We start from the raw sequence: 288,358 nt of genomic DNA on the forward strand, positions 1-288,358 counted from the left end.
GTTTGCAGCTATTTTGAAGTCTCATAGGGACTAATAAATGTTTTGTTTACATTTAAGTTCACTTTCTTTCAGCCTGAGGTGTTTGAGCACAAATAGCCAACTGACCTATTTTTCTTTGTTTTGACATGTTTGCAATGCAAGTGGGACTGACTGACATACAGAACAGATGACTCACAGCACAGGAAAATAGAAATACCCCACAGAGAAGTCATACATAAGATAAACAGCAAAGCCCTACAACATGATATTCTATCCCTTAATAAAAGCCCTTCATGAAAAAAAGTGTGTGTTTGATTACATGTTGTGTTACTTAGTTGAATGGAGTGCAACACAGTCACTCACAGTATTGAGTTATACTACTTTTCTTTGATTAAATAAACTTTCCCCTCCCTCACTTAAAGGTGGGGTAGGTACGTTTGAGAAACCGGCTCGAGATACACTTTTTGTTATATTCCATGGAATGCTCTTAACATCCCGATAGCAATGAATATCTTAAGTTGACAAAAAATCCATACAAAAATGTCATCTGTGGAAGCCGTAGTACTGTAAAAAGTATTTTTTTTAGCCGGCCCGGCTAAAATAACTGGATGGCCTACCTGCCTGTCAGCCTTCCATCTGTGCACAAACTTATCTCGTGCCCTCATTGGTCGTGTGTGTTGGAGGAGGGGCTCTGTAAGGAAGTAGCAGATTTCTTCCGGCTGTGTATTTTCAAATTCTAGCGCACTCGAGCTGGTTTCTCCAAAATTACCTACCCCACCTTTTAAGGTAGATTTGTGCACAGATGGAAGGCTGAGAGGCAGGTAGGCCATCCAGTTATTTTAGCCGGGCCGGCTAAAATGATTGGTCGTGCTTTTTACAGTACTAAATTGGTCGTGCTTTTCAATTAACAGCACAGGCAATAAGACCCAAACAGTACCTTTATTCAGGTTTTTATCTTAAAGGGCCCATGTCATGCTTTTCCGGTTATTACCCGTCCCCTTGTGTGTTAATGTATGAAGGTTTTTATGCATGTAAACGGTCTGCAACGAGTCAAAAACCCTCAAAGTACACCCTGTAGCGAGTAAATCTCTAACACAGAAAAGACCTGTCTATGCTGCCCCAAAACGCCTCCTTGGAGATTTCTCATTTTCCATTGATTTCTTCCTGGGTTCTGTGACGTGTGAATACCCAAATCAACAACAAATGCCCGGTTGGCCCAAATGAACCAATCCGCAGAGCACCTCACACACCAGGATCCCTTGGCTAACTAACGGGGAGTCCCCATTGACTTGCATAGAGCTCCCTGAACGCTGGTAATAGACGAGTTGGGATCGCAGACCCATTCTCACAGCATTATAAACCTTTTTCTTACTCAATATCAAGCCACACTTATTGTTTTTACTTCGGCTGTGAGTGTTTGTGTGTGCTCAGGATGAGTTTAGCTGTGTCTCTCTGTATCGCTGACCCGGAAACCTGTCCGCTCCTCGCAGCAGCGGCAAGCAGCAGCGAGCCTCGCAACGTCTCGACCAATCAGAGCACACTGGGCTCACAGGGAGGGGGGGAGCAGGAGCTCCAACAAGTTTAGGACAGAGAGTGAATACCTGGTGAATACACATATTATACAGAGATGCTGTATGAGAAACCAATGTCATTTTGGAAAATTGCACAATTTAAATATATTCTAGTAGACCTCAACAATGGAAATATGATCAGTAGAAATGGCCATGACATGGGACCTTTAAGTTGCTGAAACCTGTTGGTTGGAAAATATTTTCTTACTAAACTGAGCTGATGCTGACACCTTGTGGGGGAAATGAAAGTATCTGTATGCACTTTCCGTCATCTTTTCTAAAACCATGATATGGAAGTACTAAAATAACCAGAATAAGAATGAAGAACTATTAACAAATTAATATTAATTAGTGGCCTACTAAAAGCACCTTAAACTGACCTGAAAAGGCCATTCTATACACTGGGTTTTGGATTGTTGAGGGAAAAAAACAAGCACTTAGTTGATTTCACCCTTTTAGGATGATTTCTGGATAATTTTGAAAAATAATCGCCATATTTTAAGCCCTGCAACATTATTAATTTGTGCACTTTGGAATTAGGAAGCTGTGTTGTTGTTTTTAACATTTCATGTTGAATTAATTATAACATAAATGTATGCATGGTTTGGTTTAGCCAACAGGATTGTAAGAGCCTTAAATTCACCCCAATCCACTTTATTTCAATACCAAAATATACTGTAAAAGTTAGTCAAAACAACAACTGCTTATTGTGTGAATGTAGTAAAGACTTGCAGCTATAGTATTTTATTTCATACAGGTGGATAGGGCAGGTGAGACTCGCACACGACGTGACCCTTCACATGATGCAGCATATTTCAAACGCACCCCTCACAGAGACGCGGGCTCTTTAAACGGGTTGTGGAGCTGTATGCTCCGCTGGGAAATTAGTATTTCCATAAAGAAGCTAACATGCTGTTCCAGGAGGAATGTATTGAAGTAAAAGCTAGTTATAGCCATAGAGTTCGCTCCAAGTTTGAGTTTAATGTCCTGCTGTCCTCGGCTGCAGACAGACTCTTCGTAAAGGATTTATTCTCCTGCGACATGCCAGACTGTATCACTGCGTCACTTCACCAGGCGAGAGCAGGTATGTACAGCTTATGCTAGTTTAGCAAACTATTAAATGGCTGTCCTGCTGGTTGACGTTTTGCATATCTGAACATATGCTGCTGTCCATGTAGCTACTTCATGTGCATTGTTGCCAATTTTTTATTATTCTTTGTAGGCTACTGGTAGAGGTTTTGGTTTGGTACATGCATTTGAGTTTTCTTGCTCTTTATATTGATGATAAATTACATCCTGGGTTGTTATTGTTGAGTCTTATATTTTGTTAAATGTGCGTCTTTCTTGACTCTTCCATGATTGTAGTTTTGGCAACTTCTGAGTTATCTGTACTTGGTTACATTTGTATTAATTTCCCCATTAAATGTGTGTGATTCTGTATGGATGACAGCCAGGCAGTCCCACACAAACTAACCATACAAACAACAGCTTAAATCCACTGACATTTCATCACAACCGCTGATTGATGTGTGTTTGCAAAACTTTGTGTCTTTTAATATTTAAAGGGGACCTATCATGCAAAATGCACTTTTGTACGTCTTTTATACATGAATATGTGTCCCCGGTGTTCCAGGGAACTCACCAAGTGTCAGAAAACACAACCCTCTCTATTTTCCTCCATACCCAAATCTCTAAAAAAGGGGCTGCACCGGATCTGATAAAAATGGATCCAGATTTGAACACTGTCCTGACGTCAGGACGGTGGCGCTACGGCTATTGGGCCAACTCTCCACCTATCAGGGGAATGTGGAGTTGGGCCACGGCCACGGCCACGGCCATTGCCCAACCTCTCATTCGCATATAGGCTGTCGGCAGGCTCCCCCAGTCACATCTATGTTTTTGCGTACTCTAACAACGATGTCGTCCAAGGGAGTTAAACGTTGTGCTGTTGTTGGCTGCAATAATCTGGACAAGGGCAAGGTACTGCATGCACTGCCATCTCTGGAAAAAGACAGGAATCTCTGGCTAGAGTTTATTTTCCAGGGACATGTGCCAGAAGACTACAGCAGATTTCTGCTTGTGTGTTCACAACATTTTGCCCCGGACATGTTTATGAACGTCACTCAAGTCAAAGAAGGATTTGCCTCCAAACTAAGGCTAAAACCGGGATCAATACCCACCATCCGGGACCAGGCCAGTGAGGCCACATCCAATTTGGAAGCTGTAAGTTTTTATTTAGCGGTGTTTTTCCTGATAAAGCTATTCTAGCTTGTAGCATGTAGCATGTAGCTTCACCGTATCAATGTCGCCTCAAACCCAAACAGTAATCGGTTAGGTGTTTATATGTTTTTGTAACATTTTATTTTATTTTGTACGCTCCGGTGTCTTTGCTTTTATTTTAATTATCAGGCATTTGATAACATGCTCAGACATACTGCCGCAATGGCGATCTGTGTGAAGGCTGTAAAGCCACGCCATAGCAGATAACAGAAGTATTTATTCTCGTATTTATTAGTATTTTGTATCCTCTAAAATCATGTAAAGTAAGTTATAATAACAAACGTAATCTTCTGTAGCTAAGTGCCGTTTTTTGCAGCGTTATATGTACAAGCTTTTGTGATTGTAGTCTGTAAGAATGATCAGATATCATCGATCTGTAAGCTACGCTACGCTAATGAGACACGCCGTTTTTTGCAACGTTATATGTAAAAGCTTTTATGTGTTTACTTGTTAGCACACATGAATTTAAATGGGTGCACGACTGTTAGGATCTATGGGGGAGGGGGGAGACACACCACGAGTAAAACCGAGCTAAAGCACCGTTGGTTTGTTGTTGTTGTTGTTGTTGACGGGGCCTTACCTCCAGCAACAGGCTAATTAGTGGCTAGCACTCATTACAGTCAGTCTACTGAGCTCAGCCCCTCTCCAACACATCATCTGTATCCTGTCAGAAACACAGCATGCACGTCACGGTTCCAAACTAACTCAGATTGGAAAAGGCTAAGCAAAGAGCTTTGCTAAATAGACAGTTTTAGCCCCCATCTTTTGGGATTTCAGACTATAATTATCCAAATAGTATTTTCTCATCCTGAATACTAAGTTGAGATGATTTTGTTCTAACTATGTTTTCTTCTTTACAGGCCAGCACCTCACATGCTACCAGCAGATTATCTGTGATGATAGATTCTGCATGTCAGACTGACCCACCGAAGCACCGTACTGTTCGTACACAGCTATCCTCGAGGACTCTTCAAGGTTCACGTCGAAGTACAGGTTAGAAGCACGTTTTTAAAATGTTCTTTGGATACATCTTGACATTCTGATGTTGTAGCCTTGAATTTGTGTGCTTGTAATTGTTGTAATTGTTGTAAAGTGTATTTGTTTTTGTTCTGAGGACAACGCAGGCCGGAATGACTACTCTGATCTTGCGTCCAAGGAAGCCCCAGTACCAGCTCACAAAGCTTCTGTAGGCTAGATACCTGTGACGCCTGAAATAAATGCAAATAATATTTAGTGAAAAGCCTATTTAATTTATGTAAAATACCGTTGATTTTGAATAAAGTTCCGACAGTTTATATCAAATGTGTCATGATTATTCATGTTTGGATGGGTAAAGTATATGCTGCTTTCAAAAGCATAAGGTTGTGTGTGTGGACTTTTTTTGTCGTACACATGGGTGTGTTATTATGCCATTGCTGTGTAGTATATCATAATAGTAATGCCATGTACAATGACAGAATGAAATGAAAGATTGCATAAAACCATATACATCAGCATTTATTTTCATGAACAATATTAGCAGACGTTTTACAATTTCAGTGAAAACAAACAAACCACTCACTGCTGTATTTGCCTCATCTGTAGTCTCCCATGTTCAGCTCTGTATATATTGAAAGCATTCTGCAGGGAGAACACATTTAGGCACACAGGCTCCAAACCAGGATGGTCCACCATACAAGGCACAGAGTGCTCAAGTTCCTGCATCCGTCTTGACACCTAGTGTGATAAACATATTGAATGACATGTGAAAAATGTATTCTCTAAACAGAGAACTTAGTGAAGCTATCAAAAATGTTACCTGTGGTATCTCCATGCAGCACACATTCTCTGGTTCAGATGGCATTGCAGCGCAATTTGCACATGTACACCTGTAGAAAGAAGTCAATAACTGAGCTTTTAAAAACACATATGAAAATACACACATTGCTGACAACTGAGGTGTTTAAGCATCTGGAGTTATACTTTTTATGACCCTAAGTTATTGAACTTTCCAACGGTAACAGTTGTTGCACGATGTTGGAAGAAAAGGACTGTATATTATTAATAAACGCAATGAGGCCATTGTATATATATGCTGAAAATATGAATGTCTCCCTATGTAAATATATATATGTACCGCTGTTTTTGCATTACAAACTCTATGTTACAAACTGTACACATTGCATTCTTGCTAATTAGCCAAAATATGAACGGAAACGGAATAATTAGCAAGCATCGTAACAAATAGGGACAACAGCTTGTCAACTAACCATTCAGAAACGTCCTGCTGCAACCGAGATGTTTGCACCTCCACCGAAACCTCCGCTTCTTCAGGGTCAGATTCTGGATCAAATTCGTAATATGCTTGAACACATGCATTGCTCTGAGATAACATGTTTATTCTCCACTCATAATCACAGCAAGCATGGTAACATGACACTCGTGCCGGGGCCGGCATGGTAACATGACACTCGTGCCGGGGCCGTGTCACGCCCCCCTCTCTTGCAGGGGGACGTGGTCAGCTGCAGCTCACAGAATCAGACCGTAGACAGCAAACAGCACATAAAGCGAAATGAGGCATGGCTAAAATGCATGATCTGTTTGGTATTTTGAAAACAGAAACGTATAAATATACCTTATATAGGTATGGTCCTACAATATATTATTCAAATATAGCATGGTAGGTCCACTTTAAAGACGAGCAACAGATAGACACGAACAGTGAGACTGCATAGGCTGTATTTATTTCAGTGATAATGCAACAAAACACACAGTAATGAACTGAATATATAATGTACCAAAAGATTCCCTGTAGCCCTGTGAAGTGCTCTGAGAGTTTATGCATTAATGTGTGTTGTATGCACTCTTTGGAGCCAGCTGTTTCTTTCACTATCATTTACTGGTTTTGGCCCATTGCTGCATCAAACATCTTCTTGCGGCCCTCCATGCCCGACATGGCCTCCACATTCTTCCTCCAGTCGTTCACCTCCACCGTCTTCTCCTGCACAGAGACAAACACAGAGACTTTTGTGAAATGTTCCCTTTTGTGATGCTGTTCGGCACATTTTGATGTAGGAGATCTATTAAGTGCACTGACTCTCCATGAAACTAAACCCTATTCAGATATATGAATCCTTATTAAACATTACATTACATTACATTACATTGCATTTAGCTGACGCTTTTATCCAAAGCGACTTACAATAAGTGCATTCGACCAAGAAGATACAAACTTGAAGAAAACAGAATCATATACATGTAAGTACATCAGGTTTCATAGAGCCAAAACATTTCAAGTGCTACTCAACTGGCTTTAGATAATGTTTTGGCAAGCTAAGAAAGCTTAATATTCTGTTTCACACTCTATACCAGTCAAAAAAAGTAATGTGCTCAGTGTTTCAGGGGGGGGGGGGGGGGGTGACGTGCCTTTGTGACGTGCAACAACATTAACATTAACATTAACCTTTCTGTTGGTCGCTTGTTAGCAGACCCTTCACGCGATGGCAGAGCGAACAGGTACAGGCAGGGTCCATAGTGATAGCCCTATAGTTCAAATCTACTACCCACAAATAAACATACTGTATGGGCACATGGGTTACTATTTAATAAAAAAGGGTAAATGTATTTAGGTACCTATCAATGTGATTTTAAGGGGGGGTGGACCTCATCCTCTAGGGGGGTCCGGGGGCATGCTCCCCCTGTAAGATTTAATTTTTAAATGTTGGAGTTAAATGCATCAATCTGGTGCAGTTTGAGGGGAAAATAAAGAGACTAGAGCTAAGGGAACACCTATATGAAACAGAACTGTTTACATTTCAATAATCATCAAATCATGGCCATAACCAATAACATACCATCTCCAATATGAAAAAACACTGAAACATTTATAGTTGTGAGTGTGTCTGTGCTCCTGAATCAGCCTCTCCTGTCTCCCTCCTCTCCTCCTCTCCTCCTCTCCCTCCTCCTCTTTGAGGCAGCTGCAAAGACTCGTTTTAGCTCTCAACAAGTTTTAAAAGTGTATCTTACCTTTTTTCACCTAGTTAACTTTTTATCTTTTTTTTCATGCATATTTTACTAATATGGAAATATGTGTTTACATAAATGGTGACCAAACCGTTTGAGACCCACTGAGAACTTAGACTAAGTTAACTATCTAAACACTCAGAGAGTCCTTTACCTCACCTGAGCTGAGGTTATCCCGAGCTTGAATGACACACAGAGACCAATCAAGGGCTTTGATTTATGATCTGTGTGACAGTGGCCATGTCGGCAGGCCACATCATGTAGACAGCCAGTCACCCTGTGTGAGGCAGGCCACTTAACAGGCCAGGCCATCGGGAAACCCCCCGGTCCTCCCGATGGCCAGTCCGGGACTGGGTACAGGAGGCGTAGAGCGAGGGATCATTGTCCACAAGTTAATCGATCGCAGATGGCGTCGTGGACGAATAAAAAAAAAAAACTAAAAACTAAATGGGTCGCGAAATATACTTGAGCAGCCCGCCCAAGTAAAGTCTATGTGTGGGAAACCCTGGTGCTGCATAAATTATCTCAGCACATTGTGTCCCCTGTCAATAAATCAGGATTCTTTCCCTTTGGCTAAAAATGATCTCCGTATGATTTCTCTGCACTTTTCCAAACCAACCTTTTCTGTGTCATCCTTTTTGACAGATTTAAGATTCGCTCTCAGATCCATAGAGACTTTGTGTTTGGAGCCCAGTAGGGAGCGCAGAATGGCGTCAGCAGAAACCCTCACTCTCCTCAGGCTGGGTCTCTTAAACTTCCCTCGCAGGTCCACTACCTTGATGTTCAGGTCTTTAATCTATGGAGAAAAAGTAGAGAGCAGTGGTCAAGTTTAACAAAGTACATTTACATAATATAATATATATATATTATATATTCTGATTCTGATAAGTAAAGTACTTCAAGTATTTTGACATACTTTGTTTTGATTATTTCCATTTAAAGAGGACATATTGCGCTAATTCTTAGGTTCATATTTTTATTTTGTGTGTCTACTATGACATGTTTACATGCTTTAAAGGTCCCCTATTATACTGTTTTTCATCAATATATTATAGGTCTCAGATATAAAGTGCTGATTCTCTGTCTGTTACTTTAGATGAAAATAAGGAGCCACTCCCCACGCCCCTCTGCGAGATAATTGGTTAAAAATAACACAATGGTGCTCTAGGAGGAGATTCAGGTGATAAGGTGGGGGGGGTTACCTTGGTTGGTTATTGGCTAATGGTTACACAAGCCAAAACATCGTTATGACATCATAAAGTGGCCAAAATCTGATCAGCTCATTTTCAGACAGGTCTTTATATAAATGGATCAGGACAAAAAGTGAGCGAATATTTTTTCCTGAAACTTCAGAATCTCTTTACACAGAGGGGACACATGTTTATGTATAAAAGACATGAAGAAGTGGATTTTGCATAATAGGTGACCTTAAATGTTCAAAAAGGGTTTTATTTTTCTCATACTGCCTGTGCTGCAGCACCTCTTTTCACCCTCTGTCTGAAACCAGAGCCCTGTCTGCTCTGAGTGGTTAGCTGGTCGGCTCTGTTGTGATTGGTCAACTGCTTAGAGTCTAAGCAGTTGACCAATCACAACAGAGCCGACCAGCTAACCACTTAGAGCAGACATTGCACGTGATAGGTGGGATATCTCTAAGGAGATATCCCACCTATCACGTGCAATGTTTTGGAGCGTTAGTCAATGGAAGCTTGGGTGTTACACAGTGATGTCACTATGTTATGGAAGTAAACAAGGGAGTCCGATGGAGGTGTTTGAGGCAGGGGTAACTTTGGGATTTTAGCCATTGCGGACCATTTACATAGACAAACACCTATATAACACACTACAGGAAAGATAAAACCCCCAAATCATAATAGGGCATCTGTTATGCTACTTTATTACATTTCATAGGGAAATTTGTATTTCTTACTTCACTAACACTAATGGTTACTTTTTACATATACAAACACATGACATGCTAATATCATATCGATGCACTACTACTATTTTGCATGTTACAAATTATCTAGAAATTGTCCCATATGGTCCCCAACTACAACATAATATGCTCTTACATAAATTATTTTGTTATAATGTATTACCTTTGAAAAAACGTCCGCATGTTTCTACTTCAAGTACATTTAGCTGATAATAGTATTGTACTTTTCAGGTAACATTCAGGACTTTTACTTGTGGCTAATTTAGGACTATACTATCTCTACTTTTACTTCAGTCAGTGGTCTTAGTACTTCTTCCACTACTCATAAAGAGACATTTAATTTAGGTAATTTGCCACAGACAGTGGGAGCTATTCAACCTGGATGAAATGAAACTAAACTTTCTTGGTGTTTAAGTACTTGTTTGACCACATCAGAATGCTGTTACAGCTTTGTGATGTATGTACTGTATATTTAATTGTTATAGTTAGTTTTGCAACAAAACAAGCTGTTCATTGTTATCTTTCTTAAACAATGTTCAGTTACCTCTCTGGTGTTGTGCAAGACTTTGGCTTCAATATCATATCGCTCCTCGTCCACCACGTCTATTTTGGCATTCAGCTCTTCACATAATGTCTAAAAAAAGACAAACAAATAAGAAAAAAATTATATTTACTTCATCACCAGATCTTTAGCAACATTATTCTGGAGTTTAAGCTTGCAAATCTGATACTTTGTGGCAAGTGTGGAATTCTACCTTTAGCTCGGCCAACGACATGCAGCTGGTATGTATAGGAGGAGTGTTTTCTTCCAGGTACTTTTCCTTCTCTTCCTCCTTTTCTTCTAACTCCTGCTCCAGCGCCTCCTTGGCCGTGGCAACCAACAAGCTCTGAAATATCACGAACCAATCATATTTCATTTAGATTTACTGGGAAGATGCAGTCTGGGCAAAACGGACTGAGGACTTACCTTCAGCATTAGCTTGCGAGAAGCTGAGATCTTTGATTTTCTCTGCAAAAAGATTGACATTTTTTTTATATAGTGTGACATATGTAGCAAGTGATAAAGTGATAATCTTAACATGTGATAATTGGTCTGTCGTCTTAGTGTGCAGTCTTTTGTAAAAACATACCTCTGGTCTGTCGATGGAAAATACAGAAAGGACAAAATAGACAGAAGAAATGTAAAATGTGTGTCAATTGCAGATAGAAAAACTTAATTTCCATATTAAACTTCATTATGTGCTTCTATAGATGCATAGATTTGCTTTATGATACTGATACTCTGATTTGGAAATGGAAACAATAACAGACACACAATACTTACACTTTCTCAGGCATCTTGGTATCTCAATTCCCCCTGGAAGACAAAAATAAAACCTTTTTCCTCTGAAGTGCTCATCAGGGGGACCACTGGCTCGAGGGCCCCAAAGGGTCTTAACTATGGTCCCCCTTTTAGCTCCACTATATACATACATTCAAATTCATTGACTGTATAGTGTTACAAGACTGGAAATATAGAGTTTTTATAAGGATACAATGATCTATTTAAAGCTTTTATTTTGTTTATGTTACTCCAATGCTTTTATTATCCTTTAACACTGATATGTATTATATTTGAAGTTACTAAAGGACATTTCTCGCCACATGGCTAACCTTGTTTGTTTTGTTTATCAGGCATTGTTATATTATCTAATTTGTAGAAGGGCCCTCTGGACCAAATCATCTCTCACCTCTCAGTGTTGACAACACAGACGTCTGGCAGAGAGCGAGGGCAGACGGGGAGAAGCATGCACAGCCCAACAAGAGCAGATCATCCAAATGACATTCTACACCCCCTTTCCCACTTGTTAAAGACAGATAAAGACGATAGACTGGGTCGCAAAGCAGCAAACAACACTGACCCAAACTTATTTTTGAAGAAAGCTGAGCTGACTTAACCAAGGCCAAACAATATATGTACAAATAGGAAGAACTGCATGTTCTACATACTGTAGCTTTGGGTTATATTGACCTTGAAACTGTATTGTCAACCATATGAGATTACATAGAGCTGCAACTGTCAATTATTTTCAATTCTGATTAATTAGCAAATAATTTTTAATGGCTGTAAGATATCAAAATACTTGTTTTGTCCAACAAACTTTTCACAACCAAAAAATATTAGATTTACTACCATTAATTTAAATCCTGGATTTATGAGTTGTATTGCTTAAAAATATTTGTTTTGATTCACCTAATTGATTAAAGAACTAATCATTTCAACTTTAGATTTGACCATACCTTTTTAATATCTCTCGCTGTATTGTGTCAATCAAGCTGACTTATTGTGACAATTTAGCAATGCTGATTTGTCATCTATTTAATTCACTGGATTAGCTAAAAACAGACAGTTATGTGTGTTATTTCACCTATTAACAGTTAATAATTACTCAAAAGTTTCATCCATAACATATAAAAATACTGCTAAAAAAAACGACATATACTTTGAAAGAAGATTATATTATAAAAATAAACTGAATCCTTGCTTTTTGGACTCTGGGTCCGCCAAAATGTCTCCCCAAAGTTTCTGGGAACTTATTGGATGTCTATTAGATTTTTTCTAACCATAACATCTATTCAGGACGAAAATAATCAGTAATTGCTACCCAACATTTAGTTACAATGTTTTTCACATTATTAAATATATTTTGATTCAAAATATTTGTTTCTATGTGTAATTTCATTTGTTAAATCCAAATAAAATCTTATCCTAGATCAAACCAACATAATAACACAGAATGAATCGGGTAAATTGATGGAGCATATGGCCTTTCTTACCTTTCTATGTTGTTGCTGTGGATTCAGACGGACACAAAGTGATGGAGAGAAGAACGTACCAGAATATTTATCTCCTGCTGCCCTCTATCCCTCCTCTATCACAAAGAGACTTAAATAGAAGCACTCACACAAATACACACAAATGAGAGGGGGTGGTCTCAGGATAACAGTAAATGTGATGCTCATGTTGTGTTGACAGATCACCGATCGCTGCTTTCTTATAATAATGTGTGAGAACTTTTCTGTGTGCCAAGGCGCGATAAACAGCGTTCTTGTCGACTTTCACACCAGCAGTTTGCAGTCAGTTGTTAATTCCTCTTGTGATATATTTAAAGGATCTTTCTCTGCTCTTGTACACCAGCTTTGTTAAACCTCAACTGTTTTTTTTTCAATTTTGTACTAAACTAAGCTGCTGTAGCCAAACAGCTTTTCTTGTGGCTATAGATGATTGCTGAGACTTTCTTTGGCTTCTAAACGTGATGTTGGAGACATTCCCTGCCCCCCACCTCCCCCGAGACTTCAGGCCCCCGTTGGTCTGATTAGGATAATGGCTGCAGACAATGCTAAGCTGTGGTTTTATAGCAGGAATGCAGTTTCCACTATACATTTAGCTAAGGCCAACAACTAAACATAGACAAATTGCAGCACCATGTGATGCTGCCACTCTTTGATTCTGGGGCCGAGCTTTCATACTGTATGCACGCTCAAGGTTTGTGTACCAAGTCCCCAGTGAGTGCGTGGGACGCTGAAGCAAATGTTCGTAGTGGCCAAAAGGTGGTACTACTACGCCCATGACAGTCCGTGACCTTATTGGGCCCAGATGTACTTCTTCCGATTGACTTAAATTGTGAAAGAGTCATCTGTTAATCATCAGATAACTTATTTTTCAACTATATCAACTACCCAGTACGATCACTTTTATAGCCCTTAAATCATTAGGGTCTAAACATGGTAAAAGCGCTAAAACCTTAAAGGACACCTATCATGCTATATTTAAATGATAGGGCCATACCTATATAAGGTATATTTATACGTTTCTGTTTTCAAAATACCAAACAGATCATGCATTTTAGCCATGCCTCATTTCGCTCTATTTGCTGTTCTCCAGCACTGTTTTTGCACGGGGCTGATTCTGTGAGCTGCAGCTGACCACGCCCCCCTGCAGGAGAGGATAGCGTGCTCTGATCAAGTCAAGAGGGGGAGAAAAATAGATCTCCGTCCTCCGTGTTTTATTATATTATTATAGGCCTATAGAGTCGTTATTCATTTGTTTTAAAGCTCAATAAATAACAAAGAAGACCTTTGACCGGCACTTTTCTAATTTTGTCCGGAAGATTTAAACTTTAACGGACATCTTGACCGGCGAAAGAAACTGAAACTGAAACTCTGCCGCACGGTCCCCTCGTTCCTTGGAAGAGGCGGAGAGGTGGGTGTTTGTCATCTGCTGGTGGACTAACCGGAGAGAATTACAGTGCTTGCCTCGACGGGGAGGGATTGCATTGAATTAAAGCAGCAGGAGCAAACGCTTGCCTCGGGGAGGGAGAAAAAAAGCCACAGCGGAGAATAAACAGAAGGGTAACCATGGTAACCAGGCGCGGGAAGTCTTCTTTGCTGCTTTTGTGGCAAACTACAGCGCCACTTACAGGCCTGGCATATGTACGACAGCGTCTCCAGCGCTTTCGAGCGGCAATGGCCGGCCGTGGCCCAACCCCACATTCCCCTGATAGGTGGAGAGTTGGCCCAATAGCCGTAGCGCCACTTTCCTGACGTCAGGACAGTGTTCAAATCTGGATCAGTTTTTATCAGATCCGTTGCAGCCCCTTTTTTAGAGATTTGGGTATGGAGGAAAATAGAGAGGGTTGTGTTTTCTGACACTTGGTGAGTTCCCTGAAACACCGGGGACACATATTCATGTATAAAAGACGTACAAAAGTGCATTTTGCATGATAGGTCCCCTTTAAGCAAAATGCACGTTTGTATGCTCTATCCGCCCAGATAGGGGTACTTTTGCTCCTCTTATAAGGGTCAGGCCATTTTGGCTTCCTGTGCTACTGAGCAACTTTCATAGGAATGGACGTTGTCCCGCCTCCAACAATTTATTCAGTTGTCTTTATAGATCCATGGAATATACGACAGTGCTGAGTTCACTAATGCAAAGACAAAAAGTTCTTACATTAATCCACAAAATCACTTGTGTGGTTTGTGTTCATATATATATATAAACAAACCTGCCATGCCTTGCTTTGGGTGTGTGGCAGTACTCTTTTGACAGGTTTTGGAGATCGTTAAAATGTGCCAAACTGTTCTTTAGCTCTCGCTGAGTCAGGACTTTAAAGCCCTGCTGCTGATTTGATTTATGACACTGAGATCCAGCCTGTGGGCTCATGGCAGCTGATTATAATTCCTCAGTAAATATGGCAGCAGGATTAACAAAGTGCTGTGTGTGTGTGTGTGTGTGTGTGTGTTTCTAGGAAACTGAACACTTACTCGTATATTCAAATGTCAGTGGATTATACTACAGTACAGTAGTTTTCACATGTGACTGTGCTGTAATATTTTAAGTCTTTTAGTGTTCATGGCAGCTGTATCATAGATCTTTCGTATTTCCAGTTTACAATCACATAGTACCAGATTTACCACCAAAACTCGTACTCGTAAGCAAATACCAGCTTCTCTGGGCTGCTGCTTCTTAGCTCACCAGTCATTTTTGTTATGCTTTACTCCAGCCAAATTACTTAAAGGTCCCATGTCATGGCCATTTCTACTGATCATATTTCCAATGTTGAGGTCTACTAGAATAGATTTATATTGTGCAATTTTCCAAACTCACATTGGTTTCTCATACAGCATCTCTGTATAGTATGTGTATTCACCAGGTATTCACTCTCTGTCCTAAACGGCTTGTTGGAGCTCCTGCCCCCCCCTCCCTGTGAGCCCAGTGTGCTCTGATTGGTCGGGACGTAGCGACGTACAGCGAGAACAAGCGAAACTCATCCTGAGCACACACAAACACTCACAGCCGAAGTAAAAACAATAAGTGTGGCTTGATATTGAGTAAGAAAAAGGTTTATAACGCTGTGAGAATGGGTCTGCGGAGAGCATTTCTCCGCGATCCCAACTCGTCTATTACCAGCGTTCAGGGAGCTCTATGCAAGTCAATGGGGACTCCCTGTTAGTTAGCCAAGGGATCCTGGTGTGTGAGGTGCTCCGCGGATTGGTCCATTTGGGCCAATCCGGTCATTTGTTGTTGATTTGGGTGTTCACACGTCACAGAAGCAAACAATGGAAAATTAGAAATCTCCAACGAGGCGTTTTGGGGCAGCATAGACAGTTATTTTCTGTGTTAGAGTTTTACTCGCTACAGGGTGTACTTTGAGGGCTTTTGACTCTGCAGACCGATTACATAAAAAAGCTACATAACACACAAGGGGACGGGTAATAACCGGAAAAGCATGACATGGGCCCTTTAATTCCAAAACAATGAGTGTTCGTCAACTAAGGATTCTTTATCCAAAGTCCTTTTGCTTTCTTTGCTGGCTGAAATGTCTTACTAGCAGACTCTTATTAGCTAATAAAACACAGTTTGGTTGTGTCTGCTGCAGTGTCAACCTCTTTTAAATCCAATACAGATTATGACAGAGCTGCTAACCTAATCTGACACATTAAGGGGAAACCGAACACAGTAGATGTGTCAGTCGGTTGTGAGGCTTTTTTCTTACATAATCTTGAACCACAACGCAATGTAGTAAAACATTTTGCCGGGAAGAAAATGTTCGGTGACGTCCTGTTTCATTTGACTTGCATGTTAAACAGTGTTTAAACCTTACATAATTGCTCTTGTCTTCATGGCTTTGGAAGGGCAAACCACCAGTTCAACACATGTAAGGAAGTCAGTGCAATCGATAGTAAAAGACCATCAAATTATACAAATATAATTTAAACCAAAGGATTCCTTTTTGGTTCATTCTTTTAAGCTACAAAGACTTGTTGCAACAATATATGAATACCTTCACCTGATCACTCTGTAAGATTATATTAAATTCCTCTACTGCCCTCTGGTGGGGATAGTCTACAGAGAATTGAACTACACATCAACGGTATTTTCATATTTGCAGCAGGACGTTAAGAGAAAACATGTGTACATTTGAAAACGTCTCTAATGTCAGAAATTAAACATATTATTGATGACTTATCATTCTGAATACTGTCATACTTTTTTCTGTGTTTGAATTTGGACCTAGTTTGGCTGTGATGTGACTCACACACGTTGTAGTCTTAACCCAAACAAACAGCTGCCCCCCTCCCCTCCACAGCTGCCCCCCCCCACACAGCTGCCCCTCTCTGGTCAGCGTGCCAGCTCCTCGGCGCAGGCGGAGATGGGGCTGAGCACTGCGACTCCGTTGTTCCTAACTACAGCTGGCGTTTTCCTCTGTTTGATGATGATTAGAAGGAATTACAAGCACACCCAATACCACACACACACCCTGATTTCATCAGACCAGAATCCCAGAAAGAACAATGACAATTGTGCAGAGCATGCCAGACTTTGACTCATGGAGAAAAAAAATCTTTTTCGCTTGTTTTCTTTAGTGACTGATTTAATTTGTGTCTCAGCAATAAAGCATATCTTAAGACAATATGTACAGCAGTTGACATGTAAGGCAGAAAGGGACGCTTTATCTTGAGTGTAACTGAAGCATTATGTAAGCCTGATATTTCAAAGCTGTCAGTCTTGAAATATGTGGATCTTGTTTTTTTTCTCAGTAAGATGCCAACTTTCTTAGATATAAATCTCAACACTTGCCAAACTTAGTTCTGTTACTACATTAGACATGGCTCTTAGTATTGCAGCACAATAAATGGGTTTTATTTTCCCTTTACTTAACCATTCAGTGAAACACACATAATGTGCACATCCAAACATAGTATTTTGTGCATTTTCAACATCAAGCATTATATTTTTGAGCCGTCACAAATAGGACATTATAATCTAGATCAACATTTCACACAGAGCGAAATCTACTTGGTGAACTCGTATTTAAAGCAGTGTGTGGAGTGCCTCTGTCACTCCTCTTCTCCTTCAGCTGGAGTGAACAGAGTCAAATAGGCTAGATATCGACAGAAGGATCCTTGAAGTGATGCTATCTGAGCGATGTCGGTCTCTGGAGGGCCCAGGCTTCCAGTTTACTGGGAGTGAGCCAGAGCTCCGGCACCCTGACCAAAACCAAACCCTTTGGGGCCGAAGTTCTTGGCGTAGCAACCTGTGAATGAAATGACGGAGACATGGTTTATTAATGCTGTTTGCAGGGTTGCTACTGACCACTGTGCTTTTAGATGTCGGGTGGTCTATTTGTACATACAGTAAAGGCATTATAGAATATGAATACAAATATACTAAATGGCAGAAAGTCACGGGGGCTGCTGACCTGTTTGTACTCTGTCTTAAGTCATTTAGAGTGATCGTCTGCACAAGGTTACTGTTCAAATGTCACTGGCTGAGTTTAACCTCTGTGTACTGTTATTATACATGTTGTACAATTGAATACCGCCTATCCAAAACATTTGCAACACAGTCATCCAGTTGTGATACAGAGATGAGGATTTTCTCATTTGTGATAGATGTGAAAAGTACAATAAATAATTATTTAATCTCCTAACCAATAGATAATTTCCTCAATTAATCAGTATATTGTTTGCTCCATAGGATATCAGAAAATAATAAAGAATTCCATGAATTAAAAATGCCAATTATATCCTAAAGCCCACACTGCTTTATTTTGAGCATCAAAGGTCTAAATGCCAATTTAATGTCACGCCTGAAAACTGAAAATATACTCAATTTTTAAAGTTAGACGAGGAAATATGCATTTTTGTTGGACAAATGAATAAGTGATTATTGATGGATTTGCTGATTGATTTTTCTCAGACATCACTTCATGGGATTAGTTGTCACAAACCTTTACAGAAGATCTCTCCGTCTCTATCGGCGAGGGTTGTGGACTCGAGTCCTTTTCCACACTTGGCGCAGCGAAAGCAGCCTTTGTGCCAGGACTGATAAGAGAGCAGAGAATTAAAGAAATACAGAGAACTGTCAAATCATCGTTTTAATTTAAAGTACAATCGATAACGCGTTTATCTCTTACATTTCCTCCTCCAACAACCTTCTCGGCTGCGTACACCGTTTTCCCACATCGAGGACACACATCTGAGCCTCCTTGCTTCTGAGCGAACTTTGAGGCGTTGGGGTTGGTTGTAGGGCGATGAGGCGCTTGTCTGTCATGAAGAAAGAGAGATTTAAAGATGACAGTTGGGGAGGACTCTAACTACTAACAGGTATCTGGATCTCGTTTATGTTTCATCTCTTAGTTGAAATGATTGAGTCAAACAAAAACTCAAACATTATATAACGTGTTGAAATCACAAAAAATCCAAGGCACTTAATAATATGCCGTTATATTTAAGGCATTTTCATTGTTTAATAAGAGAGTGCCTTGGAGTTTTTGGGGATCTTTGCATTGACTTCTGTCCTGATCCAAAGATGATGTAAAAAAAAAAGTAAAATGTACGAGTCATTCCACAATTTGGATGTACAGTATAATTGTGAAATACATAGTTGAAGTGCTGTTTGCTCACTCTTCAGGCTTGATCCCCAGTCCCTCTCCTGTGTCCATGCTCAGGGTGCCGGCTCCGCCTCCGAACCCGTAGCCTTTTGGCCCGTATTTCTTGCCATAGCATGATTTGCAGTAGATTTCATCCACATGGACGGCCACTGTTGTGCTGTCTAAGTTCTTCTTACAGACCACTTCAATCAACAAAAAAGAGAACACATTTGAAATCAAAATCTATGTACTTATTGTCCTTTACTCTCACAAGCTCCTACAGCACAGTAACTCCCTTTCTCCAAAACGTTTTTTCTCAGATGATTAGCCGTGACATTACCCCAAACTATGCGTGATATTTTAAGGAGGAAACCCACTATGTGCTTGGCTGCCTCAGATAAATACTTGTCTGTGCTTCAGGGAAAGTTTGTGTACCTTCCTCTGCCATATAAGGAAGCTTTTGTCACATGTTTCCACTGGATCCATGTAAGGAGTGAGACGTCTGAGCGAAACCCTGCAGAGGCTCACTTTCCTGCCCTAATGCCAAATACCCCGCATTCCAACCTGGCACAGGTAGTGATTACCGTTTACCCTCTGGAAGTTAGGTCAGTATACAAATAAAGCAGATTACCTGAGAACTTAAAATACTTACTGCACAGAAAACAGGATTTATGCCAGCTCTTCCCCTCGCACTGCACTTCCTCTGCAAAGTAGACGGTTTTCTGGCAGCAGCCACACTTGTTTCCTCCTCCGAAAGGCATTCTGTAAGCAAGCAGGAGAGCCTGTTGTGTACATTTTCCATTCACTGTATGAATAACATCTGTCTTTTGTAAAACAGATCAGTGTTGCTCTGCAGAAGGAGAACATCTGCACTACTTGAGGCTAGATGCAACAATACCTATAAAAGGAGAGGTAGCAGTTTGCTATGATACACTTCTCTTTTTTCTATCTTTTGTTTGAGCATTCTAGCATGAAGGACTGTCCATACCTGATAATAAAATGCAAAATATACCTGCTGACGCTGCCAAGATAAAGATGAAATGACCTCAGAATACACTCTGTATTAAAACCACACCAGTGTCAGCACTGAGTAACATACATGTAATGTCTTTTAATGTGGATGATCTCATGTTATGAGGGTCGTCATCCACACAGAATGTCATTAATCTACTATATCGCTCTGGATAAACAGGAAATTCCCTGCATTTTATTTTGGAATTACACGTTAACAGTCTTGGGCTCAGACAACCCGACAAGCTACCATGATTTAAGTATAGTTACTCAAACAATACTTTAGAACATAATAAATAACAACACAGTTTAAGGATAGCTTTGGGCTAGAAGATTTTAAAAACACAGTAAACAAGAATATTTTTCCTGGTACCTTTTTTTTAAGGTTATCTAATTTCTTTCCTGCTGATGAACAGGAAACACTTTTGAAGCATAAAGTCATCCTATCTAGACAATAAGAGGAAGTGTCCATCTCTAAAAATAGGCCACTTAGCTGAAAGCCAAAGCCAAGTTGTCATTTTTACTGCATTTTATCCTGCATATTTTACGTTATTTTTTTTACAAATGTAAACAATAAGACTGACTTGTAGGCTCAAAGTAATATATTTGTTTAGGATTGTTGTTAACACACTAAAACCATACAATGTCAGTCATTTTATGTTTCCATCTCTTAAAATAAATACGGCCTGTTGTTTGAAGCTCAAACCATCAGGTCAATGTTTTTAAGATAAAAACACATAAAAAAGAGGAAACAATAACTTGTAATTCTACTATCACATCTTAACATGTCGACATCTTAAATGAACCTACCTGAAAGTCAAAGAAGGATCCTCTCCTGTTGTTGAGAGATGTCTGAGTTTAGGAGAGGCAGAGGTCTGATGAGGAGAGACAGAGGGAGGCTGAGAGGACACCAGGCAGAGGGAGGAGTCACAAGAGGGAGACAAGAGAGGGAGAGAGATGTAGCGAGGCAAATCGGGAAGAAGATTTGAGTAGTAGTTTATTATGGGAGAGGTTTGGAGACAGAAAGAGATCCTTCATCTCCATGTTTGAGAAACTGTTACTGGCCTCAGGCCTGGGCCAGCAGCAGACTCTACCTCTGTATATGAAAAACACACGAGGCAGAAATGTTAGCTGTTTGTAGCTCAACTGCAGGATTTAATCTGCTTATTTGGAAACAATCCACAACAAAATAATTTATCTATGCTCATTTCTATGAGGCAACAACATTAGAGAATAATGAGGCAACAGCACTTACATAATAATGATGACATCATGGTCAAAATACAAAAGAAATGTACAATAAAATCGTCACACTCAGAACTCACTGTTATCCTCACACTCAAATTCCAATACAATACACACACACACATTTCAAAGAAACATATATAACCTATATGCATAAACACAATCTACCTCTCATAGTAATTTACATCATACACCAAGCAACACGTGTCTACATAGTACTGTTTCACCTTCACCTTAGCGTTAGCTCCGCTAGCCGCTAGCATCACATTGCACATAACTATACATAACTGCCTAAAACAACGATTAGACATATCACACTCAATCACAACACACTCACAACACTTATACCCCTTATACTGGGAAACTATGGTGTCATTTGAAGGACCTAGAACCCACCTGTATATGAAAAACACACGAGGCAGAAATGTTAGCTGTTTGTAGCTCAACTGCAGGATTTAATCTGAAAAGAAACAGAGCCTCCTGCCAGAAAACAGGCATACATGAAATGTAAAAGCAACAGATGGATGGTGTTGTAAAAAGGAGCCCAAACTGTTGAGTTTCAAAGTAATTCTGCACATTAGCGGCCCCAAATGGAAAGTAGAGCTAACTGTTTTTCATGGTTTAAAGGTCCCCTATTATACTGTTTTTCATCAATACATTTTAGGTCTCAGATATATACAAAACAGGTCTCTGAAGTGTTTGGCCTCGAAATACCAACCAGATCATGCATCGTAGCATCCCATAAACCCCTCTGTTTCAGCCCTGTTTCAAAAGTGCGGATTCTGTGTCTGTAGCTTTAAATGCAAATGAGCTGCTGCTGGCCACCCCCTCTGCGAGATATTTGGTTAAAAAGAACACAATGGCTGCATCTCAGGTCGGTTATTTTCATTTCCTCGGTCCTCGGTATCACCGGAAGTTGATTTGTCTGTGCCATCTTGAGTAGCGTCCCATGGCGCTTATTTCTGCCGGAGCGAGGATCGAGGATCGAGTAGCGATAATGGAGGAGCGATAATCGAGGAACTACCAGACCATCCTCCGGTGAAATCCTCAGATACTCGCCCCGCCCCCTTACTGTGTATCGCTCACTGATTGGACGATGCAGCGCATGCACTGATCTGATGCTTCTTGACATGAGAGCAGAGTTTCCCAGCGGAGTGAAGAAAACATGAACCTCACGGGAGTCACTCCTCAGTTCATACAGTGTTTTGTTTCAATGAATGCATCATTCAGTTACAAATATGTGATATATCTGAACAACAAAGTGGGCAAAAATCATTTTATTCATTTATTGGAAACATTTTCATGATCGCTTTTTTCGTTTTACATTTTCATTTATTGTCATTTCCATTCAGTCAGTCATTAAGTACTATTTAAAATGTTAATTTGCTACATATCCACACAAACAAACAAAGTGTGCAATCCAATGATTGTTAATCTAACTGGGTTTTGATAGATAACATATCTCTTTTTCTTCTCTCAATTATTTTATTTCTATTGTGCACTCTAATCAATATTAATCCAACTATTGTTCGTTTATACATTTTAAGAATGGCGTTTATCTTTTTTGAGAATTACTTCTTATTTTATTTATTTGGGTCTACAACAGATGATACAAATGTTTGTCAGTAAATGTGTGCTAACAGAGGCGGGGGTGTTTGTGATAACAACAGGGACAGAGCTGGCTGCTGTCAGACGAACAGCTGTGCGGCATCATCACAAACGGACGTCGCTTCACGTGACGCTCCGGAGGAAAGGACGCTGCTCTTAAGACTCATTTCCCTGCTTCTCGTGGTTTCCTTGCGTCTCTCCATGCTTCCCTAGTGGGAGGGACTAAACGCAGGGAAACGAAGCAAGTGAGGGACGCAAGGATTCCATTTAACCGACCTGAGATGCAGCCACAGGTGCTCTAGGAGGAGATGCAGGTGATAAGGTGCGGGGGTGTTACACAAGCCAAAAAAACATTATGACATCATAAAGTGGCCAAGATCTGATCAGCTCATTTTCAGACAGGTTTTTATATAAATGGATCAGGACAAAAAGTGAGCGAATCTTTTTTCCTGAAACTTTTAGAATCTCTTTACACTGAGGGGACACATGTTGATGTAGAAAAGACATGAAAAAGTGGATTTTGCACAATGGGTGACCTTTAATATCTACAAGTAATGCAGCAAAACCTCTATAAATATTGACTTGACCAATCCGAAGGTCTCTCTGTTGAACACCTCAAATAAAGGTTTAAACATTTATTTTGTTTCATCCTCTCAAAGCTCCGTTCGTCATACATATTATTTCCTCAGAATTACATTGTGAGGGATTTAGTGTATGTGCTGTCTCTTTGTTTTAGGTGTTTAGGGAAAGTATTGAAGATCAAAACTTTGTAACTTATGGCTTTGTAATCACACATCCTTCATCTCACTGAATTTTCTATTTACCATAAAAATGATGTAAAGGGAGACAGTTTAAGCTTTATTTTGAGGTTGTCTTCATATTTAACCTGTTAAGCCCGAGAGACCCCGGTACCGGGGCACTGCCGCAACATCTTGTAGGAAACAGTGTCTGAGGGCATGTTCATTTAATAAAACTATGAATGTTTTATATCCATGTAGCGGGAATAAACTCATCTAACTGATAATTTTAATTTATTTTTCAAAAGAAAACCCACAATGCTAACACTGAGCCTCTGAATTAGCAACGAGCGAAAAATGCTAACAGATTACTGCACCGAAAATCACTCACAAAACCTTATTATTTATCTCTTCTCCACATCCATGACATCGATTCACATCGTGAGGTGACACAGAATCGATGGGTACCCTCATTATCACTGAATTATACGAATTTGCGACGTTATAAACAAAAACAGACATCAAAACAGGTGACGCTAGGTAGCTAAAAATGCTACATTTTTTACCTTGGCTCTGTAGTCTCTCCAAAGTGGTCTTCAATGGCATTAAAACGATAAAAACGCTGCTGGAGTTAATCCATAGGTTAATCCAATGTGTCTGTGTCCCTTTGAAATGATTTCTGATAATCCATGAGCAAACAGACGGATAATCCATGCTTTTACGTTTCTAGATGTCAGAGCTAGAATGTAGCTTCACTCTAATGCAAAATTACATGCGCAAAGCCCCCACCTTTTTTTTCACAACGAGTGTGTGTGGGGGACTCCCCCTTCGATTCTATTGGCTCTAACGGTCAGAAAGAGGTGTCAACCGTCAACCATCAAAATCGAGCAAGGGGGGCCAGAGATATGGAAAATCCACCCAAATGACCCCAGAAGTGGTTTATTTTTGCTAAATCTCTCTAAAAAGGTCAAATGTCACTTGTTTTGCATCAATCTTGATACAGGGTACTTATTATATGTTGTACTTTGGATTCCTAAAGCTTTTAGTCTACTAACCCATCATCCAAGGGTGGTTTTCACTATAAGTAAAAAAGAATTTTTGGACAGACACTATACACTGTTTTTTACTATGTAAAATCTGAATTTTCTTTAAAATAAAAACATCTATATTGATTCTGACTTTTCTACATCCAACTCACAGGTTTATCATTACTTTGGAGAAAAAAGATTATTAATGTAACCCTTTTAGAAGGGAAGATATGGTCATTTGTTCTGGGAATGTCATTTTCGAGCCTGAGACCTGAAAAACAGGCTCAGGGCTTAACAGGTTAAACAGTGAATACAGAACCAACAATACAGTACAGCCTTTCACACATAGTTGCTAAACCGTAATGTGCATCAATTAATTGTCCAAACTTCGATAATAGGGCTTGCACTTTAATTTAACATTATATATTTGTATAGATAAATCAGAATTGAAAGGAGAGTAAATACTGGACTTGAATTCATCATACATGACCACAAATAACAATTAATGTTATCCCATGTCTTCTTTATTTGTAAATAAGCAACTGTTGCAATCAACTTCCATCAAATCAAATAAATCCACATACAGTAAAGGTGAACAAAGGTCATAGTTGTTGTGTTGCTGCTGCCCCCTGGTGGCCAACATGCTTTATTTGCAGCAAAAGAATGCTCTGCCTTCAGTACTGCAGCCATCTTTTCTCCTGGCTTGTTTCAGGGGTTGCGGTCGAATAGTCCATTTAGCTTAGGAACCTTCCTAACGGAGTGAAATGACCCGGAAGTCCCTCAGTGGCAGCCATGATAAGTGCCGTTAGAATTCTCTAAATTAAAAGGAAAGGAGGTTTCAAACTTCCTTTATAACCTCCTTTAGCTTAGGAACCACTGGACCTCCCTAACCGAAAGGAGAGGAGAAAATGCTGCCCCACAATGCCTTGCGGCATTCCGTTCACGGAAACAACCGATTATGAACGAGAAATTATATCATGAAAGTTACGGTGCTTATTAAGCATTTTAAAACGTATGTGGTAAGTTGCCAAAGTGCTTTGTTTTGAACGTTCATCAGTATTATAATCAAAAAGAGAAATATGAACGTTAGTTTTTACTGAAATGATCAAATAAAGTCAACATTTCACAGTCTTTACTGAGCTGTGTGGGGTTTGTTCAACTTTTAAAATATGTTTGAATGGTGATATACACAGTGATAGATGTTAAGGACTAACGTTTATAATAAATACATTTGTATTGATTTTAAGATCTTTTCATACAATCATACGTATTGGGATCATTTGTATTAATGTGGACCGGAGGGAGAGGGTGACGAGCATAAGTTTCACTTTCCTTTTTTATTTCAATTCCAACTTTGGTCATGAAGAATATGTTTCTCTGTTGTCCCCGTTCATAAAGAATAAAACAACAGCATCAGAGCACGGTGCAGAGTCTCTAGATGAGTTTACAGTAGTCCCTCGTTCTTATTAAACATCCATGTTGTAGTCCGCTGTATAGAAAACTGTAGTTTCCATAGTTTCCCCACAGCAGCAGGCGCACATTTATGACCTCCACTGGCGCATCATAAACACGTCGGATAGTGAAAGTGCAGTCGGATTCTCTAAAGTACCGCAGTCTCTTCTCCTAAATCCTTTTGAATTCTCCTATCCACTATCCCTTAACCCCATGACGTTTCACTCCGAGGTCAAGGAATAGACGATAGGAGCTGTTTTTTTGGAGTATTCGACCGCAACCATGGATTTTGTTCCACTTTTTTTCATCCGTCTGGTATTTAGCACGTGAAACACATGATCCGTTGGATTGAGGTCAGATGTCTGATCTGGCAAGTCAACAGCATTCCGCTGATATGCACCAAAAACCTCCTTGTTTGCCTCTTTAAGTCGGTTTGGTATCATTGCTGCTTATCTTGAATAGACTACTGTATAAAGAAGAAGAAAAAGGGCTGCAGGTCCACTGCTCACCAAATATGTTTGTGAATAACCTCAAATACCCTTAAAGCTGAAAGTAAAGAGCTGCACTGTATTCAAATTGAGAAATTGAGTGTGAGAACATGTCAAGTTTGAATCTAGTGGGCAATCAACCTTTGTGATAACTGATTGTGTTTCAGATCCTTGCTCTAACCACATCTGACCTTTTCTCATGTCAGCTCCTGCGGTGGATTAGTCTTGAGGGTTCTTATGTTGTCATGCAATGACCAGTGACTGGATGTGTGTACTCCCGGCGATGCTTTTGGGTCTGTTAAAGAGAACATCATATGCAAATTATTAGGTTCATATTTGTATTTTGTGCTCCACTGTGACTAATGTTCAAAAAGCTCTTTATTTTTCTCATACTGCCTGTTCTGCAGCCCCTCTTTTCACCCTCTGTCTGAAACCAGAGCCCAGTCTGCTCTGATTGGTTAGCTGGTCGGCTCTGTTGTGATTGGTCAACCGCTTAGTGATGCCCGGCCCCTTAGTCTATCAGGTACAATGAGTTGGTGCGCTAGCCAATAGAAGTGCGAGTGTTACAAAGTGATGTCACTATGTTATAGAAGTACATTGTTGCTGTCTTGTGAGAACAATGTCTCTTCAAAACATACATTTTTCATGATTCATGAGATATATGCCGCGCTTTTAAATTCGATAAGCAGGTCAGCAGTGTAGTCAAAACCTGCTTTTTTAAAATACGACTATTGGCCAAGACCAAGTCGTTTTTATATTTTAAAGACCTGGAAAGGGTTATTAACGCCTTTGTTACCTCGAGGTTGGACTACTGCAACGCTCTGTACGTGGGTATGGACCAGGCGTAAATTAAACGCCTGCAGCTAGTGCAGAACGCAGCTGCACGTCTTCTGACTGGCCACAAAAAGCGTGACCACATCACCCCAATTCTGGCCTCACTGCACTGGCTTCCAATTCGGTTCCGAATTGATTTTAAACTCCTTTTATTTGTTTTTAAAGCACTAAATGGGCTGGCTCCGGCCTATATAGCTGAACTCCTCCAGCGCTACACCCCAGCCAGAGCTTTAAGGTCTGCTGACCAGCTGCTGCTGATAGTGCCCAAGACCAGGCTCAAAACCAGAGGGCACCGAGCCTTCGCAGCAGCTTGCCCTAGGCTCTGGAACACTCTGCCCCTCCATGTGAGGTCGGCCCAGACCCTAGGGGTTTTTAAATCTACTCTTAAAACACACTTCTTCTCCCTGGCCTTTTAGTTTTTTTTATATATATATCTGTTGTAATTTATTGTCTTTTATTGTGATTGTAGTAATGTGTTTTTATGATTGTAGTATTTATTACATGTACAGCACTTTGGCCCGACTAAAAATCGCTTTTAAATGTGCTTTATAAATAAACTTTGATTTGATTTGATTTGATTCAAAACATACATTTTTCATGATTCATGAGATATGTGCCAACAATGCATTTTTCAGATGTTCTAAAAATATAAATATTCGTACTTATCAGTTATATTATTTAAAGAAAAAAAACACTTATTTTGGAGACTTTTCACTATGTCAGTATTGCAACAGTATTGTTGTTTTGATAGTAAGAGCATGTGGACTTGACAATTGTTTGTGCGTGACGACGACTAGCACAATGAGAGCATTGTTGGCATTTCACTGGTGATCTTTTGCACTTGTTCACTCTCTTTCATTCTTCATTAGATCACATCACACGTGTGACCTTTACTGTTCTCTATGATACATGTAGATGAATGGCATGGTCAGATTTACTATAAGGTCATCCTGCTGTACTATGGAGCCTTAATTCCTTATTTAAAAAAAAAAAAAATAACCTGGATGTTAGCGCTTCCGGCTAGGCTCACACATCTCCCAGAAGAGAAGGATCAGGAGAGGTAAAACTGATAGGGAGGATGACATCGATAACAGGAGGGAAAAGCCAGCAGAGAGTGATGCTGCCTTCCTCCTTCTCTCCAAGCCCTACAGGCTCTTCACCATCATAGGAAGAGACAATGATGAACTCAAGAAGACTATTTATAGCCCACTATTGGCCAACACTAGCCCTCTGTTTCTGCTCTGTGGACATCCGCCCTGGCTTGTTGTGTAGTATGTGCACATGTGATTATGTTCATGACGGAGAGGGAGAGGAGAGGAAGAGAGGAGTAGAGTGACAGAGACTCAATGGATTTAATCCAGAGGAAGAGGAGAGGATAAGAGGCAGGGCTGAGGCTGGGCTGGGATCCATCTATCAGCGTACGGAGGAGTGCTGAGAGCTTATTGGACTCTCATAGAGGAATTCAGCACAGTCTCTCTTTTTTTTCTTTTCCGTTTGACCTGACTGGCAGCCAGGACTCCTCCCCTGGTAATGGTCTCTCTTTTTGGCAGAGGGTTTCACAGAGGCTTTGCCAACTTGTCAGGTGAGGAGGTAGAGCCGGAGGAGGTGAGGAGGTAGAGCCGGAGGAGGTGAGTTCATGCTGAGAATGGGTTTGAATAGCCGTCACTGTGTGAAAGTGTTTCGATATTTTACTCGGTGGTGTAACATGTTAAATCCATTGCGGCTGTTTGGAGTTTTATTTCTCCCAGAGTAATCTATCAGAGTTTTGTTTTGCATGTTTAAGATGCATGTTTTTCTATGTGTATTAACTTCAGTGTAGGGCTTGTAAATCATTGGGTTGACAGACAGTTAGACCAATCTGCTTCTGTTTTGATCATTTATCAATTATATAAAGTGTTTTTTAATGCTAAATACCAAACATTTACAGTTCCTGTTCCTCAAATGTTAATATTTTCAGTTTTTTAAAGAATTTTACACCACATGTGTTTTCGGGTTTAGACTTGTGGTTGGACAAGATGTGACATTGTTAACTTGGACTTTGAGGCGTTTTGATGGGTTTGTTTCACTTTTTCTGACTTTTTCAGAACTAATCCATTGATTTATAAAGGAAAATATTCGTAAAAGCTATCCTTTGCTGACATGTTTTTTCTTATGTAGAGAAAAGTAACATAAATCCCACTCATTAAACCAAATGTCCTTTTCCCCCGTATTAAGGGACATCATAAATCAAGTCACTAATCCGCCTAAATGTAACTTTATAGCAATAAAGCTCTTGTTTATTTTGGAGTCCCAGTCTCTGGAAAACAAAAGCAAGCTGTGCAAACACAAGAAGCCACAAATAGTTTGTAATATTTCATTTACATGGATCAGGATATGGAAATACAACCCTTTGTTCGTCCATGCATTTCAGGGGGGAAGTGAGATCATTCCGGGATGGCAGAGGGAGTTTGGCAGGATGTGTGAGCTGCACGACCCTCTCTGTCTGATTCAACAAGCAGCAGTTTGATCATGTTTCACTGAGTGTAACGTGCTGACTTCTGCTCTGCGTCACGCACCGTGGCCATAATGAGAGGGGAGGTGATGCAGTTTCATAAATTAGTCAGTAGAGGTCATGTATGGGCAGAGACTGTGTTTTAAGTGGTGTTGAGGCACACCCTGATTTCTCCATTTCTGGCTTTCTCTCTTCTCTCATGTACTTCTTGCTGTAATCCACGCTGATGCAAAAGGTGACCAGGCTTATTAACTGAAGCAGAACGTGCAGAGCGCATTGCAGCGTGAAGTGCACAATTAATAAGCTGGGAGAGTAGGCTGAGGGATGAAGGACTTTGCTATCTGTTCAATTCTCTCGTCCTGTGTGTACCTGCCTGTGATCCTGCGGATTCTTTATCTCGGCACCTTTAATTAAGCTGTGATTATGTTCAGCACTGTGCGAGAGATATAATAATGTAGATAGCAATGTGAATCTCTCAAGGTCAGACGTATGTGTGTCTGTGTGCAAACTAATAACACATTTCTGAGTATTTCCATGTCCAGCCAGTGCCCGTCTTTGACTGTAATCCTCACTTATCTCATGTCTGTGACTCAACACAGAGGATGGAGGGTTCTTATTTCCAAACTGCCTCAAGTCTATAATCTCTCCGTATGAACTTAAGTCATCCTGCAGAGCAATTAACTTCAAGGAGAGGCAATATGCACTAGGGTAATATATCATAACTTGCATCACACCACCCATTGCCCTGTGTCCTCTCCCCAGTTGTGCTCTCGGCACACGCTACATTTGGTCATGTTTCACCAAATGACCTCGGCCTGCACTAATTCAGCCTTGTAAGATGATTGTGTGAGTCATTCTGAAATATTTGGCATCACAACACACAGGGAGGTGGTGTCTTAGCCAGTGTAATCCTGACGCAAAGATTATGTGAGGAAAATGTGAATGTTATCCCATGTTGTCACCACATCCTCGCTCCTGTCATTCAGTTTTCCTGGGCTGACACCTCTGAGCCGGCTTCCTTTGGCCCAGATTCCCTCTGAGGGAGCCTGTGCCCTTTAGGCAGCCAACTACAAACATGCAGTGACAATTCAAATCAGTCCAGTCCACTGGCGCTGGCTGTGACTCAGGACACTCGGCGCCAGGCGGAAAAGATGCATACGCGAACTGTGACAGAAAGAGAGAGCGAATCAAGTGAGTGCAGAGGGTGAGACATTTTTTGGAGAGTTTAACAATGGATGGTGTCCAGTTTTGGCTCAGCCCTTTTCTTTAAGAGAGACTTGGACTGGAGCAGTGCCAGGTCCATTTGCAAGTCAGAGAGAGCGCCTTCTCGCTAAGTAGTGTGAACCACAGGCTGCATCTGCAGCAGAGGAGCTGTCTAGAGTATTGTTATGCAAGCAGGAAGGGAGCAGTCCCACTTTGATCAAAGCATCGGACAGAGGCGGGGATGCTCCGGTCCTCGTTGGAGCTGGAGGAGGCTGTACGCTGTCCTTTGTGGGGAGTAGACGGACCGTGCAGTGTACTTGACATGCACAGTGCTTGGAGGAGCAGCTCTGCACTGCAGGATCATGAGATTGATGAACTGATGGACACCTGCTCATCACTCCGCCTCCTTTGCACTTGCTTCTGAGCCACTAAGTTTTGTCAACCTCATTTTAGGTAAGTTTGAATTCCTTTTTGAATACAGAAGATGAATCACAACAATAAGAATATATAAAGTAGGATTTGTGATCGGCAAAGCCAGCTGCACAGTTAGTTTTGTAATTGGATTAATCATGTTATTGATCTGAACTTTCCATTCCCTTACATGCTGACCTTGTTGTCTAAATCAGATAAACAAGTGCACCACTACAAAGTGCATTTCACTGTAGTGTTGGTGAGCATGTGAGCTGTTGGCAGACTTTTTACAATACAGTGTCCCGTGATTGGCTGAGATATTTCAGTCATGTGTGGCTGCAGGCAGAGAGACAGAGGCCAGGCCGCTGAACTAAGTCCTCCAAATACTTTGTGGTCCCGTGCTGGACTTTTATCATCCTGCAGGGATCGGGGAGTCATCGGGGAGTCATGTGCCCAGTGATTGTCCGGGATGTACTGCTGACTCATACCAGTGTGTGTGCTACAGGCTACCACTGCATCAGGATCAGTTCACACTCATCACCTGAGTTTACAATGAGATACAGTAGACTGTGATTATTCATGCATGCTGTCTGATTGAGGCCTGAGTCAACATGAGATCTTCAGAAGCAATATCTTTGAAATATGAAGCTTGATTGATTTCTTTAAAATAAAAATGTCAAGACACAGATACGTTTTATATGATATACAAATGTATGTTAACGCTATCGCAAGATATGTTTTGGAAATTGTTTCTGTGTTTACCAGAATATTACTTTTTTACCCTACTTTTAGGGAAACAACCATGTTTCTTATATAAGCTGCCTGCTCTAATCAATGTATTTTAGATATATATATTGATCAAATGAATGAATGTGTGTCCTCCACAGATTATTATCACCCTACCCTCTCAGAGCTACACAGCGCTTTAGCGTCTTTCGGCTCATTGTTTTGGTTTTCTAATATTTGTTTGTTTTACCTTTCATAGTTTTTGAAATATTGTGATTGATTTTCTGCATATCTCCCAACCCTAATCATAGACACATAATCCCAATGCTAACATGCCCATGTTTAACATATGTGATGTTTACAATATTGACTATCTTAGTTTAGCATGCAAACTGTTAAAAACTCTTAACACAAAGTATCTGAGGCTGATGGGATGCCATTCATTTTGCAGGAGTTAGGTCACAAATCAAAGTATGTACATGATAGTTTTCTGTGCGTCACCATGACACATTCTGGATGGTACCTAACAATATTTATGTTCCATACCCAGCCTTTGCACACACTAATGCACAAAAAGCAGACCATAAAGTGATTCAATTCAAGATAGTCCATGCATGGCCCTGGGAATACCACTAATGGCGGGGGAAGTCATTGCCAATAAAGTAGATATGTTGTGTGTGTGTGCAACTTGCTGCACTTTTGAACTTCAATAACTTCACTGTCACTTTGAATTATGGTACAACATCACAGAAATAGTGTCCTGTGGTAAGACAACAACTACTTTGGTGGTGGAAATGCTGCTGAAGGCATACTTTTCTTTCTCGTTCACTGCCTGCATCGTGCCCCACTCTCAGGAACCCTGCATAAAGCAGATGCTTTGTAGCTTCCTTCAGATCAGAGAAGTACTGCTGCAGGCTTTGGGGTTACTGCACAGTAAATCCATAGCTGATTTTAAATTACACATATCATCGAAATAATTATGATTATATAATATTAGAGCACGTGAATGCTCAGTGATGATGGGAAATGCCATGCCGGAGAGAATCATGCTCAGAGGGGTTTTTGCTGCCTCTTAAATGCCACGTCTCTGTGTGTCGGGTGTGTTTGTGTGTGTGTGTGTGGTTTGTCTGGTTTGGAAAGTCTCTTCCACAGACACGCTCCACTGGCAGACATGTTCCACCTTGGCTAACCCAAAAGGACGGCCTCGGAAAACTTGATCCATATTTTATGTGTTCTATATAAAACCGTTTTATATAATATTTGGGTTTTTAGAAACAAGATTTATCAGATCTGCTACAAAGATGTGACATGAAGTGATTTCAGAGACCACAATGTCAACATGAATAGTTTTAGGCAAAACCATGAGGGGGATTTTCCCACTATGGCATGTTTCTGCTCCAGTTGTCCGTTAGAAGAACACATTTAAATAGGAATGTGGCTTAAGGTGTTAATCTTGCTGTCTTACTATTTTGACTTCTTTCATAAGTAATTATTCATTATTGTGTTTGCTCGAAGTGTAGTCGTACACAAATTTGAGACATTTAATTAAGTTTAGTTCTGCAGTCTTAAGTCTTCAGGTTGCATTTAATGTCCCTGCCAACATCTTGACAGCTGTCGAGTGGCATGTTGCCGCCCCGTTTCTCCCTGAAGATATGACATTTCAGTTCAGCTTTGTCCTCTGGGAGCTGAAGCTGAAGCGGACGTTGATGGAAGGACACAGAAGGCTCTTAGTGATAACACTGTTCAGACAAACTGACAGGGCGGTCTGTGAATCCTTTTAGACAATATGGATGTTATTTAGACTTGAACAGATTCCATCTTGCTAGAGATGTAGCCTTTAGTTGAAAATGTGGAGACCTGGATATTATCTGCTGTCGGTTTAAGGCTGTACGAGAGTGTTTTATGTTTCACAGTCTCACCAATTTATTGGCAATGAAACCCAGATGTGGACTGTACCACTTATGATATGCCCAAGCGTAACATCATTAAATTACAATAGAAAAACCATTGTGTTTAATTTAAGTTCATGATGCAGCCCATTCAAAACATTTAACTATTGTTTCAAGTTCCTGCGTGTCTGAGTATCAAATGTTTCTTTATTGAAATAAATCCAACTTTCTTGTGAAAACCTTATGGCACTCACAGGGGACAACATGTTGAATGAGGGTTTATTTGTTGATTAAGATCATAACATCAAGTGATTTTTATTCAAAACTGTATCTCAGATTGGTCCATTATTTAGCCTACTCATGGCTTCACACGGTCCAAAGCTGGTTTGAATCATAAAGAATAATTATTTACGTCATAAAAGCAACATTTTGTTCCTAATTTTTCTTGTACTTTATACAGATCAAAACAAAAATAAACTGTTCCTGAATGCTTGCACTTACTCACAGAATAATAACAAATGTAAACATAATATAAGCATAGCCAAAATATAATACACTATTCTCAACATATTTAAACTGTCAAATTAACAACAAATATGTCCGAGTTAACTACTGTATGATTCCTGTGCTTCTTAAAGGAGGGTCTGATGTGGGTAACACTGCAGATGGAGAGGGTCAGCACTACCGTTGGTCAGTTTGAGTTCTGCAGTGTTAAGCCGGAGCTCAGCGGTGCCACTGAGAGCCATATGTACACGTGTTTTCACTCCAACCGTTTACTCTGTTCACTAATTAGTTCCTCCCCTTCTGGCTTAAGGTGTGTTAATAGTCAAATGAAGTGTTACTGTTATAAATAAAAAACCTCCTTACATTTCTGCTAAGCATATGGTTGTGCTATAGCAACCTGGCATACAGTACCATTTTCCATTTCTGAGTGCTTGATGGAAATAAATGGTGGCTGATGTTTCCTCTGCCGGCTCTTGAGACAATTTGACAACTGTGACGGCTCTCAGGAATGTGAAGAGCAGATGCTCGGTACGTCAGAAAACTGTGACTTTTACTGTTCCAAAGGAAGGAACAACTCCTGTCACTCCAACTAAAATGTGAGTGTTCCAACATAAAGCTGTGGTATTGGGTTAATAATGATCTAGGTATAATGACAAACTGATGCTTCGCAGGTTCTCATCCAACAGCATATATACATTTTAGCTTTCTACTTTTTGTGTACCATCTCAAAAACATGATTCTCATTCTAAATCAGAAGGTTTTCTAAAAAGATGGCATTAGGATCTCATTGTTAACATATAAGCCAAAAGTATGGTCTAAAAAGCAAGATATGTGTATATTATTGGTAGTTTAAATGAACAGATGACAGAAGTTTTACACACCTACAACATAAATACACTTTTGATTATTGGTTATTCAAAAATGGAATAAGAAAGTGAGTTACAAATACTGGTTCTGCACAACATGAGGCTATAACACACTGCGCCTAAAGGAAAACAATAAGTCATACAATTATATATTCCTGGCCTCTAATTTATTATTTTTGAGCTATGGTTTGAAATAAACAAGTGCATGCTTCATCCCTATATGCAGTGCAGAAGAGCAAAGTGATCATGCCTGACTATAGCTCAAAATGTGAGAACATGTTCCACATGTGTAACATCATCTTTTATGACAAAATGCACTACATAGTGAACCAAAAATGTACTTTTGTTTTCAAACACCCTGGCAAAAGATACTTTAGTTCTTCAAATTTTAGTGGCAAATTTAAAAGATAAATGGTTAATGTTGTTTAGCTAAACACATAATGTGCCTGAATCGTAAATGCATTAAGTGAGCAAGATTTTTGGCGCTATCTTTTAAAGTTTTCTGACTGAAGCTGCTATCAAAGCTGAAATATGAAAGAAGTAATCATTAGGTCTTTGCTGGCAAAGCCTCACACACATGGAAATATTTCAATTCACCCCACATGTCACCATTTATATGTTTTCAATTGGATTTAGACACAGGGAAACAAAAGCTCCACACATCACTTACTGCTGTCTTTCTTAGTGGCCTCAAGGATGAAAGTGAAAAGCCTTGTTTTATTTGTTCATGCATGAAGTAAATCCCTTCACGACAATTTGAAGGTCTGCAGCTGCAGAGTTCGGGAAGTGCATGTCCAACGCACCTCTCTTACCTGTTCTAAAGAACCCGTTTCATAGGATTGATGGGCCACCACAGACAACCGCCCACACTTTAACTCATAACAGCGCTTAAGTATGCTGTAAAAAACACTTTACTATTCAAACATGAGCTCCTGTTCACCTTAGAGAACTGTGCCGGTTGCATAAGTGCAGCATGACGGCAGATGCAGGTTGTTTCAGTGTGCATAAGGGATTTGACAATACAACATCCTGTGCTGCTTATGATCCTTTTTCTGATCCTTTTGGGGCAATGTCTGTTTTTGTCCCAGGTTCAAATAAATAATTTATGTCAGTGCAGCAATGTAATCTGGGATATTACGTGGATATGTGGGTAGGCCTCATTGACCCTGCTCAGCTTCAAGGCAGCAGACACCACTAGATTCATGTCTGCAGCTGAATTGAAATTGAAATTCTGCCTCTGATATGAACTTTTTTTAATTAAGAAATCCAGCTCTGCCTGTGTTTCTTTAAAAAGGAAACCAGGTCATGAAAAAAATGTCGTAGCAGCCTGTTGGAATGAAAACCAGCAGGAGTGCAGAGGATTGTAAACTGCTTTTAAACAGTAAAGGTATCGTAAAACACTATCATAAAATATGATATACATGGAGTTAAATAATTGGGTTTATGTTGTGAGAAGTTTAAGAGTGTTTATTATGAACACTGTGCATTTCATTTGCTCTCTTTTATTTTAAATCATATTTATGCTCATAAATTAAATCAATCTAAAAACCAAATCGGTTCAAGAGCCAGACATTTGACCATTGCAAGCTAATGCGGTTTTGGATCACAACTTGAGGGTTTGATTGGTTAATTAATATATATACATTTATCTTGGTTAACTGCTCCTATTTGACAAAGGGTACATATGGGGACAGTAGAGCTAGCAGACAAGGCTTCGTCTGTTATTTGAAATGGTTATACCTCTTTACTGCAGCTTCAATGTTTTTAAATAAATACACACTATGAATGAAACCCTGCCAAAGCCTGCCAGTCAGGAGTGCCACCCACACCATGACACATCTTAGCTTATAATCAATTAAGCTAATCATCACACTTACTAAATATATCCTTCATTTAATCTGAAATGGTGCATTTACTTTTTCTCCTTTGAATGTTAATGTTTAGTTTTACAAAAGCCTATTTACTTTAGGTCAAGTGGTCCACTTCTACTCTAATACACTTTGGGGAAACACTTAGATAATACAATACTAACATTACATATTACAGCAACTAAAGATGCATTTCATTCAAGCTTTTTATGCATTTTTAGGTTCCCCCTTTTCCTGTAGTGTGTTTATAAAGGTTTTTGTTTTACATGTAAATGTTCTGCAAAGGCTAAAATCACAAAGTTCCCTGGGAGTTGGAACTTTTCTATCCAACAAGGTGCTCCGATAGGTTGTACGTGATAGGCTAAAGGGCGGGACATCAAAATACAAATACTGTATGAACCTTAAAATGCAAAATATTTCCTCTTTTAACTTTAAATCAGAGATCATTTACCTGCTGTGACATCACTAATCAGGGTGTGGCCTGTAGTACTTGAATGTATCAAGAGAATATTTCATTACTGTATAACCTGATTCAATATGGAATTTTAAACCCTTAAAGGTTAGAAATCAATTCAACTTATCTTATATGTAAGTGTTTATAACCGCCTGAGGCTGAAGCATTATTCAGGGTGTCGATAATGCCATGCAGCCACTGACCATGGGTATTCACTTAAAGTGAATTATGAAGGATAAATCCCTGTAATGGGCCAGCAGATTATCTAGCCCGCCTAAATGCCCACTCTAATCCTCTGTGTCACAAAAAGTACAGTGGGCTTTAATAGAAAAGGCTGTGTCAGCATTTCATGTTTTAATGCTAATCTTTGACTAATGATGTTTATCCAACATGACGACAAAGTGACTTTTTTAAAGGTGATGACAGGACAGAAAAACATGGCTTTAACTACACGCGGGAGAGTGCTGCTGCAGTGTGTCGTAATGCTGTTACCATGTGGGATGGACGAGATGGGAGACTCTGGCTTTTATTGATGTGGGAGAGACAATTCGATTAGGAAATACAATTATTCTACAGCAGGAAACGCTTCTTTAGAACGTGCTGCTATGTGAAATGTAATTTCTGAGGTTGTGTTACAACTGTGGAATATCTCTGAATATTTTACACGTTTATTGACTAGACTGGCCATAATGTAGTCTGACCTTTAGCTTGCTGCTTTATCGGCAGATGAGGCTGCAATAAAAACACAATATACTGTAACTCCCATTAAAAACAGAAAAGGCTATTTAGTGCCACCTACACAGGTATATTTATGGATTAACAAATACAAATATATTTGTTTATACCATACATCTAGACTAGTTTCCCAAGTTTGGTCTTCATAAATTAAAGATGATAGTATTACATTTATTTTTCTCTTTGCTTATTTTACATTGCCTACATGTTATGTATGCTACACACTGTATTTCATGTAGTTTGGGTATGAAAAAGGAAAAAGGGAAATTTCATAGAATCATATCCAATAGCTTTTGAGATAATTCAGTTTTGGACCAAAATGGTGGACTGACTGGTATTGCTATAAGATGACTTAATTAATGTCAAATGTCTTAATAAGCAAATGGATAACACATTAAATGCTATTCTCGGAAAAGTTCATTCATTTGCATTCAACCACATGAATGTTACGTTTCATATGTTTTTATTTGAACAAATGCACAAAACTAAACTAAAAAAAGAGTGCTTTGAGTTTCACCCATTTAAAAAAAATAAATAAATAAATCCCAAATAGCTCAGAACTGATGTTGCTGGAGGGAAGACTTAAACCAAGGGTGGTTTTCAGCCGTCACACACAAAAGAAACACAAAGTCTGAACTGGTATCAGCTAACAGTGTGCCTTCAGCCAAATGTAAGAAGAGCTCGTCCCTTTCATGTTCATCTGCACGTGTAAAAGTGTCTTTTTGTGCTTTATGTGTGCACACGTGTGTAGCTCTTCATACAATGCGAGTTGACCCAAGTGTTTGCCCTAGACAGAATTCCTCTCAGAAAGAGCTAGGACACAGTAGGAAGCATTGCAAATCTGGGACTTGATGCTATAAATAAAAATTAGATCAGGCCTCTCGTAAAAACTAGATAGTGCGACAATGTTGAGAAAATGGAATTACGCAGATACTGATGTACTCGTTCAACTCTATTATCTGCAGAGAGGGAGAGAAACTGGAGCACAAAGAGACTGAAACAGCAGGGCCAAATCAACTCTGTAGAACAATATTGCAAGTAATAGGAAAATATCCACATTTTATAAGATTACATTTGGCACAGAAAGCATCTTAATTGCTAAAATTGTTCACTTATTGATGATTTCCAGATTTAGTCAACTATCTTTCAAGAGTTCTTTATTTTCTTCCAAATTAGATTAATAGCATTTAGGAAGTCAACTCTTCTTGTGTCTTTGAGAGCATTATCAGACACTTAGCAGTTTGAAAGCTTCTCCAAAGTGAAGCGATGCCACGCTGACATGTTGTCGGTCTGTCTGAGTAGCTTTAGTCTGGCCCTGGGGATGATTATAGGTTTGGAGGATTGAAGCAGTTTTAGCTCCTCGCTCTGCTGGCTGCTGCTTTGATGATGGCATGTTAAAAGGCTGGCATGTTAAAAAGGAGCTTAAAGTCCCATCCAGACATGAGCCCCGGGGGGGGGGGAAACAAAGCACAATGTCACCAGAGAAAGATCGAAATATGAGTCACTAATACATCTGTTGATAAAAGGTGGAATGTGTGAAAGTGACACTAGAGAGGAACGTGTCTGGTGCTGCTGATGTGAAGATATGTAGTTTCCCTTCACCTCTCTCATTGGCGTGTTGTTAGCATCAATTTGCCCCCACTCACTTTAAAGCAGCACGTGGGTCTAAATTGTATTACGGTAAACTGCATCATACCGTTAAGTGAAGCTCGTCTCTGTGGAAAGAGAAAGTGAGTCGGAGCCGCTCTGTTGTCTTCTCAGTGTCTCTGTGTGAGGATTTACTGATGTGGGACATTTGTTTACTCAGGTAAGACGAAACATTTCATACGTGAGACGTGAGAATATGGGGTTTTGATTTTATTTGAGGTTTTCATTCATGTCATTTCGGTATTATAGTTTGTTAAGTATAGTTTGTGAAGGAAACTGCTTTATAACCTGAATAAATGCTGTTTCATTTTACAATATTCTGAATTGGCTTACTGTTGCATTACATGTATGCACCTGTGAGTCTGCATGGGGCAAACATAACTAAATATTACATTATCCTAAAAGTTACAGTTTAACTTTTTGTTAATCTTCTAATTGTTTCATGTTAAGTTTCAGCTTTACCTCACATCCATTTCTTACTTTTGTTTTAATTGGAACGACCAAATTACATTACATTGCATTTAGCTGACGCTTTTATCCAAAGCGACTTACAATAAGTGCATTCGACCAAGAAGATACAAACTTGAAGAAAACAGAATCGTATAAGTACATTAAGGCTGCACGATTTTGGGAAAAAATCGAATTGCGATTTTTCTGACAAATATTGCGATTGCGATTCGATTTGCGATATTTGTTTTTAAGCGACCCAACGGAAGTCTATTGTAAAATGCGGCCATATCTCCGGCTAGGAGGGTCGCATCAACATGCTCCCGTCTCTAGCACCCCCGCAGCCCAAGCTACGAGTGAAAGAACTAAACTTACATGAAACTTCCGTTGGGTTGCTTTAAAGTCAAGCTTCAGTTTAAGATTCACCCTGTAATAGAACATGTGATGGAGCATTACTAACCTGACTCAGATGGTTTGTTTCACCAAACCATCTAGGAAAGCTCCATTGGAAGCCATTTGGAAAGGGCAGGCACTTTCAAAAATACTTGGCAGGTGATTGGATCAATCTGTCTATCACCTTCTATCACCAGCTATCATGGGCCACTTCTGATTGGTTAACAATGGCTGGTACATGTGGAGCACAGCACTTCTGATTGGTGTGGATGACTGACACACAAGAAGAGAAAAAAAAAAAAATGTAAAAAAGAAAATGTAAAAAGAAATCGCAGGCTTTGCGATTTGATAATCGTATCATTTAAAATCGCGATTTCGATTTAAAATCGATTAATCGTTCAGCCCTAAAGTACATCAGGTTTCATAGAGCTAAAACATTTCAAGTGCTACTCAACTAGCTTTAGATAAGCCAGTCCTTTATGAGTATATAAGTGCTTTGTTCGTAATTCTTTGTTAGTAATTCTATCGCTCGAAGCGGAGTCGAAAGAGATGAGTTTTCAGTCTGCGCCGGAAGGTGTGTAGGCTTTCTGCTGTCCTGATGTCATTCAACCATTTTGGAGCCAGGATAGCAAACCGACGTGTTTTTACTGATGGGAACTTGGGTCCCCCTCGCAGTGCGGGTGCAGCGAGCCGTTTGGCTGATGCGGAGCGGAGTGCACGCAAATCAATTGCTCTTGTGACCTTTGGAAAGAAGGGAAGACCAGCGTGTAAAATCTTGATACAAAGGTAGAATTACAGCATAATGCGCAACCAGGAACATTTTTTTAAATAGCAGACATTATAAGAAACAAAAGTAGACTTTTAATCGGAGAACAAAATGCTCATTCAACCTTGTTTTAACCCTGAAATGCATTAAGGCAGAGAACTTATTTACAATATAGCCAAGTCAAAAATGTAAAGGATGTCAAAATGTATGTGGAAGTAAATGTTAATCTGTCACCAGTAATAGTTCATGTTTCTCGGAGAAACTTTGTTGAAAAATTACAAAAATATAATTTTATTTAATTGTTTATTTGGCAGGGACAATGCACAGTAATGAACACTTAAAACGTTAAAATGTGTCAAGCATAACAGTGCCAGATTTAGCTTTGAGCTAGTTTCCATCCGCAGTCCCTCAACCAACACCCATAATGGGAAATGGGTGTTCGTTAACCGGTGACTAGTAGTTCCTATAAAGCAGGGGTGTCAAACTCAAATACACAGTGGGCCAAAATGAAAAAATGGGTACTAGTCGAGGGCCGGACTGGTTCAATGTTTATTGCAAAACTTATTGAAATGAACTTATTGCCCATATTAAACCTGGAACTAACAAAGCTTAAATTATTGCCTATAAAAACAACATGAAACATTAAATAATCAGTTGCATTCATTTCTTATGGCTCTATCTGCAGATTTTCCGGAGTCATTTCTTATGATTACATTTTTCCACAGGCCAACAACAGCTTCAAAAAAACTATTTCCCTCAAAGAAAAACCAAACATGCCCTGATGTCGTGAGAAAAAAAGTGCAGAAGGAAACATTTAAACTCAGTGTGCTGCTCTGTGATGCTAGTTCAAGCCAGATACTTGGCATCTCATCTTGGGTGCAAGTTCATCAATGTTTGGGGTCAGGCTCTGAGCGGAGGAAACCCTCAGGATTGAGTGAAGGTGTGCGGGCAATATACCGGCGGGCCAGATCTAATAGTAATTAGAAATTATCCTGCGGGCCAAAATTAAATCCACCAAGGGCCTGATTTGGCCCCCGGGCCTTGAGTTTGACACATGTGCTATAAAGTGTTAGACTTTGTTAATGAAACTTTGCATTATGGTCATTTTGCACTGTTAGTTCTTATCAGCATTAAATGAGAGGATGGAAGGTTTGAGTTGATGGAGTTAGGGGTCTGATGAATCCCCCACCTTTAAGTCCTATGAGGAGAGGTGGTGTCTGTAGGGCAGTGGGGGGGACAGCCGGTGCTGGCATGGCCTGAAAGGAGCTGCAGCTGCCAAGTGGAGTCAGTCTGCCTGACTCTCCCAGCATGCCTCACACTGAGGTTGTGGCCAGAGGAGCGGGAATACATTAGGAAAAGCTGTTGAAACATATGCTGTCTTTTGAGATGCATCTGATGCTTTGATAGATTTTTATGTAGTGCCGTTTGATTATTTTTAATCTTACTTTAAATGCATTATTGGAATAAATTCTTCACGAACATTTTGGGGTCTTTTGAACCCTTTTTGCTGCTTCGCTTCCTCACTTCAGAAAGCTGCATCAACAGGAGACTTGTATTCACTTACTTGATCTGAGTGTGTCTCCCAGTTGAGGAATCTGAAGTGGTGGCTACTCTGAGCTTTAGGCCACTTTGATGTTGTAACGGATACATAATGCTGTAATGGTCCTTCCCCTCAAACCATCCTCTCCTCTTTCTTCTTTCCAGCTCGCTAACATCCACATTTAGTCAGTACCTCTGTGGTTCAAAGCTTCTCTCTGTGAGGCACACGCCCTGGAATGTACAGCTGCTTCACAGAGTTTTTTACAATATATATAATCTTAAATGAAAGCTTGTTATCCATCATGTGGGACGGATGGATGTGCACAGCCTCCCACTCATCTGCCTACCTCAATCATCTTCATTTAACCACTAGATATGCAGTGTGTGCCTGTATGAGTTGTGTATTACGTTTACAAACCTTGATAACACTTTTTAATCTGCCTTCTTTACGCCCCTAGGTTACATTTGGTATTTTGGAATTGGCATTAGCTCGGAATTCCACTTATATGTAGGGAGACAAATCCAAACATGCAGGCATAAAATTCATCTCTGTTTGGACTAAAGCAAAAGTATGATATTTTTATAAAATATGCTATGTTAGACAAAGAAGATACAGCAGATTAATACCACTATAATCGTCTCTGATCCGCTAAAATCAAGCTAAGTACCACCAGCAGCTGGAAGAGAGACTGTGAAACAACAAAGGATGTATTCATTATTGAGCTTTACATGTTCTGGTTAGATGTTGTTGCCTTTGCACATCCAGGCTAGCTGTTTGCCCATGTTTACAGTTCTTGAATTAAGCGAAAATGGCCATTTTCGGGCAGTCTCATGGTATCAATCTTCACACCTACTGTAACAGAAAAAATGTATTTCCCACAATGTCAAACTTTATTAAGAGAGGTAAGAGGATTTGCCATTTGTACACTGTTAATTTACTCTTCTTAAGTAGCCGGTTCAAAATAACTAAAGCACTAAAGTTTGCATAATGCTGTGAACGTTAATTATTTGTTCATCCGTCTATCTTTTTTGGAAATAATCAGGTTATTGATCCCTTAATTTTTCTGTAAATAAAAATGCATATTGAGTGTTCTGTTAAAAACTTTGGACTCATGTGTTGGGTTTGATAGTTTGATCATGACATCACCATTAAGTCATCACCTCTATGTGCATGTAAGTCCTTTGCCTGATGAAGATGGTTGACATGTTGCCTGTCCAGGAGTTATATTTAGTGGGCTACAGCGGATACTTTCTTCTTTGTCTCTACCTGAGACTACCTGTTCCTGATCATATTCTTTGAGTTGAACCAAAACCTTGAAACAAACATGTCATTTTAAGTTTATTCCATGAAAAAGGAATTTGTATTTGTAAGATGTAGTTCTGTTCAGCCACATTTACTTTATGTTCTTACTTTCAATTATATTTGTAAAACTACAATAGTGCAATTTCTCTGAAGCCACATGCTCCGAGAAATACCATCACATTTTAGAGCTTAACGGCCCGTCTACACGGCGGCGTGCGTTGAAGCTTCAAAAGTTGAGCAATGTTCAACTTTTGAAGCTTCGACGGAAGCGTCAGCCAATCAAATCATATGCCAGTACAAGCTCTAGTCCATCAAACCGCATGCTTGTGTGTCCGGGGCGGTAGATTAATGTGATTGGTTGTTGGTCGAGTTTCAGACACGCCCACCGGCAAACTTCAACGCACGCCGCCGTGTGGACGCTGCGTAAGGAATATGTGTTCAAAGATGTTATTTTTATTGAGATTTTCTTCCTTTCTTCTCCAGGTCTCAGTCCGGTGTCTGTCACCAACCATGAGTGGTGGAGTGAATATCAAAGTCATATCTCAGAGTCAGAGCGACACAGGTGTCAGCTCGAGTCTGCCTTTACCTCGTAGCATGATGCCTCTCTCAAAGATGGATCCCAAACAACAGTTCACCAACCCCTCCAATCCCACAATGCAGTATCAGCATGCAGCCAAAAGACAAGCATCCTATTCTTCATCTTCCGTTTCCTCGGGTCCTGTGGATCTGCTGAGAGGTGCAGCTTTAAAGAACCACCTGCTGCAGCAAACAGCATGCATGTACTCTCACAGAAGCCCCGCAGCCACAGAGCGGACTGACGGGACGTGCTCGGCGTACAGCAGCCCTCAGATACCAAAGAGGCAAACCCGACGCTCTAAAGACACTCTTGACCTCCGGGCTAGCACGCTGAACCAGAAGGCTCTGCGGGAGCTTCAGTTAAGAAGAACCACCAACAAAAACTGGACCTTTGGAAAGTATCGCCTGAGGAGTGTGGACAACGCAGCAGAGGAAGACGCCTTGTGCAGCCTCTCTGCTAATGTCCAGTCGAGCCATGGGAGAGGACGTCTCTTTCATCCAAAAGGTGCAAATGGGAACGATTTATCAGGAGTGTCGTCAGCTGGGATGGGCAACATCCAGAAAGAGGTGAGGAACATCTCCCACCAGCACCTGGGAGCTGCTGACAGACACGTGTCCTACAACAAACCAAAGTCCTCCCCTCACACTTCCAACAGGCCACGCAGAGGGAGTGAGCCAGGAAGAGTCACCATGGCAGCTGTGGCTCCGTTTAGATTCAGGTGAGGGCAGTGTTTCACCTCTTTAGAGATGGGAAGATACAGTAAACAGCATTGCACAGACTGGAGAGTATTTTTACAACACGTTAAATATCATGCAAGCCCTCTTGTACTGCCTCGTGTAAATAATCATTTTAGTATTTTCCACATGTTGTAACACTTGATAAAAAACGTTATCTCTCTTTTGTGTGTTTGTTTTTGTTTCCTGTAGGTTTCAGGTCCATGAGGACACCGATCCCACCCTTGAGGATCTCAGTGACTGTTCCTCTGACTCCATGGAGGTCTGTTGTGAAGAGCTAGGTGAGTCTCTTTGAATCTCCTCCCCCTAATGTTTTTAAACCAGTCGTTGCTAACCTGGTTGTCCGGAATAAAGTTCTTTTTATAGACTTTAAAAGATTTTTTGCCGTCGTGTATCAAAATCTTCCTATGTCTTTTCATGAATTCGTTTTTTATAAAGGTCCTAACAAAGGAGGTAAACTGCAGAATGGTTCTCATCTATATTCCTCTAATGATAAATCCCTTTGTCCTCATAATTAAAACAGAGTACTCCTCTGTTTTAATAGACTTAACTACATTTTTACTATTCAGGCCTCGAGAAATGTTTAAATAAACAACGATGTCCCTGCTTTGCATGCAGCTGTGGATATTTGTTGCTCTTGATGCCCCAATGCTCTCCCCTAGTTTCCTGTCATCTCTTTTCCTGTCAGCTATATAATTAAGACATAAATTCCCCCAAAATATATATTTAAAAAATGAGGCTCAGACATAATCAATTCTGTGACAAGGGATATTTCCAAAGTGTCGTTGAGGGTTGTAATATTTGAAGGGGTCGAAAGACAGAATAGCAGGAACTCTGACGGTAAAAAATGAAGCAGGGTCATTTATTTCAGTATCTATGATCGTAGAAAACAGACTGTCCATAAAGTTTAATCACTTTATCGACGTACAATAGATTTCACTCTCTGTCCTCTTGTCCTCTCTCTGCAGTGGCAGAACAAGTTACTTACATCTTGGAAAAAGCACACTTTTTCACCCAGTTCACAGAGTTCAGCCACTTAGTTGTGCAACAGCCTTTTTCCAATTATATTGTATGCTGTAACACCCAAGCTTTAATATGGCTCTCTGTTGACACTGGACAGATTTGCAGTTGTTCTCACCAGAGCCGCTGCCAACTCACAACGAAAGCTTCATACTATATGTACCACCTGCTATGTGCATCAAGATTTGCTCAAGTACTTCACTTCTTTCTGTATGTGCATGAGGGAAATCACCGATTCTTGGCAGAGAGCATTCCTCTCAAATCACACAGCAGCGTTAATGCAGCGCTGTTTTCCTGAATTGTCTCTGGTGCGCCATCATGATTAGATTTACGTAATTTCTGTCTGTCCTGCGTTGACCATTACATGTTGATTTTTATGTTTGTTATAAAGAAAACTCGCAATGACTCTCACACACTATGTTGCTTAGAGACTACTATACAAACACAAACACATTCACTGTATTTTACTTCTCAATATTTCATTATTTGAAGGAGCATGGCATAATTTACTGAGTGACGCCAATTCCCCGTTAGCTGACACAATGATTCAATCAATTAACTCCAATTTGAGAAAGATTACATAATTAAAGATCTACTGTAAATAAGTGATATTGATTTAAGTAAGTAAGCAGACACCGTCGACTCAGGGGTAACAGCTGTGACCACAAAACAGGATGAATACTTAAACATGTTTGTTTAGTTCACTTTAAGAGATTAGATATTATTACAGAAGCCTCATCATGTTAAGAATTGCTGTTATTTCATTATGGAAACACACCAGTCAAACACCAAACACACCGTATGATTATTTAAAGGTTTTTTTCAGCGAATTAAACAAAAGATTTGGGATAAACAAGGTCTGCAGCATTGCTAATATACTGATGTTTAGCAGGAATAACATTTACTTTGTCAACCATCTTTGTTAAGCTAATAGTTGAGGATTTGCATCAAATCTAACTGAGGCTGTTATTATTGCAATATCCTAATTGGAAAAAGTATTAAATTATATAATAATATACCTATAACACTGCACCCCCTTTCCGTTTAACCACCATGGGGTCCAGAGCCTTCAGCCGCTCTGCACCCCGCCTCTGGAACTCCCTCCCACCTAACATCCGCAACACTGACTCTCTCCCCATTTTCAAATCACGCCTCAAAACATATCTACATGACCCCAACATGTCAGGTTAGATCGTCTCTCTTCCATGACCCTCAGCCTAAATACCGGTGTCCCACAAGGCTGCGTGCTGAGCCCCCTCCTCTACTCCATCTTCACCCACGACTGTACCCCTGTACATGGTTCCAACACCATCATCAAGTATGCAGACGACACAACGGTGATCGGCCTCATCCACAACAACGATGAGACGGCCTACAGGGAGGAGGTTCAGCATCTGACTGAGTGGTGTGCTGACAATAACCTGGCTCTCAACACAACAAAAACAAAAGAACTAATTGTGGACTTCAGGAAAACGAAAGGCAACACACACACTCCCATCCACATAAATGGAACGGCGGTGGAGCGTGTGTCTAGCTTCAAGTTCCTGGGGGTCCACATATCCGATAACCTCTCATGGTCCAACAATACCACCAGCCTAGTAAAGAAGGCTCACCAGCGTCTCTTCTTCCTGTGGAGACTAAAGAAAGGTCACCTCTCTCCTCAGATTCTGGTGAACTTTTACCGCTGCACCATTGAGAGCATCCTGACCAGCTGTATCACAGCCTGGTATGGGAACTGCACAATGCTCAACAGGAAGGCACTGCAGAGGGTGACGAAAATCGCCCAACGCATCATCGGTGTCACACTCCCTGCCATCGAAGACATCCAGGGGATACGGTGTTTGCAGAGGGCGCACAACATCTTCAAAGACACCTCTCATCCTGCAAACTATCTGTTCGTCCTCCTACCCTCGGGGAGGCGCCTCAGGAGCCTCCGGTCCAAGTTGAATCTGAATCTGATCTGATCTGAATCTCTTCACACTCGCATATCCACCCTGATCATTATCCATCACACATCCTCTGTTTTTTATTTATTTGGTTATTTGATTGATTTATATACTGCATTGTCTTGTTTATGTTTCTTATGCTGGTGTTATCTATTGTGTATCTTGTTTTTTATGTATTTGTACGGCGACCTTGAGAGCCTTGAAAGGCGCCTATATAAAATAAATGTATTATTATTATTATTATTATTAATATGAGACTCACCAAAAGATCTTTTTTTTAAGGGAATCTATCATAACCTAAATAAAACCTGTTAGCAATCAGTATCTGTGTGATAACATTAGTAAATTATCTCTTCTATTTTAAGCACAACTAATTAAATAGCATACTTTTTAAACCTAAATGACTAGCCTGCATTGCTTTACAACAAGTCATTGTGGTTATGATGTCTGATATATTTCCGGCTCCTTATCAACCAACATGTAAAATCCTCCTATAACTGCACTTGGCTATTATACAGCCCTCTAACTGCCTTCTTAATCATCTTAATGACTGAGGGGTGAGAGCCTCCTCAGGGGGAAGGCAGAGACTGAGTGGTCCTCAGCGCGGGGTGGACAGATGCCGGACTGAGAGATTGAGTGGTTTGATGGGAGGATCGTCTTTCCCCTCCTGTCTGGGAGATCCTCTGGTCCCTACTGGACGGGCCTGAGGGACGCTTAAATTCAGTTTTTGACCGTAGAGCGGAGAGATGTGTCTCTGTAAGCTGTCATCCGGCCTCAAGTACAAGTTTCCTAGAAGTTGATACATTGCTTCTTTTAATGACTGTTCCATGCAGTAGGAAACATCTGCAGGAACTAAAGCCCGGTTAGCATCTCTGGTGAGAAACTTTAAAATGAATTAAGTTTCGCAGTAGGGAGTATTGATTGCTTCAGTATCTATCGAAAACAGCACATTTATAACTCTCACAAATGTTTCATCAGGATGGTTTTACCTGTTTGTTTCCAGCAGCTTGAGTTCATCATGAATAGACTATTTTCTCAGCACATCAAGTTCAAGTCTTCATCCTCCTGGGTGTCTGCATTCCAGCAGCACAATGATCCTATTAGATCTCTATTAAGGGGCTTTTTAATACAATTAATTACCATATGACCTTAGCACTATGCACAAACACTATCTTTACATTCATCTTTAACACCATATTTTTTAGAAACATGTGACTATTTGATGTTCTCTGAGGTTTTCCCCTTTGAGCTCATGTGGAGGTTTCTGAATCTATTGCATTATAGCAGCTGAGCAAAATGATTACATGTGCTCTCCAGGGAAATGTATAATAGACAGCTGTGGAAGTGTGCTGTCATAGCATGCACACACATAAAACACACACACACAATTACTCAGATGGCCAGGCAGAAAGTGAGAATCAGAACCAGATGTGGAAGACACCAAATGAAAGATGCAGCTCCACCCTCCCTCTCTCCTGAGAAGTGGTGGCTTTTCAAAGTTTCCACAGTTTTTGTTTACAAGTGTGTCTAATAGTTGTCAGGACAGAAAACCACACATCTCAGCCTCATGGTGGCCCTGGAGGAAAACTCGCAGGTTCACCTAAATCGTTGGTATTTCTGAAAGACAATGAAAATGGTAGCCTCAGGGTTGTGCGAGGAGATCTCACATGATCATCAAACTCAATAGGATTCATCCATTCTTGAGTAAAAGTAGGCATGGAACACTAACAACCAAAGTCCAAATGGTTAAACATGGATAGAAGGTGTTGATTGTGTTTGTCTCATGCAAACTTTATGCATGGTGTCCCTAAAACATGTAAGTGAATTGGGCATGTCTGGATTTGTTATCCTCTGCTCCATTAACAATGTCCTCTCCCCAAATGAAAAAAGGCCATTCAATAGATGTCCGAACACATACACCACAAATGTCTGCCTCATGGCGGCCCTAGAACGAAACTCAGATAATTCACTGGCATTTAAACTCTGGGGATAATAAACCAAACTTTGTACTATTTTAATCTTTTATGGCAATAAATCCAATAGTTGTTTGGTAATTTTACAATGTTAGCCTCATGGTTGATCTAAAGGAGATCTTACACGATCATCAAAGTCAATAGGATTCATCCATTCTTGACCAAAAATTAGATTCAGATCACCTCAACAACTGAAGTCCAAATGGTAAAAATCTGATGGAAGGTTTTGATTTGTTTGTCTGATTTTAAATTGTATGCGTAGATGTCCTGAGAAAAAACATTTAAGACTTGCAGTAAATTTGGCATGTCTGGATTTGATCCTATGCTTCATTAACAATTTCCTGTCCCCAAATAAAAAAAGCCCATTCAATACTTGGCAGGACACATAAACCAACAAATGTCACAGTCATGGTAGCCCTAGAGCAAAACTCTTGGGATCACCAGAGTCCTTGGCATTTATGCTAAAGCGACAATAAACCACATTTTTTTGCCAATCCAATCTTTTTTGGCAATCCATCCTATATTTGTCGAGCAATTTCACAAAAAAAGACACTGTTGGCTTCTAGAAAATAACTCACAGGATCATCAAAGTTAATAAGATTCGGTCATCTTGAGTATAATTATAATGGAATCACTAGAACAACTCAAGACGGAAAATATTTGATCTTTTGTCATCATAGAAGTCGTTGAATTAGTTTGTCTGATACAAACTATATGGATAGATATCCCAAGTAAACATTTAAGGCTTGCAGTTCATTTGGCATGTCTGGATTTGTTATCCTATGCTTCATTAACAATTCCCACTCTCCAAAAGAAAAGAAAAAAAAGGCCATTCAATGCATCTTGGGAGTAAGATCAAACTTGAAGGTCTGGAGTCAGCAGGGGAGCCTTGGAACCTCGTGATGAGGAGGAACAAGACATTACATTGTTCCCAGAAACTATTTGCCAGATTGAACAACCTCAGTGGTCCATGAGCCGCCCCAGGTGCCCTGAAACCTAAATAAGAAGAGCAGTGGAGTGTGGTGCAAACTCCTCTGTGAGAGTGAGAGCGGTACCCTGTGGGCATTGTTGCTAACAGGTCAATCGTGTCCAATGGATCAGCACCATCTAGCATGTTGCTATCCAGCCATGCTGTGTTGTGGTAAAGAGAAACTAATTTAACTTATTAAGAAGAAAGAAAAAAAAGATTTGGATGATTTAAACCTGAGGTAAATTTGATGAGAACATAAAAACAAGGGTTTGTATCACAGTAGTTACAGGAAAGGCTGTGTTTTTGTGCAGCGAGTGTACAAAAGGTCTGGTTTAGAGGTCTGGTGCAGATGACATGCAGGCGAGGAGAGAGGGTGGTTTCCATGGAGCCTCCCTGATCCTCCTGAGAGACAGCAGCGTGGATTATCTTAAAAAGACGATAACAATCATGATAGGGGGGGAAAGATATGCCTGAAAGGAAAACATTTGGATTGGAGTTTTCATTTTAAAACAATCGCTTGTGTGGACATGTGTCCTGCACTGACTTGACATATTTCCAAAGTGTGGTTTTGGGTGTGTGTCTTGCTTACACTGGCACATCTCTGCTCAGTGAAGTGAGGTCACCCATTTTGCTGAGACTTTTTCTGGATTGAAAACCAGGTTTTTCCTTTTTGAATTCAAGCTGTGGACAAAACTAACCAATCCTTCTTTTATTAGTAACAACAGTTTTCATTAACAACCTTGTACAGTGCATTAACCTTTACCTTTTATGTCCTCATTGTTGATGTTATTTGACAAGAATACTGTTGTCCATTTAGGGCAGGACACTACACTGCAGATTTTTTGTATATGCTTTATCCAGCTGTTAATCTGGAATTGATATCGTAAGGAGGCTTAGACGGGATCAACAGATAAACTGGATGCTCTAGTTGTTGCAGGGTCTGGGATTTTGACAGTGAGGATAATTTATTATGTGTGTGTAATTGCATATTACACATTAATAACACGTCCACAAATCATGCATCGTGTAGAGAGTATTGAACAGGGAACACTGGAGGTGAGGGAGGGGGAGGGGGAGAACAAAGGAACCAGAGGAGATGCTGAGAAAACATGGTGTGTGAGAGGAGAATGTTGCTGGGTTTTTCAAAGCCACGGATGATCGTTTCTCAACGCTTTCTCGCATTTCATATATTCTGCTGAGACACAGCAAAGCATCTTTTTAAATGAAGAAAAAACGAGTGAAGGAGGAGGGAGGATGGGAGGGAGGATGGGAGGGAAGGAGGAGGAGGAGGAGGAGGAGGAGGCAAGGGAGAGGCAGCAGAAAGCAGGGGGAGGAGGGAGCGCTGTTGCGTCTGCTGCCGCTGTCATTCCGCTGCTGCGCGCTTCAGCGGCAGGAGGGTGTGCTGAAGGGAGGAGTGTGGAAAAAATCGGAGGAAAGAAGGACGGAAGGAAAGGAGAGAGAAAGGGAGTGCCTGGGCAGCACTGCAACAGCTGCAACTGCAGCAGCCTGTCAGGAGGAAAGAGGGAGAGAAGGAGACAGAGGGAAGAGAGGAAGGCTGCAGGATTGCCTGTAGAGGTTTTTTTATGTATGCTTTTGCACAAGGAAGGAGCTGATACGGAAGCCTTTTTTTTCTCCCTTGCTGATGCTTCTCTATATGGTCTCATGCAGGAGGCATGCTTGGAAATAGTGTGAGAGGCAGAGAAGGAGATTTGAAGATGGAAAGGACGGATAGCACAAAGGCATACGGCCAAGCAGATGGCAAAGGAGTTGGTATGGCTGCTAAGAGAGCAAAGTCCGGAGTACCCCAGAGCTCCCAGAGGGGTGAGCTGAAGGTTTACCGCGCGGGGAGCTCTGACGGCAGGATACCACTGCCCTCCAGTCTCCGGAAGCAGAGGTCTATGACAAACCTGGCGGTCCTCACTGATGCTGAGAAGAAGTTGCACCTCTATGAGCCCAAGTGGTGTGATGACATGGCCAAGACCGGAGCAGGGCAGAGCAAGATGGGCAAGCCAAAGACAGCAGGGGGGGGCAGCAGTGCCGGAGGGGGTGCCCCTCTCTCAAGAAACCTTTCCAAATCTGAGCACTCACTGTTCCAGGGCAAACCTAAGCCCTTCAGCCCTCTGGCTGCTCCATCTGCTCTGAACAAGCAGAGCCGCATACCGCGTGCCCCTTACGCTGAGGTGAAGCCCCTGAGCAAGGCACCTGAGGATGGGAAGTCAGATGACGAGATCCTCTCCAGCAAGGCCAAGGCCAAGAAGCAGGGAGCTGGAGCCGGGGGGGAGTCTGGGTCCAAAGGCCATGGGGAGGAAGGTGGAGACAAGAACTTCCTGAAGGTGGACCCAGAACTGGTGGTGACAGTGCTGGGCGACCTGGAGCAGCTGCTCTTCAGTCAGATTTTAGGTGAGTACAGCAAAGCAGTGTTGATAACGCCAACACTCCAGAGTCCCTACAGTACGTGTGGCGGCCATGTGGCTTTCAAGATTTCTCAGTGCTTGTCGGCAGCACGCCCCCTTAGATAGCACACGGCACCTGCTTGCTGCTGCAGACCAACACTGCTCCTAAACGGATTAAATGAAGCTCTCCGAATGAGAACAAATGGAAGACATCCCTCTTGTGCTGGCAAAGCTTGCTCCTCTTATTTCATGCTGCATCAGTTTGGTATTTGATTAACCATTTAGCTTTATGTGAAAATGCCAAAGCCATAGCTCTATTGTTCCTGTTCTTCCAGCATGTCGCTCAGGTGGCTGGGGCTTGCTGCCATTGATATTGTGAAAGAGGCAAGCTTATATTGCTTTGCCGGCTGATTGCATGAAATAAGCCAGAGGGGTTGGCGGTTATTACCAGCACACTGATCCCCTTAATAAAGCTCTTGTTTGCTGCAACATGTGCCGATGCACTCGAGGGTCCATCCCCTGCTCCACGTACACTTCCATCAAAAGAGAGATGGGAAAAGAAGGCATGCCATATTGAATTCATTTTCGGCACACAGACACATTTAGCCTCCTCCCAGCTCCATTCATCTGTAGAGCTCTGACAGATGGTTTACACCCTGTTTACTACAGCGGTGCAAATGGCAGAGAAAATGGCTTTCTCCCTGGTGGTGTAGGTCAGGTTCATCAATAAAAGGGCTCCATGAACAATAGGGGTATTGATCATATTATAGGGGGTTATAATTATGATGACTTCATCTTCTTTGTTGATTTGTTTGATTTTTGCATTTCAAAGCTGGCTCCTTGTTTAATTGCAGGTTTAGTATGTGTCTGATATAGACCTGTATTCCAGAAAAAGTGTCTTTGTCTGTGGAAACGTACATGGAACAATCCATTATAATTAGAATCTAGTGTACGTGGGTTTTTGTTTGTTTTTTTAAATAGTATTTTGTAGTTTTTTTTACAGATCAGACACTCAAATCTAGTTGCCATTTCAAAAGCTATAAAGAAAGAAACATTACCCTCTTTAATGCATAATACTGTGAAAAGGCTTTTAGTGTCAGTGTTATGGTTCCAGATTACACTACTGACACAAGGTCCTCTAATTTAAAGAACAATAATACTACAGCGCATATATCGTACACATAACGTCGTTGCATTCATTCGTATTCCTAAAATCTTGTCATGCACAAATCTGGTTCAAGCATGTCATATACAGACAAGCATTTCATGCACTCTTCAATTATTTGTATTCCCTTGCTTCCAAATCATCAGGAAAGCATGTTCACTTCTGCATCTTAATGAACACATCTGTGGTGATTTAATCTGTTATCCATGCCTCATTAGCCTTACATGGACATCTATCACTCATGTTGGTCACACTTAAGTCAGCTATGAACTGTAAACAATAACAAGAATAGCTGCTTTGCATCATTACTTTAAAATCACACAAATGTCTAAGGCGCCGTTTACACGAGGAGAAAACTGCTTGTATCTGCATAGTTTCGCGTGCGTATAGCCCTATTATTTACACGAGGCCGATAGAAACTGACCCCACAAACAATAACGGGTCCCAAGGTGGATAGATTTGCAAACGAAACGCTCTGGGGGGTCAACCGAGTCCGTGTAATCACCTCTATACGAATATTTCCTGAAAAAATAGCGATAGCCCCGCCTCTCCCCACCTCTCCTGCTCACTGCTGTAGCAACTATCAAAAATAGCTGTGTTAATTAAACGCACCAGGGGTTCTTGAATGAAATAATATTATAAAAGGCAAACCAGAATTGTTAACGCCCAATATACTCCTTAAACAAAATAAACAGAGTCAGATTTCATGCATTGATCCATTATATTGACAAAGGAGGATCTCACCCGGTGTTTGTAGAGAATATCTCTCTTTCTGAGCCGTCCTCTCCACAGAGACGTGCTTCTTGGTCGGGATGCAATATCCACAGATTCGGTTTCTTTCAGTTTCTTTCAGTTTCAGTTTCAGTTTCGGGGCTTAAACAGAAGGGTAGCCATGGCAACATTGCAGCGGGGCTGCTCGGGTTGCTCTTCTTCGCGGCTTTTGGTGTATTTTGGCGGAAGTTACAGCGCCACTTACAGTCCCAGCATATGTACTACAGCGTTTCCAGCGGCCTCGTTTGAACAGACACGTTAAATGAAACAAATGCATGTGAACGGAAGACTTTTTTGAATACGCATACTGTGCATAAACGCAAACGGTCCCGTGTGAGCGGGGCCTAAAAGCTCAGTTGAATTGGGAACCACACCCATGTCTCCTTTAATAGCCTATTTGCATAACATTTGCAGCAGAATGCCTCTGGCTGATACATCTTCTCTCCTCAATGTAACACTTTGACCTCCCTGATTTTTCCCTAATCAATCGAAAGTCATTATTCCTCAAATTAATTATTTATCATCATTTAAGATGATAATCCCATGCGGGCCTTTGACACGAGTCCAGTGCTTTTGTGCTCATAAAGTAAAAACACCACCAAATGGAGACCTGCTGATGGAAAGGCGGGAAACTATCACAACAAGTTTATAATTAGGAGAAAAATATCTTCAATTACAATAATGATGTGTTGCATTAATGGAAACTTTAACTGAAGACTTGTTTTCTGCATTGTTGACTGGAACTTTTTTCCTAACTCTGCATTCACAGCTTGTTACTGTAAATAGATGTTTCTATTAATAGTCTGCTTTACAGTCAAGGCCAGCTTTATGCTTAATACAATGCTGTGCTTCTGCAGTATATCTCATTATAAGCTTGCTGAATAGATACTTTTATTTCGGACCATAAAGGATCTCTTTGTTTACCAACATGACATCAAGACATGGTGAACACAGTTATAAGGCTCATTTATAATAGTGATTTGTGCTCCGTGGCTGACATTCAGTACTTGATCATCACTGCCTCATCACAAGATAACAAAACTAATCAAACATTTCCATCCTGATCAAATAGAATTGTCATGCTTTTATTTTATGGTTTGATAGTCTCACAAAATAATTGCAATTTCTGTTTAGCTCCCATTTTCTAACTCTTCACACAGAGCAGTTGTCAGCTGGGTAATAAATGAAAATGTACCATTTGGAAATATTTTCAAAGTGATGAATGGACTATGAAAACGTGTACATTCCAGGTCATTACGACTCTAGATAAGATTAGAGTAATGCAGACATCAGGACTCCTGGAAAAAAAGGGGGTTGAGCAAACATAATTTCATTGTAATTATATGTGATCTGTCATGCAAGATCTCCAACGTAGCGCTGGCCTACAGCTACTGTATGTAGATTCATAGTGGAGCAGTAAAATGCTATATGGGTGATGAAATAGTCACAGATTGCATTATTTCAAGCTATACATGCATGCAAGGGTCAAACATGGTTTCCTTTTCAATGTACGCTAATGGTAAAGTTCATATTTTTAACATGAAAACAGTCTCGTAGGCTAGCTCTGTTTTGAATAGGTTTTTCTCTTTGCCGCTTCTACAGTACACGTTTTAAAAGTTTCATGGGCAGAACATCATTTTGCTGTAACGTAATTGCATTTTTCTGCTTGTAGGGACGTTGGTATTAAGATTTTATAGGAAAATAGATTGTTCTAGCCAATGAGTGACAGCTGGACAAAGTATGTGACCATCAAAAAAGGAACCTCCCACATCTCCCTCTTTCTGAAATCTGTGTGTGTGTTTTCTTTTCCTTTTTTTTGGTGCACATTGCCACAATTGGAAATCTCTCACTGTGTCACCTGCCATTAAACACTTGAGCTCTAGGTCTATTTGAGGTAAAGTAAACACATCCTCTTCTAGTGTTGTGCCATGAAGCAACCTCTCTTTATTCTTGTCAAGTGCTTTAGATTCCCTGTGAAATCTCAACAATAAAACAGGCTTTAAATGAACTCTAGAGGCCAATACAACTATGTTACCCTCACTGATCGTTTTGTTTGTTTATGGAAATGTGGAGGCTAATGTTTCAATTAATCAGGGCACTAATGTTAATTTTGCAGTTTTTGTAAGGTTAATTACAAAGGGCATGTTAACAGTATTTTATAATTAGTTTTCTTTTAATCTGCCTGGGCACAGTGTCGATATTGAGCACTTCCTGTGGTTGAATCATTCATCGGTCTTTCCCGGTCCACATCTGCTTCAGTATTCTGTCCGAGTGTTCCTGCTTGGAGGCGTCACTGCATTGCAGAGTGCCAGACGACTGTCAGTCACTGCACAGGGACACAGTGCACAATGCACACACTCCAAACAGCTGTGATGCACATGTGTTCTCTGTGTCCAGGATTCAAGCTTGAACTTATTCCCAGGAATTCATCTTAAATAAATTAGCATTATGCCAGAATAAGCATGTGGTTAGCGTTTGTTCATGTGAGGTTACCCAAAGATTGATTTACAGAGTCAAGGACTGTCACGGAGTACTTTTTGACTCTGGTATGTTTGCCTTGAAATTATTAGATGTTATTCTATATCTCCCTTCTCATGATCTCAAATAAATTAAATATATTCTGGGTGAGACCATGTTTCATAGAATACATATGAGAATACTCAACGTGACAGCTAAATGTTATCTGATAATGTCTTTATTTTGTTTTCAGTCAAACATCAGATATTGCATTACGAAGACAGAGTGTGGATGCACTATATACATATATACATACAACTCAAAACCACAATGTTTTGTTCTTAATAATTGATAAAAGATAGATCCAAATTCACCAATTCTACTAAACAGTGTAAGTTATTCAAGCCACACAATTTATTTGAGTCTGTCACGCATCAATTTGTGTCCAAATCTCACTTAAAATGCTCAATATAAGATACACTTTTAGGTGTGTTTCATTATAATATGACTATCATTGATTGATTTATATGGAAGCAGACAATTCTCAGGGTTTCCAAAGCCAATGAAAATGATTACAAAACGTATCGCCAGTGGAAGTGAATGGATGTGGGTTATTATTGTAATAATAATAATAACGGTACACAAATGCCAAGAAGATTATTTATTGCTTTTTCACTGAGGCCATAAATGTAATGTATTTGAAATTTATGCTTTTGAAACTACCTTATGTATCAAAAGTGCTACAGTAACAAGTTTGGTTGCAGATTTGGACTCCTATCTCCAGTGCTTGTTAACAAAAAGGACATTCATAGATGTGTTCTGAATGTGTGAACTGTGTAAATGTTTTCATGTGACAGTGCTGAAGTAGTTGAACTTGTCTCTATGAGAGCAGCACATTATTTGACGTGTGTTCCCCTGACATCGCCCCTGTCCTCCAGCTATTCCAGTTAATGCATTGAATGTTCATTTCTTTCTTCCCAAGGGTTTTTAGCCTCCACGCTCTGCAGTGGAAAACCCCATCTCATTTTGGTCTGAGACAGGGTGGTTTCTCTGATTTGTTACAGCTAACACAACAACAGTCGTAATTGCACTGTAATATTGATTTGACATGGTCATGACCGACTGACTGCGCACTTTACATTACACGCAGCTTTGTCCAAATACGCTGACCTGCAGTGAAATCCTTCTGGCTGCAGTTCAGCGTGTTGTTAGCCCTACAGCTTCAGCTGAAAGACTCTGAGTTAATGCTCAATACAACAAAACCAGAAGCTTTGAGAGAAAAAAACTCCTTGAAAGAGATCCTGGTGTTGCATGAATGTCAGAATACATCCCCCTGGTGGGCAATGTGAGGCAACCTTTCAGTATTTCATTTTCAGGATGTACCATGTCAGTGCAGAAGGGGGGGGTGGAGCGGAGGTTACCGTGGCGAGGGGGCCCATGGAGTGAAATTTGTCTGCCTAATGATGTGAACATACGCTGGCTGTGTGCTTACACGGAAGACACTTGTCACATCAGTCTCAAATAATGCAGGGGGAGGCAGGAAGGGTGTGCATGCATGAACTCTCTTATAACACAAACACAGAGAGCAGGATAAAATCGGAGTTTTAGTTTGACCCTCTAAATGTTTCATAACCTTTTGTTCTGCATGACTGACCCACAGACCCCGAGTCCCAGAGGAAGCGGACCGTGCAGAATGTCCTTGACCTTCGCCAGAATTTGGAGGATACAATGACGAGTCTGCGGGGATCCCAGCTAAGTCATAGGTAACAGCACTACATCTGCTTTTGAGGATTTGATATTGTATCCTAATGCTGTATCCTGCACTTCTGGCTAATATCACATACAAACAAATGAGGGTAAATGTTTTGTTAATGAAATCTCAAAACCCTGAGCCAAATTATTTTCTCTTTGGTTTAAACTGAAAAGCAACTCATATAAACAAGCACTGGACAGTTTGTTGGATCGATACATGACACAATCATGTGTAAACAGTTGTGCCGTGGCTGTTTGGAAGGATGCTTGTGCACATCTGGCTTCCATCCTTCTGAAACAGCCCGGCTCTGTTTCATGGTCAGGACTTCATTCTAGGAATCTCTCTGTTTGGCTCTCATAGGCAAAAGGCCCAGGAATTAATTTGAGAAACAACCACAACACAAGGCAGTGGTGGAGCAGGACAGGTCTTTGTTGTTTCATTTGGACATATGTTTGGATGTCCTGTGAAACATGAATGTAACATAAACATATGTCTGGTTTCTATCTCTTTAAACCTGCACTGATTATTTCGTTTTAAAACAGGATGTATTCGGAATTATTATAGAGGATTAAAACCAAAATTGTACAGCTCTAAACTGCTTTTTTGCACATACACATTAACAGCTGAAAACTTCAATATTTGTAGCAAACCAAAATCCTACCTACATAACCAGAAAATACTCAAATAAAGATGCATTTATTGGGTCGCCAGAAACATGATTGAATAAAACTCTAAAGTTGCTCTGTGTCTGCTAAAAGGGTAATTACTCAGTGAGTTGTAATTTATTTGAATAAACACTTTATTAATGGCTTGATTAATTCAAGCCTCAACAAACAAAACATTACAATCAGCTAAATATAGCCATATATTGCTCATCCCTCATTCATTCCATCAATTATCTTCTCTGGGAAATGTTGCAATTATATTATTTTGCCATTGGCCAGTTTTGTTTATGGATGCTTGAGAAGACTTCTTGTAATTCACACCACTATTATACAGTAGTTATCTACAATCATACTCATTGTCAAAAGCAAGACTTCTCACTCAGTTTCAGTACTGGACTGGCAGCAGTGAGCCTCCATATTGATAAATTATCCATCAACAATGGATAAAAATACTCCCATGCTCGTAGCCTTTGCAATATTTATTTGGGTGAATTGGTTCATATGTTATGTAACCTGCAGACACAGCCATTTGGAGGACATTTCTTACCCTGACCCACTTACAGGAGTGACTAGGAATCTTTGATATACTCCATTCAGAATAATAGTGTAAAGTACATGTTTTTGGGTTTGGTCATGCAAAGCAGGTCCCTCTGTCTTTGTGAAAGTGTTGCGTAAGGAGACAGGGGGAGCTTTGTTGCTCTGTAAAATCAGAGCTATCAGGCCATCCTTCTCGTTGTCTTCGGGTCCTGAGAGGCCACATTTCTAGCTTTAGTCCCTGAAGACGATACGCCACCACTGCTGTATCTGGGTCAACAGCGACTCAATGCCACTATGGGTTTCTTTGAAGGACTTCTGAAGATAGTCAGCTAAATGCCTCAGGTACACTGACCCTCTATGTCTCTCCAGCTGTATGGACAGCAGTAATGTGGGCTATGACAGCGATGAGACCAACGCTCGCAGCATATCAAGCATGTCCAACCGCTCCTCGCCTCTCTCCTGGCGCCACGGCCAGTCCAGCCCTCGTCTCCAAGCGGGAGAGGCCCCCTCCTCCACGGGCGGGGGGTACCAGGGGAGTAAGAGCTGCTCCCAGTACACGGCGCAGACGATGCCCGCCCGCTGCTCCAGCCGCCTCAACAGCACGTCTCGCATCGAGCTCATCGAGGGGTTGGACGACCTCAAGTCTGGTTACCTGAGTGACAGCGACCTCCTTGGAAAGAGCCTGCCGGATGACGACGACAACCTGGCTAATGGGTAAGAGTATCTGAAGATAAGCGTGGGTTTGCACCTCTTGTCACCATGACAACATGATTAAATCAGTGGCTGTGGAAGACTGCATGCCGGTTTGTCCTATAGGTCTGCACCTTGTTACTTTGAAAAGGTCAGTTAGAAGTTGTCGCATTACATTTTACTCAGAGTAAGCAATAAGGTTATTAGTGTCCTGCTGTTATGCTGATCATTGTTCCATGCTGCATTGCCATTAGGATGCATATAGGCATTTTAAAGTTTCTATCCCAGCTTTGATTTTAAACTCATCTCTTTTATAGTATTATGTATTGTGAAGTTTTTACATGAAATAAATCCCTTCATGCAGTCAAATACTTGCTGGTTGATAAACATTTAAGCTTGTAAACACTTATGTGTTTCACATAATGACACAAAAGCGTTGAACCTCGATCATTTTAGGACAAAACCCCTTCTGCTTGTGGGTAAACATGTAAAAAACAGTGCTTTGGAAAAAGGCTGCTGCAAACCTTAATTTTCTTTCTGAAGTTTGTCTGGAACATCACCATTTTTCCTCCTCCTCTGATACCCGTGGTTTACGCTAATATTATGGAATGCTGCATCCTACAAGTTGACCTGATTGGTTCCTTTAATATGTGACATATGTGGCATGTTTTTAGACTGTCATTGGTGCACTACAGCTCCAAGGCAGCCATCATAGACTTATTCTTTCACGTATGATATGCCTTGAAGTATAAAGAAAATCAATATGGACACGTTAACAATGTTTCAAACTTGATTTTCATTGGAGAGGGTTATTTATCATTCAACAGTTGTGCAGACAAGTCGGATGAAGTAAGCTTTTCATGCCGACATCGTGGCTTTCTGCTTTGTGTTATCTCATCTTTTGCACTTCTATCAAAGAGCTTTCATCAGCAGTCTCTTTTTTCTTCTCGCTGTTTAAGGATTTTTGCCCATAACATTGTCAGACTTTTTCTTTTGCTGACAGTGAGAGAGAGAAGGCCTTCAGAAGTATTTTCACTGAGGACTTGAAAGCTCATCAGGTGTCCTCTGAGTCACAATAGATTCTCCCTCGTCTCTCACTGGTATAAACTGTGGAGCTTCTGAATCTTGAAGTCACATCACATCGATTGTGAAGCAACAAATAGTTACTATAGTAATACTTTCCTTTTTTTAACAGGAAGGCTGCTTCTCACAGTTTCTCTTCCTCATTGTATTCTTTGCCTTTTCGTCTTCCTCATGTTCTTCACACTCTGCTTATTCTTTTTTATTTTCACCTCATTCATCTCTTTACACTCCTCGTATTCCTAGTCTTTGTGTTGTCATGTTTCTCCTTTTCTTTCTCCTACTTCGCCTTCTTCACCTTTTTTTCGTCTTCTTGACCTTCACCCTTGCTTCCCTCCTTTCACATCCCTTGTGGTCTTTCTTGAATTCCCTCTCCCGAGGCGACAGCTGAGGGAGAGAGGCAGGGAGAGAAGGAATCCAGGACAGTTCTCCAGTGTGATTTAGCAGCTTTATCGCTGTTGCACATGCAGTGGGATTTAAGCTCAGCCCCTGGAGCGCTCACTAGTCCCTTCTAGCCAGGTCACGTTTTTACTACCGATTGCAGCAAGGACAAGGAAAGAGATGAGACACATTTAGATTAGAGTAAAAATTGGAGCAAAGAAGAAAAAAGCTAAAAAGGAAATGGGTCAATCAAGTTTCATCAAATTTGGAGCTGAGGTGAATGAGACCAGCATCATAGGAGTGCTATTGTGAATGGTGAAAAAGAAGTCTTGCAAGTATTGTAGTAAATGAAAAACAACTACAAGCTCCATGTGAAAAGGTTTGGTATTTTGTCAGGAGAAAAGTGAAAAATACCAGACAGCAGATAAGGTCAGGATTAATCGGGGATTATGTCTTTTGGGTCCATTCCTCACAGTAACATCCGTGCACTCGAAATCCATTTAAATCTGTCCTGTATTCTGTCCCTCGCTGCGTCAGCACTTATGTGGTGGTTCAAATGATTGTGAGAGGTGAGTTGGGGACTCGCCTCTGCTTTGCAACACCACTGGCACTGAAGATGCTAATCATTTTATGTAACTATGTTAAAAGATGCACCATCATGCTCAGCGTTATGACATCAACAATCCCTAAAACAGGAATGCAAGCCAGGCGATCCAAATAATAGAACAAGGAACAAGTGAATACATATTTAAAAGTGGGGATGCAAGGCATTGGCCAATGTCCACTTTATTTACTGTCATCGACCCATCTGCAGATAAGCTGAGATGAGCCAATGGCACTAGACGATTATCTGTTTTTATGTGACTTGGTACTGTTGGTTAAAATACTTATCATTGAATACTGTAGGTTATTGCATGATACATGGGCTTTTGTAAAAGTTATTTTTTCAGAAATGGTTGCTTGTCATTGTCACAATATTTTATTCAATGAAGTTTCATAAAGTGTTCATTGAAAGTTAGTATGATGAATGGCTGAAAGACAGACATTTCTCAGATAAACATCGGCATTTGTTTTGGCATCGCCCAAATAGTTATTCACAACATTGGTACAAGCTAAGAAATGAGCAATTGGTGCCTATTTGTCGACCATTGTAGGTCTTGGTCAGGGTTTTTTAACCTTACATTTTGGAAAGCCTGCATTGCCTTATGTTTATCCCGTTTTTCCTGGCACTCCAAGAGCACACATTCTTATTTATAGTTAAGTATACAGTGCAACCGGCCATTTATTTGTCCTAGTCCATTAACCTGTTTTCAAGGTGATTGTGAGGCATCATGATGGGTGCCATGGGCCCCCCACATTAGCTTATTACCATTTACACCAAGGGGACTATGGGTGTGTTTGGATACATACATGGTAATGTCACGAGAGTAATTATAGGATGTAGTGGCTGCCAAAGCACACTAGGGGCTATTTGGTCCATGACCTTGAGTAGGTTGAATGCTTATTTTCGGAACACTGTAGAAAAACTCCTCTTATTTGTATGGTTTACTTGCCTGTGTTTGGATTAATTTCACTGCAAAGTATCCTTGCTTTTCTTGCAGGAATACTGGAATGCTGTTCTCTATATCAAGAATGAATACATAAATACAGTAACAACCTTTGGTGTAGATAACTAGCTAATCCTGTTTTTGTAGCAGGCACTTGCTCTAGTTTTCTCCTTACAGTAGGCTCTTGCAAATTCTGTGTTTCATTTGCATTTCTAGGCTACTGTACATCCCCTGTCACACACTCACAGCTCGGCTCATTGAGAACCATTAGCTACCAGCCCTTGAAAATAGATCAGGCTCCTCTTGCGTAACCATGGAAACCAGCTGGTAATCGGCTGTAAGGAGAGGTGCAATTTCTGTTCCCTTTCACTGGAGCCTCAGTTTAACATATTTATGCCTTTCATTAATCTGAAATTAGCCCCATTTATAATTAGTAGAAAGATACTTCTTGCTAATTAATAATACTGTTGGTGATATATGTTGCTTGTGTAATTTATAAGACCAACGGGTAATGCTTGAAACTGTCTGGACAAAGACTAAAAGTGTTGAATTAATAAGACACAATGCATGTTGTTTATCAATGCATGGAACTACAGCACAACGCCTGATGTCTAATGGATATTGATGAACCCGCAGCAGACAGTGCTGGCTTTGAGGCTGAATGTGAACACACTGACAGTAATCACTGCTGCTGTGTGTCTGCCTCATCAATAATCTGAAGCCACATACATCCCAATCTCCTCAAGAGCTTTATCTTTCCATCAGAGAGCAATGATTGCTTCTCTACATCCAAAACACAGCTTAATGGTAATCGGGTTTGGCCAAGTTAGGATTTTAAAAAGCCTGTTTTATAAATCATTAAAGTAGCATATCTGTTTGTTCCTGGGAAACTGGGATTATCATTATGAGTATAACTGATGGTCATTGCACAATATAGCATACATACCCACAAATAAATGTCAACCTTACACAAAGCTGCATTCTCGATTATTGGCCATTAGAGTATAGAAAACTAACAAACGGTTGAAGTGCTTCATAATGTTTTTGTTAATGTAAAACAGAAATGTGCCTATTACCGCATCCGGCAGACATGGAACACAACCATTAAATCACCGGCTCGAAGACCTGTAGGCAATGTTTGCCCTTTACAGACCAGCCACACCACAAATATTCAATAGTAACTGTGTCTTTGGTCACTTGAACATAGGTCCCTTCAATTGTTTACTCTTGTTTGAGGCAGTGCTTTGGTCTTTAGCCGGCCAGACATTTGACTTTCTTCTCAAACCAGACACAACCTTTGTCTGTCTGCAGTTGTGAGGTTAGGCAGTGGTTTCTAAGGACTTATTCCCTGAAAACGTTTGGCTGCCGGTGCAAATGATGTTGTTTAGAGTGGCTCTTGCGGGCGATGAGTTCAAATGGGCTCAAAATCTCTGCTCTTTTGGGTAGTTTGTACAAGCAACCCCTCTCACATTGTGCACAGAAATGTGATACTACTTTAGATGTATCAATAGATTGTGAGGGTTTACACTTGTTTGCATTATGTTATGTTGAAAGCTGGTTCTAATTACTGGTCCATCACCACTACAATCGAGTTAAATCACTGTTTCCCTGGTACAATAGAAAGTATTTGTTGTTTTAGATTGCATGCATATTCATTCAGTATAAATCTTTACTGTAACTGTTACCTCAGACGTGGTAATCAGACACTGTCTGCTCGAAATGTCTTTCATTTTTTTTCCTTACACTTAATTTTATGAGACTGATTTCAACTTCTTCCCAGAGTGGCTGTGTTTCCTGTCTCTCTAGTGTTGAGGTAGCTACTAATCTAGCCTTGACCGCGTCAAGAATCATAACTGCTTCCTGTGGTTACCTTCTTCCCACCATATTGGCAGAGTTTCACCATCACTCAAATGATATCATCCCATTGCAAGCCATATTTAAACACTGCTCGAGCAGTTATCAAATTATATTGCTGGTATATGGTCAGTTTTTTCCATATCTGGTATACAAATTATTACCACTACTCAGCCTTCAGTGTCATTTATTGTAGTGTTCAGTCAATTATGGTTGATATTTTACAGGCACTCAGCTGTATGTAAGCACAGGTTAGTTTTACATGTCTTACACAGATGTTCATCTGGAAAATTAGTTGTTTTTCCATACTGTCATGTATTTGATGGGATAAATTCAAGTCTAATGTTTGTAGCAGAACATGCCTGAGCACGATTATTGTATGTGACAGATTTACGTGTTTTCTTGGCAGATTAACAGTTCCAAACATGTGAAATTGGAAGATCTGATCTAAAAAATAAGGCAAATGTCTTTCAGCATTTGGTTTGGCTCCAAAATCCTTGGCTGAAGATTTGCTGAAGAGTAGCAGCAACAGGCACTTAGCTGCAATAAAGAGCTATTGATGACTGCAATGCATCATTAGACGCTGGGGTCTTGCATAACTTTTGGGCTTGTTTTTGTTGCATCAGCCTCTCTTAAATCCTAAAGGACAAGAATACTAAGACTAGTGATTCTGTACCTTTTATAGATAAACAGGATAATCCGTCATGCACCAGATTTTCATTAACCTCAATTGGTTGGAAAATTAGGGTTTGACAGTATTTCTTATGAAAGTCACTTCCAAATGACTACAGTAAGCATGGACTGTGCAGTTGCAATTGCTAGACCTGCTTTAACAGATTTGTTTTGGCGACACAGGGCTGTTAATACACTTTTGAAACACTGTTTTGTAACAATGTTTATATACTGTAGTAAACATGTAGTTGCCTTGATACACATATAGCAATTAATTTGAAGTTATATTTCTGGCTACCTCACATATGAAAATTGAATGTTTGCTCTCCTTTTAGCTCTGTTTTGGTCTCTGCCAACTCCAGAGGGAGTATATGGCTCAGTTAGCGGCTAAATGTTCCTCTATGATCACAAGCTAGTCACAAATTGTCCGTTTGGTGCTGGACAAATAGTGAAAAGCCAATGTATTGTAGCTTTTTTGCTAAAAACAGCTGCTTTGAAGTTGTGAGCTGTAAACCAAAACAATAAAATAAAAGACGGTGTCATAAAGAGTTAAAGGGAAAATGCCGATCCTCAGTAGGTATCTAACTATGAGTGGCCCCTTTTTATCACACATCATTTAACTATTGTTAATAAAAAATATCGATCAGAACAAAGACAGAGGCAACTGGACTTTATATATTTATACATCATCTCTTTTGAAACTGTACAAAAGAACAATACATAACATAATACAGTTATACATATATTTTACCCTTTATCAAAAATAAAGTGTAGAAACGTCTTTTTGGGGACACAAATGATTTTCAAAGAATAATTGATTAGATACAATGAGTTATTAATCTGGGAAGTTTATTAGGTTTCATGATGGCACCTTGTACTGTTGTAACCTCACACATGACACAGAACAAGCCACATAGCTGATTCATTTAGATTATATATTGTGTAAAAAGACATAATGCAGGTGAAACCAAATAGTGTGTCCTGTTCTCTACAAGGTGACAGAGGGCTTTTGGGGCGAGGGTGTGGACATCTGGGGATCTGGACTGTACCATTTTGTGTTTTATATACAGCAGCATACAGGCGGCAATGCAGAGCAGAGTAAGGAGGCTGGTTTAGCAGCGTCACACCTCTCATCATGCGGCAACATGGATCAGGATGTGCTGCCATGGCAACCGTCTTCCACTGACCCACTGATGGGCTGCCTTGTGTGTCAGTGTGATACTGTAGCTGCTGAACAAATATATATGTGGAGGGTGTGCGTGTGTGTGCATCAGCTGCTGGTTTGTGTGTGTGATGGAGAGAAAGAAAGAAAGAGAAGGATGGGGACTAAAATAGACGTACAAATAGAGAGAGGAACACTGGTGAAGACGACATGCTAACCACTTAATTCGATTGTCGTGTAATTGGCATTGTGGGGGATAGCCGTGTTAAGCTATTGTTTGTGTTTCCATTTGTGTCCTAGTTTTGGATGTACAGTTGTAGTGCTTGTGGAAATGTTTTTCATTCAATCAGTTTTTCCTGAAATCTGCTATGGAATAATTAATGATTGCCCCAAAAAGAACAACCATATTTAAATCCTTTAAAGCAAAAGCATACACTTGCATGTTATAGACAATTATACAAATGAAAAGACACATTCAACGTGGTCATTTCAAAATGACACATTTTTACCCTTCACAAGACACCGAATAGTGTCCATATCTTTGCCTACTGTATATTGTAGATAAGCCCATAGCTTAGTTTGCTCCTCTGGCAATGTCATATCCATGGTAACCATAAAAAAGCTTTGCCCATGCCAGTGAGTGGGTCTGTGGCTTGGCATGTTCAATATGAAAGGGAGATTTTTTAGTTTTCTAAATATTGGAATACATTACAGCCTCACCATGTCTATCGGCAAACACATTCTGTAAAGCACAAAGGGGTTGATGTAGTCATCTGATGCTGGATCTGTGCCTCTGGCAGTCTGTGTTCAATTTCCCTTTCCTGCCTGGGCTGGACCTTTCTATAGTCACTGAGTGATTCTTTAACTATGGAAGCCTCACACGTTTTCTGTCCCACATAAACCCATATGCACAAAATGGGGTTTTGGCCTCTGTTCTTTGGATCTCCGTAGGCGCTGCTAGGATTATTACAGTTAAGTGAGGCCACCACTTAGAGTTGTTTTAGGGCTATTGGTCTCAAAGAAAGGATGGTGTCTTTATGCCTGTGAAGACTGCACACACACACACACACTAAAATGAGCTCTTTAACTCTTTATATTTTCAATCTCAATTTCTTTTTCGCATACACGTTTTAATTGGCTAAAGAAAGAGCCATACAGAAAGGCACCCACTCAATATGCTTTCTGTTACCTAGACACCCAGGCTTAAACACATCTGGGGTCAATATGGAGCGCTCCCTCCCAACCAGGGTCAGTGATATACCCCCAACACCAAATGTGCTTCCACAAGCATCCTCACCATCGTGAATAATGGACCATTACAGCAGCACCCTAGGGAGTATGAATCATGCCTGTATCATGTCTGCGTGTGGTCGCCTGGATGTGCAGTTTGGATCCCACCAGTGCATAATGCTCTGCCCCAGGTGGAACATCTGATACTGTTTTGGCTCACAGTATTATATTTAAAAGAAAATGTGAATCATATGGTATCCGTTAATCCGTCATTCCCAATTTATCACTTTGTTTATTTGAAGTTGGTACAAAAATGTCAGATTATCTGCTTAAAGTATGAATAATAAAGGCTGGTTGGTGCAGATTAGTCCATAATATACTGCTCTATGTAGGATTTGGCTCGGCTTCAACCATCTGTGTTGACAATGCATCTGCAACTCAGACAGCGACCAGAGTCAGCTCAGTGTTTGAGTGCCATATCAATCAAGTTGATATTATTTTTGTCTTGTGTGGGTGAGATAAAAACTCAGGACAACACAACATCATTGCACAGCAAACCGTTTCAGACTGTCAGGCTGTAAACATGGCACTGCAGGAGTCTGTGAGTCTCAGGTTGAAGTGTGCATCAGTTGCATTGTGGGTACATCTGTGGGGGGAAGTTTCCTGTCTGAGGCTGATGGAGACTGTACATTTATTTTCCGGTCCAATAATCAGACGATGAAGTCCATTTTCTGAGGCATTGCGGAGATGGGGCGGCCGACTGCTTTCCCAGACGCAGTCACTGATGCATCTCAGACCCATTTACTCCACAGAAATACCACCGCTCTGCAGCCAGATCCTATTTGCCTAGCTATGGTCAAGCTCAATACAAATCAGAATTAGGCACAGGGAAGATCAAATAAATGCAGACGCAATGCTCTGCTGGCTTTCTCATCTGTAGTCCTTTAAGATAAACAGACATAAAGCACTGAACACTTTGTTAATGCTCGCTTTTGAAATAATTCCCCATATTGTACTATTGAATTGAATCCATTTAGTAAAGGAATGATTGTTCTTTATTTGCATCAAAGGCTTTTACAGCCAGTGAAGTCCAATTGTATTTATTTAAATGCCAGGTGGTGCCTCATTTATTACACAGTCACATAGCTCTAACTCATTGTGCCTCCTGCTGGAAATCTGATGTCACGACACCACATGGAACAGGCTTTAAAGCGGTTCAAATTCATGCAGGTTTACTGTATTATTTTAGTATTTCTTAAATGAAGCGTTTTTCCTGGATATAATTTCACCTGATCAGAATGTATATCTTTTATGTGTTTTTTATGGAAATGTGCCATCTAAAAATAACAATTTTGTAGCTGGTATATGCATTATACTCTATGTATCCCCTTTCCACATACTATATTTTATGGCCTTGGGTTTCTTTCATGCTTTAGGTTAGGTCCCTAAGGTCTAATTTTCGGGAAATGTTGATAATACATTTTAGACAATGTTGTGTTTGGTGACATTTTGGGGAAATTACTTCCCTTTTTAAATATTAATGTGCCCCTTTTGCACACAAAATGAGGTCCATGAAGAAAATGGTTTTCCACTTTTTGTGTAAGACTTGACTGGCAAGCAAAGTTTTCTAACCTCAATCTCATCCAACACCTTTGAGATGAACTGAAGCAACACGGTTTGAAAGACAGTCCTTATCATGCAGCGCCAGCATCAACCTCACTAATGCGCCTGTGGATAAATGGGAGCAAATCCCTGCAGCAAGGTTCCCAAAGCTTGTGGAAAGCATTCCTTTTGGAGTAGAATCTGTTGTATTTGTTGGCTTTAAATATTGATATGATATACCCATTGCTGTGAATGACATTTACACCAATCAACATGCTGTAGTGTCATATTTCTTTACCTTGACTCGTTGTTATGATGACCTATTAATGGTTCAGCTGCCAATTAGCGCCAAATATTTAAAATAGTGAGGCAGTCCCTAAGATATCTAGAGACTTTATGTCTTATATATCTTTCAATGCATTTTATGTTTCACATATTGCTGCACAGTTTACTGCTTGAGAGGCAGACATCACCAATAGATCAGAAGCATTAAAGGTCAGAACATCAACGGGGTTTCTGGTCTGGTAACCTCAGTACAGTACCGGCGGCTGTGGCTCAGTGGTTGGTGTGCTGGACTTTGAATCAGGGGATAGCAAGTTCGAGTCCCACTGCAGTCAGCATGTCGTTGTGTCCCTGGGCAAGACACTTCACCCCAAATTGCTCCTGTGGGGATTGTCCACAGTACTGAATGTATTTAAGTCGCTTTGGATAAAAGCGTCTAACAAATGACATGCCATGTACAGATCCTCTTGGTCAGTTTACCTCCCACAGATGGATTGAATCTCTATTTACACAGTTTGTAAATGACCAAACGTGCTGAGGATGTTTCTGACACAAGCCGTTTGGTTATCTGTGTAGGACAGCTGTTAGTATACAGTCCAAACATGACTTCAAGGCTCTTTAGACGACAGCTTGTTTAGCAGTTCACTGACCCGGGAGAGATAAACAGGAGACAAGAGCAACACGGTTCTGTAAACAATTTATATAATTTTGGGCATGGACATAAGCATGCCAAGTTTTTTGTTTTGCTGTTAGAAAATAAAGCTCTGAATGAACCAACAGGTAGGAAGACACAAATGTTTCATGTTTTTTTGTGAGCAGGCATACTTCTCTGCCAGTGGGACAAAAGATGGTAGACAAAGTTTTAGCATCTTATTCTGTCAAAGATATTTCGAGGAATGTCTGTATGGCTGGTTCAAACACCAACAGAAAAACAGTTGTTTAATTTCAACAACAAGTAAAACCAAGGTTACATTTGGTCAGATACAATCTTTTGTCACTAAACTTTAACCAACCAAAATAAGACCAGCTTGACTTAGCAGTAGAGTGAACTGAATTTGGCCTAAGACGTGGACAGGGTGTGGGACCTCTTTGGCCCACAGCTTTTACCTCCTGGTTAGTTTACAGAGCATAGATCTGGTGAGATCATCCTTGTGAGGCTGTTCCACTGCTAATGAGAGGGGGAGGAAGGTTTTCCAAGGCAACTCATGCCTCACTGGAGGTCCTCGTGTCATCTGTGGATTTGTGGTTTGTGCTTGCAGTGATTCAGGCCCTACCTTGGACTGAGTTTTTCCATTTTCGCCCCAGAAGGTAGTGAATGAAGATGGAACATGTTTTATTTTTAAACACATTCATCATGGTAATCTTTTTAGCCTAAGTGAAAGCCTGATTCAAGTTTTTTTTGTTTAGGCTGTCCAGACAGCCCTTTAGGAGCCATTGAGAAATCTCTGAAACAAATTGAAGTCACAAGGCAATATTTCCAAGCATTGTTGACTAATATGACCTTACACTGTCTACACTGGAAACAGTGAATATTAGACTTCACACAAAAAAAAAATCACTTTTCCACACGCATAGCAAGATGAGCCTTTATATTGTTCAATATTTGCCAAATTCTTATCGCCAGTTGGAAAAGTTTCCTACAGCAGACATAAGCAGATTTGAACTCGCTGCTAATGATTCAGCCTTCAGACATCTGGCGCCCGCTACAGTATAAGGTGGGCTTATGTGTTTCTATCTAGGGCCAAGTGATAGGAAGCCATCTCAACTATTCTCAAATACTAAGGGTATTTGCTGCATTAAAACAACACGGTACAGTATATAAGCCTAATGTTACATAGGACTGCAGATGGAAATTAGCTATTAGCTCAAATCTGGCATAATTCATCTCTTCTCTTTAATGAGATTAATGTATTTGTATGCATGGTCCTTGTTGAAATAAATACACAATAATACATACAAATCAACAGCTTGCTGTAATTCATAATTTCACGAGAGATTTTCTGGAGAACGCCTGAAATCATGTAACTCAGTATGCTTCCTAGCTTCATAGTCTACCCCACAGCTTCAGTTCATGTTTAAATGTTTGTGTAGAACCATGCCCAGGTAACACTTGTGACATAATCATGATTATTTGTTAACACGTAATGCTCCCCCCTAGAGACCACAGAATACCTTTTTAATGCTGAGTAGTAGTTATTATGGGGAGTAACATGAACCTCAGGAGTAACACTGGTGAAATGTCCCTTTATTCGACTTTCTATACTCTTCTGTATGATATCTAGCAATTTAGTCCCGCCATCGAGTCAGACAAGCTAATTCAGCGTGTAGGTAAACTGGCTAATTTAGAAAGAAAACTGCGCACGTGTAACATTCTTGACAAATGTTCGGTTAATTTGGGTTTCACAGTTATACCCGATTAAAACAATGCTTCATAATCTACACAAATAACTACTTTTATAATTTAGTATTATAATTAATCGAGTCTTACTTTCTTACGAGTAGTCGTATCACTCCAATAACGGGAGCGTAATGGGCGTTACCATGGCTACAGCTCAGCTCTGCAGCCGTTGGTTATCACCTCTAGGAACATCAGGGTCTCTTTTCCTTTTTTTTAAAGGGGGGTGTTGCCTGTCCGGTCCGCAGACCGTTCTTTCTCCTCGCTGAATGGGAGAAGAAAAAAGGTGTTTCTTTTCTTTCGGGGGATATGAATTTGAATCTCAGTTGCACACGGATAATTCACGGAAGTTCTGCTTAAACCAGTCACAGATGAGCGGCCGAGTTTTGATCGGGAAAGTGCCTCCTCTGCGGTTGGAGCCAAGAGCTAAAAGGACTTTACTTTTTACGCCACGGTAAAGATGATATTTCATTACGGGGTAGCGACTTTCCCGACATTTTTAACTTGTGAATCATGTGAGATAATAGTCAGATGTATTCTTTTGCTTTTTTAACATTCATGACTGTTTTGACTAACGTGTATTTTAATGTATGGATTTAATACTTTGGACATACAGTCTGTAGTCATGAATAGACGAGGATATATTTGGGTAGTTGTACTGTTATTTTTGTAGGCTACTTTAATAATGACATTATTAAGTTTCAAAACAGAATGGATAACAGTAAATAGTTTTATTTCTTTATGAATGTTACTGTTGAAGGGTTAAACACGTGTAACTACATTATGTTGACAGGAAGATGGAAATTGTGAAAAGTGAGACTTTGTTGACAATGACTTGGCACTGTGAATTATAACATCTGTTGAAACACATTTTATGCTTGGAAGATACTGCGGTGCTGCAACCACAGCTATCTGTATAATAGAGGATGTCTTCACCACTCAGCACAGGCATGCATCCCAGGAGCTTTGTCTTAGCTCTCCTTTATGCAGAAAGGATACACAGTGCCAAGTGAACTGCAATATGCAATTTTCTTTTAATGTGTTCCATTTCATCTGGTTTTATAGTTAGACTAGGTGCTTATACTGTATGTCCGTTCTGTGCTTGTTTTTTGTTTTATTTTTGCAGTTTGCTACATGCCATGTTGGCAACCAGCACTTATGTGTGTGTGTGATTTCAGTGATGCTCAGGTCTACGTATGGACCAGTGGCGGCCGGTGGTCTTTTTTTTTGGTGGGGCTCTTGACGTACCGCAAGTGACCTACCCGGGGGGTTTCCCCCCGAATTTTTTTTTCGAGAAATGACCCCTTAAATGATGACTTCTGGTGATGTTAGAGGGGGGGGGAAGGAGAAATCGAGGCTTAAAAATATGAGAAGACTGATCAATACCTCCATAATCTTCAGTGTGGAAAATATTATTTATCAACCTGAACATCTACTACTTTACCAGGAATTTGTGTTCTCAGAACTGGTCTGTTTTTTTCTTTCTTAAAACTGTTCATGTTTTATGAACCAACACCTTCACCAAGTAGCTTTACAGTGAACTGCATGTGAGATATAAAATTAATAGCATCTTTTCAGTAGCATTAATTATAAATATTTAAGTGGTTCAATACAAGTCACTACAGCATTTCAAACTGAACTGTGAATAAATGCAATTTAAAAAAAATAACCACAGCACAAAATGTCATAAATTGTGTTTTTTCTTTGTTTCTCTGAGGATTATTTACAAACAGGCTTATTTACATATATCAATAACTCAGAAATGAAAAAGCTACATCGTCTAACACGAACAACCAGTTAGCATAATGATAATATATGTGTTATGTACAATGTATCTGGCAAGGCTAGAGCAAGAAAGAACATAAAGTTTGCAAAAGGTTTAAATAACTTCAAGTATCTGTCTTCAGATTACGTGGAGGTTTTAGTCCGATGGGAAGCAGATTTTAAGCGACACCGAAGATAAACCAAAAATGTGGTGGAGCTGCAAACCGTGTAGTGTTGCTGGGACAGAACAGGAGCTATAACCGTTGGAAAATACATCACAGACAATGCAACAAACGTGGAGACAGAACAATCACTTCTGTGATAAATGCCCACTTATTAATAAACTTCTAACAACCATGGGAAACCTCCTCTCTACATATAAAGTGATATCCAAGCATGGGAAACAAAAGACAGCATTTACCTGTTTGCATCCAGCTAGCCAAGCCTTTCTTGTGTACCAGCTACTTGTGAAGCCTCGTGTATAAATGTTGTCTTTTTCACGAGATTGCTGCGATATATTCAAATCGGGTTGGTCCGGTGCAAGGTCTTTAAGCAACAATTTATCTGCCAAACTTCTCCTTTCGAAAGGATTGGAGATTAGCTCTTGAACAGAATTAGGCGCGGACCGAGGTCCGGAGACTCCACCTGCACACGAAGCCATCCTCATCAACTACTGCGTCAACCGGATACGAGTCACTGTCCAAACTACTCACAGACTGCACTGGGCGCTGACATTGGCGCCCGGTGACCGTCATCTTTGACGACGCTAATTGGCTGAAATTATATTTTCGCGGCATAGTTTACACGTTACAGATAGCAACAGTCAGCTGCTGGTGGCTGCTGCTGCACTGGTTGAAGGCTCCTCTCTTAGCGCCCAGACGAGAGAAGGTGCATGGGCAAGGCCAGGCAGGAAACATGTGACTTATCAGTAACTTTAGACATCGTAACACAATTTTAAACGAGATTTTATTGTAGATTATACATTTTACTGATACCAATTATATAATATTTACCTTGTTCATTAAAAATAAAAATAAAAACATATATATTTTTTTAAACATATTTTTTTTTTTTTATTTTAATTTTAATTATTATTTATTTTTATCAATATGGGAAGAGGTGGGGCGGCGCCCCTAGCGCCCCTATGGACCGGCCGCCACTGGTATGGACAGTGATGGTTTCGTCCCCGACCAGCTCCACATCACCAATCATCCCTCATTCACCCTAAATCAAAACATTCTCTCAGCAGCCCAACTCAAATAATAGCGCGGACACACAAATGAGAGAGACGTTGGAGTTGTGCCACAGAAAACAAAAGTTAATTGCCACCCTATGTATGAAGTATGCACTTAGCTGGTGGACTCCCACCCTCTCCACGTCTAGATTTCACCTCTGGGAGCAGACACTTTTGGCTTGTAATATCAACAACACATCGGCCCTCCTGCCTCCTCTCTGGCTGACATCCCTGTGGGGTTATTCATGGCCCCTCTGTCGCCTCTGACAGAGGTGGTATTGTTCGAACATACCGCGAACATCTGGGCTTGATGTAAATCAAACTTATTTTCCTCATTGATGGTTTGTGAAAACATTGTAGAATCCTCAAATCAAACATTCATCTTAGGAATTTCCTTGATCGTGTCAAACTGCGTCTTTGAGGTCACGTCTCTACGGCCACAAATCACTTCACTTAAATGTTTCTTTTGTGCAACAAAATGCTTTAAAACCAAAGTGTCATGGTAAGCTTTTTCTTTGTTTTACAACTGCATGAACAACTCGACTACAGCCATGTGATTAAATCCAATCCTGAACGTGTATTGGCCGTTTTTGTTTCCCTGTATTTTTCTAGGCAATTCAGTGTTCCATGCCTCTGCTAATTGCAGACTGCAGAGCCACAAAGAACATTTCAGCTCAGTAGGAACGCAAGGGAAAGTGAAAAGTACTGATTCAGCTTGAGCAGTAACTCGGCTTTAAATGGTCTTATTAATTTACCTTTACTGCATTTTGTGTGCCAAAAATTGATTACCACCTGTGGTTGCCAGTAGTAATGATGGGGAAACATCATTTTGAGTTGGACTTGCGTTAAGCTCTCTTAAGATATCATTTTTAAATTCAACATCGTATTATTGCTTCTATAAAGCACATACAAATGACTTCCTCTTCCATTTTTTAAACTCCTCTCTGACCCTGGATATTTTAATTCTCCCGTAATGTTTCGGTTGACTGAAAGGCTACACCTCTTGTTGAACTCCACACAGTAATCTGCATTTTAAATGTATTTAGATATTATGTATCCAGAGAGCTGCTGCCCAGTGAGCCGTTTATCTACACTGTCCTTGTCTTCCTCACACAAGAGGCCAATCTGGCACCATGTGTTTCAGGGAGACGCTGGACTTCATTGTGGAGGGAAGGGTCAGGAAGAGGTTAGCAGCTTGTCACTCCGATTTCTCCTCATCCTGATTCTTTAGAGCATACCAGACTGCTTTCTTAAGCCCTGAGCTGTCAGTCGCCATACTTTTTATTCAGTGTGATTTATCAGCATATCTTGTAAAGTTTCCTTTGAAGCTACAGTTAAAGATTGCAGTTTGTTGCCCCCTGTTTTAAAACGTGCTGTGATAGGAATTTATTCAATTATGGCTAAGGTTATATGATTTAAATAGCTTCTTCAAACGTAAAAAATAACTCTCTTCTTTGGACAGCTACTGTAGTTAGTATTGCGCTTCCCATAAAAGATTTATGGTTTGCTAAAAGCTTTTTACCTCTGAAATGTTTATGAAGGATGGGTTGTTTTAGGTGAATGATGTTTAAAAATACAGGCATGGGTTTTATGTAGCTGTCACAGATTCTATGTTGTGTTTTTTGATAAAAGACAGACTATGTTATAATAATCAGACTATGTTAGGGTTTATCAGTTATCCAAGTATATGTTATACATCATAACATAATTTAATTCAAGGAATTTCCTACATAGAAAATACTTTAAAAAAAGTTTTGGAACAAGTACAAAGCAGAAACAATTGGATAATAAGTACACAAAATTAATGCTTTATCATTGAAACTGAACAGTCCACTCTTGAAGCGCATGGTCACCATATGGTCTGCAGCTCTGATGTGTCAGTTGAAACGAAGCAGCTGTGGCCATGTTGGAATTACCTGCTTGTTTGAGCATGTGACCACCTCCAGTGACAGCTTACTGCAGGCATATGGACATGTCTCTGTTGCTGCCAGCCTTTGTTTTACCTCCAAACTGTACATTTAAACTCTGTACATTCATATTGTCGCCATTTTTGCTAAGTGGTCATCCTGTGTTGTTTCAGCTGGGATGAGAGCAGCTCCATCAGCAGTGGGCTCAGCGACGGTGAAGGCGATGGCTCCGAGAACCTCAGTTCAGAGGAGTTCAACGTCAGCTCCTCCCTTAACTCCCTCCCCACTACACCCCTGGGATCCAGATGCAACTCTTCTGCCATGGTGAGCTGAAATCCTGTGCCTAACACTCTCTGACAACCTTTGGCTTTCCTTTCATCACAATATTTCGTTAAAGGATAAGAACATGGCGTTTACTTCCCTCACAGTGCAATACATCTTTTCTGTTCTGACAGTAACATATTAACTTCCTGTAATTTCATTGACCCTTAAAGCCCCTTTTTACTCAGAAATGCGTTCTGCCTATTGTTACTCATCTGGGATGTTTGACTGACAGAATGATGTACGTTTCACACTAGAGGCAGTTTTCACAGTTATCTGAAGGTGATACGCTTATCTATGCTCATCTGGAACTTCAGAACATGCATGTAAGAATATGATTTTGTGAATTTATAATCCGAATTTGTCGAAAAGAAGAAGGATAAATAGTGAGTGTTCTAACTTACAAAACGCTCACCAGGGAGAACTCTTCTCCTGAACATTAGTGCTATTCAATGCGCCATCTGCTGCCCTGTATCACATTAATAAGGTGCCAAGAAGCAGCATGCCCAAAACTGTCCTCAGTGCCACCTCCTTAATGCACCACATGATTGTTTTTCTATTACAGTGTCTTTTTTGGATCAGTGCACGGTAATACATTACAAAAATAAACTCTCAAGCTCTCCTCCTATTCAAACACTTTAATTTATTTTAATTTTAATGGGTTGATTTATTATCTAGAGACCTTTTTCTCACCCTTTTAAATATTCTATGTTCCTTTCCTTTGTCTTCCTCTGTGGTTTTCCTAAATCCACTCTGGGCATATCAGTCTATCTCTCCCTTGCTTCCCACTGGAATGCAGCTGAGATGAAACAAAGATTACAGAGAACACACAATACCATAGATAACTCGGAACATTTTTACCCCCTCCTCTCTCTGCAGCTCCGCACTGATGCAGAGAAGCGCTCCCTGGTGGAAAGCGGACTCTCGTGGTACAGCGAGGATCACAAAGCCGGCCACAAGCTGGACAGTGGCAGCTATGAGACCGGTAGCCTCAAGACGGAGGCCCCGAGCAAGTGGAGGAAGAAGCCTCCGAGCCTCAGTGAAGATTTTGGGTGTAAGGGAGAACTGAAGAAGCCCCAAAGCTTGGGTCAACCAGGAAGTTTCAGGAAGGGTCGCAATCCTCCTGTAGGTGTGACCTCCCCCATCACCCACACCTCTCAGAGCACATTGAAAGTCGCAGGTGAGATCTTGTGGTATTTGTTCTTACTTTTTTTTATCTATATGCCTCTTTTTTTTCAGCTTTTCATTTTCTCCGCTGTTCATCTCCTGTAGGAATGTGGTTTACAGGATCTATGTCCTCCATTATTTCCCTGTATGCTGTTTCCAAATGTAAAACAGCCTGTTTGTAGAGCAGCCAAGGCAGATATCTGCTTGGTGTCAGGATGAAAACAGAAGTGTACCCCTTAGCGTAGGCCAGGTTCTGATTTGTAGCACACCACAGTATACTGAAGGAAAATGCATCATGCAATCCGTTTTATTGAATTAAAAAAAATCTTAAAGCCCATGAGCCAAGTTTCTGCTATCATCTGAGAGAAAAGCTGGTTTCTGTACATGTCCGCAGAGCCGCCATGTCTGCCATCTGCAGCAAATACATGAAGTTAATCCCAAACAAAAATATGCAACGATTAAATGATAAAACTTGAGTTCCAATACTAATGTTTCTAGTCGTTTACTTTCTATTTTATTATCTTGATTTTGGCTTTAAACATAAGTGATTCAAATTAGATCTGATTGCATGTACGCTGGCTGCAGTTCTGCAATTATCCTTTAATGAATGTCCACATATTTTCCAGCTCTGTGCTCTTACTCTAACGATCCATACGAATCAGATTTTTGTGATTGATTATATCACTTTGATACATCATATGATATGTTTAAAACAAGTTTAATTGTGCATAAGACCATTTTTAAGTCAGCTGATGAATCACATTGTATGTCATGGGCCCATAAAAGCTCTCTAAGTAAATACAGATGTGTCTTGCTTATATTTGCTGTAATAGCTGGAAGACACTTGCATTCATTTTTATGCAAAAGTGTTTAGCTAAAGAGAAATGATGTATGACAGTGCTGATTATCCATTTCGGTTCCAGACAGAAGATACGATGTCACATACTAACAGAAATTATTTTTTGACAGGGCTCAACATCAAACAATGAATCAACTATTAAAACGTATTTTAAAAAAACACAAACACACGTCCTTAAAATAGGACTAAAACTGTTTAAACTAGAGCTGGCAAGAACAATACACAGGATGAGAACACAGGATGAGAACACTTAGGAAAAGTGAAATAGGTATCTTTTCCTAAGCGTTTAGGGTGATTGCAGAGGGAATAAAGTATTTTTGTAGATTGTTTTCCAGGCCATTAGGACTTTGTACGGCCTACCTTATGCTGGATTAGATAGAGGAGTTTAGGGTGACCTATTTGTTGGCCTGATTACTTATGCAGGACAGTTTTGTGCAATTCAAGTGTGTGTTTTCATTTTTGTTTGCTCAAGTTTACTGGCTTTACTATCCCACCTATTTATTCTGTTCCTTCATTTATAATCCATCCATCTTTTTCGTGTATTCTTGTCAGTCATGGTGTTTACAGGACAAACATTCTTGCTGCTCCTTATCAATATTTAAATACATGTAATTGTTATTGATATTGCCATTATGTTGTTATTCAACTCTACATTATCCTTCTTTGTCTAGCACCTAAATGTGAGAAGCCAATGGATAAATCCAGGATTTCCCTCAAAACTGCCGGTCTGCAGCGGTCCCGCTCAGACGCTGGCAAGGATCAGCTTGGAGAGTACCGCAAGCCCCCGTCAGGTTTAGTTAAACCCACAGCCGGAGCCTCCTACGGCTACAAGAAACATCCAACAGCCACCGGCACCGCCACTGTTATGACAGCAGGGGGCACCACCATCTCCAGTGGCTCTGCTACTCTGGGCAAAATCCCCAAGTCATCTGGCATCCCCGTGAAGCCTGTGGGAGGAGGGACACCCTCAGGAAGAAAGAACAGTTTTGATGCCAGCAGTGAGCAGTGCTTCCTGGGGCCAAACACTCGAAACAGCATTCAGTACCGCAGCCTGCCTCGACCGGCCAAGTCCAGCACGTTCAGTGTGATTGGTCGCCCTGCATCTCGGCCTCTCAGCGGCACCATCGACCCCAGCCTGTTGAGTTTGAAACCCGTGCCCATGGCCTCCACAGGCCCCAGGATTAAAGAGCCCAGTAGCTGTAAGATGTCCAGTCGATCGAGCACAGGCCCCGTGAACATGACCGACCGGGAGAAGGAGAAGGAGAGAGCCAAGGCCAAGGCTGTGGGGGCCGACATGGACTGTGGGTCTCTGAAAGCAGAGACTCGGTCCTCAGGAGAGTCCACCATGAAACTGCACGGTCTGAGACGGACCAGCAGCAGCAAATACCCTGAACTGTCATCTCCCACCACACCAAGGTGTCTCATTTAAATATCACTTTAAAGTAATATAAACCAAATGACAAAACAAAATGTAATCCCTCTGTCCTCCAGTGACATCTAGAGGTATTCTTCTTCACTAGTATCTAGCCATGCAGGTAGATTCACTTTGGTTGTGAAGCCCCTCAATAGGCTACCATAACAAAATGAAACTAAATTAAATACATTTCCTTTTAAAGAAATACAAAATAAATAAAAAGTTCACCAGCAATATCTTTCTCCATAAACAGTGTCCCAGCTACTCTTAATAATCCACAGAGTAGTATGAACAGTTTAGAGCAGAGGTTTTCAAAGTGGGAGGCAAGGATCCAAACGGTTTCAGGGGAGGCTCAGTGAATGGAAGTGTAAAATATGAAAATGGCCTATTCAATTAGTTATGATGAATAAGATCACATTTAATGGCCTTAATGGGTGTGACTTGATTAAAGAGATAGGGAAATTGAACTTGGTGTCTCACTCTCACAGATTAAGAAACTATTACATACCAGTGCTATATCATCTACTTAGGGTTGTCTGAAGTTATGTGTGCAATAACACCTCTAGATCTTGGCTCAAAGACAGGCTGAGGTGGTTCTTTCCAAGCTTTGTGTGAGGGGAGACCTACAGTCACAGATTTTGAAAACCCCTGGTGTACAGCAATGGAAACATAGTTGTTTTGGATCTACAGTATGTTAGTGTTGATATGTGGAGGCAAATCAGACAGATACTTGGCAAACACAACTACAACTTATCTGCCTTTCTATGTATGTCTCGAGGTAGGGACGCTAGACGTTTTTGTATTTTAACCTATTCTTTATGCCTGACTCCTAGGATGATGAACACAAAGTCTCTGGGCCGTCCACCCAGCTTGGCTCACCTTGACAAGGTCAACTACAACAGCCTTGACTCCTGTGTGACCATCCATGACCTCCCGCCAAAAGTCCCCCCTTATTCCAAGCTGCAGGACCTGGCTGGTGCCCACACCTCGTCCCGCCTCACCCCCAGCCCAGCCCCTGTGCTCCACATCGACTCCCCCGGCTCCTACACCAGTGAGAGCCTGAGTCTGGGCGGCTCCCCGCTGCTCTACCCCAAGCTGTCAGGCATGCACCGCAGCATGGAGTCCCTGCCCCTCCAGATGAGCGTGCCTCCCAGTTCCAGGTTTGTCAGAACTGAGACGCAAGACAAGGAAGAGAGGGGAGCGGGAACCTGGGGGGCCGGAAGCAGGACCTCCATCAACCTCACAGATAGGCAAGTCTCATCTCAGGAATATCTAACGTTGATCCATGAAAGATGTACACAATCATTGAAAAAGCATTCAAGAACATTTATTTTAGTAAAAATCAGTCCAAAGCCACTTTTTCCTTCTTCCTGTGAACCATTATTGGTAGAAGGTACTTCATTTAACCCAACAGCTGAACTTTCTTTCATTATGAACACAGTCAACATTGGACTTTAAGTTTCTTGGCAGCAGACAAACCAGCCCTCCATATTTTATGTGCCTTTTTCCGGGAAAGGAAACTCTGAGGTGTCATTTAGAAGATGGAGGGCTGGATCCTTTGGAAAATGTCTGTCCGTCAAAGTGGAGATAGTCCAAATAATTTCCTGCCAAAAGAATGTACTTTAAGGCACTCCCACGCTGTGTACTAAAGGGCCAATATGTACATACATAATTATTGGCGAACCTTTGAGACGTCTTATTCAGGTGTCGCGCAGGTCCTATGACAAACCTTTAGATGAATGATGGTGTTGTGTAAAGTTCTAAGAGACACACTTTGTGTTTTCTTTCTTTTAATAATGTTTTATTCTCTTCTTAACAGCTTGCAAGCGGACAGAAATACCTTGCCGAAGAAAGGCGTGGAGTAAGTTAAAACAATTACAGTCCCAACCATCTAATTGCAATGTCCCACTGTGATGTATGTCTGAAGTTAAAACGACCTCTTTTCCTCAGACGCTATGGCTCAAGCCTGTCAGACACTGACGGCAAACCGGAGAGGCGCCATTCCCACACCATAGTCAGCATGACAGAGAGCGACAGCCCCCCTCAGCTGCCTTCTCCCACCCGCCCTCTCCACCCCTCCTCCGGCAAGGCTCCTCTCACCAACGTGGGTGAGTCTGCTCGTTCCATTTGGCTGCCAAGTTCTAAAAACACTCACACTGTGTGAGCCTCGAGAACTAATGAGGCTTTGAGGTATTTGATTAGCGGTCCATTTTATCGCTGATTATTATTGAGGACAGGGATGTCAAGTTACCACTGGAAAGAGGAAAAGTCCAGCATAGTTTTTAAAATAAATATTGACTTAAGTTGTCGAAAATAAAATAAGTTATGTCTGGACGATGACGTTTTGGCAAGTAGTTATCAGATTGGACTGTGTGAAAACATATTACAGTCCCACATCTGCAGTCATTTAGAGTTGTGTTCAAATCTGAAATATGGCCTAGCTGGAGGCAGTAGGGGGTCATGTCAGGCTATATTTATCTCTTTGACTGTTGTGGAACCGTAGTGTTGTGTTTCACTTAGTCATCAGAAAGAGGGGAGCTATACCCAGATGTACTCTGAGTGAAGAGTGTGTGCATGTTTCTCCATGCAACTCATCCATCCATGTTATCACTGCAACTCACTGTTTTTCAAAACCCCCTCTTTTGTTATCATAGTTGCCCCCATTTCTAGTGGCACCCCGAGGATATCGCGCTCCAACAGCATAGGCCCCCCCGGTGAGTTGGCTTGCGATCTCTATGGAACCTCCCCCCTGGGCAGCAGCATTTCCCTGGCTGACCGGCCAAAGAGCATGATGCGTTGTGGGTCTTTCCGCGAACCAGGAGATGATGGTGAGCGTGCCCCCCCCCCCCCCCCCCCCCCCCCCCCCCTGTGCAGAGGAGTTACACAACATGACCTAAAAAACATATTGTCCACTGACAAAGGACACAATCTGTTAAGCAAAATGTCGAAAGAACATTTTTGGTACTTTCATTTTAGATTAAAAGGGTCCTGTTGTGCTTTTTGGGGTTTTCCCTTCCCGTATTGTGTTATATAGGTTTTTCTGCATGTCAATAGTCTGCAAAGGCAAAATCCCAAAGTTCCCTCCACAGGGAGTTTCTCTCCCACACACTCTCCCCTGCCTGAAACTCAGGACTCCCTGGTTTACTTCCGTAACATAGTGACATCACTATGCAACACTTGCGCTTCTATTGGCTAGCGCTCCAACAGATTGTATGTGATGAGATGGGACACCTCTAAGCAGTTGACCAGTCACAACAGAGCCGGCCAGCTAACCAATCAGAGCAGACTGGGCTCTGGTTTCGGGTGAAAAGAGCTGCAGCAGCACAGGCAGTATGAGAAAAATAAATACAAGTTAAATACAAATAAAGACCCTTTTGAACATTAAAGCATGTAAACATGTCACAGTCGAGGCACCAAATACAAATATGAACCTGAAAATGAGCATGCTAGGGCCCCTTGAATAGTGAGTAATATAAGGACTTGAAGGCACTACCTGTGGTCCAAATGTAGACATAACAGGAGGGATGATGAATATTATAAACCTGCTTTCACTTGCAGCCATTTTAATAAACATTTCACGACAAAAAGTTTGGATGCGATAGCAAAGCTTTTTTTACATCACATTTTTACACCATGTCTATGAATGTGGCTGCTATGACTTGTACTTAATTTACTGACTGCGTTTGAGGTATTCCATTGTCTTCAGGGTTGTCAGCATTATTTATGACTGGGGATAGCAGGGAAAACTGTCAGTTATATAAATATTAAGTCAAATCTCTACCTTGCTTGTTTCAGTGCATGGCTCTGTGCTCTCTCTGGCGTCCAATGCTTCATCCAACTATTCGGCGGTGAGTAAATACAGTCATTATATTTACAGTTAATGTTACTTTTGCTATAGTTTAGTGCTTTGTGACTCCAGTTAACACACTGTTCTGTCATCAAGAGGAAAAGTAATCAATTACGAAAGTTTGTACAGTATTAAATAGTTTTTCAGTGGCCCTACAGTATTTAGAACTATTCAGGGATAATTTGACTTTTTTCAAGCAGGGGAAGCTTGCATGTGTAATATTCAGTGAACTTAAATCCTTGCCTAGTAAGTAACACAAAGCCACTGCTTTCTGTGATTCAACAGCTTGGTACCTATTCTGACTTTTTATTACACCATTATTGTCCCTATACAACTTCAGTGATGTGCCTTTTACTGTTGATAAGTAGTTTTCCTTATCCCTCTTTTATTGTTCATTTCCACCATGCCTTCTCTAGAATGAGGAGAGGATACAAGGGGAGGTAAGGCCAACGTGCCACCAATCTTCAACTCACATTGTCTCTGTCTCGTCTGTCAGTCATTTCCTGTTGAAACGGGTCCATTCATAAGATGATGTTATCAGTACTCAGGGTCTCATAACTGAATTCATTTTGTTTTATCTCTAATATCTGTTATCGTTATCCACCACTTGCTAACATTTCATAAAGACATTGTCAGACCCAATAACGTTCCTAGTGCATGAGAAAAGTGTTCAAACATTGTTTATTTAACATTTTCTATTTGTTCTAATGTGTCATTTTGGTTTCTTTTATAGTTTGTTTTGGGTTATTCTTTTTCCTTAAACACTCAAAACCAGTTTGTTTCAGCACATTCTGATGCTGCATTAATGCAATATATATCCTCTACACGTTTGCCACCTTGTCTGAGGTTCTTTTATACATTGCACATGCAGCTTGGGCTTACTCTTCAATTTGTCCACAGCAAATCCGCAAGTTGAGGCGAGAGCTGGAGTCTTCCCAGGAAAAGGTTGCAGACCTGACCATGCAGCTGAGCGCCAACGTATGTATGATTCATCTCTCAAAGATGCGCCTTTTGCCTCTTTTCATTTATTTATGTTTTGGAGGCATGCCGATCTTTTATCAGTGTGCGATATATCTAACAGCTAGATTATAACTTCTCAAATTCCCTGGCGTTTTATCCGACAACTAACTGAGATCCAGAAACTATTTAACAGGTGTATCTAATATCTGAACCACATTTTTCAGAGGGTGCGATGTAGGGAAGATATGGTGTGAATCTTTGCTCATGTAAGGAAATGAGTATCACTGGGGATGAATCTGGATGCCGAGGCATAACTCTGGCTGATATTCAGGGAGGAAGGATTACAAGCCACAACCTTTCTAGGATCTACGAACCTATTCCAAACTCTGGGATGTTGACAATTTTATTTGATGATGGCATCTAAAGAAGGGAAAACAACGTCTCCAGTTGAAGTTGGTCGTCGGCTCCTTAACCCCAATATACATTTCTCTCACTGTCACTCACGTCTTCACACTGTTATCATTTTCAGCTCTGCAATCTTGATAGAAACCTGTTTAACCTTCGACTGAATGATTGTATGCCCCTGCTTCTTACTGTCTAACCCCTGCAGCTTCTAGATGCTTGAGTCTGCCTGTTTTCATCTCAACTTATACTTTTAAACCACCTAATCACTGATCCCGATCTGATAGACATTCAGTATGAACTAAAGTCTCCTATTGCACATTTTACCAACTGCCAATGCTTAACTTAATGGGTGTTCAAGTGACCGTGTCAAGCATATATTTGATTGTTTTCCTGTATATGATTCTGCCATATAAGTCTATTCCCACGCCTAACGCCAGTGTCCCTCTCTTTTACTCACTTGGACGTGTTCCCTGCTGGACTTGCTGCTCCCCCCTGCCTGCATCCCTCTGACCCGCACCTTTGGATGCTGGGTGTAGCAGCTAGGACAGGTTTGTTGGACTGTTGCTTCCAGAGAGCTGTCTGTCGCTGCTGCATGATTCTGTGGACCTCAAGCTTAGACGTTTGCCACCATCTCACTTCTATGTTAGGCTCACTTTGCATGTGAACATGTTGGCACCTAATTGGATGACCCCTAGTCTCCTAGCTAGTGTCTTTATATTTCTCATTTGTTCTGACCCCAAACAGTTGAAAGATATTACATTTACAAAAAAAATTCTGAGGATATCCTGAAAAAAACGCAAATGTTTGGATATATATTTGTTTATATTATATAAATACCTCAAACAATTATGAAATTATTACTTTTTTTCTGTCAATCGACTTATTATTATATACACATTTTCACAGCACCAGTTTCTGTTTCATTTCATTTGGTGGGTAAAAAACAAGCCATACTAAGAGAAATGTACTTTGAGAAGTTTGAGATCAGGACTTCAAGGTGATGAAAAAAACAGTCAAATTGATAGCCTAGCCTGCTACACTTTTATTGGGTCACTGTGTTTGTTACAACCACCATGTGTGCTCTCATGATGCCTTGAGATAAATGGGACCCAAAAGAAATACCTAAGCAAGGTACCATCAAAAAAACATAAAGAAGTGAGTAATAGCTGACTGAAGGCTGGTTATTTTTAACAAAAGCTAGCCACAAATTCTGGCCAACCACACAATGTGCTCGAACTATAAACCCCCCCAAAAAACATAACCTAACAAAAATAAAGCAGCAAAAAAAAGAATACCTGACCCATCATTCAAACAAACTTGCGTAGAATCTGGAATGTCTTAACACGTTTCTTAGGATGGTGTCAGCCATATATGTTGGTATATTTGTAATTGTTCACTTAATCAGCAGAAATAGTGAGAGACAGCCCTGCCTAAAGGTCAAACTTGTTACATGATTTGGACAGGTTTGTCCTCGGGCACTACACCGGTTTCCGCCCTCACCACCACCACCGTCCTCTTTCATCTCTGACATCATCCACAGCTGTCCACTGCCCCCCCCCCTCCCTCCTCTCCCAGCAGATGGACAGAGCTGCTGCTTGATGTGATGTGAGCGTGTGAGGCTGCAGAGAGATTTGATGCAGCTGGTGACTCATAGCTGTCTGCTGTCTCACCCCCCCAACTCTCTGTCTTTTTGTCTTCTCTAAAGGCTAATCTGGTAGCAGCATTTGAACAGAGTTTAGCGCTGATGACGGCGCGCCTGCAGACCCTCTCTGTCTCCTCGGAGCAAAAGGTATCCATCACTGTGCTGATGAATTAAAGTTATTCATCAACTAGAATATATATACTCAGGCATTAAAGATGTGATTTAACATGAAAAAACACACAATAAGTCACACATGTATGAGATGAAAACAAACGTTTACCTTTTTTATTTATAATTATATAACAATATTAATAAAACACATACTTATTATAATATGGTGATTATGGGCAGTTTTGATAAGGGACGTGACAAAACACATATTTTCAAAGTTAGTTTCATACAAACTAATTACTTTATTGTCAAAGAGAACACCCAAGTTATTGTCTCGTAAACATATGACTACAGAAATGTAACCCCCCACCCCAGGCTCTTTCATTTATTTTCATTAACCTACAATGTCCCTAATAGGCCGTTTGAAATACATGATGATGATGATGATAATGATGATGATGCTGATGATGATGAGGATAATCTATTAGTCTGTGCTAATAGATCATCGTTCAATGCTTTATATTAGATCCCGTCAGAGAATGAGCAGCTTCCAGGGGACATAGGGGTTCTGGAAATGAGTTGTGGGTCAAAGGTTAGTAGGTATAGTAGGATTTCAATGTTGTCTTCAGCCACCCCCCACAAACAACCCTGTCATCCTTGTTGAAAGCCGATCGACCTTCCATCATTTTTGGTTAAGAGAAATGTTAGATGAGTTACCAGCCTGTAAACTCACATGATCATATGTTGGTATATTCCTTTTTTAGGACTCCGAGCTCACTGATCTGAAGGATACCATCGAGGTTCTGAGGGTCAAAAACTCAGAGGCCCAGGAAATCATTCAGGTGGCTCTCAATACTCCAGAAATTGCACCTAAAGGTACAGAACGCGCTGGGGATGTAAAAAACTAAAAACACATTCAAAGATAAAGGTAGAAATGTAATAAGCTTTCCTCTGATATTCATGCACTTTTTCCTTCTGGTATTAAGAAATGCCGATCAATCGCCAGAACTCCTCAGAAAGCATCTCCAGCCTGGCCAGCACCTCCAGCCACTCCAGTATGGGCAGTCTGAAGGAGCAGGAGGCCAAGAAGAAGAAGAAGAAGAGCTGGGTGAGAACCAAGGGCAGAGTGCAGAGGGCACAGTGTTTAGAGATACTGGCTGAAAATACTCCCCTTTGTGGTGAAAGTAGATAATAATAATAATAATAATAATAATGATAATGATAATGATAATGATTATTATTATTATTATTATTATTATAGTTATTGTTATTAATTATGATAAATAATAATAACAATGATATTGATACTGATACAATAATTATAATAATTATAATATTATTGTGCTAAATTAGATACAAATAACAATAATAATGAATATGTTTATTATTGTTATTAATAATGATAAATTATAATAATGATACATTATAATAATAATACCACATAAGAATAATAATATTATTGTGGTAAAGGTAGATACAAATAATGATATAAAAATAATAGTTATGATTATTGCCAATATTATTACAATAATAATAATTGTTATTATTATTGTTTTTTGTATTGTTTTTATTATTACTTTTTATGGTGATAATTATTATTATTTTGAAACAAATTTTTGTTTGCAGTCTTTCATAAGGCAAGGCAAGGCAAGTTTATTTATATAGCACCTTTCAACACAAGGCAATTCAAAGTGCTTTACAAAAATGAAAGACATTAAGAGCATTAAGAAACATATTATAAAATGATATCTAAAAACAAAAAAAAGCAATGATATAAAATGACATTTAAAAGCAAAGATAAAAAGCAAAGATAATAAAAGTTACAGTGCAGTTTAAGATATGAATATATCAATTAAAAGCAGCGGCAAAAAGAAAAGTCTTCAGCCTGGATTTAAAAGTAGTAAGAGTTGCAGCGGACCTGCAGGTTTCTGGTAGTTTGTTCCAGATATTTGGAGCATAATAACTGAACGCTGCTGAACCATGTTTAGTTCTGACTCTGGGGACAGAAAGCTGACCCGTCCCAGAAGACCTGAGAGTTCTGGATGGTTCATAATTTAGCAGTAGGTCAGACATGTATTTTGGGCCTAAACCATTCAATGCTTTATAAACCAGCAGCAATATTTTGAAATCAATTCTTTGACACACAGGAAGCCAGTGTAAAGACTTCAGAACAGGAGTGATGTGATCCACTTTCTTAGTGTGAGTGAGGACTCGAGCAGCGGCGTTCTGAATCAGCTGCAGCTTTCTAATGGATTTTAGTGAGACCTGTGAAGACACCATTACAGTAGTCGAGTCTACTGAAGTTTTTCCAAATCCTGCTGTGACATTAGTCTTTTAATCCTAGATATATTCTTAAGGTGATAGTAGGCTGATTTAGTAACTGTTTTAATGTGACTGTTGAAACTCAGGTCAGAGTCCATGACTACACCTAGATTTCTGGCTGTATCTGTTGTTTTGAACATTGCAGACTGAAGCTCAGCGCTAACTTTTATACGTTCTGCCTTGGCTCCAAAAACCATTACCTCAGTTTTATCTTTGTTTAATTGGAGAAAGTTCTGACACATCCAGTCATTGATTTGTTCAATGCACTTACTCAGTGTTTGAATTGGAGCATAGTCTCCTGGTGAAATGGTTATGTAAATGTGTGTGTCATCCGCATAGCTATGGTAACTTATTTAGTTGTTTTTCATTATCTGAGCCAGTGGTAACATGTAGATGTTAAAGAGAAGAGGCCCCAATAATGAGCCTTGAGGAACCCCACATGTCATATTTGTCAACTCAGATGTGTATTTACCTATAGAAACAAAGTTTTTGCTGTCCTTTAAGTAGGATTCAAACCAATTTAGAACTGTTGCCGAAAGTCCCACCCAGTTTTCTAGTCGGTCTCGTAATATGTTGTGGTCAACAGTGTCAAATGCAGCACTGAGATCTAATAATACTAACACTGAAGTTTTGCCACTGTCTGTGTTTAAGTGGATGTCATTGAAGACCTTAACAAGAGCAGTCTCAGTGCTGTGGTTTGGACGAAAGCCTGACTGGAACACATCGAAACAGTTATTTAAATGCAACAAATTACTCAACTGTTGAAAAACTACTTTTTCAATGATTTTACCTAGAAATGGGAGGTTTGATATGGGCCTGTAATTGTTCATTACTGAAGCATCTAGATTATTCTTTTTTAAGAGCGGTTTAATGACTGCCGTTTTTAGGGCCTGTGGAAAAACACCTGAGTGGTGAGACTTGTTTACTATGTGAAGTAGATCTGAGGCCATGCAATGAAAAACATTTTAGAAAAATCCTGTTGGAATAATATCAAGGCAGCAGGAGGAGGATTTCAGAAGTTGAATAATGTCCTCTAGGTTTTTATCATTAATCTGATGGAATTGTGTCATGGTGTTTGAATTGATATTAAGTGGACACAGGGACAAAACATCTGCTGTACCTGATGCAGAGGCACTGACTGCTTGTCTGATTTTCTGAATTTTGTCAGTGAAGAAGGAGGCAAATTCATGGTAGGCCCTGGTGGATAGAAATTCAGAGGCTACTGACACTGGGGGGTTTGTTAGTCTGTCAACGGTAGCAAATAAGGCACGTGCGTTGTTTTTGTTTTTGGCAATGATGTCAGAGAAGAAAGACTGTTGTGCAATTTTCAATTCCAAATGATAAATGCCAAGTCTCTCTTTATAGATTTCAAAATGAACCTGGAGATTTGTTTTTCGCCTCCTGCGTTCAGCTTTTCGACACTCTTTTTTCTGTTTTCACACTCATAGCCTTTCTCCATGGAGATATTTTCTTGCCAATTACTTCCTTTACCTTAGTTGGAGCAATGGCATCTATAACATTTTGATCTACTAGCTCATTTACTAAGATCTTAGCAGGGGCAAGTGTGGAAGAAAAATTCTCAACATTTCCCTAGTATTTTCAGTTAAATATCGCTTTGTGGTTACCTCTTTTTGAACATTTTTGTGAACAGAAATATAGCTCTCAAAGAAAACACAGGAATGATCAGAGAGTGCAACATCAGTCACCTCAACCTCAGAGATATTCAGACCCTTTGAGATAATTAAGTCCAGTGTGCCCCTTATTGTGCGTGGGCTCCGTCACATGCTGAGTCAGTCCATAGTTATCAAGAACACAAAACAGTTCTTTAGCCCCTCTGTCCTGGGGGTTGTCACCAACAATGACTAGACGGTCAAAGTCAATACACACTATAGACAGCAGTTCAGTAAAGTCATCAAAAAAGCTTGCACAGTATTTGGGTGGTCTATAGATATTTAGGAACAGAGCTCGAGAGGAGCATTTCAGCTGAAGGGCCACATATTCAAAAGAAGCAAAGTTCCCATAAGATGTCTTCCTGCATTGAATGGAATCATTGAACAAAATAGCAACTCCACCCCCTTTCTTATGCATTCTTTCCTGACTCATAAAACTGAAGTTGGGAGGTGTTGATTCGATAAGAACAGCTGCACTGTTATTTTGTTCAAGCATAAAATCGAGATTGTGCTCAGTGATAAAATCATTGATTAACAATGTTTTTCCTGCCAAAGACCTGACATTTAATAAAGCTAGTTTAAGTTCGTTAAATACACTATCAGTCAGATTCTTTGTGACAAGCTGTGGCTGACATGGAATCACTGCTAAATTTGATAAACTCACACAAACGTTTGAGCGCTTCTAAGCTGATTCACCACTCTCAATCTATTACCTATCAACACAGATATCGGCAAAGCTACTGGCAGGCATAAATCACATTTTTATTCAGATCATCAGAGAAATAAATTATAGTTATTAAACATTTTTTATTATTGAAAAGTTCAGCTTGTCTGGGTCAAATTAATTTGAACACAGTACAGTAGGTGAACTGTGGTGCTATTATCCTTTTTTTTAATCATGTTATATTCGTTTTGAAAATATATCAAGTCAGTTAGCCGCTGATCTTATTTGTTTACTCCCTGTGAGCGTGTTCCTGCATTTGTGTTTGTATGTCATTCTCGTCCTATCTAGTTCCAAATCTGTTATTAAGTATGACTCTGGTCTCTCCCTCATGCTGCCCTGCCTGCTTTTTATTTTAGGTCTTTGAGGTGAGTGATGTTGCTACAGTAAATAAACCCTAAACACCTTCTCCCCGTTTCCAGCCTGCATGCCCTTCATGAGTCATACTTGTAAAACCTTTGGAAACTCTCTGTCATCTGTGTTTTTATACACCTGATCCATAGAAATATATTGTACCATGTTTTGACCGTATTACATTGTAGTTATGGTTTTACGGACTGAACAAATTACATTAAATGGTTCTGTATAGCTTTAAACGGTAAATGAACCTGCAACTATATAGAACATTTCTCACCTCTAAAAGCACTTTACAGTGCATCCAAACACTTGCCTATTCATACATTTTGACAGGGCATCCGTGCAATGTGCCACACTGCTCATCATCTAAACTAGTGTTCATTCACACACACTCATAAAGCAATTCAAGGGCAGCTAGGTTTCCAGTATCTTGCCAAGGAAACTTTGTCATTCTGACTGGAGGAGAAGGGAATCAAACCGCGTATCTTAGGATTTGTGGACACTCTTCCTCATGAGCAATAGCCTGTTCAATGAGAACATAAAAAACATAGTACTTGCTAAAGGTTAAAAAGGAAATGTGTGGATGATACCTCTCATCTCAACACAAGTTCTTTTAACAATTGCTTTTTAATTGTTTAATACTCTGCTGCGATTTCTTTAGACGTATCCTTGATTTCAGTCTCATTTCTCTCTCTGTACAGTTGCGCAGCTCCTTCAACAAAGCCTTTAGTAAGAAGGGCTCCAAGCAGTCAGGGCCATACGCTGACATTGAGGAAATTTCCACCCCAGAATCCTCTGCACCTTCCTCCCCCAAAGTGCACTATGGTGGAGACAAAACCTCATTGTCAATGAAATCCTCAGCCTCTGCATCATCGTCAGGGTAAACCTCTGTCTTTAAACTACAACGTACATCGCAACAGAAACAAATTATAATTGTATTATAGCATTTCAATATAATAAATGTTATTCCAAGCTGCCAGTGTAATGATCCTTGCCACCTTCACATGTCTCTAATGTTGTCATATTTGATCTGAATATCTCCAGACTCTGTGAGGAAGGCGAGGAAGGCGAGGAAGGCGAGGAGGGCGAAGAGGGCGATGAGGGCGATGAGGGTGATGAGGGCGATGAAAAGGTTGTAACAGGACTGCGCACAGAGCTGTGGGAAAAGGAGCGCAAACTGACAGACATCCGGCTGGAGGCTCTGAGCTCGGCCCATCAGCTGGAGCAGCTGCAGGACGCCATGAGCAGCATGCAGGTACGTGTCATATGTTGCTTTTGATATTTCATGGAAAATGTCCTCACTATAACATTTGTTTTGTTGAGTTTCAGAGGTGATTAGGATGTCAAACTTTTAATTTCTTTGCAACTATCTGGAAAGGATCTCATATATAACGTGTGTAAACTGTATTTGTGTGCTGTTATATTTTGTTAACTGTCAAGTCTAACTGCATTATTTAATATTTTAAAGAATTGGTGTTGTGTTGGTTATTATTACAGATCTTTTGAGCATGCAATCAAAAAAATCTCAGTTGTTTGATTGTCAATTGGAACTTTTTTTTAAATGACTGTAATGATGGGTGGTTCATATACTTGGGCTCTTTCCCTGTGCAGAGGACCTGGATTTCAATCCAGCCTGTGACCATGTGCCGCGTGTCAACCCCATCTGTCTCCCCCTTTCAACCCTTGTCACTTCAATAAAGGCACTGATGGCCCGAAAACATATTTTATTTCCTTTTATTTGAATGACTTTAACTCTTGTAATTGTGTCTGTAGTCAACAGTGGAGAACCTGAAGGCCGAGAACGACCATCTGAAGACAGGCAGTCTGTCCCCCTGTCCGTCTCCGGGCCCCTCCAGCTCCGTCTCCCAGTCCTCAGGTCTCACTGCTCTGGGAAGTTCATCACCTCGGCAGTCCGTAGCCATGCACATGCCCAAAAGCTACAGCAGAGGGCTGAGTGAGGGGGGCAGCTCAGGTACAGCATGTTGACAATGTCAGAATGGTGTCACCAGTTTTGTAAACAAGTAGGCATGTGAATAATCTGCTGATTCTACAGTGTGAACGGCTAATACGTATGAATGAAAGGATTGGACGGTCGTTAAGGCCACTTTTAATGAAGGATTGTGTTATACTTAATGCGCAAATGTGTGTTATGTTGACCTTCTTATTTTGACTCCCTGGCCCGTCAATCATCTCATTTATGTATTTTATATGTGCACCTTCTACAATTGACAAAACCTATTTATTATCTGCGCTTTGGTTCAGTTCAGGGTATAAAAATGAATTGCCAATTGATATTGTGTCTAGAAGATAAGCTCCCCTTCTCTTATTTTGAATGTCAGATGTCCATTTCAAATCTTCACCCCTCGCTTTCAAATATGTTTTCTCCTGTTAGCAATGTGTTTAAGGCCATACTCTTTGCGACCTTTTTTTATCATGACACTTCATTGGGCTCAGTACTTATTTACTCAAACAAACGTTGTGCTTACATCTTGATGGGTCATGCATTAATGTGTGTTCATGCTATGTGAACTTTCTTTCTTCTTCTGTTTCTGCCCTCTGCAGACCTTTACTCTGCAGATACCCTCAGTCTCTCCTCACAGAGGGATGATCACCGTGTTAGGGTGGTGATATGTGTTGCAGATTTACGCGTCTTCAAAGATGTAAGTTTGTTGTGTGTCATCTTACTTTTTCCATAATAAAAGTACAAAGTAAACATCTGAACTATATTGCACTTCAGAACTCCCAAAGATACTTCCCATCGGCGGCGTAAGAAGTACTCAGAACTTAATTTAGATAAAAGTGACATTACTACACTGAAGCAATACTTCATGCACTAAAACTCTTACTTTGGTAAAACTACAAGTATTTAAAGTAAAAGTTCTCATTATGCATAATGGCCCAGTTCAGAATCCTGTATTACTGTATTAATATTTGAAACATACATGTTGCAGCTGGTAAAGGCTTATAGCTCATTTCAAATACATAAATGCATACTTAAATATTTTTTGTATAAATACTTCTTGGTCATCATTTTTATTTGCAAAGTAACTTCTATAGTGAAGTAAAAACTACAATATTTGTCAATAAGTATAAAGTAGTAAAAAGTGTAAATACTCAGTTACGAAATACTTAAATAAATGTACTTAGGTATTTTTCACTGTTTTTCATGATGTACAGTAGGATACTCAGAATCCAAGTAGCTATACCACATTTTAGAAAATACTCTTATACAATCAATTCCTGCAAGTACCAAAGTATTAGCTTCTGAATATACTTTAATTATGAAAAGTAAAACTTCTCATTATTCAGAGTGACCCATTTCAGAATCTTGTGTTGGATAAATCATTTGTGTAAACTTGAATATTGCAGAAGAGTTGATAATTATTCATAATATTGCACGTAAAAGCAGGAGGTTAAGCAGCAGGATTTCTTCGTCGGGACGGTCCGGGTGAACGGCCGGATGGACTGGCCCATGCTGGACTCGGCTGTCAGCCAGGCCTTCAAGGTGAGACCCTTCCTCTGAAGACAAATGTAAGCAGGGACTGAATGTACAGTTTGCATCCAGCACAATTCAGCTGTCACATTTGGAATGTGTTTACTACAGACACTAACCGTTGGGAAACTATGTTGCAGAAATAGCGAATAGAAACACGTTGTACTTCTTGATTTATGAAGAGGCAAACACTTAAAAGAGGTATTTGACTTTATTGTAAGAGGTCATTAAACCAGATTATCACCATTGACAAGTAACAGAAGTTTGTCAGCTCTGAAACACATGCAGCGCTGTCTGTCTGCACACACTGAATTCTATTAAGATGAATTAAATCAGTTCACATCTTCTGCTTTGTTTTACTTCTAGGTGTACATTGCCAAGGTGGACCCCAATTCTAGTGTGGGCCTCTCTACAGACTCAATCTACAGTTACAGCATGGGCCACATTAAGAGAGTGCTGGGAGGAGAAGTTCCAGAGACGCAGCCCTCTCGCTGCATGTCCCGAGGCCCCAGCAGCATCACAGTGGCCCTGAAAGGTCTGTATACATGTCAATTATAATATAATTAGAGATTTGCAAGAAAATAGCCTATAAAATAACATCTCCTAACACAAAGTTGATTTCAGCAAAACATTAACAAGTTTAACCAACAGTAAAGGCTCAAAGACATTATTCTGATCATCTAACAAAGCTTTAGACTTTTTAACCACTATTCAATCAGAATTTGGACTGATGAGATAAACTTCCATTTCTCAAGTACTCAAATGTTGTTTTTGAGCAGTAGAGCATTTTGGAGTCAGTCCAGCTTCTATTTTCAAAGCAATCTCTTCAATTCAGAAACCACTACATTCTGGATTAAAAGCTTGTGTCTACAGCAATACGATACATTGAGGAATACATGTCAGGTTTCTTAGCATTAGCTATGCTGTGAAGTGTTAATCTGTTGATCTCAACAGTCAAATCCTAGTCTCGACAAAGTGCAGATCCTCATGCCTGTCTGTTTATTACACTAAATTTAAACCTGTCTCTCTTCATTGCCATTTGATCCAGATCCAATTATGCTTACTTTAAATAAACAACTCTCATTTACATCCAACGTGCATTCAGTTACCTGGAACTCTGAGCTGTCCTCATCATCGACCAAAACATAAACTCACACGACCCCATGGCATCAGAGGAACTCATTAGTTGACCAACGTCACGTTGTGCTTCCCAGTTTTATACTGTGTCATTTTCAGCCATAACTATATGTTTAAACTAATGTAAGGACCTGCTGTAATACATTTAAACCACAGACACCGATTTTAAAATCATAGTGTATCTTCTAACATTAATTTTCAAAAAGTGTTTGCTCACCAGCCTCAATGTTCGACAATAAGTAAAGTCAGCGTAAACAATAAGTTTTTTCCTTGATAATGAAATGTAAACAGACAAATTCCATCATAAAGACCAGGCTTCCTGACACTGTAAGCCCTTCTTTTTCTTCAACTGACACAAACAGTTGACCACTCATTGTCAGAAGTTGATTCCAGAGCTGTCTTTGAGCATGTTTGCTCTTAAGGCAGATTGAAAACTTAAAAATCTACACCCTTCACACAACTGTTTTGCTTTTGGATTTGCACATATGTGAAGCCAATCAGTTATTCTAAACCCATGCTGTGATCAAGGAGGTTCGGGTTTGATCGTCAACCCCTCCGCACCTTCTGGATGCAGGAATGTAAAGAGCAAAGTGCTACAGCGGCCCAGACAGGGCCGAGAGAAACCTGATCCCAGTGCAGCCAGGCCCAGCTGGTCAGCCAGTCTCAGACACATGGGCCCCAAAGATGTGGAGGCGGAGAATAAGACTACTGCGGGCTGGTGAGAGGGGGGAGACTCCCTACACTTGATGCAAAGTTATTTTCAGAGCCAAATACTTAGGCTTAATGTTCCTTATGAAGGACATGCAAGGTGAAATTAATCTTTTTAACATATTCTTTCCCAAGCTTGTAGAAGAGTCTTCAACATATCTAAGTTCTCCCACACTTCGCCGCTCCTCCGCTCCCTTCACACGGCCCAAAATGCTTTCATTCAGGACATGATAAAACCATTCACTCCAGCACATTAACTTTACTCTTCTTCGGCCAATGGGCTCCCTTCAACAGAAAGATCTCCATTGATATCAGGACAGCAAAAAGTCTGCTCATCTTCAATCACAAACTAAAAAACCACCAGTTTTGACCGCATTATTACCAATAAACACACAGAAAAGGTGTGGTAATTATTTACTAATGCAGCAGCACTTGGCATGGTTTGGCTTATTTAAAGCAAATGCACTTGCAAAATTCTTGCTGTTCGGAGTTTGTATTTGAATGGTTTATTGCAGTTATGTAAGTCGCTTTGGAGGAAAGAGTCAGCTAAATGTAATACGATGTCAGCCTGTTTGTATCAAACTACACGTTACCGCCATTTCTCATTTCTGATGTGTAATTAGCAGATATTGATCACATAGTTAATTATCACTTTTCCTCACTTTGTTCAGGTTTGAAGGAGAAGTGTGTGGACAGCCTTGTTTTCGAAACCCTCATTCCCAAACCCATGATGCAACACTACATCAGTCTGCTGCTCAAACACCGCCGCCTCATCCTCTCTGGTCCGAGCGGGACGGGTAAGAGCTACCTGGCCTCCCGGCTGGCTGAGTACCTGGTGGACCGCAGCGCCCGCGAGGTCACCGACGGCATCGTGATGACCTTCAACATGCACCGCCAGTCCTGCAAGGTGACAGAGAGCGACGGCCCATACCAATCTGTTCAACTGTGTGTTATTTGGTGTGCCATGTCAAAAGCTTCCTTTCTTCTTTCTCTTTCTCCTCAGGATCTACAGCTTTATCTTTCCAACCTGGCCAATCAAATCGATCGGGAAAGCAGCGTGTCAGAAATACCGCTGGTCGTTATTCTGGATGATATTCATGCGCCTGGTTCACTCAGCGAACTTGTAAACGGGGCTCTCACCTGCAAATATCACAAATGGTGCGCTCCACTTACTCAGACTGAAAGTAGCCACAAGAGTGTTTATGTGATCACTTATTGTAACATTCTTCCTGTTTTTTAGTCCTTACATTATTGGAACAAGCAACCAGCCGGTGAAGATGATACCGAACAATGGCCTCCATCTCAGCTTCAGGTTGGTTAAAGGAACGGTTGAAGATTTAGTTTCTGTTTTGTCTTTGATTTAATTGCTGAATTGATCCTGATTACACTGAAGTTAGATCTGAAGCTCACCCTGGAGTCAACATGTCAATACAATGAAAATGACATAGTAATTTCTGATTAAATGTGTTTATATGTGATCTGGTACAGTTGTATCTTGCTCAGTGACTCTACTGACTTATGGTTGAGACTATGACACCATGAATACTTATTTTACTAGAGACTAGTAAAATAAGTCTAGACTAAGACTTTAGTTTGACAATCAAAGCGTCTTTTTAACCTACTACTGAAAATATATTTAAAAAAATAAAAGCCTCTTCTACCTTAACAAACAGAAACAGATATATCCTGAATCTCTATATATAAATACAGTTATAGGATTTGTCTGTGAAACTTTCAAAGTAACAGCATTGTGTTAAATCTAACTGATTATAAGATATTGCAATATAAAAACAGTTTTATACATTTGGTTGATTCATAATGCCGCAATGATGAAGAAAGAGGAGAAAGCCACGTGAAATTAAACCACCAAACTGTTTATGAATAATTGATTGTGATGTTGCTGGTTACATTGCATTACATTAAATGTCACTTATCTTAAAGGGGACCTATCATGCACTTTTGCACGTCTTTTATACATGAATATGTGTCCCCGGTGTTCCAGGGAACTTACCAAGTGTCAGAAAACACAACCCTCTCTATTTTCCTCCATACCCAAATCTCTAAAAAAGGGGCTGCAACGGATCTGATAAAAACTGATCCAGATTTGAACACTGTCCTGACGTCAGGACTATTGGGCCAACTCTACCAATCAGGAGGAGACAGCCACGGCCATTGCCGTTCGAAAGCGCTGGAGACGCTGTAGTACATATGCCAGGCCTCTAGATGGTGCTGTTGCTCACAGAATCAGCCCTTGCAAAAACAGAGCTAGAAATTGTCAAATTGAGCAAAATGAGGCATGGCTAAAATGCATGATCTGTTTGGTATTTTGAAAAAAAAAAAGTATAAATATGCCTTATATAGGTATGGTCCTACACTATATTATTCAAATATAGCATGATAGGTCCACTTTAAGTAAACGTTAAATCAGGTGACCTCATCGAAATATTGTAACAAGACAATCCCTACAGGTTGGCCCTTAACTGTAAACTTAAGGATCTATGTTGATAAGTGGGATACTGCATAAATGATCTCATATGTGGCTAAAGAAGTAGACTAGGGATGGACAGAGTTGTTGGTCTGTATGTTGACTTTTCCGTGACTTGTTTTGCATCTTAGGATGGTGACCTTCTCCAACAACGTGGAGCCGGCCAATGGCTTCCTGGTGCGCTATCTGCACAGGAAGCTGATGGAGTCGGAGGATGAGAAGAACTTGACCAACGAGGACCTGATCAGGGTGTTGGACTGGGTGCCCAAACTGTGGTATCACCTGCACGCCTTCCTGGAGAAGCACAGCACGTCCGACTTCCTTATCGGTATGACATTCACTCTTATCAGGACAGGGCAGGGCTGAAAGGAGCTGCATTTCAATTTTGGAGGGAAGTGTTTTTGTATAAATTATGTAGAATAGTTTGTCTTAGTGTTCTTCTTTCTCTTCCTGTGTCTCCTCAGGCCCCTGCTTCTTCCTGTCGTGTCCTGTCACGGTTGATGAGTTTCGATCGTGGTTCATTGACCTTTGGAACCACTCTATTATTCCTTACCTTCAAGAGGGGGCCAAGGACGGCATCAAGGTGAGAAACCACAGATCAAGAAAACGGTCTTGGGCACGCATCAGATTCTTCTCTATGAATTGCTGATGGCTCCCCTTTCATAGGAAATGTTGCGCTCTAATTATACCGTCATGGTATGTTGTGACGCTGCAGGTCCACGGGCAGAAAGCAGTATGGGAGGACCCGGTGGAGTGGGTGAGGGGCACGCTGCCTTGGCCGTCTGCCCAGCAGGACCAGGCCAAGCTGTTCCACTTGCCCCCCCCCAGCATCAGCTCCAGCAGCCCCGGGCAGCCCTGCGAGGAGAGGCCTCACAAGGAGACTCCACCCAGCTCCATGGAATCTGATCCACTGGTGAGAAAGCAACTCCTTTCTGTCAGGATTTGAAGGGCTTTGTGGGCTGTACCAAATAATACTTAGCTCCCAAGCTTTATTGATATTGAATTCCAAACCAACATTTAAAAACTGCGCTTCTTTTTAAAACTTTTATTCTGTTCACACTCTGTATTTCTGCACACATGCTGATAAAGATTAGAATACACTGATGTTATTAGAATAGTTGTGTTTGTTAAATTAGATTCAGGTGTTGGCTAGAAGTCCAAGTGTATTGAACAAACATTAATTCATTGCAAACAATTCCTATCATTTTATGTAACATATTATTTCACCTAATTTCATATGAATTGGTGTTGAGCCTTGAAAATAATATTTTCAATGGGGTCAAAAACTGTTCCATCTCTGGCTTGCCGCGCATTAAGGGAGGAAGAAAATGTAATTTACTACATCTAATCTAATCGGATTAATCATTTTTTTCAGATTGAAGGTTTTGTTTGATAATTTGTTTTGTATTTTAGTGTTATAACAAAGAAACATTTGACAAATCTTCCATGGAAAACCTAAATTATAACTTGGAAAGTAAAAATGGAGACAATGGTACAGCCCTGCAGCTTTGATCAACACCACGGCAATGAATCCTTAAGTATTACTGATTTCTTCACTCTCTCTTTTTTGTTATAGATGGCAATGCTTTTGAAACTTCAAGAGGCCGCCAATTACATTGAGTCCCCAGACAAAGAAGACCCTAGTCTGCCTAAACTTTGAACACAACGTTTTCACTCAGCACTTCAAATGTACAGGTTTTTTTTTGTTGTGTCCACTGTGACGCAGTGCACGTTCAGGAACAAACAATCCCACAGAAAGGTCATTCCCACAGTAGGTTGAAAGTATAACTGGAAAATTCCAAATCCTTTTATTACATACAGTATTTTCAAACGACTGTTCATACGTATTGAATGAAACACTATATTGTATTCCTTTAGTGTATAGTTGACTGGATGACATTCACTTTAGTTCCCTTTACCAACACATTAGCACTCATTACCCTTAGGTGCTAATAGATCACTAATTGTCTCAGTGTTTAGACTTCAGGTGATTTCTGCAACAGCATACATGCATCATGGGATATGTAGTGTTTGTCAACAGGAGATATCATCAATCATGGTGACTCATTTTGGAAAAGAGTATGACAGCATGACAGATGCTACTATTTATTGCACAGTTATTTGGTACATATCTACTGTATGAGTCTTTGAAGGCCAAAATCGTATACATATGCAATGTTAACTTAGCAACCAGAGCAGGTGAAACGGTTCAAATGCCTTAACAACAAAGACGTCACCTCAATTTCAGCAGAGGATACCGGTGCTTTTATAAGATATCATCCCAGCTAAAAAGGTCAGGAATCAGTTATTTCTTCAACTTTCTACACCATCATCTTTTTTTACAATATAAAATTATAAGACATTATAGGACCAATTATTAGTATACTTTTTTCACGTAGTTTAACATCTTCTTTATCAGTTAAATGGCTTTAAGTTTTTTTTTAAATATACTTGCTGTCATACTCTTTTTGCTTAAAACAAACCTATTTATTAGTGATGTGAGTTTTGTCGCTGCGCAGTACCATACTATATTTTTCAAGCACTTAATTTAGCTTTATGAAGTGTCACCAATGTTGCCATGTATATCAGGTATTAGATACTTATTACACAGGGATAACACAACAAACACTCTTTGATTAAACAGATTTAGCAAAAACTATTTGAATCTAAACCAGATTTTTTTATAGGAAAGAGTACATTTGTTTCAAATCTTTTCCCCCATATTCAGAGTAGCTAGTGTATATATGATGTAAATACAATCAGACTACATCACAGCTATTTAATCTATATTAGTTGGTGCAAATATCTAGTATACTGAACCAAATACTGTTCTTTAATCATGCTTCTCGACTGTCATGGTAGTGGTTTAAGTTCAACTCTGAATGTAGAGAAAACACGTATACAAATTGAACATCATCTATCATCTTTTAGGTGCTTTTAAAAGAAGCCTTATCACAAAGCTCCACTGCAACACCATGTCTGAGTAGAGTGACTTTAAAGCTACCTAGGCCCATTTTCAGATTTAATGTCATTATCATCATTAAGTTACATATGGTGCTCTTGAACAACGTCCCAAATTGCTTTAGTGTTGAATAAAGATCACATAGACTTTTCAGGGTAGGTTAAAAAAAGTGTTGTGTGTCCTACAGTAGAACTTTCAAACACTTAGGTCATGTGAAAAAGACCTTGAAGATAATTTGGATATGTTGAAGACATTACGTAGAGATAGTCAAGTCATGTGTGACATTGTATGGTACATCCATGTTGGTGTCAAAGTGAAACTGGAGAGTAGTTGTTCCAAGGCCAAAAGGAAAAGATTTAAACACTTTTTAAGGTACTTTGTGTAGATTTTGTATGTAAAAGATAAGCCCTAATGGAGTAATGGCAGACAGTAGTTGTGCAAGTGTTGTCAAAACATTTCACCTGTTCATTTCATTTTAGGTGCTCAGACTTAACTTCACATGTACATAAATCCTGTAAATGAATGTCAGACCACTTTTATGACAGCTCAATAAGAAAGTTAAACATTTTAAATGCTATCTGAGCTGCTTTTTGCTTTATTCTTGCACAGTTAGGCTGATAACAAAACTTCAAGCTAATCTGCACCTCTGATTGGTCTCAAAAGAAATGAATGAATTAAGGACAAGGAGCGAAAAGATGCCAAATGGACAGTGATCCTCAAACTGGTCACATGGGACTAATGTCAGTTACTGTAAATATTTCAGGTGTTAGACACAACCAGCCCTGGTCTGTTTCTGCAGGTTCCTAAAGCCATCAACTCGAGCTTCTCATCTCATTCACTTGTTGTTGTGCCTGTTGCTCTGTAGTAGCTGTTAATTGTGTTCGCTTACTAGTGTATCAGGACTATGCAGCAACTTCAGGTCTGTCTTTGAGTTTTCATTTGGACCAAATTGCACCACAGGACAAAAGTGAAAGCTTGTATTAAGCAGGAGCCTTAAAGAGAGGACGATGGTTTGGCGTTGCATTGAAAACAGGGTAGATGTACGTAGGTAAAGAAATTAAGCAGTTTGGAAGCTGTGATGTGTGTTTTGTCCTTGATGAATGGCAACACAAGTGTCATAACTGGACTTATAAATGGTCAAATGACGATAAACAATGAAACAAAAAGGTTTAAAAATCGAATTATGAGACTGAAATCAGCACTTCACTGTTTGAATAGTTAATTGTATGTAGAATCAGACCAGAAGGCCAATACAGGTTGCTGAATAGTCATATTTTTGCAAAAGCTTGTTGTGGACTAAGATAAAAAAAAAAAAAATGTATGCAGTATCTAATGTCACTGACGTGGAAATGTCAAGGGTTCCTAAGTGTTGTAAATGCATGTAAACTTGCTGTGTGATGAGAAAAAAAAGTTAACAATAATGTAGGCTATTGTTTAGGAAATTCATGCTAGATAATGTTTTCCTTTGTAATACTCAAAATATTTGATATTTCTTTCCTTCTTTTTCTAAAGAATCCTTTGTAAAACTTAATTTCTCTATTTTGTACAGGGCATCATTGTAAAGATTGTAAATAGAGCAGCATTCTGGATGCGGCAACAATCATTGAGGAGGGGAAACAAACAAAAAATCATCCTTGAGAAAAATGTTTATTTCTTCAGAGTTGGGTCCAAAACATGAATAAGGCATGTTTCTGAAGGCTTTCATCCACCTATCACTGGTCGTTGGAATCAATAAAATACATGTTATATTTACCTGTTGCTTCCTGTGTGTCAGTTTGACAATATTAACTTGGTAATGGGAGATATACAAATAATATTGCATTTACTTTAGGGATGATGAAGGCACTATACTGTACGATTGTTATAAAAGTTTAAAAAAAACAATAAATTTTTTAATATTTATATAATATAACTAATTTGTTTTTAGTAATCATAAGCATTATAGGCCTACCAGATAAATCATGATTATAAATGCCACGGAAAAGCACGATGCAATTCAGTAATTCATGTTTGAGTGATCCATATATTTCTTTAATTGTGTTTATGTTTTCGTACATGTTTCCTTTAAGTAGGCCAACAGTTAGCTCAGCACAGTGAGCGTTAATGAGAGAGACAAACAGTCAGGGGGGTCTGACTCACACTCAGTATCTGTTACATGTAATTCATCAGGGGGCGGGGCTTCGACCTGCCGGGTCCTTTATAAGCCCGCCACCTTTGCACAAATGTCGGCATTGGATCCAGTTTGGAGGACTTAACGGAGTTGGGAATTAGCAGCAAACGCCACAATGCCGTCCAAGCCTGCCCCCATCAAGAAGGCGGCGAAGCCAGCCAAGAAGGAGGAGGCTGCGGAGCCCGCTGCCGCCGAGGCCGCCCCGGCTGAAGCAGCACCAGCGGAGGCAGCACCGGCCGAAGCCGCCCCGGCCCCCGCTGAGGGCGAGGCTGCACCTGCTGAGGCCGCCCCTGCCGAGGAAGAGGCCGCCGCTGCTCCGCCAGCTGAGGAGCCCAAACCCCCCACCCCTCCACCCGCAGAAGGTAATGCACCGAGCGCAGCGCGTGAGCTATGACTTACAATTAATACATTCAATTACTATTTACCTTTTCAGTGGAGAAAACACTGCACTAGTTGTTTAAAGTTTCAAATAAAGCCAAGGTATTCGGTTCACCTCACGGTAAGCACGCGGTTATCTTTGAGCACACGTGTTTGTGCTCAGTAAGTGTAAAGTTGTATCATGGCAGGGTAAGGAGTCGTAGCCATCGACATTAAAGGGTAAAGCATGGTTAACTGCATAAACCGCCTGCTTCACATCACTTTTTTTCAAGTTACTGAAAGTCATACATATTTTTGCGCTGAAGGTGCGCTTTGCTCTCCTTTTGCAAAACCAATGTCAACTTGTATTAACTTGGGAGGTTTTTGCCAATGTGCGGGGTTATACCTCAGTGAAAGCTCCATCTTGATGCCAAACAAACATACATTCAAAATTAAAGAAAAGAGTGGTCAAGGTGGAGGCACTGGTTGCTGTGCTCACTTTCCAGAACTGATGTATAATGCATATTGTCAACACACCTCACATTAAAGAAAAGTGACTACTGTTTCTCAAATGTAACCTCTAATATGTGCTGCTCTCACCCATGAGCTCCTGTTGCTGCAGATCAGCCAGCCGCCGATGGTAACCCTGAGATCTCAGTTACCACCAACAATCTCTGCTTGTTTTAACGTCTCCTTTTTATTTTCATAGATATAACCTCTTTCATAACATTTTGAAAATGTCCTTTCATATTTTCAAAACGTTATGTCTACTGATATCCTCTAACCCCTAATATCAGCTGCTCCGCCCGCTGCAGAAGAACCAGCCGCAGCCCCCGCTGAGGCCCCTGCTGATGGTAAAATCAGTGAATTAACACAGATCTTATAAATGTGTTACAACTTGAATCTCCTGCAGGAAAATCTAACTGTACTAATATTGAATACTTATTTATTCTAACCTTTAATACCAGCTGCTGCTTCCGCTTTAGGAAACAGCCCTTGCTGATAGAAAATCAGTGTATTAACAAATATAATGCATTATTATGAAATGTAAACCCCTTGTGGTAAAGCTAACTTCACTAATGTCTAATTCTAATATCTCCTAACCCCTAATATCAGCTGCTCCGCCCGCTGCAGAAGAACTGCCCGCAGCCCCCGCTGAGGCTCCTGCTGATGGTAAAATCAGTGAATTAACACAGATCTTATAAAAGTGTTCAAACTTGAACCTCCAGGAGTACAATCTAACTATTCTTATATTGAATGTTTATGAATTCTAACCTCTAATACCAGCTGCTGCTTCCACTTTAGGAAACAGCCCTTGCTGATAGAAAATCAGTGTATTTACAACTATAATGCATATTTATAAAAACGTAAACCCCTTGTGGTAAAGCTAACTTCACTAATGTCTAATGCTAATATCTGCTAACCTCTGCAGCGCCTGCTACAGAGGAACCAGCCGCCGCTGAGGGTAAAAGTTTATTAACACATATCTTAAATAAGTATTAAAACTTTAACCTAACTTCACTAATAACTAATGCTCCTCTAACCTTTAATAACAGCTGCTGCGCCCGCTGCAGAGGAAGCACCAGCAGCTGCTGAGGCCCCTGCTGATGGTAAAGCACACTATATAAGATCAGTGTATTAACGCAGATCTTCTATATGTATTAAACCATGAAGCTCCTACAGTAGCGGTGAAGTACACTAATATCTAACACTGATATCTTCTAACGTTTGATATCAGCCGCTGCACCCGCCGCAGAAGAAGCTCCAGCTGCTGTCGCTGAGGCCCCGGTCGAGGGTAACAGCAGTTTATTAACACAGATATAGGTATTTAACCTTGAACCTCCAACAATTAAACTAATAACTAATGCTCCTCTAACCTGTACTATCAGCTGCTGCGCCCGCTACAGACGAAGCAGCAGCCGCCCCTGAGGCCCCCGCCGATGGTAAAGAAAAGAGTGAAACAGCTGACATCTTTTATATAAGTTTATGAATCCTGATCTGTCCACCTCCAACAGTAAAGCTAACTTCACTAATACCTAATACTGATATCCTCTAACCTCTAATATTAGCTGCCGAGCCCGCTGCAGAGGAAGCCGCCGCCCCCGCTGAGGTCCCTGCTGATGGTAAAAAAAATGACATGAGGCACAACAAACACCTTGAATTATTCAAATCTTCAACCTCTTACGTTAAGGCTAACCGCACTAACTGACTTCTTTACGACACTCTGATGCACAGACACATACATTATCATCTGTTACAACATGTCCCATCTGCTTAATGCACTCAGTATTAATATCTAACATTTAATAATAGCTGCTGCCGCTCCTGCCGCAGAAGAAGGTGCTCCCGCTGCTGACGCCGAGGCACCTGCTGAGGGTAAAACAACATGTTGCTGCTCACTCCTCACTAAGAGAAAAAGCTTTTTTCTCTATTTTGTTGCTAGCATTGTAAAGCAGAGAGCTACGAGTAACATAACTGGACTTTATTTGATGCTGAAGCAGAGCTCTGCTTATTACATGCTGCCAATAATAATGCAAATGCCTATCTAACATTAGCTGAAGCTGCTGAAGCGCCTGCAGAAGCGCCTGTAGAAGAGGTTAGACCCGAAACACCTCCCCCTCCTCCAGGTAAAGGTCTATAAAGAAAAGAGACTCAGTGTGATTCCACTTCAATTCACATCTTCTTTTTTTATCACAGTGTAAAAGTAAATAACTGAATGAGCACCTCTTATGGATCTCAACTTCGATTTGTGAATGATTTTATGCATTTCTGCAAATGTCAGTTGAATAATTGACTGTTTTTTGGTTTGCAGAGCCCACAAGCATCCCTCTGGATCTGTTCATTGAGGACAAGAATGACACTTCAGTCACTATCATGTGGAGCCAGCCCGAGGTGATCGGAGACTCTGGCCTGGACGGATACACCATTGAAGTCTGCAAGGAAGGAAGTAAGTCCTGCTTTTGACTGAATAGTGACATGTGCCCAAAAGGGGTCGGATTATTAATACCCTGTGACAAAAATGTCAGTCAGCTGACCTTTTAAATCCTGCAGAAAGCTTTTATATGCACAGCAAATGTATGTATTCCTTACAATCATTATCCTACAAATATCAACAATTACATCTATACTATTTCAGTACTTTTTAAACACACATTGAGGAACATGTTAAATTGCTGTTTTAACGCGGGCCAGCCGTATCGGTTGCAGCTGTCACAGAAGTGTCAGTCGCAGAGTTACATCTCGAGCTTCCTAACTTCTCCATACAAGGAAGGAGGCATGTCAGGAGCTGCTGAGGCTCCTGTTTTTAGACTTACAGCACTAAGCTCATATCAGCAGCCCTTCAATGCAAGCTTGATTTAGCTGCGCACTCTGTTTACACAGAGAACACCAATTTCATGTCTAATAATATAAGACCATTTGTGTCGAGCACAATCCCTCTATCAATTACAAAGCTGCCTGCAGTTTAAACAGTCGGCACACTTTCTGATAACAGTGTAATTCCCATAATAAGGAGATATACAGCAGCTCTGTAAGTGTGTGCTTGTTTTGTGTTATCTTGACATTCAGCTGAGGACTGGAAAGCTGTCAATGAGGATCTGCAGAAGTCCTGCCGCTACGTTATCAAGAACCAGACCACCGGGGACCGTCTGATGATCCGTGTGGTGGCCCTGAACGCCGGCGGCCGCAGCCCCTCCCTCTCCCTCCCCGAGGCCGTGCTGGTGAAGGAGGTCGCTGGTAAGAAGTGTTCACAAAGACATCTCAAAATGTGGTGCTAACAGAGTGTATGTTTCAGTGCAAAGAATGACTTCTTACTCTGTTATTTACCTCTTTATGACCAAAAGCATGTCCTACGTTAAAGTGTCACATCAGAACAGATTTATCATATCAAGAAATAAGCTTAAAGACATTTTTTTTAAATACAAATACTTTACTTGCAATATAAACACTTACTATATACTGTACAGGAATCCACAGCTTCCTTTGAAGCATTGTATGTGCACAAATGCATCAACTGCTATATATATAAAATAAAGCAAAAATGAAAGGTTCTAAATATAAAATGTTACTTTAAAAGTAGTTTTTAGGCCATTTCTCTATGAATTAAAAAAAAATGTTACTCTCAAGATGTTTGCCTCATGCACGTCATGAGTCTGGATCCTAACCTCTACACTATCGAATCACAAACAGTTCTATTTTTGAAGTCCAATAAATGGGTATTCAAAATGTTAATGGGGTTATTACATTAGGAGACATGATCATTTCCATGTAATCTTATGGGATTAAGCTTTCTTTCTCACGCTGCATAGTCTATTACTTCTGTAAAGTTAAATGCATAAAACACAAACTATTTGACACACGTCTGGCCTGAACTTAACAGAGCATTTTATCAGGGGGAGAGGGGCTGTAAAGTGCAGTAGTCAAACTGAAGCAGCTCAGCTATGTGTGCTCTCAGCTGTGCGTGTCCTGCTGGTACATACCTGCAGGGTTAACGGAATAAAACTGTGGCCTTCTCTCACGTTTCCACTTTGACTAGACACACTGATCCTACTAACCACAGTGAGATAACTACTTACTTGTAAAGTAGAGAGGTTTTACTAAAGCCCTACACTTCAAAGTGTTAATTATAGATGTTATATCTAAAATGATTTGTGGTAAAAATGATGATGGGACCCAGAGGGCTTTAAAAGGACGAGCTGCCTTAGTTTGGCTCACTCCCAAATCATCCTTACGGGTAATGGAGAGCCGAGCAGGGAGGGACAGAAACATGATCCCGCCGGACTGGCAATATTTCAAAAGTCCATGTTCACTGGGGGGCCACCACGTCTTGCAACAACTCGTGAAAGGTTTCTGACAAAATGACCACAAAGCTTTATAAAAGAATAGCTGGGATGTCGCTGCTTATTAACACAGATTCTTGTGTAACAAGGGCTTGGCATGGCATTGTCATCCCTGTTAGGAGTCTGATGGAATGTCAGGCTGCACCGCCAGATCTGACAAATGATCTGAGAGGCGAGCAGGTGGGGGGGGATGCTACATTCCAGTGGGTTCACTTGGAGCTCACTTCTCAGGTGACACCCAAATCTCATGACACCTCCAGAGATTCACTGTTTATTTTAAAAACATGCCACGGACTTTACAGGGAGAATGTTCATTAAGGTTAAGCCTCTCTTAATGAAGTGATAAGACTCCTAATATGCCGTATAGTACATGCTCTAATATGCATGGACATTTTAGCTTCACATCACTCTCTTTTACTTTTTTAAACCAAATCATTTATGATCCAGGATCTGTTCACACATCAGTAGCTTTCCTGCTTAATTGTTTTCTGATTTTAATGAATTCTCATACGAGTAACTGAAGTACCCGATGGTGCGTCATGAGGCGAGGTGATATACTCCAGAGTGCTTTCTTTATTTAGAGTCTGGACAAATGTTGCTATGCTGGACTCAGCAGGTGGTGCTTCTCACCAAATCACGTTTACAAATGAGCCGGGGGAGCTTTGGTATCATTTCAAGTGACACTCTGGCTAACTATCCTCATGATTTTCATTTAATGATGATTTAATGGGCTTAATACAGGATGATACATAGAGATGAGCCACCAGGGTAGATCACATCTTTGATATTATCTTACATCTTTATATTATTTTCATTCCCAACCTGAGGATTTACACCTCTTACATTTCGATGTACTTTGTCAGATCAACTTTTTTATAAGGCAATTCTACATGTTATCTTGCATATAGGACAACACATTACACCAGTGGTTCTCAACTGGTGGGTTGCGGACCCGTTTCGAGTGGGTCGCAGATGGTTTTTTTTGGAAAAAAGTCAAACTTTTATTTTGAAGGCCCGATTTTCTAACGCTGTGCATGCAGTAGGCGTTGGACTGGAAGTACTGGAGACCATAAACGGTTTTGAAAACTTCTGTCACGTAGTGATCATCTTCTCAATAAAACATATTTGCTGATTTTGGCCAGAGTCTTCTGGCCAATCAGAATCAAGATTGTTGCCGGAAGTCCTTTATACATCCATCGGTACAACTTCAGATAAAGATGAACACATGAAATATGACCCCCGGTTTGATGATTGACAGGTCACAGAACAATGGGGGCTATCTACCCTACCCACAATTCACACAGACAAGTTCAGCTGTCAGAACAAAGGGAAAAACAAACAATGGCATTAAATATTATTAATATGTCGGGTAGTAATAGATTTATTTATTTTCTTCTCAGAGTGTACCAGAATGCGTAGTTTATATGTTAGTATTTCTAAAAATCTCCTGTGGGGGAGAATCCCCCCCAGACCCCCCTTCTGGGGTTGGGTTTTCAGTATGTGAGCTGAAATGTATCTGAAATGTTATACAGTTCAGCTTTGATTCCATCATCTCATTAAAACTTTTTTAAAAGCATACTTTAGTTCTGTGAAGGGATATAAGGGATATATGCATTGTACTTCACTTTCATTAATATTGTATGCTGAAAAGCGTATATATTACAGCACGATTTTTTATTGAATAGATTTGAGTGGTTAAAATGTTGGGTCGCGATTTATTGACAAAGGAAAAAGTGGGTCCCGAGGCCTGACCAGTTGAGAACCACTGCATTACACTAAACTGAGAAGGAAAAAACTACTGAAGAATAGTGAATACAAAAAAAAAGAATTAAGGCATTTAAAAATAATAGAGTATTTATTTTGTTAATCTTTGCAATATAAACCAACATAAAAATAACTCGAGTACGCTTAACGTAAAAAAAGCACAAAATAAAGCACATAAAGATACAAACATACATATACACCCACATAAACATACACAAAAAGGAACTTTTCCGCTGTCCATCACTCCTGTCCTCAACATTATGTGCAGCTTCTCCTTTTATTGACCTTCATATAATCTATTCTTACTTGTCTTCTATTTTGTGTCGCACCTTTAACTTATCATGCGAATACAAAATGACAGGTTTGCATCACCCTGTGGACAGATACAGAGCCTAAGAGATAAAGAACTTTAAAAAAGGGTTACTTTTACAACCAGTGAAAGCACAGAGACTCACTGATGGCACCAGTGAAAAGTCCCTGGCTAAAACAGGCTTAGATCGGCTCAGTAGGTTTATCGATTTCTTTAAGATTTGTGGGTCACAAAAGAAAACAAGTCCTTTTGGTTCACTCCAGAAATCTCTCAACAGATCCTAACGCTCATTGTGTCTTTTTGAACGGATCCTCCAGTGATACTATAATAACTATTCATTGTTTTTCTTTGTAGATCGTCCCAAGGTCCGCCTGCCGCGCTACCTCAGGCAGAGATACGTCGCTCAAGTTGGAGAGAAGATCAACCTGACCATCCCCTTCTCGGTAAGCTGAAGATCAGTGCGCTTTTCCTTTAAATGCGTCATGAATACAACTAAAGCACTTCTCCTAATTTCTTTATTTTTTAACATATTTATTAGATTTTGAATTGAAGTTGTAGTGGTTTTCAAAGGGCTGCAGCCTGGGCTTCTTGTTTAAAGATTTGTTTGTTCTCTGTGATGTTTGCGACCCCATGTTGCTATAGATACTTTGTCTTTTTATTGCAAACCTAATCTACCTACGGGTACAGATGAATGACCTGAACCTTTGTGATTTTGAACCAGGGCAAACCCAAACCCGTGGTCTCCTGGACGAAAGACGGGCTACCCCTGGACACCAAGAGGGTGATGATCCGCAGCTCGGAGAGGGACAGCATCCTGTTCATCCGCGTGTCCGAGAGGGCCGACTCCGGTGTGTACGAGATGTGTGTGAAGGTGGACGACTTCGAGGACAAGGCTCAGCTCATCCTGCAGATCGTTGGTGAGCAAATATCTTAATACATCATAACTGCTGCTACTTCAATTAATAATAATAATGACCTCTTTAATTGACTTATAAACAACTTAAAAATGATGAATTCTGCCTATATTGCAAGAATTTCATTACTTCTTTTAACAGAGTAACACATTCTAATTATAATATTGGTTTTAAAGCATTATACAAATATTTTACTAAAATGCAACTATTATTTGTAAAACAATAAATGAAGGCAAGTGACAAGCAGTTATAAGGCTTTGTTATAAGTCATTAAAAAATGCTTGACACTTTGTTATTATAATTATTATTAAAATGATTTTAAGTGCTTATGAATATCAGTGCTTTAAGCAAATTATAACGGATATGTCTGTTTTCAGGGCATTATCCACGTGGTTACCAATCAGTTTTAGTTTGTGAGATTAAATATAAAAAACTTGCTTTTTGGCTGTTCCCAGAGCTGCCAGGCCCCCCCGCCAGTGTGAAGGTTGCAGATACCTGGGGCTTCAATGTTGCTCTGGAATGGACCGCACCCACAGACAACGGAAACACAGACATCACAGGCTACACCGTCCAGAAGTCTGACAAAAAGACCGGAGTACGTTCACTTTTCACTTTTACTGGCAGTGTGTGTGCAAGGTCATTATAAAGTGGTGATTATTGATAGTGAATGCTTCCTCTTGCTGTGTCCACAGGACTGGTTCACTGTCGTGGATCATTACCATAGAGTGAATGCCACCATCTCTGACCTCATCATGGGCAACTCCTACAATTTCAGAGTGTATTCTGAAAACAAGTGTGGAATTAGCGAGGAGGCTACAGTTGCGAAGGAGGAAGCCTCAATCGTGAAGATTGGTAAGTTCCTCTTTCATTGTTCATGGAATTCACCCATCCCATCTGCTGAGGAGTTGTGTGTTCAGTTTGGTTGGCCTGATTTTTTTTATTAAACTTGATGATGTGGTGTAGCATAGGCCAGTGAAAAACCTCATTTTGTAGAGGGTCCAAATTAAAGGCAGATACACAAATTACTATTCACTTTCATTGACATTTCCAATGGGGGATTTTCAGTTATCATGTCATTGATACTACCCTAGCCTTCCAATTTAGTTTTTGACAGTTTTAGGACCACTTATGCTATATTAACATGTTTCATCTGATAGCTAGTAGGCTTTTAACTCAGCCAAATAGTTTCAGATGTGGGCACATTTTTTAAATATTGTTTTAAGGTTGGATCAGAAAATATTGGAAATTACTGATGTTGTGTTCTTTAAAGTGAAGAAAACAATTAATCGATTATCAAACAAGTTTCCAGTTTGTTTTTTGTCAATTCACTAATACATTAATCAAATAATTGTTGTTTGGTTCCTATGCAAATGTGATTGATAATAACAGAATTTAACAATATATCTATAATTGACAGGGATGTAATTCTACAGACTTATTGCGCACTATTGCAATTATGCTACTGAATGTTTTTTTTTTAAATACCATAGGGGGGGGGGGGAAAGAAGCTTGGATATTTCTAAGAACTGTTGGGCTACCTGAGATGAGCATGTTTAAAAATGTTAGACCATGTGTATTTAATGCTTTATGTCTGTTTCTCCTCCTTCCCTCCAGGTATTGACTACAAACCTCCAGAGTACAAGGAGCGCGACTTCACCGAGCCGCCCAAGTTCACCACGGCTCTGAACGACAGAGCCACCACCGTCGGCTACAGCACCAAGCTGCTGTGCTCCGTCAGGGGGGTGCCAAGGGTACGTTCACAGTAACACTCTTTATGACGAGTATCAACCTACAGCTACACAACAATAGCACCAGCATTTAGCCGTTGAACTCTGCTGATCAACTTATTTAAAGAAACGTCCTTATTACAAATGTTATATTTGAAATTGAAAAAACTGATATTGTTCTTTATATACTACCTTTGCTTGCTCATAGTTTGTCAAATTCCCAAGACGTAGCTTATGAATTCAATGTTACCAAATCAATTTGACAAATATAAATAAAGTGGGTTTAGGCTTGCTGTAATTAATTATATTATATGGAGGGATTAATAGAAAACAAATGACTGCCTGGATACCTGGTGGTCTAAAAACGTTATAATGTGTGATTTATCCCAGCTGTAATTTCAAACTTCTGAACAATCTTGCACTCACTGTTTCCTTCACACCCACGGTGCCACTTGTCAGCAGCTGAATAACCATTATGTAGGTGGTGAGTGGACGTATTGAGATTTTCCCTCACTCATTCATCCTTCGCTGTCAGTGTGCTGGAGTGGAGAATGTGTGGGATCCTGGCCTTGATAGCCTTTCTGTCTGAGCCTCTCGCTTCCTGTTTGGGCTCCTAATCCCACCTGCTCCACAACAACACAGTAGCATAGATGAGTCTTGATGAGAAGGCTAGAATAGGTATTGCTCCTGAGACAGGAGAAGAGTATGATCAGCAGCAGGAGGAGGAGGAGGGGGGAGTGTGACAGGTCAGCAGGGTCACATGTCAACATTCCCTCATGGGGCCCCAGGCGGTCGTCAGCATGTCAGTGCCATTAAAACTCCCAAACTGGGTGTGTGCTGTGTGTCCACTTCAGTCAAAATGCTTTTTCCAGCCATGTAGCACAACTATAATTAGAAACGACATGGCTGCTTGTTAATTTGTGAGCTGTAAAAATTATAACACATTTTGCTCACATAAGTCTGTTTTTCTTTCTACAGCCCAAGGTTATTTGGATGAAGAACCAGATGATTATTGGAGAAGACCCCAAGTACAGGCAGATCTGCGTCCAGGGTATCTGTTCTCTGGAGATCCGTAAGCCTGGTAACTATGACGGTGGCGTGTACACCTGCAAAGCCAAGAACACTCACGGAGAGGCCATTGTCAGCTGCAAGCTGGAGGTCAAACGTAAGTCAACATCAGAAAAACATACATCAACATTTTTTAACCAATAATGGATGCAAAAATAAATCTTTTCACTTGAAGCATTTGCTTTACGAGTATTTGTATTAACATTTAATGTCTTTGTTTTTAACAGAGATCCCGGTTCCAGATGCAGAGAAGCAATAAGTCAACATTCACATTCTCACAGGTTAGAAATCATCAAATCAAAGGGCCAACCTTTCAAATATACATGATAATAAACTCTTATTGTATTATATTTTTCTACTAAAGTTATATTATGTTCAGTTGCACAGCATGAATATTTGTGAAATCCTTTGAAAGCCATAACAGCCCAAGAACATTAAACTGGATGCTTTGGTTAGGTTGATCTATATGAGTCTTGAGGTGACATCTGCTCTCACCGCGACTTACTCTCCATACATGGAGGGCACTAAACTTGGAAAAGGTTGCTCCTGCCACTGAAAGAGTCCTAGAGGTAGCTCCCATAAATTCAATCTGTGAGGGCTCCTCGTATACTCAGCGAGTTTGCTCTCTGTAGTCACATTTCCTCGACTCAGCAGCAGCAGCACCCACAGTTAAGAAAGTGAGATACAGCAGTTTATCTGCAGGTTACTCCCTCTACACTAACAGTTTAAACATTTGTGGACCTTTATTCTGTGTATTGTTGTAGTTGTATACAATCCAAGATAAACAAATTGCTAGATAAAGCTATTTTTAAAAGTGATTAAAACATAGGTTTTCAAAAATACATAATTTATTGAATACAAATACTTATTTACTTCTATTTTTTAAGTGATTCTGATTCTCTGCTGTCTATACATGTATGTTACAGTGTTGACTCCTTTTTAACACCTGTTGTTGTTGTTATTTGTTCATCTGTTGCACACCCAAATTAGGAGCAGAAGGAATGAGGCCTTTGCAGCATAAGGTGTGTGACACTTTTAGCCTTTCTAAAACTGTCATGAACAATGTCTTGCCCCTTAAAACTACAGTTCATTTATGGAAATACGCTGAAATACAAATCAAGCAATACATATGCACCAAGTAATCAACAGTTGATTTGAACAATTTATTTTACAGGAAGGTGCTGGATTCCTGGAAGAACATGTATATATGGCCGGTGACCACACTATCGAAGGGTTGTTGCCTGTGACCTCTTTCCGAGTGTTACCCTGGGTTATGATGAACAATTGTGTCACTTTATGCCTTTATCGTTCTCTACATTATTAAGTCCACATCCATGTCCACAGTCTGCTTTTTCCCCAACGATACTGTCTACGGTAACTAAATGATCTTCTTGTCAGTCTAACTAGGTGTACACCAATACTTGTTAGGAGAACTACATTTAACATCTACGTGTTTATATCAATAAATAATTTTATTTCTGGTTTTGTTTTTTTTTCAATACAGTGTGTTCTTTAAATTGAAATCTCCATGAAAAGGGTAACGATACAACTTGATATTGTGCTTAACATAACAGTAATTATTCTAAATCCCATAACATATACTGTATGCATATTTTTATTAATAAATGAATAAAATGCTTTAAAAAATGTACAATCTTGCATTTAATTTATATTAATGTTATTATTGTAGTTTTGGTTTATATTGATTTAAATTTGCTGAAGTTCAAGAATTTGATAACACTTTATAATGTGTAATTTCTGATATATTCCCTATTCATCCTAAAATTCCTTAGAAAGAATGATGTCATTTGGCACTAAACTAGAAGACATCCATGTATCCATTGAACATGCAAAATCACATGCATACAATACAATATTTATAACGAGTACATCCTCCAATAATAAGTGAATAATAAACTGATATTTACTTGGGTTCAAAGTAAACTCCTCTTGAAGTTAGAGTTACAAATAAATACTTTCATAGTTTACTTTTATATAAAATGCATTAAACACTGCTTCTGACAGGCTGCTCTAGAACTGTATCTCAACATTTAGTACATCCCTAAAGTAACAGTCGGGTTCCTGCTGAACATGTGTAGCCCCTTTGGCAGCACCCAGGTTTAGAGACAGCTCTCTATCAAATTGGCTCGTACTGACCCATGAGTGCATCCCAGTATGCCAGGACTTCCATAATATTCATACCAGTCTATAATCCTGATCTTGTAGCTATTTGGACGTGGAGTTACTGGCATAGTGATGCAGGGCAGGAGGCCAGAGATATCCAGGTTAAAGAAACACAGGGGTTCACACATAGGCTGACAAAATTAGCCTTCATCTCGCTATGGTTCATTGGGGAACGACCGGTAATATGTGCTTTTATGTTCCCTTAGAAAAACGTAAAGATATATTTAGAAATCACAAAGGAAAATGGGGAAGACATTGAATATCAGTGTTTTATCAGAAAACAAAGTGTCCCTCCCTCACACGACCATGTTCAGATTTTGGTTGCAGATTTTGTACAGCAATCAAGTTTTTCAGGAGTACACCCCTAGATTTTCTGTGGAGAAAGTTAGGAAGTGAGCTGCATGGTGAGTGACCCAGCTTTACAGTCCATTTGAGTGTGGCGCCCTCTAGTGTTACATCTGAACAATGACATCTGCAGGCCTTGTGTTAATCAATGGGAAAATTGAAAGAGCAGTTTTGTTAAAAATACTTAAGATTCTACCTCTACAAAACAAGAGAAGGAGGATCAACATGGTTAACTTTCCATTTGATTTACGATCTTTTGACACAATATCTCTGCCATTGTAAGCCTTAAACTTGCTCAATTTGTGTCATTCTGCTTTAACCTGTGGGCTAGGAGCCATAATGGGTCTCAGCCCTACTTATGGTGCTCCCTGGATGCTGACTTGCTGCAATAGGGTCATGGAGCAAGAGACTGTCTAATTTAGGTCCTGCACTGAGAAAGTTTCAAACCTCTAATGACAACCATCATTTATTTTACTGAAATATAATGTAGGAAAGTTAATGCTTTTTATTCAAGAAATATACAGCATTTGTTTTGAATTGTATACATTTATTACAGTTGCCTTGACTTTGTTTTTTTTCTTCTTTGGTTTTCATTAATTGGGTTTTTTATTTATTTTTGTTTTTGGAGTTGTATTTGAGCAGATATATGAAATATGCAAGTGCCCGCAATAGGCGCGTTCACACCGCAGTACTTTTCCCACTTTAGTTCCGATATAGTTCCAAAATGTCGCGTTCACACCAAAAAGAGCCTGAACTCAAATTAGTTCATGAGAACCTTTTTACCCCCTTTTCCGTCAGTTTTCCGTCCCTGCTAGAGAGCAGGTACTTTCGTGGGAGAAAAAGGTTCCTATGTCTGATTGGCTGGGCGGAATGCAAACCACGCCCCGTAAAACTCCCAAAATGTTTTGTGAAGCCGCCATTTTATTATCCTCTCATTATTAGCATTAGCATTAGCCCAGCGCAGAAACGCAGAGAGACTAACTTATGGCAACACAAAAGAAAACATGGGAGCGGTGGAGATGAGGAGGTGTCGGCATTCTGGCGATTTACTCGGAAGGCTTCAGTAGAAGCTGCTGGGAGTCCCAGGAGCTTCTACTGAAGCCAGTCCCCCCGGCCGGGGACTTCGGGCGGCAGTATACGCCGTGCAGAAGAAGAAGAAGTGACGTCAGCGGCTTCATTTGCCTAATCCTCCCCCAGGGACTTATTCCGGTGTGAACGCGATCTGTACTTAGTTAATGAGAACTAAAGAGTTCTGATGAAACTAAGTTCTGATGAACCTTTGTGGGAAAAGTACTGCGGTGTGAATGCGCCTAATGTTTAGTTGTTGCTGGGTTTGTCCACCACAGTTCCAGACTAAAGTATTCGATGAATTGCGCAGATGTTCATGGTCCCCAGACAAAGTCCTGCAGACTTAGCTAACTTTGTTTTTGGCTAGCAAGCTAACAGCTAATACACTGAGTGTCATAAAATCCTATACACTTACATTGATCATTTCCCCCCCAGGATGAAGTGTACTTTGGTTATCATCTGAATCATCATCCATTGTATGCAGCCAATACTTATGTTTATGACAAAAATATGATTTCCACATCAGCTGTAGTTTACTTTGTGTTTAGTGCTAATTAGCAAAGGCTAGCCTGTCAACACACTTGTTTTTCAGAGGAGATTTTTGCACAGCAAACTATCTCAGATTCATGCTTTGCGTCTTGGGAAAAGTAGATCTGTCACAATATTACACTTGTAGATCTTCTTTTTTTCTACAAGGCACAGATAACCGTTAATTATTGAGGGATATGATAATTGTGCCACACTGATCACACATAGTGGTTGGAGTAGTTTATAATCTATTTAAGATTGTGATAATTCAGTAAAACACTACTGACAAAGGTCCAGAAGGCAGAAACGTTATGTTAGACAATTTGTGATGCTAAGCACGAGCAGCCATTAGCATGTTAGCATCCCCAGAGCAGCTAGTATTTCTTTATTACTGTAATTTGTTATTTTGTTTACATTTTATAATTGAAACTCATCAGTCTTCCTGGTTCACCTTTATGAAAGTTGCTTCAGGCTCACTTATTATCTTCTCTATCCTGAATTACCTGTGTTTTTGTTTCATTTATTATCATTTATTGCTATTAAGTCCAGCACAAGGCAATCTCAAAATATCCTCTGGCTGACTAATTGGATCCCATCAAAACTTTTCTATCACCACTCCCCCCTTGAGCGGGAAGCTAATGAGCACAGCGGGATGGAACGTTCATGAAGAGGCAGGATGCTTCAGTGATGCAGCATCTCTGACTCATGTGGTGGTCTAATCGTTGGTAATGCACTGAGCACAGCCTGCCTGTATTATGTCAAGGGTAACACAATGAAATGCTGTGTCCTTCTTGAAGGGAGTCTGGCTGCTATTTGCTGCAGAGATTTTGGCAAAATTCCCGGAAGGTTTAATAAGTGTAATGGTGAAACTGGCACTCTCCCTGCTGCCCTGTCATTGCTTTTCATTAACAAATGTTGCGCTGCTAAATCAGCTGCAGGACACTTTTCATTTGCTTGGGCTTGTGCAGTAAAGGTTGTGTGAGGATGTGATACTGTCATGTAAAGTTTAAGGAATTTTTTTCACATTTTGAGATGATTATATTTTACTCTACAGTAGCTGAGGTAAACAGTGATTCCCACAAACCAGCCACATACCGTATGGATTTCCCCGGAGAAACCTGCAGTGTGATGCGGCTCTGTCCAGTGACTCAGGTAGTCTATTGATTTCAGATGGCAGAATGAGACCTCATTAAGTCTGTTTAATTAAATGAAAGCACTGAGTTGTTAAATTGGAAGGGAATTAAAACAAGGGATCTAATAAATGTTCCATCAAGTATGTTAGATAACATGTTTTTTTCTAAAAGATCACCTGACATGAAGAAATCCTAAAAGAAATGGTAAAAAAACATCTAAAATGTCTAGTTATTGAAGTGAATTCGGTGCCATTATTTGATACTTTTATTTATGAGCCAATACCTGAAAACGTATATTCTCATCAGTTTTAGCTGCAGCCTATTTTGTGTTAAGTGCTAATTAGCAAAAACAAGAGAAAAAAAATGCTCCGACAAGTATGTTAAGTTACATCATTTTTCTTTAAAAATATCATCTAACATGCCCAAATCCTGAAAGAAATTATCAAATAAAATGTAAATGTATTGAACTGAATTGTGTGTCTACAGGCAGCATTAACACCCAGTGCGAGTCCTGCTTGACTTTCTTTAATTAGACAAGTCTGTTATGTGCCGTCATCCTTAATGAGGCAGTAGCAGTGATCCGTCAATTCTGTGGCTCATCCCACCTTCTGCTCTTTTAAATTATTCACTAGTTACATGATGGATGCCTGTAAACAAGGAAGGGAGGAACTAGTTGCCTTCTTTATGCTGCTGAGTCTGCTGGAGCTCTACAGCAACTGCTGCTGGCGAGAAAAATACAGAAAAAAACAACTTCCCATCTGTGGTCTGCCTGCCTCTTTACTGCAGCAAAACCAGCCCGAGCAGACCGGTAACTCCCCCACACCCCCCCCCCCCTCTCCTTCTATCCTCTCTGGTCCTCACACCTCACTGCCCTCAGGTTCCTGCAGAGCTCCTGCAGCAGGGATGCACAAGAAGGACCTAAAAACCAGCTCTGCAAACTGCCGGTCACCATCTTCACCTCTCCATTCACCACTCATCGATTCCCCCCCCCCTCACTTTCCTCCCTCCCCTCGCTCTCTTCCTCTCTTTCCTCCTGCTAATTCTCAAAGCTCAGCACTCCCTAGCTGCCTGTACTGAGAGAAAAAAGTGATGGAGCAAGAAAGAAAAGAGGAGGAGCACTGTTGTTAGTGCGCCACAGAAAATCTTACCCCCCCCCCTCTATACCCAATTGATGACAAGCAGGGTTTTTATTGAGTAGCTCCTCAGCCAATGAGCGAACAGTGCCGGGAAATACAGCAGTGGAACTGCACCGGCTTTGATGCTTGTGCTGATTTCAGTGTGTTAGAACAATGTTAATCTGTGTGAGTGTTTCCTCTGCTCTCTGCCTCTTCTGAGCACACGTCAGCAGCACTTTGAGCCAAAAAAGTCTCATTAGAGTGTCTGCTTTTTGGACAGAAACACCCCCAGGTGAAACTGGGACCTTCTGCCTCTGGGGGTTTGAGATGTCTTGTGAGAGTGGGATGAACCAAAGTGCAGATTGTTAAGATTTTTTTTTCTTCCTGCATACCTGACCCTGTTCTCTGCTTCCACTCAGTGTTTCGGAGGCTGCACTTCTCTCTTCAAGGTAAGCAGCTTTATTTGTTCCTTTCCTGTCCAAGACTGCATCATCAGTTACTGCGTGCCAGGTTGTCACAGAGGCACCTAGCCTCATTACACACATCCTGTCTGAATGTAGGAAAAGAAAGGCGGAAAGATGGAATAAATGTCTCAGGGGTAATTAGAGCAGACTGTGTAAGCGTTTTGCCAGTCGCTTCTCATTTTAATTCGGAGAGTCTTGAAATATTATCAAATCTGCCCAAAGAAGGAACTTTTACAGTATGCCGGTCAGTCCTCACACCTCATCATGTAGTGCTGCAGTGCAATGTTACATACTAAAACACAAATGTGTGTAAGGGTAGAACTTATACACTATACAGAAACAGCCTTTTTCATTTTTCATCATAATCTTGACATGAGGAATTTCATTAAAAGTGAGAAATACTAGATTTGGTTTTACTTACTGGTAAACAAGCAGATAGAAAATAAGTATTTTTTGGGACAATATGTAACTGATTTACATTCATTTTTTATTTGTGTTTCTTGACTGGGTCTTATTTTCCTGTGTTTTACTATGACTTGATGGAGGACGAGAGGCTGCTCACTCACACTTAATACAGTAAAAGCTTGGAGGGAGTGTGGGCAAAGTCAAATCTGCTGAGCCAGCAGGAGTGAAGGGCCCACGTCTGCAGAGCTCACTGTGCTTATGTGCATCTGTTACGCAAATGAATGTATGCCAAGTCCATTACAACCTTTCCTTTTAATATGTTTTAGTAAAAAAATGCCCTTGACGGTGATAAAGCTTTTGTTAAATGTTGCGCATTACAGCCTCTGATGGACATTTAAGCTTTGTTTCATTTTCTTGTCATTTAAGCAAACCCCCTTCTTTATCTGGCCTCACAGAGACCTCCCATGTGGATATTCCTGTTTTCTTATCGATTAAGAAATATTTTATATTCAGCCACAGTCCAGAGTTGCTCTGTGTTTGTACTGTGTGTCCCTGGGCTGATTATGATGCAGTGTGTGAACAGATCAGGTGGTGCAGTGCTTGCCTGATTCCCTAGGGGTGTTATGAGTACATGACTGGGACACTCCTGAGTGTGTGAGCCAAATGAGGACTTCCTTTTGGCATCAGCAGAGGTGTATCAGGGGGTGTGTCTCTGCAGTATGTCCGTACACATACACACACATGCACACACACAGCTTTCCACTTCTACAATCTATGCCGTGGTGCATTTAGCGCTGCAATAGATGGTTGATGGATTCAAAGTGACGTATCTTAATATAGCAGTGAATGCACTGAGTATGTGACCTGGTAATCCAATAAGAGAGCAGGCTTGTGTTAATCAATAAAAATGTTGATTGTTTCCCCTTTATTACCTATTTTATTAACTGTTAAGAGAGTCATGATTAAGTTACTCATGTGACAAATTAAAAAGGGAAATAGCCCAAGATAAACTACACGATGACAAAGCAGCACAGCAGCACATTTGACATTTGTTATCTGTCTTTACTGTAGATATGTTGGACTATTAAAAACATTATTCCTGTAGAAAATATCGTTTTGTATCTAAAGTTATGTTTCTTTTTCTGAATTTGCATTCAGTGGTACACTGAGAGAGGATTAATCATTCTGAAGACAGTGTTGCAGCCTGTGCCTGGTGTCTGGTGCTGAAGTCAGCGTTACATCTGTTGGATGAGATATATTATAGAGCGTCCCTTTTATAAAAATCGTTCAATACTGAGATCTTTGACAAATATATGCAAGCAATTATACTTTTTTGTTTTCATGCTAATATGCTAATGGTGTTGCTGTACGTGACTCATTGAACTGGTCGACTATTTGGTCCAGACTCTATTTTCTGAGGAGGAATCCTTTCTGACTCTGTGATTCCCTGACTTTTAGCGCCACCATGTTGTCTACATAAGTGGTTTTGAGTGAAATGTCTATGGTTGAATGCTATAAGAAATGTTGTTCATGTGTTTCCCCTAAGAATAAAAATATTACCACTTCGGTAACCCTCTCACTTTTCATCTAGAAACCACCATCATGTCAAAGTTTACATTTGCAAAAGGATTGGTTTATAACCAAATATCTGAAAAAGGGCATCCCCATCAGCAGCTGTGAGTGTGTTTGAGTTGAGCCCTTAAGGTAATGTTAGCATGCTAACACTCTAAACTACAGTGGTATACATCCATCCACATATACACATATACATACATACATACATACATACATATGCCTACATACATTGATCAGCATATTAGCAGCGTCATTGTGAGCACGTTAGCATGCTAATGCAACCCAGTCTCACGGCATTTCGTGTTATAGTCACGAAATTAATTTAATCTATTGATTCCCCTGCTGAAAAAACCAGCTTAGACCAACAAGGCTGGTCAGTCAATATTAGGCTGGATTAGTTTGCTGGTTGAGAGGGGTTTTGGACACTTTAGCTGGTCAGGATAGCTGGTTTGGTCACAGTGGTCTAGCTGGTCACCATTAGCTGGTCGGGATAGCTGGTTTAGCTGGTAAAAGCTGGTGGTCACAGTGGTCTAGCTGGTCAGGATAGCTGGTTTGGTCACAGTGGTCTAGCTGGTCACCATTAGCTGGTCGGGATAGCTGGTCTAGCTGGTAAAAGCTGGTGGTCACAGTGGTCTAGTAGCTGGTCACCATTAGCTGGTCGGGATAGCTGGTTTAGCTGGTAAAAGCTGGTGGTCACAGTGGTCTAGCTGGTCACCATTAGCTGGTCAGGATAGCTGGTAAAAGCTGGTGGTCACAGTGGTCTAGCTGGTCACCATTAGCTGGTCCGACTGGTATGATCTTGAGTAGAACTTTAACTGGGATTACTTGATGGTGAAGCTGGTCATATATGATGATGAAACACTCTCACCCAATTGCAGTAGCTCAATGAACATCTATCATTTCAGATCAGAGCACCTACCTTACCAGAAAGGTACCAGAATGTATAGAATGTCTGTAAATAAATACTCATACATCAAATGATTAGAAGCAGGAAAATAATTTATAACACACAATGAACATTAACACACATTTGAAAACATTTTCAAAACACCCATTACTTCATATTTTTAAGCAGTTTCCTTCAACTGTTTCTTTCCGTTTTTCACAAGGTCCTGTATTTTTTGTGAAATGTAGTAACCGGCCAACTTCTCCTTCTCGGTCTTCTCCACGTTTTGTGAATTCAGCCATCCTCTGAAGCACTCTTGAAAAGAGAAAGGAAAAACAGATTACATTTTAGCTTTGTGTTATGATTACTTAAATATGTGCACTGTGAGATGAAAAAGACAAATGTATCAAGTTTAGTTTTGAACATTCACTGTGATTGGGTCTATTGTCCACGCAATACACCGTATTTAATTTTTTATTTAATATTCTGTTCTTGTAAATATCATATTCTATTATATTACATGTATATAAACTTTTTGCACTACTTTTTATTTTGTATTTTTGTATTTTATTGTATATGTTGCATTGTTGGAGGAGCTCAGGTCAGAAGAATTGCATTGACATTTCTACACTGTAGCTGCTGAGCATATGAGAATAAAAGCTTTGAATCTTGAATCCAACACTTTTTTCAGTGGAAAATCCTGAATTGTAGGATACTTTGGCCATAATAATGCTTTATGATTACATTTCTAGTGAGAAGTGTATATTTTACTTTCAGAATCTTCCTCCAGTGGATGTGCACCTGCGTAACACATGGTGCCTCTTGTCTGAACAATTTTTTAAGCGATTTGTAATCTATTCTTGTCGACTTGCAGCCTAAATACAAAGATAACTCCACTCTCCTACCACTGCTTACCTCTAATGAGCCTTGGTAGAACTAGTGTCCGAGTCATGGGGTCCAGAACGGACTGAAGACATGTGGAACAGAGTCATAGGGTCCAGAACTGACTGAAGACATGTGGAACAGAGTCATAGGGTCCAGAACTGACTGAAGACATGTGGAACAGAGTCATAGGGTCCAGAACGGACTGAAGAGATGTGGAACAGAGTCATAGGGTCCAGAACGGACTGAAGACATGTGGAACAGAGTCATAGGGTCCAGAACTGACTGAAGACATGTGGAACAGAGTCATAGGGTCCAGAACGGACTGAAGAGATGTGGAACAGAGGACAGGCATGGTTCCATGTACAGGGAACTTTTTGAACCTTTCTGCAGCGATGAATAAAGAAAACAAAGAAGACATTTTTAATAATAGTAATGATGGTAACAACAATTATATTAGTATAACTATTTATATAGCACTTACACAATTGCAAAGTGATTCTCACAACAAAAATAAAGAACAAAACAATATCAACAATAAAAAAACAAATGATTATAGGAATGTTAAGAGACAAAGAAATGATAAACATTCTGAGAGGCCGACTACAAAAGCTAGACTCAATGGCTCTTGATGACATCAATGAGCAGTCCCAATAGATGCTGTGGTATAAAAAGAAATAGGTCCAGATTTCTTCTATTTTGTGTTGGATGATTTGTTTTATTGATTGCTGATGGATGTATATATATAGGGTTTATTCAACAGCAGTAAAGCATTAAGTTGCTAAATTAACGTACACTGAACTGTTAAACAACTTACCACTATTTAGGAAAGGCTCTGATCAGGAGGGTTGACTAGTAGGACAGCAAAGAGGTGGTGTCATGTACAACCATTGGTAGATGTTACACCTGAAAGAAAGATAAGGAAATAAGAGAAGACAGGAGGACAAACATCCTCTTAAGTAAAAGACCAAATCAAGTCAAGCTTTAACCTGAGCCTGTTTTTTCAGTCTTTACAATGCACTGTTGGAAAATACCTTCCAAAGGCTACATTCAAACTCAATACCATAAATAACTGGGTACCAAAGTGCTTTACCTGATAGAACACGTTCCACACGGAGCAGCAACCATCCGGCTCGGCCTTTTGCTGCATATCATCTCCTCCCTCTCCACTGTTTCCAGTAGATCAGTTTTATTGGATAGTAGACTATCCAATAAAACTGAAATTCCCCAAAAAATCATATTAAAAAAAAGTTAAAAACAATAACTTGCTTTTGGCATTGAAATAGATTAGATTAGATTAGATTAGAATCTCACCTTTTTCCTGGATGTCAGGAAGGCGTTCCCTTCAAGTCCGCAACCAGTCATAGGGGTTCAAATGCAAAGCCTGAACGATGACAAGAGCGAGATTTACATTTTACAATTATATTTTTAATTCATACCAGAGCAGTGTGTACGACATGCAAAGAACAGACAGACTCACACAGACTCACACACTTTGGTGATGTCCTTATCTGATAATGTTTCATCTTTTAGCAGCAAAGTAACATTACTCAAAGTATATGTATGTTTTGCATCTCCTCAACAATGGTCTGTATCATTGAGTAGAAAAAAACTGTCCCCACAATTTCAGGTAGATTAACACACATTTGTAAGAAAAGTTTACAATGAAGCACAAAAACCCTCTTTGTATTAAGCTAGCTGCATCAGAAAGTACAGCTTAACATGCTAACCTTTGGTGGAGAGCTACAGTTAGCTAACTTCATGTTCAACACAACACCTCTAATGGCATTACATTGACGATTTTAAACAAAACGTAACCCTCTCAACTTGTAAGATAACGTTAAGTTAACTTACAACTTATAGCTGCATCACGTTTTTCAGGGGAAACACAAACTGCAGAAAACGTTAGCTGCTAACTATTGTTAGCTAAGACAGCTAGCCTCCTAGCAAACGTAAGGTTAAGTTAACATTAACGTAACGTTGTAAGAAAGCAAAACGAACCTTCGAGAAAGCTTTTACTCTCAGACTTGGTGAAATTGTGTAGTGTTGCTTACCTCCAGAAGGACTTTTAGCGCGTTTCCCAGTAGACAGAGCTGTCAGAGCGGTGCCTCTCAGAAGAGCAGCCGCTGGGCGGAGTCACAGAAACGTTCAACTGATCTTCACTCCTCGACCGTTAGTGCCAGTCAAAACATACCGCTTTGTTTCAACCACTGCCGTGTCGCCGTTCCCCCGTGTCCCGCCCTCTCTGTCTGTCTGTGTCTATTTCAGTTTTGCTAGCAAGACTGCTGATAGACCAGCTTCACCAGCTTCACCAGCATAGACTAGCTAAAACCAGCATAGACCAGCATGACATCCATGCTGGGCTATGCTGGTTTAGCTGACCAGGCTGGTCTTGAACCAGCAAGAACAGCCTGGTAAACCAGCCTAACACCAGCCTAACACCAGCCTAACACCAGCTAACACCAGCTAACACCAGCTAACACCAGCTAACACCAGCTAACACCAGCTAACACCAGCTAACACCAGCTAACACCAGCTAACACCAGCTAACACCAGCAACCATCTTAAACTGGTCTATGCTGGTTTTTTCAGCAGGGTCGTGTTCACCAACACGATTTTCACATTTTTTTCGTGTCACACAGAACGATTTTAAATGCAATGTATTTCTATTGGTAGTATGTTTCGTGCCTGCAACACGTCTTTTTGTCCGGTCGGGTCTTGGAAGACCAGAAGCTGTGTGGTTCATAAAAACATGTTCTTACTCAATATCTTACCCTAAGCCTAACCCTATCCCTTTTATTTTAAATTGTATAATGTCTGAGTTTTTTTGCCGTCAGTGAGGAAAAGAAATGGGGCTCAGAGCCTCAGAATACTGAAATCTGTATTTTATGTCATCTTTTTTTCCTTCTAATTTGTTATTATTTGGTGCAGGCACGAAACATACTACCAATATAAATACATTGCTTCTAAAATCGTTCTGTGTCAGAATACTGAAATCTGTATCTGTCTTTTTCCTTCTAATTTGTTATTATTTACATTGCTTTTAAAATCGTTCTGTGTGACACGAAAAAAATGGCGAAATCGTGTTGGTGAACACGAATCAATAGATTAATTTCGTGACTATAACACGAAATGCCCTGAGACTGTTGGCTAATGTTAGCATTTAGCTCAAGACACTGCAGTGTCTCAGTACAGAGTATGAGCTCCACAAGTCTATTCTTTTATTGTATTGCATCTTCTTCCTTAGTTTTCTTGTATTTAGCACAACAACTTCTTTGGATAAATGTAATTTTTTGTTGATATTTGATTGTCGGCCTATGTGGCTTTGTAAAACTGACAGATCAGAGATATTATTCCAGGTTGTCAACAGTTCACACAGTTATCCGGGAGGCCTCATTTGAGCTCTTTAAGTTTTCACATCAGTGCTCCTCTTGAGGAGAGGTGTTCTTGCCCAGAGGACTTCTGCTGCTTGATGGTTCATGAAATGGGATCTGTACTGCAGCAGCCTATAATCCTGTCCTCAGACTCAGGTCCTTCTTCACAGGCTGTCAGGTGCATCAATGTACACCACTTACACTGTTGATGTTTCTCATTTATACTCTAGACATCGTGCTTGGTGAGTAAGTCTGCCTGAACTAATACTACAGCCAGTTGCCACAGTGTCGACTATTCATAAAATGGCATTTGATGATGTGTTTTTAGACTGGACCGTGATGCCAGGAAAGATGTTTGCAGGCTTTGAAAGCTTCCATTTGAAAGTTGCTGAAGATGTCTTTCCTGTCAGTTAGATGCTAGTACATTTCTCTGCCTGAGGATACTTTGGATGGATTTGTTTACATTTTTAGGATTATTACTTCATGAAGCTCTGGCCTTCTTTGCCAAATGACTGCATTCAAACTGTAAGGAACAAAATCTATACAAGCCTTTAAATGTTGGCCTAGATTGAGTTTTGGTCAATTAGCAGATAAAACATTTTTTTCTGAAAGAGTGCTGATGTTTAACCTTCAGGGCAACACAGAACATGCAGCAGGTCAAAGAGACTGGAGACACATAAGAGAGGGGAAAGTTACATGACTCATTCACGCCTTCATCTCCTCCCGCCTGGACTATTGCAACGCACTCCTCTACGGCATCAGCACTACATCCCTCAATAGACTTCAGCGTGTCCAGAACGCAGCCGCCAGACTCCTCACCCACACCAAATCATGGCATCATATCACCCCGGTCCTCAAAGAACTTCACTGGCTCCCCGTTTCACACCGCATCCAACACAAACTCCTGGTACTCACCTACAAAGCCCTCCACCACCTGGCCCCCCCCTACCTCACTGACCTCCTGATCCTCTACCAACCACCCCGGTCCCTCAGATCCACCTCAGCCGGTTTGCTTTCCATCCCCAAGGCCAAACTCCGGAGCTTTGGGGACAAAGCATTCTCTGTGGCAGCCCCGAAGCTCTGGAACTCCCTCCCCCAAGACCTCCGTGAGTCCGAGTCCCTCACCCTGTTCCAGTCCCGCCTCAAAACCCATCTCTTCAAATCTGTATACCCATAAGCCCCCCCCCACCCCCCACTTCCTCCTGACTGCTTTCTGTTTTTTTTTGTTTTTTTCTCTGTTTTTTTTTTTGTTTTTCTGTTTTGTTTTTGTTTTGTTGTTGTTTTATTGCCTGTCCTTGTCTGTCTACCCTTCCCCAAATGTAAAGCGTCTTTGGGTTTAGAAAAGCGCTATAAAAATTTAATTTATTATTATTATTATTATTATGAGAACATACTGGTTCAAAGGGAAAGTGTAGCGGCCAAAGCACATTGACTGAGTTAATTAATCCATGTCATTTTCAAGTTAAAAACACACACTCTCCTCTGTTTTCACTTTCTCCAATGGGACAATTTGATGCTTATTGTCCTTTGTTTTGTAATGTAATATTATAAATGTTTTCTGTTGGTCGATAAAACAATACATTTAAAAATATCAGCTGGCACCTGAAAATAAACTTTTTTAAAAACATTTTCTTGTTAAAAAATGTTATGGATTATCAAGAAAATGACTAGCATATTACTTCATGTATGAAAACAATGTCCTACAACTGAAAACTGTTTTAGAAGGCTGTTACAAACCCACAAATACATATTATTCTCTAGGCTTTACAAGATAGAGTCCAATGTGTTGGTTTTATGTTCTGTAACTTTATTTCCCTGGTACACGATCACCGCTCTCCTTAGAAAGCGTTTCATGTAGCAAATCATCTCTGATAACTGATGCCACTGTACTCTACTTACTCATAAGGACATGGCAGACAGATACAAGTATTTCAATTAAAAAAAATCCAACGTATGATATATTACCGTACATTGGCATCTGTTTTATTTACTCGCCTCAGTGAAGAGTGATCACATGACTGTAGTGACTGTCAGTTTCAGCTCAGTCTCTGCAGTCTCGTACTGAAAAAGGATCAATACCTTTCAGCAGATCGATGGAAGTGCTTCATGGGTGAATTAATATATGTAAGTACCAGATTGAAGCGGCAAAAAATTGGTAGTTTATCTACTGCATGTGTGCGTCCGTGTGCCTATAGGCACATGTACTTACATAAACATGCAGTAATACAGTAGAGCTGAAAGCTGATGTTAAAGGAACATTTCAAGGTGAAGTGTATACAAAATAAACATCAGTTGGGACAGTAGCTGAAATAGTAATATCCAAAGATCCTTTACTCAAAGCATCTACATTTAACAGTGAACATTGATTAAATGACATGTGAAAGGGGTCATGTGTAGTTGTGAACATACAAAGAATCATCTGCAGCTTCTCTCTGCTATATGGAGATTAATAAAGTGAGTTTGGCAGGTTTTATTCAATAGTTTTGTATCAATAGTGACGTCAAATAGTTATAATCTGATTTTAAATTGTTCCAACAACCTTTGCTGTTTTGTGAAATAATGGTTATTAGACTCTCTGAATCTCAAAGAGAGTAAAGTGTCTTTACTCTAACTGAATCTTGACAAGGGGCCCCAACTTCTGTGAATATAGACTTTATGTTAGTAACAAAAGCTGTCAGATAAATGTAGTGGAGTAAAAAGTCCTATATTATTCGCTGAAATCTGGTGGTAAAGAAGTATTAAGTAACATTCATTCTTAAGTAAAGTCACATACTTATACGCAAGTACTCTTTAATGTACCTCTGAATTGAAATAGTGTACAGTTTTGATACTTCAAAGCTAGAAATGAATACACTGTGTGGAAAACGTTTTATCTAACAAGCAGCTGAAATGATCAAGAAGTCTGCAGAGCCATTTTACTGAATGTTGTGACCTCTGAAGAGTATATATTGTATACACAGCGCCCTCAACTGGTCACTCCGAGTCTTACACTCTTAGCTGACTAGGAATAAAATCAGCTTTAAAGAATTCAATTTAGCTATTTGTGAAATGCATATTTTTAATCACATTATATGAAGTGATTAATTTATAGCAGAAACATTAGGATCTTTATGTCTTTTTCTGGGCTGATTCAGAATATACTTTTTCTGAGGATTTGCTGAGAAAGGGCTTTCTTAATGATTTCCATTTGCCTTCTGCTCTCGCAGCATCAAACCCCTGACAGATTTTGAAACTTGCTGGAGCATAAAATGAACGATGGCACTATTGACACATCTGGTTCTTCGATGTATTGCTTTGCCTTTGGCCTATAGTGGCGTTTGCAATACAGCCTTCAACGTTTTTTCTTCTAAATGCAACACTTCATCTGTATTTTTAATAAGACACATAAGGATGTATGCAAATGATTGGCCACCGTTTAATTAGTAAGGGTATCTAATAAAATCTGATGTGAAAGGGCTTGGAGGCCAGATGAAAAGAAGATGAAATGTAAGAAGTCGGTGCAGAAGGATCAGATAATTACTCACTGTACCAGTGTCCCCTTTGGCTTCCCTTTTCTCAGTACTGCTCCGCCATGTTGCCCCAAATCTGTGCAGTGCAACACATGATCCTTCACTGGTGGGGGGAACATTCCCTCTCTCTGTTTCCTCCCCTCTGCTCCCTAAATGCACCAATGTATCCAGTGTAGTCTGTCAGGCTATTTTCAGCACAGGGAGCCAGAAGAGAGTGCAGGCCTAAAGTGTGTATACATGTACATCGCATATCTGTATAGTTTGTTGGTTTCAATAATGTGCACAATTAGTCAGAATGTAAAAAAGTACATCAACTTGAGTATTGTACTTAAATAATATTTTGACATACATATCTTGAGAGAGCACATGATTCGATTATGTAATATGATGCAGTACAGTACGACTTATCTACCCAATATTAAAATAAAGTATTTGTTGGGCATTAAAACATAATAATAATAATAATAATAATAATAATAATATATAATACTGTGAAAAAAGCTAATCTGCTTAATAATTACTTTTAGTTTTGATACTGAAGGTACATTTTGCTGATAGTACTTCCGTACTTCTACTTAAGTAACCGTTCTCATTCAGGACTTTAACTTTTAGTGCATTATTTCAACATCATAGAATAACTATTGCTTAAAGGGGCCCTATTAAGCAGAGTTTCAGATTCATATTTGTATTTTGTTCCTCTACTGTGAGATGTTTACATGCTTTAATGTTCATACAGGTCTTTATTTCTCTCACACTGCCTGTGCTGCAGCATCTTTTCACCCTCTGTCTGAAACCAGAGCCCAGTCTGCTCTGATTGGTTAGCTGGCCAGCTTTGTTGAGATTTCCGCCCCTTAGCCTATCACGTACAATGTGTAAGAGCGCTAGCCAAAAGAAGAATGAGTGTCACATATTGATGTCACTATGTTGGAAGTAACCAAAGGAGTCCAATTAAGGCGTTTCAGGAAGTGGGAGGGGGAGTGTGTGGGAGAGAAACTTGGATTTTAGACTTTGCAAACCTTTTACATGCACATAACACATTGCAGGAAGTCGACAGGATGAAATTAATGGCACATGTAGAAAGAAGAGATTTCATTACTGAAGCGTTAGATTTTTTCAATCTGAAAAACCTTGAGAGGATTACATTTAGAAAAAACGTTTCTCATCCACTCCAGTGATGTGTCATTGAGACTGTAATGGGTTTCAATCATTCATATGATTTTCATAAAGTGCAATAAATCAAACTTTCAAGTAAACTTTTTGATGATGTTCCTGTCTCAGTTACCTTTTTCATCACCACAGGGGAAATTGTGGGTGTTATAGTTTTCCCTTAAGCTATGTATGTGATCAAACTCACAGGGGAAATTTAGTAGAAAGACATTATACAGTGAATTACTTTTGTTAGTTATACCCTTGTGATTAGAATTGTTTTCCACTCGTTTCATGATGTAAGTAGATGGTAATGAAGTGTTGCGTAAGTTGTTTACTGCAAATACCCGATGGACATGCTTGCAGACATTTGATTTGTATGATGGTTTGATTATTTGAAAGCGATTTGCATTTTCTTAACGAGTATCTTTTAGGGCTACAGTAGTATTCATGTTTTTATTTTTATTTCAGAGTACCATCCATCTTGTTGTAGACCGGTCAAGTTTTGCACAGAAGTCAAATGTCTGACCTGTGAGGTCATCAGCTGTTGTGTCTTCCCCGGTCACTGCTTTTTTGTCTGCGATGGTACAGTCTATAAGATTCTTGCCCAATTAAAGTAAATAGCAGTAGTTCCAAAAGTTGCCATCATCGCAGTCAAATGCTCTTTTACTCAACTAAGTGGTTGTGTTTTGTGTGGACTGCTATGACTTTTGGAATGAATTACAACATACAATATATTTTCCTAATCATCTGAATACGTCTCGATATCTGTCACTCACTAGCAGTAGGCTCTGTATACTTTTGCTTATTAAATACACTTTTTTTTAACATTGCATGTGCAAATCTTCAATATTCAAACGTATAAATTATAAGAATCTGTTAATTGGGCACATTTTTGTTGCAGATAGCCTACTAAATATAATTGGATGAATAGGAAGATCCCGTGATGACACCGGCGAGCTGAGCGGAGTAGTCGGGTGCAGGCGGTAATCGGACATAACTATGATTTAACCAAACTGAAAGTCTCAAAGTGTAATGCGCAGTCAGTTCTATTAGTGTGTAAAAACATCTGCGTTTTAATGCCCGGCAGTAGTTTGACCAGAGCTAGAGCAAAGGAAGACAGCGGCCTCATGGCGGAAATGTTTGGTGAAGAGGAACACGTCCCCAAGTGGGCTTGTCAATTGCTTTCTGAAATACAAAGCGTTAAAGAAACCTGTAACGTAAGGCTTGACAATCTGGACAAGGCTATTGTTCAGTTGAAGAAAGACTCTAAGGCCACTTCTCAAAGAATCAAAAACGCAGAGAAGCGTATTAGCGCGATAGAGGATCAAGCCAATTCCCAAGGGAAGACAATGGGGGATCTGTCCAAAAATGTCAAGGCCCTCCAGGGTAAAATGCTGGATCTGGAAGCCAGAGGTCGGAGAAATAATCTCATCCTAGCCAGCCTCCCCGAGGGTAAAGAAGCCGGCGGCATCTCCCCACCACTGGATAAAATTCTCCGACACTTCCTGAAGCTGAGTGACACAATCCCCGCACCTGAGATAGAGCGTGCCCACCGCGCTCTGCGTCCCATCCCGGACCATGGGCCCTCCGCAGCATATCATCATACGTTTTCTCAGATGGAGCGATAAGAACGAGGTGTTTAAGACGCTGGTGTCTGCTAAAGGAAAGCTGACATGGGACGGACATGATCTTCGCATGTTTCAAGATTTTCCAATGGAGATACAGCGCCAGCGAGAGTCATACAGAGAGCTCTGTAGCATGCTGCGCAAAGAAAACCTACGGCACGGCATCTTGTACCCTGCCCGACTCACTTAAGTAAAGTTGGAACGATATTGGCAGATTCTGAATTCATGGATCAATAACTGATGAACAAAACGTTATTCGGACACAAATTACGTCTCCTAAGTACCGTGGTAAGGTTGACACCGAACTACAATCACATTTTGATCAAAAAAAGCCAATACGTGCCGTCCTCCAAGCTGGACACATTACATTGGTCTCTATCTACAGCTGGAGAAGAAACGAGTGATAATATTCAATCACTTCACTATTATACAGTATATTTTTACCAAACTCACTACACACATCAATAGTCTCCTGTTGCTCATACTACAGCAGAGAGTTTGGAAGAATATGGTTTTGAATAATTTTGGTGAATATTATTTATAATGTAAAATCTTCAATAAATATGGCATCATGTTTTTTAACCCACTTACCAGGTCTTTTACCAGATGCTGTGGGACGCAGCCTCGGACACTCCACGGGGGAGACCCCCTCGGGGGGGGGCAGGAGTACAGGTTTTAACCCCGCCGCATACGCTCTGTGCTGCAGCCGCTGCTGTCTTTTATCCCTTTTATTCAATTTTTAAAAACATTTTTAACCCAGACCAAACAGGGCTTTTATAAACTGTTATTGGTTTTACTACAGGAGTTTTTAAATAGGTTTTTAAACACAAAATATTGACCCGAGAGCCCGTGCACCACGCTGCGCTCCTACGGAGCCCCGCACGTTCCCCAAAACCCTAAACCTAACCAAGTCTTCACCCTAAAATTAATGATTCCCCTCATGGGGACCTCCATTTTTTCCCCATAAGGGAGGCGAGTCCCCACACGTGACTGTGTGCAATATTGTTTTTTTGTGTGTGTACAGCATGCGTAGGAAGCATCCTGAATGTGGGGGGGACATTTTTAACGGGGGGTGTTGGGGCGAAAAAAAATATAGATTTCCTGTATTCTGGTGCATTTTAACAGGTGGTTTGATACTTTTATGTGGCTATACTAGCATGAGGAAAATGATGGGTACATTTTGTAATTTCATCCAGTAGTAAAGAAAGGAAACATATTTGATTATTAATTCAGAGCTGTCTTTGAATAATAAAAAGCAGTTTAAATGCCCATTTTTTTGTACATTTATATACAACAATAAATATTTGTGAGTGCATTGAGAGATATTGTTGTGGAGAGTCATTTATATATAAATCGCAAAATACATTTGTGAATCCTTCTGTGAGCATTTATTAATATTGAGACTGATCTGACTCCATACGGATGTTAAGTTCACCTAGGAATGGTATCATTGACTTAAATGTTCAAATAAATGTTGCTCTTCTGTCTATATTGGTCATATGATGCCCCTTGACTGAAATGTTTCCTGTTCAATATCCCCACTGATTTCCTTAAAATCCTGGGATGAGAGTCCACATCACAATTTACTCTCAACTGTCATTTCCCTTTCATCACTCACCTCAGCAATGGACCTCTCTCCACTGTCCCTGCATTCTGCCTCTGACTCACTCTCAAGTGCCTAGATGTCAAGAGAGGTGGTGAAGTGATCATTATTTATTGAGCAGTATACTCTTTCACATTGAATCATAACAAGTCATACTGAATGTAAATACAACTGACTCTAAAGTAAGTCCCAGTCTGTGACATTGGACATTTTGAAGACTCAAAGTCCCAAGCAGTAGGTAGAATATTAGCTAGTCTATGTAATGTGCACAGAAAATAAATAGTTAACTGAATACTGGGATGGAAATAGCCTATAAGCACTCAGTAAAACATAAACACACACAAAAAGCTTCTGAATGATAAGAAGTATAATTAAAACATAATGCACATTACCATTTTGAGAGAGAGTACCTAAGTTAAAGAACTCAGAAAATAATCTCGTATCGAACTGAGGCTCCAGTAAAACACACTGACTGCGTCTCTACATGGACATCAGTAAGCCGTTTAAGAGTATTATCCCGGTTATGATGTGTTTACATGAGCAGAGAGATCGGGTTATTCATGTTCCCTGTTTACATGATAAATACTAGTAACCTGGCATTTCGATGCCTTTTCTCATCTAAACTATTCAGTATTTGTATTTCTCTATCATGACATAAAGACGAAACTCCTCTCCAGAAGTGAGACGCATTTGCCGCCACCACCGCCATCACTGTTAAGTTAACAGTGTTAACTGATTAACTGCTACCAGCTGATGACTTACTTTCCTCTTCTTTGCAAAAAATGTTCTTATGTCCATGTTGTCTGGGGGAGAAAACATATCAAACCAAGAGATAGTCAGCTTTGATTTTCGCTGTATTAACCATTTCCTGAACATTTGGTGTGTGTGCCTTACCTCCGCTACCGGCATCCTTCATACAACAGAATCTGAGCTGTCCAACTATGACATCACTCCTTGAACATGCGCGCACTATGTGAGAATCTGCCTTGGTACAAAGTAGCAGTGAAAACATGGTACGGAGTTTCATTGATTTGGGCATTCTCTCAATAAGCAAGTGGAATGGATTTCATTTGATAGTGAAGCACTGCAGCGCTCTGCAAAGAGCGGCGAGTGGATAGACCGATTCACGGACTTTCCGCATAGTAAAAGTGGGGGGGTCCAAACTAATCATTTGAAAAAGTGGGGGGGACTTGTCCCACCCTCATATAATGGTTGCGACGCCCATGGTGTACAGTATGTGTGTATTGTTAGGGGAATGGGTGGTAGGATTTCTATGTTCTTATGTAATCTTGTGTTGTATTTTCTACGGTCTTGTCTTGTTTATACATTTCCCCTCCCTTCCCTTGATGCGTCGATGACACCCTTCCAATTTGACCAAAATACCAGCTGGGCGTCCGATATGATTGTTGCCTTATTTAAATGGATACACAATTGAACAAAATTATTTTGTTTAGTCTGAATGTAAATGGAATTCAGAACCCAATTAAAAGACACAATATTTAGTTGTACTTAAAGTCTCTAAATTGTGATATTGCTATGCTACAGGAGACTCATTTAAATGCGATGGAATCTAAAAAACTAAGACAGAATTGGGTAGGGCAGATATTCTCTTCCCCTGGAGGAAAGGCTAGTAGAGGAGTCAGTATTTTAATTTCCAAGAATATGCCTTTCAAATCATCCAATGTACATGTTGATCAAGAGGGAAGATATGTAATTGTCTCAGGTTTGCTACAGAATGAAATGGTGACATTAGTGAATGTGTATGCTCCAAATAGTTTACAATCTAAATTCTTTACCTCGCTGTGCCCAAAGATATTGCAGTCCATGGTAGGTCATCTTATTATAGGTGGTGATTTCAACTCTGTCTGTGACCCTATTGGATCGATCCAGCCACCCTCTCCCTTCAGATAAAAACATTTCCGCCGCCTTGCAGGACTTCCAATCCGAGCTCGGTATAACAGATGTGTGGCGCTTAGCCCACCCAGATGCCCGAGAGTACTCTTTCTATTCCGGGGTGCATAACTCCTACTCAAGGATAGATTACATAATGATGTCTTCAAATTTGATCCAGAATGTTATTGAGATCAAAATGCATAGTATATTATTAAGTGATCATGTTGCGGTATCTGTCACATTTTCCCCTCCAACCAACCCTTGCAAATCCAAACAGTGGCGACTTAATACATCTCTACTAGTAGGGCACGATTTCTAAATAATAAATAATCTAATTGCGATTTTTCTGACAGATATTGCGATTGCGATTCGAATTGCGATATTTGTATTTAAGCGACCCAACGGAAGTTTATTGTATAATTGCAGGCTTTGCGATTTGATAATCGCATCATTTCAAATCTCGATTTTAAATTGATTAATCGTTCAGCCCTAATCTCTACTCAAAAATGAAAAATGTACACTGCTCATTAAAGACCAAATTTTAGATTTTTTTTTAAATCAATCTAAATTCTGTATCAAGCGTTGCCACTGTCTGGGAGGCTTTTAAAGCAACATGCAGGGTTAATTAGTTTCTCCTCAGCAGAGAATAGAAAGCGCAGAGAGGTGAAATCCCAATTAAACTTTAAGCTCAAGACTCTAGAAGAGCAGCATATGTGCTAGACCCATCCAATGTAGATCTAAGGAACTCACTTCTCACCGCTAGGACTAATTTGCAGAAACTTGTACATGAGGAGACAGCTTTTGCTCTTTTTCGTTTACGAAGAACATACTTTGAATCCGGAGACAAAGCAGGGAAAATGTTGGCTCATAGATTGAAACAAATAGAAAACAGACAGATTATTCCAGATCTGATATGGATGCACCTGTTTCACAAAGTGAAATAGAAACCGCAATCATGAAGATGGCATGAGGAAAAACTCCAGAGGACGACGGTTTTGGAACAGAGTTCTATAAATGTTTTAAAGAACAGCTTTCACCATATTTACTGTTGTTATTCAATGACATATTATAAGCCATGCCTCCCTCCATGAGCCGGGCCATTATTTCATTGTTGCCTAAACCGGGCAAAGATCCTTCTTTAATGGGTAACCACTGCCCTTTAAGCCTTTTAAACTGTGACTACAAGATTCTAGCCAAGATACTGGCACTCCGTTTGGAGAAGGTTCCATCTGTAGTACATCCAGACCAAGTAGGTTTCATTCCAGGCCGCCAGTCCTCGAATAACATGAGGAGGGTTTTTCAGATTATCCTAGAAGCAAGCTCCAGCAATTTGCCAATGATTGCAGCATCACTAGATGCTGAGAAAGCTTTTGACCAAATAGAATGGGCATATCTATTTTACACGCTCAGAAAATGTGGCTTTGGGCCCAAGTTGATTAGCTGGGTAAAGGCTTTGTATAGCGCTCCCTTCTCTTCTGTTAGAACTAATGGATTCATCTCAAAACCTTTCCCCTTACACCGTGGCGTGAGGCAAAGATGTCCAGTTAGTCCCCTACTTTTTATTATGGATTGCCATTAGCATGTGCAATTTGCTCTAACGGTGACATACATGGTGTGAACATTCATGGACACGATTTCAAATTAAATATGTACGCTGACGATATACTTTTTACTTTGAGCAAGCCAGCACTCTCTATATAGTTCTTGATCTGATACATTTATTTGGCAGCTTCTCTGGATATAAGATAAATTGGAACAAGAGTGAAGCAATCCCACTTAACTCATATACATATAAGCACAACCTAATGAACACTCCCTTTATTTGGAAAACAAATGGAATGAGGTATTTGGGAATTAACATTGTCTCTCCTGTTTCTAAAATCTTTAGCCTTAACGGCCCTGCTATTTTCCAGTCCATTAAGGAGGACATTAACAGATGGATGGCCATCCACTTTCTCTGGGGCAGAGCAGAGACCTTGAAAATGAATGTTCTCCCAAGGCTTTCTCATATTATCTCCTCTATCCCTCTTGAATTCCCAGTAAAATGGTTTAAAGATATCAAATCCCTTTTCACTCAGTTCCTTTGGAATAATAAAAAGCCCAGAATCGCACACAATAAATTGATCATTCCAAGATCAATGGGAGGTTTGGGAGTCTTATTCCAGTATTATTTGTCCTTCAATGCAAAGTATCCATTATCGTGGGCGTACAAAAGTGCCTCTCCGGTAGGCAGTTGGCAATGGCTGGAACAATCCATCATGTCTGTAAACCAAAACATATCCCTGGCATCAATGTGGTACTGCCCAAAACCACCACCCTCAATGGATAATACCATCATCCGCTTTTCATGCTCTATTGTAAAGCAACTGCACAGGAGACTTAACAGGGGCTCTCTTTACCATCTTGCCCTATCTGGAGTAACCCCTGCCTTTCTGCAGGAGGAGGCACCTTAAGTAATAATATTTGGCAGAGGGCTGGTATTACTACAATTGGAAGATATATAGAGACCAATCCCTTCCACTTCAACAACTCAAAAACCCGTATGGTCTCTCAGACTCATCGTTTCTATCATATGCACAAATAGCATCTATTATTAGTAAAAAATGTAAGGAGGGAGCCATGCCTGCTTCATGTATGGAAGAGGACCAGCGCCTCAAGAAAGCAATCCTATCATCAGGCGTGGTCTTTAATATTTATAAATTATTATCTAGGGCTTTCCCTAATACCTGTTCTCCTGTTCAACTGTCCTGGGAGCATGACTTGAATATCTCTCTGTCTGCTTTGCAATGGAACTCCATTTGGAGGTCAGCTATGTTCTCTTCTAAATGTGTAAGATTCAGGATCATACAGTTCACAATTCTCAATAGAGCATACATCACCCCTGTCACAAAATCCAAGATGGACAATAAACACAGACCTATGCTGGCATGAATGTGGCAAGCGAGGTACATTGTTGCACCTACTCTGGGAATGCCCAGCGGTAAAACAACTTTGGTCAGAAGTAATATCCTTAATGTCTGAATCTTTAAATGTTAATTTCCCTACATGTCCCATTGCATGTCTACTGGGTCTCAAGCCAGATGGCAATGTTGTAAGAACTGCCGATCGGCTCTGGACATTGGGCTGTTTAGCCACAAAAAACTCGTCCTACTAAATTGAAAGGGACGAAAACCAGCCTGCTTCACTAGGGACTCATGGCTGAGGGAGTATCTGGACCTGCTGAATATGGAGCATGCAGCTTCTCTGCTGGGGGATTTTGAGGCGAGACAGGAGGATTACGGTTCACTGTCTGCAGCACTCCTATCTGACCCTGTCAATATGGCATCTCCTGTGTAATGTCTTGTGTATGTAACAATTTGCTATCTTAGGAAGTCATCCTTGCATCCCCCCCCCCGTTATGTCTTGTTTAGTTGCTTGTTGTTGCGTGGTTTGTTGTTTTTCTGTTATAAAAAATATATATATATATGTAGTATTTGGTTGGAATAGGACTGCTGTTTTCGTTCCTAAAATAAAATGAAATAGGAACACAAGTTGTCCTATGTGCCCATACTAATAATGATATGATAAGAAAAACTCACTCCTTCACCTCAATTGACTAATCTTGAAAATCAGATGTTGGGAGGCCAACCCAGTGAACACTTCAAATATAGGACATTCAACATTTCAGTTGTGGGCACAAATGAATTAGATTTTTAAATCTTTTGTCAGATTTGTTACACCTGTTTGTGCAGGCATATACAACTTTCATCACTTTCCTGAATTATGGAGCACCTCCCAACTCCAACCCAGGCAGGGTGTCCCACGTCAGAATGAGTTTCACCTGTGTGAATGCAGAGGGCCTTAAAATAGAGCAGGGGCATCACTAATGTTACGAGTTACATCCGGACCTTTCCTGTTAAAAAAGGTTTATTCCAATTTCAGGAAGGCCCTTTACCAAGAAATATAACAATGACAAACATTTTCTCCGAGATTATTTCATATGAATGGTTCTTGTTATAACAAGCAAAAATGTTTTTACAAAAGAGGTTTTTATTCCTGCCTTTGACAAAGTAATGTAATTATGAGTAAAATGTTCACCGACGTTATTCAACATACATCTTTAAAGGGTGATCAGTTTGACTATATATCTGTATTCTCAATCATTTCTGTCATATTTTCTATGTTAAATATCTAACAGATGCATAGGAACGTCCAAACAAATAGGGCTTTGAATGTAAATGTATATTTTGACAGTCCGGATAATTGTCTTGAATAAAAAAAGGATACTTTTTCTTTACAAAGGTATCCTACTTACATACCCCGAAATCCTCCTTTACACACCTTCAACATGTTTGAGCTTTTGCTATAGTCCAGACCAGCAGCCATAGTAATTGCCTTATTTATTATTAGTTATATTCAGCTGTGGCTTAAATAACATGATAACGTTGACACCACACCTGTCTTCAGCCCAATATCCTCCTAACATTACACATCAAAGAATGAATATGTAGAAATCACCCGAAGTTTGTAGCCAAATGATGTTATACTTCTCAACACACCCTTACATTTGTTGGCAGTTTTATAATTTCCCAGGCTGATAAAATATTTACCTTTAAACTGCATTCGACACACCCTGGTTGTCTCTTTATGTTAACTAACATTTATCAGTAAAGACTATATATTCAGATATAATTGCAAAAGAGCTGGATGTTTCAAATGAATTGAATGGTAAGCATCTGTGTAGCCATTGAAAACTATAGAAAACTTCAACATATTGACACCGGTCTCACATTGTTGAGAACGTAAACCTGGCAACATAAGGATGAGCCCCTCACTTATTCTTGGCTATGCCAGGAAATCATTCATAGTGAAGAGCCGCTGTCAGAGCACAAGAGCTCTTCGACAGCCTTCCACCCACTCGACACTTCCACAAAAAATCTCCCAGGTGTTCACACACACACACACACACACACACACACACACACACACACACACACACACACACACACACACACACACACACACACACACACACACACACACACACACAGACAGAGGCAAACACAGACACACTGCCACCTTGTTTACAATATCAGACAGCAAAACACTGCAGCTGATGTACAGAGCCAAATATGACCATATGGTCCTTTCTGTTTACTGCTGTCTACGCTGCAGAAATGATGGGCCAGTGCCTTTAGTTTGGGATGTGCAGAGAGGGAAGGTAGGGAGGCACAGACGGCTAGAATGATAAGATGATGCATTGAAGAGAGGAAGAAGTGAGGCATGGCAGGGAATGGAGGAAGAGTGTGAGCAGCTGACTGTTGGACAAACTGCCTCCCAGCTTTGTGTTTCTCTTACACCCCTGCATTGCAGCATTCCCCGGCAGGAGCAGAGAGGGTGCAGTCTTTTCCACATCCTCTCTGCTGCCTCCGAGGAGACGAATCATCTCGACCAAAACGTCCCGGTGCCGCTGGGCAGCAGCTGTCCTCTGCATCAGGCGGTATCTGGGGCTTTGATCGCGGATTTGTCGCTCTGATCGACGTCCCAGCGCAGGACAGTACTCAGGTCTGACTGATCCTTTGTGGAGAGGACGACTAGTGAAACAGAGAGAGAGATTTACTCATTCACAGATGCTCTGAGGAAATTAGAAAGTCAGGGAAGAGCTGGAGTATCCCACAATGCACTGGGAGCATGAACAAACCAATGCTACTGTACTATCACTGCTTCAGGTGATAATGCAGCTGTGTTGTGACCTTGCTCTAAAACTCTGCCAGGCATTACAGCTGCTGAGTCAAGATGTAAACGTGATTTATTCAATATGGTCAAAGAACATTAGCTGATTAAACTTGATGTTCACATCCAGGAGAATGAAAGATCTGTAACATTACTTTAGTATTAATAGAGAGCTTTTTATCTGACCACTATTGATCATTCTTTAGTCTTCTTGTTCATGCTTATGCAAGTTTAGGGCTGCTCAAATTCTTGTTAAAAGGTTACTTATTTTTTCATATTTAATCTGATAAGCACTTCTTCATTGAACAACTCGTTGTTTTTTTTATATTAGCTGATAATGGCAAAACTCAGTTCATGATTACATATTGCTTTTAATTTAGGCTTGTTGTATTTTATCTTGTTTGTTTAAAGACCCAATTTTCAATCTATCATCATTTCTGCTTTTCATTTAAAATGCATTAAGAATACTGACAATAAACATCGATAAAAAGTGAGATCTGTATTTGTTTCAGCAAAATCCGTTTTTGCGAATAACTCGTAATTCAGCCTTACATGATTTTCTACAAAGCAAAGTACAATATGATACCCCTCGGAATAACATAGCTATTAATTTCATTTCAGATATCCATTGACTCTGTCTCTGTAGAAAAGTGCAGCTTGGTTTGGCTCTCTGCCATTTACATTTGCTCCATTTTACTCTTTGCAATTTATTTCACAATGAAGTCCTGGTTTACTGCGTCCTAAATCTACTTTTGAGTCAATTAAGTTATCATTGTTGCCAAGTTTGCTCTTCTGCCAATGCAGATTTACAGAGTGCTGCTTTGCTTTAAATGTAGGAACTTTCCAATGAGGCAGCACAACGGATCATTGAGCTGAGAGTCGTTTAACAAGAAGACACAGTTTCAAACCCCCTGATAGGAAACACTCACCCTGCTGTTCTGCAGCGACCTTAACCTCTAAACAGAGAACTAAAGCAACTGTGTGTCATGGTGTGAGTGCGAATTTGTCTTATCACTTTTACCATATGGCCAATCTCCCTCTCATCAAAAAAACTTGAAGTAAAAAAGCGCCTTTTCATTTCAATTATCAACATAATTTGCTTCAGAAAATCACTCCGATCTCGAAAACCACAGCCACTAAATAGTGCAACACATAACCATTAATAAATATTTAATTGAAGGTCTTTGTATCAGACAAAATGTTAAATTATGTGTACATTTATGAGTTTGAGAGGTGGTTGTAGGTGGGTTTTGTTAGCCCTCGACAGCTGTTTCCAGTCTTTGTGCTAAGCTAGCTAAGCTAACTTCCTCAGGGATCTGTAAAAATTGGTATTTTCCATATGAATATGAGAATAGTATATATGTTCTCATCTTAAGGTGCAGATTGGATTTTGCTCTTCAGTTATTTATAAAGAGGAACAGCGCCACATTTGCTACATTATACTTTATCAAGAGGCTTGCCTTACAGTGAAGGACTGGAAACTATGGGAGAGAAGGAGAGTTGCTGCTTTTCTGTGGTGAGTGCAAGGACAATGACAGAGTGTATACTGTCAGTGAAGCTATATAATGTAAAATATTGTAGACTTCTCTTGTTAGCCTGTTAGCCATGCTAGCTCTACCGTTTCTGTTTACAACCCTACCCGATCATATGCCCCATTCTGGCTGCTTTTTGACACATCACCCAAGTAAATGTTTTCACATGAAATCTGGTCCGACTGCCTTTATTTAACTCTCAGCAAAAAAAGAGAATAACATATTTCCAAAAATATAGATCTATTACTTTAAAGCACAACAGTGTTTCCTATAGTTTGTGTTTGATATGTGACTATGGAACTGGCTTTTCTCTTTCTCTTAAGCCTCTTTAAGTATCTTAGTCCTGAAACCACAAAGCAACAACAATATCCTCCTCTCTTAGCCCTTCAGTTCTCTCTTATGCCACATCCTTTTCACTCCTTTTACGCCCCTTTATACCCAGCTCATGCTACCAAATTCAATCATTCCTAATGTCAAGGTCACCCAACTCACTCCTGGAATGAAATATGTAAGAGAACCCAATAAAATCAAAATAAAAATGTATTGGAAAGGTTTACTTTACAGCAAGTAAAACATGGTGATCTTAAACATCTTTCACAGTGTTAAAGCGTTTATTTAAATAAAGTTTCACTTACTTTAGCTAGGAGATGATTGTGGAAAACATGGAAGACAAATATCTGGGTGCTTAACTTTGCAGTACATTTGTACAAGAAAGGATTCTCTGTGATGCAGCAGTTTTGTGTGAGACCCCTGCTCCCTGCTGGCAGGAGAAGCTCACTGCAGAGTACACTGAAGGGAGAGCAGAAACCTCACACTGGCTCCTGACAGCTGCTGGCTGAACATGAGCACACAGAAAGGTATTTCCCCAAGGAGAGTGACGAGGGAAGGAGGGTTTGAGGGAAATTCTGGGTACTAATATTGAACGCTGAGAAGGAACAGCTCAAATATGTACAGGAGTAACCACATAAGAGAAGTTTGTTTGAATGTAACTCCAGGTACTTTCTTTTTCAAGAGTAATCATTTCATCTCTCTTTATGAATGCATATGTTTCTTGGTAACAGCTCAGTTGTTTTATGATGCAATGGTTCAAATGACTCCCTGGGCTGCTGCATGCAGATAGTAACTGGAGAAGATGTTTTGCAATCTGCTCTCTTCCAATCCTAACTGCGAGTCTCCTGAGGGATAAGTGAAAGGCAGACGAGTTGACCTAATCATTCTGTTTTTTCGGTTGTTGGTTGTGAATGGGTTTAACAATGGAGGGTCTCTCAAGAGGGTTACAGCGCATTTCTACGATCAATTGTGGGGCTCCAATTAACTATATGAGCTCAGTGTGATGTTATTTGGAGCTGATGTGGTGAAGTCAGCACACCCTTAACAATCCGTCAGCTCTCCTTCCTTTGCTAGTTCTCCATCTCTGATCAATCCGAACTGTGGCTTTACACACACACACACACACACACACACACACACACACACACACACACACACACACACACACACACACACACACACACACACACACACACACACACACACACACACACACACACACACACACACACACACACACACACACACACACACACACACACACACACACACACACACCAGAGCTTGTGCATATTGATCTGCTACAACTGCCCTCCAAGGCTAGACCAAAGAGTGGCATGCTGCAATCAGCTGTGTGAGCAGCATCACAAATGAGGTTTGGGGGTGCAACGGAGGGAGAGAGATGGGGAGAAAGAGGTAAAGAGGCTGCGTGCATGAGTACATTGAGGGAGAGACAGAAAGGGAGTGGGGAGGTGTGTGATGGGAGGGAGGAAAATGGGGGAGATGGTGTGCATTGGAAGAGGAGGAGGAGGCGGAGGAGGAGGAGGGGTGTAGTGCTGCAGTGGAGAGAAGTGAGAGGAGACTGCAGTCTTTGCTTATGGGAGAGATTAGACTATGTTACCACAGCTCTGAGGGACTGTAGCGAGCTGGAGTTTCTGATATTGGATGGGCCACCTCACGAAGGGGATAACCACATCTGACCGGTGAGTTTGTTTTGGGAGATATTTTTTAAATTAGGGTGCAGTTAGGTGACGTGAGTACAATCAAAAGGTACACTTTATGAATGGCATACAAGTATCCTCTCTGCAAGTGATGATTTAACACTTATACCTGTATTCTCTGCTCATGATTGTGAATCAGGATGTGTCACAGTCCTTTTTTGTAGCTGAGTGATGCTGGCCAGTGGTGAGCTGCAGAAATCAAAGGCAGATAAGGACTGAGTGCTGATGGCATGGACATACACATGTGTCTAAATCCTTAAGAAGAAAGGCCTACACAGTAGATATGTTTTTGGTGTTTTGCAATCAGATTCATTTCTGATCATTTGAATGCCAACATAGAGCATATTTAGTTATGAAAGTTAGTGTTGCAGCCAAAACTTGAATTATCATGAATCCTAGCAGAGTAAAAGCAATCTGCACTCACATAATGCCCAGCGCTCAGGCAGTGACTTGACGCTGGACTTGAGCCAATTGTTGATTTGATTGGCTGGTCACCGGCTATAGGCAGGTTGTGGATAGCTTATACTGTAGACACGATCAGGATTGCTTAGCAACAATGATCTGCCGGCCCACAGCACACAGGCCTCTACTGTCTGTGCACACCACATGAATTTCACGACTAAAGAATACAACAAGAGAAGGCGTCCACTCTACACACACATGTTTGAATGCAATACTTATTGATCTGTGGCCAGAGAGTGAATGGAGATGATTTTACACAACGATTGTGTTTGCCAGACACAGATAGGGAAGCCCTGCTGGTTCACTTTCATCTTGTGATACAGATATCCTCACATGCACTGTGAGCTCATGTACTGTACATAGACATGTCTGTTCAGCAAAAGACTCATTCTTACTTTACATATAAACTCTGTGTGTGTGTGTGTGTGTGTTTGCGTGTGTGTTTGTGTGTTTGCGTGCATGAAACCCTGTCTTAACTGTCATTCTTGCCCATTAAGAGCGGATTGAAATGATCTGTCTTTTAAACTAAGACGGATCATTACCCTCTTCTAGAAGGAGATCAAAGAAAGATTTTTTTGGATAACACACACACACAGTGTAGGAAATCTTGAAATGTGCCTTCATATTTTTTTTTAAAACTGCCATAATTCCCAAACACTCTTTGATCTCTACAGAGCTCGTTAGCTCAACTATAAACACCTGTGTAATGGAACACGATGATGTCATCACTCCAATTGACAGCAGTCAGTTCTAACTGTTCTCTCTCTCTCTCTCTCTCTCTCTCTCTCTCTCTCTCTATCCTCTCGCTCTCTCCTCCTCTCTCTCTCTCTCTCTCTCTCCTCTCTCTCTCACTCTCACTCACACTCACACTCACACTCACACTCACACTCACACTCACACTCACACATGCTATATTTTATTCATGCTGACTGTGTTGTTCAATTCAATTTTACACTTCATTTTTCTTGTCTATGATACAAGAAGATAAGACCATTTACCACATAACATACCAAAGAATCACATAACGCTCTCTTTGCTGCTTTAAAACACATTCATTCCACAACCTTTTCTGTCAAAACAATTTTCCCATTTTACATTTTCACCCTGAAGCAAAAACAAACAAACATGGAGAGGTAGGTCATAGAGGGAAAACAATTGGTTGTCAAAATGCCCAACATTCTTTTGCAATATGTTGAGCTGGTGGAGGGCATGCAGCAGAAAGGTAGTGTCCAAATAACAGTGTTCAGTATTATAACACCTGTCTGTCACACATGAGCTCCCGTGTCTCATACTGCAGTAAAAAAAATCTTTGGAGAAATTCTAACCACTTTTTTTGCTCCTATGTCTTTGTCGAAGTACAACTGGGCTTTGTGTTATCCAATAAATTACTACATGTTTGCTACAATGTCAAAGTTGTCATATGCCTCCTGCAGAATAAATATTTGCTCACTCTTTGTTATCTCTTTTTATGCAAAGAAATAACAAAGAGTGCGAAATATAATGCTCACTTAGGCTGGGAGGTAGATTAATTTTCTCAGTTTTTTTTTGATGGATTGAATTTCCTGAGAGTAAAAAGGTGAACCTTTGTAAAGAGAGATGTGTTATTCTCTCATTGTGCTGAAATCAATTTAAATGTCAGCCACATTCGTTTTTTGGAGCATTACAGTTCAGTTCATTCCTCTCCAGGGGTACGACTAATGATTCATCTGCAACTAAATAATTAATTGTTTGGCCTGTGAAATGTTAGGTTGGCTATCACAATTTTCCTTAACTCAAATATGATGTCATCGAATGTCAATGTGAAAAACCTAAAGAAAACTGAGAAAAGCAGCACATCTCCAGGACTGAGAAAATGGAGCCATGTTTGAATGTTTAAAACTTCTTCTAAAAAAATGACTTCAAAGATCAATCGTCATAAAAACCCACAGAGAGATTGACAGGTCATTGAACTTATCCTTTAGTCAGCTCGTTATTTCTCTCTAGTTAGAATATGTTAAGCATTCTAACATCTATTTTTTTTTATCCAATACATTCATATGGCAGCAATTTACTATGTAATCTACTGTATGTGTTAATCACTGACTCCACACTAGCTTTTTCCTATACATGTTACCAAAGTGGTAAAGACTATCCCAGCATGCATTTGGTCGAAGAAAGGACAAAGGACTTAAACTCAAAAGCATAAACAGACAAAATATTGATTTTGAATCCTTGTAACATGTACTGTAGGGAGAACATTAACAACTGACAGAAAACAGGTTGATATAAGATTGATACCAATTTCATGTCTGTACAGTAAATGTGAAGCTACAGTTTAGCTTAGCATAAGCACTGGACACAACTAGCCTAGTCCTATGAAAAGGAAACAGTTTGCACCTATCAGCCCCTCTAGATCGAACTAATTATCCAATATATATATTTTTAAATGTATTATGTGCTGTCATATATCTAGGTTGTATTGTAAACTGAAAGAGGATGTAAAAACACAGGCTGTGGTTCCAGTCTTGGAAACAGTTAGCTGTAGCTTCATTTGTTACAGACAGAAATGATACTGTAGAAGTATTGTATCTTCTGTATTGCTTTAACAATTCAGCTAAGATCGAACTATAGAAAATCTTAGGGCCTATTTCTAGGTCTCTGTTAGTAAAGTTTCAAATCATCGGCGTAATGTGTGTATTCAGTCTCAACATCCATGTCTTTTATTTCATAATGGATTCATTAGCTGAGTGTGTGCTCATTATTCTAACTGGTTTCTGTTTAATCTCTCACTGATAATGACCATTGTTGACTGTGATGACTCTGTTTCTATTTCCCAATATCTTTTGCAGAGCTGAGCTTTATTGCAGCTCATCATCTCCCACACAAATGAGATTGTGTTTGTCGTCAGTCTCTTACTAAAAGAGCATCAATACATTGATAATGAACATAAAATGCTTGAATTGATAATTAATTGATAATTTCTTTGGTTTAATTTGATACTCGAAGCACGATTTTAGGAAATGTGCTCAATTGTTTTCTTTCCAGGAGTTGGATAAGAAGATCAACATTTCTCTCACGTCTGTGCATTAAGAACAGAACTGGATTTAGGAGTTAATGAGCTATGCATAAAGATCATACAGGATGAGGATCAGTTTGCCTGGTCTACACAATTAAAAAATTGGCCTACAAACACCTTTACCTTTCAAATGTGTTGAAGTTAAGCACGATTTTGCATTTCATGAGCCTGAATTTGATTATTGGACAGTCTGTATTTAGCTAGAGAGCAACATACAATGACTGTGTGTGTTTAGGAGAAAATCTGTGTTTGTGTGTGCAGCTCACACACTGACTCAGTTCATTCAGTTTTGTCCCTCCAGTCACTTTCCGTGTTCCTTGCATCTCTGTACTTGTAAAAAGTCGATTCAATAAGCCCAGGGGTGACCTGTACTTTGTGTTTGAGTTCAAACTTTTTCAACCCGTCGATGCCTGTTTGACTCATGGCAAATTGTACCTGCTCACATATTTGTATACAGCATTTGTGTGCAGAATCTAAAACTCGCCTGACATTCTGCATCCCAAACAAAGCAGCTAACTTTGTTCATATTTTCAACCTTGACAAAGTGTTGGAAAGAAACTCCCTCTGGAGAGAACTTAGGGATTTTAGCCTTTCCAGACCATACACAAAAACCTATATAACACAAAACAGGAACGGGAAAACCCCAAAACCATAATTGGGCCTCTTTCGTGTTTAAAGTGTCCTTCCAGAGGATCTCCCTCCAGAATGATCAGCACTGATGTCATGACATTTCTTTGTCATGTCTTACTTTCCCTTTCTCTCTGATCTGTGTGTTCCTCAGGGACGCTGCGTCTAGTCTTTGACGATGAAGTTCAACTTGTTCAGAAGGCCAGAGGCCGTGGCGGCCCCCGAGCCCACCGGGGTCACCGGGGCCACCGGGGCCACCACCGCCACTGGGGCCACCTCTGCCCCCACCCAGGCCTACGTCTCCACCTCGGTGCCGGACCTCGACCCTGGCTCCAACATCACAGAGATCAGCAAGAACGACATGTTTGAGGAGATCAAGAACAAATTCTTGAATGAAATTGACAAAATCCCATGTAAGTTATAATATAACTTAAATAAAAACGTGAATATCAGCAAGAAGTAGCAATGCACTTGCTGATATTCACGTTTTTGTCTAATTTACACATCAATCTTAATTGTTGCCCTTTTGTTTTTGACTGACAGTGCCTCCTTGGGCTCTGATCGCCATCGCTGTTGTGGCCGGGTTGCTTATTCTGACCTGCTGCTTCTGCATAATCAAAAAATGCTGTTGCAAGAAGAAGAAGAACAAGAAAGGGAAGAAGGGGAAGGATGGCTTCAACATGAAGAACATGCAGGGCGAGGTATGACGCCTTGTGCTTCTTACACGCTGAAAAAGAGTAACTGGATGTTTTAGGTGATATTTTGCCTCTTTTTTATACATCAATTTACTATTCACGTTTGTATTGCTATTTATACCATTTATTGCTAATCATTTCTGTCTCTATAGCTAACCAAATTTGATCTTTTACCAGCAGCTTTTGTAGCCCAGACTGTAGAGGACACAAGGAGAGCTCTCTTCCCCTCCATTTATTCGATGTTGTTGTTGTGGTCGTTCAAATGTGTGACGTATTCCATTGTGGCCCCTTGGTGAAAAATGACACACTTTGTTACAAGTTGGCAAAGAATAATGAGCACTATGAATTGGAAAGTTTCTCCTGTCAAGTTGCAAAGTATAAAAAGCAACATTTCTATGTGATGGATGAAGGCATATCACCCGCATTAATATTGGGAGACTTCGGAAGGAAAGTACAGTAAATCAGAGAATAAATGTTAGAAAAGCGGCATCAGCATAGATTGCTCTGAGCTCCACTGACAGTTAATTAAATTAATAAATTACTTTTGTCCAGGGTGTGAATTTATCGTCCCCAGCCCAAAACAAGAGTGTCATTTCTCACCATAATTGTGGTGGTGGTGTTGACTGCCTCTCTTCTTGTAGTGTGTGGTGTCTTGTGAGTTGAATCTCTTCCTCTCTCTGCTCTCCTCCTTTTTCCCCCCCGCTTTGTGTCTGTCTTGTGTGTGCCCCGTGTTTCTTGACTGTGGTGGACTCCCGCTCTACGGTAGGTGGATAGCTCACGTTGGCGAGGGGGTTTCATGGAATGAAAGTCGTAGCTTCCTTTGCAACTCTGCAACTTTGCAACTCTTTAATTTGTGCTGTGACAGCTTGAGAATGACACAATGGAAAGCTATGATGTGCTCCATAAACCCCAGAGAGGAGAGTTTAACCTAACACATTGTTCCTGGGACAATGTAACTGTAACTCACACCAATATGGAAAGTATTGGACTAAGAGATGATATGCAAGACACTTTTTTAACACTAATAATATATGCATGTGATAAAGGGCATGGTTGGTTGTTTGGGAGACATGACAACGGTGATGATAAAACTGCATGAATAGAGCAATACACGCAAAACTGTCCTTTCCATTGAAATGCTCAAGGAGAACGTAGGATGTGGAGACACTGGATGGCCTGAAAAAAAGTCAAAGTCAAGGCCACCTTTGCAACGAGGCTTACATTTTCAATAATAACACTGCAGCAATAAGACTATACATTATTGAAATAGCTGCCTGTGCCCTTTAATCCTGAAACATTTATTGTAATAATAGGGAGCCTTATTTTATCTTGAAATATGAAGGTTGTGTAAAAAGTGTGTTATTTGAAAAGCCAGCTCCTTGCACTGAATTTATTTTCCTATTTGCCTTTAATCATTTGAGTTCGCAGAAATGTGCTGTTGTGAGCTACTGTAGTTCCTTAGGTGTTTACATAAACACGTCCTTCATTTGGTGAAATTAAAAGGCCTTGGACAAAAAAGAAAACCATGCCAATACCTGATTGTTTTTTGGAAAACTTGTACTTGTATGACCCCTTTTAGTGGAACTAGCATGCAAAGCCTCCACTGCCTCTGGCTGTCACTGTACTGCACAAGCATGCCAAAGGAATTGCCCAAAAAACAGGAGGAAAAGGTGTCAAAAACATAAGAGTATGAACATGTATATATGTGTTACCAGTAGAGATTTCCTTGGTTATTATCATCAGGTGCTGTGCAGGTAAGCAGTAACCAGAACATGTCTCTCCCACGTAAAAACTGCTGGAGCTCCAGTGTCTGTGGCATGCTGGCTGTGGTGGGGAGCCCTGTCGTCTGACTCCAGATCCCCTGACCCTTAACATCCTATTTCATCTTCTTACTTCCACACCACAGATACACCAGGACGAGGATGATGATGACGAGGGAGAGACTGGACTGACGGAGGAGGAGAAAGAGGAAGAGGAGAAAGAAGAGGAGAAACTGGGGAAGCTGCAATACTCCATAGAATATGACTTTGAAAATGCAAAGGTCTGTGGATGTCACTTTTTAATGCTATTTAAGGAAGTAATTCAATCATTTTTGGAATACAATAATCAGTTTTCTAACTGAAATAAAAAATATTGACGGCACTTTCTTGTCTGAAAGGGTTGATATGAAGCTACAGGTAGCAGCTGGTTAACTTAGTTTAGAATAAAAGGGGAAGCAAGGGAAAACTGTTAGCGTAGCTCTATTCAAGGGTAGCTAAATCCATCTACAGTACCAGGACCTCTAAAGATAAAGATATAATGGGCTAATAAGTACCGTTTAACGGAGCTCATTTTCTGATTTGATTTTGGGGGCTTTTACCCTCAGACAGAGTGGGCTAGCCGTTTTCTCCTGCTTTAATGCTAATCTAACTGGCTGGGATATTAAACAAGTCATTATTACTCCTTTAAGGTCTAACCCTTAAAAATGTCTTGACAGCTTCTTCTTAAAACATCAGCAGAGCAACATCATAATTCATTTTGAAAAGCTAAATATGTCCCAAAAAAATAGATTACCAATAATTCTTGATTAGGGAAAAAAACTAAACATTTGTCAGAGATTCAGTAACTTTTATCACCATTACTGTAATACTCTGAGGGGCAGCAGAGGGGTAATGCATGACATGAATTAATGAGGCTGAATCTAAGAAGAAAACGTATTTAAAACAACTCAACAAGTCGGAGAGTAAAATAGGTAATGTTATTGTACAAAAAATAACAATGTGAGAGTTCTTTGACATTGAAGAATGCCCTCTTACATTCGAAAACATTTCCAGTTGGGCAAGAAGTGAGTGGAGATTGATTGCGAGGCTTAAGTTGACGGATGAGTTATATAACCAATCTCTGCAGCAGTGACCCTGACAGAAATGAAAAATCGTACTGTACATTTTCTGGATTTCTGTCTGATAGAATTCTGTTTCCTGTCCCTTCAATCCCGCCCACACCTCCTCTGCACACAGCTCACAGTTGGCATCCTTCAAGCTGCGGACCTCATTTCCATGGACTCAGGTGGAACCTCGGATCCCTACGTAAAAGTCACGATCCTGCCTGAGAAGAAGAAGAAGTATGACACCAAAGTCCACAAGAAAACACTGAACCCTGTCTTCAATGAGACATTTATATTCAAGGTAAGTCAGTATGTGGCGTGATAAAACGGAACGATTTGGTGCAGAACAGAAACCTGCTTTAGAATCTGCATAAGAATCGATGCAGCTTTGAAGAGAAAGACAGACATGTATCAATCATTTATACATGGTGGTTAGGAAGTTTGCACAAATAGTTCTCCTGCCCGGCTGCCAGTGTGTTCTCACTGTCTGTGCAGCCTGCGTTCTGTACATGCTGCTCTCTCCCATCCTAATAAAGCCCGCAGAGACTTTATAACTGGCTCCGGGTAACACTGGAAGCTCTGGATGCCTACAAATTAGCAGCAGCAACATTTATTTATTTATTTTCCAGAATGACAGATTTTGCATTGACTAACATGTGAGGTTTCAAGGTATAACATGGTTGTGTATTTCCCTCAGGTGCCCTACGAGGAGCTCGGGGGGAAGACTTTGAGTATGTCTGTTTTTGACTACGATCGATTTTCCAAACATGACGTGATTGGGGAAGTGAAGATCGCCATGAAGTCCATCGACCTCGGACGGCCGATCGAGGAGTGGAAGGATCTGGAGAGTGCAGATCAAGAGGAGGTGCGCTTAACAATCAAACTTCTAGATTTTAAAGAAGAGCTGTATTTATATTCCACACATAGAACAATAAATTGTCAGGAACTTTGTTTTATTAACATCATATGAGTTTTATGATAATCCATAGACTGCGATATTTCCCAGAATAACCCTTTGAAAAACAGAATCACCATATCTTTCACCTCATTCGATGCTGTTAACTTCAAAATCTGTCATTGTCACCACAAGGACAAAACAACTTAGAGCATTTTGCTTCAGCCCATCATCATTTTCCAAAACAAGCAGTTTGCTGCTGTTGGCTGATGAGCGTATTGTTTCTGTCTATCCTCTCTGTGCTGCTCAGCCTGAGAAACTGGGAGACATCTGCATCTCCCTCCGTTACGTCCCCACCGCCGGGAAACTCACCGTCTGCATCCTGGAGGCCAAGAACCTGAAGAAGATGGACGCCTGTGGATTATCTGGTACAGACAAATTACAAAGCTGTCAAGAGAATCTAGATCACAATAGTTGTATGAAGTTTAGTCCAGTTGGAATCAGTTTAAGCGTTTTTGTGTTTGTCTGTACGACTGTAGATTTGAATAATTGCTCTTAACGTGATGTAACAGTAAACACATTTTAGAAGTTCATTGCACTAAATCACAGTTCTGCATGATGGCCACACATATCAAATAGATTTTCACACTTAGTCTCAATACAAGTATGAAATGCTTCAGAACTGTTCTTTGTCATGCAAGTACACTTGGGAAATGCAGTTCACAACTGTAATCCAATGGCCAATTACACATACAGTTTATCGCGGGAATAGAGAACAATCAATAGAGGAAGTAAGTAAAAGTGATAGAGCATATCAAAAGTGATAAAAGGGATTGCAAACAGCACAAAACTCATTTACAATAATTTGTCTAAGTGAGCTCCATTGCTGATCGTCTTGATGCCCATTACAGATCCTTATGTGAAGATCCAGCTGCTGCAGGGCGGCAAGCGTCTGAAGAAAAAGAAGACTACAGTGAAGAAGAACACCCTAAACCCTTACTATAATGAGTCCTTCAGCTTTGAGATCCCCCTGGAACAAATGCAGGTATAGTACACATCAAAGTAATATATGTACAGCAAGTACATAAGTAAGTAAAACAAATGTTTCTCTACTTTAAAAGTAGTTAACACACATTTTGATGTCTTTATACCTGGAAATGAATGTCCTTCTGCCTCTCTTTCTAGAAAATCTTGGTGGCGGTCACAGTGTTTGATTATGACAAGATCGGTAAGAATGACGCCATTGGAAAGATCTTCGTGGGCAGCAAGGCGACCGGCCTGGGTCTGAAGCACTGGTCCGACATGCTGTCCAACCCGCGCCGCCCCATCGCCCAGTGGCATCCATTGCAGCCAGAGGAGGATATCGATGGTCAGCTGGCAAAATTGAATGCAAAGAAGTAAAGTGCTCCACCTACCAGCTAAAACTCAGAGCCCCCACCCCTACTTTGCATGAAACCCATGACTTTAACACGTCGTGACTACCCGTCATGAAACCTGCTCAGCAAAAAAGAGACATCTTAGAATATTCGCTCAATCATGGTTAAGTCGAGAAAAAAAAGAACTATTTTTAAGCATCACATTTCACACATTAGCGTATGTTGTGAAGAGTGCCGTTGAGAGCTATCGGGTGACTGGTTCATGAATGATCGACGGTTGGTCTTTCTTTCGTTTGAAGAAACTCAGAAACTGATTCTTAGGGTGCTGACACGGAACGAAACTCTTGGTGAAAACAATGCTGGAAATAAAGCTTTAGTTTAGTTCATAGAGCATGCTTTACTTACCTCCCCACTGCTCTGCATACATCACACCCAGTATTGTATCTTGCTAATAAGTGTGCTATAACTTGCAATAGAAAGAACCGTAGTATTGGGTTATTTCCTGCATAGTATAAGTCTATTAAATGCAAAAATATTGTATTGAGGGTGAATGAGGTCAGCGATCCATGTTGCAATATATATTTTAAGAGAAATCTACATACATGATTGTCTTTATTCATTTTATCAGCTCACATGTGAGCAGAAGAAAAACACATTATGGAACAGTTGATCTAAGTTGCTTGTTTTGTGTTGCCATGAAGGCACGTCTATGCATTTGACTTCAGCAGTCTGTGTCAGACAGATGTTGGACAGGAATACAAGGGTGCCTTTCCTGGTGTGACACTTTGAGAAATCCATTAAGACTCATTGTTTTATTTTGAAGGGAAAATCATTAAAAAAGTAGTCAGGGACACTGTGAATGTGCCATCTGCAATCTGTCTTGAGCTGTGTAGACCACTTGGATGTAAACCTTACTTAGCTGTGGCTAAAGTAAGGATACGAGAAAGCGTATCAAGGATGTTCAAAGTATTTATAACTGTGCTTCTTCTACATGATGCTCTTGCTTTCTTAAAACAGTGCCATTTAACTCATTTTAGTTTTTTAATTATATGTCCTTCTTTGTCCAATGTTGTAGTTTACCAAACATACTGCAGTACACTCGTTTATGGGGAAAAACACAAGGATTTCTGTCAAAGACAAGATGTTTTTATAGAGAATTTGAAATGTAAGATAGCTGCACTTTTTAAGACAATGTGAGATCAAGTGCAAAAAAGCAGGTTCATGAAATCTCAACAGAGCAAGTGTTAGCCAACATCTAAACATATAATACAATAAACATCTTCTGGACCATTTAGCTTGAACCAAATAGAGCTGCAGAATCCAGCATGTATCATGCCTCGCAGTGTTTCATGTCGTTTGGATCGCTCTCTCATCGGCCACAAGCTTTGTAAACCTGGAGCCAAAGTGCTGCGACCTCTTCACCAATACACTGTTAGACTGATGTGGAGAGGTATGGACGCAAAAAACACCCAATGGAGATTTCTGTCTTATAAGCAACAACAAACTGTGAACATTTAACAGCTCTGAATTGAAGGCATTGAAATACTTTACTTGGAGAGTTCATTTGAGTTTGAATAATCCACTTAACTTAAAGACTGAACAATTTCCAATTTTGGGTAAAGATAAAAAAAGAATTTACCTTAAACTAGTTAAGATATTTTTGGATATAAAAATCCAGGTTCATTCAGAAACCAACATTTAGTATGAGAGAATAAATATGAAAAATATGTAATACCAAGGATAACCCAATCGATCATGAATGAAATTATGATTTCATAAAAAGAAAATCAAAGAAATCCTCACGTTGACAATAATATTATGAATTGGTGAGATGCTGATCCTTGGTAGATTTAGCATTTTGACACATTTTCTGATGAAAGAAAAGTGTAATAAATAGTTGTAACATGATTATATTTTTAACATTCTGTAAAATCAGATTCAGCAACTGGACACTTTTCTAACTGAATTTCAGAAAATTAAGGAGAAAACCAAATATAACGAGTTCACCTGCAAGAAAATAAAAATTCAGAGAAATTATTTTCAAAGTAATATTATACTGTAAGTATAATATAATTCTTAAATTGCAGTGTTATTCAAATATAAGGTTTAGTATCCAGAAAAAGTTATATTAGTTAGGAATAAGGTGTTCAGTTGTGTTCGAAAAACTCAAATGTGTGCAGCCTTTCTTTGCCTCCATAGGAGCAAGGATTATATTTCTGCAGACAGATCCCAGCCGCACACTGATTGGTCCTTGCACAGTACTACTTCTTCCTATTGATATCATTATGCATCGCGCAGATTTGTTAATATGCTACAGCATGTACTCACAAGATAATGTAAATAGCAGCATGTTTTAAAGAGAAACCATAATTATATTGTGTAAGTGTGTTTGTGATCTGTGTCATTTTTGATAATAAAACGGAGTAAAAAAGAGTATGCACTGACTGCAAAGTGTATGTATTTTTGCTGAATGGGACTGAATGTAAGTCTTAAGAATCCATGTTGGGGGTCACACTCCTTTAATGCCTGGGATTAAAACGAGTTTGCTTTGTGTATCATATGTAAAAAACACAAAAAGATCCACTTTGTTGCCATAAAACTGCATGTCTGTCTTGCTTCCTGTCATCGTTTGTATGTGTCCTCTGTGTTAAATCCAGTGTTACAGAATGCCTGGGCTACATGTTATTATTGTTCATTTCTGCTTGCACCTGTTATGCAATATGTTTTGATGCTGACCAGTAAACTGTATATTTCAAAAAAGGAGAATATATTTAGCGGGTCCTTGATTTTCTATCTCAGTGTACCGTAAGTGTTTCCTTCATTTACTCCTGCCAGTTGGGTGTTAAATCTAAATTAAATGTAGATATAGTGGACGGCTTGAAGCTCATCTTTCCTTCCGTGCTTCATTAAACTGTACCTTCTCATCTTATTGCATTTCAAATAAACCTGCTCTCACATGTCTGATTATATTTTCTAACATAATAAATCAGTCAGTAATTTGCATATAAACTTAACTTTGTTTAATGTCTTTTTACAGTATATTTATCACAATCTTTTCGCTGGATTACTTCTGTGGAATATTATTATTGCATATTATTGATGCAGTCCTCTGAAAAGAGCTCCAGTCATGTCGTTCAGCCGTCAGTAATCTATTCATTGACTAATGGATTGCAATGGGATGAGCTGGTGTTACACTTGTGCATGCACTGAAATATCAATGCTGTATCCATCATGACGTCTCCAATGTGGGGATTTGTTTACCCATTGCTCCTTTAAATCACTATTATTTGCTGTTGAATAAAACTTTATCTACAGTGCATAAAGATGAACAATCGTGATCTGGATGACACTCCATTTTTTAGAGCAAAATGTAGCTATCTCTATGTTTGAGAGGCGGAGAGAAATACGAACCACATATATTCTGAAAATTCAATTCCTCTATGTGTTGTCAAATTTAGGTTCAAATCTTATTGTGAAAGAGCGCCACATTGCTTTCTTTTCTACAGTGTGTGTCAGTGCATTCCTTACTGGGGTCATTTAATACACTCACACTCCTCTATCTATACTGTATATGAGCTGCCACCAGAATCTGTCTCAAAGGTTTTGTGTTTTTGCAATAGAACCATTAGAGCGTGTATTTGTTTATTGATGTTTTATTGATGGATCATTTGAGTCTGTCACTTTTCTGCAATGCAGGCAACAAAATCCCCGTCTTCCTGGGTCTCTCAAGCGTTCTGGAGCGCAGATGAGACCCAAACAGAGCAGAAAAACATTCGCAATGCAATACTGCCAATCTGCTGCTTCAATAATAGTCTTCAGTCCTCTTATGTGAACATAGCCATGATACAGAACATCCAAAGACCTGATCATCACCCAAACTTTGTCCATCAGGCAATCACTTTCCGAGCAACATAGACAAGGGAAATGCTTTGACGTCTTTCTGGACTTTTGTTTTGTGTCTTGTTGTAGAGGTCTGTTGTAGAGGTCTGTCAGTAGTTGTGCCTTTTTGTGAACCGCATGATTTATTTCCGTACGAAATCCATGTTTTCCAGCAAAAAAAAAGGAACAAAAACCACACATGTACTCATATATCACTCTGTGTAGAACTGAATTACTCAAGGGAATCAAAATATGGGATGTGGTCAGGACGTATCTGTGTGTTGTCAACATGTAACCTTAGGAAATAAAGGCATTTTCAGTAGCCTCGTCCTGTGTGGTGTGTAAATGGAATCCAAGGGTGCTCTTCCACTTTGTGTCAGTGGGTGGCATCATGCATGTACTGTATGAGAAAAATAGAAGGGTGAGTTATAGCCAGCCACTTTAGATGGCAAATCAGAGTTTACTATTATACACTTATATATGCCATTTTCTGAATTTCTAAAAATGTTCTTTGAAAACACACTGGTGAGAGTAATTTGAATTGTGTTCCTCAAATGATTCATAGCATGAAATAATACAAAAAAGTAGTTGAAAGTGCCTTTGGGGTTTGGCAGGTATCCAGTGAGTGTTAGATTATAAATGGGACTTAATTAATCTTCTGAATGTAATTTAGATACATTATGGCCAGCATGGTGCTTCTAAGGCTTATATACATCAGAAACAGGTAATTGTGTTTGTGAAATTAAATGAAAATCCTATATAAAGGAGAATTATATATTTTTTCAGTGCAGCTTTGGGTCATGAAACATGATCTTTATCAGAATTTCTCATTTAACGTTGGGGCTCAAAGTTATTTTTATATCTTGTACAACAGCTGACAAAACAATCCCACTTTCGCCATCCCACCATCTGCTGATAAAGAAAAAGCTCTTTATGTATCTTAATGAGACTAAAAGCAACATAAAAACGACTAAATTGACCTTGAGGTGAGATTATTTTGTGATTTCCATTACTCTATTCGTATTTTACATGATTGAATGATTTCATTCTAAGGAAACAGAAAAGCTTTTTTATTTATTTAACCCCATCCGGTTTTGTATTGTTTTGTATTTTTTCATTTCAGGCTAAGAGAAGTGACATCATACTTCAAGGTAAGGTTAAACATCTTTTAAACCAGAGGTGACGCTCCCACGTTCCTGAAAAATGTATCCCATCCATCACCGGCTGTCCCTGAGAGCTCAGAGCATGTTTTCAATGTCCACATATGGAATAGACAAAAAGAGATGGCCGTTTCCATGGTAATACCTCCATGAAAATACCTGCAATATTTTGTCCATATATGTAGGTTATTAACACACAGTCAGAAATGCTTTACTGATTCCAACACAGTGAAGAAAAAAATACAAGAAGTTGACAATCTTGTGGACATTTGCCTTTATGTAGAAATATTTTATGAATATATAAAATGCATTTTAAGTTAATGTATTTTCTATCTGGGAATGTGCTACTACTTAAGATATAGTACAGTACAGTAACATGAGGCTTCACAGCTGATAATACATGTGTCTGATTGTAACTCAACAGACAAAAGACTCAACTTTAATATGTACATACATTCTGTCTGAGGACGGGCTGAATGTAAGAAGAATGCAGGTATAAATATGGCTTCTGTTATCCGCCCCTCTTCTTCTACTACTTCTGTCTCACTTGGACAGTTTAGTGATGACCCGGATTAAAGCTCCATTCTCGTCCTTCAGTCTCTGGTTCTCCATATTCAGCTCTGCTTTTACCTGAAGGAAGGGAAGGAGACAACTGGTAGGCAAAGTCATGACATGACATGATAAGAATAAAAAATCAAAACTGTAAACAAAGAGATTTAGGTCACTTAATATAGATATTCTTTTGCCATACCAAAAATGTCAATCTATTTTTGGATTGTGTCTTGATATTTTGGTAGTATTTTCCTATGCCATGCCCAAGGTTTTGGAATTGATTCATGCAACATTTTCGGACTCCATTACATCGAATTCAGATTATGTGAATTATTCATTAATGGTTTCCTGTTTTAATTAATACTCACCATATCATTTCAGACAACTCCACTTCCTGCATTTGTGTGTTTCCCGTCCTAATTGGTTCACATTCACATCACCTCATTATTTTCTCTCTCTCAGTGCCAGTTATTATCTTGTGTCAAGTCAAGTGTTATAGCAATTATCATATTGTCTAGTGTTCCTCTCCCTCTCCCTGCTAAATGTGTCTTTAACTCTGAACCCAAACCTTTGCCAAGTAAAGACAGTATCTTATTTTGTTGAACTAATATAATGAATTGAGTAATGTTGCCCATGGTTTCCAGACTAGTTACATTTAATAAAGTTTAGTTTAGGGTTAGGGTTGGTTACATAGTAAACTTAAACACAGGTGCACTAGTAAAATACTATTGTATTGCTAACTGATCCTGAACTAAATTTAGCTTCACATAAACAACTTGGTTGTTCAGGAGAAATGATACACTGAAGCAAATACATAGCACATTTACAAAAACACGAGATTTTACACTTGCATCCAGCAACACACCCACTACTGTACTGCACTTGCTCATTTAAATAAAGACTATAACAATGCTTCTCTGTTTTGATTACTTTCAAACCAGCATCTCATGTTTGTTTAGTCCCAAACAAGAGGTTTTTGTTTGTGCATAACACAGCAGACATTTGTGAATGTTAGACTGTACATGAACGCTGAGGGCCAGCTCGCTGTCAAAGTGCTCACACATTCCACAGCCAGCAGAGCATAATGGTGACAAATGATGTCAGCTGAGACCAGTGTTTGGACACACAGACACTTTAAACTGTGTGCATTTGATTGTGCATTGTTTTCCTCATGCCAAATAAGCTTAACTCCCTCCTGGGTAAGATATCATGCTATATTGTTAATAATAAAATGTTTTAAAGGCGACTGTATGGTGAATGTTAGGGTGAATTACAAGATAACTTATTCATAGAATTACCTTCAACTGCTCTTCCAAATCCGTTATCCTCTTTTTTATACTCCAACTTTCCTATGGGCAAAAAACGTTTCTTAAAAAAACATTCAGATAAATAAATAATTATAGAAACTTTTAAAGAATATATGTTTTAGTATAATCTGGATTTTCTTTTACCTTTTTTTCTGTCTCAAGCATGTTGGAACTACAATCTTCCGCTCTTCCCTTCTGCAACAATGAAAGTTATTTACATTTTATTTATTTTACAAATCCTTCAACTGCAGCCCCCATCATTATTGGCTTCTCTATTTTCATAACACTGAGCAAGTGTTGAATGTAAAGTGTCAAATATATCCACAGTTGCACACAGAATCTCAAAAGCGGATAACAGTTATTTCATTGTGGCTTACGTATATAATGTATGACATATCTCTCTCACACTTTTACCTGATATTGTCATGAGAATATATGGGAGATATTTGGATATGTACTAAAAAATTAAAATCTGAATTCTTGAAATTATTGCTTTTTTTGCTTTGCTGAACCCATTTGCTTCACACTCATACATTTAAATGAGTAATACTGATGTGCTTTACCTGTGTTCTCTGCAGCTGGTCTTGAATCATTGCCAGTTCCTGTTTACTTGTTTCCAGCCTGGACTTCAGCCTGTGGTTGGTGGCCAGTGCCTTTTCATACATCTACAACATATGCACTTGTTAGCATTTCTAAAAGATTGTTTGTTTCGCAGCAAAAGAACGTAACAAACATTGACTATAACAGCAACAGTGAAGGTTTGTGTGTTTTATAGTATGCTACTGATCATTATAATTTCCAGACCATAAATCCTAAAGACTTTCCCTTACATACCATCTATCACAACAAACAGTTTACACTGTTCGAGGGAAATATCGTTTTCTATTGATTGAACATATTTCTATGGACCTTTTGTATTGATTAATCAATCCTTTAGTCTACAAAACAAAAATGCCCACAAAATGTATCTATATTTCAGGATGATGCATTCAAATGGAACTGTTGGCCAACCAACAATAGGAAAATGTCAAGATACTGAATTTACAATAATAATAAAAAAAGACTCAATTTCTGTTGATATAAAGAATCATTGACTAGGTTGCTTTACTTTTAATGTATCATTTTTGTGTGTACTTTTATATCCATTTGATTAATTGTTGGCAGTGCAGCATTTTTGTAGGATTTTTTATTTGTCATTCTAGTATAATTTGTTGTTTTGTTTTCATTAGATACTTGACAAAGGCTCAGTCATCTTGTGGTGTACAGTATGGATAGAATTTCCTTTAATTCACTCTGTAAAGCACGGTGATCAAAGCCCTTGCTTGTATATTTAACCCACACTTTAGGTGAGTTAATTCATTGTGATCACTTTTAGTTTCAGTCAAAACCTTATTTTTGTCTGCATCACTTGCCTTTTTATAGTCATTGTTTGCTGACTCTTCTTCTGCCTTTTTCCTTGCAGACAGTCTGTTCTCCCGTCTTAAGAAGTAGGACTCGGCGTGGTTTGTTGACGAGTCGTTGGAGACATCGGAGGAACCTGATGAGCTTAATCTGGAAGCAAAAGAGAGGTATTACCTTTCAACTCTGGGGTTAACCTCTGTTACTGTCTGAGTTTAATCTCACTGACGCACTGATTGACTCAGTCAGGTGATAACTAAATGTCTTTTGTACGTATTGAATTAGATTTTCTTACCTAGACAGTTTCTCGTGCTGAAATAGAGGAAAAAGGTTTTAGAACTTGCTGAATGAAAAATGCAACAACTCGCCAATATTTCCATCTGTACTTAGCCAACCTTTAACCTTACATTGAAACAAACAAGTCATTAATTGTCACTATGAAGCGTCCTTTGTCAGTAGATGCTCTTTACTGCACAAATAATGACATCACACAGCTTGATTTCATCATTTGTTTGACAGGCTGTTAGCCAGATTAATGATGTGCATGCTATGCAGGAAAACAATTCCACAAACCATTTGGTATATTGAACTATTTTTTTTAACCATGTTGACCATTTATTATGAATAATAGTGTACGAATGCAGTTTAAATGCACAGAGGAAATATTTTATAAGATGTCCTGTAAATGTCAGCAAATGCATTCCTTATCAGCAGATCTAGAAAGCAAAGCTCAGTGATTCTTTGAAGGGACATTAACAGGAATTTCTCATAAAAGTTTTTCTTTTTATGTTTTCCAAGAAAAGGTTTATGGCAGTCAGAAATGTCAAGCCAAGTTAAAAGAAGGGGAGAGGAAGAGATCTCTTAAATAAACTGACAAGCAGAGATAACTAAACACATCCAAAAAAGGTAATAGTTCTGGCAGTGGCTCTCACTATGTGGTCATTATTGCCTGCTGAAGTTTGAAGGGTTATATGGTTTCCCTGGTGGGATATTTTCCACCAGAAGAGCAGATCAAAAGCTAAAATATAAAAACTAACACCCCCTTAATAGACAAAATGTAGCCTGATGAATTTCATTGACTTAGGTTTAAATCACCAGTAAGTGTAATATTTTACAAGTAAGTGCGATGATATATCCAACACATTGATCAAAGATCTCCCATACTGTAGGTGTTATGACATCTGGTGAAAGTCATAGTATAATATTACATACGTTTCACACTCAACAAACTATCAGTGACCCCTGGCGCCATAAATGGACACATCTGCATTTATTATGTTTCTACAGTCTTCTTCAGTACTCCGACATTCTCACTCACCTCTACAGTACATATAGGCAAGGCATGGTTATTTACACAAACCTTTTTATATATTATTCACTTGGATTATTATGTTCTGCACTTTTGTACAAAGTAACATATTAGCGCACGCAAACAGTTAAAAATAAATCTTGGTGCTTATCAATTTGGGAATGTATCACTCTCAAACAAACGTCTACAAATGTATTCAGTTCTAATACAGGTGGTTAGCATTTGTTCTGCTGTAGCTCTTAGGGATAGAAAATGGTTACAGACTGAAATATCTCAACAGTTTATGGATGGACGACGTACATTTTTCTCACCATTGACTTCCTTTTACCTTTTTCTTTAAAGTTCCCATTCGTAGTTTTGTGTGAAAACAACTCTTGAATGCACTGCCATAACATTTAATAAGGATATTGATTTTCCCATAGGATAAATAACTTTGGTTTCCAGTACATTTTTATTTAGCGCCAAATACCTGCTAAGCTAATGACTTCACTTAAAGAGTTACTGTACTTTGTGTTTCGTGCTAATTAGCATCAGCATTTCAGCATTGTCACCATGAGCATGTTAGCATGTTGTTGTTAAAATTGACACCAGCTGTGCCTCATCATAGAGCTGCTAGCAGTACTGTTGTCTCCACTGTAATTCTTGCTTATGTATTTAAAAAAACAAGGCAATTCAGAATGTATTACACACAGGATCAAATGGAATTAAGATAAAAAACAGTACGGACAAAACTTACAGTGTTGCCATATAGATACTTTGAATATTTGAATGTTTTTATAACACATTAATTATAGAAAAGGGAAATATGACTTGCTCTTCAGTCTTTAATACATTTAGTAGTTCTAACAATCAATATGTATTAACTTAGAGGAGGTAGTTATCTTGCCTGTAGCAATTAAATCAGCATACCAGATAAATAATGCACTGAATAACTTATTTCTGCTCACATAACTACTGACACAGTAAATGAGGTTTACTTTTGCACTGAACTCTCTTGTTTGAGTAGCTTATTGTAAAAAAGGAAAAGCAGACTGGTGACGAATACATTTATTTTTTGTTAGGGATCATGCTATTTAACATAGTGCTGCACTGAGAGTTTATAGCTATTGCTAATCCCTTTTTGGAGTAATACATGTATAGTATAGTTAACTGCTTAAACAGTTACACGTCAAACTAAATAATTGAGACAACAAGTGGATTACTATTAAATAGAAACAGTGCTTTAGGTTTAGATACTTTGTGTAAACACAGTGATACGCCTCTGCTCAGACATTTACAAGAGCTCTGGATCTCCCCCAGACTCTGATGTCAGCTCCTTTAAGGCTCTCTGGACACTTGGCTATGCTCGGTAAACGGTCATTAATGATATACAGTGTGCAGACTTGGAAAAAGCTCTGGTTTAGATTAGGCGACAGCACATATAAACAGATGCTGATGGAAAGGCAGGCGTATGTGTCCCATCTATGTGAGCGACTCTGTCACTAAGCTGTCCTCCAGCCTTTCTAGATTGCGCGAGGAACTTTTTGTCTGCTGACCAGCTATTCCCAAGTGGAAAAAGTGAGCCTCCCGCAGGACTAGCAGAGAGATAAACATCCATAAATACTGTGTCTGAGTTCCCACAAGCCAGTCCTAAGCACTCAGACCCTCCTCCTCTCTGTTCCCTGTCATCCTGTCTTTCACCCCATGCTTTCTTTCTTTCTTTCTCTCTCTCTCTCTCTCTCTCTCTCTCTCTCTCTCTCTCTCTCTCTTCCTGTATCCCTCTCTCTGTTTCTCTCCATGAATCTGTCCCAAGTGGATTCTAAGTTCACATACAGTAAACGGTTTCACTAACTCCTCATTACAACTCTTTCTTGGTTTCACTTACACGTTTTGTTTCTCCATGTTCATGCACATCAACATGTGATTAAGTTTCACAGTTTGAGTTATTACAAACCATCAGAAGCATGTCAGTGTTATTCGAGATTAAATACGTTGTTATCTTTAGTGCTGTGGGATCCCAAATGTGTACCATTTAACTCAAATGTAAAGGCACATGATGAAAAAAAAGGAAGAAAACCTTTTAATCAAACTATTAACATGTTTTTAAGCTCAAAATTGTACACTGATACCATGGGCAAATGGAAACACCATTTGCTCCTTTATATATGATTGACTGTCAAATAAAGTACCAAGTTATATGAAAACATTGAAATCATAGCTTTACAGAAACATTTGAATTACACAATCTCAAAGAGAAACTTTGGTCTTGATGCAACATAATAATGCTAGTGCCATATACAGTATAAAGTGGTTTAGAGGACATTCGGGGGGAAAAAAGAAAAACGTTTGTGCATTCCAGCAGCTGTCATGTGTAAACAGTGTCCAAAAAAGGACTCGAGTTCATTTCAAATGAGGCATTAAGAAGTCATTTATGGCTTATCATAATTTTCCATGGATCTTTTATACTACTAAGATTCTATGGCAGAGTAAACAAACACACAGGAATACTTTTGTGGCTTGTTACATTTGTTTGACAATCACTGAACTCTGATGTTAGTGTTTGCATCATGTCAGCCGTGGCATTTCCTCTTACCACACAGACAGTGAAAAGATTAGAGACAATCCTGCCTTACCTTCTGGCTCTTGGTGGAGGCAGTGGATGAAGTAGAAGAGTCTGAGAGCGTCTTTCTAATGCGTGGCTGGTCTTTGTTGTGAGAAAGTACAGATGACATTGCTCTCGAGGTGCTGGTCTCCACATGCAGCAGTAATGTGATTCAAAGTACTTCCAAAAAGAGTTGTTTTAAAAATAAAATGTCTTCTTAAACAAAAACAGCAAAGAAGATGTAGAGGGATCTATTTATAATCCAATGTATGGCTGTTTCCTTAGTTAAAGTGAGCAAGTGGGTTCTTCATGTGATGTCAGACATTGAATATCTGATGAGAGTGAAAGAGCTGCACATGTGAGAGCTGTGAGGAAGTGGTGAGACCGGAGAGTAGGCGGGCTGTAGTGTGTGTGTGTGTGTGTGTGTGTGTGTGTGTGGTTGTGTGTGTGTGTGTGTGTGGTTGTGTGTGTGTGTGGACACAAGGATCTGACAGCAGTATTGTTCTCAAGGGCTCTCAAGGGAAGTAGAGTCATTCAGCCTAAAATGGTAAAAAGTCATAGTGTTTAATAAGGTATTTCTCTCAATTTGAAAATTGTTTACATTTCAAGTGAATTTAATTAATCTCTTTTATTTTTTTATTTGTAGCCTACAAGATGAAAAAAGAATTGAAGGAAAAAGTATTAAGATATTATACTTACTATAAGAAGCACTATCATACAATATACGAAAAAGTAGAGGTCCTAGTTCAAAATGCTTTTTAAATTAAAGTATTAGCATCAACATGTGCTTGAAGTACCACACATAAAAGTACTCATAAGGCAGAATGGCCATTATTCAAAACCACGTACATTACTTTACTTTCTAATTTCAACCACTTTATAATCTGCTGGTTTTTCTTAATAATAACACATAGTATAATCAATGATTTAAGTAAAGATATTGAGTTAAAAAATACAATATTACCATCTAAATAATAGTGTAGTAAAAAGTATAGCATCATAGGAATACTACATAAAGTACACGTACTTAACTAACTTGTGTACATTTCAATCCCACACGTTGAAACAATGCTGTTAAAAAGGGTAATTCCTCAATAATAAAAAAAAGGGTTGAAGGTACATCTGAAAGTAAAACTAACATTTAAAATAGGACACATGCAGTACAGTAGGTGATCATGTGTTTCTGTTAGAGTGAGATAAGGTTGAACAAAAAACAACTGGTTGGTCAGATACACAAATAGTCGGATTTCTTGTTTTAATTTAATCAAGCTGGAGGCTGCATGTGTAGAAAGTTAAGACGAGTTTACTTTATGAGTATGTTCAGTTTTAATTATTCTGTAAGCTCATTTGTTTGCAATTATTCTCCTGAAAGGTACTCTAGGACAAATATATTTCATGGCATATACTCTGAACAGTTGCTAACAAAATATATGGTAAGGGTTTACATTTAAAATGTTGACATAACATGTGCATCATTTTGTGTCTGTTGGCCTTTAAGTAAATCAGGGCTGACTCAGAGTTGGCTGTCTCGGTCTGCACCTGCTCTAATCTCATTACAGACAAAAATAAGACCAATTATTTCAGATTTATATTCTTACAGTGACACTGATGAGTTACTCCTCCAGCAATGTGAAGTTCCACAGCACAATTTAGGATATAAAGATTTGTATTTCCCCTGTCTTGCCAAACATAATTCTGCATTAGTTTTGTTTAAGCATGACATGTACAGTAGCTTCAGTTTACATTTGTTTTAAAGATATTTAAAAAATATGTATTTGACATTTAAAACGCCCATTAGGTCTTGCCTTTAAATATCAGATAAGTGTGTCTACTTTTAACATACAGCTCTGAAAGAAAATGAGAACACTCCACATTTGTCTTGAATCTCAATCTCTACATACTGTATGTGGCAGCTAGTGTCTGTTGAATCCCAACACAGAGAAATGTTTTCAGTAGTTTATAGAGTAAAATATTTTACATATTTTTTCATTTTAGTCAAACATGGTCTATAAATAGTAAAACCAAAGAAACTGATAATGCTGCAGTCGTCTCTTCTTTTTTTTTTTTAGAGCTGTATGTGGCCATCAAGCTCCCACTCATTGTTTTGTCCTAAGAAATGAGTGCATTTATTAATACAGATTAAAGAAAAATAATAACACGCCATCTGTTCTCTTTCCAAACTTGAGTATTTATTCACATCTTCCTTAAGTAACCTCATGGCAAACCGAAGGGCCATTTCCTTTGGACATCATGTGGTTGCCGTTTGTCAGTTTAAGTTTAGACAGGGTGTCACAGATCGGTAGCTGTCTACACAACATGAGAAGGCTAATTTAGGAAGACATGTGTTGCTGCAAGCAGAATTTCCCTTTCAATAGTCTCAAAACCAAGAAAAAGAATCCTTAACCCTTAGATTTCTCGTTTCTTTTTTAAAAATAGTTTTTTGGTTCCTCTTTCAGAGTTGTTGATTATTCCTTATCATTAGGAGTTATCAGGCACCATCTGCTGGCAGAAAATAGTACTTTAACCTTTTTACAAAAGAGCTTCATGACAAGAGAACAGTATGTACCAATCGAATCATATGTACTGTACCCACATGTACAGCATGTGCACTTGAACCATAAATAACTCTATGGAGAGAGGCACTACACGTGCGTGCCCTTGTGTTAAATTACAAGCTGCAAGTACAGTCACATTTGTTTCCTCTTTCATATTGCAAAAAACAATTGACATTTCATAGCTTAATCTTGTCATGTGTAAACGGTTGAAATACAGTTTATAGATTTTCCATTCTTTTTTTCCCCAATGTATCTTTCAAAATGCCCATTCAGAAACAGATCGTACAACAAGACCATATGTATATTAACCTCAAATATGACTGACATAAGACTACATAAATATTTATCAAAGTTCTACAAAATGGTTCAAGTTTTTAGTAATGTTTAGAAAAACCCAAGTAGAATATAACAAACACTATAAATCAATTGCAAGAAAGTGTGCGGAGTGTAAAAAAAAAAAAATGGTTTCCATGCATCTCAATAAGACTAATAATTTACTGAACCATTTCAAGTACAACTACCCATCCTCCTCATTTACATCCATGGAGACCTCCTGATTTGAGTCATCCGACTCTTCTTCTTCAAAAATGTTTTTGAAAACATCCTCTTCCAAAGCAATCACTTCCAAAAGCTCCTGTTCTGTGAATTCATCTTCTTGAGTAATTTCTTCTTCCTCCTGCTCCTCTGTAATGTCACTCTCTACTTCCTGTCCAAGTGGCTGTTCTTCCTGCATTCCCTCCTCCTGCTCCTCTGTAATGTCACTCTCTACTTCCTGTCCAAGTGGCTGTTCTTCCTGCATTCCCTCCTCCTTATCCTCTACGTCTTCTAGCTTTGCCTGCACCTCAGTGGCATCCTTTACAGTGGTGGCGAGTAACTCTTCTGCTTCAAGTTCGGCCTCATCATCATCGAGATTCACTGACCTAGAAGGATCATTCCCCAACTGAGATGGAAAGATATGTTATTAATTCATTCTAAAAGGAATTAAACATTTGCAATTTAAAAAAGCAAAAGGGTTTACCTGGCCGTTAAAAGTCTGCATTTGAGCCATGATGCTGGTGCGGAGGGTCGTGGTAGTGTCAAACTGCTCATCCAAAATAACCTGCACAGAAGTGAGCATCTCCTCTAACGCCAAGGCATGCATGACCTGCTTAGTCTTGACATTCTCCCTGATAACAAAAAAAACACACATAACAGAAAGTGAACAAATAAAAACATTGTACAGAGTTGCAGAAATCTAACTCTGAATTCTAACTGAACTCACTTTATTGAAGCCACTTCCTGGTTGCTTGTATGAAGGGCAGCATCATGGAGGTGCATCAACTCTTTAATATCATTCAGATCTGAGGCTTGTCCCTTTAGCTGTACATTAAGGAAGGCCAATGATACATCCTGCTCGTCAACTTTGGAGGATGCACTAGCCACAGCATTGGTCAGCTCAGCCACATTTTCAGCCAGTGCTGAGCTGGAGCTCAAACCGGCAGCTACGCTCTCCTTCACAGCCTCAAACTCCTCACTCTGGTTTTTGAATATAGCCTGGAGAGTTGTGACGGACAGGGTGACCTGCTCTAACTCGGCCATTCGGGTGTCCAGCTCAGCATTTAGGGACACATGCTCCGAACACCTCAACTTCTCTGACGTGGCCAGGGCAACCTCAGCCTTCTCCAGGGCAAATATCCTTTCCTCCACATCAAAACCTGTATATGTCTACAGAGAGTGGAAGAAATAAAAAAATACATTTGGTTAGTTAAAACATTTGTAATCTCTTCTTGTCTTTTCAATGTCAGAATGAGCAGTCATTTAGCTGTAGCAGGGGTGTAGGCCTACAACATGAAAATACATGGCCTCGAGCTCCACTGCCCTTTCATAAGACAATACAAAATTAAATGTTACTTTTTACCATATCATCCTTTTGATATCTCTGCGTAATAATAACACATTGTGGGCAGTGGAAAGGGTGCATATCTTGGCTCCCATGTCAAACGTTCAATATAGATTTATCTGGGTCAACTTGTTGAAATCTTAAACTTTGAAGCCCTAAAATGTGACAGTTTCCTTAACTTAAAACATGGATATCTCCAAAATGGGTATTAAACATCCATGTCCCCTTTTCCCTTGTAATTTGAACTGTGTTGGTAGCCCTAACAAAACATAGTTCCTGGGAACATGGGTTGACCTCGTTACAAATCACTGAGCAGGACTCGTATAGAAATGTATGATAATTATTAGTTTTTTGCATCAATGTGATAAGGAACCTTGGTTCGTCAGTACTTAATATCCTGTATCAACCAAACAGCAGCAGAGTACAGTATGTCAGTGAAACGTGACCGTACAGTTGCTTAGAGTCAAACCATGCTAAAAATAACAACAGGTGGTACTATCAATGTCAAGCCCGCCATTCTTAATGTCTTCCTTTGTTAGCTTTTCAGAATAAAGTCAGACCCACGTTTTCATTCGTATTATCCTCTAAATCACACCAACTGGATGTGACTAAAACATTGTCGTCATTTACATATACTTTGAAAAGTATTTGTTCATGTATTTATATTTAAATAATTTCAAGAACGACAAATGTAATTACTTTACTTTACTTTGAAGGCAAACGAGCAACTTCCGGTATATTCGGTTCAGCTAGTTTTAGCTTAACGCAGCTGTTGCTAAGCCAAGCTGTGATAGTTAGCCCCCCAACGCCGAAATTAAGTCCAAAAAAACAAATTAACGATTTATTTTTTATCTTGGTGAACAATTGAGTAAAACAACTTTTGAAATAATACATCTTCAAACAATGTACGTGAAAAACGTTACCTGTGATGATTCCGATATCTCCACCGCCCGCTGCAGGTTGGTGATTTTCTTTTGCATTGATGTAAAGGTTTCCGACAGTTGCTCGACACTTTGCTGATTTTCTACACAAAACCAACCCATTATAGAGGCACCGACTGTGAACACAATGATGAACAACAACGCTGGTGAACTATAAGAGTTAAAGCTTCCCTTGGACGTGTTAACGCTTGCCTTGGATACGTTTACGCTTTCATTGGATACGTTTACGCTTCCATTGGATGAGTTTATGCTATCCTTGGAGCAGTTTATGCTTTCGTTGGAGGTGTTCATGCTTTCCTTGGAGGTGTTCATGCTTTCCTTAGGCTTTGAAACTGGAGACTCCAACACAATGGAGGAGTCTTGTTCCTGCGGCTTCTTAGACTTTCGCTTGGCCATGGCAGCAGAGGAGGACTAGAGATCTGCGTGTCTTCAGTGGACTGGGTTCAGCAGGTTGAGGCTGTCGTCTGGATCAGCAAAGGTATTACTGTTTCAGACCCTTTGACCTAGTCATTCATTGGGCCTGCATCCACAGCAACTGCTGGTGTGGGGGGCGTGACTGCACGTTATGTAACTGCATTGGTGGAATAAGAGTTTAGATCCACCAATAATGAATACACCACAGTGTGCATATACTCCATCAGAAAGGTTTTGTATTCATAACTTTAATTAAAAGTAATTTATATTGACAACACAACTGGGAAGTCCTCTTAAAAAAAAAGAAGCTTGTTCATTCAAACTACAGTTTTACTGGTGTCTTGCTTATTTAGGAATTTGTCATCTGCTTACATTATTAATGTATTAGCACTTTATCGAAGTTGTCAGATAAATGCATGGGGAAAAAAAACGAGAGGATTTCCCTCTGAAATGCAGTGGGGGTGCTAGTGGGTCGCCGGAGCTGTTGGAACTGTAGTTGTAAGTGCAATGCCTTGCTGCCTGTATGTGGGCTGGACCTGTATTTTACAGGAAAGGAGTGAGCAGAGGGTAGAGTTGTCCATTCTTGTTCTGTTTTCTGTGACTATCTTCCTCACCATGCTGAACACCCTCTCAGACTTTTAGTAGCGCGCGGAAGAGACGCGCTAGCATGGAAACCAAACAATGGTGTAGCTGTATTAAAGTCCGAGTGGAAACAGTCGTGAGTAAATACCGCGGTGAAGTTAGTTTTAGGTTTAATATTCGACAGACATTCGCGGACCAGCCAGCAGCGTCAGTTTCCCCTGCTGCTGGCTGTATTCAGGGCCGTATCCAGGATTTCATAAATACCGAGGTCCAAACATGATAAGGGGGTTTGGGGGTATACCCCCCCTGATATTTTTGGGATTTTCATGATCTAGTTAGGTGCTTTTTAAGTCCTGTGGGGGGTCACAAATTGGATAATATATTGATTTCAAACCATGTCAGTGGGCTGCAGCATAAATTATTTTTGAAAGTGTAATGCATAAGAATCAGTTGATTGTTACTATTAATGATCTGGACATGCAGAAGAGGCTAATATGATCCCAAAACATTGTCAACATTCATTTTCCATGTCTCTCTCCTTTCCATAACCTGCCCCCTCTCTTCCATCTTCTTTAGTCTCTCTGTCTTCTTCCTGTTCATTACTCTCTCTGTCCTCTACTCTTTCTCTTTGTTCAATCTCTCCCTCGTTGTTCACTTTCTGCTCCTCCTCACTTGTCGCTCCTGCCAGTGAATTAAAAGCAATTCAGCAATTTAGTTCATTTCACTTGTTTGCATTATTTTTTTAATTTAAATCTGTTTTGTTTGATTCTCAAAAGAGAACAAAGATGTAAGCAAATTGTGTTTTATACAATTGTATGTCATCATAACTGCAATAGATATGTTGTTTTAAAATGATGCCTATTGTCTATAGTGTAAATGAAGACTATTGTTATAGATAAATAGATAGATAGATAGATAGACAGATGGATAGATAGATAAATAGATAGATAGATAGATAGATAGATAGATAGATAGATGGATAGATAGATAGATAGGGTTATTAAGCCTACATTCTTTTGTGTGACTGTCCCTGCATTCCTCCCTGACTTCCATCACTTTCTCTCTCTCTCTTTCTCTCTGCCTGTCCTGTCTCTTCCTCACTAAAGTTGAGCTTCGACTGGCGTAGTCTTTTCATTATACCTGAGTCAGCGTAAAAAGAAAACAATACAATGTTGTTATATCTTCAATGTTTTACTCAAATTGAAATGAAAGAAAAGCATTACAACGTTTGTTAAAAGGTAATCCTTCTGACATTGGATGAATGAAATTAACTGTAGCTCTCTAGCTAGTTTATTCATGCAATTTAAACCAAAGTATAGCCTATAGCTGCAATATAAGTTAGTGTGCATGTTGTCGGACGTCCACTGACTAACGCAGTGCATGCGTTCACACAGGATCTGCAGGTCATATGATGTCCTGATGAACAGAAACACAAGCAGCCCACTGGACTCAGATCTCTAGATACCTCATCACTCCTCCGCTGCTCCGGTACAAGTCTTGGCTTTTAACAGAGGCTACGTGGTTATGCAGCGCCCCCCATCGGCAGTAAATGGAAGTACTACAAAGAACCCCGTTTAGTGCCGTTATTTCACACGTTTTGTTATATACACAGCTCGGAAATTATTACCGAGGTCCGGACCTCGGTGACCTCAATGGTGGATACGGCCCTGGCTGTATTACGACGGGGAGATCTTCTCCGCGAAACGAGGCTTTCACTTATATTAGGGACCATCAACAAATGACTTTTCAATTACACAAGAACAATGTTCTTTTTAATAAATCGACAGCTTCCCGATCGTGTGAATGTAAAGCAAATCCACTCTAGACTAGAACACACCCCTTTTTATTGCATTTTACTTTAAATGGGCACGTCACTGTACCCAGGAAGAAAAAGAGAAATCTCCAACGAGGCGCTCTGGGGCAGCATAGACAGGTATTTTCTGTGTTAGAGTTTTACTCGCTACACGGTGTACTTTGAGGGTTTGTGACTTTGCAGACCGTTTACTTGCATAAAAACCTTCATAACACACAAGGGGACGGGTAATAACTGGAAAGGCATGACATGGGACCTTTAAGGAAAGCATTTGTGAACACCTATTTACTTCCCACTTCTGGTGTCTCTTATGATGCCGTCGCCGAGCACATCCATGATGCTGGGTTTGTAGGTTGAAAGTCCTTAACAAACGTACTTAACTTACTCACCTTTAGCAGTCCTTCACATACTAGTTTATGGCCATCAATGTGTTTTCCAAGCATTTAATGAAGTTGTGCGCTTTGCACAGAATAATGCCTCACCTTTTTGTTGAGGATTTTTGACAGTACCATAACTTCCAAACTATCCAACTTGAAAACGAAAGCCTTAAAGTTCAAACAAAAAGCACAAACACACTTTGAGTTTCTTTGATATAGGTGTTACACCTAAGGGTAAGGTTAAATAGTTATTTAAGTCAGATGATGACAGTTTAAATATCTGTACATTATCTGCAAATACAACTTTAATGTCGCTCACCTTTCTAACACCCTATGTTTTGAAACAGACATGTTTCTACTGAGACAAAGGTATATTGGTATGGAAATGTTAAATTATTGCTCCATGAGACTTTTTTGTGTCAGAAATTGACATTAGTGGCTTTCTGAGGAGGTATGCACTATCATTTGTGATGTGATTTTGGTTGCTGTACTAGTGTGAATGAGTTAACCATGTATATAACATGACAAGCATCAACAAGAAGATAAACAATTACAACCAGAATGGCTAGTATACGAATAGAAAAAAAAAGAGTGTTTTTGCTGCTTGCTATGTTCTTCTTTTACAGCGTCAGTGCTTATGTTTTTTGCTTTAGGGTCATATGAATTAATGTTGTTATCTGACTAGATGACAATTTAGAAAAATAACGGTCCTTGGTGTACGTGATGAGTTTGTCTTGGTATGGTATTCTTTTACTTTGCTTCTGTTTCTCCAGTTTGACCATTTAATGGGTAGGATAACTTCACTTGTGTTAACTTGTTTACTAAACACTTTTTTTAAAGGTACAGCTCTATACCTTCAAAATGGCATCCCTGTGGTATCAGAGATAGTACCCAAATGTAATTGAGAGAGACTGGTTGGTTGAGTGTGACCCACATTGCTTTTGTGTGTAATGTATCTGATTGTGTACACTATACAGGGTACAACACACAGTTGTCAGAGCTGTCTTTATTAATTTAACGTTATGCACCAACAATTTCTGCAGTTGTGTGTTGCAAGGGAGAGAGAAATAAAGAACGTCTAACATTAAGCACCTATAATACAACATATTTCTTTTTTTATTTAAAGCTGTCAGATTTCTTCAAGAAAATGTATCCCATGTAATCCAACATAAATACATTGAAACCTTAGGCAAAGTAAATCTAACATAACTGTCCATTTTCAAGCACTTATTTGAATGCTGAAATGATTGTGTTACAATAACTTGCATAGCACAGTGAAGAACAGATCATAGGCATCACAATAAAACAGTGCAGTCTCTTTCTAACATGCAAGACTTTACATGAATGAATACATGTATGGCTGAACCCCTATAGTCAACATTTCGATGTGTCTTTGGGCCTGAGACTTAACCCTAAATGATATCCATCGCCATGTATTAAGTGTATAAGTTGCTTTGGATAAAAGCGTAAGCATGTAATGTAATGTAACGCCCTGTACTTGTACAAAGTCATGCACTAGTCTAGTGTGTCCTAATGCATAAGAAACAAGCAAAAACATATCCCAATAGGACTACTACTATTACAGTGTGTTTGACTTCATCAAGTAAATAATAGCATGATAGTATAATATCTCTACAAAGCACAACGTGTGACATTTTTCCAAAAGACACATTTCATGTTTTCTAGAGCTTTTTTTTTTTATATTTGTGTTTCACAAAGGTGGGAGATAGAGTAACTTAAAATGTATACAATCTGTAGTTACATTTAGTTTAATTTAATTTAATTGATTTAAAACATGTTAAGACTTCTGTTCGTCTAGCTTCTGTCCAGCAGCTGAAGTTCTTCTTCACTCTGTAAAGAAAAACATTGGTGGTATAACTTTGTTTTATTATCGTACTGTACTCTCAAATCTATCATCAGTCTCTATGAAAAACGGTTACATTCTCAAACTTTAATTAAAGGTAGGGTAGGTAAGTTTGAGAAACCGGCTTGAGATACACTTTTTGTTATATTCCATGGAATGCTCTTAACATCCCGATAGCAATGAATATCTTAAGTGCTTTGACAAAAAATCCATAAAGAAATGTCATCTGTGGAAGCCGTAGTACTGTAAAAAGCACGACCAATCATTTTAGCCGGCCCGGCTAAAATAACTGGATGGCCTACCTGCCTGTCAGCCTTCCATCTGTGCACAAACTTATCTCGTGCCCTCATTGGTCATGTGCGCGTTCGTGTGTGTTGGAGGAGGGGCTCTATAAGGAAGTGGCAGATTTTCTCCGGTTGTGTATTTTCAAATTCTAGCGATCTCAAGCCGGTTTCTCAAACGTACCTACCCTACCTTTAAGTGTAAATACCTCTGACATTCAGCATCATTGAGCACTCGGCTGTCCCCAGTTTGTTCTCAATGACCACTTTGTATTCCCCGTTGTCTTTGGGCCCCACCCGTAGTATGAGCAGGGAGCAGACGCCACAAACATTTGTGATGTGGTAGTTGGTGTTTGTGTTCAGGCTCATATCGTTGCGGTACCATGTCACACGTGGAGCTGGATCCCCCTTAACGGCACAGCTCATGTAGCACTCATAACCCTGTGGAGTTGTACGCCTCTTTAGTGGAACGATGAACGATGGAGGGGACTGGAAGTCCAAAGGTTTTCTCTCTGGCATGTCTACTTTGAACTTTCCTGAAACACAAGAAATGTATCAAGTTGACACTTTTAGATTATTATAATCCTATATCTTGAGAAGATATAGTCTCTTTTAAAGATTTCTCCCTTAACCATCATATTGAACATTTCTTCTAATGTTTACATTATAACTTTGCTGTAATCTATATCCCCTATGTGTCTATGCTTTTTAATCGTCCTGCTATTGTTTCTCTTTATCTGCATCAAGTAGAAGTGACTAGAAGTAGAAATAAACAGTATCGGCCTGTGTTGCTTCGATTTTGAGCATCTTTTTTTCCGCTATTTTCGTAGTCCTCTAAACCTATTACAAAATGCGCTGGATTTTGCAGGAACCTATATCTTACACAAGAATACGAACCAAAATTCAGCATTGTGTACAGGATAGTTACAATGAATTGCAATGTTTTTGTGATTGAATCAGAGGCACACACCTTTTTCCTTTATGGTTCCAAACACAGGGGATTCAGAAGGTGGTGAAGGACCAATGTCATTTTTAGCAAACACCCTGAAGTGATACTCCCGTCCAGACAAAATATTGACTACTGTGCATTTATTGTTGAAGAGGTTATCTGCGACTGTCCTCCAACTGCGTTTGAAGGAGTCCTTCTTAGCTACCATGTAGTGTAGTCTGTCATCTCTCTTCTCATCTGGAGAGGGAGTCCAGGACAGGGTCACTGTTCCTGGGATGTTCTGATCCAGCTCCACAGGACCTGGGGGCTTGGGATCATCTAAAACCAAATTTAGAGGCACAAAAATACAGAGGTCCAAGTTACAAAAGTGTATATTTCTATTTACAAGCAGTACATACAAACAATCTGCATCCAGTTCAGTTTCTCATTGCTGTTAGTCTGTTTGCATTTTACACTTGGATTAGATTATTCCAACTGGGGTTTATTGGGTCAACTGTATATTGTGTTAAACGTTTGAACATAGAAGGAAGCCATGAAAAAGCATGCATTCAGTGTCTGTATTGTTACTGTTTTTGTATTATCCTGAACAGTAGTTTGTGGAGCGCGCACATAAGTTTACCTGTAACTCTGATTTCAATATTGAAGCTTGCTTGGCCGACAATGTTTTTGACAGTTATGGTGTAGATGCCACTGTCGGGCCGATCAGATGTGGGGATCCACAGCTGAGATCCTTTATCAGAGTTGGTAATAGTTACATGTTTGGGCACTGGTATACCATCTTTTTGCCAAGTAATTTCTGGCAGGGGACATGCCTGTAAACATAAAGAAAGATATTACATTTGTTGATTTGTTGATTCTACAGTCATCCCATTGGGAGGAAAACTTCCAGCACAATACCTCAAAGTTGATGTTCAGACGGACTGTGTTTCCAGACCTTACCACCACAAAGGTCTTCATGTTGCGGTCGTTAAACTTTGGCTTTACTGTGAGGTTGAAATAAAGATATTTAGTTTAGATTATTTTTGTTAAACAATTCAACAAACTAGTCTTTTTTTTTCTTTAAATAATTTTTTCATTCTGTCTAAAGACAAAAAAGACTGTCTTTTATACTGGATATATTTTAAGAAAACACAGCTTTGTTTAAAATATAATATTTCTGAACCTTAAGGCATGGATATGAATTTCTTAAGGACATTGTACAGATTTGGGATTAAAGCATATTTAAAAGTTGAGCATTGTCTGTATCAAGCTAGGTCCCTTTCAAATCTTTTGTTTACTGTAATCCATTGTATGCATGCTTCAGTTAAAGGTGGGGTAGGTCATTTTGGAGAAACCAGCTCGAGTGCGCTAGAATTTGAAAATACACAACCGGTAAAAATCTGCCACTTCCTTCAGACTTCCTTACAGAGCCCCTCCTCCAACACACACAAATGCACACATGACCAATGAGGGCACGAGATAAGTTTGTGCACAGATGGAAGGCTGATAGGCAGGTACTGTAGGCCATCCAGTTATTTTAGCCGGGCCGGCTAAAATGATTGGTCGTGCTTTTTACAGCGCTACGGCTTCCACAGATGACATTTTTTTACGTATTTATTGTCAAAGCATTTAAGATATTCATTGCTATCGGGATGTTAAGAGCATTCCACGGAATATACAGTAACAAAAAGTGTTTCTGAAATAAATTACATACCCCACCTTTAAGTATCCATTATGTGCATGAAATGCCTTTGGTATTAAACAACAGGTCGCTTTGCCTGTAATACAGTGTTTTGATGTAGCATCATGCCTTAAAATTACCACTGTTGTTGGTACAAAGATTCAATTGAATTAAGGTATTTTGATCATGCTGGTCTCACCAAAATTGTGTTGAAACTGTCTTGTCGCAACAATTATACCCTTGAACTCTGGGTTTCAAAGAACTGTCAATAAAATACATTACTCGTCTTTTGCATTCCTGCAGTAATAAAGCAGTGGCAATGTCACTTTTGATATAGCCTTCTGTATTCCAAAATAATATAGAGAACGATAGAAACTGTTGACAATTCACATTTTCTTACCAGGAGGAGGCATGGCAATGATGTAATTGTCAAAGCCCTGAGGTTCTCCATCACCTCCATAATTGGTGGCAATAACTCTCAGCCAGTATGTGGCCATTGCCTTCAGGCCAAGCACAGTGTAGGAAGTTATAGTATTTGGGGTAGCATTACACCGAGTCCATTCAAGGTTTTCAATTGGTCTGATCTCCACATAGTAGCCTTCGGCCTCATCCTCTACTCCTTTTATTTCTTTGGGTTTTATCCAAGCCAGAGAAAATGTGGTGTAATTGGAGGATGTTAACTTCAGGTCTGTCACTTTGCCTGGGGGATCTGCAATTACAGTAATGAGACGTTATTGGCTGAGCATTACAATGCTTTTATAATAACTTAAAAGGCGACATAGAGCATAATGTTGAGCAGCATGTCAGTTCACCATTAAGCATGACTGGCATAATTTTCAGTGGAGAGAACTGTGGTAGGAAACAAGAGTTCAGTGTTACTGGCTTACTCTTTGGATCTCTTGCAATTACTGTGTCAGATGGAAGACTTGGATCTCCAGCACCAGATAGGTTGATAGCAGACACCCTAAATACATATGCCGCCCCTTCAAATACATCTTTCACTGCATATTTTGTATCTGTGGAAAAAGGAAGAAATCGTTATCATGTCGATAGGGAATGTTCATTTACTTTTGGCGAATCATATCAGGCATTACATTTACACTGGATTCTTCCTGCAGCTAGCCATACGTTGTATACCTGGAATCGGCACTCCTTGGTTTACAAGGCTCCAGTAATTGGTGCCTTTCTTGTTTTTTTCCAAATGGTATCCCACTATTTTGGTTCCTCCAGTGTCACATGGAGGACACCATGTCAGATTGATGCAGTCTTTAAAGGCACTGACTACTTTAGGTGCTGCTGGGGATCCAGGATAACCTGTGAGGGGAACATGACATTTTGGTCATCCTTTTTCTGTAATGGTGTTTTATTGATTAATGGTCCTCCAAAATACAAAAAATAAATCACATTTTTTTTCTTGTTTCACTTTTTACCTGCTTCCCGAGAAGTTGGGAGTTTTTCATTAGACAGCAGCAGCCATTACAAAGCCTAAATGATGTTTGACTTACGTAACACACCAGCTGGTATGTCCTCAGTCTGCAGGTATTCACTGATGCCTTCTGCGTTCTTGGCTCTGATCCTGTAACAGTATCTCCTTCCGGGTGTCACATCTGAATCTCTGTAACTTGGGTTGCTTCCAGGAATCTCACCGAGATTTGTCCATTTATTGCGCCCTACTTGTTGCCGCTCTAAAATATAGTTTGTGACCGGGCATCCACCATCGTCTTTTGGCGGTTTCCATTTGAACTCAACAGATGTAACAGCGCTTTCCATAATGTCCACAGGTCCTTGTGGTGGTGTGGGTTTGTCTGTTGATAAAAATAAAATAAATCATACTAACCTTTATCTCCTTACCTACAGTACAATGTGGAACACATGGCATTATGTCTCTTATTGGCAACTTACCCAGCACAATAAGTTTGGATATTGCCTCAATTATACCGTATTCATTTTTGATTTTGATTTTGACCTCTCCACAGTCTTTCCTTTGACACTTAAGAAGGCGTAGTTTGCTCTCAGTATCTGATGTTTCAATTTTCACATTGAGAGCGGGCAACAGCTCGTCACCATCCTTGTACCACTGTATGGTCATTGGCGCCCCACCTGAGAATGGCAGTTTCCATTCTGCATTTTCGCCTGCCCTTATAATGACTGGCTCTGAGAATTTTCCTAGTGCATCGGCATCGATTTTCGGTGGATCTTCAATGTTAGAGAGAAAAGTCTTGTCAAAACCGCAAACCTTTTTAAACCATTGGGTAATTTATAAATTGATACCATGCTAATCATTTTCATGCTGACCTTGAATATTGAGTGTTGCCTCAGATTTACGGCCTTCAGCTTCAAAGCGGTACACAGCTCCATCATCTTTTTTACAGCAATCAATTATCAACCTATGACAGGCTCCATCTTTGATAATTGTTACCCCATCCTCCTCGGTTAGCTTGTCACATAACAAGATTTCATATTTATCAGACCACATTTGGACTAATAAGGGTATGCCATGCACTATAACACTTGTGTGTATGATGGATCTATACGGTTATGCAAGCTAGGAAATGGTCGATATGTATGGCAAATAGCAGTGGTCCATGTAGATCTCTAAAATCGAAGTTGACTTACCAGCTTCCCATTTTTATACCAACGTCCCACAGCGGTCTCACTGCTTAGTTTGCAAGAAAGCTCTGCCCGGTCACCAACATTAGCAACCATATCTGACAGCCCACTGACAAACTGAACGCCAGTATCTGCAACAGTAAAAACAAAAGACATTTAGAACATGATCTTAATGACTGTGTGCATTGTATTCATCCATATGTAATTATATGCGTTGTATTCGTCCATATGTAACTGTATGCATTGTATTCCTCCATATGTAACCTCTTGGGCATGGAAAGCAAAGACCAGGGGCCTCATTTATAAAGGGATATACGCTCAAAAAATGGCGTACGCCAGTTTCTACGCAATGTTTGCGATTTATAAAATACTAGAAAAAAATACGAGAAAATGTGCGGTCCTCCACGCAAACTCTAACCCATGCGTACGCACTAAGCACACAAACGGGAGAGACGAGAAACTGCGACACCGTTGGCAGAAGGAAGAATGGAGAGAAATATGTGGAAATAATACCATAAATAAAATGTTACCTCTCATTTATCAAATATGAAGAATTCATTTTCAAACATTGATTAAAGCCAATCTTTAAATGATTAAAGAAACGCCTGTTTGAGACTCCTCAGTGCACACACAAACATAACTTGGAGAAATAAATAAATACGGATATGCTATTTAAAACCACCTCGAATATGTTGTGTTAATGTTATGAAATGTTTTCTCATAAATGATGCGGTAAGCAGGAGGACAGAATTACGTCTAAACTGACGCCGTTTTGCATTTCTATAGGTTGTAGATACGAGCATGGTTTTATATACTATCACGTTTAATCGTGTTTTATGCCGTTTGCCAAGACTTGATAAGTCGCTCGTAAAACACAGGAGGTATGGAAACTAAGAACACCATATGTGGTAAATTGTACAGCTAATATAACACAACACATAAGTTGTATTTCCTTTAACTGGTGGATTATGGATATATAGTTGCTGATCGACAGCTGGAACACAAACCACCAAATACAACAAAATAATTCAGATCCAGTCGTCATGACTCCACTCCGGAGGGATTCCCCGATCATTTCTTAGAGTTTCTCATCAAGGGGGTGTCTCCTGTCCCCGGTACAAACACACTGCCTGAGGAAGGTTATGTGTATTTTTTTTGTCATTAACTTTTTTCGGACCCCTTATTTATTTATTTTGGTGACGATCCGACCTCCATGCTGCTACTCTGGTTCAAACTGCATCCACCAAACAATATGATTTATCTCTACCTCCCCACAATAACCAAAATCTGACACGGTGTGAGATGTCTTTTTTAGCTGTTCTATCGTAATTTCCTGCGATCTTCTTCATGCAGTCAGTCAAAATGAATGAATGAATGGGCGTTTCTTTGACTATGTATAGGCAAATATGGGCGTTTCGAGTCGATTGTGATTTATAAAGGGAAACAGGCGTAGGGAGTGCCGTACGCACTTCCCTCGCCGGTACGCAATGTTTTGTGAATCGGAAAATGGCGGAAAATGTATGTACCTATTTTTGTGCTTTGTACTACGTAAGCAACCTTCCTACGTCAATCCTACGCAAGGCGTTATAAATGAGGCCCCAGAACATGCTGGTTTTATTTTTTACAGAATGTCTCTCTCTAGTGGTCAACATGCAGCAATACAGAAGATCTTTCATGAGGCAGATCATAACCGAGGGTCCATTACATATATCATTTATTTGAGTTATTAGTTTGTCTGATGACCCTTACAAATTGTATTTGTCATAAAATGTCTAGCTATAGTGAGTTATATAATATTGGAATACCAAAAGCTATTTACTCCTAAAGTACTTTTATTATAATTCATAATTTCAACTCCACATCCTTGACTACTGATTTCTGACAAATTTCTAACCCTGAAGTCAATTTTATTAAAGATTCTGAATTCTGACATTAAACACTCCATATTGAACATTTTGAAGATGTTTAATTTAATGTATAGGTCTTAATGATAAACATCACATTTGTCATTACACCTTTTTCCTGTTCTTTCTTCCCTGGAGTAGAACGCTTCCTGCTGTGCAGTCACTATATTACTATTGTTAGTCAAACTTTCAGTGCTCTACCTAGGATTAATTCTGAGACCCTTGATAAATACGGACTCCAAATAGCCTTGACAATTAATATATAAGGATTTTACCTTTAACAGTGTCAGGAACCAAAGGGCCGCTTCGTACTCGCTTCTTGTTCTTATCATCTGCATCATCCCCTTTATTTCCGTCATCTCCACCTGTCTGAAGGTCCTTATCATTGCCATCTCCAGTGCCATCTGCCTCCAACTGTTCCGTGTGTTTTGGTAGCTGATCCAATGCCAGTTTAGTCAGGCCTTCTTCATTCCCAGTTCGGGTGCCCTTTTGGCCTTTACCATTTGGATCAACTGAATTTCAGAAAACACATTGTATGGAGAAATAATCATGAACTTTTCTTACATTTTTAAAACGAGAGCTTCAGAAAGTGCTCTTCCAGGTATCAAACTATCAAGACTAGAAATTGTATATATTATTGTGTTTATCAAATGATTTCCCACCTTCTACTGTGAGAGAGGCACTGCTAGAAGCTATTCCAGCAATGGCATAATATGCTCCAGTATCTGCCAATTTACAGTCTTTAACTTTCAATGTGTGGATTAGCTTGTCCTCTGAGACAGTGATCTCATATTTGTCCCCATGTTCAAGTGTCAAGTCCTTATTTGACCAGGTAATCCTGTTGAGGGGTGTTGACAAGACGCACTGAAAGACGGCTTCTTCACTTTCAAACGTCTTCACATCCTTGATCTTGGCTATGAAACCCACAGGAGGCACTAAGAGAGGAGACAAAGTGTGGATTAACTGGCCGTATTCTCATTTCTGAATGTTCCTTCAATTGTTTTGCAAACTCCTAGTACAATCATGCTTTTGAGTACAGTTGCCGTAATAAGACCCCACCTTTAAAGTCAGTTGCTAAGACATTTGCATCTTCAACATCAAGCTGGTAAAATCCAGCATCTTCTGGTTGAGGATTTTTGATGCTGAAAACATAATTTGTCCCAGTTTGCTTAAGGCTATGCTTTGAATTGTCATCATCACCATATGGAAGCAGTGTCCCATCCTGTAAGCAGAAAACAGGTTCAATTTCTCTTTTTGTATTGCTTCTTTTTGTTTTTGGCAATAATTGTATTCAAATGGTTGATCTTCAAATACTGATAACTCACCTTGTATAAGTTAATTGAACTGTTGGGATCCTGAAGTTTCATGTCGAGGCTAAATTCAGCTGTCCCATTGGGTTTTACTTCTATTTGTTTCACATTGTCCAGTTGCTCTACAACCTACAAAAATGAAAATGTTCTGTATTTTTATGTTTGAAAAGGATGCTCTGACTTTCCCTGCAGAATAAATGACGTTTTAAATTGAAGCGACCTTGAACGGAACATGGATGTTTACTTTATAAGATGCACTAGGACGTATTTGCCTCAGGCATATTAATACATTCAGAACATGGAAAAAATTACATTTTTCATGAGCCTAACACCCACCTAAAATGTTTAATTTAGTATTGAAACTTGTTTAAAACCCCACAAACTTAAAAAAAGACATAATCCAGAATTCATTTACATCTTTTATAACCTGCCTACAGCTCAGTACCTTAGCCTGCTCATCTGCCCGTTCCTTTTTCAGCTGGTTGAGTCTCTTCAGCAACCAGCGAAAGTCAAACACACCAAAGTCTGCACAGATCTTTTCATAGTCCTTCTTTGGTGCAGAGATAAGCAGTTCAAGGAGCTTTGGATCAATCTCTCCATCTTTTTTTGGTGGGAGTTGTTTTTTTCTGGTGACAACAACACTGAAAAGAGAAGAAGAGAGGGAAATATATTTGGAGTTCTGCAGCAGGAGATATTTGAAAAGCAATAACAAATCATTGAACTTGAACTTACGTTTTCTTAAGCATCTTTCTGAAATCTAATGGTGCATCTCCATTTGCTGAAAGAGAATTAAAAATGAGACACAGGTTTTCGTGATGGCAAATAATTCAACATATATAATTCTCATAATATTTATTCAAACAATGAACTGTCCTTTATGAATCTATTTAAACCCTAGAACAAACTGTTTTTCTTACTTTGCACTTTTTTAAATTAAGGCATAGGTGTTAGTATATTAGCATGTCCACCAACATTTGTATTGAAGCGAGAATTCAGTAAATGATACAATTATGTAATCTCTGTAATTCAAAAGATATGAATGCCTAATCACGCATACAAAGCATAGTTTCATACCCGCTGGAGCTTTCTTCTTAACGCCAACTGAAATGAAAACATGAAAACAAAAACAAGAAATCATAGGTAAATATTAGCTTCACAAAATATTACCATCATTTAATTGATTTACATTGAACATGTCATGGTAATAATCCGTCTTTTACCTTCAATAACATTGAGATTTGCAGTGCAGACAGCCTGTCCATACTCATTGCTGGCGAGGCATTTGTACGCGCCAGCTTGATCCGGTTTGATATTGATGATCTGATAAAGCAATATCATCATAGTTGGATTACATATTTAATGCTGAATATTTGGTAATGTCTCACATTGTGACGAATAATAAGCTTTTGTAATTGAGTACTTCGAAGTTCTCTGAGAACAAATCAAAGTTAGTAAACTTGAGTGAGCAATTACATTAAATTACAATTTTTTTATAAAATCACTAAGTTTGGAATAACAGGAAAGGGGTTTTGTGTTTTACTAGACGTGTAGTGATTCATGTAAATGCTGTTTTCTCACCTCCAGAATGTGCTCTTGAGATCTTTGATCATATCTGGTCGTGTACTTTTCTGGCTCATTGAGCTCGCCGTTATTCCGCGCCCATGTTACAGTGGGTGCCGGCTCACCACTAACAATGGCTTTGAACAATCCTTTTTTGCCTGAAAAATCCAAACAACAGTGATAGCTTTGTAGAGATGGTGTTTGATGAAGATACAATGTTGTGGTTGTTTGTTATTTACCCTCTTGAGCAGTCACAGCCATTGGCTTGCGGGTAAAATCAGGTGTGGTCTTTCCTGCAGGTAATATCTCCAGATACTGAGTGATCATCACCCCGGGAACTCTGGACCTTTTCTTTATAGCCACTGTTAGGATCAGAAAATTAGGTAAAACTCATGTGTGAGGTTTTTGAAGCAAACATAGGCAACAGAAAAAGTAAAGCAAATGTTTTTAAATGCTTGGAAAATCACGTCATGACTTGAGACCTTTATTCAGAGTCTATCGTTCTAACATGTAACTGAATATGGTTAGAAATGTGTGTTAAGCATTATGACTCTTTCCTAATTTATATTGTGTTAAAACCAGTTATATTATCTGTACAGTCACACACAGTCATGGTCACATCAGAAGACATTATTTGTGCTTTTACTTATTGCTGCAGTTAATCTACAATTTCACTAGGGGTCAGTATTTCCTTTCACTTGGTCAACTATTTCAGCTGCATCATGACAAGGTCTGAAATGTCTACTTTGATAATTAAGAATTTTCATTAATTAAGCAACAGTTGTATGGATAAAGCGGTATGGATGGAGCATTTAAGGTGATGTATTTGATGATATAACAACAGTCTGTGATGACAGATTACATTAGGTTGTTTACATGATGTCTGGGTATCCTTTTGAAAGTTCTGGTTAGTGTGTGGAGTGAGGAGTTAGTTTAGCGTTGTGTGACAGATAGCAGTATCAGTATACAAATATTATTATAAAACAATACGACAACACATTGATAATATATAGCCAAATTATCATTGTCACAATTATGTAAGCTAATAATATAATAATCATCATGACGTAAATTACCACCATGGACTAACGTGTATACTATTAAAAAAAAGTATTTGAAGTGCACTGTCACCCTTGGAAACCATTAAAGTTCCTCCTGTGTCAGTGGAGACAGTATTAAAGAGATGGGTGACACATTTTGTAAGCCTTATTCCTTTTTAATATTCAACCATAGGATGACTCGGCACAGACAAGTGAGTTCATCAAACAGCTTTTAAAATCAGAAACTCTGACCTGCCATCTGTTACTGCTTTTCCTTAAGCAGCATCACAACTAGCAATGACTCAGAGCTTCTTCGTTCACTATGAGGCCTTAGAGCATGACTTTACTGCTGCATAACACAGAAAGGGCAAACAGCTAATTACTGTGTGCAGAATCTAATGTTTCCCACAGCTGTTGTTAACTGTAAATTCTTGAGCCATATGGCACTATTGTAGTCTAAGGATTTATACTATTTTTAGAATTATCTCTTATATACTTCATACCACATACCATAGCAACACGTTCAGATATAGTTATATATATATATATAAGAAATGACAATCTGGTTTTCAAAAGGAGTCAGTGGCCAGTGAGCCATTTTTAGAGAAAAGTTATTTAGACAAATACCAGCATTGACACAACTTATGATTATAAAATGACTCTTCAAGCTATATATTCACTTTAGAATTCATATGTTAATATTCTGCTAGGAAAACTGCTGTAGTTGCACCAATTCACATGGAAACATATGTAAGAGGCAAGTGAAAATGTTATGGAAAGACAAAATGAAAAACAAATTGAATTCAATAAAAAATCACAACTTTTCAGTTCCCAAACAAACATATGAAATAAATTATTTTGACAATATGGGAATGCAACAACAAAGTGTATTTCAAAGAGAAACCATATCCTGCTCTCTCTTGAATAAATAATTTGCATGAACACACAGAAAGCCAAGGATTGACTTATTATTGTAATACTTCCAAGTGAGTTATGTTTAGGTTACCCATCCTTCATCACGTTTAAACAGCAGCCCTTCTCCAAATAGAGGGCATACATTGCATATTCATCATACTCTATGCGTCATCTCCCAGGGGATTGGTTTACACTCTTACAGTATATCATCTGAATGCAGGCAGGATTCCTGCTCCTCTGGCATTGATTCACACATAATCCAAGTCTGGTAGGGAAGCAGTCAGGCGTAGCATACCAATCACTGCTGAGGAAATGTTAGATTTGGGCACCAGCAGTTCTCAGGACACCTTCAGTACAAATGTGTCAGCATTCTAGAGCTGATGTACCTTTCATAAAGCACATTCAGCCAGCAACACTAGGCCTCTACAACACGTGTGAATGCTTTCAGACAGTCTGGGATCGTTTTTCTTGGAGGTAAAAAGGAAATTGGTAAACTTGTTTTCCTTCATTCCATTATAGAGTTATTTTCTTATTCAGAAGTACTATGTCTGATGTCAAATGAAGTTCAAATGCATGTTTATTACTTTTCCTCTCTTTTGGTTAGGTTTATGCCAATGTGTGTAAAGTATAGGCCATTTAAACAAAATGGTAGTCTATAACAACCACTCCATATTTCCTTGGACAATAAACAAAACACTCAACACATTTTGCGAACTTACCCTGGGCATTTGGGCCCTGGTTAGTTTTCAAACTCATTGCAGCGACGTCTGATGTTTCTCAACTCACAGATTTGATCACTTTGTAGTGGAAACACACCAGCCTGGAACACACCAGAATCACAATTGTATACCAGTTTTTTCATTGTTTACAGTTTTTACAAAGTTGACATTTAATCGTAATAGAGAACGGTTGTTCCATGTTGATCTGATCCAGTGGAAGTCTGAAATACACTCTGTTCTCTGATGAAGACAAATCATTATTTACATTTGAGTTTTATTCCAAATGTCAATAAACTTGAATCATAGTTACATTTTGATAGATCTTAACATAACCTTAGCAATTTTCTTAAATGTTGTTTTCCTTAAGAGACAACTTTGGTGAAATTGGTAAAGAAAAGTCTTTCTTAGTCTACAAGGATGTCTCTTCTTTTAAAATTCTTATTACTTTAAACTTTTGTAAACAAAGTTTAAGTAAGATTGGAAGCTGATAATGATAATGAGTTAAGACAAAAATATTCACATTTTATAAAATGGAATTATATGCATTTTAGCTTAGAAAATTACTTGGATAATGAATCCATTATGATAACATTTGTCTAATTGATAATTCAACTATTGTTTCAGCTCAAATTTAGTAATATCAAACTCATGTAAGATGTGCTCCCCACACAGTCACAAGTATACTCCCATGTCCCATACAGTCCCATGACTCAACTTTAGTGCTGGGGTCACAAGAACCTGGCGGACCCAAACATGGGGGCATGGACCAGTAAAGGTTGAGACACCATGCCTTTGAGGTTCTCCTCGTGTGTCATCTATGTTACCATATGACATCAGCCTGTCAAAGTGGGGATGCCTGACTCCAACGTGATTCGTGCAGACACTCTGAGACATGCTGGGACACAGTAAATCGGGAATGTGAAATCCCACCTAGTGGCTGACTCTGCCCAACTGCATATGGAGACTCGTGGCTGTGCCAACAATTTAACTGCTCAGGATCCAAACTTAGACACGAGCAGAACGTCTTCGAAATCAAACTGCTAAGCCAACGCACGTATCTGTAAATCTCTTTTATGCCACCAATTAAACATTATGATTTGCCCAGTCGGGTGTCTGGTTGTTTACTACCAGCAAAGGAGTGAAAATGTAACCTCAAACTTCTTGTCCTGAATGTTTATGTTGTTGTTATTTGTGTTGGTAGATGAAAAGCACTAATTGTGAACTGTGAAATTTAAAAACAAAACCTCCGCATATAGTTAATAAGAGATACAGTATATTTTTTAACAAGGCTTTAGAAAGATTCTAGAGATTACTTAGACCTACTTTGACTGTCGCTAACGAGACCGTTATGTCAAGTATCAGTTGATAGCAATGATCAAACAACTCTTTATGGTCATTTAAATCTAAAAGTTAAATGATCTTTTATTTATCATAGTGCTGAATGGAATTTTATTTGGCTGTACATCAAAAATAATGACCATAAGGTTATTTCATTGCCCTTTAATTTGAAGGACCACCAGAGGAACATTAAAATTGTGAAAAAGGATACGTGACCTTGAACATCTATAAGCCAGAGTAAAAATAATCAAGGTTTTAATGTGTAACACATCCTGTAGTGAAAACTGATCATAGTCTCCTGCTCAATCCCTTGTTAGTCATGGGGAGCTAGTTTAAAGGTCACATTCATGGGTGAAATATGTCACAACAGATCCTAAACATCAGTATAACAGGATGTTTTCAAGAGGTCCATACATTATTTTACTGCTTTTACAGGGCATACAAATTCTGCCATTTCCACTGCAATCATTCTTAAATGACACAAAGTAAGTACAATTTTAGGGTTTACTTTACATCACAGTTCCTGCTACTGAGCCTGTAGCACTACATACAGTATAGTATATTTAGCTGATTCTGGTTGTTGTGGCCCAGGTAAGAAGTGAGGCTGTGCTATCATACAATCCACTTACAATTTGTAAGAGTAAAATAAAAAAGAATTATGCAGGTCTTTAAATATAATCAAAAACTCTATAAAAAGCCGATAAACCCAATCTAATGGTGTACATAATTGATGGTATTCATAAACCCACTTTAATAACTTATTATTCTATTTGTCTTGAAGTAACCTAGTGTAATAAATAAGAAATGTTTAGAACTAAAAAATGTATTTGATATGGTCTACTCTGTACTGTTCGTCATATTGACCTCTCTCAACAAGTGATGCATTTCTGTTGTCCCATATTGTACCTCTGGTAGACTAAAGCTGTCCTGTATGAGGGTTTCAATCACACCATGTGACCTTTTGGTCAGTAGATCATTTTAATGAAATACAGTATGTTGATAGTAATTTAAAAAATCAATCGGACTGACTTTCAGTTCTTTGTTTCTATCTTCAACTATCCTTTTCCAAGCCTGTACAATATTTTAAAGGTGACACCCCAATTTGATCGGTGATAAAAGTTTGAAGTGCAGTGCTAAAAACCCATATTACAGCAGTATAAGGTAGAGGTTCCTCTTACCCATCTCTATGAAAGCGATCACTTTGTAGTTCTGGAAACACATTATTTTAGGGTTTGCTTTTAAAGATATCAATCCTGTACCTGTGGCACTACACAAGTTATTGTAAAGAAGATTAATTTAATGGTAATTATTCACACAGAAGGGAGTTAAAAAAATAAATCGTACTCACTTTCAGTTCTTCGTTGTCTATCTTCCTCTATCCTTCTTCCGATAGAACAGTTCTCACTGTCCAATATTTTAAAGGTGACACCCCTTTTTGTTCGGTGATAAAAGTTTGGGGCGCATAAAAACCCATACATGGGTGAAATGCAGTTGCGAAAAACCCATATTACAGCAGTACTAAAGGGTGGAGTTTCCTCTTACCCATCCCTATAAAAGCGATCACTTTCAGTTGGCACTGGAAATACATTATGACTGTTCATTCAATCTGGTATTATTGGACATATCCAGTCAACAGTTTTCCGCCAATACTGTTGACAATATAAAAACAACAGGTGCATTATATACCAATATCGAGATTTAAATTCCGTCAAATTTAAACAAAGATGAATTTTAGATGGATGTAACTGAACCTATTTGTTGATAGTTGAAGCATATGATTTATTGATGCACAATAGCGTTGCAAGGGTCAAAGCATCTTCCTTTGGATGCCCTACAAGGTCTCTAGTAATTGGATCACTTTACTATTGACTTTATTGGCCAATAAACTTTAACATGAGACATTTTACTTGGTAAAATAATCTATGGTTGATATGAATGAATTGGCTTTCCAATTAGATTCCAAAGGTATCAACGGAAATCCTCACAGCATGCCTGTGGTTCGGTGAGTCACACTGGACCTGTGGTAGCATTATAAAAAGATGTTGCTCATAGTGTGCACCGTGCACCATGCACTGAGCAGGTTTTTGTGTTCACATTGTCAGAGGTTAAACAAGCGTGACTTATGCAGAGAGTTTGAATAGTCACCCAACCTCATAAAAGAGACTTAACTGCAAGAAAAGCCTGAAGGGACGAGTGGAGAATAAACACAGATATCACCTCTGACCTGGCAGAGGAAAGAGGTGAGTACAAGTACATTCAAAACCTGCTAAATATTTCAGGAAAAACAAATTGGAATTATTTAAAACGTTTGCTCTTAGGGGTAAGTATAATTCCTTGAAAAATAAAACAGGCATCATGGCTATATGTGTTGGATCAAAATGTCAGCCAAGATCCAGCAGCAATGTTTTTTAAAAATCACATTCATTTCTGTTGGCCTTGTCAGAATGGCCTCGTATAATATAGTATGTATTGTGAATGTATCTGTTCGGTTTTTATTTTGAAGATATAAGTACGAGCAGGTTAATGGTTTGTTATTTACAGTCTTGAGCTGTTGGACTGTTCAACTGTAGATTTAACAAGGACTAATTTAAGGTTTGCAGCTAAGTATCTCGTCCTAGACAATTTACTGGGGAGCTTAGGTATATATAAATATACTGTGTATGGAAATGCAATGAAAATATGCACTCGGTCCATGGGGGTTTAATGTGTTTCAGTGATGTGCTTGACGCCACTGACTGAGATATTTGAGCCTTGTGTTACTGAAAACACATGCTGGAAACATCTGATGCTTTAACGATGGCCAATGAGTTTTATTCTGTCAGCAAAATCTGTCAAGAATATAAGAAAAGTAATAGATAAAGGAATAATCTAGTGACAATAGAAGACCAAAAACACGTTACACAAAGTTGTCTTTTTGTTGATTTATTGCAGTTGCTACAAGAGAAAAAATGTTGACGGATGTCTTTGTCATCGAAGTTTGTCACTTCAATCATGCTAAATTATTATTATTTCTGATGACAAGATAACAATTGTAAATCAGTTATATTTCAAAATAAATAAAATAAGTTAGTACTGCATTCAAACCATAAGACAGGGCTAACACTTGTAAATTAATCGCATTTCAAAACAAAAACACAAGTTAAACCATTACAATTCTGGTTATATTGTTTTGTAAAGTGCTGGTGAAACTAGCACTTTACAAAACAATTTCACACACTTTTAATGTATTCTATGCAGTCAAACAAAACATTCCACACCCTTATCCAGAATATCTCAAAAAGAGGAACAGCTGCATGGTCTTGATGCCGTTTTATTCTGTAAAGAAAAAGCAGACAACAATAGTCATTATAAGAATAAACAAAACTGGGTTTTCTGAAACAATTGAAACTCTTGAGTTAAACCTTACCTCTCACAATAAGTTTCGTAGAACACTCTGCTTGTCCAAGTGAGTTGAGTGCAACAACTCTGTAATCTCCGCTGTCTATTGATCTTACTCTGAGAATGTAAATGGAGCACACACCACATGAGTTGGTGATGTAGTAGTTTTTATCTGAGTTGATGCAGACGTCGTTCAGGTACCAGGCTACAGTGGGTCGAGGGCATCCTCTGACGGCACATGTCATGTAAAGTTGGTAGCCTTTAGGTGGTGTGTGGACTTTCAGAGGAACCAAGATAGATGGAGGCCTCTCAAAGCTGATCTCTGACGAAACAACTCCATATGAAGATACTGGAACTTGATGAGAAACATGAAAAGAGGAAAATTGTTTCAGACTTTTGCTTGCATAACCCAAGTTTGAAATAAATAAACATGTAGGGTTTTTGCAATGCTCTTTCAGAGATTTCAGTGCTCCATTATTGTGATTATACTTTGGAAGTAAAAACAAGACTGTCTACAGCCATGCTAGCAACTTTAGTAGGTTTTATTTAGTCTTATCTCAACAATATGCAATGAAATAGATGCATGGCAATCCATCCAATATTCTGTAAATGTTTTGATCGATTGACTGACTGACATGTCCTTGTTGGTGTAAAAGCTCTATACATCTATAACCACCACAATATATTCAATCTCTTTTAAACTGTTTGGCATGTTATTAGTGCACCAGAGCTGGTAGGAAGCATGTACAGTACGTAAACCACACTTTAGGCTATATGGGAACATAGACTGTTGGAAGGGTGTGATTGTTCAGAAGTCTAGTTTTTGGTCGTTTTAGTAGTTAATGTATTCCGATAATAAAGACGCACATTTTTACAAACACACAGAAGCTAGAATATTCTTCTAGCATTGAAGTTAGCTAATGTGTAATGGAATGATGATCAAGCCAATCGTAAACAAACACAAATCAATAATTAAGTTGGAAAAGATGATTATATTCTTATCTAGTGCGAAGAATGCAACATTTGTTAAGTAAAATACAACTTTTTACGATTACATTTACACTTTTCAAACCTTGTCAAACATCCTAAACTGGAACAGCTAGTAATACCCACCTCTGTTGCTGTTGGCACCCCATGTGGGAGACTCGGATGGATCTGAGAGTCCCATGTCATTCTTGGCGTAGACCCGGAAATGGTACTCTCTCCCAGGATAGATTTTGCTGGCTGTGTATGTGTTAGTGAAGAGGCGATCTGCTATATTCCGCCACACTCTGGTGTTAGAGTCGTGTTGAGACACCATGTAGTACAGGCGGTCGTCCAGCTCCTGGTCTGGAGATGGAGCCCATGAAATCATCACTTTGTCCTGGACTGTTTGCTCCAGCTCCACTGGCCCTGGAGACTTGGGTTCATCTAATAACAACACATATAACAATCTGATTATTGGCTAAGAGAAGCCAAGATCAATTGCTCTGGGCTTATAATCTTACTCAAGAGGCATTTCCTTCCCCCGTGGGATTTTGTATAACAATTGACCGCTGTTTTTAAATTAATCATATCCTATTACTGCATGTTACACAGTAAGAATTATGTTTCTCATTCTATTTAGAAGTTGTTCACAGTTAATTAGGGTTTGGCATTGGTTTACTAATACATCAGTGTGTCATTGAAGGTTTAATTGGCTAAACATTACTCAATGAATATTGTCGGGTGTCAATATTAATGATGTTTTCCTCTGACCAGGGGAACGAAATGCAGGCAAATGAGACATGAATTCCTCATTAGAAGACATGAGACTTACATGCAGTTAATATCAGCACAAAATAATTGCTATGAGTAGTTTCAGTACAAGACTTTATCTGCGCTTAAAAGTGTATCATTATTTATCCTTACCTGTGACTCTAACCTCAATGTCAAATGAAGCTTCACCAACTGAGTTTTTGGCATGGATAGTGTAGATGGCTGAATCTGAGCGCTTTGATGAGGGAATAACAAGCTGAGACATTCCCTCTGTATTGATGACACTAATCCACGGGGATATTGGCTCATCATTCCTCAACCAAGTGATCTGAGGTGGAGGTTCACCCTGGAGATATCAATATTGGATAAATTAGATAAAGTGTGAGACCTTCAATATGCAGTCACGTCACACTATAGTAAACTCATCACTCAAGAATATGACATTCCTGCAATGGGTTATTAAATGAGTGAAAAAAGATAGATTTAGGATTCACACCATGGAAGAAAGACGCTGTATACACACCAGCTTTTAGGCTTGTCCTTACCTCATAGCAAATGTTCACACGTACAGAGTTTCCTGCTCTGACAACAATGAAGTCCTCTGGGTCTTTAAAACAAGGTCTCACTGGAAGAAAACACATTAAACATGACATGCTGATGGAAACAAACATTGTTCTGGATAGCAGAGTTAAATAATGAATAGACACAACAGAGACAGTTAACAACTTACTGTTGGGATTCTTTGCACACACCATTTCAGAGGGGGGACTTGGATCTCCCGCTCCTGACTCATTGATCGCTGCAACCCTGAACTCATACTCTGCTCCCTCAGTAACATCTTTCACTGCGTAGTTCACATCTGAAAACACAATTATTGCCGTGCAGGACACAATGAAATTAAGCACATTTTTATTCAATCAAAAACATAATCGTATGTTTGTCTGACCAACCTTCAATAGGTTCATTAACTGCATTCAGGGCAATCCACTGATTTGTATCCTTCTTTCGTTTCTCCAATTGGTAACCGATGATTGGTACTCCTCTGTCGTCCTCAGGAGGGGTCCAGTTCAACGTGATGCAGGTCTTGGTGGCACTCACCACTGTGGGGGCACCGGGTGGACCGGAGAGAACTAAGGAATAACAAGAAGTCCAATTAATTAAGTAAGTTCATTATTAATAATTAAGAAGTAATTAAAGACATTGAATACATTAATGACATCCACATCACTAAAGGGCATTTACTTACTACATAGGGCAAAGTTTACATCAATGCTACAATGTGGGCTTTCTACAGTGACAATGTAGTGCAACTATACAGAGGCATTTTCATTTATTACACCCTGAGGGAGATTAACATGGTATTCGCTGAGGAATGCTAAATGAGACTTGTTTTTTTTCTTTTCTCACTCAATATTCCAGCCATAATGCTATCAGCCGTCTCCAGGGAGTCGCTGACGCCCTGTGGGTTTTCTGCGTAGATGCGGTAGTTGTATATCTTCCCATGAACCACATTCCTATCTCTGAAGGAGGTCTTGTCAGCTAAGACATCGCCAAGTTTCATCCAGTGACTTTGCCCTTCCTGCTGACGCTCTATAAGATAGTTGGTGACAGGGGAGCAGCCATCGTCTTTGGGAGGGTTCCATTGAATCTCAATCATGGTTGACGTGCTTTCAACAACTTCCACTGGACCCTCCGGTGGACCTGGTCGATCTGTGACAAAAAGATTGGGTAACATTTAAAATGTAATTATATAAAGTATAATTAATATGATGCTTATCTGAGGTAGCTATTTTCATCGATATCTTCAACGATGACATGTTTTTTATTTGACGCATGTCTGTCATTTTGAAAAAAGCACATGATGAAAGGCTTGCTCCTCGGTGCATTGATCGCTTGCAGGATCGGTAAATACAATGTTTAGCGAGTCCTGCTGACTTCTGATCGATTTGTGTGAGAATTTTTCCGACTTTCAAACTTTAGCTGAAGGGTCCCTGGTAATTCATAATCTCCATTGTGAAAGATGAGCTCAATTAGTTTAGCTTTTGGAATAAAATCAAAACGGCCATGAGAAGTTGTATATCTGAGGAAAAGGCACCAAAAAATATGTTTGTCAAATTATTCACATTTCCTATTTAGGTAAAATGGCTGGTTTATTTTTAGTGTAAACACAAGAATAAATGTAATGTACTTTATGTAGGTTTGAGAATAAAAGTCGAACCCACTTCAGACTTCAATATTTCTCATCATCTTTTTTCTCCATGCGCTTATACATTCAAGTATATTTATTACAAAAAATCGTATTAGTGAATTATTATTAAGTGCTCTTATTTTATAATCAATAAAGAATAAGAATGACAAAACAATACATTTAGACTGAATTTTTGACACAACGTAAGCCCTGATGATTAGTACGTTCACATTTGATGTGTTATGTGTTGGCTGTGAGTGTAGGGGCAAACGATTACTGCAAATGTGATCTTTTTATCCGTCAGTATTTCTCACTTTTCTTGTTGGATCACTTTTTTTTCTTACCAAGCACAATAAGCCTAGATGTGGCCTCCACAGCCCCAAATGGGTTTTTGAGCTGGATCTTTATTTCCCCCGCGTCTGTCCGCAGGCAGTCTCTGAGCAGCAGCCGGCTGTGATTGGGCTCCCTCACGATCTTTACTCCTCCTCCGTCATTGAGCTCAGCGCCATCCTTGAACCAACTAACCACCAAACCCTCCTGAGGAGTCAAGGGCATCTTGAAGGCAGCGTTCTGCCCCACTCTTACGATCACAGGTTTGGAGAATTTGTGAAGGTCATCTGGGTCAAATTCAGGTACGACTATGAAGCACAAAAAATAATTCAGTTTACTCCACAGAAACTATTGTGGCAGTTACTATATGTTCTGCTACAGAGGGATGTCATTTCTACCTCCAACAGTGACTTTTCCTTGTGTACTGACACTCCCTGTTTCAAAACGATAAAGTCCTGAGTCGTCCTCACTGCAGCTTCGAATCGACAGGTTGTGAGAGGTTCCATCTTTGGTTATTTTGACCTCAGAACCTGAGTTTAACTAGCACATTAAAGGTGAAAAGGAAACTTTATTTGTTTGTGTTACATTATCAAATATGCAAAGAAATCCCTTAAAATATTGTACTGCTTATAGTCCCAAACTACTTACTAATTACTAAGTCAGGGAAAATATCAATCTCTATAGTTTTCATATTGTAAGCGTGTTGTTATCAATGGGCTCTACCTGCTCTCCATCTTTGAACCAGGAGCTGTCGCAGTCAATGTCGATCTTCACTGTTAAGTCAGCCGGATTTCCACGAAGAACATAGACGTCAGACAGCGTGCAGGTAATTACAGGCTCTGGGGAACATTGAGAATAAAGTTACTCCTCTGCTGCACGCAAATTAGTCTGCAGAAGCTTTCAGTTTACGACTACATATATACTGATAAAACTACACATTTACAATAAAATAAATCAATTACCTACACATATGCTTCAAATCCTTCCTTATAAATACACTTAAAATAAAAATAGGTTCTGTAAATGTTACGTCAAAATCAATTTCCTACAATAAATAAAATCATAGTTCTTAACACTAAGAAAAAACGTTAATGTAACTGTATAGCATTCGTTTAAAGGTTTGTGAATTCTACCACTGTATAAAAAGTGAGACACTTTTACAAAATATGTCTTGACACATTCAAATAACCAACCTACTGACTGTAGTGCAATGTTCAATTGTTACATTAGGGTGATCTGGTTAGAACATGTAGGATACACAAGACACACATCAAAAGCCAACATGATTACAAGCAGCAAACTGTGAAAGCTTTGTTAACAGAAAAACAGTGAGCTCACAAGACTTTTTAAGAAGACATCAACACATTTTAAATTAGTATAAGTATTATATATATATATAAAAAAATAAATCCATGTTATTTATTATTGAATTCCCTCTCAGTTCTAATTTTGCAGTCTAAATTAGAGAAAACAATGTAAATTTACACAACCAAGATGTTAAAGAGAATACGATAAATTGATTAGATATAAATGTGTTAACTTTGAAACTATATTTTGTTACTAGTGCAAACCGTAATTCTTCTGCATGACTTAATGCAAACAATTAGTTTTTTTTTTTAAATGTGTTACTTTTGTTCTTTCAGTATTCACTGTCTGGCATACCAGCTCCTGCATCTGCGAGTGGTGGGTCAAGTCTTTTATCGGCAATGTCTTCTTCAGCTGAGCAGCATAACAATAATAACATTAGTATGTCTATTAAACTCCATTTAAAAAAATGACTCCTTCGAATTTGATATGCTCGACTGTGTCTCTCTTACCACTTCCAGAGTCTCCAGCTGGTGCTGGTGATGTTTTGTCTGAAACATTGTATCCAACATTTGAGATTTTTTATTAATTAATTTCATTTAGACACATAAAGCTTGTTATGTTTTAGGGTCATAGTCTTTAGAATGTTTTAGTGCATTTTCGACAGATCATTTACACTTACTCTTCTTTTCCGCAGCATGCCATAGCCGCAAACATAAACATTTGCACGCTTTGATAAAATAATTTATTTAATTAGTCTTTTTAATTATGTTAATATCTTCTTACAGTATTCACTATCTGGCATACCAACTCCCACATCCTCTACTGGATCGAGTCTTTCAGCGCAAGTGGCTTTTTCAGCTGAGCAGCTTGACAGCAATAACATTAGTAAGTCAATTTAACTTTTGTTTTGATATAGTAAATTATTTATTATTTTTGATCGACTGTTGTCTCTCTTACCACTTGCCGACTCTCCAGCTGGTGCTGGTGATGTTTTGACAGAATGACCTAAAGAACATTTGAGATTTTTACCTTTTAATTTGTGTTCATGAATGTTGTAACACAGGAAACTTTCTACAAATCTCGTACAGTCATAATTACTCCTTACCATATTGCAAAGCAGGCCCCTGTGGCAAACTCTATTCAATGTTTTTGTAATTACAGCAGGCCATAGGGTTGTGGAGTTGGCTGATTCTAGGATATGCTCCTTTGAAAATGCTCTTTTTATAGTTTTCAAACAGTGTTGTGGGCTTGAGAGAGATGGGTTGATTTTTGATCCATTTCAAGTAGTTACATGTTTTATTGTGTCGCAGAGACCTTACTTTTGAATGTAAAGATCATGTCTGTATGAATAACTTTCAACAGGTCTGCACATACACAGGCACTAAAGTAATAATAGCATTAACATAAGAACAAACATAATACTGAGACCGATCAGCTATCACTAGCCATATTGAGTTACTTAATACAAAAATACAAAATAAAGCGTGCTTTAAAAACTAGAAAAAAAGAAAAGAAATTGAGCTGAAACATCCGTAAGCTACAGTGTGGTATGGTTGCTAAAGGGAAAACAACTTTTAAATCAAGTTCAATCATATCTCATAAAGTGAATGGATGCAAGCTTTAGAGAGTAAGTTGTAACGAGGTATACAAAATCTGCATCTATTCATCCGTGTTGCAGTATTTAGGTCATTTGAGCATTTCTCAGTACACTAAAGACCACATTATACAGCTATGTAGAAACAAGACATGCTTAGCATATTGGCAGCTAATCTAAATGAGCTAAATACAATCAGGCAAAACCTGACCTTAAGGAGACAGACAATCACATAATGAGCAGACAACACAACAGAAAAAAAAGCCAAAACATTACAGTGACCTCAGCAACGAGTAAACAACTTTGTGAAACAGATTTTATATGTCGAAGTATATCAGGATAAGAACCCTTTTACTGAAGTTTTGTATTTCAAAATGCCATAAATGTTCATAGTGCATGCAGGGGTCGTCACAGACATTCAGGTTTCTTACCAGGTTTTACTTCCTCTACCACGGGTGGATCTGGTTCCTTCACGATTTCTATCAACCATCAAAACTAGTTAGTGGTTGCCATATCAACAAATGACTACAGCAAATGCGCCCATTATTGTAATTACTTACTTTCCCTGAGACCATTTCAACTTATCAAATTATTTCAACAATATTTTGTGAAGTAAAGATGTTGCAATTAATGGAGATGAAAAATAAATAACGAAAAGGAAACACACAGAGACTAAGCCTAAAATGCAAGATTTATAACATGGCTTCCATGTTTGTGAATTCAACACTGGTTTCCATAAACCTTGTGGTCAGCTTTCTTACCCGGCTCAGGGTCTTTGGGTGCCTCAGGTTCAGGCTCTGGTGCAGCTGGGGGTGGAGGTGGAGGTGCAGCTGCAGCAGCTTTAATCTGTTCTTTTATTTCCTCTCTGTCCTTTACTAATTTCGTCTGCTGCTCTTCGGCTACCTTCTTCAGGTCCATCCCTGATCCTCCTGCCTTTGTTGTTTTCCTTACTGATTTTTTTCCCTTTTGAGCATCTTTATCGGCTGAATTCAAAAAGAAATAATATAGATCTGCTGTTAGTTTGACCTTAAAATGCCATACTATGATATGAAAAGCAATAATAGACAGGATACATCAGGCATCTTATTCTTTCTTGTTATTATTCCACTAAAAACTATTAGCGTTATTCAATATTATGAAGAGTTCGGTGAAGTATAATACCTTACCTTCAACAACAAGCCAGGCATTGCAAGACTTGATTCCCGCGCAGACTGAATAAATTCCTTTGTCTACAATCATGCAGTCTTTGACCACCAGTGTGTGAATGAGCTTGTCATCTGAAACCAGGATATCATATTTATCCCCCTGTTCCAGTGGCAAATTCTTGCCAAACCACAATGTATTGGAGAAGGGATTTGACAGGACACACTCAAAAACAGCATCTTGTCTCTCTACTGCCTTCACTTCCTGAATTTTCACCAAGAAATCCACCATGGGGACTGAAAAACAAGAAGCAAAGTATTTTAGATTAAAACTCTTGTGTTAAATCTGCCTTATTAAAACGTTTAAATCATGGCTATTTCAAGGGAAACATCAAACACAGTTGTCTTCCTTTGTTTTAATTAGGGATACAAATGAGTTGTGTGTGAAACTGTTACTTACTTTTAAAATCTGTGGAAAACATATTCACCCCCTCTACATCCAACTGGTACAGTCCAGCATCGTCTGGCAAAAGGTCCTTCATGCTGAAAATAAACTTTCTCCCCACTTGTTTAAGGGTGTGCTTCATCTGTTCTCCCATGTCCTTTGTATAAGGAACCATTACACCATCCTGCGGGGCAAATATACGATTTACATAATATCCTTTTGGAATGCTTTAAAAAGAGTTGTGCTTGATAACGTATTTTTGTAGGCTGACCCGGAAGTTAGCACAAGGCAAAAACTAGCACTAGCCAAAATGCAAGGGGATTCTTCCATAGGATTTGGAAAATTGCAGAAAATAAGATCCATGGCAAACACAAGTTTATCATACTTACACGTTTTGTACAGCATATTAACACCACTGCCGGTATTTCAATCGTAAATGCAATCACCGCAGTAAAAAGCTCACGTAGGCTATGAACAAGACTTCACTGCAACACCGCTAAGCTTAAGGCTTAAGGCTGACTCGCTGTCATGGCGTTAAGTAGTCTCATTTAGGAACTTGTTAGCAACAGCCGTGTTTTCAAGTCACATAAAAGCTCCCACCATTCACAAATGGTGTATTTACTGACGCATTTGATGTCGTATAACAAAACGTGAAAATCTCATTTAAGGTTTCTAAGCAAACACTTCCAAAAGAACGTTGAATTTGAGACAAGGGAACCGGAAGTGGTAACATGCTAACTTATTTCCAGGTCTTAGGACTCTTTCCAGCACCACTCTATTGTGTCTGTAAAACATAGCTGTAAGAAATGCCCCTTTTTGACTTAAAATGGAAAGCATCATAGGACTTCATCAACAGCCATAAGCTTTACTATATACATATTCCTGTGCTGTAAATATCCTAGCAAGAAATTGTTTACTGTCAGATTTGCCCAATGATGTTGGTCCATCTGTTTAATCATCGAGGACTTATTACAGCAAAAATATTTGATTCATCTTTACAAGTTTTGGCCAGATTGCAGTTAAATGAATTCATTAATAATTGAATGAATAATTCCTTAATTCCTTTACAGTATGGCTTCTAGGATTCATAGATTTGCTGTGAGAGTTTGAATTTGTTCACACACTAACCTTGTATATGAATACGGAGCTGCTTGGATCAATAAGGTCCATATCTATCTCAAAGGATGCAGAAGAGTCTGAACTGAACTGCATTGGTTTCAGGTTGGACAAGTTTTTGATGAACTGGAACAAAAACAAAATGAAAAATTCACATGGTTACAGAATTGCTTTACATGCAATTTTTTAATGTAACTACACAGCTTCAAACTCCTTGATCAGAAAAAAAGTAAATAACACCAAAACAAACCTCAGCTTGTTCTTCCTCCCTTTCTTTCTTAATTTCATTAAGCTTCTTGAGCATCCAGCGAAAGTCAGTTATTCCAAACTCTGCACAAATCGCCTCATAGTCCTTCTTTGTAGCGCTAAGTAAAAGCTCCCAAAATTTGGGATCGATCTCCCCATCTTTTCTCTCAGGTTGTTCAGATTTCGGACGGACCTTACTGGAAATTAAAATTAGGGGGGCATTTAGTTAAAAAAAACAAAAAATCTACTGTACACAGAAGACCTATCACACACGTCATACAACCTTTTCCTTTTGAGTACATTCTTAAAATTCCCATTGATGGCCTCAGCTGCTGGTTTCTGGGCAGCGTTCTTATTGAAACCAACTGAAAGCAGGAAAGAGAGTGATCACATTATTAATACAATCATATAATTAGTCATTATACTACTGGAACTGCAGGGCGATACATTACACTCAAGGGTATAAAGTAATAAACTGTCCAAATTGAATTCCAAGTGTACTCAATTTGTAGTACACTAAATATAATCACTGTGTAATTTTCCAGAATGAATGACTCTGCGATATTACATACTACTTGATACACTATGATGAAAGCAGGCAGTACTTACCTGCAATCACATTCAGGACAACTGTGACCACGGCTTGACCAAATTCATTTTTAGCAAAGCATTTATAGGTATCAGCCTGATCCGGCATAACATTTGGCATCTGGAAGATATAAGACATGCTTCAAATAAAGACCTTTTAGGGGAAATGTGTATTATACTGTAAAGTGATTACCATTCTGTTTGTCTTTTGTTATGTAACCAAAAATAAATCAGAGCAAACCAAATATCCATTGATAATGAATTTTGGTTTTGGTTTCCTGGATCCTTTTTGGCCATTTATTCAAATCTATCCTATTCTTTTATAGTTTGTGCTCACACATCACGTCACGTCATGTATGTCAAATGAAATTATTTTTTTACCAAACTGTCCTTCGCTGATTTGCAGAATCCAATTAATAGGGCTATACATAGATATGTTTCCCTTTGTGAGAACGTGAGCATGACAGACTAATGACGGTGAACAATTAAAGGCTTTGCACACTGCTTGATTTGCAGATGGCCTCCTGATGCGTCGCCGCATGCCTTTTATTATACATTTCAATCTCAAACAGCAGTCAGTTGAAAGGTCCTCTGTTTTTTTTTTTTTATGAAACATATTTTTCAGTGTGCAGTGTTCAGGATGAGAGAAATCACCTTATTATAGAAAAAGTAATTGGCAAAGCAAACGGATGGGTCAGAAGACTGGATGGCACTGACTTGATCAAATAGCTTCCTCTTTTTCCTATTTTTAACGCCCCTCTTACATCTGTATTTTACTGTATAGTATTCCTGCAATTTGAAAACCCATTTTACTTGCCTCAAATGTATGGTCATTAGTAATGGGGTCGTATTTAGTTTGATATCTTGCTGTGTCAGACACATCTCCATTATTTCTGCTCCATGTTACTGTCGGCTGTGGGTCTCCAGTGACAATTGCTTTAAAATAAGCAAATTTGCCTGAAAAAAAAGACAAACAAGGTTGAATCATAAAATAAATTATACATCTGCAAATATACAGATACAAAAGTCGCAGATCTAATTCATGTACAGATTCAGGAAAATCCCCCTCCTTATATTTTGAGATATACATTTTTAATATAATTATTGTACTATCAGTCCTACCCTCTTGGATGGTCAAAGCAATTGGTTTGCGGGTGAAGTCTGGATGGGTCTTTCCCTCTGGCAGCTCCTCGATATACTGTGTTATCATCACCCCGGGGACGCTAGATTTTTTCTTGATCCCCACTGTCAGATTTGCAAAATGAAATGTCAGTGACAACGCATTTGACACTCAAAAAGGGAACAGAATGAAAAACACGATCATATCCAACCTTCAAAATCTATTGTTATTTTGTAATGAAATCATCACCCTTTTTCCAAACATGCTGAAGCCCGTTCTAATACATAATGTATTAGAATGTTTTTTGTTACTCGCTTTATCAGTTTATCATTCAGAGATATACGTACGTTGCTCTGGTGTATATACTTTAATCTTCAATACATTTACATTTCAATAACTTTATCCGGTCATCTGTGAATCCATGCCTAAAATTCAACCTGAGAACAGATATGTAGTGATGCACCCACATATCTACACGTACATATGTACGCATGTACGGTTTATAAATAACCGATTGTATATCAGTTCTTCATGCCTTCATGAGCAGTCAGGGGGGAAACAGATAGCTGACAGCTTCTCTGTTGTCTCCTAACCTACCTTCTCTATTCAATTCTGCATCAGGATCTGATAAGGCAAAAGTTAAAGAGCATATACATCACATGTCAGAATGGAAATAACCTTTTATTATGGATAACACTTAAACTCAAAGGTTACAAAGTTATACAATGGGATGTGTGTGCTGTTACTTATCAATGCACAACAACAAATATGATACATATCTGGTTCACAGGTGCACTGGATTAGTAACCCTGTAGAGTTCATCTGCTCCTCCAGTGTACACAGTGTTATGATCAGTCTGTATATCTAACTACTTTACTGTTAGACCTTCATATACTCTTGAAGAGTCTAAATATAGTTGCTAATGGACACATTGCAGCCTTAACGATTTTCTGAATAAAGTCTGTGATTGGAGTAGAATCACAGGGAAAGGCTCCTGAAGTCTTTATGACTGAGATGTAGCCTTTAAATCAAATCAAACTTTATTTTTTAAGTATCTTTCACACACAAAGGGTGACACAAAGTGCTAATAAAAAAGAATAAAAAAGAAATACTACCCCCACCTCCAAGGTAAAAACATAGTAAGGCATAACTTTAAGCGCTGCAAATAGGAAGTAACTTACGTTTCGAGACATCATACAGACATAGGAAATAAGCAAACAGTGTGAACCTTTCTTAGATTTATTCTCAAGTAGATCTCCTCGCCAACCTCATTCTATCAGTTCTGTTAGACTCTGATCTGGGAATATGTCATTTTATTACTTTGTCGAGAATGTTGGAAATCAATCTCACTGAAACCTGCCACCGCTGTGCTTCTAATTGATCATCAGAGTTAGGAGGAAAAGAAAAAAGTACATTTGATAGAAGACGTTTCTCCTGTATAAAATGTGATGCATACCTTGGCCAGTGGCCGACACATCCGCCACTTTAGATTTTTTGAACATCTTGAGTCCTTTGGTTCCTCGAGAGATTCAGCAAGATTTTCTCAACTGCAATAGATAATAGAAGCGATTAAAGTCAATGTGGCTCGTCTCATTGACAACATCACAATTAATAATTGACTGGTAGCTTCCAGGAGTTATTTAGCTTTAAAGTTGTTGTTGGAAGAGAGTGTATTTGTTTAGGTATTCAGTTTCAGCAGCACAAGCCCTGCCTGGCAGTCACAATTGATGTCAGGAAACAACTCTAGACTTTGTGAGGTTTGACTTACACTGATTCCTTAGTGGATCATCTTATGCATAATAATTCAGTGTTTGGCTGAATTTGCAAATGTACTCTTCCAGTTCTTAGTTGGGATATTGGGGATATAATAGAGACATTTCAAATTCCTTTGAGTTATACTTGGATTAGTTACATTTTATTTTGGTTGTTGTTAATTGTTAAGATAAGCAACAACCTGGAGAGACTTATAAGGGAAACGCATACATTCAATAAAGTTAAGAATGTAACAGCTTCTCTAAAACAGGAATTAAGATTACGAATTAAACGGGGAAGCAAATGTTTAACCTGTCAAGAATGTTTTTTTTATTGCACTGGCTAACATTTAGCTTTGGCCTTCATTCATCTGCAGACTCAGACTACAGTAAAATACTCAAAACATGATCATCTGTGGCCGCACGCCATGCAGCTGCTTTTTCAATGCTGTGTTATCAAATTTCCCAACATTTAAATCCTCTTTAAATTTGACTGGAGTCTAGTATTTCTTCAACATCGTGATTTGTAATTTCTTACCAGGCTTTAAATGGATACTTCTGATTTGTTTTCAGTCAGCGTATAACTAGTCTGTCTTTCTTGATGTAAACTTGGGCTGTAAACTGTTCTTTTGACGGTGTACATTATTTGCATAATAAAAATATAGAATAGTTTTAATTAAGCATTGCTTCACTTCCTGAGTCATTTCTTCTTTTTCTGCCAAAATGCAAAACCTTAGGAAAAGTCACAGTTAATACAATCCAAAATTCCTCTTTAACTTTTCTTCATGTCATTTCTGATGTAATTTTAAACAGCAGCATGAGGGAGTGATGTTCAAGGATGACTTGTTTATTAATTCATTATTTTTTATGATCCGTCAGATCCAGTCGCAGCAGGGATCTCTACTAGGACATAGCAATCTTTACTACCACCCACATGGATGCTAAAGCTAGGATGACAAATGTCACTTCACTAAAATAGACTGATGGAACATTAATTCAGTGGAGTCAGTGGAGTGTTCTCTGTTGGTTACCGTTTCTGGCAACATTTTTTAAAAACCTTAAGGATACACACAATCTGTTTTGATGAGTCAAATCATGTTTACATCATTAATAATGTCAATCAATTTAGTAGACCTCCCAATAGAGAATAAAAAAAGGCTTTGTCTGGGTCTAGCAGCAGTTAACTGCTTGAATTCTCATGTTTTCAAAACCATTCTCTATTGCATGACTCATAAATATAGTGTATATTCAAATCTCAGTTTAGTTAAAGACAACAGGCAGAGCATTGCCTGGACCAAGAAAATATTTTCCTGATTCAACTACAAGCTTTTCCTGTTATTCCATGTACTCTTTCTTCTCCTAGCTTTTTGGTTTATAGCTTTGGTGGGAAGAAGCTCATATTTCCAAATATTGATTGTAAAACGCACCGATGGCTAACATCAACACCACACACACAGACACTAATAAAGTTATACTATAGATTTGATTGCAAACTGATTAAAACAATCCTATTATTTATCCATAGCAACGTGAGTATGCTCTTCTATCTTTAAGATTAGATTGAGTCATAATTTCGAAACATTTGTTTCCTAACAGTAAATATTGCTGATGCTGTCTTAACTCTGTGGCTCTTTGTTCTGAAACAAATCTCCTTGTCACAATAGCCGGTAAACTACCCGCCCTACTGATCTTCAAAATAGGCTGTGAATTCCAACTGGATCAACATTAGAGGTAAAGCATGACAGGGCTGAACTGAGCATGAGTTATGAATCTATGATCTAACAGCAGAGCATGGTGTGAACAGCAGCCACTTTAAGCTCCTCATACCTCAGTGAATAGAAAAGACACACACCTGACTGAGGTCAGTGTGTGACCTGTATAATACTGGAAGCATCACTGATATGCTACTTACTGCAGCTTCCTGCTAACAATTTCAGAACTAAACCTTGAATTCAATCTAAAGTACTCAACTGAACATCTTTCCAATACATTACTTCGTATACTATAAAATATCCTACCACATTATTGCCGCCGTTTCATAAAGCTTTTGTTGAATTCAACGGAATTGAGGCCAGTTAATTGAATAGGTACATCAAGTTTATGATAAGAAAAGAGGGCCTTTAATTGACATCCGTACAATTTAAAGTAAATGAACCTAACTGAACAATGACATGAGATTTCCCAGCGTAATTTATGGTTTTACAAAACTGTTGACGCTGTGGCCACAGTGTTGATAAAGTAGACACATTGACCTTTCATTTCTGACATGTTTGACTTCTTTCATGTCAAGTATTTGTACAAATCTAGCACCACCCAGTAAAGGCGTGTGATATTCTCCGGTGTCGATGGTCCACGGCTGTTGGAAGATGAGAAAACTGGATTGACACCCGATATGTCACATGCCACATAAACCTGCGAACATCCCATCTTGAACATCTTAATATGCTTGTAAATCACTGTTGACATTATGACTGAGTCGTAATGGGTGAACCTGCTCAGTAAAGCAAGTTCGAACATATATATACCTCATGACTATTTTGAATGGCATGACTAAATGTTACATATGTTTTTTATCCACCCATTGCCCTTTTAAATGCTGATGTCAGAAATTGAAGATAAAATTGAAGAAGATTTCTCCTGCTCAGCAAACATGTAGCTGCTTTTAAGTTTCATGTTCAAATCTTTGGTTGTTGCATTCAACTTTAGACATGTTGCTAAGCCAACAGCTTCCTCGCTGCAAGAGTTGTTTTATGGGGTTCATGTGGCCTGTGCTGCACGCCACTGTTAACGCTACCAGCTGCTCATGTGACCAGTGCTGGAGTAAAGCATGTGGCCCATAGTCTGAGAGCATCATAAAAATGATTCAAAGCAAGACCATACCAAGGGCATTTACAGAAAGATATGACTATCTAAGGAGTTGATGCATGCATGTGCAGTGACAGCTTTGCTTAATCTGGGTCATTACGTAGCTCTCTTTTCTTCTTAGTTTAAGAAAGATTGTATGGATCTTATTTTATTGAAACATAAAGCTGGACCTGGGCAATGTTGTATTAAATAAAAAGATAGCTAGGAGTTTTGAAAAGGAGGATGATACTCCTAAAAAGTAGGTATTTTTAAGCTGTCACAGCCAGGATAAGCAGTGAAAGACTGTACTTGTTAATGTCTTTTTGAACTGCTTATCTCACTATATGTGTGTGGTGAAATGTGAATATAGAATTATGAATATGAATGCATCTTTTTTATTTCCCAACTTGATCAAAAGTTACCACACCAAACTAAGCAGTTAATTTAAACTGTTGTAAGAAGCCACTGTTGATATTTGAATACCACATTAGCATATATTTGCATTTCTAAACTCTTTTAAGTCACTCTGATAACCTTAGGACATCTGATTTAAATTTGCACACAGTTTATACCTAACACTCATGCAAAATGCACACATTTAAGTAAGCGTTCAAGCTGCAAAATCTGAAAGCAATATGACTAAGCATTTATGTAACATAAATGATGACTGATGAATGAAAGCTGAAACTGTACCAATTGGAATAGATAACCAATTTACTAAAATAGGGCTGCACATGTTTAAAGGCAACACCTTACACAGTAGGCCACATTTCCTCAATGTTATCTTTGGATTTAAGAGTTGATAAACCAGAGGATTAGTTTAGTTTTAAAAACTGTAGCCAATTCTGAATACTTAACACCTCCATCTGAGAGTGGTGCTGTAAAACGATGAGTGATGCCCTTACCTCAGTACTCCTGTGATCCTTGAGTGGTGCTGCTTCCCGGTCTGATATGGGAGTGTTGCCTCCCTGGTCTTTAAGCTATTACATCCTAAGAGGAATGCCAATGACTCTACGACAAGCACATACGTTGTCAGACAGGGTGCCTGCCAAGAAAGGGATTACATTTTAGTTTTTGGCATAAATCATAACCTCTTGCAAAGGGGAGGGAGAGAAAGCTAAGGCTTTCAAGGCGCACTGTGGGATGACCATGACTTTTGGATCTTCTGACACATGCGTGAGCTTCCTTACAGTACGAGTGGTCTGATGATAAAAATATAACTTCTGAAAAATGTAATAAAGCCTATACTTGTCATGATTGATGCTGTGTTGCCCCGTATACTTATTGATTTTAAGCTGACTTTGTTTTCTTATATCCTCAAGATTTCTCGATATCCAAATAATTTGGCATAACTATGTGTAACTTTTGCAGGTAACTTCCTGAATTAGGCGAGGTAAACCTAAGTTACAGAGGGATGTGGAGGTTGGGTTTATTTTTCCGTTTGTGTTTGGGCTTTCTTTTGGCTGTTAGTCATGTCAGCCAGTTTTGTCGTGCTTGGAACAAGAGCTTAGTGTTGACAACCAAGTATGCTTGTGCTGACACTCTAATGGAATTATGAGAACAACAAAATGTTTCATAAATGGTTGGATGCACTTGATAGAAGACGTTTCTCCTGTATACCATGTGATGCATACCTTGGCCAGTGGCCGACACATCCGCCACTTTAGATCTTTTGAACATCTTGAGTCCTTTGGTTCCTCGAGAGATTCAGCAAGATTGTCTCAACTGCAATAGATAATAGAAGCGATTAAAGTCAATGTGGCTCGTCTCATTGACAACATCACAATTAATAATTGACTGGTAGCTTCCAGGAGTTCTTTTGCTTTAAAGTTGTTGTTGTTGTTGGACTTCTTATTGACACCAACTCAAAATACAATGTGTTTATTGGGTGTCAAAAGAGTCTTGGATGACTATTATAACATTAACAACATTGTGAGATCCTCACAAGATGTCAGCCCATACTTCTTTTCTTTCTTTCTTTGGTCTTTTAAAGTTACAAAATATCTGGTCATCTTGGAATTAATGCTTTATTTTACTAATATAAATTACATTAAGTAGTTATACAGGTATAGATACTACATTGTGGTTTTACTGCCTCAATTTTGGCAATATATTTAGAAATATAAAAAAAAGCACGAATACAATAACCACATGGCTGTTGGTTTTATGTAAAGATGTGGAAAATCATGATCACATCAGGCACACAGGTGGCTATTTTCAACTGTATTAACCAAAGGTTAAATTGCATTCAATTGAACTTTTACTTTTAAAATAATTTCCTCTAAGTCACAGTTCTTAATATTGTTGTTGTTTTTATCGTTACTTCACTGCCACAGGCTATCTTTATTGGTTTATGTTGTTTTACTGTTCAGCTTCACAGGTAATAAGATTTATGTTCATTGTTGCAAAATCTCTTGAGCTCGGCGTAGCCGTCATCTGCATTGATTTCATTCTGAGTAAAAGTCACAGCTACAGCAGTAGGGAAGTGTTTCTATGATTAAAAACCACCTTTAGTCAGTTATTCACTTACACAAAAAAACAAAAATGTGGTATTGCTTGTTCCAAGCTGTATCCTTAAAAAATGACCTTCAAACTCAGTTTTTTGTTTTTGTTTGTGGGTAATCAAAGAAATATAAATGTCTGGAAAACATACTTTCCAATCATTTAACATGCAGTGTGTTTCTGTTGTAAACACAAACCACCTTGAGGATTTAACCTTACAAGTGAGAATTCATTTGGATTCCTCATGGAGTCTGTGTTGCTGCCACTTTAAACCACAACCGGTCCTAGTGTTCTTAGTAATAACAGAGCTATGCTCAGTTTGAGCACGATGTTGTGTGTTGATATTTCAACCAGTGCAATAAAAGTGGGTGATGCGTGGCCCCGGAACCATGACTGTTTCTCAGGCATGGGAAGCTGATATGAGACGCTTGATGTTCTTGAAGGCATTTACTGGGCAAGGTCACTGCAGTCAGAAGCTTTGAATTCTTCCCTGCAACACAATGACAAAACAACCCGACATTACACAACACAACACTGCAACTTGGACAAAGATAACCCCATACCTCTGTTGGCAACTTTTGTTTCACTTATACTTTATAGCAAAGTAAACTGCATCAACCTTATTTAGTATAGTATTGAAACTACACTAAAATTGCTAAAAATCTTTCTGGCCAATTGGTGAAAAAGTGTCTTCAGTATTCATTGTTTTAAGATGTCAAAGAAAAAAGATGTCTTAAATGTGTTGGATTAAAGGAAACCAAATGTTTACAGCCACTATGTGCAATGTTTTCCTAGGCGTATCACAACAAGGATTTGCAAAATATTAGTGGTATGTAGTAAAAGGCTTTTAAATGTCAAAGCTACACTAAACTCCCAGTGAAGAGTTATGTCTTAAATACCAGGATGCCATGTGGCCACTGACAATATGAGTGTGCCCTACGACTTAACGCAGAAAGATGCACAGTTGTCTGCATGGTTGCACTTTGGCATGCCCATGACATTTTTGTCATTTATGACTTTCCATAACAGAAGTGCAATAAGCTTTTTAAGTGTTGCAAACAAGAGCTCACAGTAAAAGAACATTTAAAGCCATGGGACAGTTGGCCAAGTGGAACCAGTGCTTGTGAAGTTACATAATGGAAAGGGACAATAAATGCCTCACATTATGTCAGGGCTACTGTACATGGTAAACTGAATGTATTTGCAACACCCAACATACAGAGTCAAATATTGGCTTAGTAAAGCCAACCATTTTTCATGGTTAAAATACTTGATACATGTGTCAATCAGAAAATCTTGAATGTCTTATAACTGTGTAAAATTATGGTACTGGTTGACTTTATACTTGTGATGTTATTTAGGGGAGCATTTAGTGCTACTAAATGATGAATGTTTGAATTGTACCTGAAGGCACAGTAAATGCTGCGAGAGACAATGCCAGGTCCTGAGCCTGGTAATCGAAATGTTTAAGTTTGATATTCTAGCCAGGGTTTTTTGTGTGCGTTTTTTTTTTATACCCGCACTAGATGTTTAGTTCTATCCATTGCACTCTATTCAAGTATTTAATGTGGCTTTTTGAATAGATTGCCATCATGATGTTGACATTTTTGTTCTTATACCTTGACGCCGGCGACAGGTTGTCCTTCTGTCTCCTCCCGTTCTTGTAAACTCAAAATCCTTTGCTTTAAAAGTTATGACAATTTGTCGAAAAGGATTCAATTATAAGGTGATGGCATTTTGGCTAAATTACAAATTAGGCTAAAAACAGGCAAGTAAGACCGTTTCTGCTAAACAGGAAGCATTTATTTACATTTTGGCAATACGATTAATGAATCAAACAGACAAAAACTCAGTCAAAGCCAATTCTGTCATACCGTCAATTTTCCAAGATGTTTTTACTTCAGAGAGGCCAGCATAGTTTCTGTTTTAGCAGAGAAAACAAACTCTGATTACAGCTCAGCGAAAGATAGGTCAATGAATAAACATGTTTGGATGCAAGATAAGCATATCATTACTGTTGAATCTCGGATGTCTCTTGTCAGAGTTCTCTTTGCATCCAGTAAGTAAATCAGGTAAAATTCGCACTCAAAAACAAGAAGATCTAGTATGAATCCATGCTTTTAGATATCCTTCTTTGTTTTTTATTTTTTCTCTAAGGTTAATTTAAACACATTAATATATTCATTCACAAAAAGGTTTTAAAAATTGGCAAATCCTTTACTGGTAATTCTATTATTCAAATAAAACGGCCGTCTTCCGAAGATCAAGCCCACTGCATCACTCTAATCTGAAAAAAAGAAGGAGAGTAGGGAATTATTAAACCATATAGCCTGAGCAGAATAATTTAAATGCAACACAGACATTTGAATGTGTTTTACCTTTAACAACAAGTTTGGTTGAACAGTCCACTCTGCCCACTGAGTTTTCTGCAGTGACCATGTATTCCCCATCGTCATTGGGCCCAACTTTGAGTATCACCATGGAGCAGACCCCGCATGTGTTCGATATGAAGTAGTTAGTGTTGGTGTTCAGGCTAATGTTATTTCTGTACCAGGTAACATGGGGTCGGGGGTTCCCTGTCACTGCACAACTCATGTAGCACTCGTAGCTCTCTGGACTGTTGTGCTTTTTAAGTGGGACAGAGAATGAGGGAGGCGTGTCGAAGCTGCACGTTTTAGATTCAGGAAGGTTTAAAGAAAATGTTTCTGGAAGAAAAAAAGAGAAGGAAAGAACAGTTACACGGTGTAATGCCAAATGATGAAAACACCTTCCAATGTTAAATTATATTTAGCCTCTTTTTTGATTAATTTCCATTTAGTGTATTTCGCAGAACATTTTTCATAGCAATTACTTTTAAATTGTACTAATCTTAATTATTTTGCAGTTGATCAATTGAATGATTAGTCTATGATAATATTTTTTGTATTGTAAAATGTCAATTTTTCCAAACACGTTTTGACAGACGAAAGGGACATCTTATTTGATCTGAATGACAGTCACAAACCCAAATATATTTGATTTAGAAATGGCAAGAAAAACCTGAAAATCCTTAAATTCGAAAAGCTAAACCAGCAAATGTTTGGCAATTTGTTTTATGAATGGCTGAAATGATTAAGCAGTTATCAAAATGGTTGCTCTTTGATTTTCGGTTGGTTACCTAATTGATTAAGGAACTATTCTTTACAGTTCTACACCAAATCCTTCATCACTTTTGGTAAAACCTACCTTTTATTTTCTTCACTTCCCAGAATGGTGACTCAGAGGGTTCGGAAAGACCCATGTCATTCTTGGTATAGACCCGGAACTTGTACTGCGTTCCTGGCATGATGTTGATGATGGTGTACTTGTTATTGAAGAGATGGTCTGCCACAGTTTGCCAAGTACACTTCACAGAATCCCGCTTGGTGATCATGTAATGCAGCCTGTCGTCTTTCTTCTCATCTGGAGAGGGATCCCAGCAGACTGTCACTGTTCCCGACACGTTCTCTTCCAGCTCCACGGGGCCCGGGGGCTTGGGGTCATCTAGAAACAGGTAGGAATGATTATTATTATTATATGTCTTTTTATTATTGTTACCCTATGCACCCTTTTAGTGCAAAGTGAATACAAAAGGTCAATGCCTTTCTTTTAGGAAGCTTGATTAAAAAAATTCAATTGCACCCTAACATTACTTTAATAGGCCTAAACTTTAAATTCTGGAAATATTTTTTAAACTTCCTCCAAAAACCAGCAACTCTAGGAAAGGTCTTTCAAAAAAACAATTGCAAATCTGTAAACCGTCGGTGCTCATGTTACTCTTATTTATTGCCAGTAGTTTAACTTCTTTTTATTGTACCTGTGACTCTTATCTCAACACTTGAGGTCTCCTGACCAACCATGTTCTTCACAATGATTGTGTAGATCCCAGTGTCCTGCCGCTCTGATGAGGGGATCATTAACTGCGATGAATTGTCTGAGTTGCTCACTGTCACATTCTTGCCGACAGGAAGGCCGTCCTTTAGCCATTTGATAATCGGTACTGGAGAGGCCTGCGAACAACAGCAGATACATAGCTTAGATACAGGGTTTAACTTTTTTGTAGAGCAGAAGGCAAGTGTCAAATTTGAATGTTTTTATACTCTTTTGGAATTTATAGAATATACTGTACCACAAAGTTGAAGTTGACTCGAGCAGAATTTCCGGCTTTCATTACAATGAAGTTCTTAATTTTTTTGTCGGTGAATTGTGGTCTCACTGTGAAAAATGTGAAATGTTGGAATAGTGATTACATGGAGAGAAATGGAATCAAATTGTTTTACTTCAATATGTGAACAATTTCCACTGACTCACCTGGAGGAGGCATTGCAATGATGTAGTTGTCTAACTCTTGAGGCTCACCGTCTCCACCCTCATTGGTGGCTACAACTCTCACCCAGTACATGGCCATAGACTTCAGACCGATAATAGTAAAGGATGTAACAATGATAGGACTGGAGTTACAACGACTCCATTCTGGGTTTTCTGCTGGTCTGAGCTCCACAAAGTATCCTTTGGCCTCATCTTGGACCCCTTCCTCTTCCGTGGGTTTGGTCCAGCCCAGTGATAAGGTGGTGTATGTGGAGTCTGTCACCTTCAGGTCAATGACCTGACCAGGAGGCTCTGAAAGTGTAAACATTAAGGCATTAAAACATTGAGCAATTAGCTTTTGAGAAAATAACAATTGAGTTTTTATCGACATATTACTCACTCTTTGGATCTCTTGCAAACACAAATTCAGAAGGCGCACTTGCCTCTCCAGCACCAGAAATGTTGATAGCTGATATACGGAACTCATACTCGAGGCCTTCAACAACATCCTTACATGCATACGTTTTCCCTGTTGGTGTGACAAAAAGTATGGATAAGACTATAATGTAGAAAATAACAATCTACTGTTTCACATTCGTACAACATGGGTATCCAAACAAATAAATGCATTACATTTTGAACACAGTCAACATTTCTAACAAGCCTTACCTCTGATGGGCTGATCGGCTGGGTGGACAAAGCCCCACAGATTACTGCCCTTCTTGCGTTTCTCAATGTTGTATCCCAAAATGTCGGTTCCTCCGGTATTGGTAGGTGCATACCAAGCAAGATTGATACAGTCTTTGAAAGCACTTTCAATTTTAGGTATTGAAGGAGGTCCAGGGTAAGCTAAAAGAATGAAGACATGTAAAAGATGCCTTTGTATCGGCTACTGTTTTCAGGACAATGTAAATACATTTTGGTCTGCATGTAAGAAGACTTACCCTTTGTCCCTGCCTGGATGTCATCGGTCTCCATCAGGTCACTGATGCCTTGATCAGTTTCTGCCCTGATGTGGTAGCAGTACTTTCTGCCATGATCCACATCAGTATCTCTGTATTTAGCCTCTGGTCCAATCTTGCCTAACTTCTTCCTGCTGTTACGGCCAATTTGCTGGCGCTCCAGGATGTAGTCGGTGATAGGAGAACCTCCGTCATCTTTGGGATTCTTCCATTTGATATCAATACAAGTTGCATTACTTTCAATGATATCCACAGGGCCCATGGGTGGTGTTGGTCTATCTGTAGTGAGATAAAATAATAAAACACAAAAACACTCATATCCACGTCTGATATTATGTTAAAGGCCCCATGACATGCTTTTCCAGTTATTACCCGTCCCCTTGTGTGTTATGTAGCTTTTTATGCATGTAAACGGTCTGCAAAGTCACAAACCCTCAAAGTACACCCTGTAGCGAGTAAAACTCTAACACAGAAAATACCTGTCTATGCTGCCCCAGAACGCCTCGTTGGAGATTTTTCTTTTTCCATTTTTTTCTTCCGGGGCATACTGACGTAACGCTGCGGAGCTCCGCACACACACACACTCGCTCAGCCTTATCTTTTCTCAGCCGCGGTGCTGCACGGAGCTCCGTACACACACACACTCGGAGCTCAGGCTGTGAGTGTGTGTGTCTGCTCAGGCTGAGCTCTGCGGTGTCTCGCTGTCTCGCAGACCCCACGCAGCAACCAGGAAACTACACCAGTAATACAGCTCACACTATTCGCTCCTCGAGCCTCAAAGGGTCGAGCAGCGAGCCCCGCAACGTCCCGCCAACACGGCACCCAGACCTCACGCAGCATTCTCATCTGTTTGTCATTACTTTTGTCATTTTCTGGTTGCTAACGCCATTGTAACACACAAACACTGATGTCCAGCTGTAACGGTGGTTGACTCATCAGAACAGAGGGGGGGGGGAGCAGGAGCTCCAACAAGCCGTGTAGGACAGAGAGTGAATACACATACTATACAGAGATGCTGTATGAGAAACCAATGTGATTTTGGAACATTGAACAATGTAAATCTATTCTAGTAGACCTCAACAATGGAATTATGAGCAGTAGAAATGCCCATGTCATGGGACCTTTAACAACCATCAGACAAGTGATGAAGATTCAGCTCTCAACATGCATCAGAGAAACCTTACCTAGAACAACAAGCTGCGTGATCGCCTCAGTCGTTCCACATTCATTTTTAATCTTAATCTTAATTTCTCCTGTGATTTTCCGTTGGCACTTGGTAAGCACCAGGCGGCTATTTGTTGAAGACCTCTCGATTCTGGTATGGGATTCCTCAAACAGTTCTTCTCCCTCGTTGTACCACTGGATCTTCATGGGTTCACGGCCAACAAAGGACAGCTTGAAAGCAGCTTCTTTCCCAGTTTTGATTACGACAGGTTTCATAAATTCAGTAAGGTCATCAGGGTTAATTCTTGGAGGATCTAGAAGAAGAAACACCTATTTTAACTGAAATTGTAATTGCTGAGCTAAGAAAATATTATTGTTTTACTATTCCTCACAATGGCTGCTTTATTTGGAGTACCTCCAATTAATTCTGATTACCGTACCTTCAACACATAGCGAAGCTTCTGTTTTACGCCCGTCTGCTTCACAGCGGTACTTTCCAGCATCATCTTCTTTGCAGTTTTTGATAATTAGTTTGCGGAAATTCCCATCTTTAACAATACAGATATCATCTGAAGCTGTGATCTGAAATCCAAACACAGACACACACATATGTAAATAAGCTTAAATACGAGGGTTATAGTGAAAGCTATTCCTTTATCAACTCTTTCTCACCTCTTTCCCATCTTTGTACCAGAATGCTTCACAGTCCTCACTGCTCAGCTTGCAGACCAGTTCTGCATCCGTACCAATGATTGTTGTTACATCGGACATTCCGGCAGTGAAATATACTCCTGGATCTAAATGGAAATAAGACTTATTGTTAACTGAGAACAGAAATGTAACATCAAAGCAGTTCTTGGAATAGAATAACTATGTTCAAATGCTTACCAATAACTGTGTCAGGGACAAGTGGGCCTGTTCTCACTCTCTTTCTTCTCTCTTGAGTGGGCTCTCCTTCTTCCTCTTCTTCAAGTTCAGCAGGAGGCTCAGCTGTTTTTCCCACCTTTTCGCCCTCTTCAATAATCTCTTCCACCTCATCAGTGGTTGCTTCTCCTGCATTCAATGCCTTGGCTTTGGCCTCCGCTCTTGCTCTAGCTTCGGCCTCGGCTTTCTCCGCTGCAGCTCTTGCGGCTGCTTCAGCTGCTGCTGCTGCTTCTGCCCTCGCCCTTGCAATAAGCTCCTCTCTCTCTTGCATTATCTTAGCCTGTTGCTCCTCTGCAATCTTCAAAAGATCTGCTCCACCACCACCTGCTATGGTTGTTTTGCGAACTTTCTTCTTCCCTTTTGTGGCTGGATTCTTGTCAGCTAATACAAAAACACAGAGTACCAGGCAATTAATGCTTTATTTGACATTTTCAATATTTGGTCATTTTCGTGTTATAAATAGATAGAATATGTAAAAAAGTACCTTCCACTATAAGCCATGCACTGCAGGATTTAAGTCCAGTCACAGCAGCATAAATCCCTTGTTCCACTACCAGGCAGTCCTTTATCACCAATGAGTGAATCAGCATGTCCTCTGAAACAAGGATGTCATATTTTTCCCCCTGCTCCAGTGGGACTGTCTTTCCCAACCAAGTGATCCTTTTCATTGGTTGAGATACGACACACTGAAACATAGCATCCTCTCTTTCCTCTGCTTTCACGTCTTCTAACTTAACCAAGAAGTCCACAGGGGGAGCTAGATGAAAAACAAAATAATTATTAGTATAATAACAACTCATGTACCTATCATGGCATTTTTCATTTTTTTTTTACAATTGTTTATTATAAATGTAGTACATTTGGTGTAACATCTTACGTTTGAACTCAGTCGAGAAAATCTTAATACCATCCACTTCCACTTGGTATAGTCCTGCATCGTCTTGGTCAACACCATTGATGCTAAACACAAACTTCTTTCCCACTTGCTTCAGTCCATGCTTTATCTCTGTGTCGAGATCAAAAGGTACCATAACTCCATCCTGTAAGCCGTCATAAACATTTAGGAAATATGCCCTGTTTTAGAATACGCAATATGACATTTGGTGCTTTTAAATATTTTAACCATTGACAAAAAGAGTAAACATCTCACCTTAAATAAAAAGATTTTGCTGGTAGGGTCTTTAAGAGACATTTCAAGTTCAAACTCTGCGCCACCACCCGGCTTCAGTTCGATGGGCTTTAGGTTACATAGCCTTTCAACCACCTGTTGTTATTAGGAGGAAAAGAACCCAAAAGGTTTTAGAGTTTGTACTACAGCATGTAAGGTTACAAAGGATTATATTTACATTCGGATGAAGCTGAAACATACCTTTGATTGCTGTTCCTCCCTTTCAATCTTCTTTGCACTTAGTTTATTTAAAATCCCTCGATAATCAGTGACACCATACTGAGCATAGATGGACTCATAATCTTTCTTTTCTGCACTCAACAACAGTTCCCAAAACTTGTCATCGATTTCAGGTTTTTTGTCTTCTTTTGCGTCCATGTCAACCCTACAAAGAGATAGACAAATATTATTACAATTATATGTGGCTAAAAAAAAAAAATGTCGTCCTGTATTTTTTCTCATTCTTAAATATACTCCTTACTTATTTTTTAAGGCCTTTTTGAAGTCTTCGGGTGTCTCTCTGACAGCTACAACAAAACCAGAATCATGAATACTTTATTTGAACAAGTAACTCTGCATTATTACAGATTAAATGTAAGACGTGTACCTGTCCTTGATTCTTGCATGGCTCTGGCCTTCTTAAAGCCAACTATAATGGAAAAGTGAAACGAATGTCATTTATCGTAAACATTTGATTTGATGCAATATATAATGGAAAAAGAGCAACAAAGTAACTGACCCTCAATAACATTGAGCGTAACCGTAACAAACGCTGTTCCATATTCATTTCTGGCACAACACTTGTAGGTGTCAGCTAGGTCCGACGATACACCGGGCATCTAACAATCAATAAATGATGATCAGTATTTTCACATAAAGTATAAGGGCAGCTTATTTATCATTCCAATGTATTCATTGCTCTGCTAGTCTTCCTTACACTTGTAAGTTATGTCACTAACATTTTCATGACATGTTCAGGGATCTCACCTGCAGTTGATATTCACCAGCGCCTTCGTCCACGACTTTGTACCTTTCTTCAGTAATTTCCCCATTATTTCTCATCCATGTCACAGTTGGTGTTGGGGTGCCCACAACAATTGCTTTGAAGAATGCCAATTTTCCTATAGAAATGGCAACAAGAAATTAGCAATATGTTACCATCTTATACAGTACACAGTTCAGACCTGGCATTAAAGGGGCCCTATTATTTATGCTCGTTTTCAGGTTCCATATTTTTATTTTATGCCTCTACTGTGATATATTCACATGCTTTAATGTTCAAAAAGCCCTTTATTTTTGAGTGGGAGAGAAACTCTGGCCTTTGCAGACCATTAACAGGCACAAAAACCTACTGTATGTAACACACTACATGGAATGGTAAACCCCCAAAAAGCATAAAGGGGCCCCTTTAACAAATCAGACACTCACAACTCTAAGTATGTCAGTTCACACCTGGCGATAGCAAGCGTCTCCACATACTGTACGTCTCAAGGGACCACTCGTAATCCTATATCACCTCCCTGAACTATATTCAAATAAACACATTGAGTTTTATTTAAAGAGAATTAGGAGTAGCTGCTTGCTAAACGCCAACGATTAGCAGCAACATTATCTTCGGTTTTGTGTGACATGAGCAGAGGAATTGATCGTTTTCAAGGCTTTAGCAGCACCATATGCAATCTAACACTGCAGATGCATATCGGACACTGTTCCACCATCTTATGAGCTGTGTGGATCATGTCTATCAGTGAGTAACAGGAACACAAACACAGTTGATGCATCTGGGTACACAGAACCTTACCTTCTTGAATAGTTAGAGCAATGGGTTTCCGGGTGAAATCTGGGTTGGTCATGCCCTCAGGTAGTTCTTCCACATGCTGGGTGATCATAACTCCAGGCACCATTGACTTCACTTTTATTTTCACTGTCATAAAAGGATGCATTATTTACACAGAATGAAGAGATTGTGAGTACAGCTTTGATTGAAGTTCATATCATGTTTTAAAAATACATTTTCACATACTTTATTGTTTGGTAGTTATTTGCATTCAATGACTACTTACCCTGCCCTGGAGCCGTCGGCTCCTCATCCTTAGATCTACGTATTTTAAACATCTTGATTTTCACAACAGCTTCTCTGTTGATGCAAAAACAATTTGCTTTTAAAACTATATTCTTAATAAGATAACACTTTTTTGTTTGCTTTTATATCTGGTCTTCACTTTGATGGTTTCTTGGGTTGTATAACAGGGTCTCCATGTCATTGCTGACACTTCCTAGAGTTTCAATGTAGTCTGAATCTGTTAGTACGGCTTGACCACATCAAATTCCCCATCTGTCTCCCATGCATTCAATCTCATCCAGATGTTCTGAATCTGTAATGGGTATCACTTATCATTGTTTAACTAGTGGCTTAAGGCAGTATGCTGGCTTTTACAACAAGATGCTGATGCATTTTAATTAAAGCCTTTCCTCTGAGAGACAGTAAAGATGTGGTGAGAAACAATTTATTTATCCATCTAATTAAACAAAAGGTTAGGGCCAGATGATGTTAGGGCGTGTGCTTGATAGTGCTACATCAGTGTTAAACTATTCGTGAGATCTATATCTTATATGGTGTGCGGATACCTGAGTTGGTAACTCTATCTGTGCTATTAATGAAAAGATTCCCGTGATCAAAACATACTTAACATTCTGTTTGTAGATTCCTGGACGGGGGCTTGCTTAATTTTGCAGGCAGTAGCTCACATACCTCATCCATCATGACTAAGTAAATGACGCAAGTGACTGACTGCAAATGTAATATTAGTCATAATCATCTTGGTATTAGATGATGCTTTCTTTATCACATTTATTTAAGGGAATTACTTAAATGACATAATCAAAAATGTCTTCCATGATTAAAAACTGACACCTTTATTTGTCAATAAAGTATCATGTTGTTCTGTCAATTTAACATTTTCCTTTTGATTATCTATTATCACCTTAATCATTTTAATCAATTCATAAATAATTTCCCCAAAAGTGTCGTATTAGTCATGTGACAGACTTCATAGCCAATATTTAGTATTTAATATACCTTAACATCAGCATAGCAATATGATGTCATACAAAATAGCATCATATTGTTTAGACTGACAAGAAGTTTAATTTAAAGTAAAATCATGTATTTAATATGTTAAGTACTCTTAATTTCCTACAATCAAGATTTTACTTGAGAGGAAGGATTTTAATCAGATCAGATACAAAATGTATGAAAATCCGTTATTTACATATTTTATTCGTATATATTAATACATCTTTAAATCTCATTATAGTAATGACATCAGTCTTTTGTTCTTGAATCTCATTTATAGCCACTTTAACAATTGAAACTAATACAAAAAAAAGAGTTGTCACTTGATGACATCTTTCGCATATTGAGCAGTTTGTTACACTTGGTTCGCTGCTGGGAAACTATTTTTGTCTGGGAGAAAAAACAGCTGTGACAAGTGTGGGAACTGATTTATGAATAACCTGTCACATCCATGTCCTAAATCTCTGCATTTAGCTGCATTTAATGGCTGATCATAAACTTGTACTTTTTCTTATTTGGGATAAAAAATTAATAAAATATCTCACAAAGCCTGGCAATGTGCAGTAACCCATTGATTGTTTCAGGAGAAAGTACAAGACCAAATGTAGTATGATTACAAACACATATGTATGTTTCTATAGTTTGACGCTCAGTTACTGCTATAGTCTAATTGTGATATTTCTCCAACATTTGCTTGTTGTATTATCCATCATCAAGCTTAGTAAATAATGGCCATCAAGAAAATGAAATATAAATAACATTAATATAGCTCATCATGTTGGTTCCTATATTTAGCATCACTGAAGTCAATTAAAATACTTTCAGCATTCAACACACATTTTGCTTTGCCTTTAAATAGTGTTATCTAATTACCAATTATAGTTAAGGTTCATGATACGGATATATGCATACTAGTGTCCGATTAGCATATCAAATATACTTATTAGCATAAATTGGCAAATGTACAACATTAACAAATGTATAGAGCAACATTTTCATGAAATATCCAACGATATTAGGGCATTTTCCAGTACTTGGTAAATGTACTTACTGTTTTCAAGTGAACTGCTGTTCTCTGCCGTCTGTTGCCGGCCACCTTCCAGCTGATTTTTGAGTGTGGGCTCGTAGGCAATAAAGTCTTCTACAGACACTGAGAGCAACCTAACCCACTGTGGCCCCCGGGTATAGGTTTACTCCTATGCACGTTGGCCCTAAAGTGCTATAGGTTCCTGAAAAGGGGGCCCTAGAGGAAATGCAGGGGTGAAGCTTTCTAATCCCTCCCTCAAAACTTCAGCAGGGGGCTTTTGGCTGCTCTTATTAAATAGGGACGTCTCATGAGAAGTGACATAGAAGTGCCATGGGTTGAGCTGCCTCTCCATCAGCCTGATTGCACATGTAGACCGCCAGATCTTCATCACAACAATTAACCAACGGGTAAGTGTCAATTCAATTTAAATGTTATAGCTCCTTGCATTAGTTTGTGTTAGAAATGTCAGATATGTTATTTAAAATGTTTAGAAATATCAGAATTAGTGGGTCATAATGTCTTGGGGAGAAGTCTATCCTAAATTGACACTGTTTCGGACACATCAGACGAAAAGCACAAAAACAAAACAGGCTGAACCGATTCTAATACCGATCAGCCTCAACTATTTTTAATGGATGATTTGACCGGAATAGAACATCAAAAAAGTTACGTAGTAGTATATTTAAAATGGTAATGAACACCCCACTTTGAAATCAAGAGGTGTCATCCTGCACTGTTCAGGCATGTTTTAACCCAGGTGCAACTGTTGACTCTTCTTCAGTAACTCTAAACTTGGGACGAATGTCTGACGTTCCAAAACAAATATGCCCAGAGAGGTAATACAAGAAGACTGAACATAAATTATTCACATAAAGTTTCATGGAGGTGAACAAGTGGTATGAATTTTGATACTGCCATGTCAAGGCCCATGGCCACAAATGTGCCAAGGTTCATCATCATATATATATACATTATTTAATCGTCATTTTTTTCACGTCCATTTATTTTCTGTTAATTTTTTACAGTTTTCTCAAAGTAACATGCATAATAAAAAAATTCCACTTCACAATACCATTATTTAATATTTATTTACACTAATCCCACATAATTGCATATGTATAACGGACTATAACACTCAATGTAAGATACTCGTCGTATTTATCAGTATTCTTTGTCATTTCAGTTGCACTACAGGGGATTTTAAACCACAAATACGGAAAGATAACAAATCCAACCAGCTTTAGACAAACCACTTAAAAAAATCACGTCAAATAAGTGTCAAGTAGTGTTCTGTATTGAACTCCCTCTGCTGTTCCACTTGCATATTACCTCCGTTAAAATGTCAGATTGCACACTAGTTTTTCAAGCACCCACTTTATTGAGATTGTACATTTGAAATCAAAACAAACAAAACACGTTTCTGGCTTTTATTTGAGCAAAATGCCTATGCCTAACACCTTATTGTAAGTTTACCTTTAATCATTTGCCAGAATGTATACAAATTTGTCAAATAGTTGATATAATTATATAATAATTATATGATATAATCACAAGCAATATTAAATTACAATTCATTCTACGTGTGAAAGGCTTGCCTTAATCTAAAGATGTAGTATGCTGATTATAAATACCATCTTGGTGTCTGTATGCGTTTAAAGCAATTCTACCGTCTTCTGTGTGTTCATTTATTCTGAAAAAGAGACAAAGGAAGTTATTTGTTTCAGATTTCAAAGATCATCACTTGCATACAGAACATAGTGACAGGATGTTCAAAATAAAGTTAAAATTACCTCTGACGGTGAGTTTAGTGGAGCACTCTGCCCTCCCCAAAGAGTTTTCTGCAACGATCTTGTACTCCCCGGTGTCTTTGGGTCCAACCCTCAATATGAGCAGAGAACAGACTCCGCAGGTGTTGGAGATTAAGTAGTTAGTGTTGGTATTCAGACTGATACTGTTGCGGAGCCATGTCACATGAGGTGTAGGATCCCCTTTTATAGCACAGCTCATGTAGCATTCATAGCCTTGAGGGGCACTGTGCATTTTCAGTGGGACAAGGAACTTGGGCCCACACTGTAGGTCACATGTCTTGGTTTCTGGCATGTTCACAACGAACTTTTCTGGAAGGAAGTAGATGTGCATTGACTTAAATTAGAATTATTCACTTCTAGAAAGAAAACATGTGGGATTATAAAGTAACAGGAACAGTCATTTCTGGCCTTATATACTTTCCTATGCGTATATTTTTTATGGTGTGCTAAATGTCATCCACATGGTATTGTGAATCCGAATTCTATGGATAGCTATAAAAAATGCATCTCAAAGAAAGAACATTTTGTTTGATGATCGGATCGAATCAAGTTAAAGGCCAACATATCAGCTAGATGTATGGGCTGGATATCAACAAACTTTTTGCTGTTAACTTGACACAAGGAGGAAGAAATGTAAAAATGTAAGGACTGTTGAATATGTCAACTTGTGAACTGGCCTCTAATCGGATTACAAAAACACCACAATAAAAATGCTTCTAACCTTTAAAAGTAAACATGGTTAATATGTAAGTGCTGCATTTTCTTAAGCCCGTGTAAAATATGCAGATATTGGTGTATTTCTAGATGGTCCAGAAAGTGATGAGCTTTTATACATACCTTTTTTGGCAGAAATCAGCCACTTCTGTGATTCAATGGGATTGGAGGAGCCCATGTCGTTCTTTGCATAGACTCTGAACTGGTATTCTCGGCCCGGCATGATGTTGCAGACTGTGAATCTATTGTTGAAGATGCGATCTGCAATGGTATTCCATGTTCTTTTACTTGAGTCGCGCTTCATCACCATATAGTGCAGCCTGTCGTCACGTTTCTCATCAGGAGAGGCAGTCCATGAAACGGTCACTGTGCCAGGCACGTTCTCGTCAGTCTCCACGGGACCCGGTGGCTTCGGTTCATCTGCAGTTCAAATACAAAGGCTTGTTTCATCCACAGTATAGGCAATTATTTATAGAGCTAAAATGAAAAGTAGTTAACCAAACTCACCTGTAACTCTAATTTCAATGCTGTAGGATTCTTGTCCGACAATGTTCTTGATAATGATAGTATAGATTCCAGTATCTGAGCGCTCAGCAGAAGGTATCAGAAGCTGGGATGTTACCTCTGCATTGCTGATGGTCACCTTTTTACAAACAGGTGCTCCATCTTTCAGCCAGGTGACCTCAGGCCAAGGAGAGGCCTTCAAATAATAATAATAATATATAAATATATATATATGTATAATAACATTTTCAGAGGACATGAATAGATTACTTTATAAGTCAATTCATTATTTCCTATATTACCTCAAAGTTAATGTTGAATCTTGCAGAATTTCCTGCTCGCACCACCATGAAACTCTGGATTTTGGCATCAGTAAATCGTGGTCTCACTACATGAAAAGCAGGGAAAAGTTGGTCATTAATGAATTGGCATATATTTTTATGGTGACAATTGTTTTTAAGGATAAAGGGCAAACATGAAAAAACATATAATCAGTATCTAACCACCGCTAAAACAGAACAAAAATATATCTTTCTTTAAGTTATAGTACAATATTCAATACTGCTTAAATCATCTTTATTCTTCTATTGACCTGGAATAGGATTTATTACTAATCTAATTATAGCCCTAGTACCATATTTCAACAATACTGACTAACCAACTGCACGTATTCATAAAAGTGTTCATGTGCACACTATGTTGGTAGTTAGACAATGACATGGTATCTTTTTGCAACAGTATATCTGAATTTGTAAACCATGTTTTCAGTTGCATTACTGAAGAAGCAAATTAGATCTCTCAGTGTTAAACACAATAGGGTCCATCCACAAACACAATTTATAATTGCGTTTATCTTAATTTTTCAAACAATGCTCCTATTCTCCAATAAAGGCAAATCCTAAATAGTTTTGTGGGGAAGCATTTAATCTGTTCAGGTGAACTTAAATCTTTTTTTTTTTTTTTTTTTTTTTTTTTGCCTCCCAACATCTACATATTTAATCATCAACTATTATACAACTACTGCATCTTTTAATATAAAGTAATGAATCAGTCCCTGTAATTTAAATCTTTGAAAATGACAGTTTGACATGAGTGTCTTTGAAATGATTTTCTTACCAGGAGGGGGCATAGCGAGGATGTAATTAACCAGCTCCTGTGGCTCTCCCTCTCCTCCATCATTAGTAGCAATGAGTCTCACCCAGTACATGGCCATTGACTTCAAACCTTTCACTGTATAGGAGGTCATGGTTAATGCATTTGTACTGCAGCGATCCCATTCTGTGCATTCTGCAGGCCGGATCTCCACAAAATATCCTTTGGCTTCATCTTCAACCCCCTCAATGTCCTTGGGTTTAGTCCAAGACAGGGACAGGGTTGTGTAGGTGGAATCTGTCGCTTTAAAGTCTATGGCTTTACCAGGAGGCTCTGTAACACATGATTCATATTCAGTGCTGCAATTTGTAGGCTGTATTTAGTGTTGATGAAATAATGACTGTGATAACAGTTCTAAATGTCCACCTACTTTTAGGATCTCTGGCAAACACAAACTCAGATGGTACACTGAATTCACCCGCTCCAGAGTCGTTGATGGCTGCCGCGCGGAATTCATACTCAATTCCCTCAACCACGTCTTTAACTCCATATCCCTTACCTGTAAAAGTCAAAAATGCATATGCAGTAAAGGCATAACACCAATAAGTCATTAGACGCAGACGTAGTGTTGTCACAACATGATCAAAGAGAACTGATGTATGAATGACCTTTGATAATCCCTTCAGCTGGGACGACTGGGCCCCACAGGTTGCTGCCCTTTTTGCGTTTCTCAAGGTTGTATCCGTGAATACTGGTTCCTCCAGTGTTGGATGGAGGAACCAAAGAGAGATTGATGCAGTCCTTGAAGGCAGATACAACCTTTGGTGCAGATGGAGGACCAGGGTATGCTGTATACACAAAAGAGATCTAAAAGTCATTTTTAGATAAAAAACGCAACAACCAATTGTTTGCGTACTGTAGGAGAAATGATCATGACGTCAACGACTCGTCATACCTGAAAGTGTCACAGAAATGAATGAATGAATGAATTAAATATGAGAAGGGTGATGCTTAGTTATTTAAGGACTACTCACAGCTATTTGATGAACTACAGTAGCAGGGGAGATCACTGCTAACTGCTAGCAAGCCCTAACATGCTATCGCTATGCGGTAACAATGCCCCTTTTGACTTAATTTGGTTTTCTCAATATTCTTGCATTCCCCTTTGGGATTTTGTTCTCATTGTACATTATTGTATGTATTGAACAGTTGCTTACAGGACAATAAGTTCACATAGTTTAAATCAAGAGATGTATTGTGTAGTAATGACTACTGTCTTATAAGAGTCCTCTTTTGTTTAGCAATATATACTCAGGCAAATCTAGAATGGAAATCTAAAAAAGTCTCTAGTAAACCATTCTATTCAACATCAACTCTAATCAAAATTATTTTTGATCAATTGTTCACCAAACTTGATTCAATACATTTGTACAAATTTACTTTCTCCCCCAAGTGACTCCGAACATTGCAAATCGATTGATTGATTAAATTAATTTTTGCTGTGAAATGATGAGTCTGACTGGCCTTTACTAAAAACTGACATTTGTTCAGTTAGTGGTTTGTCGAAGTGTACCTTTTGTTCCGGCTTGAATATCCTCAGTTTCCATTAGCTCACTGGTGCCCATTTCAGTCTCCACTCTGATGCGATAGCAGTACTTCCTGCCGTGGTCTACATCACTGTCCCGGTATGCGCCCTCTGGACCAATCGGACCCACCTTCTTCCAAGTGTTGCGGCCAATTTGTTGTCGTTCAAGGATATAGTTGTCTATTTTACAGCCACCACTGTCTTTTGGGGCCCTCCACTTGAAGTCAATTACAGAGGCGGAGGCTTCAACAATATCCAGAGGTCCCATTGGAGGAGTGGGTTTATCTGCCAGGAAACAGCATAATGATGAATTTTATTCTGTGTTAGAGAGTTAATTTGTCGACCAATTACAGTGAATGAACATTGAAAATACATAACATATGTATACAACATACCCAGGACAATAAGCTTGCTGAAGGCCTCAACAGTGCCAAACTCATTTTTGAGTTTTATCTTGACTTCACCACTGTCCTTGCGCTGCAGCTTGTTTAGAATCAGACTACTGCAACCCTCCGAGTGCTCAATCTTAATATGTCCTTCCTCTGCAAGCTCTTCACCCTCAAGGTACCACTGAATTTTTATAGGTTCCCGTCCGATATAGGGTAGTTTGAAGGTTGCTCTATGTCCTTTTTTCACAGTTACAGGGGTTTTGAATGCTTCCAGATCCTCGGCAGGGAATCTGGGTGGGTCTATAAAGGGGTAAAAAAATATAGACAGACATATTAGTAGTGTTAAGCTTTATAGTTCTGTACTTTAGAGAAAAACATTTTAAAGTAATTTTTAAGGAGAAATGCAACGCTTTCAAGCAAATTAGTAACTTCTATAATTTTTTTTATATTTTTACCTTCAACAACAATTAAAGACTCTGTCTTCCGTCCGTCTGCTTCAAATTTATATTTCCCAGCAAATTCCTCTGTGACTTTGTGGATTTTAAGTCTGTGGAAAGTTCCGTCTTTTGTAATGGTTATACCCTCAGACGATTGAATCTGTCAAAATGAAATGCATAACTGTAACATGACACATATGAATTAAATGTATAACTTTTAATTCGTATTTGGCTTTATTAATGTAATAATATCAAAGCCTATCTGCTACACATTTAGACCCTGGGCATACCTCATCTCCATCTTTGTACCAGAGTCCCACACAGTCTTCCCTGCTCACTTTACACTCCAGCTCTGCTGCTTCTCCAACAATGGCTTTGCAGTCGGAAAGCCCCGCATGAAAGTGAACTCCTGGGTCTGAGGATTCATCAACCAGTAAGTTAGTGAATGCACACGACCAACACGTTGTTGTTTTGTAGTTTCAAGGTGTTGAAAGGCATCCATGTATGGGTGTGAACATACTTACCACATAGTCAAACATGACACATTTTCTTTTCTATTAAGATTTGTTTAGTTTGTTTTGCCTTTATTGATAGTATGCCAAATAAAGACAGGAAAGGAGAGAAAGGGGGGATTGTGGGTCAGATGTGAATCTGGGCTGCTGCTGAGGCCTTAGTACAGGGCCGTATTTAAAATACATGTTCAAATATACCTTTAAATTATGAAAAGACTAAATAAGAGGAGTTTGTAAGGGATGTAGAAGAGCACATTTGGTCATTGTTTGAAACTTGATAAAGATGTCTTCTTTTGTAGCTCGATAGTTTTGCTTGCAGGTGGACTTCTTCAACTTCAGAGTTTGCAGATTTGTAGCTCATACGAATAGCATCACTGAGGCTTTCATGTACCTCGGTTCGCTTTGTTACTCTTGAAAGAAATACTTAAATATGAAAAATAAAAATCTCACTCAAGGCAGACATTTTCTTGTTCAGTCAAAGAAATTAGCATTTCGTCTGGTTGCTCTGAATTCAGTCTTCAATGTGCAGAAATCACTTTTAGAGCATGGTCATCCTCCAAATGCAGGGTTCTCTTCTGTCTTCACATATGAGTGTGGCCACACACAAGTGCTGCAGTTGTCTCAAAAGGACATAATGAGTTCTGTGTTTGATCATTCAAATAATTAACCTCAATGCACTGACTCATCCTGAATCAGCATTTAAAATAGCAAGCAAATGTTAACACAGAGCACAGGTGCAGTTAAACATCGCTTAATTGACACACCAAACACATATAGCATGAAAACAAAACAAAAGAGAAAACGGTGGACACTGTTGTTTTTTGTCTGCTGCTATCCTACCTATACGTTATTTAAATGAAATAATATAACCAATGCTATTCTTTTCTAGACACAACATAAGACTATAGAGTGTTTTGATTCCTTCGACATATTAAGTGCAATAGACAAAAACCATTAGTCCATAAAAAAAGCGATTAGCATTTCTTGAAAACACTAAGGTTAAATCCACTCTTACTGAAATCTGATCATTCTAAAAGGCATTTTAAGCATTTAGAGATCAAAAGTAGCATTTCACTGAGTGGGAGTGGGAGCACACTTTTGGCGTTAACCGTCAAACCACTGGAAAAGTCATCTGCTCAGCAAATGACTTTTTTCAGACAGTGCTTCCCATGCAGCGGTTAATGCAGCGCCAGTAATCTTACCACTAACTGTCTCCACGATCAATGGGCCTTGCCGCGTACGGCCTGATCGCCTGCCAGCTGCTGCAGACTCACCGCCGTCTGCCCCCTCACCATTTTCAGCAGATTCATCAATGCCTTGCGTTGGCCTGGTGCCATTATCACCCCTGGCACCACTGGCTTCTGTGTTAGTGTCTTTTTCAGTTTAGGGGATATCATCGTAATTACCATCAATCCATTGATTCTCATTTGCTGTTGGATTTGCCTTACAAATACCATTAATGAAAAGAGTTACCAATACAAATGTCAACATGGAGCATAAAAACAATATCAACATTAACTCTAATACAAGAGAAGAGGGCAATGGAAAAGGTGATATCTAATATTGGCTCCCTAAGGGTGTATTAACACAAGGGCCTACTGGAAACCTTTTTGCTGAATGTTTAGCCCTTATAACATAAAACTATAACATATTTAAGCACAAGGGGTTATCCCAGTGCTGATTTGAAGCGGTCTAAACTAAATAATGTATATCACGTTAATTCACCGTTTCCATTTTTTACCCTCTAACATCTTGCACATTAATTAAACAAAGTATTTATGACAACAGAAAGCATCTACAAACATAAAAGCACACACTAAATACACAAATAACAAATATAGAAATATTTTTAGACTTCAGAAAAAAGGCTTGGATTGAAGAGAATGCAGATTTTAGCGTAGCATCTACATGCTATTCTATTATCTGTTTCTCAGGAGAAGCACAAAGACACACATATGACGATATAGACATATAGCTTTTTGTTTGATAAACAAATGTTTGTTTTCTAAATTAAGCTGATAGTTAATAAAACTTAAAGCCAATGGTTTTAATTGTTTATGGACTGTAAACCATGTGAGTATTAAAAATGTCTGGCTCACATAATAATTAAACTGCAGTATATTTTTTATGTGGAACAGCATTTCTTTTTAAGAATACAAAAGCCTCTGGTCCCAGGCTTAATTATTTTACTAACTAAATAAATAAACTCCCTTAGGCTCAACAAGTTTTTTTTTTTTTTAAAGAGTTGTTCGAAATTCACCCAGGCCATGTAGATTTTCCAGCTAATTGTAAGATCGGCAATAGTGTATATAGGTATCATATACAGTACATCAAATGTTAAAGCAGTTGCATCACAGTAAGAAAAGGTTTAGAATTTCCTTGGGTTGTGATATCAAAGTCATTTTGATTTCCAAATGACTTTAGCAGCAGTAGGTAAGTTGTCTACAGCAGCATGCAGCTTTGACGTCTCTTACCAACGACAGCTTCTGCTTCAACATCCACATTTTTCTTTCTGGGACGTTTTCCTTTTTTCCCAGATGTTTCACCTTGTTGATCTGTTGTTTCCTCATCATTACTATCTCCTAATAGTGATAATAATTTGCAGCTTTATTCCGAAAGTCATATATATTATCATTATATTAATGTTGACCTAATGATGAGTTGACTCATTAAGTCAATATGTATAATGTGATATACATACTGGCATTCACTCTGCATGGACATCATCTGGTCCTTTTATTTTGAAATCTTAGTTAGAAAGTTTCCATAACAATAATATATAATTATGATTATTTTTATTTTTTAAGATATTGATTAAATATGAACTTTAGAATTAATATTTTTCTACAGTAAAAGAAAACCATCAACAAAATACAAATACGTTCTACTGCTGCTACTATTTATATTATATTATTATTGACAATTTTAAAGATATATTTGTTTTTTCTAAAAAGATGCATTGCATTAAAATGTTTAGCTACATTTTTCGGGCACATTTCCAAAGCAATTCTTTATCATTAAGTTTCTCAATGAATATAATATGAATGATCTGCTTACCTATCTCTGTATCTGCAACGAGTGGACCATCTCTCACGCGTTTCTTGCGTCTTCCTTTTCCACCTTGTTTTCCTTCTGCTCCTTCTCCTCCTTCTCCTCCTTCTCCTCCCTCTCCTCCCTCTCCACCTCCTGCTCCATGTCCCGCTTTACAGCCCTCTCCTCCTCCCGCTCCTCCGCCGACTCCTCCCTCCACTCTTTCTCCGTCTTCCTCCATTTCTTCATCAGAATATTCAAGTGAATCGTAGTGATCTTCATCGTCAAAATCTTCTCCAGCGCCCTCACCTCCAGCGCCACCTCCAGCGCCACCTGTGGTTCCAGTTCCATCTCCTCCTTGACCGTCACCACCTGCACCTTGGCCCCCATCAGTCCCATCAGCCCCAACACCTCCAGCACCACCAGCAGCTCTTGCACCCCCCGCCCCACTAGCGGCTCCAGCAACCCCTGCACCACCAGCTCTCCTTGAAGCCATTTCCTTTGCCTTTTTTGCCTTGGCTACGGCCCTAGCTGCAGCTTTTCTTTCAGTTGCTGCCTTTGTGGCTTCGTCAGCCTCGACTTTGAAGGCTGCATCTGCAACTTCTCTCTCAGCTTGGGCTATCTTGGCCAATTCCATTTTTTCTTTCATTTCCTTCTGGTATTTTTCCTGCTGTTCCTTAGCTATTTTGATCAGATCTTCATCATTATTGTCTCCAGCCATGGTAGTCTTGCGAGTTCCTTTCTTGCCCTTGTTTGCAGGATCCTTGTCCGCTATAAAAGACAATATGATTTTTTAAATATTTTTTTAGCTGCACAATGAAATTAGAATTGAACAATTATTTAGTGTCTGTGGTATCCTCCAGATGTTCCAAACTAGATTTCCGACTCATAAAAGGAGCAGGATCAAAATGTAAGAAGATAATCATTTTCTCACCTTCAACTACAAGAAAGGCATTGCAGGATTTGATTCCTGCCACAGCAGCATAGATGCCTCCGTCCAATTGCAAACAGTCTCGCACGATCAACTTGTGGATGAGCTTATCTTCGGATACAGTGATTTCAAATTTCTCACTATGTGTCAGCTGAGCGCTTCTGCCGTACCATTTGATCTCATTCAAAGGTGCAGTGAGGACACATTGAAAGATGGCGTCCTCTCGCTCTTCTGCCTTGACCTCTTTGATTTTGACAGCAAAGTCGACTTCAGGCACTGCAGGATAACAAAATACACAAAATAGAATAAGGGCGCAAGGACTTATTTCAGCAATCTATCCCATCCACACAGGGTCACTGGTGACTCTCATACAATATCTCAATGTGTACTTTTATTATAGTGAAAGAAAAGATGTAGACAGCAACAGTAGTAATCCATGGACTGAGTTTACCTATGACTAATCTGATTTGAATAACTTGATTGAAGACATACCTTTAAATTCAGTTGAGAATACATTGCAACCCCCAACATCCACTGAGTAGAGTCCGGCGTCTCCTGAGCCTAGATCCTTAATTGTGAATACATATTTCTTGCCAATTCTTTTCAAGCTATGCTTCAGGGCCTCACTGTCTTCTTTGGTGAATGGGATCATGACGCCATCCTGCAGAATTAATAGGCATGTAACCATATTGATAATAGATAATAACATGTAGCAAGATGGTGCTGGAGGTAGTAGTTAACGCCACCTTGTACAGGAAGATTTTGCTACAAGGATCCTTGAGGTCCAGTTCCAACTCAATTGTTGCACAGTCGTCATCTTTGACTTCAATAGGTTTCAGGGTACTGATGTGTGAAACAAACTACAGTAGAAAGAGTGAACAAAATGTAATGAGTCTGCACAGACGTTGTAAGATAGAAGAGTGAACTAAATGTAACAAATGATACAGAAACAACAAATAACAAGGATAGATGTTTTTTTGGACATTCCTACGATTGAACTAAAGAAGATTTAAAAGGAGCCCATACCTCAGCAATCTCCTCCTCTCTCTCCTTCTTCATCTCAGTGAGTTTCTTCAACATGCGGCGGAAGTCTGTGATACCGTACTCATTGCAGATGCGCTCGTAGTCTTTCTTCTCTGCGCTCATGAGAATTTCCCAGACCTTCTCCTCTGGCTCCATCTGCTTATGCTCACGTGTTCCATCGTCATTACTGTAGAGGCAGAAATGTCATCAAGCCGCGCAAACCATGTTTTCACTGAAATAAATACTCTCATTCTGTCAATGAGAAGGAATCCCCCACATAAAGAAAATACCATCATAAAGATAATACAAGAAGAGTTTCACTCACCGTTTTTTAAGCTTTTTCCTGAAATCCGTTGCCTCTGTAACCACAACAAAGAAGATTAGACTTTCACAAAATATATTTGTCATGCTTTGTCTTTTACACAAGTATTTAAAACAAGCAATGTGTATTTACTGTAACTTCCATAACAATGTAATGCACATAGAATAGTTTGATTAAAGCTAGATATGAATGTTTTTCTTTTAAAAACAAAAGAAAGTATTTTCAGCTTAATGACTAATAGGTCAGAATGTCTGATCTTATCTTATTGGAACTGTACTGAGTATTTCTTTAAGCCGACATAAAATCATGCCTTATATAATTATCTGAATCATCAATCATATACAGTAGCCATTTTCTTACCATTGCTAAGTCAAGACTCTGATCACTGACCTGAACTTTGGGGTCCCCAAAGGTAGTATGGGCAAAAAGCTAATTAATACAAATGTCACTAACCAACCAGCTTTGTGTATCTCAGTGACAATTCCCTCTCTTCCACCTTAAATCTGCCAAAATGTGTTTGGCTTTTTTTGTAATTGTAAAACTCTACTGCTCTTTTTGCAAGAATCCAAGTCAGTAAATGTACATCCCCAGTTACTCTATCCTCTATCGTTTGTTAGATTTGCCCTGACACCCTATTCTTAAAGAGCGTTGTGTTGGACTTATACTGCTCAACATGATTCTGTTTGCGATCTTTACGTTTTCACTACCCTGACAGGAAAATCTTTCCCAATAATTTGAATTAATGAATACAATGTCATGTCGCTTTGAAAATACATGGGCTAGGTTATAGCACAGAAAAACCATTCTGCTGCTTCATTCCAAATATTGATGGCTTAGATGAAAGCCATTAACTTCTATTTATCTTTGTAACTCAGCTGGATGCCCAGTTCCCTAAAAAGTGTCTGTGATAAATTGTTTTTTAATGTATTTAATCGTTCATTATGTCTCCTACTGTGCGCATTATGTGTCTGACAGGGGCAGGGAAAGTGTATATAAGCTCTCTTTTCTATGGTGAATTGGCCCTATAATGGAAAGCCTTGACCTTAAAGCCAACGAACTATAACTGCCTTCGGGGAAAATAATTGCAATCCTCTTCAGAAAAGAAATCTTTGAATGTTCTGTATTTGAAACCTCACCTTCACCTTCTTTCTTTTGGAGTTCCTTGGTCTTAGAGAATCCAACTGTAAATAAAAAAATATTTTAGATCTGCCAACTTATCAAGAGTATGTATATTGCAACTTAAAAGGATTAAAGAATATTAAGGATCATACCAGAAATGATATTCAGTTGAACAGTGCAGACAGCCCTTCCATGTTCGTTGTTTGCAAAACACTTGTAGGTGTCCGCATCCTCTGAAGCGACCTTAGGAAACTAATGAAAGGATAACACTGAGATTATGGCACCTTCATTATCACTGAAAGTAGTTTAAGTCTTAAAACACTTAAGTCACTTAACATATTGGGTTGATTATTTATCCTATTCCCTACTATTGAATGACAGACGATGGACAAATTCATGCATGTGTTTCCTGTTTGGCTGCGTTTTACAATCAACTTTGTACAAATGGGCATGCTTTTTGGGCTTATTAACACACATGCTCTGTGTTTGAAATTGGAGATTCAATTATTTTCTCAGTATGAGGTAAATTATCACAATATCAGATTATAAGAGAGCGTTTCTCTCTTTTAACACAGTTTACTGTTGATGTTTATTCATTGTCTGCAACAGAAATGTAACAACGCTTCCTGTTGTGGCCGACAATGGGTACATTTTGTTTATCGCCAACATAATGAATCCATGCCTTTAGGGTTTCTTGAAGATTACCTCGAGTGTATGCTCTCGAGTTGTCTCATCGTACTTTTGCACACACAAGTCAGGGTGGAAAACGATTTCCTTGTTGGCTCTGCTCCATGTTACAGTAGGTGTTGGGGTGCCCACTATTATGGCTTTAAAGATTGCAACCTTACCTGGAATTAGATAAAATAAAGATTTCTCTATTAGAGACAAATCATTCATAGGTACATTTTTAGCAAAGATGTAAGATAAATGGTTAAATGCAAATAATTGAACACATTTTATATTTAAGTTTTTCCCGTTTGATACATTTGGTTAAGAGGCCGTTTAAAGGGGCCCTATTATGCTCATTTTTTGTTTCATATTATTTTGTGCTTCGACTGTGACATTATCATTTCCTTTTACATGCACAAAAACCTATGCAACACATAGGGGAAAGGGATCCCCCCAAAAAACCATAACAGGGCCCCTTTAATAATTAAAAAAATCCCATTGTTGAATTGCAACTTACTTTACAAATACATGTTTTTTTTGTTTTGTTAACCTTTTGTTACATCTTTCAAATTGTTATGACTGGATATGCTCAGCTGCTCAGATAAAAACTGTATCTTTTTATTCTATTTTATTTAAATGGTTTGGGTGAAGGCTACTATTGTGGACTTACTCTCTTGAATAGTCAAAGCAATGGGTTTGCGAGTAAAATCTGGAGTTGTCATTCCCTCCGGAAGTTCCTCCTGGAACTGCGTTATCATGACACCGGGCACCTTCGACTTCTTCTTAATGCCTGATCGAAAACATAGAAATAATTAGATAAGCTTATTAAAAAAAGAAACAAGTTATTAAGTATAGTCTATACAATATAAGACAAAGCATGAACATTTAACCTATGTATACATTTTTTTACTTGAAAAAGTACAGTATGTGTGAAGAAAAAATGCATTTGATAAGAAAGGCTCACTAAGAATGTGTTCAGATTTAGACATGGACAAACAAAAAGTGGTTTAGTGTAAACTTCACACAAACATTCATTTATCTGAACAAATCATCATGTTTAAATATAAAAATGCCACACTAATTAATAAAATCTCTTAAGACTTATATTGCTAAAAAAAACTAAATAAATATATCCAGTAGTTTTGTGATTATTTACATCAGCCTCTACTTTTGAAATATTACCAGACAGTCAAGCATTTATGAATAAACCAAGTAAATAAACTGGCATAACCCTCTCTGCTACCTTAAATATGCCAACGTTTTTCATAGTTGTATCGTGTTCAAATTTAGCTAAAAATTAAGATAAAAATGCCAAGTGATTTAAACGACTTAAGACTGAAGGGAATATGTTTTACTTATGCAAAACTTCATTGTTTAATCAACTTTGTAAAAGACGGCTTTTTTAATCATAACGTTCTTTGGTCTTTCCCTTCTCATGGGACTCTTGACATTATTGATGAGTGTTACATATTTTCATATTAAAACATACCCTTGCCATAGACATACTTGTTTATGTCATGTTGAAAAAGTGAGGGAAACCTTTGTGTTAATGTTAGTTTTATTATGGGAGATTTTATATTTGACTTTAATTTCTTTGTGGATTAATTTAGACTTTATAGCCTTTGGATAATGCTGAATAAAAATAATTAACAAAGATTTGAATAATTGTTTTAAGCCTCAAGAAGAACATGGCCACCTCAGAGAAGTGGACATGTCACAATTTCATATAGAGTTGCCTTGCAGGAGGTTGAATTGATAATAATAAATATTCACTTTCCTGGTAACATTGAGATGTTTGTTTGTATAGGATTATTCTTTTAATCATTTATGTCAACAACAAAAGATGAAATTGAAAGAAATGTGTTGTTTAAAGTCATGAAGGGTTGACATCTGTAATAAATATATCCCCCTATGTATATGTTATGATTACCAAACTCATATTATTCTTTGTTGGGGAACAAGGTCAACCCTTTTGCTGTCTCTAGAGGTCCATGGAGTACATATGATTATTTCATATAAGCTCACTTGTACAGAATATCCATTGAAAACTCTAGAGTTAGGCATTGAACCAGGTTTAAGTGCCAGAACACCTGAGGGAACCAATATGGACTAACCCATAGAAGTCTCGAAGGCGTCATCACTGAACGCTGATCACAGGGGTTCAGCTGGTCCAGGGATTTTTATTTATTTTCTCCTGGAATGAAAGACCTGTAATAGGCAGAGTATAAACTATAGAGTATGTCGTTTAAAGATGGAGAAATGAACAGTCTTAGTTGCATTGGGGGTAAGCGCTTGGGGCATGAGCTGCAGAACAGTATCTTCTGTATCAGAAATGAAATCGAAGGATGATGCAGACATCATTAAAAGCAATGTGTTTGTATGTAAAAATGGATCAGCCTATTAATGTAGAACAGCAACTTAACCCTCCTATTGTCTTCGTTTTCCCCCCTTACTTTGGTGTTCGCGGTCAAATTTGACCGGCCCTGTTTAAACTGCTATTACATTAACACAAAAACCATTAATCATCACCAAATGTCATTTAACACCCTTTCAAACTGTACATATTGTATCAGACTACTGGTATACATGAAAAACTGCAGTAAATATACAAAGAATAGACACTGAACATGTATTGCGTGTGCCAGGTGTGATCCATGTGGGGGGATGGGCACATAAGAGCGGGAAATGGGTCAAATTGTTCTGCGTGTGTGTGTGTGTGTTTGTGAGTGCCAGGTGTGATTCACATGGGGGGATTGGGCACATAAGGGGGGGCGGACACATCTAGAGTGTGTGTGTGTGTGTGTGTGTGTTTTATCTGATCCGGATGGTTACTAATTCCTTTTCACCATGGGTGTTACAAAGTTGACTAAATCATGCAAAATTCAATGAAAGTGGTGATCAGCAATTGTATATGTTCAAATGTCTACTGTGAAGGATATCATAAAGCCTTAATGTAATCGAATGTAAAACAAAAAAGTTATGATTGATGAAAGTAGTAAATCGGTCAGATTAGACCCGAAGACAACAGGAGGGTTAAGCTGCATTCTAAGCCAGGCATTGATTTCATGGGTCATCAAAAGTTATTTATGGAGTATGATTGGCATGAATTAAGTATGCGAACATTCATAAAGATAACACATTTTCATCAGTTATACTTTGTCCATGATGAGATGTTGTGAATATATCTATATATACATTTATTTTTACTTATATATATTTGTTGATATAGTTGATTAGATTTACATCCACAGACAGCACCAGACCCTTGACATTTTGATAGCTGTCGAATGGATGCGCATGCACGAAGACCTAAAGCTAAAAATGTTTTTATATTCTGTCCTTGTCTGAATTGCTGGTGGCTGGAAAATAACTGAACTGCTCTTATCATCTTTCTGCAAGACTGCAAGACATTTTAATAGCCTTGCTTTACTTTTGTATTTATTCATTTTCCCCAAAGTTTTTTTATTTTATTATTTAGCTTTGGCACTGGATATATGTATGCCCTTGTTTTATTAATGGATAACCAGAAGTCATGAGGGTGCATCATAAACACTATAGGAATTTGTTTATCAAGCCATGTTTGCAATTTAGCGTTTTTTGCGAATCTTGCAACTACTGAATGAAAGCAGTAGAGAACGTTTTTTTAAAGTATCCCCCTAACTTTAAAATTAATTCATTAATATATTAGTTTACTGCACAATCATTTTTATACAGTACAGTACATGTAGCTATAAAATGCCTCACTAACTGATTCCTGAACGATGTGGACCACAAATCCTTGGTAGTTTTACTCAGAATATTAACTAATGTGCACGCAAAAACTTTCCACTTTTAACTTTTATTATTAGTTTTTCATGTAATTTAGCTTAAAGATTTTGCTAAGCAGCTGACTCGCCTACATGTTTCCACTGTGGTTGTGCGATGTTGTGTTTATTCTGATCAGTGCAGCTGTAGCTCCATTGTTGGCTGTTAGGACTTTGCATTTTTTCATCTAACTTGTTGCTGAAGTTCAGTAAATAATGATGAACTCTTGTAATTATCCCATAGGAATAAGATTAACTGCTCTAACATTTATTTTTATAGACGTTAACTAAGAGCTTTCCTATTATATTTCACAGCCATGTAAACAAACGAATAGCGCCGTTATAATTTGATGCCCCATACATTGTGTACTTGTGTTTCCCCAACTTCCCTTAGACTTAGAGTAAGTCTCAAAGTAATGCAAGGAATCACAAGAAACTGAAAGTTGGGTGATGCTTTAGGGCTCCTGGAGGTAACAGGTGTCGTTTCAGTTGATTACCTTCGAGACCTCGATGTTCTGAGTTGACTTGACAGCACATGCTTTGAACCCTTTGGGTTATAGAAATTGCATTTCTGTGTCTGCGATAGTTCTGTTCGTCACACTGAAGCCAAGGAGAGCATGAGGGTTAGGCATGAAAAGGCCGAAAATCTCAAGGGAATACAGAAAGGGTGACTTGAAAGGTTCGACTCAGGTTGCCTCGGTGTTCTTTGTATGAAATGTCTCAAATGTTTCACCTATAGTATTTTTACTGATACCAAAGGCTTGTTCTTTGCAGTTGGTCAATATTGATCTAAATTGGCAAGTTCATTATGTTTAACCTTAAATATGTATTTGAAGGTTATTATAACTAACACGTTTAGTTAGACTTCAGGAGAGAGGACATTATGCCACTTTGTCCCTGTAGGTTTACTTAATGACACTCAACGAAACATATCGAACAGAATTTTGTCAGCATGCGCACATTTAAAATTGGCATTTTCCTTTCAATTACAAGATCAAGAAGACACATAGAAATCAACGGCCGTGCCCTCTAGCAACAGCTTTAGTATTCAGATGGGTGATGTTTAAATTGTCACAATGAAGTGCTTCCGTTGTGACACTGAAAGTTGAATCATCCATTTCGGATGACACCTTTCGGGGGTGATGAAGACCACATCATACATGCAACTCACCCAACGTGGAGTCATGCACTTACGGAGGTGAGTCGTTTGTGTGATTCGATTTGTTTTTGCTCGCATACCTTTGTCTTCTGGTCGAAATTCCTCTGAACGGTCGACTAAACACGCGTTGTGACAACAGAAGAGGGACAGGTAAATGTAAATCCTGACAAAAGCACCATGGCAGTTGGAACTTTGACAGGATTATTACACAGTAAACATAAAACACCACATTATACAGCGTAACCCGGGGATGGGCAGCACAAACACAGACACTTTAGGAAAAAGACATTTTCAGGGACACATCGCACAACACACAATGGTTAGTTATAGACAAAGTAAACAGGGTGTTAGCAGTAAGTTGTTACAGCAGCATATACAAAGCTGTGCTGTGCAGCTGTTTATTAGACTCAATTTGAAGCTCGCATTCCTCACACAGGATGATTCCTGTGCAGTGCTTGAGAGAAATAATCACTTTTAAGAATACCTTTCATTTTGTCAAACCAGGACTGTTGATGATAGTCCTTGTTAGAATCAGTTTTATTATTCGTATTGTGCTTGGATTTCTTTTTGTCTTGTCTTGTTTTTGTCGTGATGACATTTTTTTGTTGCTCTTGTTCTGTGATGATAGCTTACTCGTGTCTCACTGCTGGAATCTGTGGAGCTTGAGTTGATTTAACTGACAGACATCTTCGGTATCACATCCTTAATAAAGAGACGTGAAAAGTGGCAGTTGTGTCGTCGTTACAAATCTTAAGAAAAAACATGAACAATACTTAGAAAGCTTCCACTTTGACGAAAGAAAAAACAGAGATGCTTATCTTCATTTTCTCTCAGAATAAATTGTCAGCCCTCAACTCTTTACAGCAGTTTCCAGATGTCTTCAGTGTTCCACATCTTCAAACACATTTTGAAGACCCCGACCTTTGACCTGTGAATTTCCCAGGTGTTTTCTTGTCTTGCAGGTTTTTTTCTTGAACGCAGTGTCTCGTGACCCTTTGTTTTTTTTACAAATCGCATTTTGACGTCAAGATGATCCTGTTCATCATCATTCCTCGTGTTAAGAGGAAATCCAGGTGGAGACAGCTGCAAAACAAACACTAGACTGACGTAACCATGGAGAACATCCATCACCCTGCACTTACCCGCCTGCCCAGCGGCAGTTTGATCGGTCACCTTTGACCTCTTCCACATCTTGTCGTTGCTTTCGAGCTCTGCTGATTCAGAAGGGTCTGCAGCTAAAAACACAGGAAGAGGAAATATTAGCACTGCATACATGTATAGCTAACAAAGCAAATCAGTGATATTGACTGACATTCCCCCTGAAATGTTTTAGTCTTTGTGATTTTTGTACTTTCAGATGCATTTACTTTTGAAATAAATCCTCTCAAAGGTCCATGTAGGTTTATTTAAATCATATAGTGGAACATCTTCTTCTCTGAACAGCTCCTAGTGTACTCCCTAAAGCTCACTGCAGTTACTCCCAGCAGTCAGTAAGAGGCAGCAGCCAGTGTTGTATACAGTTGTTCACTGTTGACATCATTCTGGGACGAATGCCGATCTCAGGAATCCTTTGGAGCCATGTGTTAATTAAGTCGGAATTTGTTGAAGCCCTAAATAATCTGGGTGCAGAGTTAGGGTTAGCTTTTAAGTACTGACACGCTACCACTGCTATAGCCTCCTGCTGATGAATATTAGTTGATTTATTGTAAGACTGACAAATATTTGTACTTATTAACATTAAAAGCCATGTTTTAGTTAACCCCTTTCCAGGTTTAGGAAATGCTCAAATATGCAGCATGGAGACACCACCATACAAACAACTCTCCCTTCTTTTGATCACTGAACTATGTTACCTCATATATTACATCATTTCTTTAAGAAGACAAAGCTTTAGCACTGATTCTGAGTGGTAATTTGTCACCTCCTGCATTCTTTTCCCAGTATATTTCTTTAAGATTCCAAAATAGTTTAATATGGAAAAAACACCAGACGCATGTGTCACTTATGATGATCACAGCTGACTCATGTGACATTAAATGAGTCACGTATCATCTGTTATGGTTGCTTGCATCACTTTGTATGTCATTACTATTTGTTGTTCTTGTAACATTTGACATAATGACTCAAGTTCAGATGTCTAAACCTTCTCATTGGACATTGGAATAAAGTAGGTGTCGTTACATTTAAGCATTAAATATTATTGTCATTTTTGTCTTGCAGCTGAACGAAGATTTTCAGGAAATGTTGACATGAGGAGGTGAGTCAAGATCTGATTTTAGTGCACAGTGTGAATAACTTTGGCCTTTTGTATTTGTTTGGATCATCTAATGTGATAATACTGGTTCTTGATTTATCTGTGATTAGGATTTTGGTTAATGCTTGCTATTGTGCACAGCTCACGTTCACAAAAAACCTTGCCGATTTTGATTGCATGATTCATTAAATGACATGTCACGTCTGTGTACTGTAATAGGTACAAACCTTTTGTGGACTGCTGTCTGATTTACCAAAGAGTTTTACATATTTCCAACAGCATGTGCACTTCTCCAACTCCTCTAAACCTTTGAAGCCCCTGAAAACTTTTCTCTTTTCTCTTACCTGTTCTTGACAATCAAAAACTCAAGGATCAACTGCTCATAAAATCTGAGAAAACTGATTTTCAGGGGCTTTAAACAAATAGAAAATAGTATAAAGCTTGGATGAAATGTCTCTTTGGACAAAGAGTATGACTTTTTTTAAGTATAACCTTTGGTTTTGACCTGCACCAAAGTTTGACTCAACAATAGGGCTGTATCTATCAATCTGGATCAACATATACATGTCCTTATCCAATGCATTGATGCATTGGGAGAAACACCAATATATTTAAGATACGCCACTATTTATGAACTCTTAACTGTTTTAAATGAGATGTGTGGCACTTTATAGTGAACACAGGATTTTCAAGTATAATCTTTTTTAATTTAAATATTAGGAAGAGCCAAATAATGTCAATAATGACTTTTAAATCATATTGTAGTTGCTTGTTGTGAGTTCATATAGATGCAACTTAATTAAGCCAAATTCTATTTTAAAGACTTTGTGATTGTATCATTGTCCAAACATTCAATATAATCTTATCTTGTTAAACTTGTGACTTTTGTTTTTTAAAACTGAGTCGTTAAATGTATCCTTCAAATAAAAAATATTGACTTTGTCCTGACTTCCCACTAAACATAAAACCGGCTGTCTTGGAAAGTAAGCGATTTATTTTTAGTTGTGCATATGTTCAGAAGGTTCTGGGCTCCAGCTGAGTTATTGGCTGTTGGTAGATCTTGAAAATGAACCGCACAACACATATGGTAAAAGCAAAACAGCCTGCAACAGGAGACATTTGGCAGGAGGCCCCTTGCATTAAAAGCAAACCCACTCATCTTCCCTGGAATAGTTCTGCCATCTTAGCTTATTGCATTTATAGTTTAAAGTTTGTCTGAGGCTCTCATCTGGTTGAATGAAACCTGACTCCAGGCAAAGGGGACATTGTGGACTGGCAACAGATCCTGAGCTTCTTTTAAAAATCCTCATCTTTGGGATTTTTAACATTTGTGCTGCAGGGCTAAATTACAGTAAACACTTTTGTTCCTTTAAAAAATATATAAAATAGGAGCCATGCTTCATAACATTGTTACATCTTACCAGTATGAAGGCAGGGCGGCTGTCACTGCAGGCAATATAACAAGTCGCCAGGCTTAAAATTAGACACAGACTGTTTGAAATGTTGGACTACTGTAGCAGAAATAAATAAATCTAGCCTCACCCTCTGTCAACATTTCTCTTTGCTGTTGATATCATGTTTAAATATCACTAATTATAAAGGAGATTATAATGTGATAATAGACATTTTCCTGATATGATGTTAGGATCTAATTAAAAAAGATCTGTGTGGTAAGTATTTGCTCCCATACTATTTTACACTTTGTCTTATAACTAATTCTGCTTGATTCGTCGCCAACACCTTGTTGCATGGTCAATCCCTGTTATGTGTGCCTGTAATATCATCTTTGCATGTGTAGAACATCCCTTGACATTACAAAAGTTGACCTCTTGTCAAGCTAAGGACATGGAATACAGTGAGAAGATGCCAGCATGGTTATTTTGAAGATTGTAAAGTAAATAAATAGAAATAAAGACACTTGAGAAGCTGCTGCAGACAAACAAATTACGGCTAATGTCTCAGTGGTACGTGACATGTCCCAATGATACTGTGACTGCTCCACCGACCATGTACTCTTGTAATGGCATCTGCAGCTTCTCAAATGTCCCTTCTGCGTTTGTTCACACGTCACTGAGTGCAGCAGAGTGCAGGAGACAGAAAGTGTCTTCGTCTGTGTAACTCACAGGGCCTTTTGGTGTCAAATGAGCGCTAATGGTGCCATTTGAACATCCCATAGGATTTGCTAATTTGTTCGAGTGCTGTAACAGGTCTGACAAGTTAATACATACATGTTGTTCAAACACATGTTAGAAATGTTTTGTGTGGCAGCATGTTTTGATCAGTGTGACTGTGAGTGTATTCCCTTTATATTTAAATTAATTGTGTCCTTTTAGATCTACAATACTGCATTGAAGATAAGTGCGCATTACAATTCTGCATGTGCTTGAGACACAACAGAGAGCACTAGTAGAGTGCAAACAGTAGCAACCACAGTCGTGTGTATGTCTTTTTAATGTGAAAATCCTATTTTCTGCCAAAATACAACCCACACCCTTCACGCAGCTTGCTAAATCTCAGGCTACATATCGATATAGATTCCTTCATCTAAAGTTAGCCATCAGCCAACAACCTCACAGCTTTGACCTCACTGCTAACATCCAGCTTCCCAGATTTAAAACTGTGAAATTTAAACTGAGAAGCCTGCATGCCTCACTAAAATGATTTCATGCCCCAACACTAAATATCTGTGTCCTCTGTGTAACTAAATCCTGTACAAAGAATATCAAAATTATTATCCTGGTAACATACTCGGTAATTTGAGCGACTGGAATGAGAGAGCACATAAAATTGTGTACATTGAGTCGCTTTATGGCTCTTTAAGCACAGCACGTTCAAAGAGGAAAATAGCAGCATGTATACATTACACACTTGCATGTAGAATATTGTTTTTTTACTGCACCTGTCTGTGCACCTGCTCACAAAATGCTGATGTCTTCAGTGACGGCACACTTTGTATTGATCCTGAAGTTATCGCAGGGGATGACTTACAAGAAATAGACTTACTGTAATCCTTTTCTCCTCTCCTCTCACAACATGTTCTCATACAGCCTGGCTTCGTGTTGAGGGCCACCTACCTGCTCTCAGTCCTCAGTGCTCTCAGCTCTGTTCCCTTTCAGTCTGCTCACACTGTGCCTTCTCCTAATGTTCTCAAAGTAATAGATCCGTCCTGCAGCGTGCAAGTCTGTGCTTGATGCTCCTCTACTGACAAGACCCAGTGACTGCCAAAAGCTTTTTTGTATTTGTGGTCACTCCAAAGACATTGGAGGTTGGGTGGGCGGTGAAGTACAGAGGGGCCACAGTGAAGGGTGGGTTGAAGAGCAGGTTAAATACCTTTCAAAGAATGATTTGCTCCTATGAACCAGATGTAGGGACACATAGGAAGAGGACGTTTGTTTACAAGCCTTGATATATTGGAGTTCTATTTATTAGTATCCTGCAAATGTGATTGTTTAACGTCTTGACTTGAATTATCTTTATGACAATAAAGACGGTAACACTGATTGCAATCAAACTTGTGTTGTTTTTGTTTTACGAAGACACATTTTAAGGGGTTATCATAATGTATTCACATAAAATACAGCCTATAAAACAGTGTGCATAAGTTTGACAATGCACCTGCTTTTTTCACTCCATTCAACAGATCTATTTTAAAAACCACACACTGCGGTCATAAGGTCAACAAATATATCATAAAATCGACACCCTCAAAACAGGAAGATGTTTTCCCTTTAAGAAACATTTGTTTTTCTGTAGGGATGATCTCTAAATGTCTAAAATATGGTTAGTGGATGAAACGCCTTATTGACAACAACTGGGGCATGTCAATTACCAGCCTGCCAACTTCAACGAATAAAAAGAAGTCATGTCTAAATGGCCAATATTGATTTGACAAACTAGAGTGGAAACATATAATGATGTTTCTCTGAGGTAGTTTCAATAGATACTCCTTAGGCATGCATTTGAAAAGGAAATAACAGTTTAAATAGAAAGGAATCGAACTTTGTGGGTAGATTGTTATCCAAGGTATTCATAGCAAAGATATTAGAATTGAAATATTTATTTTTCTCATTATATAGAACAATAGGCCGTCTTACAAATGTTATTCTGTATTAGCTTTTGAATACATCCTACAGTTGGATACAGCAAATGTTCAAGGCTGCAGCCCCTGCATGCTATTCTCTCTTGTCTTTCATTACAGACTCTGCTATTCTAGTTGCATGTTCTGTCCAGAGATGTATTATTTTAAGACACGTTGTAAATGTGGCCAGCCACTGTCAGGCTTAAATAAAGAAATGATGTGTAGGTGTGCAGTATTGTGGCCTCCCATACAGTGTTGTTCCAAAACACGGAGCAGCTGCTGTGAGTTTATGTTGTGTTATGTTCCTATAAACAACTGAAACATGATCAAGAGTATCCAGAAGTGGTAATAACTCCAAAAAAAACATCCCCATCAGAAGACACATAGTACATGATGCAAGAGAGTAAAAGCAACATACAAAGTGATGAATGTGAAACATGATTAAAGGACTTCATTTGGTAGAAAGTAGTAGATTATAACCACAATATATGTTGCAGTATTTAGAGTGTAGTTTCTCATACATGTATTATGGGCTTGGATTACCGCAGTCACAGCCTTTCATTTATCTTATGTGAAAGGTGTTTTTATGGATTTGATAAAACGACTCACATTTATACCATATATTAAAGAAACAGGTATAGTTGACTCCACTGAAATGTGATTTTACGACATGCCCTCACAGTAAAACCGGTGAACTTTGCCTTGAGTAAACAACAACAACCATAAATCTGTCTTACTTAAAATATATATGCTTCCATGTATCATTTTCTAGCAGGTGGTCCTGCTTGTGTTACTATTTAAAGGTAGGGTAGGTAAGTTTGAGAAACCGGCTCGAGATACACTTTTTGTTATATTCCATGGAATGCTCTTAACATCCCGATAGCAATGAATATCTGAAGTGCTTTGACAAAAAATCCATAAACAAATGTCATCGGTGGAAGCCGTAGTACTGTAAAAAGCACGACCAATCATTTTAGCCGGCCCGGCTAAAATAACTGGATGGCCTACCTGCCTGTCAGCCTTCCATCTGTGCACAAACTTATCTCGTGCCCTCATTGGTCATGTGCGCGTTCGTGTGTGTTGGAGGAGGGGCTCTATAAGGAAGTGGCAGATTTTCTCCGGTTGTATATATGTATCAAATTCTAGCGATCTCAAGCCGGTTTCTCAAACTTACCTACCCTACCTTTAAGTCGTATAGCATGCGTATTAAAGGTGGGGTACGTAATTTTGGAGAAACCAGCTCGAGTGCGCTAGAATTTGAAAGTACACAACCGGAAAAAATCTGCCCCTTCCTTACAGAGCCCCTCCTCCAACACACACGAACGCGCACATGACCAATGAGGGCACGAGATAAGTTTGTGCACAGATGGAAGGCTGACAGGCAGGTAGGCCATCCAGCTATTTTAGCCGGGCCGGCTTGGTCGTGCTTTTTACAGCGCTACGGCTTCCACAGATTAAAAATGTTTATGTATTTATTGTCAAAGCATTTAATATATTCATTGCTATCGGGATGTTAAGAGCATTCCATGGAATATAACAAAAAGTGTTTCTGAAATAAATTACATACCCCACCTTTAAATGAATAAATGATTGCCTCGTGTTCTATTTTTAAATAAAATTCCAAAAAAATATGTGTTTTTCCTTGTCAACATTTATTCATTCATTACGTTGATCCTGTTATGTTTATGTTTCTCAGAAATATATCGTGAGTGATATCTGAATATAACTGAGGCAGCAATAGCTTGTTGCTAGGTGTGACACAATCACAAGTGTTTAATTCTTAAACATACATACATTTGCGCCAGCTACTTAACTGGCTTACTGGTTCACTTTCATGGAAAATTGACACCAAGGGCATGTTTTGATTTATTTGTCGGCGGATTAGCCGTGTCATCTGATCAGGTCAAGGTCTGCTAGGGTTGGCGAGGAGCAGAAAGAATATATCCTGCGCCATATTTGGGTTACTGTGATATAGTAAACCAAAAATAATGCATGATGGTCTAAATATGATTAGACACTAAGTAAAAACATGTTTGTGTGTTTATAAGTGTTTCTATCATTTGTTCACCCCATACATATCAATGGGGATCAGGTCAAAGTCAACTTTATTGTCAATCTTTCAGTTTGTGTGTACACACAGAGAGATCAAAATACCGTTTCCCACAATCCCGAATACAACAATACAAATATATATAACAATATGTATATACCTATATATACACAATCAACAGACACGTTTATACATATGCACACATTAAGACATAAATTAAAGCATAACAATCAATATATACAAAATAACAGTCACTTCAATATCTTTGAGAAATGTACATTAGTGCAAGACTGGACTCACTAAAAGAAAAAACCCTTAAATATAGAACATTAATGGAAATCTGTAAAATAAATATGAATAACCATCAACTTTAAATTTGATAAACCACATTACATTTATGATCAGTAATACATATATATAAATATTAGATTTTACTGCAAGAACAACAGCATTACCAAGGAGTGGTTCATCAGTTAAATACACGACACAAAACTGAGCAATTCATGTGTACATTCTTTCATATATGTCTTTATGAACAATACACAGTTCCCCATATGTGATATATGTGATCCTAGTAAGAGATTCATTTCTAATTATTTACTAAACATACTTCAAATGTAAAGAAAAAGTATTTTTTGAAAACAATATGAGATAAGACAACGTGGATTTATTCCGAGGATAATTCTTTAATTACCAAAATGCATGCTTTTGTTCCACTAGAGTAGACAGTTTGCAACAGAATAAAACATGTTGTTCTCATGTTACCGTTTCCACTTACTCAACATGGAATTTGTCAGGTATTTGTGTACAGCGATCCATTAGTATTCTTGGTGACCTGCATGCCTTTAGGCTCCTAACAAGTGTGTCTGCATCTGTTTCTAATGGTCTTTTTCATAATTCACACTCCACCTCCTCTGCCTCCCTGTTGCCTCTCTTCCGCTTCATTTACCGTGCATATCTACCTATTCTTTGATATTCCAGTCCCTCCTGTGAGTCTGCTCTCTCAAGCAAACTCTCATCTCAATCTCTATCATTTGATCTGTCTCAGTCAATGTAGCTGCACTTTACCGCTACATTATTGCCAGACATGGGTAGCAGTATTTGATATTGATATTTGTCTGTGATCGTCTTTTGTTTTTTTAAGTTCACATCATTGGACATGAACGTTGCTTCAAACGTGAAATGTAACTGTGTATTTATCAAATTGAAGAGTATTAAGGAGGATTTATTTTTGCATTGAAAGCAGCCAAATTCCAACGGTTAACTTTTTTTGAACAGTCTAGCAATTCCTCCTCAGGTGTCTGTGGCTGAGCTGCTTTCATCAAGATGATTCTGATAGTATCACAATCAGAGAGACATTTTTATCAACTGTGGATAATGTTTGGAGCTTCAGGGAGTGCAGCTCAATGCCCTCAATCCCTGGAAGAGGCGAGGGGCTGATGAGGTCACACCGTGTGTCGGATTTCCTGCTCGGCTAACTCTGCTATGATGATACACCTTGGTCAGAACTCAGCACACAGCAGCACATATAAATCAGGAGATATTTAGTTTGTAGAAAGTCGAGTGATGCAGCTTTACAAATGCCTGTCATGGAGTTTATTATTTTCTTTTCACACTAGAAATCTCTATTTTTGGCAAACATAAATGTCAATGTCAATGTATACATATTTTCTCTTGAATTTTGATGACAGCAGTAACACAAGATAAGGGTTGTATATCTGGCATTGTTGTTATTTAGTTCCGGCCTCCATCTCACCTCTGAACCAGGATGTTCCAGTAAATAAACCCATCTCACTCTCTAAAGCTCACATACATCCAGCCAGAGATGTAGCAGAGGCAGCTAAACTTCTTACGGCACCTCCAGAGTAATTGAATCCCCACTTTTCATGCTCCTCTGACTCTAAAGTAGCGATCATCATGTCCCCGTCATGGACTCAACAGTGTGGAAAACTCAATTTTGGCAGAATTTCAAAGGACTACTTTACTGAAAATGTACCAAGAGACATTGACCAGAGTTGTGTGGTAGCAAAATGCTTATCTCACCCAGAACATGTAGTCTGATGTGAATCAAGTGTAAGCAGTGTGCTGTACATACACTTTACCTTCACTTCACTCGGGAACACACACATTCATAAAGAAAGTTGGACAAATTCAGTTCCCGTTTTAACTTTGCTTTTAAAAGTCGTATTTTTTTTTTCAAAATTCCTTCATTGAAGTATCTTATTCAAGGGAAAGTACTGGAGTTTTATCAGCAAAATGTGCAGAAAATACGGAAGATAGGTAAGATGGAAGTAAATATTCAAAAGCTGATTTAACAGCTTTGTGTTGGCTGGGTTGCTCATCATATTTAACAATATTAATGGTATACAATATATGATTTGTTCTTATAACTTTTATGTAAACTGTTATTATTATAACTAAAGCTGTCAATGTTGTGCAGTAATACAGCTCCTGAAACAATTAAAAGACCACTAGCAATATCAGTTTCTCTGGTTTTACTATAGGTATGAGTTGTTTGAGTAAAATGAACATTTTTGTATCTTATTCTATAAACTACTGACAACATTTCTCTCTGTTGGATTTCAACAGACACTTGAATGGAATATCTGGCATACATGTAGATATTGAGATTTTAGAAACATTTGGTGTGGTCTCTTCATTTTTTTCTGGACCTGTACATATTATAATTCTCTCACTGAGTAAAAGTATAAGGTCGCAGTAAAAAAACAAGTTTATTCTTGGTCATGTTTAGTACGGCACTCAAGTATGTGTTAACTATTTTGCACATGTAAAAGAAAAAGACTGTATATGTCTTTAGGGTGTGGACATTTGTATCGTCCACTCAACTGCATTTCCCTCTAATGAGGAGACAAGTGGGTGCAGCAGAAACTGAATTCTCCGTCGCTGTATGGCCCATACAAGACTCTGGCATGGCGCCGTTAACAGATGGGATAACAGACGTGTGTAGTACCTCGATACGAGAGATGATACCGACTTCATACATGTTAATTGACAATTTAGCAGGAACGCGAATTGGTCACAGCTTGGCATGTGGCCAACACAGAAGCAGGAGCTGGTGTCAACCTGTCAACACAGCACGTTGAGCTAAATTGGTTTTCATGGGGCCATTAGCTGAAAGATGGAGTCGAGCTAGACCAAATTAGGTGTTATTTACATGGGTGTAAGCAAGTTTATGGTAATTATAGATTCCTTAAAAGAGCAGGTGCTATGTGAAGCTGCACCTCTAGAGATAAATTCAGAGCTAAAAACGTTATTTTATCATTCTTTGGGTGTTTAAGTAATAAACAGGAAGGCATTGAGTTTCAGTTACTCACTCAACAGTAGAGATGGATATGATATGATTTGTATGGACCCTAAGGAAGGATAGCAACCACTTTGTGGATGCTAATGGGGATTTGAATAAAGAAATATGAGTGTGCATGTGGATCATTTCGGACTTATCTACCTATTCATATATTATGACAGTATTTACTATTTATTCTACAGTAAAGTATTTCATAATACATTCTGCTTGATCTTATTCTATTTCATATGTATATATATTTCACTTATGTATGCAGTTTACTTGCACCATTCTGACTCCTGCAATCTTTTAATGCACTATTCTATTTCTTTTTATGTCTTAGGTATAGTGTGTTTCATTGTTAAATCAGCCTGGGACTTACCATTACCAATAAACTACATTTAGCTATCGTGCATATCACGATAAAGCCTTTACATCTTGAATCTTAAAACTGTTGAGCTTCTGTGATGCGCCGGTGAAGATGGCCGCATCGTCTTTGTGCTCCTCTCCAACTTTGCCCATTTTCGTATTTTGTACATATTTCTTTTACTTTTGCCGTTTTACTTTTAACATGGTTCGCAACATGCTAGCCGACCGCACCTACTCTGCCATACAATATAGCAGAGAGGAACTTTTCCAATTGCGAAACTTCGTGGACAATATTAACCCTCCGACAGACAATGGAGATTCACCATGGCTACCTGTTGCTGTTCTACCTGAGAGACGCAAGAAGAAGACAAAGCGGGGATGCCGGGCCGGGTTGCTGGTCAGACTGAGAAAACGTGAGAATCGGCCCCCTCTTCCGAGTATTCTTCTGGCTAATGTTCAATCCATTGAAAATAAGCTAGATGAACTCAGAAGCCGGATTGCTTTTCAACGGGACATTAAGAACTGTAACGTGTTAATTCTCACTGAGACTTGGCTCAACCCCGCTATCCCGGACTCCGCTATTGTCCCTGACGGATTCTCTATTTTTCGTCAGGACCGGACTGCTAACTCGGGGAAAAGTAAGGGAGGCGGTGTGTGTGTAATGACTAACAACAACTGGTGCTCAGATGTGAAGATTATTTCATCGGACTGTTCCGCACAGCTAGAGCACCTCATGATCTCATGTCGGCCAGATGCGGCGTTCGTTGTGGCCGGAGATTTCAACACCGCCAACATGAAGAAGGTTTTGCCAAAATATTACCAACACATCAACTTCCCGACGCGCGGGGGAAACATACTGGACCATGTTTATTCCCCTTTCCGGAATGGATATAAGGCTCTCCCTCGCCCTCCCTTCGGCAAATCAGACCATATCTCACTACTGTTGTTGCCTGCTTACAAGCAGAAACTTAAAAGGGACAGACCGATAACAAGGACAGTACAACGATGGAGCGAGGAGTCAGATTCAGCACTGCAGGATTGCTTTGCATCTACGGATTGGAGTGTGTTTGAGGACAATAACATCAACACACACACGGACACTGTCATCTGCTACATTGGGAAATGCATCGATGACGTGGTACCGAAGGTTTCTGTACGGACATTCCCAAATCAAAAGCCCTGGGTAAACGGTGAGGTGCGCGGCAAACTGAAAGCGCGCACTCTCGCGCACACAGCGGGAGATTTGGAGGAGTACAGGAAGTCTAGGTATGATCTCCGGAGAGCAATAAAAAATGCAAAGAGACAGTACAAAGAGAAGGTGGAATCTGACTTCAAAGGCTGTAACACTAGGAATATGTGGGCGGGACTAAGGACAATGACTGACTACAAAGGAGCAGCGGGGGGTGCTGCGGGAGTGTCTGCGTGCGCATCTCTCCCAGATGAGCTAAACAGTTTTTTTGCACGCTTTGAGAGCAGCCAGGCTGTGGAGGTACAGAGGGACCAGGAGCTACACTGCCCTTTTGTTTTAAATAGGGCAGATGTGTGTAAATCCTTTAAAAGGGTTAACCCACACAAGGCTCCTGGACCTGATGGCATCCCTGGCCGTGTTCTCAGGGTGTGTGCAGTTCAGCTGGCAGAGGTGTTCACAGACATCTTCAACAGGTCCCTGCTGCAGTCTGTAGTCCCCACATGTCTTAAACACTCCACCATCATTCCTGTCCCCAAAAAGACAATCATCACCTGCCCCAACGACTACCGCCCAGTAGCACTCACCTCCATCATAATGAAGTGCTTTGAGCGGTTAGTCAAATTATTCATCACCTCCTCCCTCCCTGAATCTCTGGACCCCCTGCAGTTTGCCTACAGAGCAAACAGGTCCACAGACGACGCCATAGCCCTCACCCTCCACACTGCCCTCTCACACCTGGACCCGAAGAACAGGAACACATATGTGAGAATGCTGTTCATTGACTACAGTTCAGCATTCAACACCATTGTGCCCTCCAAGCTGGCCATCAAGCTCAGAGACCTCGGGCTCAACAGCGCCCTCTGCGACTGGATCCTGAACTTCCTGACGGGCAGACCCCAGGCAGTGCGGGTGGGAAATATCACATCCTCCACCCTGATTCTCAACACCGGTGCCCCTCAAGGCTGCGTGCTCAGCCCTCTCCTCTACTCCCTGTTCACCCACGACTGCGTGGCCACACACAGCTCCAACACCATCGTGAAGTTTGCTGATGACACGACCGTCATCGGCCAGATCACAGACGATGACGAGACGGCATACAGAGAGGAGGTCGAAAACCTGACATCTTGGTGCCAGGAGAACAACCTCCATCTCAACATCAGCAAAACAAAGGAGCTGATTGTGGACTACAGGAAGCAGCAGGGAGAGGGACACGCCCCCATCGCCATCAATGGGACTACGGTGGAGAGAGTCAAAAGCTTCAGGTTCCTTGGGGTCCACATCACTGAGGACCTGACATGGTCTCTTCACACCACCACCATCACCAAGAAAGCTCGACAGCGGCTCTTCTTCCTCCGCAGGTTGAGGAGGTTCAAAATGGATTCCAGGATACTCTGCAACTTCTACAGGTGCACGATAGAGAGTATCCTCACTGGCAGCATGACGGCCTGGTACGGCAGCTGCACCGACCTCGATCGTAAGGCTTTACAGAGGGTGGTGAAAACTGCACAGCACATCAACAGGACGGAGCTGCCATCCATGGAGGACCTTTACTCCCAGCGGCTCAGGAAGAAATCACTACGGATTATCAAAGACCCCCATCACCCCAGCCACAAACTGTTCTTTCTGTTGCCGTCTGGCAGACGTTACCGCAGCATCCTGGCAAGGACAAGAAGATTCGGAGACAGTTTCTTCCCGCGGGCAGTGAGACTGTTAAAAAATTGAACTGTTGAAACAACTTCAAACATTCAACTGCTACTCAGTAGTATGTATCTAATACCTAATATATATATATCATTCCAATAACTTGTATATAGACTCATACTGCACTATTCCACATCATAACTTTATTTCATTTTTATAACTATTATTATTTTTGTATTGCTCTTGCTCTTATTGTTATTATGTTATGTTATTATGTTGCATTGTTGGAGAAGCCTGTGACATAAGATTTTCAACTGCATAATTACTCTGTAGCTATGTCAGATTGACAATAAAGAACCTTGAACCTTGAACCTTGAACCTTGATACTAAAATGATACTGTCATTTAGTCCATCCATTAGTTTGTTCACCCAATGCTGCTGGTGTAAGTGGGTGGTACATATGTGTTAGCATTAGGTCATTGTATTGCAGGCCAGAGGGTTCCTGATTGGCTGATATTCTTTGGGGTGGACGGACTGGCTTGAGTCACGATCACAAGCTCTTTTACAGTAGCTGCGCTCGAGGTCAGTGTGGCCTCCCAGGAATTCCCTGTCCATCATGTGACTCTCTGCAGAGGGAGTGTTTGACATAACTGAGATGTCTCTATTTCCAGCGACGAGGCCATCTTCTTTTCCTAATACCCTACTGGAAAAAGAGAAAATCCTTATCTTCCCCTGGGGATTTTTTCTCCCTAGATACAATTTCCCTCTCCTTATTTCTCACATCTTACCAAGTCACTCTGTTACCATTTCATACAGTGACATTGGACTGCTCTCCCCTCCCTCCGCCTGTCTCTTCCCTTGACCGTGGTGATAAACCCTTAGCTGTCGCTGTCATGCAACACTCAGAGCACCCATAAAGACGGGCTCCACCTGTTGTTGGTGCATGCCGGGACACTCAACTTGGAATACTGCAAACTTGGCACTACTGGGTCATATACTCCCCCGCCCCTCCCCCCCAAGGTCTCATCTTACTGGGGACATGTGTCCGAATAATGTCGCTGAATGCACTGCTAACATAAGGTATATATATAATTAAACAAACAGGAAGAAAGTGCTCACCAGAACATTTAGGATCAATACAGTGTTCTTATTTATGGATAAGTAATAAAACTAATACTACATTTATTACATTTCTGCCCAAAGATAACAGTATTGGTTGTTTGTTTATATGCCTTATCCCCACAAGGACCTCTAGCGGCATTATAGGGGGTTATCCAGGGTGGATGGATTGGCTACAAACCTTGTGACACGAGCATTACTCTGTTTCCTGTTTCAAACCAACAGTCGATTGGTTTCTTTAAACCATGAATGCATCTTTCCATAACTTTAACCAGGTCTTTCTATTGACCATCACCTCTACTATTTCTCAACCATTACTGGGTAGTATTAGTGGTTGAAGCTAACTCAACTCCTACCATAAGGGCAGAACATCTGCAAAAAGTTAAATAATTCTTGCAACGATTTTGGGAGATTATGTCAAATTATGTTGTTCTGCTGTTAGGAGCCTTAAAGCCTAAAGCACTCATATGTGCCATTTGCTGATCATAACGGTGTATGTTTGTATGTAGCGTTTTACTACACCTATTGCGTCTTTCTACAAGGGCTATATTGTAGAAGTGTAAAAGTGATAAACTGCTAGTGGGGTAAAATTAACGTCACAATGAATATCAGCCTGTAGTTTTAAAAAAAGACCTTAAAACTTTGAGGTACAAAGAGGAAATCAACGGTTTGACAGCTTAAATACATATCATTTGACCTGTGTTGTTCTGTTGCCAATATGCAAAAAAAAAGAAAACACAGTATGCACTTTCCAGATGCTTCTGACTTCTGTACTCTGTCAGCTCAGCTCTCATGTAAAGAGTCTCTACAGACGGATGATGTTGCTGTGATTGAGTGGTGTTATGTTTTGATGCTCAGCAAGCTCAGATAACTTAACATTGAGACTCAGGATTACATTCTGCTTAATTAGTTGCCAAAGCTTTTTGTGATGGGGGAATGAGTTAACATTTCTAATTCGTATTTGACAGCTGTTGTGAGGTAACTATAATTATCTACGGTATTCTCTTAACAAGAAAATGTGTTTAGGAATAAAAGGAAAGATGAAATTGCCCCCCCAGTTCTGTCACATTTTACAAAGAGCACTTGATGTGAAATACTAACGTGTAATTGTAAGCGATGTCTTAAACTTCAGACCTTTTGTATTGTATTGTAATTGTAAGTTCTGTCAGCCAGCCTCAGTGATAATTACCGTACATTTTGTTCTAATTATATATCTGGATCCACTCACACTTAAGAGCAATTATTCCATCCCTAACAGTGAAAAGCTATAATTCCACTGTTTGAAATACCCAAACATTCTTTGGTTATTAATCACACAGCTTGTATGTAATCTGCTATAGATCCAGTGTGTCTTAGCCACTACCTTAACCAGGTAAACCCTGGTCCTATAGCTGGAAAGGTTTCACCTCTAATGGCTTTATAATATGTGCAAGGAAAAAGATGATCATCTGTAATACTGTACATCCTCTCAGATAGTACGTTTGTTAAAACACATGTGTGTGTATATTATGCCATGTATAAAAGGTCAGCTTTTTTCTGGGCTTAAAATTGTACCTCACAGTCTTAATGAGATGTACCACCATCTGTTCATCAAGACATTAAGATATACAGTAGTGAAACACTTTCGAATGAACTAGTAAGCAGACATTCAGTCCTTAAACTAACAACCAACACTTTTTTACTAATGTAAGGCAGTCACTATTAAGCCAAAAAAGAAATGATAAGGAAAATGTTCTCAAAGATAAATAAGAAGAGTTATTTTTGTATTCTCCTTATTGCTCTTACTTTATCTATAGCTAGAATTTGAAATTCTACAATTGCATGAATTAAACAAAATGCAGCTAATCAGTCATTTGTGATTGAAATTCAAAGTGATTTGCATTACAGTGCGATATTGCCAATTCTTGTAAGGTTTCCTGAACAGAGGACAGAATTGAGCTTGCAACTTTTAACACGCGTTGCCTTTTTCAAATAAAATGTAGCTACTCAGAATAACTTATATCACGTATAGGATCAAATATATGCTTGACAAAGAAATTATTTGTAACTGCATCCATGTAAGATGAGATACTCCTCCCTCAAAAAATCTGCTTTTCAGGCACTATTGACTCCCATGCGGTGTATCGACCCCAACAAGCTTAACACGTTTTTATCTGATTAAACAGTTTCTGACCTTAACGTACATTAACAAATCTTAAAGTCTAATTCCTGCATATTTCTGAGAGCAGCAACAGCCCATGCTGAGATTATCGTTGAGCTTTTAATCGTTTCTTCCCCCCACTGACCTGCAACTTTTAAACAATCGGCTATGGAGTGATTAATCTTTTGGCTTCTTGATGGTATTTTATCATCAGCTGGAACAGCCCGAGTGTCACCAGTGTCCCCCTGTCCCAGAGGATGATGGATGATTCGCTGATCCAAAGCGTCTGACCCGTTTCAACCTGACTCCTCTGCAACAGTAAACAGAGGCGCCTTTTGACATTTGAGCCGCAAGCACATTCTGAGAAGAACAGCCTCCATTTTTTCTGCAGCTTCATTATTTCTCTAAGATGCTGCCATGTCCAGAAAGCCTCTGGGTCAAAGTGATAATCTTCAACATGAGTCTCCATAGAAATGTACAAACTGTTACAATTTACTGAAATCTATGTTAAGCTCATTAAAGCTTTTACATGTGCTGCCCATGAAACCTCTACTGTTTGAAGATCCTCTTACAAGGGTTGCAAATGCATTTCCTACGGAAGCAATACACTTTTTTATGATTTTAAAGCCCTCAATTAGTAGTCAGTGTTGCTAATCAGAGAAAGAAAAGTGCCATCTATAGATCTCTAAAAAAGGCCAATGAAGTAATGGTCATTGACAAAATAAATGGTTAATAGGGCTTTGTGACCGTCTGAAAACCCAGATTTGCCTTCTGTTTCACCGTAACAATACAGGTTGACGTGCAATAGTTTGACTCTTCAGCAATTTTTTTATAATCTCATATTATTACAATCCATCTTTTTTATTATTTCTGGTCTCCATGGCTACTGGACAGAGAACACTCTTATTTTCCCTATCTTCTTTTCAGACATCTAATTAGGCACATGTACAGACACATGTATAGAAAGGTCAACTGGCAGGTAAAATGATATAAAGAAAAGATAAGGAATACACATATTGTATTTCCCCCCCAAAATATCCTCCAGTTTTGTTCAATTCAGTTTACTTTATTATCACAAATGTGTACCTCAATTTTGCAAAAGGTGCAAAAGATAAACAAGACAACAAGACAAAGTTTATTTCATTGAATAATGCAAATAAATCCTCATCGTAATGTATGATTGACCTGACTTGTATTGCCATATCTTCATTTAGGAGGCAGTACGAAGATTGGATGTTAATGTATTGCACATAACAGCTCTGAGAAAGTAACTAAGAAAGTGTCTTTTAACTTCGGTGTCTCAGAAACAGGGGAAGTGATCTGGCTCTCCACGGGGGGCGGGGATTCAACATGGCGTCTTGTGCCTTGTTAGGTTTTAGTTCTACATTTAGGAATCTTGTCTGTCTGGCCTAATCGAACACACTGAGATACAATCTGTTTTCATTAAGGCAACAACTATTAGACTTGTGTTAAGACATTGTTGCTTTTTTCATGAACAAACTGGCTTGAACCTTGAGTTACAATCTGTCAGACGGGGGCTGAGGTATGGAGAGGTGTTGGTGTCTGAGGCCTGTGTGTGGCCAGCAGGGTTTAAAATAGTTCCTCGGAAAACTGATCATCAGTGCTGAGCAGCAGTAAAAACCACATGGATCAAATGTCTCCTCCATATCAGAGTGAGGACATAAAGAGTCTTGCAAGCATTTTGAAACAACCCTGTGGATTAGCTGTTGAAACAGAGTCCATTAATGATGATACATTTCACTTTCTCCCACTGTTCATACAGACGAACACAATAGACTTGATTCCTATAGTGATGAATTGACCAGATGTAAATTATGTCTGGTGTTGCCACTAGATGGCATCGTTACACTTGATTGTGTTGCACAATTGTGTTCCCACAAAGCAGGGGGTAGAACTTAATACATTAAAAAATTAAAAGTTGTGGAGTCATCTGGTCAGAATTTATAGACCCCGACACACAATGCGGTTTTTGAGGCTGGGCTCCCATTGTGTTGATGCAGTTTTTGTGACCATGAAGTATTGATTGCATTATGAAATTCACTTGGATGATAAGTGGTGTCTTGGAATATGTATATTCATAAACAGAAAGACTTCCATTTCTTAATGGCCATCCATTTCAACCGGCGTGCAGCAGTGTGTTGAAGGCAGAGGTAAAATTGGATTCCATTGCCGAGGGGAAAATATTTAATTTTTCCACGCTTCCAACCCTCCATCGAGGAGAAAACACAATTGCTTTTTTTTTTTTTTATCACGTTAACCATTTCTCTTGTGGATAACATCCTAGAGGTAGCATTGAATTACAACTTATGAATGAAGTTTGCATTAAATGATGTATGGAAATAACATTCTCTGAAAAATATATCCTCATAATGGGAAAGAAATATGAATTTTACTTGATGGTACATAACAATTAATTGCCAACATTTATATTTATGATGCAAGTGCCCTTAGGTGTTCCACAATCCAACTATATGTATGAGCATTTTCAATTTGCTTAAAAATAACAAAATCCCAAGAAGTTTCAAATATCATTAAAAATGCTTGACAGAGATGGAAAGAAATCATATACGATAAAAATGTGAAAAAGTGCCATGAAAACAGACTTAAAGTATACATAATGATGTGCATGAAGCATAGGTCTCACGTGGTTGGGGGGTCACATCCTTTTTTTTAAAGTGCTACATTTTAATGGAGATGTTTAAAATACATTATATCTGCATAGATAAAAACATTGTTTTAGACTGACAGGTTATAGTATAGCGAAATTCATGAATCTCTGCTAAAGGGATGTCTTTTTTTCTTTATGGTGTAGTGATGGATGACAGGGTTATAAAAAAGAGCACATCTTAAATGTTAGAACCAGAAATAATCTGAACATTATGTCCTGTTTTCCCACCCCCTCCTTCCCCTTTCCTTTAGCTTGTTGGCCTGTCTGATACCTGAAACCTCCTCTGTAGCGTGCACAGCTTTTTGGTATATCACAGCCAACCCTATAAGTACCAACAAATAAGCCCAGGCAAAGCAGTAATTCATCATGTGATGCTTGCTGTTATATATCTCTCTGTCTTGGTCACCATTACTCTTCCTTATAGTAGCCTTTTGAGCACTGCAGTGTTACCAGGGACAGGAGCGATAACTCTGGTGTAATAATGGACCCCTGCACATCCGTGATGATAGACGAGCCCCCCTTTTAGGAATATATTCTTAATAAAACACACTTCTTTAATAACGGTCCTTTTCTGATGGAAGTCTCACGTGGGATTACACTCAGGAGACTAAAATCCTCCTGTGTGTGTCTGAGCTGCCCAAGGAAGTCACTTGCAGAATAATTTCCTGTCCAAGAAGGAAACTCCAGACTGGAATATCTCAACTTCACTCCTGTTGATCCCCGGTGAATCCATCCTTCTGGTGATCCCTTTACTTTGACCTAATGCCACCAGCAGCTCACACCTCCAGTGAATTAACATGTGCATCTACTTGCTGGGTTGGCCCATTTGTCGCAAACATTCATGGTCCTCTCAGGATGATTTGCAACAACTTTGGTGATCTTTGACTTTTCATTTAGAGCCATTAGCAGTCGACATTTCAATCTGTACGTCTCACACTTGCAAAACTGATCCGTGTCCCATTGGTGCATGCTAACATGTTGAACTAAGCTAGCAAACATGAACAACATTGTAACTTATTATTAGCATGTTAGCATTATTACTTTGAGCATATTAGCATGTTGCTGTTAAAGTACAGCCTGCGGTCACATTGTAAAAAACTCAATCCTATGTTGTTTCAAAACTTTCTTTGGTTTGAAAACATCATGAGGTCAAGGAAACTAAACTAAGCTAGTAAACACGATCAAAATTGTAGCTGCTAAAGATTAGCATGTGTATATTGTCATATGAATTAGCATGTTAGCAAGTACAGCCTCATAGAGTGGCTATCTCAGGCTGCAAACTTCATGAGGTCAAGGAAAGATGTAGAGGACAATTCATATTGACCTAGAAAAAGACAACAGGGATGGTAAAACAATTTGACTGCACTTTACAGCATCTTTAATAACAAGAAATGGAAAATGTTCAGAGTGACTAAATCAAGGTTGTAGGCTACAATTTAAGTAAGGATTCCTTTTCAAAGCAGAATCACACCTCCTACAAAGGGTGTTTTTAATTTATCCACAGTCTACAATTAAACAGAAACGGCAGATGTAATGGACTGCAAAATGGTGAGTCTCTTTAAAAGTTGCCGTGGTAAGGGATTATGGGATGGCATTATCTCTTGTAGCCTACTCCTGTTTAGGTTAGTCCAGTATACCTTTTATGAAGAAGAGAAGACAATCATTTTAAAGCCTAATTCTTCAATATTAAGAGAATGTGTATAGCTCTTTTAATGGCTACACTTGTATACTTCCTGTCATGTCACTCAGTTAGAAACCTTCCTAAAAAAAGGTAGACAGTAGATTTGGTCTTGTTATTTTTAAATAATGTCTCCGTAATTTTGGTGCATTTCATCCAAACTGTTTCTAAATGTAGGCCCTGCTGTTCGGAACCAACATTTTCATGCTATATATCTGTCCCTCCATCATTTTCAAACTTTAATTGGGACTATGCCAAGCCATCTGCTGTGGTCTCATTTACTCTGCACCAGTCCTACCAAACAGCCTTATCCTCAGCACAGGACCTAATATCTTAAGGTCCTCATCTCGGGCTTTGCTAACACTGAATGCCATCCATCTGCCTGTAGCTGATGAGCCGTCTGATAGGCCTCATAGTAACAGCCCTGTGAGATACTTGTGTTGTTGTTATGCATTAGGTGGAGAAAAATGGCAATTTGAATATGAAAAAGAAATCAGATGGCCTTTTGTTACGTGACCTATGAACTCCATTGAGCAATTGAGGCATGTAAATTATCTTTTGGTAGTAACAGAGCATGTTACTCACCTCAAGAAGTCGCAGTAAAACTGAAATAACCACACAGTAGAGCAGGTTGTTTGTTTACTCTTCAAATGACAGGAACAAATCCTGTACTTGCTCCCCTTTTAAAACTCAATCTCCAACAACAGTAGTGGAAAGCTGCAAAATAAGTCCCCTTTTTTTTTAAGGCGTGATGGCTTACCAGTTTAACAGGATAAACATGGTTTCTGGAAGGAATTAGACAGGAGGAAAAGACTACATTTTACATGTATTTGAGAAGTAGATTATCTCATTTAATGCTTTCTGCTGTCTGTGCCTTTCTGACCTTGGAAATAGCAAATAATTAAGAAATACGAACTATGTTGTGCAGTCTTTCGATATTTCACCTTCTATCATAGCAACCATTTAGCCTCTAGTCGGGCCGACCCAACCCAAATGTCTCCTCACTGTAAAAGTAGCACAACTAAACAAACATAGCAGCAAGACAGAGGAAGAGAAAAACAGATCTATGCAGAATATATCAACCAAGCTCTTACTAATATTAAGTACTTTGAGCATACGTCAGGTGGTATATGCAACCCGGTATCACGGCAAGACGTGAACATGTGACGATTTACCATGCTGGGAGACGTGAAGATGTCACGATTTTGTCCCTTCAAACGTGACAGTTACACGGTATTGTTAACATGGCCCAAGTACCCGGAAATGCCAAGCAAATGCTGTACCACGACGGTCGGTTGTTATTGTCAATATTAATATAATAATGAATTATTTTTTAATAGTCACACTCGATTTCGCCGATTTTCTTGTTGCCCCAGCTAGTCGACACCTCTTTTAGCAGAAACAAAGGCTACATTAATGTATTAAATCGATGTTAATCCATGTGTGCGGTTGTGGAATTAACGGATGTGACGTTGTGCGATTGCGTTGCCAGGCAACAACTTGGCTTCATGTTAATTTACAAACTCTTCAACTAGAACCGTAGTTATATTTAAAAACATTTTAGAAGGCCTCACAAAATACTTTAATGTAAATTAAAATGTAAATGTGAAGGACTGTGTGTATAACAAAATACATCCATCATAAACAATACCGGAAACAGACGTAGTCAAGATCCTCAGCTCGGTGATTGGATGGTTTAGCCGCAATGCACGTTGGGATATGGTGTTTATGCGATGTGAAATCCGAATTTTTTTTTTTTTTTTAAATAATACTTTATTCCGAGTGCTTGCTTTTCTCTTTGAAAGTCATCACATAATGGCATTGTAATACACGGTTCGGCTGCATTAAATATTACATATCTGCCGTAGTTCTCTATTTATAGAGCCCTGATGAGAAGACTTCTAGACAAACAGGAAGAACTGCTGCCAAAACTGAAAACGTGACGTGGATCATAAATATATCAGCAGTTAAACATCTTAGATTTATTTTCACACAATACGTCTCCTTGCAGTATCAACACTAATTCGGCTGACTTTTATATTTGATCCAATTGGTAGATAGGCTGCATTTACACCATAACGGTGCACAGCTGATAGAAAGGGACACCTAGTGGTTAAAGCACGTTATTGCATTTTATTATTTGTATTATTAGATATTAATAGGATCCCTATTAAGTATATTCATTACTCGTTATTCTCTACTAATAGTTAATTAAAGACTGTATATAATGACTATTTTGCACATCCCTTTCAAGATTTCAAGATTTTCTAAGGTTTATTGACATATCATATTATACACAACTACGGTGTAGTTATGCAATGAATTAAAAACTTCTCCCAGGTCCCAGGTTCCTCAACAGTGCATTACAAGACATCTATCAATATGTGTGTACCTCCACCATTAAACTGTCATATTCTGCACATTTCTTATACTATCTACATACATCTTATAAGAGTATAATACATATGTATAATATCAGTTAAAATAAGTGCTTTAACATAGTTAACATAAATAAAATTCAAAAATAATAATACAATTAAATAACGTGCTTTAACCACTAGATGTGCCTTTCTATCAGCTGTGCACCGTTATGGTGTAAATACAGCCTATCTACCAATTGGATCAAATATAAAAGTCAGCCGAATTAGTGTTGATTCTGCAAGGAGACGTATTGTGTGAAAATAAATCTAAGATGTTGTTTAACCTCTTAAGCCCTGAGCCTGTTTTTCAGGTCTCAGGCTCGAAAATGACATTCCCAGAACAAATGACCATATCTTCCCTTCTAAAAGGGTTAAATTAATAATCTTTATTCTCAAAGTAATGATAAACCTGTGAGTTGGATGTAGAAAAGTCAGAATCAATATAGATGTTTTTTATTTTCAAGAAAATTCAGATTGAACATAGTAAAAAACTGTAAATTATAGTGTCCGTCCAAAAATTCTTTTTTACTTATAGTGAAAACTACCCTTGGATGATGGGTTAGTAGACTAAAAGCTTTAGGAATCCAAAGTACAACATATAATAAGTACCCTGTATCAAGATTGATGCAACACAAGTGAAATTTGACCTTTTTAGAGAGATTTAGCAAAAAAACAAACACTTCTGGGGTCATTTGGGTGGATTTTCCATATCTCTGGCCCCCCTTGGTCGATTTTGATGAATGAAATCTCTTTATAACCGCTAGAGCCAATGGAATCGAGGGGAAGTTCTACACACACCAACACATTAACAAATAAGGAGTGAGAGTGACGCGTGGCCAAAACCGGAAGCTGCATACACTCTGGTGGCTACCACTAGCAGCTAACTTTTCTGCTCCGATTTTTACATAAAAATGGAATTATGGATTATAAATAATTTGTTCAAAGCCACAGATACATTATTAACCTATGGATCAACCGATTCAGCCGCGTTTTGTCTCGTTTTAATGCCATTGAACACGTCTTTGACAGCTACGGTGAGACGATCTCCCGTAAAAGCTCCGTAAAGGTACGTGTTGTGATGTCTGTGTTTGCTTCCCCAGTCGCGAGTTCGGATCGCTCAGTGATGATAATATCAGAGGTGGGGACTCGAGTCACATGACTTGACTCGAGTCAAACTCGAGTCGCATATTTTTGGACTTGAGACTTGCTTGACTAACATTGATAAAAGACTTGACTTGACTTTGACTTGGTATTCATGACTTGAGACTTGACTTAAGCTTGAGACAGATGACTTGAAAGGACTTGACTGTTTAAAATTAAATATTTGCGTTTGTTTTTGTAGTGAGATATTACGTTTAGTTTTTTCGAAAAACGTGATTGGGTGATTATAGCGCCATGCGCGCAAACCTGGCAACCCACTACGGCAGGAGCGTCAGTTAACATGGCAGCGGCTAGCGTTACTCCAAAAATAGTGAAGTTTGGATTCAAGGATTATGTTGTCGATGACGCTAATAAGAAGAGAACAGCGGTATGCAGGGTCTGCAGCATAAAGATCAGTGACACGACCACCACAACATCCAACTTCATTCGTTACTACAAAAAACCCCACAGAGAAAGGTGCGTGAATGTGTTGTGTTAGCTAGAAAGCTAACGTTAAGTTTAAGCTACGTTAGACTTGGTTTCAAATCGATTAAGCATTGCAAAGAGAAGACAAAACGGTAAATGAACACTAGAACCGCCAAGGGATTCATTTGTACTAACCCTGATACTGACAGGCTGTCAGGAGAGGGAGAGAGAGAGAGGAAAAGAGATGCCTCGTTTATTTCCCCTGTCTTATTATCAGAAGTTACTGTAAACTGTTGAATAATGTAGTTCATCTACTTTTAGTAGTTTGTTCAAATCTTTTAATTATGATGTTTTTGTTTGTAGAAGTGCATTATTCCTTGATTTATTGTAAAATGAATCTGAACTTTTTTATCTGTTATGATGATAAACTGAAGCAATTTCTAAATTAACCCAATTAAGTGAGTTTTAAATCGTCCTACTTAGTTTATAAGGAAATTATGAAGAGGAACAAATTAAATGATTTGAAAATGATATCTATGTAGGTGCTGACGCTGTTGGTGGTTCTAGTGTTAACAGACATTTCAATTAAATATGTGTAATGGAAAATATGATTTTCTTACCTGGAATTCTGCCTTTTTGAACAGACTTTTTGATTGAGTCCTAGCTATATTGTCTGCAGTTCTAGGGTTAATATTGATCTAATATGATTGTCATCGGTCTAAATTAGATTTCAAATGATTAACTGTGTATGTAATGAAGATCATAGTGTGGGTTAAATCCATTTTCATAACCACTGTAAATGCGGAAACTGGGCTTATTCATCAGAATTTCGTATGACTTGACTTGACTTGCTTGACCTGAGCAATGACTTGACTTGACTTGCTTGACTCTCACCACAGTGACTTGGAACTTGCTTGATACTTGTAGGTCAAGACTTGAGACTTGCTCATGACTTGCACATGTAGGACTTACTCCCACCTCTGGATAATATACCTATATAATCTGTGGAGTCTCAGTTTTAATCGGTTCATATTTTCAGTTAGCTGAGATTATTCCCGTTAATCTGGTGCTACACATTAATAGTTTCATAAATGTTATGTAGACACAGTCTCTAAAAAAAATGGTGGGGGGGGGTTCACTGGGGGGACCGTCGTCCTTAAGCGGTTAACTGCTGATATATTTATGATCCACGTCACGTTTTCAGTTTTGGCGGCAGTTCTTCCTGTTTGTCTAGAAGTCTTCTCATCAGGGCTCTATAAATAGAGAACTATGGCAGATATGTAATATTTAATGCAGCCGAATCGTGTATTACAATGCCGTTATGTGATGACTTTCAAAGAGAAAAGCAAGCACACTCGGAATAAAGTATTATTTTATTTTAAACATTTTTTTTCGGATTTCACATCGCATAAACACCATATCCCAATGTGCATTGCGGCTAAACCATCCAATCACCGAGCTGAGGATCTTGCCTACGTCTGTTTCCGGTATTGTTTATGATGGATGTATTTTGTTATACACACAGTCTTTCACATTTACATTTTAATTTACATTAAAGTATTTCGTGAGGCCTTCTAAAATGTTTTTAAATATAACTACGGTTCTAGTTGAAGAGTTTGTAAATTAACATGAAGCCAAGTTGTTGCCTGGTAACGCAATCGCACAACGTCACGTCCGTTAATTCCACAACCAACACATGGATTAACATCGATTTAATACATTAATGTAGCCTTTGTTTCTGCTAAAAAAGGTGTCGACTAGCTGGGGCAACAAGAACATCGGCGAAATCGAGTGTGACTATTAAAAAATAAATCATTATTATATTAATATTGACAATAACAACCGACCGTCGTGGTACAGCATTTGCTTGGCTTGGTATTTGGGCCATGTTAACAATACTGTGTAACTGTCACGTTTGAAGGGACGAAATCGTGACATCTTCACGTCTCCCAGCATGGTAAATCGTCACATGTTCACGTCTTGCCGTGATACCGGGTTGGGTATATATTACCTTGACGTCTATTCAGCGTGTGTATCTGAGAGTGACAAGTGTAGCCCCCAGGTCGGAGGGTAAGAAGCCACAATACCACGTTATTGTAGACAGGAGTGAAAAAATGATCTCTCCAGGCACTCCATTTGTCACACTGTACGAGCAGCGCTTCTTCACTTATTGTAAGCTCCTCGAGCTGAAAAGAAGAAGAAGTGAAACATTAATAAAGAAACACCCCTAAATCTATGACTTCAATGGATGATTCCGCCTCGAGAAATAGACTTTTGATTGATTGCACAACTATTCTTTATTTTAGATCCCCATGAGTAGTTTATGATGATAATTTTTCTTGGAGTCCACATTAAAGACAAGACATTAAAACATCACACTCTTGCAATCCACAAAACCAAATTAATTTCATAAAAGAGAATCTATCGTCATGCATTACCTCATATTCAAGATTCAAAAGCTTTATTGTCATATGCACAATTGCTACAGTGTAGTTTGGCAATGAAAATCCAATTCCCCAAGCTCCTCCAACAATGAAACATAGAATATATTCAGCACATAAAAATATATAAAAAATATCTGAGAGCAGGGTGCAGTCGACATTATGGTGCAAGTCAAATTAATAAATAATCTGCAAAATCAGCAATCGTTGATTCAATCAAGTAAAGAGATATTACAAAATAGTTGTAGAAAAATATCTTTAAAGGGGCCCTATTGTGATTTTTGGGGTTTCCCTTTCCTGTAGTGTGTTATATAGGTTTTTGTGCATGTAAATGGCCTGCAAAGGCTAAAATCCCAAAGTTCCTACAGAGGGAGTTTCTCTTCCACACCAATTGGACTTCTATTGGCTAGTGCTCCAACACATGGTCTCTAAATGGTTGACAAATCCCAACAAAGCTGGGCTCTGGTTTCAGACAGAGGGTGAAAAGAGGTGCTACAGCACAGGCAGTATGAGAACATGCAGCCTAACCTGATTTCTATCTTAATAATTAATACAAATTGCTGTTCTTCTTTAAGCATGATGCTACTAGCAATATGAGTTAAAGGTCCCATGTCATGTTTTTCCGGTTATTACCCGTCCCCTTGTGTGTTATGTAGCTTTTTCTGCATGTAAACGGTCTGCAAAGTCACAAACCCTCAAAGTACACCCTGTAGCGAGTAAAACTCTAACACAGAACATACCTGTCTATGCTGCCCCAGAACACCTCGTTGGAGATTTTTCTTTTTACATTTTTTCTTCCGGAGTATAGTGACGTAACGATACCCAGGTCCAAATGGACCAATCCGTGGAGCTCCTCACACACACACACTCACTCAGCCTTATCTTTTCTCAGCCGCGGCTCCGTGGCTCTCCACTCACAGTTCGCCACACACTCATGTGTGTGTGCTCAGGCTGAGTTCCGTGGTGTCTCACTGTCTCGCAGACCCCACGCAGCAACCAGGAAACGACACCAGTAATACAGCTCACACTGTCCGCTCCTTGAGCCTCAAAGGGTGGAGCAGCGAGCCCCGCAACGTCCCGCCAACACGGCACCCAGACCCCACGCAGCATTCTCATCTGTTTGTCATTACTGGTGTCATTTTCTGGTTGCTAACAAACGCCATTGTAACACATAATCACACATCAGAGCACAGTGGGCGCATAGGGAGGGGGGGGGGCAGGAGCTCCAACAAGGCGTGTAGGACAGAGAGTGAATACACATACTATACAGAGATGCTGTATGAGAAACCAATGTGATTTTGGAACATTGAACAATGTAAATCTATTCTAGTATACCTCAACAATGGAATTATGATCAGTAGAAATGGCCATGACATGGGACCTTTAAGGCTCTGATATTGGTGGATCTGCTCAGGCTGATGACTGCAGGCCTGTTTATGAAAGACGAGCTTCCCCTACCTTCAGAGACGACCCTTTCACTTTACATTTCCTCTGCATTACCTTGTTATCATTGTTTGGGCATCAAGTTACCGGTCTCAGAGCATGCACTTACCTTAAGTGTTTCCTTTTTTTAATGTTCTTTCAGCATTGATGTTCAGCCCTGGCACATTTACTGTAAAGCATGTTTCAGAATATCATATAGCACATAGGAATTATGATTGAAGGAGGATTTACGATGTGGTATTAACCCTTATGTTCTTTTCGTAAGTCTGGGCCCCCTTGAACAATACAAAAAAAAACCTCAGCATTGTTTTATTAGCTTGTTTTTTTAAGGTTACCTTGATTTACAAACATTTCTCATGATTTTGAAGTGATCTCCAGGGTTTTGACCCAAATATTAATCCACTCAGTAACATAACATACCTTGTCATTGTTTTGCCTTCTTCTTATTCTACATATTTAGATTTAAATAAAAAAGGTTTATAGGAAATTGTTGGTTGGTTTGTAATTAAGAAAATATATGTTGTTTAACATCAGTGGGGTACTAAAGATATTTTAAAATATGTTTTGTGTTGCTGATTTAGTTCATTTAATTTAAACATATAGTTTTTTGACCATACTCTTGCTTATTGGTGATTATTCATCCGCCCCCTTTTTTAATAACAACACTTCTCCTTGCTCTGCACGATTAATTACCACTGCAGTGATACTAATCAGACATGCATGTTATTATTGTTAATCTCAAGTATTTCTTACTTAAGGGCCTTCATCAAGGGCGGTTTGTTGGTCATTTGTGAGGAGATGGACAGTGTAGCTCACCCACCTGTGTCCATCTGATGGACATCATTCACTTCACTGTACATGCAAAGCGAAGGTGAGCCTCCCTCCTGTGCTATTTGTTTCCTTGTAAAAGTCTTCAGTCATTAGAGCCAGATTAAAGCAGTTTGTCAACCTCAAGGACTCATGATTGCTGAAACAAAAGCAGCAGGGAAGGCTCTCCCAGGAGCCGACAGAGAGTGCAGTGAATTACCTGAGCACCTGCAGAATGTTAAATTCTCCATTCTTCATACCATTTCTTTTAAGTATGAAACACTTAAACTTTGTAGACTCATCCACCCAGGTGGTTGTAGAAAATAAGTCAGATTTTTAAATGGAGAACAAATGCTTTGGGCAGCCCATAAAAACTGTCCTTCAGCATTGTATACGTCTGTCCTTCCATACAGTATGCTACAGTATATCAGGGTTGGGGAAAAATAGGACCCAAATGCAGTAAAAGGACTAAAAGGTCAGGTAACAAAAAGCGAGCTTTATTTTTCAAAGCTGAATGACAAAAGAAAACAAGGAACAACTTAACATACCAAAACCAGGGGGATACAAGGAAGGATCAGGACACAAAACCTCAGGAACAAACATGGAGCGTGACAGGTAGCATGGACAAGAGCAAAGAGACTAACAGGTATCATAGACGAGAAACGACGACGAACAGACATGGAGCACAGGGGAAGACAAGACTAAATACACAGAAGGGTAATCACAGGACAAGACACAGCTGGGCAGGGGAGGCAGAAACACAAGGGCAACAGGTGAACACAATCAGACAATCAGACACACCAGGGAAACTAACGACAGGAAGGCAAACACAGGAAGAAGGATCAGACAAGACACAAGGAGGAAAACCTTTCAAAATAAAAGGTGGAAAATGAAAACAATCCAAAACCATGACACAATATGTATTACCCGGATGCTGATCATTGTATTTTTTACATACAGTATTTTCAACCACACGTCATTTCAAACCCCATTACACTTCAGTACACACATATTACTCGCCTTGACCTTTGCGGCTGCGGATTTTACAATCATTAGATATATTTCTCAAATAATTATCCTACATGTTGCTTATTTTGTGCTCATATTGCTTAGATTTGCTGATGTTTACATCTCTATCCTCATTTTAAAGGCCCCCGGGTGTTAATTTACAACATCACTTTAAGCTATTCTAAAAAAGTCAGTAAATGTTTTGACTATTTACATAGTCAAAAGGTCCTTTTGTTCAGCCTCACAATGCTATTGGGTAGTAAATGTGTTTATATGTCCCGCCCTCTGGCCATAAACTCACACAACTTCCAAATCTTCAAACAAGCAACATCTCTTTGTTTTATTGGACTGGATTTGTCAGATTCAAGTAAGTAAAATGCCTCAAATATATATTTTTTAATTATTACAATGTCTAGAACATGTAAATATTTAGTTATACATTCATCAAATGTAATTAAGACAAGAATTGAATAAATGAATACATTATTTCTGATAGCAGTACGTGTATTAAATCTGTAGCAATATTTTAAACTCTACTTGTATCTTATCAGTTAATTAGTTACAAAAATACATTTAACTCTTCTCTGGTTCTGGCAGAAACAGTTCTTTCTGAAATGTGTTGGGACACTTGGATGTATCCCTTTTAGTATGATAATTAGCCTATTATCATTAGCCAGACAGTATTGTGTGACTTGTTGAACTGGTTTACCTGCATGTGTGGGTGTAGGCATTCCTTTTATTATGATAATAGGCAGTATTGTGTGACTTGTTGCATTGGTTTACCTGCATGTATGGGTGTAGGTATTCCTTTTATTATGAAAATAGGCTAAGCCAGGTAGTATTGTGTGACTCAAGTGTACAATGTAAATAGGATTCAGATACTTGTTGCATCAGGACACCTGGAAGGGGGTGGTGCATGCATTCCTTTTAGTATGATAATAGGCTAAGCCAGACAGAATGAACACTTGTTCCACCACCCTATCTATTCCTTCAGGTAAAGCATTACAATATAATAAGCATATGTATTATTGATACATATTTAGTAATTAATTTTCCATTTCAGAATGCCACCAGCAAAGAGAGGTCCTCAATTCAGTGTGCAGGATGTGATTGCTGCCATCCAAAATGGAGAAAGTGATTTTGAGATGGAATCAGAGGACAGTGACACTGCTATGAGTGAAGTAGAGGCATATGAAGAGTGGACAAAGAAAACCAACAACCCAATGACCCCCCAGTCAGTGATTATGTGGACATCGAGCCCCAACCAAATAAACACACCAAGCCTTGACAGGTATCGCTGGCTGAAAAAAGATTTTATCAGTCCCAACACTGATTTTTCTGGTCCAGATATCACAGAGGATGTCATTTCCCTCCACACACCACTGGAGTACTTCCAGAAGTTTGTGTCAGAAGACATGATTCAGGCTTTGGTAGACAACACCAATGAGTACAGCTTTCAAAAGAATGGAACAGCCATTAACACAAATACAAAGGAAATTGAGAAACTGATTGGCATGTACCTGAAGATGGGCCTAGTACAAATGTCTGGAGTCCGTATGCATTGGGAGACAGACACACAGTACTCCCCTGTTTCTGATGTGATGTCACGCAACAGATTCCAATATCTGTTGACATCATTACATTTTGTAAACATCTTGAAAGTGTCAGAGATGGAAAAGAAAGACAAACTCTGGAAACTCAGACCCTGGCTTGATACATTCAGAGAGAAATGCCTGCAGGTGGTACCAGAAGAACACAACTCTGTGGATGAGATGATGATTCCTTTCAAGGGGAAATTCAGTAGCATCAAGCCACACCCATGGGGGTTCAAAATGTGGGTGAGAACTGGAATCTCTGGCATGATCTGTGACCTTGATGTGTACCAAGGCAGTGTCGATGGGATACGAGCCAAGTCTGAACTTGGATTGTCAGGTGATGTTGTGATGAAGCTTGCCTCCACGCTTCCAGAATGTCAGAACTACAAGATCTACGCAGACAAATACTTCACCTGTGTCCCATTGGTAGTGAAGCTCCTTGATCGTGGAATTCATTATGTGGGAACAGCCAGGCAGGTGAGCTTACCCAACTGTAACCTTGAAGACGAGAAGAGCTTGAAGGAAAAAGGGACAGGAAGCTTTGACATCCGAGTGGAGGCCAACCACAACATCTGTGCTGTCAAATGGTATGACAGCAGAGCAGTCACACTTGTGTCATCCTTTGCTGGACCAGACCCTATGCAGAAAATTCAATGCTGGGACAAAGCCAACAAAGTCTACGTAGAAGTTGAGAGGCCTTCCATTGTGGGTACTTACAACAAGTACATGGGAGGTGTGGATTTGTTGGACTCGTTTACGGCCAAATACAAGTCCCCAATGAAATCCCGACGCTGGTACGTGTACATCTTCTGGCACACCATCATCCTTGCTGTGATCAACGCCTGGCTCCTCTACAAACGGGACTGCAAAGCTCTAAAGATGCCAAAGCAGGAGATCCTCAACAGGAGACAGTTTCAGGCAGATCTAGCATCCTCTCTCATTCTGGTAAGAATGCATTTCTGTTATTTGCCGTTTGTAATATTTTTAAATATTTCACTGTAATATTTTTGATTCGTATCCTAATTTATTTTTGACGAGTATCTAAATTGATTCTGTTCTAATCAGGTGAACACAGTACCAACAGTGACATCAAGGAGCCCATTGAATGCTCAGAAGAGACCATCCTCAGATGATGGGAGTCCACCAAACGGGGCCCCATCCAAGAGATCCCACCCTCCACTGGATGTACGCAAGGACCTAATGGCACATTTTCCAGTGAAGACAAAGAGAGGACGCTGTAGACACTGCAATAAAGGGTACACAAACACGCAATGCAGCAAGTGCGACGTCCGTCTGTGCTTTTCCGACGACA

General features: G+C 39.2%; 12 protein-coding genes and 1 long non-coding RNA gene across 27 annotated transcripts in view; 4 read left to right on the plus strand and 9 right to left on the minus strand.

The window, feature by feature from the left end:
* Window positions 1-6,542: 6,542 nt before the first annotated feature.
* Window positions 6,543-12,668, minus strand: LOC117489503 (troponin I, slow skeletal muscle-like). The gene is made up of 8 exons (XM_034138816.1): window positions 12,586-12,668; window positions 11,093-11,125; window positions 10,899-10,905; window positions 10,736-10,777; window positions 10,524-10,655; window positions 10,313-10,402; window positions 8,452-8,628; window positions 6,543-6,810 (listed from the first exon to the last, which is right to left on the minus strand). Exons 2-8 carry the CDS (start codon window positions 11,104-11,106, stop codon window positions 6,706-6,708), a joined length of 567 nt encoding a protein of 188 aa, XP_033994707.1. The 5' UTR covers window positions 11,107-11,125; window positions 12,586-12,668; the 3' UTR covers window positions 6,543-6,705.
* Window positions 12,669-17,154: 4,486 nt separating this feature from the next.
* csrp1b (cysteine and glycine-rich protein 1b) lies at window positions 17,155-21,144 on the minus strand. The gene is made up of 6 exons (XM_034138815.1): window positions 21,006-21,144; window positions 19,837-19,946; window positions 19,219-19,387; window positions 18,729-18,858; window positions 18,543-18,636; window positions 17,155-17,846 (listed from the first exon to the last, which is right to left on the minus strand). The coding sequence occupies exons 2-6, from the start codon at window positions 19,943-19,945 to the stop codon at window positions 17,770-17,772; spliced, it is 579 nt and encodes a 192-aa protein (XP_033994706.1). The 5' UTR covers window position 19,946; window positions 21,006-21,144; the 3' UTR covers window positions 17,155-17,769.
* Window positions 21,145-53,475: 32,331 nt separating this feature from the next.
* On the plus strand, window positions 53,476-107,923 carry nav1b (neuron navigator 1b). 4 transcript variants are annotated; one of them, XM_034138810.1, is made up of 32 exons: window positions 53,476-54,449; window positions 60,496-60,598; window positions 62,160-62,504; window positions 79,764-79,914; window positions 80,791-81,091; window positions 82,609-83,353; window positions 84,185-84,601; window positions 85,171-85,212; window positions 85,302-85,459; window positions 86,006-86,179; window positions 87,147-87,199; window positions 87,615-87,638; window positions 88,099-88,176; window positions 89,103-89,111; window positions 90,269-90,352; window positions 90,843-90,908; window positions 91,081-91,192; window positions 91,303-91,424; window positions 95,389-95,397; window positions 96,088-96,266; window positions 96,431-96,641; window positions 97,160-97,358; window positions 97,949-98,046; window positions 98,796-98,891; window positions 99,246-99,414; window positions 101,396-101,631; window positions 101,728-101,882; window positions 101,965-102,036; window positions 103,341-103,537; window positions 103,674-103,792; window positions 103,925-104,122; window positions 104,786-107,923. In XM_034138810.1, the coding sequence occupies exons 1-32, from the start codon at window positions 53,723-53,725 to the stop codon at window positions 104,867-104,869; spliced, it is 5,733 nt and encodes a 1,910-aa protein (XP_033994701.1). In that variant the 5' UTR covers window positions 53,476-53,722; the 3' UTR covers window positions 104,870-107,923. The 4 variants fall into 4 exon arrangements, with proteins under 4 accessions (XP_033994701.1, XP_033994702.1, XP_033994703.1 ...); XM_034138811.1 differs by lacking the exon at window positions 95,389-95,397 and having other exon boundaries at window positions 98,793-98,891; XM_034138812.1 differs by lacking the exons at window positions 89,103-89,111; window positions 90,843-90,908; window positions 95,389-95,397 and having other exon boundaries at window positions 98,793-98,891.
* Window positions 107,924-108,420: 497 nt separating this feature from the next.
* Window positions 108,421-120,869, plus strand: mybphb (myosin binding protein Hb). Of its 4 annotated transcripts, XM_034139340.1 has the most exons (15): window positions 108,421-108,703; window positions 110,768-110,821; window positions 111,012-111,074; window positions 111,254-111,325; window positions 111,511-111,645; window positions 112,266-112,433; window positions 115,965-116,053; window positions 116,332-116,527; window positions 116,980-117,119; window positions 117,217-117,376; window positions 118,139-118,275; window positions 119,230-119,416; window positions 119,547-119,600; window positions 120,310-120,341; window positions 120,494-120,869. In XM_034139340.1, exons 1-13 carry the CDS (start codon window positions 108,457-108,459, stop codon window positions 119,576-119,578), a joined length of 1,680 nt encoding a protein of 559 aa, XP_033995231.1. In that variant the 5' UTR covers window positions 108,421-108,456; the 3' UTR covers window positions 119,579-119,600; window positions 120,310-120,341; window positions 120,494-120,869. The 4 variants fall into 4 exon arrangements, with proteins under 4 accessions (XP_033995231.1, XP_033995233.1, XP_033995232.1 ...); XM_034139342.1 differs by lacking the exons at window positions 111,012-111,074; window positions 111,254-111,325; XM_034139341.1 differs by lacking the exons at window positions 110,768-110,821; window positions 111,012-111,074.
* Window positions 120,870-125,888: 5,019 nt separating this feature from the next.
* On the plus strand, window positions 125,889-166,387 carry LOC117489809 (synaptotagmin-2-like). 4 transcript variants are annotated; one of them, XM_034139345.1, is made up of 10 exons: window positions 125,892-125,984; window positions 126,112-126,141; window positions 156,651-156,909; window positions 157,040-157,197; window positions 159,098-159,232; window positions 160,188-160,355; window positions 160,752-160,919; window positions 161,260-161,377; window positions 161,861-161,994; window positions 162,135-166,387. In XM_034139345.1, the coding sequence occupies exons 3-10, from the start codon at window positions 156,675-156,677 to the stop codon at window positions 162,348-162,350; spliced, it is 1,332 nt and encodes a 443-aa protein (XP_033995236.1). In that variant the 5' UTR covers window positions 125,892-125,984; window positions 126,112-126,141; window positions 156,651-156,674; the 3' UTR covers window positions 162,351-166,387. The 4 variants fall into 4 exon arrangements, with proteins under 4 accessions (XP_033995235.1, XP_033995238.1, XP_033995236.1 ...); XM_034139344.1 differs by having other exon boundaries at window positions 125,889-126,141; XM_034139347.1 differs by having other exon boundaries at window positions 125,889-126,141; window positions 159,107-159,232.
* Window positions 129,241-129,983, minus strand: LOC117489810. The gene is made up of 2 exons (XR_004556630.1): window positions 129,938-129,983; window positions 129,241-129,337 (listed from the first exon to the last, which is right to left on the minus strand). It is a non-coding gene; the product is annotated as an uncharacterized LOC117489810 (long non-coding RNA).
* A 1,236-nt stretch (window positions 166,388-167,623) lies between the features above and the next one.
* On the minus strand, window positions 167,624-174,868 carry LOC117489368 (protein phosphatase 1 regulatory subunit 12B-like). The gene is made up of 7 exons (XM_034138585.1): window positions 174,543-174,868; window positions 170,917-170,933; window positions 170,636-170,774; window positions 169,787-169,888; window positions 169,368-169,418; window positions 169,215-169,265; window positions 167,624-167,994 (listed from the first exon to the last, which is right to left on the minus strand). Exons 1-7 carry the CDS (start codon window positions 174,639-174,641, stop codon window positions 167,908-167,910), a joined length of 546 nt encoding a protein of 181 aa, XP_033994476.1. The 5' UTR covers window positions 174,642-174,868; the 3' UTR covers window positions 167,624-167,907.
* Window positions 174,869-176,678: 1,810 nt separating this feature from the next.
* Window positions 176,679-180,368, minus strand: LOC117489371 (protein Ycf2-like). The gene is made up of 4 exons (XM_034138589.1): window positions 179,869-180,368; window positions 178,328-178,770; window positions 178,085-178,232; window positions 176,679-178,006 (listed from the first exon to the last, which is right to left on the minus strand). Exons 1-4 carry the CDS (start codon window positions 180,280-180,282, stop codon window positions 177,584-177,586), a joined length of 1,428 nt encoding a protein of 475 aa, XP_033994480.1. The 5' UTR covers window positions 180,283-180,368; the 3' UTR covers window positions 176,679-177,583.
* A 4,519-nt stretch (window positions 180,369-184,887) lies between these two features.
* On the minus strand, window positions 184,888-200,443 carry LOC117489666 (immunoglobulin-like and fibronectin type III domain-containing protein 1). Its single transcript, XM_034139132.1, has 23 exons — window positions 200,401-200,443; window positions 195,450-195,599; window positions 195,229-195,368; window positions 194,871-194,970; window positions 194,725-194,751; window positions 194,383-194,428; window positions 194,096-194,291; window positions 193,666-193,779; window positions 193,400-193,562; window positions 193,003-193,275; window positions 192,616-192,852; window positions 190,443-190,567; window positions 190,122-190,263; window positions 189,729-190,022; window positions 189,332-189,631; window positions 188,964-189,140; window positions 188,714-188,842; window positions 188,227-188,535; window positions 187,064-187,149; window positions 186,786-186,978; window positions 186,188-186,484; window positions 185,434-185,753; window positions 184,888-184,923 (listed from the first exon to the last, which is right to left on the minus strand). Exons 1-23 carry the CDS (start codon window positions 200,441-200,443, stop codon window positions 184,888-184,890), a joined length of 3,897 nt encoding a protein of 1,298 aa, XP_033995023.1.
* A 2,089-nt stretch (window positions 200,444-202,532) lies between these two features.
* On the minus strand, window positions 202,533-215,916 carry igfn1.4 (immunoglobulin like and fibronectin type III domain containing 1, tandem duplicate 4). The gene is made up of 22 exons (XM_034139133.1): window positions 215,871-215,916; window positions 214,417-214,539; window positions 214,112-214,251; window positions 213,316-213,415; window positions 212,990-213,071; window positions 212,711-212,903; window positions 212,473-212,586; window positions 211,360-211,528; window positions 210,924-211,196; window positions 210,519-210,740; window positions 210,189-210,236; window positions 207,579-207,694; window positions 207,254-207,395; window positions 206,870-207,163; window positions 205,745-206,047; window positions 205,288-205,467; window positions 205,068-205,196; window positions 204,883-204,962; window positions 204,491-204,683; window positions 203,714-204,010; window positions 202,629-202,955; window positions 202,533-202,537 (listed from the first exon to the last, which is right to left on the minus strand). The coding sequence occupies exons 1-22, from the start codon at window positions 215,914-215,916 to the stop codon at window positions 202,533-202,535; spliced, it is 3,576 nt and encodes a 1,191-aa protein (XP_033995024.1).
* Window positions 215,917-223,793: 7,877 nt separating this feature from the next.
* LOC117489668 (immunoglobulin-like and fibronectin type III domain-containing protein 1) lies at window positions 223,794-232,170 on the minus strand. The gene is made up of 23 exons (XM_034139134.1): window positions 232,119-232,170; window positions 231,857-231,979; window positions 231,043-231,176; window positions 230,795-230,894; window positions 230,663-230,704; window positions 230,537-230,582; window positions 230,257-230,440; window positions 230,038-230,151; window positions 229,765-229,927; window positions 229,372-229,644; window positions 228,852-229,268; window positions 228,636-228,760; window positions 228,404-228,545; window positions 227,984-228,277; window positions 226,782-227,078; window positions 226,507-226,686; window positions 226,238-226,366; window positions 225,841-226,149; window positions 225,659-225,744; window positions 225,347-225,539; window positions 224,737-225,033; window positions 223,890-224,216; window positions 223,794-223,798 (listed from the first exon to the last, which is right to left on the minus strand). Exons 1-23 carry the CDS (start codon window positions 232,168-232,170, stop codon window positions 223,794-223,796), a joined length of 4,032 nt encoding a protein of 1,343 aa, XP_033995025.1.
* A 3,346-nt stretch (window positions 232,171-235,516) lies between these two features.
* Window positions 235,517-258,779, minus strand: LOC117489716 (immunoglobulin-like and fibronectin type III domain-containing protein 1). Of its 6 annotated transcripts, none has more exons than XM_034139233.1 (25): window positions 258,584-258,779; window positions 254,398-254,490; window positions 248,964-249,083; window positions 248,330-248,472; window positions 247,777-247,876; window positions 247,642-247,686; window positions 246,509-246,542; window positions 246,187-246,370; window positions 245,907-246,020; window positions 245,653-245,821; window positions 245,164-245,436; window positions 244,257-245,000; window positions 243,674-243,781; window positions 240,978-241,102; window positions 240,706-240,847; window positions 240,257-240,550; window positions 239,850-240,146; window positions 238,945-239,124; window positions 238,707-238,835; window positions 238,301-238,609; window positions 237,487-237,572; window positions 237,188-237,380; window positions 236,804-237,100; window positions 235,949-236,275; window positions 235,517-235,848 (listed from the first exon to the last, which is right to left on the minus strand). In XM_034139233.1, exons 2-25 carry the CDS (start codon window positions 254,444-254,446, stop codon window positions 235,844-235,846), a joined length of 4,467 nt encoding a protein of 1,488 aa, XP_033995124.1. In that variant the 5' UTR covers window positions 254,447-254,490; window positions 258,584-258,779; the 3' UTR covers window positions 235,517-235,843. The 6 variants fall into 6 exon arrangements, with proteins under 6 accessions (XP_033995124.1, XP_033995125.1, XP_033995126.1 ...); XM_034139234.1 differs by lacking the exon at window positions 258,584-258,779 and adding an exon at window positions 258,409-258,562; XM_034139235.1 differs by lacking the exons at window positions 254,398-254,490; window positions 258,584-258,779 and adding exons at window positions 250,408-250,501; window positions 253,291-253,554.
* Window positions 258,780-286,515: 27,736 nt separating this feature from the next.
* Window positions 286,516-288,358, plus strand: part of LOC117489669 (piggyBac transposable element-derived protein 3-like) — a 3,452-nt gene continuing 1,609 nt past the window's right edge. The window contains exons 1-2 of the mRNA XM_034139135.1: window positions 286,516-287,991; window positions 288,112-288,302. Of these exons, the coding sequence (XP_033995026.1) occupies window positions 286,516-287,991; window positions 288,112-288,302 (1,667 nt within the window). The remainder of the gene's footprint in view (window positions 287,992-288,111; window positions 288,303-288,358) is intronic.

The sequence above is a fragment of the Trematomus bernacchii genome, unplaced genomic scaffold, assembly GCF_902827165.1.
Source record: "Trematomus bernacchii unplaced genomic scaffold, fTreBer1.1, whole genome shotgun sequence".
Taxonomy (NCBI): domain Eukaryota; kingdom Metazoa; phylum Chordata; class Actinopteri; order Perciformes; family Nototheniidae; genus Trematomus; species Trematomus bernacchii.

Coding starts and splice junctions, on each gene's coding strand:
- mybphb (XM_034139340.1), top strand. CDS start 108,457: ATGCCGTCCAAGCCTGCCCCCATCAAGAAGGCGGCGAAGCCAGCCAAG. Junction 116,528..116,979: donor GCTCATCCTGCAGATCGTTG/GTGAGCAAATAT, acceptor GGCTGTTCCCAG/AGCTGCCAGGCCCCCCCGCC. Junction 117,120..117,216: donor AGTCTGACAAAAAGACCGGA/GTACGTTCACTT, acceptor CTGTGTCCACAG/GACTGGTTCACTGTCGTGGA.
- LOC117489368 (XM_034138585.1), bottom strand. CDS start 174,641: ATGTCATCTGTACTTTCTCACAACAAAGACCAGCCACGCATTAGAAAG. Junction 169,266..169,367: donor TGCTTGAGACAGAAAAAAAG/GTAAAAGAAAAT, acceptor TTTTGCCCATAG/GAAAGTTGGAGTATAAAAAA. Junction 167,995..169,214: donor ATTTGGAAGAGCAGTTGAAG/GTAATTCTATGA, acceptor CCCTTCCTTCAG/GTAAAAGCAGAGCTGAATAT.
- LOC117489809 (XM_034139344.1), top strand. CDS start 156,675: ATGAAGTTCAACTTGTTCAGAAGGCCAGAGGCCGTGGCGGCCCCCGAG. Junction 157,198..159,097: donor TGAAGAACATGCAGGGCGAG/GTATGACGCCTT, acceptor TCCACACCACAG/ATACACCAGGACGAGGATGA. Junction 161,378..161,860: donor GGACGCCTGTGGATTATCTG/GTACAGACAAAT, acceptor TGCCCATTACAG/ATCCTTATGTGAAGATCCAG.
- LOC117489668 (XM_034139134.1), bottom strand. CDS start 232,170: ATGTTTAAAATACGTAGATCTAAGGATGAGGAGCCGACGGCTCCAGGG. Junction 229,269..229,371: donor TGCATGGCTTATAGTGGAAG/GTACTTTTTTAC, acceptor TTTTTGTATTAG/CTGACAAGAATCCAGCCACA. Junction 226,150..226,237: donor GTTTGCAAGAGATCCAAAGA/GTGAGTAATATG, acceptor TTACACTTTCAG/AGCCTCCTGGTCAGGTCATT.
- nav1b (XM_034138810.1), top strand. CDS start 53,723: ATGCTTGGAAATAGTGTGAGAGGCAGAGAAGGAGATTTGAAGATGGAA. Junction 62,505..79,763: donor GACGACAACCTGGCTAATGG/GTAAGAGTATCT, acceptor GTGTTGTTTCAG/CTGGGATGAGAGCAGCTCCA. Junction 99,415..101,395: donor CATCACAGTGGCCCTGAAAG/GTCTGTATACAT, acceptor CACTTTGTTCAG/GTTTGAAGGAGAAGTGTGTG.
- LOC117489716 (XM_034139233.1), bottom strand. CDS start 254,446: ATGTGGAAGAGGTCAAAGGTGACCGATCAAACTGCCGCTGGGCAGGCG. Junction 246,371..246,508: donor AGGAAAAAGCTTAAAAAACG/GTGAGTGAAACT, acceptor CTGCCTCTACAG/TAATGACGATGGAACACGTG. Junction 246,021..246,186: donor GAGAGGAGGAGATTGCTGAG/GTATGGGCTCCT, acceptor TTTCTACTGTAG/TTTGTTTCACACATCAGTAC.
- LOC117489503 (XM_034138816.1), bottom strand. Junction 10,656..10,735: donor CTCGCAAGCTAATGCTGAAG/GTAAGTCCTCAG, acceptor GTGATATTTCAG/AGCTTGTTGGTTGCCACGGC. Junction 8,629..10,312: donor TCTTGCACAACACCAGAGAG/GTAACTGAACAT, acceptor TTTTCTCCATAG/ATTAAAGACCTGAACATCAA.
- LOC117489371 (XM_034138589.1), bottom strand. CDS start 180,282: ATGGCCAAGCGAAAGTCTAAGAAGCCGCAGGAACAAGACTCCTCCATT. Junction 178,233..178,327: donor CAGGAAGTGGCTTCAATAAA/GTGAGTTCAGTT, acceptor TTTTGTTATCAG/GGAGAATGTCAAGACTAAGC. Junction 178,007..178,084: donor TGCAGACTTTTAACGGCCAG/GTAAACCCTTTT, acceptor TTTCCATCTCAG/TTGGGGAATGATCCTTCTAG.
- LOC117489666 (XM_034139132.1), bottom strand. CDS start 200,443: ATGTGTTTCCAGAACTACAAAGTGATCGCTTTCATAGAGATGG. Junction 194,971..195,228: donor CTCAAGAGCACATTCTGGAG/GTGAGAAAACAG, acceptor TTGCTTTATCAG/ATCATCAATATCAAACCGGA. Junction 194,752..194,870: donor AAATCTCAATGTTATTGAAG/GTAAAAGACGGA, acceptor TTTTCATTTCAG/TTGGCGTTAAGAAGAAAGCT.
- csrp1b (XM_034138815.1), bottom strand. CDS start 19,945: ATGCCTTTCGGAGGAGGAAACAAGTGTGGCTGCTGCCAGAAAACCGTC. Junction 18,859..19,218: donor CTGGGGATCAAGCCTGAAGA/GTGAGCAAACAG, acceptor TCTTCATGACAG/ACAAGCGCCTCATCGCCCTA. Junction 18,637..18,728: donor AGGTTGTTGGAGGAGGAAAT/GTAAGAGATAAA, acceptor CTCTCTTATCAG/TCCTGGCACAAAGGCTGCTT.
- igfn1.4 (XM_034139133.1), bottom strand. CDS start 215,916: ATGTTCAAAAAATCTAAAGTGGCGGATGTGTCGGCCACTGGCCAAG. Junction 213,072..213,315: donor TGTCCTGAATGTGATTGCAG/GTAAGTACTGCC, acceptor TCCTGCTTTCAG/TTGGTTTCAATAAGAACGCT. Junction 211,197..211,359: donor GTTTTCCACAGATTTTAAAA/GTAAGTAACAGT, acceptor CTTGTTTTTCAG/TCCCCATGGTGGATTTCTTG.